We start from the raw sequence: 288,358 nt of genomic DNA, 5'->3' as shown, positions 1-288,358 counted from the left end.
ACAAAGTAAGTTGAGCTGGATGATGTGAATATCATAAATATGTGCATGTTATGTGCCCACCCAAACTCAATAAGATAATATACTGATCTGTGAAAACAAGTGAAATGCCAGTTATTGTGCACTACAGGCAGCAGGAGAGGAGGGAGTGATCCTGAATGTAAACAGGGCTAAGGAGCTGCATTGCAGTGAACCTAGAAGACTCTCCCTACCCCTCTAACAGTGCCCCCACCTCAACCATTTTCTCCCTCTCATACCAGCCACTTTAGCTTCCAGATAAATAAAATCTCACACCTCATAGTTTCCACTGTGCATTTCGATAGCATTACATCTCCCCTGACACCTCACCCCACCCCCCCCTCCCAAACAGGTTGCTATGAAAGACGATACTGTGCCCTGGCCCAAATGTAGTGGGGTCACATATGCGCAGTATTGGAATCATGTTTGTCGCACATCAGAAGTATGAACAACATCCAGACATCTACCTATAAACCCTGGTTGTTTTGACATTGCAAAATGCTAATTTATTTTTAGAGCATTACACACTGCAGTCGCAGGACTAATTTGAGAGGGGTTGGAAAGAGGAATTTCAACCTTTTTGAAAGGTTTTGTTTATTAGGGCCAAATAAATAAAAATATTTTTATCTCACCCTTGAGAGTCCTGCTGATTCCTTTTAGTTTTGATTTGTTTCCCTAAAAGAAAATCTCATTTTCAAGGGGACCTGACAAAGCAACAGCTTACAGGAGACATGGGAATAGTTGTTTTACAGCATTCGATCTTTTCACTTCTACAACACATGACAAATACATGAAATATAGAGCTGAGCTCCATAATGTTTGGGACAAAGACATGTTTTTGTTATTTGGCTCTGTACTCCACAATTTTAATGTAATTAAAAAAAATAATCATGGTTCATCGCAGATTCTCGGCTTCTATTAAAGGGATGTTTTTTTCATTTTGGTTTTACCATGCAGAAATTACAGCACTTCTTATGCATATCGCCGTCATTTCTGGGCACCGTTATGTTTGTGACAAATAGCTTCACCAGTTTCTGATTAGTCAGGTGTTTCAGTTGTTTACTTAGCGCAGGTATATGAGAGCTTTCAGTATCTAGTTTCTAGGCTTTTGGAGTCTGTTATTGGCATTTGGCAACAAGAGTCCACCTAAAGAAAGTCGATTAAGCCATGATGAAGCTAAGAAATATGGAGAAAACAGTAAGAGACATAGGCCAAACCTTAGGGTTACCAAAATCAACTGTTTGGAACATCATTAAGAAGAAAGAGCCCTGTGAGCACAGTAATTGCAAAGGGTCTGGTAGGCCAAGGAAGACTTCTACAGCTGCTGACCAAAGAATTCTCACCATAATGAAGACCCACTAATGCCAGTCCAACAGATCATAGACACTCCACAGGAGACAGGCATGGATGTGTCAGTGACTACTATACAGGCTACACTGCAAGATGCAAACCATGTGTTAGCTACAAATACATGATGGCCAGGTTACAGTTTGCTAATAAGTACCTAAATGAGCCAGCAGCATTCTGAAAAAGGGCGTGTGTCAACAGATGAGTTTAAGAGTTACTTGTATCAGAGTGATGGCAAGTATGGAGGGCAAAAGAAACTTCCCAAGATCTAAAGCACCCCCCATCTGTGAAACATGGTGGTAGGGGTGTTATGGCTTTGGCATGTATGCCTGCTGCAGATACTGGCTCATTTGCTTTAATTAATGATGTACCTGCTGATAGCAGTAGTAGAATGAATTCGGAAGTGTACAGAATCATCTTCTCTGCTCAAGTTTTGCCAATTGCCTCCAAACTCATCGGATGATGCTTCATCCTACAAGACAATGATTTCAAATACATACTGCTAAAACAACAACAAGAGTTTTTCAGAGCCAGAAACTCGAAAGTTCTTGACTGGTCAAGTCAGTCACCCAGTCTGAATCCAACTGAACGTGTTTCATATGCAAAAGAGAAAACCTAAAGCAACTAATCTGTGAAACAAGCAAGTACAGACCTGGCAGAGCATCACCAGCACCTGGGTATGAGAAAAATGTGCTGTCATTTCTACAGGTTGAAACAAAATTGTATAAAATACTCTTAAATAAAAGCTGAGAATGCACACTTTAACCACGTGAATTGTTTGATTACAAATACATTATGGAGCTTACTGTATATACACAAACTAAAACGTGAAAGATCACTACACTAATACTGGATATGGAAGAAAGTATATCTGCATAAAAATATTTTATAGTGTCGTTTCTGAATTGCAATTGACATTCACATATCATTTCAGGTAAGACATAAAACACATTAAAATCCAATCTCTGATAAGACTGAAGAACTCAGAAACAGGAATTCATAATGGATGGTCTCTTGCATGGAGCAAAATAATTTTTTGGCCAGCTTCACTTTCACCTGCTCACCACCTGTTTCTGGAACTTCAGCAACAGTCAGCTTAGTGTGGCTGCAGACAGGTTCTTTGAATTCCAAGAAAATATCTGGAATTCGCATCAGTGCAGTGTAGGGCAACAACATGAAAGCATGGAGGAGGGCTACAGAAAACAACTAACTGACAGATACGGCTGCTAATTGACTGATGTGGGAATCTTTCTTTTATACAGGAAAAATAAAAAAATGACATTCAGTACATTTACCTGTGTGTATACACCACACAGTATGACATTCTGTCCCACCAAACACGATTCACAAAATAAATATATTTTATATTGAATTAAGATAACAAAACAATTTTTCATGAGAGATATTTATATATATAATAAGACATCACAGCATGATTGAGCTCAACATGATTCACCATTTTGCACAGAACATTCTTACTCGGTACTCAGTGTGTGTGCAATTTCCTTTGCTCTTCCGATGGGAAAAACAAGTGCTGGGTTGCAACGTATCTCCTGTGGAGGCAGACTCTGCAAGGCTCTGCAAGGATAGCCTGGACTGACCTGAATGCTCACAGCAGAAGCACTGGCCTTGTACTTAATTCAACAGCTCTGACCAGCCTTAGTCCCACTTATATAGTCTGTGGGAGGAGGGATGGGAGAAGGAAGAGGAGAACAATTAGGAGGAGAAGAAGGGAAAGGAGGGAGGGGAGGGGAGGGGGCCTCAGATTTGGGCACTCATTCACACAGGTCAAAATAAATACATATTATAGATCATTAAAACAATGTTATTTGATATTATTAAAAAAATATTTGAGAAGGAGAATGAAATGCCTTTAATACATGTTTGTGTATCATAATTTAATCTAATCAGGGCTGCTGGTTTCAGTGTTTGAGCACCAGTGATTCATTTACGTTGTTGATTGGCTAAGATAACCACACCTTGTGTGTGGCAGACACTTCAGGCCTCCAGGATTTGAGTTTGATACCCCTGCTTCAATCCCCTGAACATGGCTGGCTGATGCAGCTGAATTATTGATATTTAATTCCTAAATGCTCCTTGTACCCCACATCAATGGTTTCAGAGGAAGTCTAACCTGTATATTACAGAAATAAGTGGTGAATGGTAACATGAAGTCTTTGCTTTGCATGCGTTTCACATACGTATGAACATTCACATTCAGCAGCACTACAACTGACATCAGATCAGGACAGTGATCACTGTATGTTTGTGCAATGTAAATCCTGTTCGCTGACTCAGATGCAAAGTTATTTGGTATCATGCTTCAAACAAACAGTAAGCCTAATAAATTCAAACTTACAATAAATAGTCATCATCTAGCACAGAAAAATATTGTGGTTTGAAGGATAAAAAAATGTTTACAACTGCTTTAAAATACATTTGATATCAAATCTATAAAACTTTCCCTTTCAAAAAATCGAGGGGGCACATCAGCCCCACAACACATCTGAGAAAGAAGCTGTCAACTGTTCCCCAGACTCATGACATGTATTGTGTGTGTGGTTAGGAGGGACTGCATGAGCCTGTGAGCGCACAGGAGCAGCCATTCACCACGGCCTCTGTCCGGAACATTCTCTTGTTATTTTACTCCACTGTCATTGGTTTTATTGTTGATTCCAACAGCTGACAGCAAGTGCATTGTTACAGTGGCAAGGACCAACCGCTATCAGCTGTTTCAGTAAAAACTGCGGAATGAAAGCGACCAAACTATCAAAAGTTTAGACATCTAATGTCACAGATCCTCCAGCGTCCTTTTCTTCAAAATAATATATCTGCTCTTATTTGTTCATTAGAATGTAATCTGTGAAGCTTTATGACAATTCTTGTAAATTCATGGGTCATCATCGAGCTGTGAGTAAACTCTCTGATCTCCTCTCTGGCCTCACAGCTCTTCTGAGCCTCTGATGTCAGACACTTCAGAGAGTAAGTCATCAGATTTCCATCTAAATAGTGCCTTTTAAAATGGAAATCACTTGAAATAGGGCTGAGGTTTACCTGTCATTATATATAACCTACTTAAGGAGGTTTCTTGAATTTTTGTGGTGCAATTTTATATAAACCAACGCGGTCTAACAACCCATTCACATTAAATGAATTTCCAGTACCTTGAAATTCATACTTACCCTACGAATGAGAGACTCCTCATGCAACTTGACAAGTTTCTCTGAATAAACACAGACCAGAACAAAAATCTGACATTTTTCATTCACTGGTGAAACAAATGATAATGATTAGTGAACTACTTTACATTTTCTACATGAATTTATAAAAAACCTTATTTAATAACTGCAATTTAATGCAATATGATGTATCATTCTCTAGCTTTTATCCTGTGTGCTGTGCCCCAATTGTCTCATATTATCTTTTTCTTAGCAAGCTATCCAGCTATATCCAGAATTGCTAGCTAAATATTTAGCTAGGTCCATTCAGATCAGTGCATTGGCTGCTGTATATGATTAATAATGGATTTAGCTTGCAAGCTAGCCATCAGAGCATGTAGTTTATAGTTGTATTGAAACATATAACATGACAGAGCTGAGCAGTGGCAGTTGCAACAACTTAATAGGAGTTGCAAGTCAGAAATACAAAGCCGGCAGACCTAATCAGCCCTACAAGGCAATAAAGATAGAAACAGTAAAAAAAAAAAGTGAGTTTGTTGCTTTGGATTCATGAAATAATAAATGATTAAGTGTCAGAAATATGTCTGGTTAGAAAACTCATCTTGAACATTTCTCCATCAAAATCAACCTGAAAAATGTTAAATGAACTGTTAATAATAATAATAATAATAATAATAATAATTGCATTTATATAGCACTTTTTTCACACTCAAAGCATTTTTGAGAGCTTAATGATCTTACTTAATGATCCTATTTGTGTTTGTGTTTTTATACCATTAGTTTGATTTCCACTTCACTCTCTTATTTATATAATAATAATAATTATGATTATGATTATGATTATGATTATGATTATGATTATGATTATGATGATGATGATGATGATGATGATGATTATTATTATTATTATTATTATTATTATTATTATTATTATTTTTGGTGTGATAAGGAAGAAACTCTCCACAGCCACAACCAATGTATAGCACCTACCTGGCAGCCTGACCTTTTTATGCCAGAATTCAAAAAAAGGTCAGGTATGCATGGTCAAAAATTTCAGTTATGGTCTATATCTGACCTTAACACCTGATTCCAGTGGAAATTCTAATGCTGAACTGTCAGTGACACATGATGCCCTGGTAGAGCAGGCATCTTCAGTGGACCTGGAACCATTATAGATCTCCTTGACAGCCTTTAAAGTTAGGCAATACAAAAACATGTTTGTAGACTCTTTAGCCTTTCACTTGTATTACCTGTATGTTATCCACACACATGCAGGTTTTACAGATGAACATGTGTACATAAATACAAATATTCTGTAAATGCTTAGTGAATACATTGGTCACCAAAATGTTAGCATTTTCCCCCATAATGTTTAGACCTTTGTTATTTTGTTAGGAAAATTTCAGTTGAAATCCTTGTAATTATGATTTAAATACAAAGTGCTTGTTTTCTCCTGTCGACACTAGAAATCCGACAAGAGGAAATGTCTTGCTGAGAAAAAGTTTAAAATACGTGCAATTATCCCTCTCTGCCACATCCTCAATCACTCAAGCACTCCCCATACGAATACAGAAGGGTCTCTCACTCTCTCACGTGTTTGTGTGTGTGCGTGTGTCCTCTAATTATGACTCTTCCAGTCTGAGCATGCACCTCTCCTTTGTTCACATTTTTATCAAATTTTGGATAAAACAAAATGTCCTTTCCTTCACTTTGTCTTTTGTGAGGAGGATCTAAAGCCAGCAGAGACCAGATACAGCCCTCAGAGGACTGTACTGCATGACTGTCAGCCAAGCAGTGTCGCAAAAAAGAAGCAAGAGGAGGGACTTTCCCACTGTTCTGTGCCTGTGCAGAGTGGTTTGGACCAGATGTTGATCACACACAGAAGTGTGTTTATGTAAGCATGTATATGGTATATGGTGAATGTGTTTGTGAGTATGCATCTGTTTATGTGTGTATGAGCATGTTTGTGTAATTGTGTGAATATTATGTGTGTGTGTCTGTCTGTGTGACTGCACTTGTCTAGTGTGTGTGTGTGTGTGTTTGTGTCTGTGGAACAGGCTTTCATACTCACAGTCACTGACCCAAAACAAGCGGAGCTCTCAGGGCCCCTCCAGCAGGCTATAAATATGATGTGGGAGTTTATGTGCTGCCTAGAGCGCTCACCACCCTGACCGCACTGAGCCATTTGGGCCTGATCCCACCAAACCCAAGCTCCCCGGGGGAGGGGTGGTGCAGCGCCTTCACACGGGAAAGGGCCCACCTCATCCGTCAAGCATTGCTTTAGAGTGAAATTTAGATTGCCCCCCTTTACTGTACCACTCCCAAACACAGACAAACAAATACAAACATGCACACGTGACTATTTTCCAGGTCATTGTCCGTATTAAACACACAGACACAAAGACACACACACACACACACACACCAATTGCAGCCAGTGTGTCTGAAATGGGCAAAACAATCGAATCCTCTGGGCACAGAAAAACCTCCCTGCAAAAGACAGGGGGCACAGAATGATGGGTATTCAGGCTCAGTGGTATTCAGGCTCTTTTAATGAGGCTGGGCTGCAGAGCGTCACCTACAGTGACCTGTACGCAACATCGCACCGCACTACCTTGAACACACACTCCAATGTGGCCTACCCACTGCAGACTAAGAGGTAACCCACCTCTTATTACTGTGGACCCAAATGTAGCATATTTTTCAGGATTACAAACTAACGCCATGTTTTCCAGGGCACACCATTTTTCATGCAAGAGAACCAAACACACTGTGGAATGGGCCAATGTTCTATTTTTGGACATGCTACCCTTCCTGGCTGCAGCCCAGTTGGCCTTCCAGATTTTTCCACACCACCAATGCAGTCAGAACCAAGTAAAATGAAATTGAATGGTCTCTCAAATGCTGGTGGGTAAAAGAGACCTGAAGGCACTGTGGAACCAGCATTTGGCTGTGGTTGAAAACCGGACTTAACTACATTTGAAAAAATGACACTAAAGGGCACACAAATATGGCAAATAGAGTAGGGAACTCCTATTCTGGGACAAGTAACCTCTGGAATCACAAGCTTGCCATCTATGTAAATAATGAACTTATCATCTCTAGCATCTGTCCAACATTTCCTCTTAGCACAGCCAAAGAATGTGTACACAAATTCAATCTATTTATCTTTTGTCCACAGGGAAAGGGATTTAAAAGAAGCAAGACAAAACTTGCCCAAAAGAGGAAAACATCTTTCATTGTCATAATAATTTTGTTGAAATGTTTACATCAATTCAGATTTTTAGATTTTTATACCCACTACACACTAGCCAATCTTTTGACAAAATTCAGCATCAATATTATTGCTGCAGAAACAAATAATAAAAAAATCTAATATACAGCAGGGTATAATTCCCAGTCAAAAGAGTGGTATACTATGATGATGATTGAGCAAACTGAAAAAGCACAAATTTAGAAAAACAGTTTTAACTGATTTTTCTTTTTTTGGATGTTGGAATAGATTGTTCAGTATAAAAGGCTTCAAACACATTTCATTCATTTATTTCACCATGGTTGTTGAATAAACATGATTTCCTATCCATACAAATTAAAACATTACATTTAGAATTTTTTCATCTTTTCCACTTTTTGGACATATGTGTTTTGCAGATTTTCCACTGAAGGATTTCTCATTTTTCATTAGAGCAATGTTAGCCAATGAGAATAAAAGGTTTCTGGGCCAAGTGACGGCCATGACAGTGGTGATGGGTCAACCAGAGGAAGAAACTCTAAACTCCAGTTCCTAAATACAGATCAGCGGTATGAACCTATGTAGCAACTTCAGAGACACAAAATGCATGAACCTCTTCACATTGTAGACACAAAAGGCAAGTTACTGCTGCCCTCTAGTGATTTAACTGTGTAACAGGTGAAAAATTCTGTCTAGGCCAGGGGTGGCCAAACCAGGTCCTGGAGAGCCACTGAGTCTGCTGGTATTTGTTTTTACTCTGCACTTAATTGATCAATTATAGCAGTTGATTACAGTTAACTCGCCTCACCTGGTTTCTTCAGTCTAAGTGGTTGCTGTATTTAAGGTGAAAACAAAAACCAGCAGACCCTGCAGCTCCCCAGGGCCAGGGTTGGCCACCTCTGGTTTAGGCAAGTTTCTTGGGATTTCCTGTTCATTTTTGAACAATGAACTACGAGCCTTCTGTGAGGGATAAAGCCCAGAAGTATGTATAAAATACTTTCCTATAGTACTATATATTGGCTCACAGGTGACAATTTCGACTTGTGCTTCAGATCAGACATTTCAGCTTACAAGCCCAAAGTTGTTAAACCATGCACCTGGAAATACAATGTTAATGATGGGTTCACAAATTTGTCTTCAATTAAGAATGAAGTGTTTGTGCTTTAATCGGGTAAGGCACAAGATGCAAGAGCATGTGTGGTTTGTGAACAAAGCCTATGTCATTACTGAACGCAGAGATAGGCACTCGTGTCTCGGCCCAGATAAGGTAGGACTCAGGGCTTTTGTGGGTATTTAAGATCAGATAGAAGACCAGAGCATTGAGGGTTATTGCATCACAAACTTGTGTTTCAGTGACCTTTCTGCTGGACAGTGTGTTAACTGTATTTTATCTGTGGAGTAACAAACTTTTACTTACTTGTTTTCTATTTACAGGTTAAATTATTTTGGTTTATTTGATTCCTTTTGAGTGTGATAAAATAGCTACTCAAAATCTAATCTGGACAATTAAAAGGGGATTTATATATTTATTCCCAAAGAATCATTTTAGAATCTTTGATACTATGGTTCTGGAAATATATTTAAGAGGGTTATTTTCTGGTATTAAATGGCGAGAACTAATCAATGAACTGTTATGCAAATCATTTAACAAATTTTTATCTAGTCCTTTTCTACTCTGCAAAGCATCTTTGTGACAGTTCTCTGGAAAAAAAATACCCTATACTAATACAATTGAATTGAATGTATTTATAATTTATTTATACACGTTTAAAGGTATTTAAATTGAACAATTAACTATTATTATAAAGGCCACAAGTTTGTCTCCACCATGTCACCTGCAGGGATTTAAACTTGTATTTCAATGGTTATCATCTAGAGCACTCCAACTCCAAGTGACTATTCATACAATTGAGTTTGTAATTGAGACATTTATGAAAACAACTAGTTGATCTAATAAGGAGAGAGACAGGAAGAAAATTGAAGATGGATTAAAGTTTAAATGCTGTGAAAAGCATGTCTTTCAGCCAGTCCAATCTTATTCTGAAGGTGTCGGTGAGGGTGCAGGTTCTTGTTTTAGCCCAGCTCTAAGAGAATGGATTCTACTTAGTCTTGCTTGAAGACTATGATTAGCTTCCAGAATTGTATACATTTAAAACTTTTTTTAAATTATAAAGTTAAATGTTATATTACTGCTCTCATTTTTAATTTGTGCATTACCCACTGCTCAGAACTAAAACCTGACATGACCCTGTACAACATTTAAAAACACTGCTCCAAGTCTACAGTACTAAGTAATTAAACTACAGTTAAAACTTGTAAGCGTTAGCAGCAATTAACTTAGATTACTGAGGTGGTGCAAGTGAGAATTGTTTGTGAAGTGACTTGACAAAAAGGCTCACAACTTCTAGCTGGCAGAGGACTGAAGTGCCATGCGAGGAAACTAGGTTAGAGAAACTGGTGGGACTAAATTACAATTTGCCATAGTAGTTTTTGAGCGGAAACACTTACTTTAAATGACAAGCACTTACTGACAATACAATTAATTCATAGCTCTATAATGGTGTGGGGGTGTTGGAGAACCAGAAGCGACTAATATAGGGGAACGAAAAGCTAACGCTACCGGAAGCGTTAGCCACAAAGTCCCGAAGGACAAAGGAAAGGGAACACCCGCAAGTAAAACACAAAACAAATAAGATCCTTGGGAGAGCAACTCCCGCACACAAAGGATCATAAACAACAAAAAAAACACGGAGTAAAAAGCGACTCCGAAGGACTACCTTATCCAGCCGTAAAACTGGCTCGCGAAAACAAAAGCGACCCGTGAAAACCAGGGCGAAAAAGAGGACCAGTGGTACAGAGGCGAAGCTCTGGTACCAGACCCAAAACTGGTCTTAAAAGAAAAGACAACTGAGTAGCAAACTTACTAAGCGAAAAGAAAAACCAGAGACGCAGTTCAGAAAAACACAAACAAAATACATTACCAGGGACGACGTCCCAATACCCACCAGCTCACACAAGCTCAAAAGAAAAGTATAAATACTCATAAGGCGTCAGAATGCGATCACTGCGCTAAGAGACTGAATCGCTTTAATATATTGCGAAATGTTTCAATGGCCATAGGTACCCATGCTACAGTAGAAAATATTTGACTCATTCAAAATCATTAACAAACCTGTGTCCTAACCATTCTTCAAGCTGCTGAACACAGCCGTCAACTGGCCTTAACCCTCAGACTTACCGTTTTCCTAACCCTAACCCTAGTTTGGGCCCTTAACCCTAATTGAAGCCATTGGTAGCTTGGAAAAATTCAGAAAACCTATTTAAAATATATTAAAAATCAAGGTAAATATCATGAATACAATAATACAAATGTAAAATAATGTTTCAGTTCTTTTAAAATAATTTTTTCCTTGAAAAAATATTAATATATTGTGAAGTTTTTCAATGGCCATAGGTACCCATGCTACAGTAGAAAATATTTGACTCATTCCAAATCATTAGCAAACCTGTGTCCTAACCTTTCTTCAAGCTGCTGAACACAGCCGTCAACTTGCCTTAACCCTCAGACTTACCGTTTTCCTTACCCTTACCCTAGTTTGGGCCCTTAACCCTAATTGAAGCCATTGGTTGCTTGTAAAAACTCAAAAAACCAATTTAAAATTTATTAAAAATCAAGGTAAATATCACGAATACAATAATACAAATGCAAAATAATGTTTCACTTCTTTCAAAATAATTTTTTCCTTGAAAAAATATTAATATACTGCGAAGTTATTCAATGGCCATAGGTACCCATGCTACAGTAGAAAATATTTGACTCATTCAAAATCATTAGCAAACCTGTGTCCTAATCATTCTTCAAGCTGCTGAACACAGCTGTGAACTTGCCTTTACCCTCAGACTTACCGTTTTCCTAACCCTAACCCTAGTTTGGGCCCTTAACCCTAATTGAAGCCATTGGTAGCTTGGAAAAATGCAGAAAACCGATTGAAAATGTATAAAAAATCAAGGTAAATATCATGAATACAATAATACAAATGTAAAATAATGTTTCAGTTCTTTTAAAATAATTTTTCCCATGAAAAAATATCAATATATTAAGAATTGTTACAATGGCCATAGGTACCCATGCTACAGTAGAAAATATTTGACTCATTAAAAATCATTAGCAAACCTGTGTCCTAACCTTTCTTCAAGTTGCTGAACACAGCCGTCAACTTGCCTTTACCCTCTGACTTTCCGTTTTCCTAACCCTAACCCTAGTTTGGGCCCATAACCCTAATTGAAGCCATTGGTAGCTTGGAAAAATTCAGAAAACCCATTGAAAATGTATTAAAAATCAAGGTAAATAACACAAATACAATAATACAAATGTAAAATAATGTTTCAGTTCTTTTAAAATAATTTTTTCCTTGAAAAAATATCAATATATTGAGAATTGTTTCAATGGCCATAGGTACCAATGCTACAGTAGAAAATATTTGACTCATTCAAAATCATTAACAAACCTGTGTCCTAACCATTCTTCAAGCTGCTGAACACAGCCGTCAACTTGCTTTTACCCTCAGACTTTCCGTTTTCCTAACCCTAACCCTAGTTTGGGCCCTTAACCCTAATTGAAGCCATTGGTAGCTTGGAAAAACTAGGAAAACCCATTTAAAATGTATTAAAAATCAAGGTAAATATCATGAATACAATAATACAAATGAAAAATAATGTTTCAGTTCTTTTAAAATAATTTTTTCCTTGAAAATATTAATATATTGCGAAGTTATTCAATGGATGGCCATAGGTACCCATGCTACAGTAGAAAATATTTGACTCATTCAAAATCATTAGCAAACCTGTGTCCTAATCATTCTTCATGCTGCTGAACATAGCTGTGAACTTGCCTTTACCCTCAGACTTACCGTTTTCCTAACCCTAACCCTAGTTTGGGCCCTTAACCCTAATTGAAGCCATTGGTTGCTTGGAAAAACTAGGAAAACCCATTTAAAATGTATTAAAAATCAAGGTAAATACCATGAATACAATAATACAAATGCAAAATAATGTTTCAGTTCTTTTAAAATAATTTTTTCCTTGAAAAAATATCAATATATTGAGAATTGTTTCAATGGCCATAGGTACCCATGCTACAGTAGAAAATATTTGACTCATTCAAAATCATTAGCAAACCTGTGTCCTAACCATTCTTCAAGCTGCTGAACACAGCTGTGAACTTGCCTTTACCCTCAGACTTACCGTTTTCCTAACCCTAACCCTAGTTTGGGCCCTTAACCCTAATTGAAGCCATTGGTTGCCTGGAAAAACTCAGAAAACCCATTTAAAATTTATTAAAAATCAAGGTAAATATCATGAATACAATAATACAAATGCAAAATAATGTTTCAGTTCATTTTAAAATAATTTTTTCCTTGAAAAAATATTAATATATTGCAAATTTTTTCAATGGCCATAGCTACCCATGCTACAGTAGAAAATATTTGACTCATTCAAAATCATTAACAAACCAGTGTCCTAACCATTCTTCAAGCTTCTGAACACAGCCGTCAACTTGGCTTTACCCTCAGACTTACCGTTTTCCTAACCCTAACCCTAGTTTGGGCCCTTAACCCTAATTGAAGCCATTGGTAGCTTGGAAAAAATCAGAAAACCCATTTAAAATTTATTAAAAATCAAGGTAAATAACACAAATCCAACAATACAAATGTAAAATAATGTTTCAGTTGTTTTTAAATAATTTTTTCCTTGAAAAAATATTAATATATTGCGAATTTTTTCAATGGCCATAGGTACCCATGCTACAGTAGAAAATATTTGACTCATTCAAAATCATTAACAAACCAGTGTCCTAACCATTCTTCAAGCTGCTGAACACAGCCGTCAACTTGCCTTTACCCTCAGACTTACCGTTTTCCTAACCCTAACCCTAGTTTGGGCCCTTAACCCTAATTGAAGCCATTGGTAGCTTGGAAAAAATCAGAAAACCCATTTAAAATTTATTAAAAATCAAGGTAAATAACACAAATCCAACAATACAAATGTAAAATAATGTTTCAGTTGTTTTTAAATAATTTTTTCCTTGAAAAAATATTAATATATTGCGAATTTTTTCAATGGCCATAGGTACCCATGCTACAGTAGAAAATATTTGACTCATTCAAAATCATTAACAAATCTGTGTCCCAACCTTTCTTCAAGCTGCTGAACACAGCCGTCAACATGCCTTAACTCTCAGACTTTCCGTTTTCCTAACCCTAACCCTAGTTTGGGCCCATAACCCTAATTGAAGCCATTGGTAGCTTGGAAAAATGCAGAAAACCCATTGAAAATTTATTAAAAATCAAGGTAAATAACACAAATACAATAATACAAATGTAAAATAATGTTTCAGTTCTTTTAAAATAATTTTTTCCTTGAAAAAATATCAATATATTGAGAATTGTTTCAATGGCCATAGGTACCCATGCTACAGTAGAAAATATTTGACTCATTCAAAATCATTAACAAATCTGTGTCCCAACCTGTCTTCAAGCTGCTGAAAACAGCCGTCAACTTGCCTTAACCCTGAGACTTATCGTTTTCCTAACCCTAACCCTAGTTTGGGCCCTTAACCCTAATTGAAGCCATTGGTAGCTTGGAAAAATTCAGAAAACCCATTTAAAATTCATTAAAAATCAGGGTAAATATCATGAATACAATAATCCAAATGTAAAATAATGTTTCAGTTCTTTTAAGATATTTTTTTCCTTGAAAAAATATTAATATATTGCGAATTTTTTCAATGGCCATAGGTACCCATGCTACAGTAGAAAATATTTGACTCATTCAAAATCATTAGCAAACCTGTGTCCTAATCATTCTTCAAGCTGCTGAACACAGCTGTGAACTTGCCTTTACCCTCAGACTTACCGTTTTCCTAACCCTAACCCTAGTTTAGACCCTTAACCCTAATTGAAGCCATTGGTTGCTTGTAAAAACTAAAAAATCCCATTTAAAATTTATTAAAAATCAAGGTAAATATCACGAATACATTAATACAAATGCAAAATATTGTTTCAGTTCGTTCAAAATAATTTTTTCCTTGAAAAAATATTAATATATTGTGAAGTTTTTCAATGGCCATGGGTACCCATGCTACAGTAGAAAATATTTGACTCATTCAAAATCATTAACAAATCTGTGTCTCAACCTTTCTTCTAGCTGCTGAACACAGCCGTCAACTTGCCTTAACCCTCAGACTTACCGTTTTCCTAACCCTAACCCTAGTTTGGGCCCTTAACCCTAATTGAAGCCATTGGTAGCTTGGAAAAATTCAGAAAACCCATTTAAAATTTATTAAAAATCAAGGTAAATATCATGAATACAATAATACAAATGCAAAATAATGTTTCAGTTCTTTTAAAATAATTTTTTCAAAGACAAAATAACAATAGATTGAGAATTGTTTCAATGGCCATAGGTACCCATGCTACAGTGGAAAATATTTGACTCATTCAAAATCATTAACAAATCTGTGTCTCAACCTGTCTTCAAGCTGCTGAACACAGCCGTCAACTTGCCTTAACCCTCTGACTTTCCGTTTTCCTAACCCTAACCCTAGTTTGGGCCCTTAACCCTAATTGAAGCCTTTGGTAGCTTGGAAAAATTCAGAAAACCCATTGAAAATGTATTAAAAATCAAGGTAAATAACACAAATACAATAATACAAATGTAAAATAATGTTTCAGTGATTTTAAAATAATTTTTTCCTTGAAAAAATATCAATGTATTGAGAATTGTTTCAATGGCTATAGGTACCCATGCTACAGTACAAAATATTTGACTCATTCAAAATCATTAGCAAACCTGTGTCCTAACCATTCTTCAAGCTGCTGAACACAGCCGTCAACTTGCTTTTACCCTCAGACTTTCCGTTTTCCTAACACTAACCCTAGTTTGGGCCCTTAACCCTAATTGAAGCCATTGGTAGCTTGGAAAAATTCAGAAAACCCATTGAAAATTTATTAAAAATCAAGGTAAATATCATGAATACAATAATACAAATGAAAAATAATGTATCAGTTCTTTTAAAATAATTTTTTCCATGAAAAAATATCAATATATTGAGAATTGTTTCAATGGCCATAAGTACCCATGCAACAGTAGAAAATATTTGAATCATTCAAAATCATTAGCAAACCTGTGTCCTAACCTTTCTTCAAGTTGCTGAACACAGCTGTGAACTTGCCTTTACCCTCGGACTTACTGTTTTCCTAACCCTAACCCTAGTTTGGGCCCTTAACCCTAATTGAAGCCATTGGTAGCTTGGAAAAACTAGGAAAACCCATTTAAAATTCATTAAAAATCAAGGTAAATATCATGAATACAATAATACAAATGTAAAATAATGTTTCAGTTCTTTTAAAATAATTTTTTCCTTGAAAAAATATTAATATATTGCAAATTTTTTCAATGGCCATAGGTACCCATGCTACAGTAGAAAATATTTGACTCATTCAAAATCATTAACAAACCAGTGTCCTAACCATTCTTCAAGCTGCTGAACACAGCCGTCAACTTGCCTTTACGCTCAGACTTACCGTTTTCCTAACCCTAACCCTAGTTTGGGCCCTTAACCCTAATTGAAGCCATTGGTAGCTTGGAAAAATTCAGAAAACCCATTGAAAATATATTAAAAATCAAGGTAAATAACACAAATACAATAATACAAATGTAAAATAATGTTTCAGGTCTTTTAAAATAATTTTTTCCTTGAAAAAATATTAATATATTGAGAATTGTTTCAATGGCCATAGGTACCCATGCTACAGTAGAAAATATTTGACTCATTCAAAATCATTAACAAATCTGTGTCCCAACCTGTCTTCAAGCTGCTGAACTCAGCTGTCAACTTGCCTTAACCCTGAGACTTACCGTTTTACTAACTCTAACCCTAGTTTGGGCCCTTAACCCTAATTGAAGCCATTGGTAGCTTTGAAAAATTCAGAAAACCCATTTAAAATTTATTAAAAATCAGGGTAGATATCATAAATACAATAATACAAATGTAAAATATTGTTTCAGTTCGTTCAAAATAATTTTTTCCTTGAAAAAATATTAATATATTGTGAAGTTTTTCAATGGCCATGGGTACCCATGCTACAGTAGAAAATATTTGACTCATTCAAAATCATTAACAAACCAGTGTCCTAACCATTCTTCAAGCTGCTGAACACAGCCGTCAACTTGCCTTTACGCTCAGACTTACCGTTTTCCTAACCCTAACCCTAGTTTGGGCCCTTAACCCTAATTGAAGCCATTGGTAGCTTGGAAAAATTCAGAAAACCCATTGAAAATGTATTAAAAATCAAGGTAAATAACACAAATACAATAATACAAATGTAAAAAAATGTTTCAGTTCTTTTAAAATAATTTTTTCCTTGAAAAAATATCAATATATTGAGAATTGTTTCAATGGCCATAGGTACCCATGCTACAGTAGAAAATATTTGACTCATTCAAAATCATTAACAAATCTGTGTCCCAACCTGTCTTCAAGCTGCTGAACACAGCCGTCAACTTGCCTTTACCCTCAGACTTTCCGTTTTCCTAACCCTAACCCTAGTTTGGGCCCTTAACCCTAATTGAAGCCATTGGTAGCTTGGAAAAATTCAGAAAACCCATTTAAAATTCATTAAAAATCAAGGTAAATATCATGAATACAATAATACAAATGTAAAATAATGTTTCAGTTGTATTTAAATAATTTTTTCCTTGAAAAAATATTAATATATTGTGAAGTTTTTCAATGGCCATAGGTACCCATGCTACAGTAGAAAATATTTGACTCATTCAAAATCATTAACAAACCTGTGTCCTAACCATTCTTCAAGCTGCTGAACACAGCCATCAACTTGCCTTTACCCTCAGACTTTCCGTTTTCCTAACCATAACCCTAGTTTGGGCCCTTAACCCTAATTGAAGCCTTTGGTAGCTTGGAAAAATTCAGAAAACCCTAATTATTTCCTTGAAAATATTAATATATTGCGAAGTTATTCAATGGCCATAGGTACCCATGCTACAGTAGAAAATATTTGACTCATTCAAAATCATTAGCAAACCTGTGTCCTAATCATTCTTCAAGCTGCTGAACACAGCTGTAAACTTGCCTTTACCCTCAGACTTACCGTTTTCCTAACCCTAACCCTAGTTTGGGCCCTTAACCCTAATTGAAGCCATTGGTTGCTTGGAAAAACTAGGAAAACCCATTTAAAATTTAAAAAAAATCAAGGTAAATATCATGAATACAATAATACAAATGCAAAATAATGTTTCAGTTCGTTCAAAATATTTTTTTTTCCTTGAAAAAATATTAATATATTGCAAAGTTTTTCAATGGCCATAGGTACCCATGCTACAGTAGAAAATATTTGACTCATTCAAAATCATTAACAAACCAGTGTCCTAACCATTCTTCAAGCTGCTGAACACAGCCGTCAACTTGCTTTTACCCTCAGACTTACCGTTTTCCTAACCCTAACCCTAGTTTGGGCCCTTAACCCTAATTGAAGCCATTGGTTGCTTGGAAAAACTAGGAAAACCCATTAAAATTTATTAAAAATCAAGGTAAATATCATGAATACAATAATACAAAAGCAAAATGATGTTTCAATTCTTTTAAAATAATTTTTTCCTTGAAAATATTAATATATTGCAAAGTTATTCAATGGCCATAGGTACCCATGCTACAGTAGAAAATATTTGACTAATTCAAAATCATTAACAAACCTGTGTCCTAACCATTCTTCAAGCTGCTGAACACAGCCGTCAACTTGCCTTTACCCTCAGACTTACCGTTTTCCTAACCCTAACCCTTGTTTGGGCCCTTAACCCTAATTGAAGCCATTGGTTGCTGGAAAAACTCAGAAAACCCATTTAAAATGTATAAAAATTCAAGGTAAATAACACAAATCCAAGAATACAAATGCAAAATAATGTTTCAGTTCTTTCAAAATAATTTTTTCCTTGAAAATATTAATATATTGCAAAGTTATTCAATGGCCATAGGTACCCATGCTACAGTAGAAAATATTTGACTCATTCAAAATCCTTAACAAATCTGTGTCCCAACCTTTCGTCAAGCTGCTGAACACAGCCGTCAACTTGCCTTTACCGTCAGACTTTCCGTTTTCCTAACCCTAACCCTAGTTTGGGCCCATAACCCTAATTGAAGCCATTGGTAGCTTGGAAAAATGCAGAAAACCCATTGAAAATGTATTAAAAATCAAGGTAAATAACACAAATACAATAATACAAATGTAAAATAATGATTCAGTTCTTTTAAAATAATTTTTTCCTTGAAAAAATATCAATATATTGAGAATTGTTTCAATGGCCATAGGTACCCATGCTACAGTAGAGAATATTTGACTCATTCAAAATCATTAACAAACCTGTGTCCTAACCATTCTTCAAGCTGCTGAACACAGCCGTCAACTTGCCTTTACTCTCAGACTTTCCGTTATCCTAACCCTAACCCTAGTTTGGGCCCTTAACCCTAATTGAAGCCATTGGTAGCTTGGAAATATTCAGAAAACCCATTTAAAATTTATTAAAAATCAAGGTAAATATCATGAATACAATAATACAAATGCAAAATAATGTTTCACTTCTTTTAAAATTATTTTTTCCTTGAAAAAATATCAATATATTGAGAATTGATTCAATGGCCATAGGTACCCATGCTACAGTAGAAAATATTTGACTCATTCAAAATCATTAACAAATCTGTGTCCGAACCTGTCTTCAAGCTGCTGAACACAGCCGTCAACTTGCCTTTACCCTGAGACTTACCGTTTTCCTAACCCTATCCCTAGTTTGGGCCCATAACCCTAATTGAAGCCATTGGTAGCTTGGAAAAATTCTGAAAACCCATTGAAAATGTATTAAAAATCAAGGTAAATAACACAAATACAATAATACAAATGTAAAATAATGTTTCAGTTCTTTTAAAATAATTTTTTCCTTGAAAAAATATTAATATATTGCGAATTTATTCAATGGCCATAGGTACCCATGCTACAGTAGAAAATCTTTGACTCATTCAAAATCATTAGCAAACCTGTGTCCTAACCATTCTTCAAGCTGCTGAACACAGCTGTGAACTTGCCTTTACCCTCAGACTTACCGTTTTCCTAACCCTAGTTTGGGCCCTTAACCCTAATTGAAGCCATTGGTTGCATGGAAAAATGCAGAAAACCCATTTAAAATTTATTTAAAATCAAGGTAAATATCACGAATACAATAATACAAATGAAAAATAATGTTTCAGTTCTTTTAAAATAATTTTTTCCTTGAAAAAATATCAATATATTGAGAATTGTTTCAATGGCCATAGGTACCCATGCTACAGTAGAGAATATTTGACTCATTCAAAATCATTAACAAACCTGTGTCCTAACCATTCTTCAAGCTGCTGAACACAGCCGTCAACTTGCCTTTACCCTCAGACTTTCCGTTTTCCTAACCCTAACCCTAGTTTGGGCCCTTAACCCTAATTGAAGCCATTGGTAGCTTGGAAAAATTCAGAAAACCCATTGAAAATGTATTAAAAATCAAGGTAAATAATACAAATCCAACAATACAAATGCAAAATAATGTTTCAGTTCTTTCAAAATAATTATTTCCTTGAAAATATTAATATATTGCGAAGTTATTCAATGGCCATAGGTACCCATGCTACAGTAGAAAATATTTGACTCATTCAAAATCATTAACAAATCTGTGTCCCAACCTGTCTTCAAGCTGCTGAACACAGCCGTCAACTTGCCTTAACCCTGAGACTTACCGTTTTCCTAACCCTAACCCTAGTTTGGGCCCTTAACCCTAATTGAAGCCATTGGTTGCTTGGAAAAACTCAGAAAACCCATTTAAAATTTATTAAAAATCAAGGTAAATATCATGAATACAATAATACAAATGAAAAATAATGTTTCACTTCTTTCAAAATAATGTTTTTCTTGAAAAAATATTTATATATTGTGAAGTTTTTCAATGGCCATAGGTACCCATGCTACAGTAGAAAATCTTTGACTCATTCAAAATCATTAGCAAACCTGTGTCCTAACCATTCTTCAAGCTGCTGAACACAGCTGTGAACTTGCCTTTACCCTCAGACTTACCGTTTTCCTAACCCTAACCCTAGTTTGGGCCCTTAACCCTAATTGAAGCCATTGGTTGCTTGGAAAAATGCAGAAAACCCATTTAAAATTTATTTAAAATCAATGTAAATATCACGAATACAATAATACAAATGCAAAATAATGTTTCAGTTCTTTTAAAATAATTTTTTCCTTGAAAAAATATCAATATATTGAGAATTGTTTCAATGGCCATAGGTACCCATGCTACAGTAGAGAATATTTGACTCATTCAAAATCATTAACAAACCTGTGTCCTAACCATTCTTCAAGCTGCTGAACACAGCCGTCAACTTGCCTTTACCCTCAGACTTTCCGTTTTCCTAACCCTAACCCTAGTTTGGGCCCATAACCCTAATTGAAGCCATTGGTAGCTTGGAAAAATTCTGAAAACCCATTGAAAATGTATTAAAAATCAAGGTAAATATCACGAATACAATAATACAAATGCAAAATAATGTTTCACTTCTTTCAAAATAATTTTTTCCATGAAAAAATATTAATATATTGAGAATTGTTTCAATGGCCATGGGTACCCATGCTACAGTAGAAAATATTTGACTCATTCAAAATCATTAAAAATCTGTGTTCCAACCTTTCTTCAAGCTGCTGAACACAGCTGTGAACTTGCCTTTACACTCAGACTTTCCGTTTTCCTAACCCTAACCCTAGTTTGGGCCCTTAACCCTAATTAAAGCCTTTGGTAGCTTGGAAAAATTCAGAAAACCCATTTAAAATTGATTAAAAATCAAGGTAAATAACACAAATCCAACAATACTAATGCAAAATAATGTTTCAGTTCTTTCAAAATAATTATTTCCTTGAAAATATTAATATATTGCGAAGTTATTCAATGGTCATAGGTACCCATGCTACAGTAGAAAATATTTGACTCATTCAAAATCATTAGCAAACCTGTGTCCTAACCATTCTTCAAGCTGCTGAACACAGCTGTGAACTTGCCTTTACCCTCAGACTTACCGTTTTCCTAACCCTAACCCTAGTTTGGGCCCTTAACCCTAATTGAAGCCATTGGTTGCTTGGAAAAATGCAGAAAACCCATTTAAAATTTATTTAAAATCAATGTAAATATCACGAATACAATAATACAAATGCAAAATAATGTTTCAGTTCTTTTAAAATAATTTTTTCCTTGAAAAAATATCAATATATTGAGAATTGTTTCAATGGCCATAGGTACCCATGCTACAGTAGAGAATATTTGACTCATTCAAAATCATTAACAAACCTGTGTCCTAACCATTCTTCAAGCTGCTGAACACAGCCGTCAACTTGCCTTTACCCTCAGACTTTCCGTTTTCCTAACCCTAACCCTAGTTTGGGCCCATAACCCTAATTGAAGCCATTGGTAGCTTGGAAAAATTCTGAAAACCCATTGAAAATGTATTAAAAATCAAGGTAAATATCACGAATACAATAATACAAATGCAAAATAATGTTTCACTTCTTTCAAAATAATTTTTTCCATGAAAAAATATTAATATATTGAGAATTGTTTCAATGGCCATGGGTACCCATGCTACAGTAGAAAATATTTGACTCATTCAAAATCATTAAAAATCTGTGTTCCAACCTTTCTTCAAGCTGCTGAACACAGCTGTGAACTTGCCTTTACACTCAGACTTTCCGTTTTCCTAACCCTAACCCTAGTTTGGGCCCTTAACCCTAATTGAAGCCTTTGGTAGCTTGGAAAAATTCAGAAAACCCATTTAAAATTGATTAAAAATCAAGGTAAATAACACAAATCCAACAATACTAATGCAAAATAATGTTTCAGTTCTTTCAAAATAATTATTTCCTTGAAAATATTAATATATTGCGAAGTTATTCAATGGTCATAGGTACCCATGCTACAGTAGAAAATATTTGACTCATTCAAAATCATTAACAAATCTGTGTCCCAACCTGTCTTCAAGCTGCTGAACACATCTGTAAACTTGCCTTTACCCTCAGACTTACCGTTTTCCTAACCCTAACCCTAGTTTGGGCCCTTAACCCTAATTGAAGCCATTGGTTGCTTGGAAAAACTAGGAAAACCCATTGAAAATGTATTAAAAATCAAGGTAAATAACACAAATCCAACAATACAAATGCAAAATAATGTTTCAGTTCTTTCAAAATAATTTTTTCCTTGAAAATATTAATATATTGCGAAGTTATTCAATGGCCATAGGTACCCATGCTACAGTAGAAAATATTTGACTCATTCAAAATCATTAGCAAACCTGTGTCCTAATCATTCTTCAAGCTGCTGAACACAGCTGTGAACTTGCCTTTACCCTCAGACTTTCCGTTTTCCTAACCCTAACCCTAGTTTGGGCCCTTAACCCTAATTGAAGCCATTGGTAGCTTGGAAAAACTAGGAAAACCCATTTAAAATATATTAAAAATCAAGGTAAATATCACGAATACAATAATACAAATGCAAAATAATGTTTCACTTCTTTCAAAATAATTTTTTCCTTGAAAAAATATTATTATATTTTGAAGTTTTTCAATGGCCATAGGTACCCATGCTACAGTAGAAAATATTTGACTCATTCAAAATCATTAACAAATCTGTGTCCCAACCTGTCTTCAAGCTGCTGAACACAGCCGTCAACTTGCCTTAACCCTGAGACTTACCGTTTTCCTAACCCTAACCCTAGTTTGGGCCCTTAACCCTAATTGAAGCCATTGGTTGCTTGGAAAAACTCAGAAAACCCATTTAAAATTTATTAAAAATCAAGGTAAATATCATGAATACAATAATACAAATGAAAAATAATGTTTCACTTCTTTCAAAATAATGTTTTTCTTGAAAAAATATTTATATATTGTGAAGTTTTTCAATGGCCATAGGTACCCATGCTACAGTAGAAAATCTTTGACTCATTCAAAATCATTAGCAAACCTGTGTCCTAACCATTCTTCAAGCTGCTGAACACAGCTGTGAACTTGCCTTTACCCTCAGACTTTCCGTTTTCCTAACCCTAACCCTAGTTTGGGCCCTTAACCCTAATTGAAGCCATTGGTTGCTTGGAAAAATGCAGAAAACCCATTTAAAATTTATTTAAAATCAATGTAAATATCACGAATACAATAATACAAATGCAAAATAATGTTTCAGTTCTTTTAAAATAATTTTTTCCTTGAAAAAATATCAATATATTGAGAATTGTTTCAATGGCCATAGGTACCCATGCTACAGTAGAGAATATTTGACTCATTCAAAATCATTAACAAACCTGTGTCCTAACCATTCTTCAAGCTGCTGAACACAGCCGTCAACTTGCCTTTACCCTCAGACTTTCCGTTTTCCTAACCCTAACCCTAGTTTGGGCCCATAACCCTAATTGAAGCCATTGGTAGCTTGGAAAAATTCTGAAAACCCATTGAAAATGTATTAAAAATCAAGGTAAATATCACGAATACAATAATACAAATGCAAAATAATGTTTCACTTCTTTCAAAATAATTTTTTCCATGAAAAAATATTAATATATTGAGAATTGTTTCAATGGCCATGGGTACCCATGCTACAGTAGAAAATATTTGACTCATTCAAAATCATTAAAAATCTGTGTTCCAACCTTTCTTCAAGCTGCTGAACACAGCTGTGAACTTGCCTTTACACTCAGACTTTCCGTTTTCCTAACCCTAACCCTAGTTTGGGCCCTTAACCCTAATTGAAGCCTTTGGTAGCTTGGAAAAATTCAGAAAACCCATTTAAAATTGATTAAAAATCAAGGTAAATAACACAAATCCAACAATACTAATGCAAAATAATGTTTCAGTTCTTTCAAAATAATTATTTCCTTGAAAATATTAATATATTGCGAAGTTATTCAATGGTCATAGGTACCCATGCTACAGTAGAAAATATTTGACTCATTCAAAATCATTAGCAAACCTGTGTCCTAACCATTCTTCAAGCTGCTGAACACAGCTGTGAACTTGCCTTTACCCTCAGACTTACCGTTTTCCTAACCCTAACCCTAGTTTGGGCCCTTAACCCTAATTGAAGCCATTGGTTGCTTGGAAAAATGCAGAAAACCCATTTAAAATTTATTTAAAATCAATGTAAATATCACGAATACAATAATACAAATGCAAAATAATGTTTCAGTTCTTTTAAAATAATTTTTTCCTTGAAAAAATATCAATATATTGAGAATTGTTTCAATGGCCATAGGTACCCATGCTACAGTAGAGAATATTTGACTCATTCAAAATCATTAACAAACCTGTGTCCTAACCATTCTTCAAGCTGCTGAACACAGCCGTCAACTTGCCTTTACCCTCAGACTTTCCGTTTTCCTAACCCTAACCCTAGTTTGGGCCCATAACCCTAATTGAAGCCATTGGTAGCTTGGAAAAATTCTGAAAACCCATTGAAAATGTATTAAAAATCAAGGTAAATATCACGAATACAATAATACAAATGCAAAATAATGTTTCACTTCTTTCAAAATAATTTTTTCCATGAAAAAATATTAATATATTGAGAATTGTTTCAATGGCCATGGGTACCCATGCTACAGTAGAAAATATTTGACTCATTCAAAATCATTAGCAAACCTGTGTCCTAACCATTCTTCAAGCTGCTGAACACAGCTGTGAACTTGCCTTTACCCTCAGACTTACCGTTTTCCTAACCCTAACCCTAGTTTGGGCCCTTAACCCTAATTGAAGCCATTGGTTGCTTGGAAAAACTAGGAAAACCCATTGAAAATGTATTAAAAATCAAGGTAAATAACACAAATCCAACAATACAAATGCAAAATAATGTTTCAGTTCTTTCAAAATAATTTTTTCCTTGAAAATATTAATATATTGCGAAGTTATTCAATGGCCATAGGTACCCATGCTACAGTAGAAAATATTTGACTCATTCAAAATCATTAGCAAACCTGTGTCCTAATCATTCTTCAAGCTGCTGAACACAGCTGTGAACTTGCCTTTACCCTCAGACTTTCCGTTTTCCTAACCCTAACCCTAGTTTGGGCCCTTAACCCTAATTGAAGCCATTGGTAGCTTGGAAAAACTAGGAAAACCCATTTAAAATATATTAAAAATCAAGGTAAATATCACGAATACAATAATACAAATGCAAAATAATGTTTCACTTCTTTCAAAATAATTTTTTTCTTGAAAAAATATTTATATATTGTGAACTTTTTCAATGGCCATAGATACCCATGCTACAGTAGAAAATATTTGACTCATTCAAAATCATTAGCAAACCTTTGTCCTAACCATTCTTCAAGCTGCTGAACACAGCCGTCAACTTGCCTTTACCCTCAGACTTTCCGTTTTCCTAACCCTAACCCTAGTTTGGGCCCATAACCCTAATTGAAGCCATTGGTTGCTTGGAAAAATGCAGAAAACCCATTTAAAATTTATTAAAAATCAAGGTAAATATCACGAATACAATAATACAAATGCAAAATAATGTTTCACTTCTTTCAAAATAATTTTTTCCTTGAAAAAATATTATTATATTTTGAAGTTTTTCAATGGCCATAGGTACCCATGCTACAGTAGAAAATATTTGACTCATTCAAAATCATTAACAAACCTGTGTCCTAACCATTCTTCAAGCTGCTGAACACAGCCGTCAACTTGCCTTTACCCTCAGACTTTCCGTTTTCCTAACCCTAACCCTAGTTTGGGCCCTTAACCCTAATTGAAGCCTTTGGTAGCTTGGAAAAATTCAGAAAACCCATTTAAAATTGATTAAAAATCAAGGTAAATAACACAAATCCAACAATACTAATGCAAAATAATGTTTCAGTTCTTTCAAAATAATTATTTCCTTGAAAATATTAATATATTGCGAAGTTATTCAATGGCCATAGGTACCCATGCTACAGTAGAAAATATTTGACTCATTCAAAATCATTAGCAAACCTGTGGCCTAATCATTCTTCAAGCTGCTGAAGACAGCTGTAAACTTGCCTTTACCCTCAGACTTACCGTTTTCCTAACCCTAACCCTAGTTTGGGCCCTTAACCCTAATTGAAGCCATTGGTTGCTTGGAAAAACTAGGAAAACCCATTTAAAATTTATTAAAAATCAAGGTAAATATCATGAATACAATAAAACAAATGCAAAATAATGTTTCAGTTCGTTCAAAATATTTTTTTTTCCTTGAAAAAATATTAATATATTGCAAAGTTTTTCAATGGCCATAGGTACCCATGCTACAGTAGAAAATATTTGACTCATTCAAAATCATTAACAAACCTGTGTCCTAACCATTCTTAAATCTGCTGAACACAGCCGTCAACTTGCCTTTTCCCTCAGACTTACCGTTTTCCTAACCCTAACCCTAGTCTGGGCCCTTAACCCTAATTGAAGCCATTGGTAGCTTGGAAAAATTCAGAAAACCCATTTAAAATATATTAAAATTCAAGGTAAATATCACGAATACAATAATACAAATGCAAAATAATTTTTCACTTCTTTCAAAATAATTTTTTCCATGAAAAAATATTAATATATTGAGAATTGTTTCAATGGCCATGGGTACCCATGCTACAGTAGAAAATATTTGACTCATTCAAAATCATTAACAAATCTGTGTTCCAACCTTTCTTCAAGCTGCTGAACACAGCTGTGAACTTGCCTTTACCCTCAGACTTACCGTTTTCCTAACCCTAACCCTAGTTTGGGCCCTTAACCCTAATTGAAGCCATTGGTTGCTTGGAAAAACTCAGAAAACCCATTTAAAATTTATTAAAAATCAAGGTAAATATCATGAATACAATAATACAAATGAAAAATAATGTTTCACTTCTTTCAAAATAATGTTTTTCTTGAAAAAATATTTATATATTGTGAAGTTTTTCAATGGCCATAGGTACCCATGCTACAGTAGAAAATCTTTGACTCATTCAAAATCATTAGCAAACCTGTGTCCTAACCATTCTTCAAGCTGCTGAACACAGCTGTGAACTTGCCTTTACCCTCAGACTTACCGTTTTCCTAACCCTAACCCTAGTTTGGGCCCTTAACCCTAATTGAAGCCATTGGTTGCTTGGAAAAATGCAGAAAACCCATTTAAAATTTATTTAAAATCAATGTAAATATCACGAATACAATAATACAAATGCAAAATAATGTTTCAGTTCTTTTAAAATAATTTTTTCCTTGAAAAAATATTAATATATTCTGAAGTTTTTCAATGGCCATAGGTACCCATGCTACAGTAGAAAATATTTGACTCATTCAAAATCATTAGCAAACCTGTGTCCTAACCATTCTTCAAGCTGCTGAACACAGCTGTGAACTTGCCTTTACCCTCAGAGTGACCGTTTTCCTAACCCTAACCCTAGTTTGGGCCCTTAACCCTAATTGAAGCCATTGGTTGCTTGGAAAAACTCAGAAAACCCATTTAAAATTTATTAAAAATCAAGGTAAATATCATGAATACAATAATACAAATGAAAAATAATGTTTCACTTCTTTCAAAATAATGTTTTTCTTGAAAAAATATTTATATATTGTGAAGTTTTTCAATGGCCATAGGTACCCATGCTACAGTAGAAAATCTTTGACTCATTCAAAATCATTAGCAAACCTGTGTCCTAACCATTCTTCAAGCTGCTGAACACAGCTGTGAACTTGCCTTTACCCTCAGACTTACCGTTTTCCTAACCCTAACCCTAGTTTGGGCCCTTAACCCTAATTGAAGCCATTGGTTGCTTGGAAAAACTCAGAAAACCCATTTAAAATTTATTTAAAATCAATGTAAATATCACGAATACAATAATACAAATGCAAAATAATGTTTCAGTTCTTTTAAAATAATTTTTTCCTTGAAAAAATATCAATATATTGAGAATTGTTTCAATGGCCATAGGTACCCATGCTACAGTAGAGAATATTTGACTCATTCAAAATCATTAACAAACCTGTGTCCTAACCATTCTTCAAGCTGCTGAACACAGCCGTCAACTTGCCTTTACCCTCAGACTTTCCGTTTTCCTAACCCTAACCCTAGTTTGGGCCCTTAACCCTAATTGAAGCCATTGGTAGCTTGGAAATATTCAGAAAAGCCATTTAAAATTTATTAAAAATCAAGGTAAATATCATGAATACAATAATACAAATGCAAAATAATGTTTCAGTTCTTTTAAAATAATTTTTTTTTTGAAAAAATATCAATATATTGAGAATTGTTTCAATGGCCATAGGTACCCATGCTACAGTAGAGAATATTTGACTCATTCAAAATCATTAACAAACCTGTGTCCTAACCATTCTTCAAGCTGCTGAACACAGCCGTCAACTTGCCTTTACCCTCAGACTTTCCGTTTTCCTAACCCTAACACTAGTTTGGGCCCTTAACCCTAATTGAAGCCATTGGTAGCTTGGAAATATTCAGAAAAGCCATTTAAAATTTATTAAAAATCAAGGTAAATATCATGAATACAATAATACAAATGCAAAATAATGTTTCAGTTCTTTTAAAATAATTTTTTCCTTGAAAAAATATCAATATATTGAGAATTGTTTCAATGGCCATAGGTACCCATGCTACAGTAGAAAATATTTGACTCATTCAAAATCATTAACAAATCTGTGTCCCAAACTGTCTTCAAGCTGCTGAACACAGCCATCAACTTGCCTTAACCCTGAGACTTACCGTTTTCCTAACCCTAACCCTAGTTTGGGCCCTTAACCCTAATTGAAGCCATTGGTTGCTTGGAAATACTCAGAAAACCCATTTAAAATTTATTTAAAATCAATGTAAATATCACGAATACAATAATACAAATGCAAAATAATGTTTCAGTTCTTTTAAAATAATTTTTTCCTTGAAAAAATATCAATATATTGAGAATTGTTTCAATGGCCATAGGTACCCATGCTACAGTAGAGAATATTTGACTCATTCAAAATCATTAACAAACCTGTGTCCTAACCATTCTTCAAGCTGCTGAACACAGCCGTCAACTTGCCTTTACCCTCAGACTTTCCGTTTTCCTAACCCTAACCCTAGTTTGGGCCCTTAACCCTAATTGAAGCCATTGGTAGCTTGGAAATATTCAGAAAAGCCATTTAAAATTTATTAAAAATCAAGGTAAATATCATGAATACAATAATACAAATGCAAAATAATGTTTCAGTTCTTTTAAAATAATTTTTTCCTTGAAAAAATATCAATATATTGAGAATTGTTTCAATGGCCATAGGTACCCATGCTACAGTAGAGAATATTTGACTCATTCAAAATCATTAACAAACCTGTGTCCTAACCATTCTTCAAGCTGCTGAACACAGCCGTCAACTTGCCTTTACCCTCAGACTTTCCGTTTTCCTAACCCTAACACTAGTTTGGGCCCTTAACCCTAATTGAAGCCATTGGTAGCTTGGAAATATTCAGAAAAGCCATTTAAAATTTATTAAAAATCAAGGTAAATATCATGAATACAATAATACAAATGCAAAATAATGTTTCAGTTCTTTTAAAATAATTTTTTCCTTGAAAAAATATCAATATATTGAGAATTGTTTCAATGGCCATAGGTACCCATGCTACAGTAGAGAATATTTGACTCATTCAAAATCATTAACAAACCTGTGTCCCAAACTGTCTTCAAGCTGCTGAACACAGCCGTCAACTTGCCTTTACCCTCAGACTTTCCGTTTTCCTAACCCTAACCCTAATTTGGGCCCTTAACCCTAATTGAAGCCATTGGTAGCTTGGAAATATTCAGAAAAGCCATTTAAAATTTATTAAAAATCAAGGTAAATATCATGAATACAATAATACAAATGCAAAATAATGTTTCAGTTTTTTTAAAATAATTTTTTCCTTGAAAAAATATCAATATATTGAGAATTGTTTCAATGGCCATAGGTACCCATGCTACAGTAGAGAATATTTGACTCATTCAAAATCATTAACAAACCTGTGTCCTAACCATTCTTCAAGCTGCTGAACACAGCCGTCAACTTGCCTTTACCCTCAGACTTTCCGTTTTCCTAACCCTAACCCTAGTTTGGGCCCTTAACCCTAATTGAAGCCATTGGTAGCTTGGAAATATTCAGAAAAGCCCTTTAAAATTTATTAAAAATCAAGGTAAATATCATGAATACAATAATACAAATGCAAAATAATGTTTCAGTTCTTTTAAAATAATTTTTTCCTTGAAAAAATATCAATATATTGAGAATTGTTTCAATGGCCATAGGTACCCATGCTACAGTAGAAAATATTTGACTCATTCAAAATCATTAACAAATCTGTGTCCCAACCTGTCTTCAAGCTGCTGAACACAGCCGTCAACTTGCCTTAACCCTGAGACTTACCGTTTTCCTAACCCTAACCCTAGTTTGGGCCCTTAACCCTAATTGAAGCCATTGGTAGCTTGGAAAAATTCAGAAAACCCATTGAAAATGTATTAAAAATCAAGGTAAATAACACAAATCCAACAATACAAATGCAAAATAATGTTTCAGTTCTTTCAAAATAATTTTTTCCTTGAAAATATTAATATATTGCGAAGTTATTCAATGGCCATAGGTATCCATGCTACAGTAGAAAATATTTGACTCATTCAAAATCATTAGCAAACCTGTGTCCTAACCATTCTTCAAGCTGCTGAACACAGCTGTGAACTTGCCTTTACCCTCAGAGTTACCGTTTTCCTAACCCTAACCCTAGTTTGGGCCCTTAACCCTAATTGAAGCCATTGGTTGCTTGGAAAAACTCAGAAAACCCATTTAAAATTTATTAAAAATCAAGGTAAATATCATGAATACAATAATACAAATGAAAAATAATGTTTCACTTCTTTCAAAATAATTTTTTTCTTGAAAAAATATTTATATATTGTGAAGTTTTTCAATGGCCATAGGTACCCATGCTACAGTAGAAAATATTTGACTCATTCAAAATCATTAGCAAACCTGTGTCCTAACCATTCTTCAAGCTGCTGAACACAGCCGTCAACTTGCCTTTACCCTCAGACTTTCCGTTTTCCTAACCCTAACCCTAGTTTGGGCCCATATCCCTAATTGAAGCCATTGGTAGCTTGGAAAAATTCTGAAAACCCAGTGAAAATGTATTAAAAATCAAGGTAAATATCACGAATACAATAATACAAATGCAAAATAATGTTTCACTTCATTCAAAATAATTTTTTCCTTGAAAAAATATTAAAATATTCTGACGTTTTTCAATGGCCATAGGTACCCATGCTACAGTAGAAAATATTTGACTCATTCAAAATCATTAACAAACCTGTGTCCTAACCATTCTTCAAGCTGCTGAACACAGCCGTCAACTTGCCTTTACCCTCAGACTTTCCGTTTTCCTAACCCTAACCCTAGTTTGGGCCCTTAACCCTAATTGAAGCCTTTGGTAGCTTGGAAAAATTCAGAAAACCCATTTAAAATTGATTAAAAATCAAGGTAAATAACACAAATCCAACAATACTAATGCAAAATAATGTTTCAGTTCTTTCAAAATAATTATTTCCTTGAAAATATTAATATATTGCGAAGTTATTCAATGGCCATAGGTACCCATGCTACAGTAGAAAATATTTGACTCATTCAAAATCATTAACAAATCTGTGTCCCAACCTGTCTTCAAGCTGCTGAACACAGCCGTCAACTTGCCTTAACCCTGAGACTTACCGTTTTCCTAACCCTAACCCTAGTTTGGGCCCTTAACCCTAATTGAAGCCATTGGTAGCTTGGAAAAATTCAGAAAACCCATTGAAAATGTATTAAAAATCAAGGTAAATAACACAAATCCAACAATACAAATGCAAAATAATGTTTCAGTTCTTTCAAAATAATTTTTTCCTTGAAAATATTAATATATTGCGAAGTTATTCAATGGCCATAGGTACCCATGCTACAATAGAAAATATTTGACTCATTCAAAATCATTAGCAAACCTATGTCCTAATCATTCTTCAAGCTGCTGAACACAGCTGTGAACTTGCCTTTACCCTCAGACTTATCGTTTTCCTAACCCTAACCCTAGTTTGGGCCCTTAACCCTAATTGAAGCCATTGGTTGCTTGGAAAAACTAGGAAAACCCATTTAAAATTTATTAAAAATCAAGGTAAATATCATGAATACAATAATACAAATGCAAAATAATGTTTCAGTTCGTTCAAAATATTTTTTTTTCCTTGAAAAAATATTAATATATTGCAAAGTTTTTCAATGGCCATAGGTACCCATGCTACAGTAGAAAATATTTGACTCATTCAAAATCATTAAAAATCTGTGTTCCAACCTTTCTTCAAGCTGCTGAACACAGCTGTGAACTTGCCTTTACACTCAGACTTTCCGTTTTCCTAACCCTAACACTAGTTTGGGCCCTTAACCCTAATTGAAGCCTTTGGTAGCTTGGAAAAATTCAGAAAACCCATTTAAAATTGATTAAAAATCAAGGTAAATAACACAAATCCAACAATACTAATGCAAAATAATGTTTCAGTTCTTTCAAAATAATTATTTCCTTGAAAATATTAATATATTGCGAAGTTATTCAATGGTCATAGGTACCCATGCTACAGTAGAAAATATTTGACTCATTCAAAATCATTAACAAATCTGTGTCCCAACCTGTCTTCAAGCTGCTGAACACAGCTGTAAACTTGCCTTTACCCTCAGACTTACCGTTTTCATAACCCTAACCCTAGTTTGGGCCCTTAGCCCTAATTGAAGCCATTGGTTGCTTGGAAAAACTAGGAAAACCCATTGAAAATTTATTAAAAATCAAGGTAAATAACACAAATCCAACAATACAAATGCAAAATAATGTTTCAGTTCTTTCAAAATAATTTTTTCCTTGAAAATATTAATATATTGCGAAGTTATTCAATGGCCATAGGTACCCATGCTACAGTAGAAAATATTTGACTCATTCAAAATCATTAGCAAACCTGTGTCCTAATCATTCTTCAAGCTGCTGAACACAGCTGTGAACTTGCCTTTACCCTCAGACTTTCCGTTTTCCTAACCCTAACCCTAGTTTGGGCCCTTAACCCTAATTGAAGCCATTGGTTGCTTGGAAAAACTAGGAAAACCCATTTAAAATTTATTAAAAATCAAGGTAAATATCATGAATACAATAATACAAATGCAAAATAATGTTTCAGTTCGTTCAAAATATTTTTTTTTCCTTAAAAAAATATTAATATATTGCAAAGTTTTTCAATGGCCATAGGTACCCATGCTACAGTAGAAAATATTTGACTCATTCAAAATCATTAACAAACCTGTGTCCTAACCATTCTTAAAGCTGCTGAACACAGCCGTCAACTTGCCTTTTCCCTCAGACTTACCGTTTTCCTAACCCTAACCCTAGTCTGGGCCCTTAACCCTAATTGAAGCCATTGGTAGCTTGGAAAAATTCAGAAAACCCATTTAAAATATATTAAAATTCAAGGTAAATATCACGAATACAATAATACAAATGAAAAATAATGTTTCACTTCTTTCAAAATAATTTTTTCCATGAAAAAATATTAATATATTGAGAATTGTTTCAATGGCCATGGGTACCCATGCTACAGTAGAAAATATTTGACTCATTCAAAATCATTAACAAATCTGTGTTCCAACCTTTCTTCAAGCTGCTGAACACAGCCGTCAACTTGCCTTAACCCTCAGACTTACCGTTTTCCTAACCCTAACCCTAGTTTGGGCCATTAAGCCTAATTGAAGCCATTGGTAGCTTGGAAATATTCAGAAAACCCATTTAAAATATATTAAAAATCAAGGTAAATATCACGAATACATTTATACAAATGCAAAATAATGTTTCAGTTTTTTCAAAATAATTTTTTCTTGAAAAAATATTAATATATTGCGAAGTTTTTCAATGGCCATAGGTACCCATGCTACAGTAGAAAATATTTGACTCATTCAAAATCATTAGCAAACCTGTGTCCTAATCATTCTTCAAGCTGCTGAACACAGCCGTCAACTTGCCTTTACCCTCAGACTTACCGTTTTCCTAACCCTAACCCTAGTTTGGGCCCTTAACCCTAATTGAAGCCATTGGTTGCTTGGAAAAACTAGGAAAACCCATTTAAAATTTATTAAAAATCAAGGTAAATATCATGAATACAATAATACAAATGCAAAATAATGTTTCAGTTCGTTCAAAATATTTTTTTTTCCTTGAAAAAATATTAATATATTGCAAAGTTTTTCAATGGCCATAGGTACCCATGCTACAGTAGAAAATATTTGACTCATTCAAAATCATTAACAAACCTGTGTCCTAACCATTCTTAAAGCTGCTGAACACAGCCGTCAACTTGCCTTTTCCCTCAGACTTACCGTTTTCCTAACCCTAACCCTAGTTTGGGCCCTTAAGCCTAATTGAAGCCATTGGTAGCTTGGAAATATTCAGAAAACCCATTTAAAATATATTAAAAATCAAGGTAAATATCACGAATACATTTATACAAATGCAAAATAATGTTTCAGTTTTTTCAAAATAATTTTTCCTTGAAAAAATATTAATATATTGCGAAGTTTTTCAATGGCCATAGGTACCCATGCTGCAGTAGAAAATATTTGACTCATTCAAAATCATTAACAAATCTGTGTCCCAACCATTCTTCAAGCTGCTGAACACAGCCGTCAACTTGCCTTAACCCTCAGACTTATCGTTTTCCTAACCCTAACCCTAGTTTGGGCCCTTAACCCTAATTGAAGCCATTGGTAGCTTGGAAAAATTCAGAAAACCCATTTAAAATTCATTAAAAATCAAGGTAAATATCATGAATACAATAATACAAATGTAAAATAATGTTTTAGTTCTTTTAAAATAATTTTTTCCTTGAAAAAATATTAATATATTGCGAATTTTTTCAATGGCCATAGGCACCCATGCTACAGTAGAAAATATTTGACTCATTCAAAATCATTAACAAACCAGTGTCCTAACCATTCTTCCAGCTGCTGAACACAGCCGTCAACTTGCCTTTACCCTCAGACTTTCCGTTTTCCTAACCCTAACCCTAGTTTGGGCCCTTAACCCTAATTGAAGCCATTGGTAGCTTGGAAAAATTCAGAAAACCCATTGAAAATTAATTAAAAATCAAGGTAAATAACACAAATCCAACAATACAAATGCAAAATAATGTTTCAGTTCGTTCAAAATAATTTTTTCCTTGAAAAAATATCAAAAGAGGACACAGAACCAACCACAAACACAATTCTGTAAACCGTCCAACGAGCACCTATACCAATACCGTACCGGCTTTGTGATAACGGGGTTTCACACAGAAGCGCTGATGGCTGTTCTGTCAGTGCTTCTAAAGGCACCTCCCCAGGTGAAAATAATTGGGCATCAGACACCTGGAACAAATTAAGAAATTATCAAATGCCGGGTGCCTTCTAGTGGTAGCACAAGGCCACTACACCCCAGAACCATGACAAGCTCAACAAATCAAACACTGTTTTCAAAATCAGCAGTCAGAATCTTACCAACAATTTCAATTTCATTTTTTATTATTTGGGTAAAACATTTTTTTCTTTTATACTGCCTTCACATGACAATGCAAACTGTTTATTATTCTCATCTACTGTTAATAATTTTTTAAAAATTATCTCACTGAGGTGATATGTATTATGATACTTTAATAAAAGGACAATTAATTACTCTAGAAAAATCTTTCGACTAAAATACTTTTTCTTAAATCATATACAATGACAATGCAAGGTTATAAAAGGAGATTGAATGACTATAGAATCCTACTAACAAAGGGTAAGCCTTCTCTGCAAAAATGTAAAGTATCTGACAGTCTAAAAGATGTGTGTGATACTTCCGTCTGGCTGAAATGCTTGCCAAGTGTTCCACAGATTCTGCAATAAATCAAAAATCTCGTACCCTTGCTGTAATTTAGGCCTGGAATTACGAGCCAGTGACAGCCGTGCCACAGAAAGGCGAAGTAGTCAGGAAAGACTGCAGGCCCACACATTTCCATTTCTGCACAGCTTGTGTCAGAGACGAATGAGGACTGACAGTAATAATCCACTGACACTAATGAATCTGCTATCCTCTGCATTTGCAGCAATTAAGTCTGTATGAGTCTGTGATCACTGGCTGCAGATATATGAGTACACTCATTTAGCCATTTAGCCGTCTCCCTCTTTCTATCATACTGTGTTTCTGTGTGTGGACCTTAAATGCCAACCTGAGACATTGCATGTTAAAAGGATTTAGCATATTACTCTTATTCCCTGAATACCGTTTTAAAACATGTCTGACAGTGTGATTTTCTAAAGGTCAGAATTGAGGGTTGCTTATAATTATAACCACTTTCCTCACTTTTTCATTTTGTAATGTGACTATGCACATACTACTCTACTGGTAATGGAAGTCTTTCAATTGAAATAAAAACCCTGAGGTTAGTAAGAGCCATTTTTATTGGCAGCCGATAAAATAAACACAAGAAATGCTCAAGGGAGCCCTGTATGATAACTATAACATAGAAGTGGATCGCTTTTAATTATCTAGCAACAATCTGGGTTTATCAAATAGAAACACAATGCAGCAAATGGGTGTTAGAACAGCTTTATTGAAACAATGAGATTCTTCTTTTCTTCTACAAGCAACTGTAAAATACAGTCCTGCCCATATGAACACAATATAGTTGTACAAAGCCAACCCCATTGTTCCGTACCAAGTTATAGAAAAAAAAAAATCTCATGGGGAGAAAAAAGTGCAGATATTACTCGCTGAGGAGTAACTATGGAAACACATAGGAGTTTAGGTTTTTCGTTTTTAAATCACAGCTTCATTGTAATGGCCTGAACAAAAATAAGCATACAGCACCAGTGACCCACATGGAAGTTCTGATTCTTTTCTTCCGGAACACCATTCTGAAATAGACCCTCAGGTCAGCCAGCACTGCATGGCTTGGACTGCAAAGAAGGCACAAAGATCTCCAGTCTCAGTTCCAAAGATAGACAACCCCAAATTCTGTTCATTCTCCCGGGTCTGGCCGGGTCTTCTCCTTTTCTAACATGTCTTACACGTGCCCACACATGCACGCAGAGAAGAGGCTATCGTTTTGCACTGATGTAGGCACTTGAAGTGCCCAGATGGCACAACCTGAAGTCGATCCAATGTACAAGTCACGTAAGGTTTCTCCATCATCTAGGTGCGACGGCATACATTGTTTTTAACATTCTTTATTTCTTATTTGTTTCTCTTTATGCTGTTCAGGACAGCTCATGTTTCAATCATCTTGAGCAGGCACAGACAATCAAGGCCCACTCGCATCAATGGTGAAACTATTAAATCTACAGCAAAAAAGAAACTACTTAAAAAAAACTGAAAATACAAAATAAAAATGTAAAAGTACACTTTGAACAAGTTAATTAGTGATAAAACCTTGCAACCTCAGGTGTATATCAAAACAGAGAAATGACCATGAGTCTGTAACATTCTGAAAATGTGGCTATACAAAACATTTGTTTGCAAAGCACCATGAAAAATTTTGGAGCTATATAAACACTAAAACAAAAAAGCCAGTTGTTTCCCAATTAGAACTCAAATAGTTTAAAAATAAAAACAAAATTTTAATAGCAGGTAAAAACTAAATAGATTCCAAAGGCACATAATTTGTAAAAATCAGAGGGGGGGATTCCTCTTTTGAATAAGAACATCAATGGGGCCCTCGTTAACTCGAACGATTTCTCAAGGTTCTGCGGTACACCAGAGGTTTAGACAGGAGTATGATGATCATGAATAGATCATCTAACATCATCCAGTTAGGACTCTTCAACCCTGGTCCAGTTGATATACAACCTAAAGAGAGCCTCCCAGCTCTCTTTAAACAACCGAGCACACAGCATCGAGAGAGAGAAAAGGCTACACAGGCTATGTCAAAAGGCTGATTGAATGAATCAGGTGCCTAGATGGGGGTTGGTTAATCCATGATGACACTGCACAAACATAGACCAGGGTTGAACCGCCCAAAGCAAAGTATTAGGCCTACATCTATTACAGCCTATGGGTTATGCCCTAATATGCTCGTAAGTTATACATCAGAGTACATAGCTTATTCAAGTTCTGAAATGCATCTTCCAGCAGAGCTCCTAAGAGACATGATTGTCATCTTAGATTCAATGGGGAAAAAAAGCACACGGTTTCTCCACAAACAGTACAGTAACAAAGCACTTGACTGAAAAGGATAGTTAAGTTGTGAGACACCATGGGTGTCCACAATTTCTTTCTTTTTAAAAAAGCACAGCCTGTAATTCTACTAATACTGAAAAAAGAAAAGGGCTCAAAAAATCACAAGAAATACAAGTACAGTATGTTGCTTTCATTACATGACATGCTACAAAGTTTCCTAGTAAACATTTTTTTTTAAAGTACAGGACACAAAAAATAAGTATGATGGATTCGTCCTCGCAATTCTTTTTTTTTTTGTTTAAATCTGTTTTCAGTAGAAATATATACATTCATTACATCATATGACAAATAACTGAAGCAAAGCCAAGGCAGAAGGAACATTTCAAGTTTGAATCTCACCCATAAGGGCCAGTTCCAAAAAAAAAAAAAAAAAAAAAAAAAACAACTTGCAATTTTCTACTGTTGGGGGGGGGGGGTGATGACTTTGTCATTAGTTATCTCTTCAAACAGGCAGAACTTAAAAAAATGTGTAATATCATGTTACCACAGCCTTACGAGGAATGTGGAAAATTTGGCACTAAAAATGTATGCTAAGCATTTTAAGTGTTAGTCTGCCATTATATCAAAGCTGTTCCTGCAAAACAAGTTTTATAAACTGTTGCCTGATATATTTCAACAAATTTAATTTTAACAAGTTGGATTTGAAGACTCGCAGTCTCATTGGGTCTGTGATAATAATGGCTGATTGCCACCAGTCTGCATTTCCTCTCCTGAACAAGTCTGTTAATACTGAAAGTGAGCATACAAGAGAGCACTGAACACACGAGGGGGCACAGGTACATTGAGTCTAAGCTGTATTATACCAAACCAAATGCTCTCAAAGCCATTTTGGTGATACTCTTATGCTCTGTGATTCTACTACAGAGCAAATATTAGAGAGGTTTTCAAAGTCTTGAAAACTACTTAAATGTGCAAAATACTGAAAATAAAACATGATCATGATTTTGGGGAGTTGAGCTTAATCATATATGTGTTAATAGTCTTAACACAGTATTTCCAAGTAGTAAAACTTTGAAAAGACCAGAGATGAATATATTGCACTTAAAATTTGTCCACCAAATCACGGCAGAGCAAGCAGAATAGCTTTATTTTTTGTCATGCAATTAAACACATGATGTGCACGCTCATGCCCTCATGTCTTTTAGTGACACAACTACACTATACTACTGGAAACTGAGGCATCAGACTTTCACTCCGAATAACCACCATTTAACAACAACAACCTTTTTCAGGACCGCCTGCATGGTCCACAACGTTGGATATACCCCTGTAACAAAAGAGGGGAACAGAAGGCAACATGGCGTTGATTTGGTAATGGTTAAACAAAGAACGACGTGAGCTACTGCTGGCACACAAAGCATCTGGGGGAGGAGACCCCGTGAGCAGGTCTTTGATTTTGATTGGCTGAGAACACAGATGGGGACACCTGCCTCAGGTCCTCGTTTGTCTCTCGCTACGACAACGGGGACTGTGTTCCAAACGCTGATCTCTGATTAGGTAGGAAGTGGAGCAGCCACTTCCTAAGCCCTGATCATGAATCAGCAGTGTTGAGGGGAGGAGGAAGTGACATAGAAGGCAGTCTGCCGTATATTGTAAGCACTTCCCATTATCAGCAAATACAGGAACTTTAGGATAAGAATCTTTGAATATTCGTTAGTCAAAATGTGGCCACCCTGCTGGCAGATTCTACAATAAACTAGGAGGTACAAATGTAGCATTATAAGTGGAAGCCTGGCCATCTGATACGAGGCTAGAACAAGGCTCGATGGCTTTGTAAATATCCTATTTCCTCATTCCGTGCCTGGTTTATAATGGCCAACCTTTGCTAAAATAGGCTTTTGTTTTTTTAATGACTTTCACATTTTTCCAAAAGCTACATATCAAGTAGCCAATCAATGGAAATCTCCCTGCCCCTTCACATTAGACAGCCCTGTAACAAAATAAAAAGTAAAATCATATAATGTTACAGGGGTGATTTAGCTAGCTCTGGAAAAAAAAGTGGATTTTCTGGATTATTTTCATTTGCATTCCATCTTTTCTTTCCTTAAAAAGAAGGTTAAGAGCCACATCTCTTAGCCTTCCTGACATTCTCTGGGTTTGGGTTTATTGCACCTAAATGTGCCGAGCACTGCCAAGAGTTGGGGAGAGAGTTGAGTTACTCGAGACTTGAGGCACACAGTGAAATACAGACACAGAGGGTATGGGGACACATGGGCCGTCCCACATCCCTCCAGGAGGGGCTTCAATCCAGGACCACACGTCAGGGGAGGATGGGAGGAGGGGGAGGAGGGGGTGGAGGGTGAGACAGCCGGACGCTCCCTCCTCTCAGGTCATGTAACGGGTGATGGCACGCAGGGCGTAGAGAAGCTCGGCCTGCATACGGGCCTCCATCAGGAGCAGGTTCACATGTACCTACAGCGAGGGTGGGGGAAGGAGAATGGGTCACACAAAGCCAACCAACCACAAAATCCCTTCTTAAGACTGTGCAACTTTAGCTCTTTGACATTCCAAGTTTCAAGTTTATTTCATTTATATAGCACCTTCCATGCAAAAAGCAGCTCAAAGTGCTGTACAAAAACATATCTTAGCAGATCAATAAGAACATTCAATAAAAGCACACAAAACTTTACACCAAAGACTACAATAAAAATAGAAAAGAAAAAAACAAAACAACAAAACAAATAGAATAAATACATGATAATAAAAAGAATACGGGAGCTGGGGTTGAGTTGTGTAGTCACTATTCAAAAGCTAAATTTAACAGATATGTTTTTAGATCCTTTCTAAAATTGTCATGATTCTGACATGTGAATAGACGGCGGTATGCTGTTCCACGCTTTAGGGGCATAAGAGGAGAAAGAGGCTTCACCAGTTTTCTTTTGGGTCTTTGGTACAGTCAAAAGGCTGGCCTCAGAGGACCTGAGTGTGTGCGCAGGGACATAAGGTGTTAGACAGTCTGTAAGATAGGAGGGCTCTGAGCCATTCAATGATCTGTAGACCAAAGAGAGAATTTACCAAAGAGAGACTTTCCAAAAAATGTACTCTTCTGTGTTCAAGAACTCCAATGCTATGAATTACCAGTAGTGACTGTTAGATTAGCATTAGCACGTTCAGTTAAGATCGTACACCTTTAAGGGAAGCAAGCTATTAATTTAAAGAAAAAAGAAAACACACAGAACTGTAAAACAGAAAAATAGACCAGTTTTGGTATCCTTTATGCTGGCCTGTATTAAAATTGTACAAAGCTGATAATGAGACTGAAGTTAATACTTAATTCTTTCCTAGTTCCCTGTTTTTATAGTACCTATAATGCTGAATTTCCAATTATTCTAATATTGTGTTACTATTTATAATATTCCATAATTTAGAATAAGACATTGTCATATGAAGGTCATTTGGAATACTGTATATGGAATGAGCCATTTCTGAACCTTGGCATAGAAGAGATGGGCTATTCTGTTAATGTTTTGCTAGATACAAACTTTTTAGTCATGTAAATGATCTCATCAGAATTCTTAAGACATCTGTAATGCTTGGCTTGATGATCTGCATGTGTGTGAATGATTTTAAGGATGTGTTGGTGAGTCAATCTATTTGGCAGTTGTCCACTCTATAAAAGAACGATTGACAAATGTTGCAGAAAGTAAAGGAAATGCATGGACACTTTGGACATGGTCTCCATGTGTCAGTGCACCTTACATGAAATTTCAAAATTAATTTATAGTCGGCTGTGTTTACTCATGGAAATGTAAAAAGTGCACACCAGTTAGTGGACACCTTTACCAAAAAAAAGACAAAAGAATTTCATTTTCCCTACTGTCAGTACCGAAAAACATTTGTAGAAAGCCCAGATACAGGAAATGCAACCCCCTTGACCCCGCCATGCTCAGTGACTCCCATACAGGGCTCTGATCTGCCACGCCCTCACCTTCTCAGAGTGGCGGAACTGGCGCCAGTAGCTGTCATACATGCGCCGCGTGGTCCTCTCTGGGTAGCAGGTCACCGTCTTGATGTAAACTTTTAGACTGCGCTCCAGCAGCTGGTTGACCTCTCCATAGTCATAGTCATCATATCTGCAGCAGAGTCCAATTCTCATGTCCGCACAATTTAATTAAGAGACAACACATGCACACGCATACGCACACACACACGCGCGCGCACACACACAGTCAGAATGTACAGGTATGAGACCCCACACCAGCACACACGACAGAGGCGAAAGAAGCGCAGGGCGTCCTCTTACCTGATGCCGTACATGCAGTGCACGTAATTGAAAAGGGCCCGCCGCAGCATGGTGGTGTCCACGTCCTCGTGGCTGGCCATGTTGTAGTAGGTCAGGTTATACACCGTGCGGAACTTCTCGTCCAGCAGGTGGCCAATATCCGAGTACAGCCGGTTGACCAATGAAAAGCCGTGATCTTCCCAGGAATAGTCCTGCCAAAGCAAGGAGCGCTGTGAAGGACGGCTACAGCTTGCAGCACAGTTACACCATCCACAATTTCAACAATACCTCAGTGATGTGTAAAAAGCAGTACTCACATTACATGAGGACCACAGGGAAAATCGCTTTAAAAGTGCAAAGGAAGGCTAAATCAGTCAGTTTCCTAATATAACTCAAACTATGGTAATGATAGTCAAACCATAACTGAATTCATCATATTGCAAAAGTAGCACCAAGAATTTTTTATTGATTTTTTCATACTATTAGATGCAATTCAGGTTAGTATTATGCTCAAAAGTAACAGCAACACTTTGGCTGTAGTAAAAGAGTGGCACAGAATGACCAGCACAGCTAGGTGCCCAGCTTTAAGACAGCACTGACGAGGCTTCAGATGACATAGTTAAGACTGCAGCAGGAGATTTCAGGGCTTTGGGGCTCAGCTCTTTCACGGTGTGAGAGCCTTTACCGGCTGAGCCATGCAGGAGCCACACTTGATTTTAAATTACATTAGACGCCGCTGTGAGGGTGGATCACTGACTGCCACTTGGGTTTGTCACAGTTCTAGCCTGCCTGCGCTGTGGCTCACCTGTGCTGTGGCACAACTATACTGTGGCTCATTTTTATTCTACCTCACCTGTATTCTGGCTCACCTGTATTCTACCTCACCTGCATTCTGCCTCACCTGTATTCTGCCTCACCTGTATTCTGGCTCACCTGTATTCTACCTCACCTGCATTCTGCCTCACCTGCATTCTACCTCACCTGTATTCTGGCTCACCTGAGCTCTGGCTCACCTGCATTCTGCCTCACCTGTATTCTGCCTCACCTGTATTCTGGCTCACCTGAGCTCTGGCTCACCTGTATTCTACCTCACCTGTGCTCTGGCTCAGCTGTATTCTACCTCACCTGTATTCTGGCTCACCTGAGCTCTGGCTCACCTGTATTCTACCTCACCTGTGCTCAGGCTCAGCTGTATTCTACCTCACTTGTATTCTGCCTCACCTGTATTCTGCCTCACCTGTGCTCTGGCTCACCTGTATTCTACCTCACCTGTGCTCTGAAGGTTGGTGGGTTGTCCTCCCCATGCCTCGCAAAGTCCTGGTAGCCAAAGGTGGCATCCTCCACAAACCGAGACACTTTCGATGATGGCACCACTTCGTCTTGGAAACCTGTTTGAATGCACCACACCAGGATATCAGAATAAAGAAATCTACACAGACCATTTTGTTCCCGTTCATGAACCTCACAGGTAAGCAAATGCAATGTTTACACAGTTTCACGTCACAGCTTACACAAGAGAGAATGGCGGCAGCACCGTTGCCAAATGTGCAAAATGATTTTCAAAAAGTGCCAACTCAAAGCCTCAAGCCTTTGTTCACCTCCATTCTTAATGCAGTTACAGCAGCCCAGACAGATGCTGGCTGTTTAACTGCATTACTCAAGGCCGGAATGGGGGCTGGGGTGGTCTTCTAATGAAGACAACTGGCTAGATTCAAATTTGCCCGAAAGGCGAAAAAAGGGGACCAGTGACGCAGACTCTGTCACACATGATCCCGCTGTTGCACAAGCACATCTGCCCACCTGGCTCGCACACAGGGACGGGATACAGATAAAGAGGTTTGCGGAGTTTCGCAATCCAGCGGCTCTGGCGGGTAATGCGCCGGTGCCTAGCAACGGCAGCGTGCGAACCGGGGCTGGCGGGGACCCGACGGCGTCCCGCGCCTCTCCGTTTGTTCTGCTCCAGCGACGTTTGAGTCGCACACAGAAACGTCATTGGACCAAAACGCATGAAAGTGAATCGCACACGAAGGAAAAGCCGTATCAGCTGCCCTATATACCCCTACGAGAGCAGATCATCCACCCGCAGGAGAACACAATGTCCGGATTCAGCCAATACTCCAACAGAAGATTTTCCAGATTCCAACTTTTGCTGATCCACAATATCCTACTTTAATGTCACAAATAAGATTAATTAATGAAACAGAATTAGGTTATTAGTGCCTAGATATTCTGCCCTGTCTTTTTATCTCTGTGAGGGTATAATTGTGTACATACTGATCCATTGTATGTATCCGTGTATGTATGCCTGTATGTGAGTACATCTGTGTACCCCTGTATGTGTGCACACTTGTTTGAGCTTTTGCGTGTGTCAGCATGAGCATGTACTTCCAACTGCAGCACACGGTTAGTACCTCCAGATCCCACCAGGAGGCTCTCCTTCTTCTCCTTTTCAAAGCGTGTGGCCATCTCCTCCTGCGAAGCCTCCTCATCCTCTCTCTCCTCCAGCAGCCTCTTCATCCTCTCCATCAGGGCCTCCAGCTCGCTCACAGAGTCCACCGTCTGAAACGCATGCCCCCGCCATCAACACGCGGCTGTTCAGAGCACCCGCTACTCTTCTGCACGGCACAGAGGTGCTTTAGAGCTGCCAGTCAATGCTATCAACACTGACCAAACAGAGGCAGCAGCAGTACGGTTCTGTTCTAATGATCGAGGTGCATAACCGCTAACGTGAGTAGAGTAGGCTTATGAAATGGCCCTTGACCTCTGACATCCCAGGGCACACACTCTCCCCTGAGAGTATCCAGGCGACTCAGCCAAAACAGCTGTGCCTGCGCTATGAGACCCTTGTTTGTTCCAGCAGGATCTGACTAGGACCCGTCAGAGGTACGCGGGGCTGTGCGGTGCGGACGACTCACCCCGAGGGCGGAACTGCTGAAAGGGACCTCCTCCAGGCTGTTGTCATTGGCCAGGTCGCACGAGCACACGTTGCTGACACCCATTTGCTGGAAATTGTTGGTGTTCTCCCCATCAGGTTCGGGGTTGATGCCACTGCCGAAGACAAAGCTCGCCAGGGCATGGAAATGGGCAAGAAGCACCACTGCGTGGACCAGCTCTGCTAAAGACCAGCTGTTCTCTCCCGTTTTCACCAGATTCTAAGAGTAAAAAGAAAAGACAGATGGAGATGGAGAGAGGAGAGAAGATGAAGGTGTTCCCTTGCTTCAATCAATGCATTGTTTCCTAAAGTTAATGAAACATACATTGCTTATTTTTAAGATGTCATGGGTATAACTCTGAATGTATGTGTGCGTGTGTGTGTGTGTGTGTGCTACCTGTATGTGGTCCTTGGTGATGAGCCAGGGTCTGTGTGCGAGGAGCTTGTTGATCTCGTTGAGGTTCCTCAGCCGCTGGGGAGCGTACTGTAGGCCATTGAGCCACTCCACACATACACCCATCTGGTAAAACTCCTGAACGTGCATCTTCACCAAGAACGAGCACTGGTGCCGGGCGGCTGCCTGCGGGGACCAAGTCAGCGAGCTCATTGCCAAAAACCCATCATGGTATCCCGATACTACTGCTGAGCAATATCAACAAGCTTCCATTTCCTACCTGATATCGGCTAACAGTTATCTATCTTTACTAGATAACTAATCTAAACGGGGTGTCATGAAGTATATTAAGCATGAAAAATAATCGGCAGGAATTCTGTTTAAGAAGCTACCAGTAAATATCCCTTTTGCGACCTGTGCACACAGTACATTACGTGGGCAGCACAACTCACCATGATAGCGATGTAGTGGCGGTAGTGCAGTGGAAGGGGCCCGTCCATCCTCAGCAGGTAGAACTGGCTCCTCAGGAAGGACTCCAGGTAGTGCGGGTGAAGGGCCATCACCTGGGTCAGGTGGTCCACGCGCCCGCTTGTAGAGTACTCCTCTGCCAGGAGCAGGATGGTGTGGCTGTCCACGGGCGTGGCTTCTACAATCTGGAGAAAGTCGGGGGTGACCGTGAGCTATTGCATCAACTTCAGAGTTCAAATGAGGCCAAGAACTGGGTGGGGGCGGGGGGTGGGGGGCGGGGGGGGGGGGGGGGGGGTGGGGGGGCTAGAAGGATCTGGAAATCATTTATTTGATTGGTTTTTCAGGGTGACTTGAATGGTTTAGGACACAAATCACACCACGTTTACTGTTCTTTAACAAGAGTAAATCAGGTAAACAGGATTACTTTAATGCCATGGTGGCTGGCTATATAAGAAATTAAAAACAACTGTGTGTGTGTGATCAGGTTGCTAGCTGTGTGCTTAGGAGGTCAAACTGAGTACTTTCCCTGTGTAACATAAATGTATAATGACTGCTTAGCTTCAAACGGATATAAATGATGCATGCTACATTACTTTTTCAGAGAAATGTCCAACGGTAGGTATCCAACCAGGGTACCAACCCCAAATTCTGTAGCATCAATAAAGGTCATAAGTAAATTCAATTGCAACTTCAGGGAGGGGGGATAATATATTTGTCACTGGAAATAAAGAAATCCATCTAGGCAGGAATGCCCCACTACAGAAGGTGCAAATCACTGGCAAACTTATTGTGCAGCGCAAATACAGAAACAGCACACAGAATGAAAGAATGTGACCAGGAGAGGACTGCTGGACTTCAGTCTGATACAGGGGCCTTGAACAGGAAAGAGAGTAGATCAGATAGAGGAGGGGAAAGAAAGTGGGTGAGATAGAGGAGGGAGAGACAGAGCGGGTGAGACAGAGGAGTGGGAAAGAGTGGATGAGGTAGAGGAGGAGGGGAAGAGACAGTTGGTGATATAGAAGAGAGGGAGAGAGAGTGGGTGAGATAAAAAAGGGGGAGAGAGTGGGTGAGACTGCAGATGAGCGAGGGGGAGAATGGAGGGAGAGGAGAAAGTGCAGGAAATAAAGGAGAGGAGGAAGAGGTAAAACAGCAGAGAAGAGAGTAAGAAAGAATATACAATCAAGAAAGTAGTGAGCTGAAAGATAAGGGTAGGAAAGGAGGGAGGGGGAGAAAGAGTGGGCTAGATGGAAGGTGAGAACAGAAGAGAGTGTACGGGCAAGAAGAGAGAGACCGGGTGAGAAGAGTGAGAGAGAGCGGTCAACAGAGACGAGGGAACTGGCAGAGAGAAGATGGAAGCCAAATGGAACTTACCTCATTTTCTGGAATGAAGGAGCTGGGGCCACTGGTGAGTGGACGAGGGACTTTCATTCCCTTTTCCTGTTATAAACACAAAAAGAAAGAGGGAAAGCTTTGTCAAAGTATGAAAACAAGGCTTACAAAATTACACTTACAGCCTCATCTGACAACAGTGTTTCCTAATTAACTGTTGAAATATAGTCTTTAACAGACATAACATGTATGAACAATGTCCAAACACAACAATAATCACACACTATCTTAATATTACTCCAGTAACAGACAACACAGACGGCACAGCCTGATTTTGGCACAGTCATGTAAACTGCAATGAACTGAAAATAAACATGGAATTCTCGTCATCTGCTCTGCCCTGTATTCCAATACCAACAATCAATGTTTCCGTATAAACATGTGAAGCAACAAAATCATTTAAATCCAACCAGGAAAAACAGCTCTGGCCTCAACTGACCACAGATGAATTTTGATAAATAAAAGCATAAATATCTAGGCTTATATTATGTATCAAAATCTAAATTTGTACATTGGTGCTACAAATGGAGATTTTCAAGGGTGACACTAACATATTCAATATTCAAAACCTCTGTGCTCGAGTGTCTAGTGACATTAGTAAAACACCCCTTAATTCCAGATCTAACCCAGGGAAATTAACAATTGTAAGACAAATGGCAGATTGGTGAGAAATATGAAGTTCAAGCTTGAAGAGACAATCAATACTGGAATGCACAACACACCTGCCCAAAAACCCCCAAATCCAGTTCATCAGGATCTCTCCAAAATATCTACCTACATAATTTTGAGTGAATTTTAAGAGATATACTAAACATGGTTTAAAAAATTAAAAAAAAAAAAAAAAGATCTTTAAGTTACATTTCTCTGGGACAGCTAGCCCATTGAATCCTGCATCTTTGGAACACAGGACATTTCAAAATCTGCATTTTATACAAATTCACTTGCATTCAAATAAGATTTCTGCCACAATATGCCAACTGACAATAATAACACAATAAACGTCTCTCATTCATAATTTTATTAGGATACTTGCAACAGAAGCGGGATGATTAGCGGGATGAAATAAAATACAAAAAATTATCAAAACAATTCTTTGTCACACAGGCCAATAATAAAAATCCCCTAGGAGTGATTGCTGTTTTAATTTACTCATGTTGAGCAAGCTAGCTAGAGCATGACATCTCAATTTTGACTTTTTATTTAAATTAAGGGCTTTCTCTTCAAATCTCGCTATGGTACCAACGGCTGAGTAAATATTATGCTCAATAAACAGCAGACACCAAAACACAATTGCCTCAAGGAAACAGGAGTAAGTATTGTTGTGGTTCAAGTCTGGGTCATTGCTCCTTGTAATATCTGTGTTTATAGAATGCAGCGTATTCTTCCCCTCCATTTTTGCTCTTTTTCCAGCAGAAAAATGCAGAATCCTGTGTTAACACAACCACTGGGGGAGACCTGAAAATGTTTTGACAGATTATGGAAGTTTTACACCAAAGCTACCAGCAATCTGATTTCCTTTATTTATCGCATATTTGTCATGGCTTCAGATCTTTAGACAAAATTCTCTATTAGACAAAGGGAAACTGAGCAAACAAAAAACACCATGAATTCTGCTCTACACCACAGAATTCTTAAGGAGAATGTCTGGTCATCTGTCCATGAGCTGAAGCTCAAGTGTAATTGGGTTACGCAGCAAGACCATGATACAAAACACAAAAGCAAGACAACATCTGAATGGTTGAAAAGAAACTAAATTAAAGTTTTGGAGTGGCCTAGTCAAAGTCCTGACTTGAGATGCTGTGGCAGGACCTGAAACAAGCAGTTCATGCCCGAACACCAACCAATTTGACTGAATTAAAGCAGTTCTGCTAAGAACATTGGACTCAAATTCCTCCACAGTGATGTGAAAGACTGATATCAAATTATAGGAAGCGTTTGGTTGCAGTTATTACTGCTAAAGGTGGAGCACACAGTTATTAAGCTTAAGTGAGAAACTGCTTTTTCACATGGCTGATATGGGTGTTTGATAATTTTTTTTCATTAAATAAATGAAATAATACATTTAAAAATGTGTTTAGTGTTTACTCTGTCAAAAAGATCTGAAACCATTCAGTGTGACAAATATGCAATAATAGAGGAAATCTGGAAGGGGCCAAATACTTTTTCACAGCACTGTATCTTATAACCTGCCACCCACAAACGGACTAGCATTAGGCTGAAGTCTTGCAAAAATAAAAGGGACAATTTAGCCAAGTCTGGCAACACAAATATTTATCCAGGGATTTCTGGCATCACAAGGGCCTATAATGGGTGCAGTGATATAGACGCTAATGTAATTACATGTTACATATTGCAATGCAACTTAATACCTTGAAACTACAAGAAAATTGACCAGGTCTTATGTTAATGTGTCGTACACGAGGAATGTGAAATAAAGTCAATTGTAAATAAATACTTGTCCGATCAGCACAATTATCTTCTGGGCGTTATTTTACAGACTTTTGTTGTTTTGTACTAGCTGTGATGGCACATGGTACAGTAAAACCTAGGCCCACTGCAATGTCTATTAACTAGGCCATTTGCTGGATAAAATATAAACACTTAGGCAGACTAAAATAGACTATGGAACACTGCATATTCAGTGAAAAGAAAGCAGGCTGTTCTCTCCATTCAGCAAAACTTAGACACAATTTTGCATTTAGAGAAGGGGAATCTCTTCATGCCCGTTATTTACATAACATATTCATAAGAGAAAATAATAGCCTAAAACCTTTGCCTCCAGTAACAAACCTTTAAAGGTATGCTAAACTGCACTCCTGAAGTTCTGGACTGTTGCCGTTAGTCAAAGTAGGCCTAAGTCAATTTGAGAAAATGCAGCAAATGGAAAGTTGCAATATTTATCTGAATGAAAGTGTAATCATTTCCTTTATGACTGACAAATGAAATACAGCTTTATAATTTCTGTTTTAATGTTTGAGGGTAAAGTAAAATATGTTTACACTTCAAGCAAAAAAAAGGTGTCGGACAACGCGTCAGTTGGCCAGGAGACACGTTCCGAGCCGGTGAGCTCATCTCCCCGTCCGTCGTCACGGGGGCAGGGTGTCACAGGACTCAGACACCCCTCTCCTTTTTCCCCTCTGGGGAACGAGCCAGCGTAGTAGCCCCTCCTTTCCGCCAGCCCTTTAACATTTCCACCACAGCAGACCGTATGCACATTAGCCCCAGCCGTGACGGCACAGAAAGTGCAGAGCAAAGAAACCTCCATTACTCACACTTCATTTTACAAGTGGGTTAAACAAGGGGCACCTTACAACACGCTGCGTGTGCAGATAAGACTCTCCCACACTGCATCCCGGCCTAGTTACACGCTAGCAGTGCCTGTGTTTTTGAATTGTCAGCCAAACCTATGTGCGAATTTGATCTCTCGTTGGAACATCGCAGAAACTCTTTGTAACACTTTTACATGTTTCTTCTTTTTATATTCTTGTTTTTCACACTTTCCTCCTGGACATCTGTGCTTTATTGCAACAGTACAACTTGCAGCAGCTGTTACAATTCTTTGCAAAAGGACAAAATGTACAGAATATATAAACAGTCCAAATCAGCTAAATGGCAGACTGTTGTGCAGCTGAGAAGGAGGAAAAACAAGACCGGAGTGTCCAGAATGTTCCTGAAATATGCTTGTGAGCATACGTGCATGCGCTAGTGTAACTTCTTGCAAGATCGTGGTATACAACGGCTATGAAAGCTGTGATCAGAGATGAGGTGGATGGGACAACAAGTCTTGTGCCAAGCATATGGAAAATTACAACACTTTCCCCTTTGCCATATTCACACCACTGGTGTGGACCAACGGCCTTGTGCCGCAGAGCTTTGCAGAGCATGAAGGATAGCGCACTGCTCTCCTTCACTCTGCACACACAGACTGGCCTGCTCCAGCAGAAACCAAATGTGTAACTGTTTCTGGAACACCTCTGATTTATACGGAGTTAAGAAGTCCCTTTCTCCCTCTGTGTTGGCTTTATGAAGATGCGACTGTTTACACATCCTTCAGATAAGAACAGTTCGACAGTTCTGCCCACAGGGGATTGTCACGAGTATACACACACACACACACACACACACACACACACAAAGGCAGGAAGACTGAGGAAGCTGTACAATAATCACAGGCTCTGTTGTTCTTTGGTTCTTGTTGTGAGAAAGCCACTGTTCTTAATGTCCCTACACAGGCCGATAAACTCAAAGAAACGCAAGCGTCATTGTTCTAGAGCTAAAACAGCAAGGTTATAAAAACATGCCCCCATCTGGGTCAATGTTGCATTCTGAATATTTAAGGAACAGGAAAAAAAGTCTTTACATCTAAGGAAGTGTCTTTCCTTAGGCAAAAAACATGAGAAAATGACACGTCTTACATTTCCTCTTTTAATCAATCAAGGAAACTATAACCATAGATTAAGTATAGCTTATATGTTATGCAGGATCAAACAGATTATAATTAATGACACATTATTGACATTTCATTGCTATATGTTGGCTTTTTTAGCACTCATGAACCAATTCTAACATTTGAAAAGGTGAAGGTGTTCACAGATCCTCCTTCCCCTCTCTGAAGCTTCTTAGTATTTCTGAGACATTTCTGGTGATGACATTATTATCATAATTCAGTCAAAATATTTTTCAAAAGGAACATGTGATTGCCAAGCCACAAGAAAAACTTGTTTTCCCACAAAAAATGTTTTCCATAAAGTGTGAAGATTTTACAGAAACAAATCATCAACGTTTTATTATAATAGCTGACTTTCAAACGATATGGTAACTGTCGATCAGGAAGTCATAAGGGCATCGGTCACAGCATAAACAAAGACACTAGGTCTGCGTTGACTGGAAAGACAGGATTGACTCATGTGCAACAGTCAAGTCGCGGTGGCTCCACCCTACCTTTGGCAAACATGGATATGAAGACAAACCCACTGACCCTGTTTATGAAAACAGCAAAACCTGGGCCTTTACCATTATGGTGGGTCTTCTACCATGGACTCGTATATGAGGGCACGGGTATGATGGCAATACATGAGGCAGGGGAGAGATCCAGAGGTCCCTGACACTTCTCAAGTGTTTCTCCATGTTTGTGTTTCACAGATTAATTTGCACACAAAGTACCATTAGTTATACGAAGCTTTAAAAAAAAAAAAAAAAAAAAAAAGCCACAAAATGGACTAATTTTTATTATCACTTGGTCTTAACCATTTCCTAAAGACTCATGTTACCTTACATAAGATGTTGATTCTGCAACAAGACCAGTGCACTGAAAGCCCAGCATGGAAACATTCAGCCCTCCAACCCAAACAGGCATCAAAATAAAATATTTTTTAAAAAACAAGGCTCTTTCAAAGACCTTCAAAAACGACTTTTCTCCAGCTAGCTGCTGCCTCCTCCCCAATCCAATTCAAATAAAAACCAAGCCACATTAAATTTACATTGTGGAGACGGCATGTTGTAAAAATGGCTACCTTGTTCATAGGCTTTGCTGACATTCCCAAATAACTGAGGTGCTAGTTTAACTGCCCCAGATTAAATTCCTAGAGATACCAGAGGTTTCGGGTTGCAGGACTGCACCCCGGACACAGAGCGCCCTGCGCAGTCTGGCTAACCTCGCCTTGACCCTTTCCTTTTGAAGAAGACCCCCATGAAATATCACAGCATCAGCCCCATGACTGCACTCAGTGAACCAATAGAAAGGGGCTGCTTGTTTTTCCTTTTTAGTTTGATACAGAAAACACAGGACAGGCGGCAAGCTGAGGTGAACTCGAAAACACTGATAAAGAGCGCAGCTCCAGTGTTATCTCCTGATAAAGCTCACACAGTCTCCCAGCCCTCTCTCCCTCTGTCTCTCTCGCCTACATCTGAACTCATCAGTTATAGCCCAATTAGCGCAGGCAGTCCAAACTCCAGTTGGAAAAACACTGCGGGACAATGCCGGGCTTTGTGGCTGCTGCCGCTGCCGTCGCTGCTCCGGCTGCTGTTGTGTAAATGGAACGCTATTTAAAGAGCAAAGATCGCAGAATGCACCGGTGGCCCCCGCCAGCAAAGGAGCACGGTGGAAAACAAAAACCGGCGTCGAGAACAACCCCTGCGTTTTTCAGTGCAGAGACGTGCCGCGATTTACCAAACAGGCTGGGCTGTTTTCAGTCCGGGCTGACGTGTTTACACTGCACTCTCTCCTCAGCCATGTATCCCAGAGTGCTTCACTCAGAGGGAATCAAAGCGTCAACCGCAGGTCATTAAGGAACATCATTCCCTATGGGGTTTCAACTCTGTGTGTGGGGGGGGGGGGGGGGGGGGGGGGCATGGGGAGGGAGCCTGTTTACCACAACACCGCAACAGTAAAGCAGTCATAGTGGGTGTGATTGATTGACAAGTATGGGGGTTGAGGTAAATGGGAGGGGTTTCGCAGAGAGCCCTAAGAACCTAATTTAATGACAAAAAATAATGAAAAAAGTCAGAAAGTAAAAACGCACAAACGACCAGGCCCAGAACTGGAGAAAAACAAGCCTCGTGCACTAGTCTTTGCCAGCTTATCTCCCAAGGGTGACACATTTGCATGCGCAACCACAAAGTGACATAAATCATGCTCCCCTCCTCCCTACCTCTCCAAAGTGGAGTTTCTACAAGATTGTTGTTTTCAGGCTGTGTGGAACTCAGAGCCTGGCTGGGGGCCAGCTCACAGTCACATGACATCAGTGGAGTCAGCTTTCCAGCCAATCAGGGCCCGTCTGCCAAAGGAGACCAGACACGCAGGCCAGAGGCCCCGAGCAGAGGTATCGCAAGCAAAACCTTAACAGTCCAGCTGAGGGAGAAGGGGAAGAGTATCTGAAAGAGTCCAGAGTCAGATTAACCTGCTCAGCGGCTACTGCTGAACAGCAGTCATCAGCATCAAAAAGCACAGTGACAAAGGTCCGGTTTCCTCTGCAAAACTAAGTGCCCAGAAACAGCTACAGCTACAGGTCTGACACAGAATGAGCCTTCAAATAAATCTGTAAGCGTGTCCTGTAAAGAATTTGGAGATTATAAACAGAAATACATTTCTGAAAATGAAAATCAAAACAGTCCTTTTTAAATTCTTCTCACATGAGAGGACCAAATATTTCTGTCAAGTGAAAGGACTGTGAAAACAGAGAGGCAAATTTGAACGGTTACAAAGAACAAGTGTAGTGACGCAAAACCGAGTGTGACTGCGTCCAAGGGCACAGGGAGGTGGACTGGAGGACGTTGTCTGAACCTCCCCCGTACTGGCCGGGCCCCCAGACTCCACTCCTATGCTCATAACATGGAGAGAAGCAACGAAAAAGTGCTGATGACAACCTATCAGCCCTTCCCTCTTTTCCTGTTTCCAGATAATGGGACAGACTTGCTACTTAATTTCTTTAGTGCTTCACAATCCACAGTAGAGGCAAAAGGACATAATGGCTTTTCCCCCTATTCTGCCCAGGAACAGTTCCAACACCTGTAGACAAACCCCCAACCCCATCAACCCAGCCAGAACTAGAGTGGGGGTGTATTGAGCCCAGATACGCCACCACTGCGCAGTTGCCCAGCAGGCCTGCCGAACCTCCAGGGGTCTGAAGGATAAAGGGGAGACCGAAGCACGTTGGAGGAGCAACAGAAGCCTCTCCTGTGGGGGAGCAGGGGCCAGGAATGCAGGAGAGGCTGCGGAGGCCTGAGTGCCAGGGGCCTGCCTGCGACTCCAGCACAGGAGTTACATAATCCCCATTATACAGCATCTATCAAGGGCCCTTTAAGGGGGACAAGGGGCTCTGGTCAGCCCAAGCATTAGCACATGCACAGCTAAACCCAAAAAATAAGTCAATTTTTTACAAGCAAATGAGCCTTATATTCAGATGTATTTCTATTACTTTTTTCTTTTTCTTTTTTTTTTTTACAAAATAAGACAAAAAGCTTGCCAATGAGGTGAGACAGTTTGGCTCATTGCCAAATTTACCAATGGGGTAAGACAATTTCACTTGTCCAGCAAAAAGTAACTTAAAACAAGCTCATATTTTTACTTGAGAGAAAGAAAAATATTTCCATTACAAGACTAAAACACTTTTAAGACAGGTTTTTCTCCCCAGTGTATTGCTTTTTTTCATCTTATAAACAAGCGATAAAGTATATAATTTGCTTTATCATCCTAAAGACACCCCCCCAAAAAAAAAATTAAATAAAGTCAAAGAAACATCCTTGATAAGCCTGCTTTTAATCAGTGAAACAATGGGAGTTGATGGGGACAGCCATCCACACCTGTAGCCTACCTACAAAATCCTCATTAGATTGGGGTAGACCACAAAGAAACAGAGTGGGATATCACTGGCACAGGCAGAGCCTCTTCAGCTGCATTGATAGTAGGACCATTAGTCACAATGGCCACTGAGTCACTCACAAGTCTCAATTTCAATGGATTTGGGCATACCCAATTAAAAACAAATGGTCAAATTTGCCTTTTCACACCATGACTGTTTTCCATTCTACTCCACTGTTTTCCACTGCCTGAGGCCCCAGTCCAGTAACTGTACTGCAAAGCGAACATCCTCACAAGCACGACCTTGGTTTATAACCTGTGCTGTGTGTAAAGTCCAGTATACGTTCAGGCTAGACGTGTGTCTGTTTGACAATTCTGACAGATCACGGTAGGAAATGGCATCTGCATCTGGGTTTGACCCTGAGCTGCCAGTCAGATAAAAGTTCCTGTAGCCTGCAGATGGCATTCAGCAGAAACTGGCAGCAGTGTCACAACAGATAGTTTTCTGCATTTTACTACTATGTACCAACATCGTACTGCGTCAACAACATACAGTGTATCAGTGTACCTACTTCTTTTCACATTGTTTCTAAACCCGCTACTGAATTATCAAAAAAAAAAAACTGTGAATGGACACCCTTGAAGATATCAACTTTGCTTCGAACACACCTATCAGAAGTTTTTTTTTTTTTTTTTTTTAAGTTTTACAAAGTTATCTTAAAAGCAAAAAGTACACTACACAGTGTGCCAGGCTTGTGCACAAATTTTCATTTTCACACTGTGTCCTGTGCAGGCTGTCTTCAGTCTGCACTTCCCTTTGAAACAGTGCCACAGAAAGCAGAGAAGGAGCCCAGCGCAAGGTGGATCGGTCTGAACCACGGCCCAGCCAAACAAGACAGGCCGGCCGGGCACATTCCGCAGGCGGGCGAACGCAATACGACCGTCTCGCACCACGCAGGCGCCTGCGGTGCCACCGAAACGCCCCGCCGCGCACTCTCTTAACCAGCTGAGCTGGGACGGGTCATCGAAAGGGACGCGACACCCGGTCTTCCTGGAAACCGGATGTGCCGTACAGAGTCCCCGCGGCGACGCCAGTGGAAACTCAAACAGCACTCCAGGAGGCCTCGGCCTCTGGTCTCACCTCCACCCGCTTCTATGGGAAACGCGAGCATATGTGCAGTTACGCAACAGGCCTCTGTTTGTCCTTTCTACAAACAGACAGACAATTTCCTGTGAATTAAGTAGATAGAGTCTAAAACCCGAAATCTCCCCCGCTGCCACCGGGTTGATCGGTCAGGCCCTTTCCATCACAGGAGCATCATGGGTATTTTCCTGTTCTTGCATCAGAATCGTCGCAGCTATTTCCGCAACAGCTGGCGGAATGAGCTGACAGAGAGGTTTTCCTGTTTGCAGTTAAGCGCTCAAGAGAGATACAGATAGAGTGGTTTCAGAGTGACCTCCCTTTCACTAATCATTTTACTAGATTCACTTGAGGGAAAGTCTGTTGAAGATTTAGACTGCAGAAAGCAGTATTCTGGAGTCGGTTAGAGTACTGAACATGTCACCACAGAGTTTTCGCTTCAATTATGGCTGCAGTTAATAATGCTGCAATTAAGCCCTCAGCAAATTAAAAACACAAAAAATGACCAGGGCAAGGTACGCCAGTTAAGCCATAGCAGTGAGTCACCTTGAATAAAGGCTGCTGCTAAGCAAATAGTCTAAAGAACATAATAAAATTAAGTAATTAAGTAGCATGCTGTACCCAAGTAAGTGACCTTGGCCTTTTAGCTAATTCAACAGGCCCTATAAGAGGGCAGAAGTATGGATAACATGTAGCCTAGCATGCAGCATGTATACTAAAATGGCCCATAGCTACACACATTCCACATGCGTTGTGTTTAATGAACAGAAAGCTACTTTTTGACCCGTGGGCCACCCCTCTCCATGAAGTCTCCATGTTACCAGAAACTTCTATACAAAAACAATCCCAGAGTGAGTTACTTTGGTGTTTAGCATATGTCAAAGTGGCCTTTTCTTAAATACTGAATGTTTTGATGTGAGTGTTCAAGGCAGCTGTTTCTGTTCAACTATTTGCTGCCAGTTACCACTGGATTTGTTTCATCACTTCTCGGCATTGTGGAGAAGTTATGGCAAAAATAAGATTATGTATTTCTTTTCTGCTGTAAGAGTCAGACCCAGACAAACCACACTGTGTAAATTTGGACAGATTTATCATTTTTGCATGTTTAAAGATTTTTTATTATTTTATTTTTTACTGGTAAAATCTCTTTTTGCCATTAAACAAGTCAAATAAAATAATTATCTACAGTAAAGACAGGGACATTATTTGTATAGGTTATTCAGACAAACTTTTAAAATCATGTTGTTCAATGACAGTGTATTTTTCAGTGTTGTATTTACATTTGTTTGCCGTTTCCTTTCATGCAAGCGAGCTTGGCAGCTGCGGGTCCCCTAAAACAGGAAGTGGGATGGCTGGTGTTGAATCAGCAGCCTGGGCTCTCTGGCTTTCCAAAGTTTGGCAGCGAATCAACAGAAGGATTATATTCCAACAATAGCGGTTTTACAAAGAGAGGAGAGGGGTAAAACTTTCTATAATGTCCAGGAGAAAGAAAAAAAAAAAACATTCCGACATTCAGCCAAATAGCTTCTCTTGTTAGGCTATCGCTTTCTTGGTTTTGCAATTTTTTAGATACCAGAATGATCGTCTCCCACTACAAACTTTTCACTTAACAAATCTGTCTAATTGCATTATGACTGCCTCTCTTTTGAAACCTTGTAAAACTTGCAACATGCTAGTTTTATACTGCACCCAGAAGAGCATTTGTTTTCCTAGCAAAAATGGGGATCAATGTGCTGTTTAGTTTGTAATTCTCAGCAAAACGGAATTTATTCATGTGTTTATCAAGACAAGTCAGATGTCTGTGGAGTTTGTCCCTACTCCCCTCCCCAATTATATGGGCTGTGCATTCCTGCTAATTTAATTTCCCTGTAAAGGAGGGCATCTCTGGACACCACCTTTTTTAGAACTCTTTCACAAGGACTTTGCAACCCTCAGCTCCCAACCCCCAACTAAAGGACTACAAAAACAAGTCACTGAGCACAGGAACATGACCTCACCCTGTGCATGCAACAGAGACATTCGCAGTGACTTGAAAACCACAGACTTACCACAAGGGTATCAAACACTGATAGCAGAACAAGGTAATGAGAAGATAATGACAAATCTGAGCCCAACTCAGTAGCAGGCATATAAAAATCTGATCAGCAACTGCAGTTGTGTTAAATGTCACACCTCTGACAATACTGTATACTATTTGCACTTTAAAAACGACCAGACACAAAAAGCTTCTAACTTTACACAAGGGTTTTCAGCCATTTAATTTTCTGTCATTGCTAAAAATGCAATACCTTTCATAAATTAAATTTCTGGTTAAAGCACACAAAACAAGATTAAAAAGTTATTTAAAAGGCAAGGCACTATTTTGTCATTCCAACAAGCAGGATCAAATAAATAACCTACTTCACTGGCCATGCCTTTGCCCACCAAAGCCCCTTAAAAGTTGCCAGTGTAGAATTCAGCAGGTCATGGCACACATTTCACATGGCACACATTTCACCTGAAGCCCATCTGAAATGCCCACCCTCTGGGGCATTTTGCATGTGTGACAGAACTACTGCAGCACAGACATGGGGCTCCTGACACCCTCTCAGTCCTGCATTCCACACTGGACCTCGAAATGCCCTCCGGCCACTCAACTGTCCCACTGACACCCAGGAGGACCCAATGAATGATCCACTAAGCAATGTGCGTAACTGTCCTTATTTCAACACTGCAGGATCTCTGGTCACCTCTTGCAATAAATGACCATAGTAACCCAAGTGCCCGCAATTGCTCAATGAAACACAGCTTGTTTAAAATAAAAGGAGATAATACTGAGTGCACTGCTCACCCCTTGTGAAAAGAAGTGCATCCAGTATAAGTGGGCCATGTGTGTCCAGGATGAATAATGACAGCTAAAAATAGAGCAGGGCAGAAAGGACTGCGTTTCATTTCCATCCCCACAATTTTACAAGTTGCATTACACACACCATTAACAGCGCCCAATTAACAAGCGCCAACAGTTCAATGCCCAGACATGTGTCAATGCCCAGATGTTCCCTTTCATTATAAAACCTGGAGCTCATGGCAGGCAGCGTAACACTGGGGTCTTTCAGCACTAATTACGCAGTCCTTTTCACCAGCTTAAGTTGTTTTTTCCCCCTCGGTTTTGCTAACGTAACTAAAGTACTTCTTTTAGGATTTCCAGAACGTCTACCAAACCAGTAACGTTATCTGTGCTCACCCCCTGCCCCCACAGACCCAATTTTGATTATAAAAGAATCGCAGTATCGGCGTTGTTTTGATTGGCACATGTAATACACCAAAACATCTAATAAGCTATAGGCTATATAAGCAAAGCATTGTGAATAATTTGTCATAAAAAGCCTGCAGAAGTCGAACATTTAAAAAATACAAGAGTCTCACGGCGTTAACTTATTCCACCAATGAGACCGGATTTGTGAGCATTAGCTAACACAGCTAGTTAGCTTGCTCCGCGATTCTGATATGCCGGAGCTTGAAGAACCGTGCAAGTTCAGAAAGGGCACAATATTGTATTCGCTTGTAATTTAACGCTGATAAATAAAATGAAAAAACCACCATAAAGCAAAAGAATCGACAGAATAAATGCGCAAAATTCATCGGCAGCAATCTAGCATTCTGTCTGACCAAGCCAGTTTCCAAACTAAGATCTTGAATAAACTGTATCATAAAGTAATATGATAGTTAGCCAGATTAAAGAATATTCAACATTGAAGCTGAAGGATAAACTGAGCTTGTTTACCTTTTTTCTGATCACTTTTTGACAGTTGTTACAGATGAGATAGGAGTTGGTAGTGGAGAGAGAGTCGGCACTGACATTCATTCTGGTTGCTGGTGAGAGAGCACAAATTGAATGCTTTGTTTCAACTAAAGCTGGTTGAAAGGCGCATTTTTCTTGAAATATTACAGAGTTCTGGCAGACATTTGTGGCCGGTATTTGGTGATGGGGCTGTCTTATAGCTGTTATTAAGAACGAGGCCGGTTGTTTGATGGCTGGTCGAGACTCCTTCCCCTGCGCTCTCGCTCCCCACACAGCAACACTTTTGGAGCTGCAAGTTTCCAACTTTAGCCCGAGCAACATTAAAACACGCCCACCAGCCAATCGCTTGGCTCAGGGGGCGTGGTGCTGATTATGGCGACTGTACCGGTATGCAAAACTCCGTATTAAACGATTATCTCAACGTTAAGCACAAACATATATTATGTGGCATATCCACAACTACGCCAACTAACATATTCATTAAAACGTGATGCATCTCTGAAATCATACCGATTTGTCTACTTGCACTGTAATGACTCTGACCGGCTACATCTGCATACCCTTCTGACCCTTCTTTGCATGTCTGCATTTGTGCTGTTTAATGTTTCTGATTTGAGTAGCTTTCAGAGACAAGCCCACTAGGATTTTCTCTGATTTGTGGACCCTATGGACAATAAAATTGCAACGCAATATAATAACCAGACTGATGCCAATGCTAAGGTATCTGAATAAAAATATTTTTCTTCATGGAGACAGGGGAACATGCGTGTTTGGTGAGCTTCTGCATTTCTCTGTATAAAACAAAAAATATGTAATATAATTGAGTCCAGGGAGAGAGAGAGAGAGAGAGAGAGGTTGTTTTATACATTACATTTACATTGTAAAACTCTTTGATTATTCTGGAGATGAACTCTCCTCCCTCGCTTTGTGTTGAGACCCCAAACAGCTAGAAATCACGGAAATATATTAAAAGTTATTTAATATAAGCAGTAATGAAATAACACATTTTACATTATTCATGTTCCTAAATTGTATGCTTCTCTGCTGTGAAATATAAAACGAGGTCAAGAGGGAAAGGGCTATCCAAATGTATTATTTTTATAATGGGCATTGTTTATGTTTTACATTAGTGTGTGTCTTGTGCACACATGAATAAATAAAATAAAAAATAAAATAAATGAACAGTTATTTTCACCAAAGATGTCCGTATGGTGAGATTCCATAAATATGTTTTCAGTATGTGTATCTTGGTTTGCACAGTTTTCTTGAATCCGTACTTTAATGATGTTGCATGTTGCACTTGCTTGTCTGGGAATGTTTTAACAAGGTATTACTGGCCATTTAAATCAGGTGAATGCACTTTTGTTCTCCTTCATTATAAGTCATTCTGGAAAAAAAGTGTCTGCTAAATTCATGTAATTTGAGTTTTAAAAGTTAGCTACATGTTTATGATATGTTTGCGTATTACTACTGCAAGCCCAAGATTTCAGTATTTAAAGATGACCAGAATTTACATTTTCTTTGTTATTGGTTTTATTTTTGCAAATAAAGCAGTGCCTGACCAAGGAAGATGTTATTGAAAAAGTTTGAGTTATAAAATATATAGTATCCATTAAAAAGATCATTTTAAAAATTAAGTTTGCATTGTCACGACAAAACCAGGCCACATAGTTCCCCAACAAATTGAAAAACAGCTTTTCTCTGCCCCTAGAGTTTTTCACCCAGCAACAACATGATGTCAGCAGAAAGACTGTGTGACCAATCACAGGGTTGGCTGTGGAGAAGTGAGGTCACAATGTGGTATCCTAGCAATGGCTGAATAGCTGTCAAGCAAGACAGTTCTATGCACTTCGTTTATTCCAATAGTACAGACGCTGTGTCTCCTTAGAATCAGTGCATTTTACATTATATTCGCTACCTGTTCCTGCCAACTTTATAGGTTTCATATATGAAACAAAAGCAACGGAAAATGAACTATGTCTACTGCAGTGATTGTATTCAAGTATATGAGTCATTTTCTGAACCTCTTTGCCTCTATCTGTTGTTACAGACAGAATAATTAAAAACTTCTTTATCTTAAAAGACCAAAAACCTGCAAATCAGAGTAAAAGTTGGGTCGGAGAGCCTTTAAGCCATACATGGGTCCATTTTTTATGCATTTGTTTGGAAGGTGGCTACAGTCTGAGGCTGTACTCTCGTAGCACAGCACTTCAATAACATAAAATCTGTTTTAATGTGTGACATTATCTTGCAGCAAAAGTACAAGTAATCACAGCAAATGAAGCTGAACATGCCAATGAATGATAATGAAGTGAAGTGTTTACATGTAATCAATGTAAAATGGTATGATCCCAGAGGGGAAGCGTTAAAGATTAAAAGCTGAGATATTGCTCAAGGCTTCATACTCCATCTCATCCATGATAATAAAAAAAGTTTTTGAAGAGGTTTTTTTTTTTTTGCCTCAGACAAGACTAGTTCACTCTCTTGCAGGAAGGCTGTGGTTTCATAGATTTTCACTTTTGTACCACTGTGTTGTGAGGGTATTGAATATTCTGAATCAAGGCCACAGGTCTAATATTTTGATCTGTAAATGTGGATACACAGTATGAACAATATGCAGGTTTTTTGCCTTTTAAGACACACAAGTATGATGTTTTGAGGACTACAGTGACTATATATTAAATATAAAGCTTTTACTCTCTGTACCAATTTAAGAACTCTGTGCACTGCCCTTCAGGTTTATTATGGCTAAAAGAGACATAAAACCTCCCTGACTGCTCTAGGACCACTAGGACCAGTATAAGGAAGCCTGCCTATGTGAAAGACAAATTCTACAAGTCTGACTCAATGCAGAAAATTGCAGGGCCTTCTGACCTGGGAGAAGAAGAGAAATGCGATAGTCAGGGAAAAAAGCAGCCGATTTCTGTGCAAATGCCTTACAGTTCACAAACGGCCGCTATGATCAGTGACCTAACTGTGCACCCTGGCATTTCGCTTGTCTGAAAAATGTTGCTCTAGTGCAAGTATTTATTCTGTGGGAATGACCAAACTTTCATTACTCAGCATGTATCGGCAAAACAGAAGATGCAGTAGGCAGTAAAAAAAAATGCAATAACATAATTGAGTCAAAAAGATTTCTAGTCTTGAGAAAAACAGCAATCCACATCATGAGTTTACTTGCAATATATTTTTTCTCTCTCTTTCTCTTTCCCTGCCTCCCTGAAGTCTTAGAATTTTATCCTTACGACCATAGTGAACTGTTCTTGCACAGAGTTCACACTTTTCCCACAAGAGCATCCCCTCAGCTTTGACCCCCGCAATCCTATTAGTCATTGTCTACCTGGAGGGTGGTTTTACAGAACATTGTCAAGATCATGGCCCAGATAGTCACTCAGCTGAAAGAGGCACCATCTCATACATTGTGCATTTGTGGACCTGGGGCTGAGGGGGATGGATTGGTGGAAAATTTATAAGATGTAGCTAATGACTTCAGTCTGCAAGTCAATTTCAAGATCTTGAGCAAGAGAAGTCTTCTGGAAGTCAGCTGTGATATGAAAATCTCCTGTTTGTTTTACACTGTATTTGAATCAGGCCCAAAAGACTATTGAGGATTCATGATTAAACAGTATAAACAGTTTACTTTGGTTAAAATAGGAACCACAGTACACAGAACAGTAATCATTTGGAAAAGATCATAATATTGTCTATACAAAGAACACTGCAATTCGAACAGACCTTATTCAAATATTTACCTCCTTTCCAAAACAGAGCACACTGATATTTTCCATTGACATAGATAGATTTCAACCGAACTTCTTGATAGCTCTGCCTATTTAACAATACAGAAATTTAAACTGAGTTGTAATTGGTCTAGCTTTATCTAGCTGCTTCTTTGTTAAATGTTCTAAGAAGCAATGCACTGGAGAATGAGTTTCAACTCAACAGAATCCATAATTTGATTAAACATGAACATGGTTTTGCCTTACATGGGAAAGCAGAAAAACTGGGAAAACTATACAACTGTCTCTAAGGCTAAACCTCAAATTTGCAGTCAGATTGACAGGAAAAAAATTTGATACTCTAATGTTTGGTCTCAAATTGAGTATAAGTTAATCCTCAGGTCTAGGTGTGTTCCTCAAGCAGTCGTTACTAAAGGCGCTGATAATCTCAATTCATCATCTGCAGTTCTGTGAAGGTGCAGATGGGTGTTGGCATGAATAGTAATGATAAAACTTTAAAAAGAAAAAAATGACAATGTTCCACAGGGGTTTATAAGACATTTGTTCGTACACAACTCATATTAGACCAGACTGACATGACTGTTCCACAGATCTGTCCTCAGAGGACCAAAGAGAAGGCTTCTCCAGAATTTGTTGTGTTTTTCTGTCCTCAGAATAACATTTCTAAATATGTACCTGAATGTTCCTATCCCATTTCTGCAATAAGCTTAGTGCCTTACGGAATTAAGCCCATTACTTTCAGTCCTGTATAGTATAGAATCATCTCCTCTCATCACAGTGAGGGGTCACAGTCAGTTACTCTCTTTCTAACTCCAGGCACATTTGTTCAATGTTATAAAAGCCTTTTTCCCAAGTTTTTAACTGTAAAGTATTTAGCTATCGTAGTCGTTTGTATATCATACATACCCTGTCTAGCAAACACCCTGTCAACTAATTTCTGAATCGTTGTAGCAATATTATCACTTGCAACAAAAAATTTTTTTTAAATATCAAAACCAAATGTTGATATAATGTGCTGTGTTAAAATCTGATCACACTTGGCTTTCAGGCTTGTGTCAATTACCACCCTGTCATGCCATATATTCTTGTATTTGCACATCATGTTGTGGTTTATATCTTACACTAACATACACACACACAAACACATATATAGGTTTTTTTCTTCGCAAGTGAAGGTATTCTTTGGTTATCCACTTATCCACTGCAGTGGTTTTCTATGGTCTAACATGTTGTTTCCTATTTCTGAGCACACCAATGCATTCTTGCATTTTAACAATCTACCAGCTAGTTGATCGATTTATTCTGATTTGTCAGCCTCATGATGGCACAATTTACTCACATTGACACTTTTTTGTCCTCATTTTGGGGCTCTAAAACAGAGGAACTATGTATAAAAAGGGCCATAATTTTCACACAGTTCACCCGAAATGGATCATTTCAAATTCAATGTGCCTGAATACAGAGCCAAAGCCACAAATTGTGCCACTGTACATATATTCCTAATGAAACCATGCCTGGGTTGAACATCATATTGCAAAGTAGTACAATTCCACTCATTCATGAGAGTCTTTTTTTCCCTACGGGTAGGCAGCAGGCAGGTGCCTTCTAGCACTGGGCAAAAACTTATGTGTAAATTTAATATGACAGACAACAAGCCTGCCTGTTGCGGGACTCTCTGTGGCTGTTGTTTCTGTGGCTGTTGGTTCCAATACGCCTGACGGCTGCACTGTAAGGAGGCCAGTGGGAGGCTCAAATTTCACCCCACAGCTGGGAGGGTGGGGGTGGACAGGGCTCACTTTGTTATGTTATTTTGGGATGGATATTGTTGACTCAGATAGCTGAGCCAGAGGAGTCTGTCAGCTTGGCTAAACATAACCCCTCTGAGCGCTGACCTCAAGACTGGAGAGCTGAGACCCCTCTCACTGGTCTCGGTTCATTCTGTTCTTGCTTTGTAGACTGCTGTGCGGTTTTCACCCAGATCCCATAACATTGGTATCTCCAGAGCTTATATTTGGTTCCTCACAGGCACCAAGGAAGATATGATACTGAAGTATAATAGACTGTTAAAAGCAGATGTGTTTCTTCTGCAGTGGTTTGTTCACCGCAAGATTATTAAATATGCTTTTAAAGGTTGTTTGTAGCTTTTATTTAATATCTGGTTAGAGGCCCCATAGCATGGAGACAAATATAAGTCAAAAGCCTGGCAATTAAATCAACTGCTGAGTAAATGCTGAAAAACTATCACTATGTGTACTGAACCATACCATAACATATATATTTGATTACACACATGCACACACACACAGGCCTATACACACATAACATTTTTTGGTTAATATGCTAAAGCACACAGGCACATACGCCCTTTGATAGCAAAGGAGCTTTAGCATTGGCGCATAGGTCCTCAGATGCCCAGAGAAGAGGAATAAAAATGACTTGCTTTGTTAATCAAGGCTGCAGCTTAAAGCTGCCTTTAAACCTAACGTGTGGCCTGATGCATCACTGTTTCACATGTTTGAGACAGAGGATGAAGGCCTCTGAGCCCATCTGTAGCTTCACCTGTAGCTTTAACACACAGACACATCTCTTCCTTTAGAAGCCAGGCCACGCCCCTAAACAGACTGAGAAACAGGCCTGAAACGCATACTGATCACAAAGGCATGCGTAGACAGGTCCCATCTTATATATAATCCTCACCGCAGAGCAACTAACATTTGTTTTTCCATGAAAGGCAGCCCTGATAAAATACAGAAGACTGTTATCTCAGTGAATGTCACTGCACATAGAGAAACATGCCCAAAACTCCCAGAACTGCATTCTGAGCTTGCAGATGGTAATCAGGTCTAGCATTAGAAAGGAACCCTCATCTTTTTCCACCTTTGATTTGTCAGCCTCTCCATAAATGTTCATGTGACCTGGAATGCAGAAGAACAAATTACTTTTATTCTCCTTGAGTCCCCCCCCCCCCCCTTTTTTTAATTTTTAAATTCAGTGTGGTCTTCCATGCACGAGTGATTCCTTAATCCCAAAAAAAGAACATTGTTAGTTCCACACACTGCACTTCAGTGTAATTAACAGAGATGAATATCAGCAAAATGAGTTGTGATCCTATAAGAGCATTATTACAATGAACTAATACACCAAATAATAGTAGGATCAAAAGGAGAACTTCATTCTTATGTGAAACATTCTTTTCAATCAGGGTTTTGATCCTGTATTTTACATGATAAAATGAAAGCCACCATCACCGTCATTCTATAACGTACTGTCATTTTTTACATGTACTGTCAGTTTTTGTTGTCAGAGTCCCACACCATAGTCCTCCAAAATAATATTCATAGGATTTAGTTCTATATGAGACAATTCTCTCTTACCTTCAAATTACCTAAAATGTTGAGACAATAAATTAAATGCGTTCTGACAAAATTTCTACAAAATACTCCCTGAATGAGATTAGAGTGATTAGCCTCAACTACAAATTCTAGATTGTCCCACTTGACAAGCCAGAATAAAATATTGTTTGATGTTCATCAGTATAAGTCTAAATGGAATGTGATGCATTTCAGCTCTCTCTCTCTCTGTATATATATATATTTTTTTTTCTCTCATATTCACCGATTCACACACACATGCAAGCATGTGTGCACGCACACACACACACACACACACACACACACACACACACACAGATGTGTACTGCATAGAGGAAAGAAGAAGCAGCATCAGTGAGGATATGAGGGTCCACCTGCACTCTTGCTGTCCACATTATGAAAGCATTATATTAAGCAATGGCACTCCCTTCATTTTACCATCAGGGAATTATTTTTGCGATGCATCATATTCGACAAAGGCAGTGTAGGCTCCAGTAAGGAAAATAAATATACTGTATGATGAATGTTCTACAGACAAGACTGAATCAAAGGAACATGTCTGAGCATGTTTAAGGAGCCACAGCGCACACAAAATCAGTTTTACTGTGAAGTTAATGCAACATTTTCCTTAAATAGCCCATAGAAAACATGTGGCATGGCCAAGAGCAGTTTTTATATGAGCAGGTGCAAGACATACAATTAGACATGGGATTAGATTTAGCAAAGTTACATTAGTGCTGGCTATCAATATGCAAATGCAAAAACAATTTAGTTACTATGACGAGTCCCCGAAAGGGAAACACAGAAACAGGTCAGCTGTCAGAGTATTTTTGCGGAACATTTATGGATTTAAACCTGGAAAAAGGCCAACAAACATATTCTCAAAGTATCACTGCAATGATTGAAACACTTCCCCTAAATTTTATGTACTTCATAAGGTAATCCTGCCCTTATGGATTCTGGGAAGACCTGAAATATAATCTATCATGGCATCCATGACAATTAGTAAGCTGCTGGAGGCAGTGACATTTAATTTGCGTTTTGGTATTTTAAACAGAATGCTTTAAAAAAAAAAAAAAAAAAATTAAATCGGTAAACTGGCTAGAAAAAAATCATGGAAAAACAGTCTGGCAAATGCATGTATCAGCATCTGGGAGTCCTGCTGCTGGTGAAGTAAGACAGTAACCAAGACCTGACCCTTTAACTAATCCTTCACCTGCCTCCCTCCTCAAGCCTCCGCAACTACAGTTGTTTCATGAAATATGCTGGCGCCATGCTCTACTTATAATCATTATAATCAGCATACTTAAAATATGGAAAAATTCAAACATCATTCTGTAAGATTAGAGGCTGACAGGTTCCAGTGGATACTGATAGCCATTATTGCTGGAGAGCTTGATCGCTTCCTGTAATGGACACAACAATGATGAAACCTCATAGACACTGAACCAGTACACGGTGCTCTGAGACAATTTGTTTGCAATCAAAGCACATGATGCCCTGCATGAACTTGCATAAAGTTTTGAATGAATACAATTACAAATAGTTTGTCTCTCCATATTTTTTACTCCCAGTTCAGAATGGCCTATCATCTTTATAAGCCTGTGTGACTGCTGTATCCTGCACATCCTCTGCAAATGTGGGAGAGTGCGTACAGGCCACATCCACAGGATATGCTGTCAGGCAGTGCTCCTCTTTACTCTGTTATTGAAGAGCTGAACTGCACTGAAGGACAGACTGCTGGCACCTGATAAACCAAAGGGAGACCGCGCCTCCTTCCTGGGATGGCACTGCAGCCAATGATGGCACTGTATGGTGAATCACCACATCTACACTACTCAGTGCTGCAGCAGGTTGCACCCCAGAAAGCTCCCCAAATTTACTTAGCTGAAATACAATAAAAAGATTCATCTTAGCGAGTTCTTCTTTATTGTTTTTATGAATCACACTATTATTTTGTGAATCACACTTTTCTTTGCTGTGACTTGTCAGTTTCGATCGAATCCAGGGGGTTCATTTTTTGAATGAACTGGAGAAACCTCCAAGATTCTGGGTTCTGATTTTAGGGCTTGTGGTCTTCATTAAAAAAAGAGGTTCCTGGAAAGACCTTAGCGAGCTGTGAACATTTTCTCACCCTCTGTGATTCATATCCCAAATAATGCTGTACAATTTGGTTTTGTAATTCTTCTTGTGAAGGACCAGACTTGGCTAAAAATTGGGGTCCATAAGTACTCCACCCGTTTTGGCCCCCTACCCACCCCCATCCCCATCCATTGCCACTGAAGCAGAACGCTGCCTGGGGGGACCAGAGCTAACTCATAATGCCTAACACTGATTTTAACAACACAAAAACCACAAAGCTTTAATAACAGGGCCTCTTAGGGCACCTAAAAACCATTTTCCATCTCCCTACACCCAGAATGCCTTCAAAACACTTGCCTATTCTCCACAATGAGCTCTTCCCCAAAGCACTCATACTGCTCTTCACAACAAACTGGCCTGATAAACACTTATGCTTTTCCTCACAGTTAGTCTGCCTGCCAAACACTTGGCCTTCTATTAAGGTCCTTTCTATTTGAATTGTTGTCGTTCCCAGTTGGGCTCTTTCAAGTGCTTTTTTCCCCCCTGAAAAATAAAAATTGAGAAAAAGTGACCACTACAAGAGACAACGGACATACTGCCTATTCCTGCCATCGTGACTGAATTGTGCTCAAAGGCTACAGAGACTCAAAAGGCTCAGCCTCAGTGGTCACCCACGCTCCCACAGCTCACATACTCGCTCTCATCTCCCACGTTCCTCACCTCCGCACTGCTGGCCTGATCCAGTGTTCCTTTCACACGACAGGGCTATAAGAAGGAAAAAAAACAAAGATGTAACGGCTTGAAGAAATACATACAAAATCAATTGTTTTTATAATTGCAGAATATAAAATGCTATGGCATTTCAAACTGTCTGACTCATGCACACACACACACACACACACACACACACAAGAATGTGTTTGGATAAAGGGGAGGACTAACAGCCAAATGGCTGCACATGTTCTCCTGCCTTGTTCTGGTGCATGCAGTGAAAGAGAGCACACAGTCACAAGATTCCTGTCTCTGCCCACAAACACAGCAGCTGTTGGTACACATGCTCAGGATTACAGTTCCTTCTGCTTACCTTCACTATCTAAAGTTTCACCTGCAACACATTACACTTAAAAAAACCTTTCCTATACAATGTTTGACCATAAACAATATATATATATATATATATATATATGTATGTATATATATATGTGTATATATATATATATATATATATATATATATATATACTGACCTGCCTATTTTATAGCACCAGAAAAAAATACCCATGTAGGTTCATGCAGAAAAATGCAAATTCAGGACAGATACTTATTCAAATATGCCTATGCTATGTTCAAACCTGATGCCTTTCTGATAAGGCATGCAAAATCTAAATCCTCAAAGGAACAGCAATCACATTATCTGTATCAACAAGCTGCTTTCTGTGCACTGTACTATCGAAGAGAAATCTGTTTACCTCAGTTTTCCATAGCTTGTCACTTGGCAAAATGTTAAGTTGCAAAACTACTGCACATATCTCCTGTGGCTTTCTTTTTATGAAGTCATTATTATGTGATTGCAGATCACTCATGAATAATTCTCATGTTGTTAATAGAGTAAATTTGCTTGTTAATGACCCTCCTGGATGAATGTAAATCTTAACACCCCAGATGTGCTGTTCCACAGCCCCCCCGGCCCTGCTGCGTGGCAGCCCCTTCTCGCTCATTACGCCTGTGTAGTCCCATTCACTGGAGGCTGCTATTCAAGAGCTCCTCCACCCACACAAACATGTGCAGTGACAGAGAAAGCATTCTTGGCAGGGCCGGCGACCCGAGCGAGAAGTGGGCAGAAACACATTTCTCCTCTTTTGCAGTTTTGTTGCTTGTTGAGGCACCATTTAGGGTGGGTGTGGAGTTAGGTTTCTTAATACACACACAGTACATGCTGTCATAAATACGCACCTGGGTATTTAATTGCTGATTAGGCTACATAATCTTTATGACCAGCTACAGGTAACTAGCAGCAACTAGCAGCTAGCTACAGAACAAGGTGGAGCTGTTTTCCACCTTGGATAAAAATGATGTCCTTTACATTTCAGCTTCCTTCACTGGGGTGGTTTTGTCTGTTGATGCTCAGCAAACTCAGTACCTGACCTTTGGCTTTGTATGCATGTATACAACAAAAGAGAGTGAGGTTTGCCTGAAAGCGTGTTTCCATTGCACCTTTATAGGAAGCAGGCTGAAGACAGGATGGCCAGAACAGCTGACAGCTGGCTGTTGCAATGGACTTGAGACTATCAGCAGACAACCTTGGCCAGGCCTGGGACAGACCTGACAAAAGCTGGAGACTTAAATAAACAAGATATCAGAGGAGACTCAAAATCACATTACCTTACATTAAATTTAGCCTGACTGACAACTTCACATTGGATAAACATTCTACATACACTTAATATTGAAAAACAGAATCTTCCTCAAAGCAAAAATTCTTAAAAGAATTTGGGAATCCAACCACCTGATCAAAGTCAGGTTCAGTAGAGACAAAAGATGATGATTCATAAACGGTTTTTACAATTACCCTTCATAGGGCATAAAACACAATATAATTATCACTCCGATCAGATACACTTGTCCTTTGAGATGCAGGCCACAGACAGGGAAAATGGAATGCATGTCTCGAGTCATTTCACATCCCTTATATCTGAAAAAACAAACATGCTCACAATATAAAAAATTTAAAAAAGCAGCGGGTGGAAGAACCTTGCTTGCATTTCTGCCCTTCGCTGTTAACCCCCGCCTACCTGCAAGGTGGAGTATCAAAGCACATGCAAAGACAAGGAGCACAATTTCCTCTCCCATGTTTTCTTTTAGGAAACAGCCTTTTGAAGACACCGCTCAGCCCGGGAAGTCCTCCCTGACTGTAATATAAAGAAAAGAGACTAGACCAAGGGGTGCCAAACTGGTCAGGGGTGTGAGCAAAGGGTGAGGGGTCAGGGTCAGGAAGCACACAAACTTACACACACTTCGCAGCAATACTAGGGTGCAGATTTTCTCTATTGTGTTTTCCAGTCTTGGTAAGATTGCTGTCATATCAGGCTAGGACTCCGGTGTGGGTCCACCCAAGGATCTCAGAAATTATGTGATCTGTACTATTGGGCACACGGCAAGCTGGATGTCCGCTAACAGAGCTGTATTAAATAAACTGCCACAGGCATTGCATTGTGCGTGTGAGTGTGGATGCAGGTGTGTGTATGTGTGAGAGTGAATGTGGCAGTGTATCTGTGTGATTGGGCATGGGAGTGCCTGTCTGCATATATGAATTTATGAAGAATATATGCATGCGTGTATGTGTGCAGGTGTGTGTGGGTGTGTATGTGCGTACTCCCATGCATCAGGCAGATCGTCCTTGTTTAGTGTATAAAAACAAGCACGTTTCCCTCGATTGTGTCCCCTGCAGCATGGGGGCAGACAGTGAGGGTGAAGGCGTGGTACTTCCTTGCACTGTTCTCCAGCTACGCTACGCTGTGCTCCGTTTGTGTCGCACCCCCAGGCTGACTGGGGGACAACAAAGTTTCTGCAACAGAGCAATAATGATTCAGATGCTCCCTAGCTAGTCGCACGCTACACACACCTACAGGCTTTGGAACAGGGTGCTCAAGCTTTAGTTTTAATGCTTGTCTCCTCTGCCGATCTCGTTTTATACAATGTACAATGTAAAAATGTACGTGTATCCACAGACAGCTTCTGTAGCCTTCCTCTCACAGTACCTTCAACAAAACCGACAACAAGCCCGGTATCTAATGAGGATATAGACAAAAATATAATTGAACATATAAAAGATAGCAGGGATTGTGTGGAAAACAGTTCAATGAGGATATATACAAAAATATCACTGGACATATTAAAGGCAACAGGGGTCATGATGAAGGCAACCTTTCCTCACCATGGTCTCTGGGGATCTGGGGAGGCGGGGGACACATGGGGATGTTGATCATTTATTGGCCCAGGTGTGGCTTTTCCCATGTGCTGACTGAACTAGGTCAGTGTCAGCATAGTTGTAAGATAGCTTTTCCAGATGCTAGAAAATGTGGCTGTGGCCCAGGACAGTTAAATTCCTGCAGCACATCACTGCATTTTCTCTCTGCCTTTTAGTAGATTAACCTTAAACCTCCACTTCTCTAAGCCAGGGAGTATTGCAAAGCTCATATGTCTGTGTCTCTCACTGAGCCAATTACACCAGTTCTCTTTCCTGTCAGTAACGTCTTGACATAACAGGAATTGGTTCAAATGGGAATTTGATCTTTCTTTTTAAGTTTTTGATTTAAAAAAATAGATTCCCACAGCACAAAGCTACAGGCCTTCTATATCTGCCAAGGCAGGAAATTTCCATAGCGCTTCCCCTGTGAGAACGTCAAACAAAACTGTGTTAATAGAAGGAATAAAGCAGTACTCAGAACTCTGTTCTTTGACAGCAGGGTAAAGTGGGTGGAATTCCACATTAACCCAGCCTGCATCCAGCTCTGTTTGCAGAATGCACAGTCTTTATCTACGCTGCACAAATGCGCCGGCTAAAATATCGCCATACCTTACCTGCATTTGTATTAGCTTGGCACACAAAATGTTTTCTAACCGATTTGTGCAGATGGATGTGTTCAGAGAGCAACTTGCGGGAAGCACCTTACAATAGGCTACGATGGAGCATTTTGTTCCCCAATATAAAAGTTCACAACATTCAGGTGCAATAAAAACAATACTGTAGATGTTGCTGCCTCTGGCTCAGGAGATGGGGACATTTGTGACACTGTTGCTCATTCAATGGGTGGAATTGGGTGGGTAGGCAGCCCCAGCAGTTGGCTTCCTGGCAAGGCTGATGAGATCCTGCCTACTTGGCTCGGTTTCTGCTGACAGGGCCGCGGGTCCCACCCTAATCTGGCCACGGCTGGAGGGAGCGCCAGGCCCGGGCTCCATCATAGCAGCTAGCTCTGTCTGCACTGACCATTTCAAACCTATCACCGCACAACAGCCTGACAGTACTCGCTCTGTCCCACCTACAATGCTCCATGAAGCCGCAGTTCTACATTTTTTATTTCATTATTTTTTGGTAATATTTCATCTTTGGCCTTTTCCCTAAAGCAGTATGCTTTACATTATGGATTTACAAAAATGGAATACATTTTCTCTTGGTCGTCTGAAAACACTCAAAACAACACTAACACGCACACACACACAAACACACACATGCACGCGGGCACACACACGCACGCGCACACACACACGCACGCACACATGCACACATGCACACACACGCATGCAGGATCTGAAGGGAGTTTTCTTTTTCAATAGGAAGTCGTGCCTCTAAGAATTGATATCTCACAAAGGAAGCTGTTTCCAGGGATGTGTATGAATGAAGAAATTCATGAACACATCAATCACTGTGTGTGGGCAGGGGCATAAACAGTGACAAAGACATAAGCAAATAAAATTAATGATTTTTTAAGAAGAAGCCATTACTAAGCGGAAAAAAACATTTTTACTAAATTTATAGCAGTGATTTCTCTAGGTTTTTTCATATTTACCTCCACCCAGGAGGTTATGTAATGACACTGCCCGTATGATCGTAACAGATATATCTGGAAAATTAATGGCTGGATTTCCAGGAAATTTTCTGTGCACATTCATGTTCCCAAGAGGAAGGATCCTATTGAGTTTGGTGACCCCATGACCTTTCTTCTAGCGCCACCATCAGGCCAAAGATATCTCAAAAAGTTATAATTGGATTGCAAACATATTTGCTGTGCACATTCATGCGAAGGGAGATTGTTGTGCCTTGGTGGAAGTCTGCACACTACTGGGCATTAATTCTCATTCTAAATAATCAGAAGATTTTTTTCTGCTTATAAGAATATTTAATTTGTGATAATAGGCAGGATATTGGAAAACATGGCGTATGTTAATTTTCTAACAATTATATGTCCGACCATTTGAAAAGGATTTTAAAGCAGCTCTGAAAGAGTATAGAATTTCAGTAGTTTTTGGAGTAGAACTTCAGGGTCTTTGGTTCCCTCCTTTTCCCCATAAATACTGTGAGTGATAACATTAAACAATTAAATCATTTACTAGCCTTTGATGGCATTCAATGTCACAGAGTGGCACTTTAAGAGGATTATGAGGCTGAAACTCTTTACAGATCAATGAGGAAAAGTGGGAGGCTGCCTCGCCCTTACTTTTAAGCTTTGTAACCCCTCCTAAACCACTTTCCGCCACACATTTCACAAGCAACACACAAAGCACATGTTTAGAATCAATTATGAACATATGCATTCTATTTTTTTATCCAGTTAAATTAATTACACAAGGAAAATAATTGGAACAGACGCATCATAAAAAAACTTTGGAACTAATCATTATTTAAGATGGATGCAGCTGAAGGGGTATGCTCCCATCTGATATAAAGACACCTGCCATCAAATTTTTTTTAAAATTCTAGACAATTCTACATAGTGACTTTTTATGCCTTTAAAATAAGGACACTGACCATGTGTCCTACAGATCAGCTAAGCACTGGAGGAAGAGCAGCTCAGGCCGATTGAACATACAGCACTGATGCACAAGAGGCCATTTACCCTTTCTGTAGCGCCCCCTTTTTCAACACAAACCTGAAAATGACATACTATTCTATACAATGAAATTACTATTCTTGAGCCTTTTTGAAAACAGGGATAATCCTGGTCTCTTCTAAAAGGTAACCCTTGGGAGTTTGCTTTCAAAAAGTCACCATTAACACACTTACTCTTTCAAAGATTGCCATGGAATCTCTTATGACCACAGTGAGTTGGTTTGGCATCTCATCTGAAGGTCGCAAAAACATAAAAGTGTCAACATACATATCTTAAAATACATTTTGAAATAAATTGGGTATTTTCTGGGTGAGGAGGGAAGCTTTGGCAGCTGAAACAAACAGTCACGTGACGTCACATTGTATCCCGGGGTGGATCCTTCACCAGCTGGGCTCAAGGTGAGAAGTTCTCACCTTAAAATAAGAAACACAAAGCTGTGCTGTGCTGTGCTGTTAACACATCAGACACTTGACAGATTCCACTTGACAGGGTCACAGGGACAGGGATCGGGTCAGGGACAGGGGTTCCAAAGTCAGAAAAAACATACACAGACTAACCAGGACAGCTTTTCTTATTTCCTACTACTCTTCAACTCTGGGGCTGAATTGTAGTTGCTGTGCGACCTGCTGAGTTCATCTCTGATGTAGAGCTGCAGTAATGCAGTGCTAACTTTGACAGGGACGGGGGGGGGGGGGGGGGGATTTGTTGATCCTATGGGAAGTTTCACAACTGCAGTATGGAAGACTACTGACTCAGACATGACTCAACCACTGGCTAAGCACTCGAAGGCTGGCAGTGTTAGCTAGGGTGTGGTAGGGGGCTTTGACCCTTGGCTAAGCAGGTTGAGAGGCCCCAGCTTCTCTCAGAGTGATGACACGGAGGAACGCTGACGGGGCCAATTCCCACACGCGAGCATTATGGGAGGAATTAGGGTCCACTGAGCACTGAGAGAGGCCGTTGCTATTACAACGCCGTCTGCATGCTTGTCAAACACCACAGATTTTTTCATTGCTGAAACACACAAAAGTGTTGTTATTAATGCTACTGGCAGACTGCAGGGCAAACAATGGTTTCATAACAGCCTAATAATGATACTTTAACTGAGGCCAGTACAATAGTCCCCTTGAATATATCACATTTATTCACACTTCAGAGCTTAATTTCTCTACCAAATAACCCTGCTTCCTTTCTTGCCTCCAGCCATTCATCTACACTTCAGCTGCAGAGATCTCCACCTATCCCTCCGTCCTCCCCCAGCTCTTAAAAGTCCTCAGATAGCGCTCCTGGGATTATCTGTACAGTTACATAACAATGATTAAGGGAAAATCATCTAGAAAAAAGGAGACAGTTTGGAAGCATATGAAAGGCAGTTTGTCCCCAGACTTCCAGGAAAACTGGCTAAGATGGTGAGGTTAATCATATAACCATGAGATTAGAGTCACTTGAAGAGGCTTGAGAGTCATGGATTCTTCTAAAACTGGCAAAAAAGAGAACTGATTAGGAGGACTAGAGGATCTTGTGTGGTTTCAGTGGGAAAGAATCTACTTCTTCAAACACACCATGTTTATCTATCGAAGCTGAGACAAAGTAGGATTCTGGTGTTCAGTCTAAATCAAATTCAGTCAGATTTAGGTTTCTTTTGACACATGATTACATAAAGCATTACTTTTTATTTGTCCTCAACTCAGATGAATTTTTTGTGTGTGCCAAAAATCATTTAAAACTATATTCAGTCACAGGCTGCCTGGACTTGGATTTCCTTGAAGAGGTTCTTGCCTGGAAACTCTGCTGAAGCAGCAGTTTTGTGGCCGACAGTGATCCGAACTAGGCCAGAGAAAATCATGCATGTGGTTCACCAAAATTCTCCCTCTTCGTCTGCATTCAGGTCACTGCAGGGAACATCACCTTTCCCCTTGACCCCGTGTCACTGTTACCGACTCATTACTCAGCCCTTGACTACACCACCAGTTGCAGAGTCACAGGCAACAATGACTGGGTAATGCAACTGCTGTTCAACAGCTAACAAAGGGGAATACGTCTTCCTTTTGCACAGGCAACATATGGCTGCACAGTAAGGGCGTGATCATCTTTGGGAAATCTGTAAAAGAAACCCATAAACAGCAATATGGACACTGTCCAATAAGTTTACATACTAAATCGGTGAGGATTAACACAATTTTTGTAAACTCAAACTCCAATGTAATCATTGCTATATGTCTGGCTGTGGATAGCAATGTGCAGCTGACCACTGTATTGTCAAAATTGACCGTTAACTCCACAACATTATTAGGAAGCAGCAAGCCTCCTTATAATTGGCTTAGTGATAGATCCTATACACCAGTGGCTTTCATGTAAAGTAATAACACTCGGCTCTTAACCAGAAGGTTATAAGTTCATATGCCCAACAACCAACACTACTTATAGACTACCATTGAACCATTTTAAAAACAATGGGTGGATTTTTAAAGAGACATAAACTGTATTGTTTGCTCTAGATACAGGTGTCAGCTGAGCAAATGCTTGGAATATAAAAAGAAATAAGATAGGAGGGGCAGGATTCGCCTTTTCTGTCAATGTTAAGGCCCAAGTGTACTTAACAATAAAGCCGAATAGGAAAGGTCTGTATTCACACACCAGTAACAGCAGCTAAATACAGCACAGCCCAGTATCTGCCCAAACCCAAACAGTAGAACAGCAGCTTCAGCTTCCACATATCCATAAAGTCCACTGTTGATCTACAGTAACCTCATTAATGTTCATGCACAGTCCTTAGCTTATGTAACCGTGCTCACAAGCACAAAAGACAGCACGCTCGCTGCGGACAGTTCACAATTCTGATGTTTTCAGAAAGGTCTCTGCCGCTGTCCAGGCTTTTTTCTCCCTCTCTTGCAGAGTTTTCTTTCCCCCCCCTCAGTTTGTTTTAACTGGCTTCACCAAAGCCTATCAGTTCCTGAAAAAGTGAACAAACAATGCTATTGAAATCCTGCCAGCAGATAAAGCAGGATGGCAGACTCCCCTCATCCCTCTAGAAAAGTAACATACACACGCAGACAGCCGAAATAAAAGAAAGAACAACACTAAATTCACATGCGACCTTTGCAAACAGTGAGGTTGCTTTTTTTCCTCTTTTTTTGTAGGGGTAGAGGATAGGGCTGTGGGAGAGGGTTTATACAAGACATGGTCGTACCAGCAGCCCACTGGCTTTCTGGTGCTGTCAAAAATTAGGGTAAAGTTCACTTCCACAGGTTTCTTGCCCAGTACTGCAGGGTAGCAACCGACAGGTGGCGCCAGAGATAACAACTGGCCCTGAACTGGGTGTTCAGGCCACTTAAAATTAATTGCCAATTAACTGCAAAGACATAAACAGCAATTGCTCATATTCACTGTAGTTCTCTACCTTATTTGTACTTAGATTTTTGTCCCAAAATGGACTATGCAGAAGGAAAAAAATTCAATTCAGAACAACTGCGTCAATAAAATTAAAAAAAAACTGTTTTTTTTAGCAAACTAGTAAGGTTTTTTCCAAACTAGATACACATAGTATTCTAGATGATGACCATGTAAACTGTAATCTGTCAATCATTTAGTTTCTATGGTTAAGCAGTGTAACCATGACTGCACTTCCGTCAACTACCGACCAAAAGGACTGGAGTCTTTGAAGGTCACATATTTTTAAACTGTTCCCACCTGATATGACCTTATTTTCTGTATTTACCTATACACAAACCCTAGTGTTGCTAGCTGCCACTTTTCAGTCTGTAGCCCATCAGCTCAGCTGAACAGTCATTGCACCAGAGGACACTGCCAAATATTGATAAGTCTAATCAAGTCACTCTTGTGCGTGACCCTTTCTCTCTGCATAATGTTACAATTATGCTCCACTAAGCAGGGCTCAGTCTTGGCACAGCCACAATGCTATTCCATAACATGAAGAAAACCACTGCACTGAGAACAAGGGCATGACTGGATTCACCACTCGACAGCCACATTGGATATATCTATCCAGAAATTCCCAAAACACTCTTCCCACAAAAGGCTGAGGAATATGGGGTTTCTGAGACGGTCAGTCCATATACTGGCACTGACCACAAGCCTCTGCTATCATAGACAACCATGACCAAGACACTACTGAGACACAATCGGGCTCTCCCTGCCTGTACACTGGGTTTAAGTCAGCTGGGCTTCACCACTGCACAAGCTCCTACAAAAATGTACATTAGGCACAAGCTGTAAGTGAACAATACACCTTGCCTGCAGTCTCTCTCTTGTGCCACTGTTCTCAGCAGGGAGCAGAACGCAACACTCACATGATCACATGCCCCAATTGCAGTGCCCTTAGCACAGGTTCGGGTACACCAGTGACTCCTGGCGATTCCAAATAGGAGCAAAAAACTGCTTAAAAAAAAAAGAAGCAAATGTTTTTAACGGGACTATGCTGTCATCTAGTGGACACTGAAGATAAATGACATTACGGGAACGTTAACAATAGCATTGCTTGGCCTGGTAGGGCCTCTCAATTAAACCTATGAAATTAAGAGAACCTTACCAGTGACACGATTCGTTATGGACTTCTGTACAAAAACTAGACATATGTGGCAGTATAATGTGTAAAATAATTATGCAAAATTATAAAAAATACTAATTGTCCATAATGGAAAAAAAACATAGCAACTACCAACTGTTGTATTATCACCATCAATCAGGCAAGCCCTTAAATGCGAAACTCATATAGTGGTGAAATTCAAACGATGTCAGCATCACTGATTGAAATAATAAAACAGAACCAGGCAGTCATGGTGCAAGCTTGCTCTCGCTGAAAATGTAGTTGACAGAAATGGTGAAATGGTAAAAAAAAACAAAAAAAAAAAACACCATGAATGAAGGAGTGCACTTCAAACAAAACTTGAGAACTCGTGGTAAGATTATAAAAATACAGAACAGACCGTCCTCACCCGCTTAATTTTGTGAGAAGGAGACTTAATCTCATTACAGACTTAAAGAGAAGGAGTCGGTGTTTTAAGATTTAATATTTCTGAAACATTGGGTTTGAAAAAGAGTACAAAAGTGAACTTGTACCTGTTCTGGTACAGTTTTCCTGCTCTGTCCAAGATGTAAAAAGTGAAATAGACATGTTTTTAAAAGCATATTCTACATATATTAATTGCCTTACATATACTTACTAGAAACCAATACAAGTTACAAGTTTTAAATACACAAAGGCCTTCACTGTTTAAAAGTGACATCTTTACACTGTTTTTTTATGAAATCTAAAAGTACAATACAGTACATGAGAGCACACTGCCCCTCCCAGCTGTGAGTCATGCAATAGTACAATTCTTTCCACAAGTGTCACAGCAAACGCCACAGCCCAGCTCTCGCACAGAGAAGGGCTGCTGGGAGAATTCAAGTTATAAAGTACATTACAAAAATAATAGTTGAAAAAAAAAAAAGATTTAATAGTCCATTTCCTAAGAATAGTGTGAGCTTAATTAGCTTGGTGGTTCGACACTTAAAGAAAGGGTTTGATTGTTTCTCCACAATCCCCTTCTCTCATCAATCCACCACACCAGGAATGCCAGTACGTTTATGGGTCCAGTAAAGGTACGTCTGTTTGTCATGTGAAACCAGAAGAAAATAGTTTGCATGATTGGGACTCTGTGGCCCCGAAGACAGAAAACTCAGACCTGGATGTTCAAATCCAGGGAAGATTACTTTTCTTCTGGTTTGACCAAACATTAAATTGGCTTATCCTCTTTAATGGAGACCGAGAGAATGGGGGCCCATCGAAGATGGCTGCACTCTCACGTAACTGCACTGATCCAGCCACAAGAGGGGAATCTTCATACCTGCATCCCAAGGGAAAAGCCGCCATTTTGGCTCTATGCTGCATACATATACATTTCATATACATGATTATACATTAAAACTCACTTTAAAAATATAAACAGGATGTTAACAATCCTCATTGAGGTTTTGCATCACGTGAAAAAGTCTGAATAAATTACAAAATAAAAATCAAATATAAAATACTGGAAAATGGCTGAAAAGGGCCATCAACATGCAAAATGCGCATCAGTTTCCTTGCATTTCAGTTGTGAAAACCCAGGATCTTTCCTTACATGCGGAAAAAGTGTTCAAACCTGCAACATATTTACAGTTCACAGGTTGATTGCTTAACAAACAAAAGAAATTCTATAGGCAGTTTAAATGCAATCAACTAAATGTTTCTGTTGGCAGTAGTATAGAAAATTATTTGACATTTAGTGATAGCACTCAATGAATAATCCAATAAATACAAAAATGTATAACTGCATATTGAAATGAAGGCAACTCAACATGAGAAGTTGTTAGTCACACTTCAAGTTACTCAGTTGTGCGAGTTTGGTTTTATTGCCATAGTGTTTCTTGGTCCACAGGGCCCTCACAAACGAGTGCATTCTCTGCGTATACATGAAGGCATGTTTGTGTTGTGTTTGAGGGTGGGAACAACGTTAATCATTAATCTGTGATCCTGAATGAGAAAACTGGGTAAAATCTGAAATGAATGAGAAAAGTGGGGGGAAAGAGGATTGAAAGAGATCAACTCAGGCTTTCACAGTGGGGAACAGTGAACCCGCTGAACTCCGTACTGGGGGGTCACCCCAGTGGTGCCCTCAAGAGGGCAGCAGTGCGCTTCCCGCCCTGTCAAACTTCTTTCCTTTAGAGAGAGCTGCCACCTGCTTCATCAGCTCTCGGTTTTTCGCCTGCAGAGGTTTAAAAATAAAAAAGAGCAACTCGCAACCAATATCATCAACAGGTCATTTTACTGAAAGAAAACGCTCGTTTCACAACACTTAAGCTGTCACTTCATTCAAGCCTGAGAGAAATGGCAATTTGTAGGCATACGATTTCAGGAAAAAAGATCCAAATGTTATTTTAAACGGGATGTGAAGGTTTATTTACTTTTTACCTTAAATAGGATATGGCTTATGCATTCAAATCTGAAATTGACCTGTATTGGCTAGAAAAATGAAGTTCACTTTTTTAACAGCTACTAGCACTAGGGCACCACCATTTTGGAAAAATCTAGTGACATCACTCTGTTGATTCATCTCGGCTGCTCAGCGTATTACTACTGCAAAACAACTGACTTTCAATGAGCTCAATGAGGACTCGTGACGGTACTTTTGTATTGCCTCGGGATGCTCAAATGAGTATTACCAAAAAAAGAACGTATTAAATGTCACAAAATATCACTCACAAAACCTCAACTACTGTGCTGCTGGTTGGCTGTTGTGCAATGGCCGTCCACCTGTGGCTGTGGACGGGGGGCGATTGTTTGAAGACCAAAATTGTCCACATTCATCAAAGACTCCCTCCTCCACTGACCCGTTGCCCTGTCCCACAGGTGCATTGCCATTTCAGAGCAGCCAGCCAGAAGCACAGCAGTTGCGGTCTCGTCAGAGACAGTTCGTGACATTTAATAAGTTTCACTTTTCTAGCAAATACAAGACAATTTCAGATTTGAATGCAGGGGCATATCTAAGGAAAAAAGCAAATGGAGTCACATGACCGTTTGTTTCACTTCCCCTTTAAAATGGCCTATTTTATTTCCTGCATCTCCATGTACTGTATACTACTTATTATTGTCCTTATATCCCTTTTTTTTTAATTGAGCAAATTAACTAAAAGAAAAATAATAATTTTGGCCAGAAAGCAGTGAAAACTGAGTCATAAACCACAGGCTACTGTAACGTCCAAAATTATTCACACCTGTGCTATAGATGAGTAAAGAGGGCTGTATTAAAATAACACAGGTAATGAGCTGTATTGTATGCACAGAAATGTGCATATTTTACACCAATACAATGGTTTAGAGAAAAAGTATCTGAAAGATGTTTAAAGATTCTCTTTGAAGGAACGAACAAAGACCACTGCCCCACGTTCACCAATCTCACAAAACATTAGAGAGCGTCAGACCACACCTGCTGCTGCTCCATGGCTTCTTTGTGAGCCTTCTCCATGTTGTTCATTTTGGCCCTCATATTGGACTCCTGGTACTGGAAATCAGCTTTCAGCTCTGTAAGCTGGAGAGGGGAGAAGACACACACACATTTGTCCAACATTTGTGACGAATGCACTGTTAACTGGTTTCAGGTCTGCCCACAGACATGCCCCAGTACCTTTCTCTCCTTTTCCAGTATTGTTTGATCTCGCTGCTGCAGCAGTCTCTTCAGTGACATCACTTCCTCCTTCAACTGGCTGATCAGGATGAAGTTGTCTGTTCCTCCCGAGTCCATTGACTGATTGATGGAACTGCTGTTGAGAAACAGGGTGGCAGGTCTTTACATTAGTATTCTTACATGCAAGCACACATCAAAGCACCCTGTTTGATCCCTGTGGGAGCCCTTGGCTTACCACTCAAAACTCATCAGCTTCAAAAAATTCAATTAAAAGATAATGTTCAATAACATAGCAATATAATTCCATTTAATGGCATACAGTACCTAAGTCCACTTTGGAATACAGTGATATTCATCTTTTGAAACATGCTACAATAAGCGTAATTCTGAATACAGTGATATTCATCTTGACAAACATACTAAGATAAGTGTAATTCTGAAGTCAAATTTAATTTTTAAATGAACCAACTGAAAAGTACACAAAAGGTGTTATTGAACACTCCCCAACCATGGCAGAATTAAGAGTATGATGAAAACATCTTGCAAGCAATGCCGCAGTTTGCTTGCTCCACAAGCTCTTCTCCAACACCCGTTCTGACAATGCATCGTGCATACCTGTCTCCGTTTGATGGCTTTGTCTCAAGTTTTGGTTTCTTCTTTGGAGTCTCGTTCTGAATTGAGGAGGATTTATGGCTGAAGGAGGAGAAAGAAGACCCAGTTTGAGGTACAGGCTTCTATACTTTTGAAAAAGGATCACTAATATCAACTCATTCAACTCATGGGCGTATAATCTACACAAGACTTTCTAATGCAGTGACATGACTTACTGGAGGACATTTTAAAAGATATAAACAGTATTACAGAATCAAGATTGAAACAAACAGCCTATTTGTCTTGGGTTCTGAACAAGTAACACCCACTATCACTCAAACTGAAAGCAAAGCTGCCGTCAGCTCTGGTTTGAAAAGGGTCGTGAACTAAATGAAATCAAAGAGCCAACACCCGATTTCTACTGCGAACAAGCTGAGCATTGTGGGTAAAAGGAATAGAACTGCATCAATGCAAAAAAGGGAGCACACCAGCCTCTTACCTCTGCTTCCAAGCTCCCTGGTCCTGCTCAGGGCTGAGGCTGCTCAATCTGCAGTGAACAAGACAAACATTACACAAACGCGAGCAGGGCGGCCTCTCTTCCTTATACCACTCCCTCAAGTGTAGAAGACCACACCTATTTACCAAAAGGCAATGTGGGGAAAGCAGGACTGCCATGAACATCTTCAAAATTTCACAACTCATTCAAGGCCCATGAAACCAGAGGTTCATGTTTACACATAAATCATGGTGGTCAAAAATATGGGGCCACTTCTCTGAAACCAACCACATAGAGACATTCAGAAGTCACTATGAAAACAGCCCACACAAAAAGCTTCTGTCCTTGGTGGCTGCAGTTTCAGGACTTAGGACCCACAAAATACAAGAGCATTCCAAAATACAACATACATTTCAATTAACCCTGCTGAAACTTTGGAACCTAAAACGTTATTAAACACTTTGTTTGAAAAGCAGAAGTCTATCGAAAAGTCCTTGATAATTTTAAGCCCATTGAACACTCAAACGCCACAGACATCTGTCAGGAATATGCTTAGTACTGTGCATCACATTTATCCTGGATCAAAGGAAAGTGAAGTGAAATATCGTACTTGTGGTGTGAGCTGCTGTGTCGCTGGTGGTGGTGATGATGATGGTGGTGGTGTCTGGGGTGATGCTCCTTCTCGTTCAGAGATGAAGAGTTGGAGTGGGAGGAGCCGAGGCCTTTCCTCTGTTCCTTGGTTTTCTGAAGGACGCGCCGATACGACAGTGTGCACAGCCAGCAGAGCAGCTTCCCGTCCACCTGACGCACAGGACATTGCACAAGTGCACTATGAGTAACCAGTGCAAGGGGCCAAAGCTTTACTCCCAGGTACAGATAAACTGCCAGCACTGCATGGCAGATGCACACAGACTGTCATTACTCCCCTAAAGAACCTGCTGCATCAAGATTCTATGCAAGCACATGACAGCACCAGCTCAGGCTGTCAAAATACTGATATGGTAAATGGTAAATGGACTGCATTTATATAGAGCTTTTATCCAAAGCGCTTTACAATTGATGCCTCTCATTCACCAGAGCAGTTAGGGGTTAGGAGTTAGGCGTCTTGCTCAAGGACACTTCGACATGCCCAGGGTGGGGTTTGAACTGGCAACCCTCCGACTGCCAGACAATCGGTCTTAACTCCTGAGCTATGTCAATATAAAAATGTACCTTCGGGTGCGCGGACACATCATTAACATACCCACACTCGACCAAGAACAAAGCAAAAGGCCGCACAAAAAGCCCCATCTTAGCACATCCCAGAGAGACACATACTGTCTAAACTTACACCCTTGCAAATGGTACACAGCACGTAACGTGTCAGCTGGTTCTACAAGTACTTCACTAAGCCAACAAAATCCCTGAGCTGGCTCTGATATACTCCATTCAAATACTTACAAAATGAAACACCAGTACCACCTTGATAGGACTGTGAGACAGGTGGGAAAAGGTCTGGACTGATGAATGTGTGGCATATTGGTCTGAGAAACACTCTGGTTTCATGTTAAATTATACTAGTTATGACAGTTTTGAGTTATGAGTGGGTTAATCTATTGGAGAATTTGACAGCACTGACTAAGCAGCAGATGGCAGCTTAAGCTATTAAACCCTTCTGAGTAATTTTAACAAGTGCCAACTGAGTCATTTAAACACCCATATTTGTACAGATCTCCCAGCACACTGGTATGTACAAAATGGCAGCAGATTTTCTACTGTGAAGTTACCAAGCAGGCTCTTATGATGTGCAGACAGACAATCTTTGCACATCTATTACAGCACCAGACAACCATTTAACATGCATCTTTAAGCAAATGCGACGGTCAGATCTGCAAACCACTCACAGAAGGTATAAGAAATGTGACATTTATCATGTATCATCACTCTATTATAATTATCATCATCATTCTCATCTTCATGTCCAGTACCTTTCTTCGGCCCTCCTCCTTGCGGTCGAAGGCGCACTGCTGCTTGCACTGCTCGCATGTCTGTGGGGGGCCGTACTTCTTCTCTGAGTTTGTGCAGCGCTGACATTTCGTCCCAATGAAGGCAGCAATGATGTTACAGTACTGACAAGGTTTTGGCTATATAGGAAAAAGAATGGATGATGGCTACGCGTTAGTCAAGACAGCCAACATCTACTGGATGTGAACTAAAAGCAAGGTAACACCATATGAGAAACTTGATTTCAAAACTGACAAAGTAAAAAGTTGACTCAGGTTGCCAAATCTGCTTTGTTCTGGCTGCCAGCTGAAACAGAGTCTCATAAAGACTAAATGTGTTCTGACATGCTTTTTGATTCTGAAAACAATTCTTCACTTTACACATTGACAATCTTCGAAATAGTTTTATTAGAAAATTACCAAACTCAGACTTACCGTTCCAAACTGTTTGACATTTTGGGCACACTTTTTGCAAATAGTGTTTGTTTTGCTGTTTTTTTAGAGAGAAAAGAAAACCTTGGTTTAGAACATTCCATAAAAAATAGAACTTAGCAGACACTATGTAGCAAAACTAAACAGAACACATCATTAAAAAGCACTTAAGCTACATTTCAATCGTAGATCTTAAAACACCATCATGCAATTTAAATTCTGAATCAGAATGTTAAATACTGAATGAATAGCCAAGGTTGAAAACAATAAGTCTTATACAAAAAAGTGTTTTTTTTCTGGTGGATCCAAATGCCAATCTATAGCAAATAGGCACAGCAGGATTTTGTATTTTCATCAGGCTGGTTATGCTTCATTATTTTGCGCAGAATTCGTTCATTTACTTGTGCATGCCATCTCTCTTTGTCACCACTAACCTTTCTTGCTGGAACTCCGACCGACAGAATGTGCATTTCACAATCGGATGAGCTATCCGACACTCCTATTTAACATGAAATAAAATTAAAGCAAAATGTCATTGCAGTAACACTGAAAGAGAACGCATACATTGCATAGGCCAGCTTTACTTATACTTCACATGATACTCAACTTCACATAAGCCATTTTCAATTCACAAGTTTGATTTGCATTACCTACAAGCCACAAAGTGAAAATTGTACTACTAGCCATGCACATAACAGATACATCCAAGACATAATGTTAATATTAGAATCATTGAGAAAATGAAATTGTCACGTTTAGCAGACATTTGGCATTTATTAGCTACATTATAAATTGCTCACAGGCCGGATTCACTGATCAGATTTTCCAGCAAGTTAAGCTTGGATTTGCTCAAATCACAAGCTACACCGTTGCCTAGAACTACACAAACCAATTTATGGTTATGAATTTACATGGCTCGCTTACAAACATGCCAACACACGTGTACCCGGCACCAGCTACAGCCAGTTACCATTAAGCAGTTGTTCAAACATGTAAATACCGAATAAGCTAACTACGTTAACTAGCATTTCTTCGAACATAGAAATTGTACATAACTCGATCTAACGATAAAATTGTTAACTATCCCCCTACTATTCCACACGACTTGAATAATAGAAAAATCAAACGCTGGTAGTATTTGCAAGAATATATATTCCAAGTAGATAGTCAGCTTCCCTCCGCGTTTTGTTAAGGAAAACAAATGAAGGGTACACTGTGTTTTTCTTTCGCGACAGTCCACGTTAGTCATTTTTGCCCACAGCCAATGATGTGTACAAACCAATTTCTATAATGAGGGTAAATATAAGCTGCTGGTGGTATAATGCAATAGGAGAAACAAGTCCGGTGTAGTCACTCAGCGTGTGAATCCCTTGCCCATAACCTCTGCACGATTTTCCCCACATTAACATTAGCTAGCAAGCTAATGGGACGTGGGTGACAGAAGAGCAATATTCAAACCTTGCACAACTGCTGTCCCTGTGAAAGCTCTTCAAACGGATACCGTTGGTTACACTTCGTACACGCGTACAGAGCTGTTGTTGCCATTCTCATCAAGAAACAAAAAGGAAAATGTAGCTAGCTAGCAATCTAACTAGCTAGCTTGTTAGCTTTATATGTCTATTACAAATAAAAATGCAGTTGTTTCTAATATTTATCATGTGAATATGCCTAGCTATATAAACGCATTGCTTTGAAATGTCGATTACCTATACCTATAAAATGCATCCAATTCTACAAAGGTTAAAAGGAGTTTAAGCTCTACTCCGCTTTTTCTTTTTTCTTTGCTTTTTTCCTTTTTTTCTTTCTTTGGTTTTCGCGTCATCATTCGGACCGGATGCGACCAACAACTACAAAGGAAGAACCCGAGAACCAACCAACCATCACTGACTGCCAATGGGCGGGAATTTACAGGGCGTTTTTTCCCCTCATCAAATATACCTGCGCACCCCTCTCTCTGACTGGTTAATTTGGGACAAATCACATGATGAGTTAAAGGCCAATGCGCAGAGCGTTCGGTGGATAAAACGACGCTGTTTGATAAAAAGCTAAAAAATGACTCCACCATAAACTAATGGTCCTGCTTTATAACCACTGTAACGTGTGAAACACACTACTGTACAACGTCATCGCTAGGGTTAGGGTTAATTCGCGTTAATCGTTTGCCAATACATACAAACAATTTAAGCGAAGAGCTAAATTAATGAAAGCATGAAATGGAAAATGGCACATTAACCTTCTGACATTAGTGTGAGGTCGCGAACATCCGTTATCTAGCTAGATGGTTCAAATAATCTATACTGAGCATGATACAATGAGTTCCGCGTCTAAATTTTTAAAATAATTACCAGCGCTATTCTCTCTTGTTGAGAGCATCAACTCATTTCTGAACGTATGCCACACCCTCCAATACTCTGACGCAATTCAATTGCGTAGCACTTTTACGCGCCGCGGTTGTGTTTTGCGTTCCTGTGTTTCGCGTAATAGGTAAGTTCGGTCTGACAAGGCTGGCAACTGTTTTTAACAGATATGCTATGAGGGCGTTTGTAAATAAATCATAAGCAACCAATACATTCCAGTTTGATGGAGACAACATCTAAAACACCATCATCTGCGCCCAGGAATACAAGTGAAATGGTATGTTGCTTAGCTAACTCACACTGAAAGACAAACAGGCTTCTTAATTTCTAAGTGTTGTGGCTAGCCACTATCAACAAACTGCTAGCTAACCTGTATCAGTGTTTCACCCTCGCAATTACGAATGCTGTAACATTTTCCCGAGGCAATGCCACTGCATACCGAGCAATTGGACATTGTTACTAGCAAGTTTGCAATAAAATCAACCGTGTAACAGCTATCTGGCACCTTGCCGGTGTTGGCTTGTTATAGGAGTATAACGCTAACTTACCTAGTTTATGTGATGGGTGCCCGTTGTACATCATTTAGCTAGCTAAAATTCGAAAACTGATCGCGCTTTAGAGTTCAGCTACTTCCTGCCATATATGCAAGGATTCTGGGAAGCGCGCAGTAGGGCAACGACCACTGAGTTTATACACAGTTGATTTTTCAAGTGTTGCATTCTTAGCACTCTGAGTTTGCAAACAAATGCTTTCGGGTATTAAACAATCAGCTTCTTACCGGACTGTTTAACTAATACGGTAGGTGACTAGCTAATTACCGCAACTCATTTAATAGCATCATATAACCTTTAACTTGCTTAGGTGAGGGTGCAGAATTAGAAAAAACTTGCTGCTAGTAAAATTCCATAGTAAATACAATTAAGTGCGTTTGAGTCGGGTTTTTTTTTTCGATGTGCAATGTAAATGTATTGTGTGTATATATGTGTGACGTTAATTTTACGCCTTGTGAAGGTGTTCTGACTGGGTTCACTCGTGCATTAATTTCCTCTTGTCCCTGTAGGATCATCGGACTGGGCACTCTCGTGGATACGTTATGTCAGACAGCGTCTCCCTGCCCTCCTTTGCCGAGTACCCCACGGACCGGCCTTTTATCAACGCAAACATTCCCCGACGGTCCCTCAACAAGCATGTAAAGGCATTTCCAGAGAGCAACACTGCAGGTGCGGGCAGTCTCACCCATTTAACTGGTCTGCTTCTTTCATACTGAAGGCTAGAAGCCAGGCATGACTGTATATCAGTTTGAATGATATTTCTAGACCAGGGGTTCCATTCCTGAAAAGCTGGTGCACATCTAGGTTTTTGTTTCTACCCATTACCCTGGCTCAATACACTCATCTGTTGCTTACATCAGTGGTTCACATGTTCATGAGACCACTTTAAAATATTTAATAGAGACCACACATGGTCTGTCATTAATTAGCTCATCAATAGGTTTAGATGGATGCTCAGATCAGTCATGGTGGGTTTTCTTGATTAATTAAAAGCTGTTGGAATGAATTCCAGAAAAAGATCAGCCTCCTACAGCAACCACTGCTCTGGATGCTATTGTGAGCAGTGTGGTGAACTGTATTTTTTTTTAGTAGCCAATGCTTGTTTGCTCTATTTTAGAAAACTAGAAATGCATGCTTTCTGCACACCTGGCTTGGAATAAATGTATGCTTGATTCATAGATGGAGGATTACACCTAATGTCAGTGCTCTCCATAGTTACTGAGATCAATATTGAATACAGTGCTGGGCAGCTTAAGTTATACAGTGTGTTGAACATGCTGTGTACCACACACAAACACATTGGTGAGGGAAAGGATTCATCTTGTGATAGGCCTATATCTAGTGTAGGTTTGTGGATTCCATTTACCTGTGGAAATTGCATCGTTGCCACCATTTCATCTGACTGACTGGACTCAGCATGGTCAAATTGTGTTAGGATTTAATTAAAATATCATTTTGTGGTTACATACTCCTGAATTATTAATTCTCCCTTCTGAAGGAAACAATGCTCAAAGACAGCTATAATTAATGAGGAGGCCATCCCATTCATATTACATGGCGTATGGTGAGATGCCTGTGTCCTGAGGGTTTTACTTTATTTAAAAAGAACATGGAAACACCATTACTTCTGCTGCATTAGAGTTATTGTTTTTTGAAGTAATTAGAAGCCGCTGCACCTTGTGGCTGCTTAAGCCATTTGTAGTCCTGCAGGTTGGCGGGTGTTTGCAGCTCTTTTCTGGTTGTGCAAAATAATTATCCAGGTCAGAGCGATGTAAATTTTTGTGAGTAATTGTATATTATACATGAAGTGGTGAGGAGGGATGTGCAAATTTGATAATTCAAATTTCTGTGTGGCTGCAGAAGTAAAATATTTGAATATTCCCCTCTTCTCATATGAAGCATTGTAAAACTCAAAGTCACATGGTAAACAATAACTCTCCAGAGATTCTTATATTTTAAGGGGGAAAAAAATTATCATTGACAGAAGGCAGTCTTTGTGCTATATGTATATTTATTGAAAGAAACTCACCACCCAACAGTCAGGGAAATGCAGTATGTGGTGTTGCACTGGTTGCTAATATATCATCTGGCGCATGGCACTGCACAGCCATTCTGTCGGCGCTTAAGAACTTGCAGGAGAAGATCCACAGGCTGGAGCTGGAGCGGTCGCAAGCAGAGGAGAACCTGCAGCGCCTGACCCAAGAAACCACCCGACACAAGGCCGTCCTGGAGGATGAGAGGGAGGGCAGCACACACAGCCAAGGTGAATTAATTGTTGCCAGAGGCCCCTCAGAGCTGTACCATCTCTATGCCTCTATCTGACTCCTCCATGCCTCCCCAAACCCCCCTTCCCTCCCCCCACAGAACTAGCCACGCTGCTGGCTGCGGCTGAGTCGCGCTGCAGCCTCCTGGAAAAGCAGCTGGAGTATATGAGGAGGATGGTGCGCAATGCCGAGTCGGAGAGGACGGCTGTGCTGAAGCAACAGGTTGCTATGGAAATTCCAGAGGAGCATGTTGGCCAGTGCTCTTTGTTATTATTTAATATACACAAACTTAATATGACATTGTTTAATACATCAAAAATACTGAATATGATTATCAGCCACAACCCCAAAATGCAGTTCCATTGGTGAAATACCAGACTGGAGAAGCTTATTTTGTAAAATTGTTGGCACATATTTAAAACAATAGAGGACATGTTTTAATTAAAATCTTATATTACTATGCACATTGAACAGAGATAATTTTTCTACCTGAATATATAGTGCCTCAGTAGGGTGGAATAAATCGTTGCTATGCAACAGAAGGTGTGTTGGTATGCCTGTAAGAGATATGAAGTCTGTAGTAACATTGGCATTCGCCACTTTGTCTATAGGTACTCTATTGTCTCTTGTTCCCTCCTGCAGGCGTCCCTAGAGAAGGAAAGATCAGATGACCATGCAGACGTACAGGCCAAGTTTGAGAAGCTGGATATGTTGGAACAGGAGTACATGAAGCTCACTGAGACTCAGAACCTAGCAGAGGTAGGTTGTTGTTGTTGCTATAGTTACAGATCCAGAGTTCTGCCTACGCCTGTGGGCTGTCGTTGAAGGATTGATTCACTCCACAATGACCACCTTGGAAATGTCAAGGCAGAAAGAACAGAAGAACAAACTGCATATTGATTATTTCAAACATTGAATAGCTCAAGAGTGAAGATGTTGGCTAAGCAGTGGAGTGTTCTGTCAGGGTGTTGAAACCTTTTTACAAATTCATCAGTCACCTGCCATTCGTACCATGTTTATATAAACACTCAGGCTCATGCTCACTTTGCCTCTTTTTTCTTTTCCTGTGGTTCAGAGTAAAATCAGAGAGCTGGAACAGAAGCTGCAGGAGGAGGAGCATCAGAGGAAGCTGGTTGAAGACAAGGCTGCCCAGGTAGAGGTTTTTTCTCCCCCTCTTTCTCCCTCATTTGTCTCACTCTTTTTTTTTTTTTTTAAACACACTGCACAGTGTGGCTCACCTCCATGATTGTGAGCCAAGGAGAGTGAGTACACACACACATTCTATGTTTGCTCGAGTAAGCTCTGCTGAGAACTGTGTGACTATGCAATCACTGGCACCTCTAAAGTTACAGACAGGGCTAGAGGCCAATCGCATCCTCCTCCAGGCAGTGTCCCCCTCCTCAGCCAAGGTCACAAAAGATAAGAAGAAAAAACGTGCTGTCAAGGTAATGTGTGGGACATGATGGGAAATCGTAATGTTTTGTTTAAGTCGATTCTCTTTTACACCACGATGACGTGTGAAATGTCCCCTGTCTCCCAGAAGCCACTGCAGCAGTGTCACTCACATGCACAGCCACATTACAGACTGAGCCTAGGGGATGTGCCCTTTGTGGCAGGAACGGTAAGGCACTGATATTTATGCAATAGATTTATCTAACAGACAAAGGAAGCAATGAAAAAGGGAGCCAACAAGATGTAGACAAAGAAAATTAAATGGTTTGCTAAATTGTAAAGGGAAGGTCACTATCCCCCTATGCAAACCTTTTAATTTCTGCACAAAACCCCATCAACCACAATGACGACTTCGTTTTCAAACATTATGAAATGTCCATTTCCATTCCTGCTTATCATTCTGAATGGCCTGTGTTAACAGCCTGTTGTAAATGTAGAAAATGTACAATAAATATAAAACTCACCCTTTCTAGTCCACGAGTACGAGCCATTCGGTCCGCGCCAACGTGCAGCACGTCCTGCACCTCATGAAGCAGCACAACCCCCAGTTCTGCAACGACCGTGTGCTCAGCGACATACCGTTGGCCAGGAGGTCCTCCCGGACGACCAATGGGAAGAAGGCTTCAGACTCCCGGTCTAGCAGCACTTCCTCCTCTTCCTCTTCCTGCAGCGAGGAGCTGTCAGAGCTTCTGCTGGCCCTGCAGGATGAGTTCGGCCACATGAGCTTGTGAGTGGTCCCATCCCACCCTGCTCTTATACAAGTGACTAGATCATTCAAGTGCATTTTATACAATAAATCAGCATTTTTTGGTTTTGGTTCCGGTTCTTTATTTCAATACCGGTTACAAAACTTCTTTCCTACTGTGAAAAGGGACTGATTTAAATCTGATCTCAATTACATTATTTATTCACCTATTATACTATTATTATTCACCAGCCTGATACTTTGCAGGTTGTGGCAGAGCTTACATGCTAGTACATAAAATGTATTTTCAGCTGTATTGATACTTTGTCACAGAGTAATTCCTACATGATCGTTTTGTTGGCTAAACAACTGGTTATATTCAACTAGCTAAGCCTACACAACCGCTAGCCGTCTAAGCTAGGGAGCTGCCTGCTTAGCTATTTATAGCTAATGGCTAACGTTAGCATAATAACAAGAGCTAAAGCTTAAGTCTGACAGTACCAATGGTCCACCAACACAAGCTGAAACACCAAAAAAGCGAGAGACAGTTTGTGTGTGTTCACTTGTATTATACTCGGCCCTGACCTTCGGGCCTGCTGTTTCTGACAGTGAGCACCAGGAGCTGGTAAAGCAGATTCAGGACTCGCGGACAGACAGTCTGCGGCAGCACCTGGAAAAGGAGCTGGAGAGCTTGGTGAAGCGAATGGAGGGCAAAGGGGAGCAGATCGCCAAGGTGCGGCGGCACCAAGCACAGGTAGGCTGGTGCTCTGGAGGAAGGTGTTCCTCTTCTCCAACTCAGTTTATAACATTGTGCATTTGTCTCAAACCCTGCTGGCATTGGTACCTTCAGCATGTGTGAAGACTGCCACACAGCATCACTGTTCTGCAGACAACTGCCAGATGAGAGGACTGAAGTGTTGACCTTTTCTATGGAAATATTCTCTGCTCCCCTCAGATGGAGAAGCTGAAAAAGGAGTCGAAGGGTCAGAAAGGGCACCCCAGCAGGGTGAAGGTGATCACTACGGTGACCACACGAGGTAGAGGGGCTGGACCAATCAAGGTGAAGTCAGGGAACAAGAGCAAAGACAGCCTAAGGCTGCTGAGGGATATGCAGAGCCTTCAGACCTCCCTGCGCAGTGACCAGATCAACTGGAGCTACTGAGTGTGTGTGTGTGTGTGTGTCACAGACTCTGGTAGAACCAGCATCATTTTTACCCTGTGGTCTTGACATCATCATGCCAATGGACATTAAACATAAAATCACAGGAAGGGTTTAATTATGCTGTGAACATGGCACAAAAACTGGTCCTAGGTCTGCTGGAACCACTAAACAGGGTGTTTTGGAACTCCAGAGGGAGCTTCTTACTTTTGCAGTGTAGAGACTGCAAGCACAAACATTGAGGGGCGTCAGCTTTTGTCTCTTGACACTACAGCAGAGTCAGTACACGCTGCACATCTTGAAGTCCGTCCAGTTAAATAGGAGTTTATGGGCTCTTTAATTGTACTGGAACCTAACCTTGTGTTTATAAAGGAACGGAAGGTCAGAATCACCGTGAGAAAGCTCGCTTAGTTCTGGAAGATCTAAAGTTAACCTTCAAGCCACTTGTGCCTCAGCAATCACAAATTGTTCTCCGTGGAAAGAGGGCTTCTCAAATCCACAATCTGAAGTTTACAACCAACTGACTGAGCAAATGGGAAGTGTCAGAACTCAGCAACTGTGATGAAATGTGGCAGCGAAGGCTGAGATCAGGCCTACTTTCACTTCCTAGTTCCTGCTCAGAAATTTGAAAGTGTGGGGGAAAAAAAAAAAAAAAACTTGACTATTTGTTGTAACTGAAGAAGAATGTAGAAGTCACATTTTTCTCTGACGTTTCATGGACTGACTTCAGGGGTTTCATATATATAGTTTGTGGAATTCTGATGTTTTACAATAAAGTATTTATTTTTTACACCATTGCTCTCTCTGTTTAATCACCAAAACAGAATATAGAAACAACGTGGTCCTGTTTTAACCAGGTGTGTGTAATGGTACTCCCATTGTTCTGTTTTTTATACTAATATTAGCTCTTATGTAGTCATTGTCTGAAATTGAGACGTTTATCGCTGCTGTCCAGAACGTTGCACCTACAAGTCCAGTCAAATCAGTTATTTTGATTTATTTTTACATCTTCCAGTCACGGTATCACAGGATTGTAGTGCTACATGCAATCACCTATTTTATTTTGTAGCCACAACAGCAAAAATCACGATTTGAAGAGCCCAAATTTTGCAGTTTGCATCTACTTAAGTATGAATGGCAGATGTAGCAAAGCTGTGTGGTCCAAAAATAGTGAATTATAACTGTTCACATATGCCTTAACATGCATTTAGACCAGTTACCACTATTTTGTTTTAAGCACACTTGTCTGAATTGAACACCAGACCATGGTTATTAATTAACTTTAACACTGTTCCCATTAGGTAAAGACTGCTCCTGTTAGGCAAGTTGCTCAAGATATTGGCAGTTGCATAAATTCACAATAATTGAAATGCAGCTAGCATGAACACATTCACAGATCCTGTTAATTAGCAGCAGAGACAATTACTTCCATCTCAGATCTTGCAAACAGGTGGAATCTTAACTACTCACTCACCTGAAAACAACCAATTTCCCCAAATGGCCTGCCTTCCCAATCCATCCACCAACCATTTGGGTTGCGCCTGGGCAGCACTCAGGCAAGCAAAACACTAAATGCAATCCCCCTTTCCAACCTTCTGAAAGGTTCCCCGTGACATTCAGTCACTCAAGCATACATTACATGGGATTCAGACAAATCAAGGATTTGGTGTTCAGAATAGCTGACTACTTTCAATACATACAGTAAGCAATCTTGCAGTCACAAAATGCGAGACAAATGGGTCCCCCCCCCCCCTTTTTACGTGTAGGAACCGTTTAGTTACTCAATGCAAATTCAAGTAACTACACATTTTGTTACTTGACAATCACTGAAATGGATAAACAGTGTAAACATTCATTTTGCTGTAAGTATTAATAAATAAACAGCTTGTAAGTGCTCTGGCGTCAAACAAGGCTTCAGAAGCAGGCTGCGCTTTGTGACTACTTGTAAAAAGGCACTAAAGTTTGTGTCCTTTTCCCCCAAAATAGCCCAAAAAATGTACATTTACACTGACGTATTCAGTCCAATTGGCCCAGCCCTGTGTGTCCAGCCAGGACAGCAAATTTCACCCTCTTACAAATGCATAATCGTAAGTTCAAGTTCTCAATGCTGAAGCATAGTTTCAGCTCCAATGTAACTAATAATAAATTATATTTAGCTAAATTTGGCCATGTAGCAAGCGTTCTGGAATTTGCAGTTTCAACTGTAACGGACCACTGGAGCGGTGCGTGTGTTAATTACACCTACCTGAGCAGAGCTGCCGCTAACTTGTAAATGTCAGTAAAACGAACCTACTGACTATAAATTAGGTACGCTATAGTTGGTTTTCTTTTTTTTCATTCTTTCTTTTTTTTTTTTTTTTTTAAAGCTTCCAGCAATGTTGGAATAATCCAGTGCATAAGTTATTTTAGTATTTGTTACTGTGGTGTGTTTACACCACAGTAACAAATGAGAGATTAGAGTGATTACAGTAAAGCTGAGGGCAGGTAGGGCATAGGGCCCCACTCTTCCTGGAGGTAACGGGAGTGAAATATGGCTGTGTAGTGAGAGTCTTTGGCTGAGAACCTCGGGTCTGCCATCGCCCAGGCAGGTGAGGCGGACCCCAGGTCTGTCAGGGCAGCGCTGAGGGGCCGTGTCCTGTTGCATGCACCTCTGCAGCGTTTCCCTTCAGTGAAATCAAGGTGTCCCCTAAAAACATGTCCAACGGCACGTCCGGCACATGGCGCCACCCTGTTCAGGAGTGCACGGGCGCGGCAGGGCTCGTGGGGGAGCTGAGCCGCTCGGAGGCGGCACCGGAGCGGCCGGCCGCCCCACGCCGCAGGTCCTCCACTCTCCTCTGTAGCTCCGCACGCGCGGCCAGGAGCTCCTTATAGCGCTGCTGCACCGGCTCCTGGGAGGGGGACAGAAATACACACACAACGAGCATCAAGCCACGTCACAGAGAAGAGACTTACAATGACATCATCCCAGCAGCACCAGGGCACAAGCAGACCATCTCTACAGAGCAGGGCCTCCCTTTTACACCAACCTCCGCTCTTACTTAATTAGCCATTTTTTAGCTAATGGTTATATACAGCTGATGGCTACGTATTCTAAGTACTCTTAAAATGTCTGGGGGGTAAGATGATCCTGTTTATTAACTGGAACAAAAACGATTCAATCTGACAGTTGCGGAACTAAGAATACCACGTGTGCAGCATGGCTGCTCCGGAATGGAGTCCGGCACAATGGGTCAAATAAAAATGTGTGAGGCTTGAAAAAACCCACTGTGCATCCAGACAAAACAAACAGCACATAAAACAACAGATGCGCTTCAGGCGGATGAGAAAGTGTCAATGAGCATCTTATGACAGTTCTGTACGTTTCATTCAGAACACAGGTGACGTAAACGGGTCTACTTACCTGGGGCCTCATGCGAGGGTTCCAACGGATGTAGTACCCCACCCACAGCTCTAGATGGCGCATGCTGACCACAGGGAACAGCACATGATTGGAGTAGTCCACATAGAGGGGATTGGTGAACTCCTCTGGCTGCTTGTTAATGTAAGACCACAGAGAGGCAGTCCTCTTTGGAAGCTCCTTGCAAAGAACAGATACACAAAACAGGTGATTAAGCATACATCCAAAGTGGACTGCCTTTTTTATAGATTAGTCATACAGGAGCACCATCATGGGAGAGTACTCTATGGTGCTGTATGATGATGGTACGGATTCATATTATCTGTAGCATCCTTATATGTTAATCAGTAAAAACAAAAATAAGTGCTCACAAATAACAAATAACCTAGTGGCCCCTTTGTAGACTCATGCTTGAGGCATCCATATAAATGCTAACCCTGGACTTGTGTGTTACAGAAATGATAAATGTTTATGGCTCTAGGGGGCACTCTCACCTCCTTCTCTCTCTGTTGCTCACTGTTGCAGAGGAAGGTTCCAAAAAGGCAGCTGTACAGGTGATCCAGAATGGTGATCAGGAAGAACTCATTGAATTCAAATGCTGAAGGAAACTAAATAAAAACAATAAATACTTGACAATTGAAGACTAACATACAGCAACCATATCTCTGTAAAAAGTGCATTCAAAAGCCTCTCTAGTGCTACTTTAGACAAGGCGGTTTATAAGACTCTAAAAAAATTTCCCTAAATCCAGGACAGATTAGATAGCACCAGTGCCTAACAAAATATTGTACCTTAGAGATTTAAATTTTAAGCATTCAGCTTAAGTTCTTATCCAGAGCAACTTACACAGCTTACATTACAGTCCACTTGCACAGCTGGATATTTATTGAAGTAATTCAAGTTAAGAACCTTGCTCAAGGGCGCAATGGCAGAACCTAACCTACAAGCTCGGAGTCACAAGCCCACCTCCCTGACCATTGTGTTACACTGCGGCGTTTAGAGACCGGAAGGTTTCAGCGACGGCCCTCACCTGTCGGGTGAGCTGCCACACGCAGTCGATGAACTGCAGGAAGACGGGCGAGCGGTCTGCGTCAGAGTGGTTCCTGTCTCCATGACCCACTCTCTGCGCGAGCGGGAGGTGAGGTTTAAAGGGGGAGAGAAGGTTAAAAAGTTTGGGTTAGACCAAGAACGGTCAACCATAATAACAAAGGACCACAGTGTCACCGCGCTATTCTCATTCTGCCTCAAGTGATCATCTGAAAGTTATTGTTTGGACAGGAAGTCATATCTCCTGGTGTCCCCTGTGTAAAACAGTTCATTAAAAAAGAAAAATAAACCCAGCAGGACTTTGTCACTCATGTCAAACTGTCACAGTACCATTAGAGAGAAAGTCGACACTGATTGATTAAGTCACCTTATGGCAACTTCAAAGTCATGGAAAACAGTGGCTGATACTTCTATTAATAGCCATCGGTGTCCTATGCAAAAGTTCAATGCAGGAATGGTAGGGGGGGAGGGTAAAGTGTTTTGTTCACATCATTGTAAAAAAAATTAAACAAGATTAAAAACTTAAGATTAAAGAGCCCTTGCAGCAGCAGCAGCAGCAGCTGTAAAGGCCAGTTTTGAAAAGTAAGTGTATGTATGTGAGAGACAGAGCAGGGAGGTGCAGGCGAGTACCAGCTGGAATCGGTGCCCGAAGCTCAGCCACTCCTTCTCCACCAGCTGCTGGAAGCCGAGCAGGCTGCGGTAGTGGGAGTCCAGCATCAGCAGGGAGAGAGAGGTGAGCTGGGCCGTGCGGTCCCAGCCGTCGCTGCAGTGCACCACCACAGACGTCTTCCCGGACTCCACCTTGTCCGCGATGCGCAGCGCCCCCGCAAGGATCAGCTGCGTGGCACGGATGGAAGGGGTCAAAGGACAAAGGTCACAGCACAGGGAGATCAGGCAAGCTGTGTAACCAAAGCGGGGATGTGAAGGTTGTAAGCCCTGTGGAAACCCCTCCATGGAGGATTTCGCATTAGCTCTCCATCGCTCCCTTCATCCCTGTTTCGGTGCCCCGTGCCCCCTCCACGCCCCCCTCTTTCTCTCACCTTGATGTGCTCCAGCCAGTGGGTGGACTCCAGCTTGGACAGCCAGTGGGACTCCTCAATGTTGGGGTACACCACCTCCTTCAGCTTGCGCAGAGATTCCCGCATCACGTGGATGTTGTGGATGTCAAGGAACACCAGCTCGGCGTTCTGATAGGCATCCTCGCTCTCATAGCCACCCCCTTTCATCTGCAGGACACACACGCACACATATACACACGCGCGCACACACACACACCCACAAGCACAAATAAGCCAAGGCTTTTTGGTAAACCGGTAAGGACGCAATTTTGGTTCACCATCTCTCTAGTTCCCTCTCGAACACTCATGTGAATACTGCTTTGTCCATTAGTCATGTAATTTGGTGAGAAGAAAGCAAACGGGGAGGGGAGTAACAGTGGAGGAATCAGGATTGAAATACCAGCCGGAGGGGGGCCCTTGCCTTATTCGCCGCAGCGTTGACGCTGGGACGCGCGTCGAAGATGAAGAGCTTGTGGGACTGGGCGTTGGCGTCCATGATGGCCTGCAGGTACTTCTCGTCGTCCTTGCTGCGTTTGCCGTTGACCCCCACCATGGGCTGGCTGCAGCGGGTCACCGTGGCCTGGCTCTCCGGGTGGATCCAGGACAGGACCTGGGCGACACTCAGGGTCACCCCGACTGCCCATCCTCACTACCCAAAGAGCAGCCTCTGCAGAGCGGGTGTAACGGCACCGACTAGACAGACTAGGCTTGGTGCTCGGTGCAAAGCCACAGGTAAAGCGCAGTTCTGTTGGGCTGATGGTGGTAATTGTGTTGTGTGGGGAAGAAACGTTGATCGCCAACCAATGTTTTCCACAAATCATTTTGGCATTCATCATTTCTGTTCTTATCTGAATTTGTTCTTTGGTGTTGATTTTTCTTTCGTTTTCAGTTTTGATTTCAATTTGTTTAGATTACGTTAGTTTTAAGAGCAGGTTTGTTAGTTTTAGTTTTTTCAAAGAAATTATTTTATTACTTTTTCCCCACACCAAGTTTTTATCTTACATTTAGTTTATGATAACCTTTTTGGGAACATACATAATTCACTTAATTTATAAACATGATTGATGATAATATGAAGGGAGCATCTTTAGGGGCCGTACAGATACACTTGCAGAGAGTGACAAATGGCTGATGTTTGTACATGACCCTGAAGTCAGCATGCCCTTTATGGGAGCGATAGGGTGTCTCCTTATGCTAATCAACATGAACAAGCACAAGCATCTATTTTACAAACTGCTGGCATTCATCACCCGATACACTTGGGACACGCACAAAAAAGGTCTTTGCAGTTTTCAAGACTACTCCGGCATGGTTTTTCATAGGAACTATTGTTAAGAGTGAAAGTGCAGTAAGAACAGTAAAAAGGTTTCATGAATGAGGCGTGCTGTTGCTGCAGACTCACAGGAATCCTGCCCTTGGCTCTGAAGGCTGCCACTCTCCTGAGCTCTTCATCAGGAGCGGTGACAGGCACCACCAGGGTAGCGGGGTAGGTGTCACACAGCTCATAGCGGTCGTTCACCTTCGTTATTCTCCAGCTCTCGTTAGGCAGGCCCTGCCAGTGTCACAGGGACAGAGAGGAAAGGACTCATTTTTCAGAACTTTTCAACGTGCAAGTCACATTCAGTGCAATTGGGTTATCGTGAATCTGAAAACACTGCTTGTGACATTATTACTATCAAAATATTTTGTACCTGCAGCATATACATTTGTGAGCTGCAAATTCCCTACCAGTCACCCAAGAAGATTAAGTCAAGTGTTACTGTGACAACTTTAGTTACCCAGACTTACCCATCAGTCAAAAGTATTCAGGCTGAATTTTATAAAGTACCTTTGGTGCAGATATAATTTTTTTTTTCTGCACCCATCAGCCTCTCATTGATGTGACCTTAATTAGCGATTTGTATTGCCAACTAGCATGAAGTCAGGATTAGGAATACGTTATTTTACAATTAACAGAAGTCAGGAAACTTAATGTGGCAGTCTATGGATATGGTGGAATTAAAATAATAAATACAGGATTTTCTATGACATGTCCCTCAGCACCTGAGATTTTCCTCAGATTGAGACAAGAAAAGCTCCCAAAGGAAATGCTAATTGAAAGAGAGACAGAAGGACAGGCACCACAGGATGTTCACTGACCTGTCTCTTGTATTCTGTGAGAGGGTCGTACACCTTCCACGCACTCTCAGGGAAAGTCAGCCCATATTGAAAGGCAAACATTTCCTGGAAGCAAACTGCCTTTAAGTTAAGCTACAATTAAAAACATTAAAATTAAGTTCAAATTACCAGAAAAATGAACACAATGATAGTACCTTACCAAGCCATTAGAGGCAGGAAAGGCAAACTTCATTACAACCTCAAATATTGACTTCTTGAGAGAGCCTTCTTGTGTTTTGTGTGCAAACCGAAGATTCCGTACATCCTAAAAAAAAAGGGGACTAGTCACATGATGCAAATAAAAGATAAGGAATGGGATTACAGAGGATTCAAGACTCCAGGGGGTTATCAACTTTAAGCAAAAAGCTAAGATAGCTCAGCATCGTTCAGATTCATAAATGGAAATAATATGGAGATAATGGTAAGCAGGAAGACAGTATAGTATATTACTTATATATAAAAACTAATCCATTCATAAAATGAATACCCATAGCCACAAAAACATACATCCATACATAATGCAGTATTTGGTAATGTATTCTTATGACATGGGGTACACTTCACCAAAGTATCCTGAAGAATGAACACATTACCTTGCACACAAGTCCATAGGACACTTCCCCACAGTTTGACGGTCCTCCGATTTTCTCCACCCGGCTGATCACTCCAAGGGGTAGATTCAACACTATCGCTGGATCCTAAGAACCATGCCAGCTCTTGATTATTAACAAAAGTGCTTATACTCAGTTTGCACCATAAGACAGAATTTGACCCACAAGTGCAAAATTAATTCTTCCTCATGACTGAAATCATTGGAGACAGACCTGCTAACCAGGGATGGGAATCCGTTCCATTTCAACTCACTCAATTCAGAAAATAAATTTAAATTAAATTAATGGAATAAGAAATGTCGTCATTTTCTGGGTATTTTTCTATTAATTGAAGTTGTTGAACTGAATAAATGTAAATGGAATTGAACTGAACCCCGTTGCTAACTTACCCCTTCTGTGCATTTGAAAAACAGCCTATAATTGGTCACGAACAAGGTTCCCCTGATGGCACCCAGAAAAGGGCAGATGTAGGTGACCTCTTCATCTACAAAGGAAATGGAAAAATTAAACATACTAGGCAGTATTTTATTTTAAAATGTTCTCATTTAAGACAATGTGGTCAAATAACCTGAGGTACCTTCCTGTCATGTGGCAAGCCAGACCAATACACTGGGGCTGTGTCCGAATCAGCCTCCTAACTAGTGTCCTCAAAGTATGTACTGCCTACAAAGCATACTTTTTTTTGTACGTTATAGGAAGTATGCAAAAAAATCCTCCATACTATTTTCAGGCACTATTGTTAAAGTGCCCCAAGACATTCCACGTATGTTCACGTTGTTGATGGAAAATGCCAGTGAAGCTGCTTTTTAAAAAAAATCACATTTTATCACATATTGAACATACACAAGAATATAGAAACAAACAGCCATATACATTTACATTTAAAATTGTCTGTATGTATTGCTGGGTGTCATTTTCAAAGATAATAAATTTTCTATTGTAAATTTGGACTTATGAATATGTAATTTGGCTAAAATAGTTGCTAAATTAATATAACATTGCTTTGCCTTGTCAGCACTATAATTATTGAAACCAAACACTACATGTTCAAAATAAAGAACAAACTCAGCAAAACCCTGATAAGAAGTATATTATCCTGGGATTTCATGCAAGCTCAGTAGTAGTCAAGTGAGCAGATTCGGACACGGCCTCAATTTCAAGGGGGGTCAATAAGTTAAAATAAAATTAAGCATGAAGTGGCTGAAAGAAGGCATAGTTTTGTATTTAGTAGGCTAATGATTATGTTACTAAAATCCCTTGAGAAGCATATTTAAATTCACTTCATAATTCATAACTTTTGAGGTAAGGTTATGGTTAAACACTGGAATAAACATTATAAAGCAGGTGTTTGACCTACTCATGTCTTGTATCGACTCGTTTGGAAGAAACTGTGGTTCCTCTTTAATTGAATTCCCAAGTGCCTGGGGTAAAAAGGCGCAGATATTTAATAAAGCATGCAACAAATCTGGGACTACAAATAGCATGACAAAACCAGCATAAGACAGTGGCCCTGACGCAACATGTAATCAAGGTTAAAAAGATTGTTTATTACACTTGGACCCCACGCTGGCCCCATGAGGGTAATTTATAATGCATACGAGTAGCGTAATCACTTTGGTCTATTTTTGAAATTTGAGTAGTTTAAAACAGTCATGAAGGCAACCCCCACTGAGAAGCAGTTCGTTACTACGTTTGATAGACAAGAGGTTCACTGAGGGAAACTACTGTAAGTAAAGTCATAGGTATTTCAAAACAGTACCATTGTATCCCAATTAATTTTACCCCATAGAAAACGTATTTCAACAAAGTAAACCAATGCAGAAATGGCATTCAGTGCAATTTGTCTAAAACAGGACTGCCCACCTTTTCCTGGAGATTTATCAGAACATCCTGTAGGTTTTTACTCCAGCTGTTAACAAAGCACCCCTCATTCAATAGCCAGAGATTGTGTTGAGCTGTTAATTAGTAGAATCAGTCGTGCCAAACTAGGGTTGAAATGAAAGAACACTATATCTACAAGAAACAGGGTTGGGCACCCCTATTCAAATTAATCTTAGCCGCTTACCCGATGCTCCATGGACATCTCTACAGAGCTGGATACTGCATCAGAGAGCTTTTGTAGCGATGACTGGTCGGACCGAGATGTGGAAGAACTGTGATAAAAAAAAGGGGGAAAAAATAGATTTTCACACGGTCCCAATAAAGGTTCACCCCTACAAGCCGGCTGGCTACGAATATTTGCAATTCCAACTTTAAATTTCCATTATTTTACCTTAAACAATAATAATACATTGTAATACATTTAAGAATAATTACATAATGTAGGCATACACATACGTATTATTTTAAAATATAGAAAAACTCGAAGGGAACGACATTGCTTGAAATTAATTTTAGTTTTTATGCAGTGTCATTCCATGTAGCCAAATAATATGTAGTTGAATTGACCGGACAACTAACGTTATCTAACTACAGCTGCAACGGAAATTCACAGACTACCATTATAACAACAAAAAGTTACTTCATACACGCGTTAGAAAACGTTGCCTTTACTTTCTAACGTTAGCTGGTTGGCTTGCTGTCAAACTATGACAGTGCAGTAATCCAGCCTTGCTAACATCTGGGCCTGACTAACTGGCTGTCTGGATATATTGAATTTCAATTTTAAAATTTAGCACTAGTCTATCTAATTTAGATTGCTAGGACCCCCACCTCGCCACTGAATCCAAACTTGGCTGTCTGGATGAGGACGGTTTAGACTGCAGACTCTCGATGCTCATACTCTTCTCCATTGTCGAGTAACAATAGTAGATTTTTTGCTTCTAATATTCAATTCACATACAGGCAGATAAAGTGAGTTGAATGGCGAGCACCAGCAATCTAGCAATTATAACACGTAAGTCTAACCGTTATGTTTCAGACAAAAAGCAGAGCTTTATAGCAAGAGACACCGACAACATTATATCGCTGCCATCTTTTCCCAGAATCCCTGGACATCAAGGGTGTGGTTTGTTTTTTATCCTGGAGAACTGTGCAGGAATTTACGGTAGGATCCCTGGCCGCAGCGAAGATTTCGGATATGCATATTTTGTAGCTAATAGCCTACAATAAAGGCAAGTAATTAACTGGAATATATATATATATTTTTTAAGAACAAATCGCGAAAGTTCTTATGGAACCAGGCTTAAGGAAACATACTTTCAAAATAACCATTGAAAAAATAACCTTTGAAGAAAGAATATCTTATTCTTTATGTATTTGATAACAACAGAGCAAAGTCATTAGTGTACGGTCAGTCCTATTAATTATCCTGGCGGAATGTTAGCTGAGAGGAGATCAGATGATAATATGGAGATTGATCACTGACAACTTTGTGAGAACAGAATCTAAAGATTAGACTACTGTGTGGTGTGACAGTTGAGTAATTGGATTGTTGCAACTGTGGTTTTGCATGATGAAAGATCATCATGCAACATCATTACTCCATAAGTGTACACGCACCCATTTAAATAGTTATGTGAAATATAAGATAAACAATTTGCCCTGGACAAATACTGTAAGTAATGCTAGTTTAAAGGAGCTGATAGCCAGTAGACAGGAATTATTTCAAAATGATAAATAAATAAATAAATAAATAAATAAAAGAAAAAATCTATCAGCCTTGTCCTATAGCAGATGCTAGTGGCTAAACTCAAAACTTTGAACACATTGTCCTGCTAAATTAATGTTTTTCATTATATTACGGTAGATCAGGGTGCACCAGGAGCTGAACAAATATAAAAAGAATGACAACATTCACTTAAATTTATGAAATTTATTCAGATAAAAAGTTGTCAATTTTGTTCTCATCACCTGAAGGTTGACACACTTCATATTCCTTAAGTATCCCTTACACACATCCATCAGACTATCCAACACATACCCTTTACAGTATCTACAGGTATGTACAAATGACAGCACAGCCATGAACAGCACAAACAAAAACCTCAATTACTTGTTTGTGCATTATATAATTAAACAAAAATATTTGTATTTGATTTGGAAATATTTTAATCTTGGATCAGTTTAGCTTCTTTTATTGTTTTCATAATTGAAAATATATTTGTATTCTATTACAATATTAGAAGTTGGGTTTCAAAACAAGTAACCATTTTTTAAATAAAAAATATGAATATGATGAGTATATAAGGGTTTAAAAATTATATCACTGCAATCACATAGGTTTAAATAAGCAAAATAATTTTCCTGCCAATATCTCTTGATACAATTATGTATAATTGAGAAACATTTTTATTTATATTTACATATTATATTTATATTTGACACATAGATAACAATTTAATATTCCAAACACTTCAGTATTCTCCATTTACAAACAAGGTCAGAAATTGGCACATTTGTGTCTTACTTTGAGGGTGGAAAATTATGCAGACTTTGTTGTGAACACCTCTAAATATAAACTTACAAATATCAGAATATATATTTCATAAAAGAAAATGTAAAAAGGAATAATTTAAAAACACCATATTTACATTGAAGTACACAATAAACCAACACAAGCAAGCGCATCATATTGCACAGGTAAAAAGGTAGGATGAAAAAAAGATTTTAAAAAAAATGGAGGCCAAGAAAACCAACCCAAGGTTCAAGTCACAGCATAAAAGCAGCAAAACATATTCAAAGAACTTCCTGAATGTTTAAACAATATAAATGTTTTGTACAGTATCAAGTCCAGGAAATTCTGGTGACGATCAAGGGAAGAAATGGCTTCCCTGCTAATGCATGACACCCTCACAATTTTGCAGCAATGTTGCAGCAATACGATTATATGTAGCTACAACTTTGTAACGATATTGTGAGAATATATGTCCACTGAGTTAAAATTACAGTAGTCACACATTTTTCGAGCATGGGCATTGTAATGATATTTGACACGTTTCAGTATTTACAGAGGTGTCAGAAGGTATTACCGCTCATCCCATCCCACTTATAGTGTGCATCATCATCAAACAGGCCATAATGGCCCATGTCTGTCAAAATGACATACATCGAAGTCAGTAGTCTTTGCGTGTCACGGAGTGTTAACCGTGTTTGTCAGTGTGATTTTTCCTTTTGAAGAAAATCTGAAGCTTTGTCATTTTTGAGTGGGATGGTATTATGGTTAAAAAAGGTTTTTTTTTTTTTTTTTTTACAATTGTTTTACTGTACTTTCTTAGCCATTATCTCTGTTTGATGCTTGTCACATCTGTAAAGATGTGAAATGACATGCAGCTCATCCTGAAACACTGCAGTGCGTCCAGAAACAAAATTGAGCAAGGAGGCCAACACCTTCTAGCACCCATGCAAATGAAATGTTCACACTGCAGATGTAAGTTTTTGTACAGTAAGTCTTCTTACTAAAGGCAACTCAGACAATGTAAGGCAAATTAATATACACATTCTGTCAGGCTTTAGCGTTGACCATTGATGCCATTTCCTGTGACATCACAGCCCTTGTTTCCCAGACATATTTACACTACACTTCCAAAAATTAACAAAACATCTTCCACTCATGACCAGGCGGGTGAAAGCATTGCATTCCCTTGTCTAATATCTTTTGACACAAGTTTCATCTCCCCCATCCCCCCATCCCCCCGACACACACACACATACACACACACACACACACACACACCCACCCCGGCATTCTGTATCAACACTGTGCAAGGTGAGCAACATGCAAGCCACATGGGCTTGTATGGTGATTAAAGGTTCCTTTAAAGGGCTTTAGTCCTTCTTGAGTTTGAGTGGTTTTATATTTACAGAAGAAAAAGGTGAAAAAGGACTTCACATTGGGATGATTGCACATGTCAGATTCAGTGCACTTGCAATGCACAAGCCTAAAAAAAAACTTGCCAAAGAAGTCAGACCTGAATTACACAAAAACCTAAAACCTTCCGGGGTCATTCATTTTTGCAGGTTTACATTGGAAATTGGGGGGAAATACAGTATTTATCCACAGCAAAATATTTTGAAATGAAATGTTAAACATGTTTTCTTTGTGAGAAAAAACAAGGCTTGATTGTCTGTCTTTTACTTTGCATGAGGTTTAAGCTGTTTTCTGAAATCCAGAAATCATAAAATATTCACACCTGACAAACAATTTTATGGAATCCTCACAGATCATCTAACTGAGATTGGGCTGGATTTTCTTATAAATACATGAGTTTTCAATAACAGAGCTGGAAAATGTTTGTACCTGTATTAAATTTACTGTGGTTTGATTGCCTGGATACTTGGCAATGGGTACAGAAATTGCTCTGGATTTGCTGTCAACTATAACACTTTACTCAATAAGAAAATGCATGGATGCAAATGCACAAAAACCTGAAATGTGTTCTTTCAAAAAGTTACCCATATATAAAGACATCAAACCTGCAACCACCATGTTTTGGCATTTAAAAGCTGAATAAAGTAACACTTTATATTTACATCACTGGAATTACCATTCTGAGACAACATGTTATCACCAGTATGTATTACAGCACACATCAAAAATGCTAGCGAAGCCTACTATTGATTTACAATATTAACATTTGTAAAAATGTTTATTTCACTGCAGCAATAAATGGAACAAGACTTCATCCCATTGAAAAATTTTGTCTTTTTTGTAGTTTCAACATCTTCCACTCAGAACCATTCTCAAAGTCAGGACCAACTGGTCTAAAGTTTGTGAAACGCTGTAGATAATTCCCTCTGCCCTCAAATATAAGGTGTTACTATTCGCACGCGTGTCCTGTCTGTGTTTTAAAAAAATAATAATCATATGTCCGGCGGGTCAGTCACTGGTTTTGCCGGGTGTCCAGGTCCTGGAGAGGTGCTCCAGAGTCCAGACAGCCATTCATCCTGTGGGCATCCTCACTCTGTCCACTCTGTGCCTGCATCAGCTCATACTCGTCGTCAAGGAAATCCAGGGAATTGTTGCTAGGCAACCCTCGGATGGTGAACTTGTGGGAGACCTTGGTCCATTGCTCACGGTTGGCGGATACCCTCTCATAGAGCTCAGATGCCCTTGGGAATAGCTCCTGGAGAAGCCTTTTTTGGAACAAAAAAATTGTGAAGAAAAATCTGTTTGCTTGAATAGTTATTTAGTTAATTAAAGAAAGGATCATAGTGTCATACAACCATTTCAATGAACTCTAATACAGAGCTGTGTTATATATCTATATCACTGTAAAGTTGCACTATGTGAGTGACAAAAACTCAAAACTTTAACTTTGGGCTCTTTTTCATTTTAACAGAAGAAAAAAACCAACTTTATTGACAAAGGCAAAGAAATATAAAATAAAGTTAAGCAATAAATACGAAGCACTTACTTTGATAACAGAGCCTATTAAATCACAATAAATTATAGTGGGAATTTTACTGGTAGCCTATTTTATCAAACAGTCTTCATTATGATATTTAACTGTACGTAGAGGATGTCCTCTATAGACTGATGAGCACAGATGGGACCCATACTGCATACTCAAATATTTTCAAATACGTCATTGTGTTTCTTGTGTCGTAGAAGGGACTCACTTGTAAATGGGCATGGCAATATGCTCCATGAAACTGATCTGCAGTTCTGGGATGTAGGCTTTCTCTCTGTCCATCATCTCGCTGGGCCTGTTGCCCATGGCCTTCTCCTGCAATTACACACACATCATAGCCACGCTAGGGTCCTATCAGGGTGCTTATTCACAGTGACATAGATGTTATCATATGTTGCATTATGCTTCCAGTGCAGCTCATGAAATAACGCATACACACAGCTCACATCTGCCTATGGTAGTCAGATCTGCCAATCGTCAGGTTCAATGTCACCTTTGCTTGCAATGATAATAGAGTATAATCTGCTAGGTGCCTCATTTGGAGATTGTGACAAAAGTGGCTTTGTATTTTGCAGCTAGGATTAACAAAATGTATTCACCAATTAGTTATTTAATTTAAAAAAAACCTTGCTTTGGTATTTTCAGCCACAGATTATTCCTTGATTTAATCTTAAAAATGTTTTAAATTGCAGGTCTTTCACCAAATCACAATGTTATGCGGTTATGTAAGGTTAAATGTCTACTTATTGAGTGACACAACACACTCACACACTGCATATTGCAAGTCATCACTTGAGTCCTTGAGTCTGTTAAAATTTGAATCCTTCAGGCTGGAAATTACATGTTTAAAGTATCCTTCAAACAGAGTTAAAGGAAGAGACAAATAGAATGCGTCTCTGTGACTGTCCCCAAAGTTAAATTTTAATTTTGTTAAAATGAGTTCATACACTGTTGTGATAAAAAACTAAACCAATTAAATGATAAATGATTTCCTGCCTAATTCAAACTTGGAATAAAAATCATTTCATACATACCAAATCCCCCTGAGAGAAGAACTCCTTATAAATGAGTTCCTGATGATAAAAAAAAGTTAAAGAAATGATAAGGAAATAACATGAACTGAATATGCGGAAACATTTTCAACTTGTAAATGTGACACATACTATTGACAGCGGTCATTTTTAACCCACGGACTTAATCAGGCCAAATAATACAGAATGGGTCGTCCTTCTTTTACTACAGCTACGTATATTTAACCAGCAGGCTTTTTTTGGCCATGTCTTTCTTGTGCTTTTTGATAAGATATTGAACTGCAAAGATTCAGTCATCCTTTCTTGTTGTACACTCAACTCCCAGTAGAATTGGCTAAATTAATCCCCTCTCGTCCACCTCAGCTAAGGGGTGGTGATAAAGCATGGTGCTCTGGCACTGAATGGCTGTTGTGCATCACCCAGGATGGTACGTATTGGTGATGGTCCACAGTCAGTCCCTCCCTTCACTGTAATGCGCTTTGATCCAAAAAAGATCCAAAAAAGCCATAATATAAATGTAATCCATAAAGCTGTACCCTATGGGTGGCAGCACAGAATAGCAATCAGAAAAATGAACGTATAGTGCCTTTTCGGGAAGTCAGTTTTAGATTAAATTTAGGTTTGAAGTTAGAGGGGGCCCCTCACCGCAATCTTTCTTGTGGTCTTCCAGCCCTTGGTCTGATCAGAGAGGTCACATGACGTCATGAGCAGGCAGAGTAGCAGGCTGCGGTGAGTTTGGTTCTTGGCATTGTAGCCCACTGAAAGAGACCGCGAGTGACATATAAGAGACCATGATGCTCTCTGCTGAATGGGGCGCTACAAAGAGATGGAATAAGCACAAAGGAGCACAGCCACAGCTCTAATGGCAATGGCTCAGGGGTCAAGCTCACTAAGCTGGCATCTTCCTGTCTGTCTGTTTATTTGTGTCTGTGTCTTGAATTAAACTCACAATCAGCCATTTTCTGCAGGTCTTTAAAGATGCGCAGGTGATGAGCCAGGTCTGTGGCAAGAATGATATCTCTCATCAAATCCAGCATCCTCTGGTAGTCCTGGCAACCAATAAAACAGAGCATTGCAAATCATTACACACTACACTTCTCTGGCTTGCCCTTCTGTATGAAAATAATGAGCATGAAGTTTCATTTACTTTGCCAATCGTGACAACATGCTTTCTTAATTTAACATGATTTCACAGAGGAAAAAATTTTGGCCTGAGGTACTCTCTTCAGTACAACAATTGTACCTCATACTGACCTTTCTGGAGAACTTGTCAAAAATGTTGCAGCCATGTGTGTTGAGAATAGCAATCCCCTGGGCGAAGTGGTGCCTCTGTAATAGAGATAAACAAACATAAGGCCGAGTCTTTTTGAGCCTGCAGTCATATATACTGGCCACTAGGTGGCTGTAGAGACACACATGAAACCTGAACTCATGGAACTTCAGCTTGATGAAAAAAACTGCCTTCCAAGATTTGTTTGCCTGCCTTCCCTTTGGCCATATTTGAATGCTCAAACTAGCAGTTCTTTTGTGATCTCCAGGCAATATTTCAGATCATTTCCATTGTGTGTCTGGAAGCATGTCTCTGGATGGAGAGTTGAACATTTACCTCCATCACTGAGCCTTCTGAGCTATACAGGGCAGCCAGAACAGATTGCTGGAAAGAGAAAGAGAAATACATGTTCTACAATAGTCTAATAATGACATTCTAACAGCTAACAAAATGTGGTTTCAATCCTCATTAGTGGATTGCTGTTGAGGCGTGAACAAGGTCTACCTGAATTGCCCTGTGAATAAAGATCTGTGCAAAGATAATGTAAATATATCATGAATAGGTATGTCTGTTTTGTGAAAACTATGTAGTATAAAGGTGACTAATAATCTTCACCTAATGCAGGATGCAGTTCCACAAGCAGAAGCGGCCTAAAGTCATCTCCATCTAGCCTAAATCTTTTGTTGGAGGAAAATCCAAAATAATAAATAAAAGTAAATAGTTTGCTAAATATTTTCAGATTCATTAGTGATAGATCATAGCAATGTCTACTCAACACACGATGAATAGGATCACCGGAGCTATGCTGAACTAACCAAAATTCAGCCAGGACAGTAATGGTGAAGTCACTAACATTCTGGTCATTAGCAAAGTTGTGCTCCTGCATTGCTGAATCTAATCTGCTCAGACCAGGGCAGATGTTAATGAATATTCAAAAATACATAGCGTTAATTTCCCATTTCTGATTCCAATCACAAATATGTGTGGACTGTTTGAAACTACCAGTTTCATCCCCTCATTCAATGAAAATCAAAATATTATTCTGTTACATTCCAGTGAAGATTCTTGTGCACAAGAGCGTTGCCCTCAACAAAAGGGATAGGAAGGAACAGAAAGTCCTGTAACTCCTTTATAAAGACAATATTGTTGGCTAGGTTGACAGCATGTTTTCAGGGAGATCCTAATAAAAATTACTGTTACACTGACCAGCTCTGAGTCAAATGGGGTCAATTCACTGGAACTGAAAACCAGAACACAGTATCTGTAGTCAATATAAAAATAGGGCTACTACATAATACCATGAGCATCTGGATGAACTGGGGTTCAAAGAGCTGGGATAAAGCAGTAGAGACTAGTGTAATTCTTCCTCTGTGTGCTATAATTCTTTATCTAATCAAGTTGGACTATAAGCAAATAATTCTGTTGTAAGAGTTGTAAGAGGATCTCTGGCTATACCAGAGACAATAAAATATGAGACAGTGTCTCTTTTGTTTCCCATGCATCTGTGTTTAGGAGGTTCAATTATTGCCTGATCGGGTGTACAAACTATAAAGGATTTCTCTTTAGCCTCACCGCTAAATGCAATATCTCTTTTATGAAAAAGGACAGTCGACAGAACACCCTCCATACATTTTTGTTTTACTTTACTCAGACACAGGGGCAACAGAGAGGGTTACAGATGGGTATGGGATCACAGGACAGAAAGTGCCATGGCAGGGAATCAAGCCTGTGACTACATGGGGGAATTCTTGTTTGGGTAAACAGGGCTGAAATGTTCAATTGCCAAAACTCCAAAGCTTAACCACTTGCACAGCAAATATGCCCTATGTAGTCTGCCTAGTGATACGGGGCTGTTTAAAGATTGACTTAGAGTGAGAGGAGGTCCTTACTGATGCCACTTGGAATGAGTTGTTGGTCCCTCTGTGATCCAGGTCATGGCACATACAGGACACAAAGAGGGCAAAGATCTCAATATCCCTGGAAGAAGAAAGATAAGGGTTACCAAAACATGGTAAATAATACTGGTGATGTTAAGAAATCAAGCCTGTTCAATGCTTAACTTTAGTGAGAGTGTACTAATCCTTGTATGTGGTACAGTATGTCTGAAAACAACCAGGCCCAATCAAATATGGTTGTCAGTGCAAAGTCTCAGCAGTTCTAGAACAAAGATGTGAAGTACAGCTTTCAGTCAACTTTCTCCATGCTCTTAGAATACATAAAATCCTATACTAAAACTGGAATATTTTCCCACCTTTGCTAAATGCAAGATGCTGTTGATCATCTTCTAGTCAAGTGATTGTCCAATTAGTTTTTATGTTTTAATAAGGTGATAAAACCTGCATTTAAATATTGTGTAATGTCTCAGATTCACATTGTAAATTCCAGCCACTGTCTGGCCAGATAAAATTTTAATCACAATAAGACTTTCTTGGCTAGATAAGAAAATTCACATTGTCTTGTATGTGATCACATTTCTCTGCTTTCAAAACCCACTCCACAAGTGTAGAAATAAAGCATAATTTGTAAGTTTGGCTCTTGTGAAAGGAGCAATGTGGGTCAGAACCTAGCTGAATGCACAGCTCTGAGTGAAGTTCCATAGCAGCAGTGCACTGGGGATTCCCTGCACTGTCAGATGATAAGAAAGGAGAGAATTCCTTGTGCTCAGATCCAAAGGATCGGCAGTGCTTCCAGACTAAAGATATATTTTTATTTTTGACACAATTCTTTCACAGCTCATTAGAGGTAATGGCAGTAGAATACAATTTAGAACAGCAGAATAACTGTTCAGTCTGAGAATAACAGCACAGCATGAAAGTTTCATGATTAAAATATGAAAATAAATGAAACAATCAATGGCAGTTGCCACAAAGATTTTCCTAAAACTCATCATTTCACAGCACAGATGTAGAGGATGGTCAATATCAGCAGCAAAAAAGGACTGACCATTTAGTTTTGAACCATTACCATAGACACCAACCATTTTAGTGGTTTCTTGAATTATCTTTAATGGTCCGTTGAAATTGTTAGCATGGAGCATTCAGAAGAAACCAGTGTTGCAGTAGATTAAAAGAGATGCTTATGAGTCCAACATTTTCCCTGATGTACTTATTGAAATAAAACATGTGACCAAAAATCATTGGTCTTTCTTGATAACCAACTGGCTGGTTAGAAAATTCTTTTGAACTGTTCTTAAGTTTTTAAACCGCAGGGGGTCCGACACATGGTGTGATAAATTCTTACTGCATCTAATTAACTGCAAAAAATAAGGAATATTCCATTCTCATGGGCCTCATTGGTTCTACACAGGAGTCCCTTCTCCTTGGTTGGTTGCTTACCCATCTGATGCATTTGCAATCAAAAGAACCACAGGTGTGCAGTCAAACAAGGTGTAAACATTAAGTTTCAATGAGGTTTGGAGTTCCTGTTTGATGCAGTATCTCTGAGATTTTTCCGACTTAACGTTTGGAGTTGTTAGACAGGAGGGTGGAGAGTGAAGATCTCAGTGTAAATGGAAGAGAGCTTTCACACATTCTCATATTACTTGGAAAGACAGATGGGTAGATTCCTTCCATGCAATAAAAACAGAACATTAGGTCATTTTATTAATGTGATCTCCACGGAAAAATTACTGTGGTGTTTACTTACTCTCTGTTCCATGTCCCAGCAATTAACGGCTCCATAGACAGGTGAACTTACCATGAGCAAGACCAGTGACTCAGACAGGCAGCAGTTCGTGAAACTGTGGCTAAATTCTTACCCTTTCCTGTTATTATAGATTCTGAGAAGCACTACAGGCCTTGCTGCGTATTTATACTGTACTTACCCATTCAAAGCGATCGGTTGCATTTTAATTTAATTCCGGTATCCCTTGCAGCCGGGGTCAACTACCTACCTCACTCAGCCCCAACATACCGGCAGCTAATGCAGCACAACAGAGATGTGCTTGTCGATTAAATTTTTTACGCCTCTGTATTATTTGTACTTGTGTACATGGAGGCTAGCTTGAAAACAACTGTTTATTTTGTTAGACGAAATGACTACACTGTTACTTTTGCCTGATGATCACAGCTTCTGTACTCAAATTATAATAAATTCTATATATGCTGACAGCAATGTCACAATTATTTTTCAATTATGGTTTTGTCAATGAGCTTATTGCTGTGGAAATCAAGAGCATATGATGAGGTGAATACAAGAATACTAGTTTGAGCTTAAAACAACAACTTTTGATTTTACGTTTCCCTGCTTTTTACGGCTAATGTTTTATTTATGTGGTTTGGAGTGTGTGTGTGTGTATGTGTGTGCATGTGGGCGTGCACGTGTGTGTGTGTGTGTGTGTGTGCGTGTGTGTGTGTGTGTGTGTGTGTGTGTGAAAACCTGTTTCCACAAAGTGAAAAACAAAACAAATTTAAGTGAAAGCCAATGTCTATTTGGCCAGGTTTGGCCACATTGCATCTCAAGCAGAGGTGGAAAATCCAGGTTCAGAAAGTAAAAGTCCTTCTCAGTATTTTTTTGCAATCATCTGGACTTGCTAATTAGCTCAATTCTTCAGCCAGGAGGAGGAACTAATTTGTGAAATCAGCTAGCAAAATCATGGGTGGAAGACACAAATGGCAGGACATTTACTTTCTGACCCTTGGACTTTCATGTCATCTCATCTCAAGTCTTGAACTGCAGAGAATGTTCCCAGGCTTAGAAATATCTGAAAGGTAGAGGTGGAAAGTCCAGGGGTCAGAAAGTAAAGGTCTTGTCATGTGTTTCCTCCTCCCATGAACTCAGCCTGCTGATTTCCCTAATTAATTCTGCCACTTGGCTGAAACATTGTGCTAATTAGCAATTAGAGGTGATTGGAACAAAATGAATACTGGACTTTTACTTTCTGATCCTTACTTTCCATCTATACTGAAAGGCCTGAAAGGTATCATAATCAGTACAGAAACCACAGGCACTAGACTAGGTATAAATAGGCACAAGAGTTGTGACCTTACTCCAAGTAAAATAAAAGAAACAGTGGCATTCTCCCTCAAGACACAGTATTTAGAAAAGAACAAGAGTACTGTACTTACTCGAGGTAGTTGGAGAGCTCCAGGTTCTTGTAGAGTAGATAGCAGAAGTGGGACACGGAGAAAGCATGCATCCAGTTGTGGTATGGAGGATCTCTGTAGCCCTTCTTCACCATCAGACAAAACCTACAGGTATACAAATATATGACCAACTGAATCATATCATCAGCATTGCAATCACAATACACCCTCACCATCCACCACGCTAAAATCACCGCCGATCCAATCATATCATTACCAATTATATGACCATCATGACCAACCATACTCGCATTGATGCCCAGTAATTCAGTTATCAGCAATTACACTCAAATAATCAATTATACACCATCGCTCATGCATTCACATAATCACACATAATTAAAATAATTAGCAATGGCATCATCACTGGTACTAACTGCAGTATTTTACAGTATTTTCAGGGTTATTAACACCACAAGAAAAAAAATGTTTTAGAAATGAAAGTACATTCTTTATTAATGGTGTAATGCATCACTGTTTCATTAAAAATGACATATTTGTGCATGGGAGCAACATTGCTTGTTAATTATGCAGGATTAATTATTGATAGACACCATGTATTGCCAGAAGTAATTGACAAATCATTAATACTTGATGAATATTTGACCTGATTGAAGTCACGACACAAATTTAAGCACAAACACAATTTGATTTATGGGGGTTTAATACCTAGTCAGAGCATTACATAGTGGGGAAGGGAAATGGAAGAAAAACAAAGAGCTTGATGTCAATGCTAACTCTTACCGAGCCAGTGTGTGCAGGTCAATCTTGTAAGTATTGATGAAGCCCATATCCTCAAACATGCTAAGAATACCCTGGAATTCAAAAAGAAGAAGAAGTGAGAAAGACATACACACGTGCACATGCATGCACGCACGCCCATACACATTCTATAAAGGCAGTCACATGGTGTATGGTCTCACCATGGGTGTGCTGTCGTCTGGCAGGGATCGGGGTGTGTAGGTGAATTCGGCAAAGTTAGGGTGGATCTCATCAACTGGCTCAATCCCACCAACCAGCAGTTTGACCACTTCCTCCTCCGACACCTGCCATAGTCCACAGAATCATTATTATTTCACAGCCTGCGGATACAGGCTATTTGGCAGATATGGTTTAAACCAGGACTAAACTGAATATAACAAATAAAATGTAAATTTGATAACAGACATTGATAACTTAATGTTGCACACTACTGGTCAGGTTTTTTAGTCACATTCATAAAAACATTGATATTACATGATGAATCAAGCAAAGCATAATTTGTATTCTGCTCCTGCACATGCCAGGAAAGGTGCCAGGTCAAGAATATTGTGGTTTTTAAGATGAAGTTAAAAAAAAATTTCACCTTCATGTGGTACATCATCATCTCATTGGCAAGGTGGCTCCTGAACTGGGCCTCATGGACTTTCTTGTACAAAAGAGACTGTAAAACAAAAGTTTATTTTACTACATGGCATCATGATCATTCAAGCCCAATAAATGGTTCAATATTTAATAGAACATTTAGTAAAACATAAAGGCAAAAACTGACATCAAAATATTTTGCAAATTGGCTTGGGGATTGGAGTTTGAATCAATGCCTTAAAAACAAAATGCAGTAAATTCAAATACGTTAATATCTCTCGTATCACTCAAATAACTGTAACATACACACTTACATGAGCAATACTAATACCACAATATATGGAGAAGGCAGTGGCCAAGTCCTCATCAAATCTGTTGAACCATGGTCCATTGGTCTTATTGACCAGTTCAGCCACTCCAATGACCTCTAGAGAAAGAGCATGAGAGAGAGAGAGAGAGAGGACAGATGTTCATGAGATCACTGGACATCGAGAGAGCTTGTCATTGAGAGGCACTGTTCGTACAGAGCAGAGACCAACTGCATTCATCAACGTGACAGCGAGGCGAACGCATTCATTTGTATGCTCTTACCAGGGCAAACTGTTCTGACAGAAGCCCGACGTGCTGCTGTTTCAAGGGCGCATGTCTCTAAATGTGCACTGCAGCGCCCGGAGTAACTGGAATTAATGACAGACTGCGTCCGCGGAATGTCTCCTTCAATCCAGCTGGCGTCCTGAGCTCCCATAAGGTAACGAGGTAGCCGGAATTGAAATTGGTACCGTCACAGGGCCATTGGATGGCTCACCCAGCAAAAACCAGACGGACGTTGTCATAATATTGTCACCACCCCAGACGCCCCAACCAATTTTCATGATTTTAGTAATGTTACAGTGTCCCAGCTTGTCTTAGATCATGCAGCATGCGAGGGTCTATGAGATTAATTAGAGCCGAGTTCTCATAACCTTTCTATGCCATCCCAACAAAATTTCCTCTACGAGCTTTAGCTTTGACTTTTACGCACTGGATATTCATCAACACCTAATATAAATCCAAGTCTAATGACTAAATAGTCCTGCCTCACATTCATTTCACCAGATTGACATACCATATTGTCCCTGCCCTATTATCACCCTTGGCTTGTGCTTGGGGGCCAGGGGATGAAATGTCTGTAAAGAGCTTTGAGACACTGGTCCTTCGTGAAAAGTGCTAAACAAATACATTTGAAGGGAACTGAATTTAACTGTCTGCAGCTAATTGAGTTTTCAAATCAGTGTTTATTGTCTTTTGTACAAAATAATGCACAATAAACATTCATCATGTCTTATTTTGTATCCCAAACTTACTATAGTAGAGAAATGGGAAGGAACCCCGCAGTGTGAATACAAAGTGCATATAATTGCACACCAAAAATCCTTGGTGTACATACTGATGTTTTTCAGTCGACCGAATCATACAGTGTGAGGGTTCCACTGACCTTGGGATATCAGTGGTTGGTGTCTGTTTGGCGTAAAAGGAAAGCAGCAATACACCCCATGGTTAGGAACCAAGTCTTGACTAATGGTAGCTGTGGCCCAGCAGTAGTGCGCAAATGGCTACAGATTGCAGAGGGAGCGTTTCACTTGGTGGGGTATACCCCCCCCTCACTGGTTTTTCCTTTAGTAAACTGGGCAGTTGACAGCCTGTAGTCTGCCTGTGATCTACCTGTGCAAGAAATACAGTACTCTGGACTAATGGCTGTGCATGTCAGCTGGTGGACTGCAGAGTGAAGCAACATGTTTCAGAGCATATTCATGCTAGTTTACATTTTCCAGCAGCCATGGAGGATGTTGCCGAGAGAGTGCAGGCTTATGTTTGCCATTAAGGCATTCCAAAAAAAAAGGAAAGAAAAAGATGGGGATATAGGAAACACAAATGGCGGCTGTCTGACTGCTCCTCAGAGAAACTGAACAAAACTCTCTGGTCATCCTGAACGAGAGAGACTGTGACACAGGAAGGCAGATGAGGAGGAATCTTACCATTATTCTCATCCTTTATGGGGAAACAGAGAATGTTCCGGGTGCGGAAGCCTGTGCTGTCGTCCACACCCCGGTAGAAGAGCGGGTGCGAGTAGGCGTCCTTGATGTTTAGGATCTTCCCTGTGGTGGCCACGTGACCCGCAATCCCCTGATCTGCTGGGATCCGGAACTCTTTCTGTCAAGGAAGGAAAGAAAACACAGGATCAGAAGAGCTCAAATACTAGTGAGAGATGCTGTCGCAGTTTGTCCCCCATGATTCTACAGCATGCCTCAGTAACTAAGGAAACAGACATATCCTGCTAAAAATACTCTCTTTTTTTCTTATTTTCTTTGAACAGCCGCGAAAGACAGAATGAGTGTCAATAACAAGAACGATGAGCTGCCAGATAGTGAAAGAAGATTGTTTTTGTCACATTTACTGGACTGAGAAAGGTGTTTGAGTTGTAAGTCTCTCACACTTTCAGAGTGGAAGGCATCCTTTTGGGGTTCACAAGGTGGGTGGGTAAATGTGGGGCTGCAAGGAGTTAGATGATATGGTGGTGTGTGGAGTTTTTGAGGGACATACCTCGTCATCATTCACCACTCCACCATCGAACACCTTGGCAACCAGTTCATGGCTCACCCTGTCCAGCAGGAACACTGAACAACTGTGAGTATGTAAAGGGGAGGGGCCAAAGGAGGAAGAGAGATATGGTAAACAGTTATCATTTTCTCACCATTTGCAGACTGTTTATCTACCTTTCCCTTTTCTCATTCTCATTTGCATTAATAACATTGAATACTGACGGTGTTCAATGTACTGTTGGACTAATATAAAGTCATTAGAGTGCAGAAACAGTGAAGATGTGGAGGTCAATTTGGACACTCGTGATTATTGGTAAACACTCAGCAGAGCCAAGGTGTGTTATGATATAAAATAGCCATTATGAAGAAGATTGTACGTTGTGCAGTGTTTAATAATGTAGTACTTGTTCGAAGCTCAATGGACAGACACTCACATCTCAGCATTGCTGAGGTTTCTGGCTTCAATGATGATTTCCTGCAGCAACACTGAGACATCATCTAGGGAAACAAAGATTTTTTTTTAAAACTTTACAACTGATGGTCTGCATTTTATCGTGAAAGACAGAAAGAGATGTATAGAGGGAAGGAAGGGAAAAAAAACAATCATTGACATACCTAAGTGTGTGAAGAGGTTTTTGGCAACCTGCAGCAGTGCCTAAACAAACACATACAAACATGAGTGACATTTGCATGCTAAGTGTGGAGGACAAGAGGGGGAAGAATCCCAGTAACCCCTCCCCCCCCCACCTCCCAATGCTCCCCACCTGTCAGGCAGACATTGTGCACTGGCATGGCCACCTGCTGGACTCACCCTGGCAACACAACCTGCCACAGACACCAGGGCCACTCTCAAAAACGCAAACTGAAAAAGTACCCCAGGAACAAGGGCAACCTCAGCTTACTGCTGTCATTACTGCCTTCCTCACATTTGACTGCACGGTATGCTTTACATGGTTCTAAATCTCCTTGTCTGCTATAAAAATATGGGAAAGCATTTGAATAACAACTGAGCTCAGAGAAATGTACAAAACTGTGTATCTCGACAACAAAGCCAAAAACTAATTCTCTCAAGTGTTAGCAAAGAGGCACTTAGGATCTCTGAGGAGGTGAGGTCTGTCAGTACTCTTGAAACCCTCTACCCAGCCCTTCTCCTGTCTCCACTCTTGACCTTGCCTTGGTATACACTGGCTATTTGTTTCTATAGCCAGACAAATATGCCCTGTCACTGTGCAAATAATTGAAGATAATTGAAGATAATGTGTATTCAGAAGGAAAACTACTTGAGCATGTACTCCTGGTTGAGTGCAAATTGTTTCTCTCTCTCCACCCCCCTCTCTCTCTTTGCCTTGCTCTCCCACTGTATCCCTGCCCCTCAGTGATTCCATGACTCAGTTCCACTAAAATTTGAGTGCCAGTGTTCAGCATGGTGTCAGCCAGGCAGCGAGGAAGCAGGGCCTGAGTGAAAATCCACAGCAGCCAATTAGGTCTAAGAATACTCCTCTTCCATTGGCTTTGAAGAAAGTTTGCATGAAGCCGCATGCTGGCGTGCCTGAGTCTGGTTACTGATGACACCAGCGGCGCATACTGGAGAGCACTGGGCTCTGTCTCTCTCTCTACCTCTGTCTCAGTCTCAGAGAATTTCATTGGAAGCTGCTGCTGAGTTTTCAGATGAACCCTTCTGCTTCTCTGAGTCTGTTGATGGTCTGTGTTATGCCCCCTTCTCATTTTGTTGTCTTGGCTCATTTTGGCTGTAGACGTTACGTGAGGGTCCACGCATCCTCGTCAGAGACCTCACATACAACCATCTGGAGCTTTCTGCGACTGGTGGGCCAATTAGGCGATGAGTAGCAGCCAGACGGGACCTCCTTACCTGGCACTCAAACTTGAGCTTTTGCTCCTTCTGGAATGCCAGTGTGCTGGTCAGAACGGTGGAGGTGTAGCAGAAGCAGTGCTGGATCCTGCGTTCGTCTGCCTCGGTGTACCTGCCGGGGTAAAGAGAGGGGGAGAGAAAAATGAAACACAACTTCTCTCTCACGCTCAAGAAAAACAGAGAGAATAGCCTCTCCCCTCTCGCGCCTGTGTTCCCCCTTTGGCGTCACAACCGGGCCCCAGCAGGGAGGTAAGTGCGTCAGCATGCTGCAGGCATGCAACACTGTGCCTCTGTGCGGCCTTGACCAGGGCAGGAGAAACCCACCAGCTCCAGGAGCCGCGAGACGGTTTTCCCCAAATGCTGGCTTACAACATGTTGCGCTCAGATTGGCAAAGGAGAAGAGGCGTTGGGGTGGGAAGCATTCTCATTTTTCATTCACACTTGAGACCAATGGTTTTCCAAGAGGTGAGGTTCTCACCAGTTATATTCATATTTCTTACAGATGTCCTCTTACATGAGGACTGTATTTAGTCTCTGATCCATTGAGCAAGTCTGATCTCTGGCAAGGGGGCCATCTCATGTTACAGTATGGGACTGTATCCTTGCCCTGGGGAGTATGGGGGGAGGGGTGTCGTCGGCGGGGAGGGTCGAAGGAGAGATGTAGGACACACCCCTGCATGAGACAGGACTATCACGCTTCAGTGCGAGGAAGAGCAACGAGAGTGAGAATTAATATCTTCAGAGAGACTGCCTGGCAGCTCTCCCTCAGGGCCTTGTGCAAATGTTTACTCCCAGTCTACTTGTTAATACAGTGAACCCTAGAGGTGCCTGTCTGGAGGAGGAGAACTGATTCAATAACATTGTGCTTGTTCATTTTATTAGCTCTGTTCTCCCTTGCCAGCCTGTCTCACTACTCTGTTAAACCAAAAGTTAACTTGTGACATATGAACTTGGGGTTCATTTTCAGGAAAACTTAGTCTAAAAACTGAGCATCATACAGCATTCCTTCCTTATCACTTGAAGTCTGGGGACTGACAGAAATCCAGATATTTTTAATGGAGCCAGAACAACGTTAAGATTGAAAATGCCAGATCATTCACTGAACAGCGTCAACAAGATCATGCATCCAAGAGCTGTCACTAAAAAACCACATCCGGTGAAATATTCTCATTTCAAAAATACACCTTATCCAACAGTCAAATTGTGCCTCTGTAATGACAAACTGACAGGGAGATTATGTGTGGCTTTACCAGTTTACTTAGTTAAACACACAAGTAAAAACACATGGCTTATGGCTTTGTAAAAAGAAGGGCTGAAATGTTCAGATATCCTCAAGTCACAATGACAACAGAAAGTCAACCTGGAAATTAGACGAGTTCAGAGTGTTTAATCAGTTATCTGTTTTCAACATGCTGAAAAGTTCGTCTCAAGGATACTCAGACTGCAGATTTCAGGGAAATTACTGAGGGTTTGTCTCCCTACCTGTTACCAGGCTGGCTTTATGGAGATACAGTAATTAAAAAAGTTGGAGCTCCATTTTAATGTGTGAGACCTGGAAACACAGCAATCTATAGCCATCAAAGTCATAGCCCTGTAGGCTACTGTCAATCTGCTTGTGCGTACATGGAGAAAGACCCCCCACTGCACCCCCCGTGCCTGCCTCTACACCCACCCAGGCTGCTCTGTCACACGCACCCCACATCCCCAGAGCACAGGTGCTGTGGAGACGATAAGCACTCCAGCCGATTTATACGAAAACAATCCAGACACAGGGGCGGAGAACAAAGGATTTCTCCTTTTGATTGGGAAATGCCTCGGTGGGCTAAAAAAAAACTGCCTGCACAGCAGTGCTCTCCATCCAAATGTTGTCCAAATCTCCTTCCCTTCTCTGAGCTCTTAAATCATGGAGGATTCAGGGTGAAGCTTAGCTTCTGGCAGACAGGTGGTGACGAGAGCCTGACATTCGAAGAAATGGGCCACACACGCCTGTACACACTTTGACGGTGTGCTTGGGGCAGACAAAAGCAGATGGTCTCATTCAGACAGGGGTCCTCTGGTTGGGCTCCCAGGTGATTTTCTTCTGGGGTCTGAAGCCCACCTTTCAGCCCAACCACCCAAACAAGGAGCTGAGCGCTGCCAAGCGCACCCACAGCCCTGATAACTGGCTAAGCCCAGGGAACGGAGGGTATGGAGAATAACAAACAAGGCATCACGGACAGCAGACACATTAAACTTGGGATTCATGATGTTTTAAGGCCTTTTTGTTTGGGCTTTGACACAGTGATATGGCAAAAACAACTGAAATTCCACCACTCCAGTGAATTATGACTTAAGGGGCACATTTAGGGCAGTCACAGCCAGTACACTGGTTTCACCCTGTTTGAAACAAATGGCTTTTATGCTGAGGCAGATGCAGACACTAAAATTGAATGGATAAGAGGAGATGGAGAAGAGAGTGGTGCTGACAGTCTTTGAAAGAGCAAGAGCACGTAGTGGAACACTGGCCTGGATAAAGTCACCCATCACTTACATTTTTCCCCTCTGTGGTACTTTCTGATCTGTCTCAGGCTTAGTACTGCCTGACATTTTCAGGCATTCTTAACTCAGGTTTGATTATTAAATGCCTAAAATGTGTGCATGTGAGGACATTGGACATAAAGGACATAAATCCTGGCTACACATTCGACTGCGCAGCCCAGTCAGTAGGATGCTGCTAACTCACCTCTGACCCCCCTTCTTGTTGAAGCTGCAAGCTAAGGCCACCACCTGAGAGGTGGCCTGACTAACAACAGGCACACACAGCATGGAGTGAGCCTCAAATCCCAGCATGCTGTTCAGCTGTCGGTGTTCTTCCTGTTGCATGCAAAATAGAGAAGGAGAGCGAGTTGAATTCATTTTTATTTTCTGTTTTATTTTGTGGAGAATTGTAAAGACAGACACATACAGTAAATAACAAAATGTACTGAAGTAAAACATGTCACACACAGAGACAGTACTCCTCAGCAAAGGAAATAGAGATGTATTCTCTGGTCGTTCTGTTCAGCTCCTGAGACAGTGAGCGTCTGGCTCTCAGTACTGCAGCAGTGTGATTGCACATGTTCACTGGTCACTCAACAGATGGACGGGACACATCTACAGTGAGTGCCATAATGTTTGGGACAAAGACATTTTTTTTGTTGTTGTTTTGGCTCAGTAATACTTGGTACAAATGGCATCACATGTGCTTCTGATTAGTCAGGTGAGTTCAATTGCTATGGTACAATAGTTTAATAGTCTGCATATAAGAGAGCTTTTAATATCTTGTTTTGATTTTAGGATTTTGATTGCATACAGAGCCAAATCAAGAAAAAAATATGTGCTTCTCCCAAACATTATGGAGCTCATCGCATTTCTTGGTCAGAACACCTGTACCAAGAGGCTGACTCACTGAGGAGTGCACCACAGTTGCACTTCCCCCCCATTCCTCCACACCTGTAAAATCTTACTTAGCTCCCGCTCCCCAGCAGCAGGTTTGTTATGGTTCAGGCAGTTGCCTAGGAGAGGAAAACCATCCTTCTGAAAAAGGGCACAGCCCAATTACACACTGTCAGTATGACTGGCCCACTCGGTTCTTGCGGACCCCCAATTTCATACAAAAAGAGGCCTTTTCTCCTGTGCAATGTTTACCTCAACTAAAGACAATAGAGGGCGAGACGCTCTCTCTCTCTCTCTAATGGGCTTCACTAATGTGGATAATGACTGGGCTTCCGTCTGCTCAACAACAGCTGTGGGTGAAAACAGTTGACGTGCTCTATTAATGACCAATTAGGGGGAACGGCCCAACACATCTGGGTAGAATGTCAGGCGGATGGACAAGTTTGGCGTGTTATCCGAGTGATCAATTTCATTACTATTCTAATTCATTTAGAGAGCCTTTACCACACGATGAACAACAGAAGCTATAAAAGTAGAACAAGAGGACACAATGTGTGGTGAAATAGAGACTTAAAAATAGAAGCTAACAATTAATGTGGCCCTGTGCAACCTCATCATTAACCTCTCCAAGGCAGGAGGGAGGAGGGGAGAGAAACAGAAAGTTTCTTTTTTTAAGCTGGAGTTTTAAAATATTATTTCAGTTTTAGTGTATTCTATCAATTGGTTCAGACAGTTTTTATGTGTGACAAAGAATATTATTGATATTTAGGGAAGTTTCTCGCAAACTGCTGGCTTCACAATGGCTGGTGTAGAGGCGTGAGTAGGTTTGTGATTTTAAGCAAGACAATAAACTTTAATTGCAATTTCAACTGCAATTTCTTCTGCAGAGAGTACACAAGCACAAGTATTGCAAAGCCAATTGTCACTTCTTTGTGCTGTGCAGTCCATCATCTGAGCTGTTTGCTCATTACATTACAAGACTACAGACAACTGAGGAGTCACCCTAAAGCAACAAATAAATCCCTACCTCTCTAGGCATTGCTATGGAAAATTATGAATTTCCTCACAGAACTCCTGGCAACAGTTGACTCTGGCAGGGTGAGGATTCAATCACTGCTCCAAGGACTTTGCAGTAATCACTACATACTAAAGTGCTTTACTTACTGGACTGACGTCATCCAGGGTGATGGATTTCTTCTTCTCCACTACCTTTCCAAAGCGACCAAACATTAGCTGTGAAAGGAAAGATGAGAGAGTGAGAGTCAGTGAGAGAGGAAGAACATGGATCATTTAACTTGCCCCCCCTTTCAATTTCTAACATCCTCTCCTACATTTCTCCCTCCTTCACTCTCTCCCTTGCAGTCCTTCTGGATCTCTCCTCCAGGGGGAGTTTGTGCTCTGAAAGTGACTGACTATGGCAAAGACAGTCAAACTACAAAAGCAGTCCATCTACGAAAACCTCATAGGGACATCATAGTAAAACATCCAGGGTATTGATGTTTCTTTCCAGGATGGTGTTAAGGGAGAAACTGATGGACGACCAACGGAGAACGTTTGAGAGTATTAAAAGAGTAGAGATGGGCCAGAAAGTGAAGGGAATTCCAGGTAGCTTTGTCAGGTCCATTTCTGCGGAAACTGTCAAGTAGCAATGGCTGATCCCGTGCGCCTAGTTAATAAATTCCTCATGGCGGGCTCTCGCTGATGCGTAACAACAGCTTCACATTTGATACATACGGCATGTCCTGATTGGACGTGTGGAGTTGCATTTATAGTGCAGGATTAACAAAAAAAAGAGCGTCTTCACCCACGTAATACTGATGGCATGCTCAGATAACAATGCTGACAACAATAAACAAGCAACAAACAAGCCTTGCCTTGCATTGAGTATAACCACAGAGGGGGAATCTGATGTCATGGAGGTCAGGAGTTTTGCCTTGTTATTGCTGTAGCAATTCCCAGTATATTTAGAGATACATTACTTTGCATTAATTTGAGGCAGCTGTCAAAAACTGTGCAATCAATGTTTTCCTTGGGTTTAATACTTTAAAACAGCAATGCGGCTCCCGAACCAGCACTGAAATGTTCACTGCCTTATAAATAAGGATTATCAGCCCCTTTGTTTCCAGCTCTACGGTAGTTTTTTTGCCAACTCACAGGAAAGCTGATCTCTTCCTCCAGAACCTTGTCCCCAACCACCTGAAAAAAGGAAACATAACAGCAGTGTCTGAGATTCTAACTCTATATTGCCATCCTGTAATCCTTTACCATAAATGTCTAACCATAAATAAGAATATTTTTATTTACATAATAAATGTAATGTTTATCTGGTCATAGTTTATGTGTGTTTGTGTATAACCAGAGACCATTTGAGCTGTGTGTGTGTGTGTGTGTGTGTGTGCGTGTGCACATGCATGTGTGTGTGCATGCATGTGCGCTTGTGTGTGTGCGTTTGTGTGTGTATGTGTCTGTATGTGTGTGTGTGTGTGCGCATATGTGTGCTTGTGTGCATACGTTTGTGAGTGTGGACGTGTGCGTCTGTGTGTGTGTGTACGTGTACATGTATGTGCGTGTGCGAGCGTGTGTGTGCGCGTGTGTGTCTACGCATGCGCACATGCGTGCATGTGTGTCTGGCAGGCTTTAGTGAAGACAGATACTCCTTGTGAGAGTGTAACCTGAGCAGAGGCTCTACCTGGCAGAATAGCTGGTGATTGTCCTCTGATACCAGGAGCAGACAACAGCACTGTGAGTGAGTCTCCTGCTGCAGCTGTGGAAAAAGAGCATTCGTCAGTCAGTCTGCCTGCCTGCCCACTGCAACTGCACAAACAGTCAATCACTTCTTTACTGGCAGTCCCCTCTGCCAAACCTCACACTTCTGGTGCCAGGCACCTGCTTTCATTACAGTGACAACGGTCAGGAACCCTTTTCTGAACTGCATCTGTGAAAGCACCAGTCACCACCCACAATTTGCCAAACATAAACCAAATATTCAGATAGAGGACACAGTGGAGGGCTATTGAAATCTTTTCTCAACAATGCCTTGAAAAAACAATAAGATATAATGCTATGTGGAACAAAACCTTCCATTTCAAATCCCTTACAATTAGGAGCTAAAATACTAAACCTGCATGCTGCACCAAAAAAAGGAAAATTCTGTACAAATGGGGTTTGTCTTGAGTGGTGACTTCAATTGGATTGCACTCTGAGCCAGTTTTACAGAGACAATGCAATGCAAGGTGAATGAAAGTGTGAAAGATGAAATGTCTTTTTAACTGAATGTGTTTTTTCTACACGTGTCAAAGGATTTGCTTTTGCTACTTCTCAGCTGAAGCAATTCAAACTGCCATATAAATTAGCATACATTTTCAGCGTTAACTCAATTGTACCACAGTATATATGAATTCAATTGGGATCATACAAGCTCTGTCAGAGTAAAATGTACTCCATAATAGTTGATTTAATGCTGCACATTTTACTGTATAAGCAGGGAATAAAAATGGCAGCTGCAATGTAAAGCGACTTAATCTTGTGCTCAGCCGCCACATGCGGCCAGTACAGCTCCTATAAGCTGTCCCATAGTCCACCACCATCTGGAACTTAGACGAAGGAAAAGGAAAACAACACCGGTCTTCCAAGAGGGAATCAATCAACTCATCGTTAATTATTGGAAGTTGGAAGCTGTCAGAAAAAGCTGTCAGAAGAGATTGAAGGCAGGCTTAATGTGCAAGAGTACTACACAAGGCAGATGCAACAGGAGATCTGACAAAATACCTGTGTTTGCACAGAACTCTACGGAGACCGAATATAAAATAAACATTGAAAAAAAGGAAAAAGAGCCTTGTGCACATGTGATTGATTGTAAAATGACTGTTATGATAATTGATAATTGAGTGCTTGTAAAGTGACTTATACGATGAACCTATTTTCACCTGTATGTATAGGCCATTTGAGGCATTCTAAACTACAAGAAGCGAACCTGATGAATCAACAGTAAAATGTGTTGTTTGTATCCTAACTTGAAATACAAGTCTTTAATGTCATAAAGTCTCATTTCTCTTCTTTCTTGAGTGTGCAGTTCAAGAAATACCAGCTATTGCTGGCCTTCATGTTGTTTGATAAAATAAACATTGTTACTATCTGGGGAACAGTGTGGTCTGTTTTAACACTGTGACTCAGTCTGACTCTGCTATGATTGTGAAAGCTAATTAATTCCTCACTGAATATATACAACGGAAAACTACTGGGAATATATAGTAATAAATGTCAACTCATCTCAAGTGAGCTTTTCTGTATAGCAAGCCTACTATAAAACTAAAAGGTTGGTTAAAACAATTCAAATTGGCGGAATACATCTTTTAAAAGCAAGTATATACTATACTATTGAGATTCCATAAAAAAAGAGGCTTACTCTGAGGCTCACAGCAGTAAAATAAAAGACGTATGCAATCCTATGCAATGGAAAGGTCAATCCTCTCATTATGGCAAAGCATACGCTGTGCTGTGAGTCTGACAGCAGGGGTCACTGCATGTGCATATATATGTGTGCATACAGGGGTGTGTGTGTGTGTGTGTGCGTGTCTGTGTGTGTGCGTGTGTGTGTGTGTGTGTGTGTGTTCGGAAGGTTTAGGGAGTACAGAGGGATCAGAGGGCAAAAGAGAATGAGCCCTAGTCAAGCCTTGGAGAAGGACACTGTCTAAACACTGATAAGGCCATTATGCTAATACTGCAGGCATGGGTGATGCCCCTCGGAATACAAATCAGGTGTGGTGACAGCCTTCTGTCTGGTGTTAAGGGACTGATTCTTTCATTTCCTTTTCGGGAAAGGAGAGGTGAGCACGGTGTTGACATCGGCCTGCAAGCTGTCTAATTACCATACCAATTTCAATACTAAGATAATCTGCCCTATTACCATCTTAATAACAATCTAATAACAAAACACAGCTGCATATTAGTGTGGCTGCCTGTATGATGCGTGACCAGCAGGCTGCTCCATTCACTCCCAGGCATTACACTGCTGCTGCACTCATGAGCATCGTACTGCTTGAACTGTTTCAGCAATTATCTAGGAATGCATATACAAGGTAAACAGTGTTACGTCACTCTGAATAAGAATGCCTGCCAAATAAACAAATAAATAATAGATCCAGGAAACAGTTCTACTGCCTCTAACAAGCCCACAATGGAGCATGAGTAACCAAATTCACTACTGGGGGCAACAGCGTAAACCTGAAAAGCAGCAGCTAACTGCCCCCAAACAGTTCTTCCTGCATAAAGCAGCCTGGAAGAGACCTCTTCCTCACAGCCACAAAGCTGAAGGCAAACAAAGGAAGTAAAGGCATGTTGCTGTGCACCTCACGAGGCCTCTCCCACTCCCTCATCTCACCTCCACAGCAGGGTCGTCATGCTAGACCTGAATCGGTTAATTGCCGTAGTCACTGACAGTCTGCTCCTTCACAATAAAATCAGGAAGACGGCATTCTGTACTGGTATAATAGAGAGCAGTCACTTCATTATTCTGATGAAAGTTTTTTTTGTGTGACTCATACAGCCTTGACCCATCGTTGCTGAGTTTACTGCAGTAGATGAACAGAAACTCAGTTCCTTTCAACACTCTTTGAAGGTAAAGCTGCCAGGATCCACACAATCTCAAGACACTCGTACACAGCAGTGGGCACAAAGTGAAGCTAACAGCAGGAGCTCACCGCTCTGGTTCGCAAGGACCTTGGAGGGCCAGGCAGGTGTAATCAGCCATTTTATACTGAAGGGACTTTCACCTTGCATCTCAGGATCTCAAAATGCTTTATATTTAAATTATGCAAACTCACCTATAATGCCCATCCACCCACCGAAGTGAATCATAGCAGCCATTTTGTTGAGGTATACAGCTGACATGGGGAGCTATTTATGAAGCCAAGTCAACTCTTTATAACGTAGCTAGATTGAAAAAGTCTGGTTCTAAATTACACCACTAGCTCTGCATAATGTTTCATTCAAAAGACAGCATGTCCTACAGCACAGTGTCCCCAGAACACACTGCGACACTCAGGTTCTGCTTGGCCCAGAGGGACCAGTGTTCCCTGCTGGCTCAACAAGACCGCCATTTTTTCTGTAGAATAAACAGCCATTCCCAGTATCGCTCCAGCTTAGCTGTTTGCAAAAACATGGCCTAAAGGCGGCGTGGCTGTTGGCTGCTAAATGGTGACCACTGAAGCAGTTCCACATTAACATCAATTACATCTATCCACCTGAGCGCCAGCGTCTTCCGCTAGCCTCTGGCTCCATTCAGAAATAGTGACGCACAAATTCAGCAGGAAGCACAGCGTTATCATACACACATGGCAAAGAACAGAATTGTGGGAAAGGCAGGATAAGAAGGGACAACATGATGGAGGAAACCAGCCCACACCTTTTTTTCACCATAGTGCCTGCCATCAGCCTTCTGATGAAAGAGCCATCTATGCCTTCTCCCACCAGCAGGGAAGTGCCAGTGTAGCAGAGGCCAGACTGGACCCACGCAGTCTGTGCTTGTACGCAACTGTACAAGCACAGACAGCGTCAATACGCCTGCTCCACAACAAAAAACAGGAAGAATGTGGAGTGGCAGTTACAAATTACGTGGAGGAAAGGAACTGAAGCGGCACCACAGAGCTTGAATAGGGAGGAACACTTCCCCAGAGACTGCAGAGGAAATGCGTGACTGAAACTGTGTGACTGCAACAGTAAACGTCTCGTGAGGATTCTTTGGAAGCTCCTCTCGTGCCATTATATTTGGTGTGTCAACAAGCAGGACAAGAATTACTAATAAAGACAACATCCAAACACCATGACCTCTAAAAACACTTACTTAAAGGCATAAACTGAAGCGAGTCCAATTTACAGAGAGTGCCAAGGACAAGCTGCAGTTGTGAGGGAGAGAGAACGGTGTTAAATTTGCCTGAGTTAGAAGTGTCAATTTAATTGATATGCCTTGTTTTCAACAGAGGGATGTCGATCATGGGCCTGTCGCACAGCTTCTGGAGGACGTGCTGAATGACAGCTCTGAAATTCATCACAGCAGCTGACTGCCCTACTCACCATTCAGTAGGGCTTTGAGGGCAGAGGAATCTACTACCTGTGATGCCTTGTGCTGCAATACTGAAGATGAGGAGACCCGTTATACTGGGTGTAACAATAATGAAGGCATGACCCCCCCAGTGCCATCCATCTGTGTTTTTAAGTAGATTCCAAAGAGTAAAGCATTAGGGTAAATACTGAGAAAAAGTTAATGGTGGATGTTGTGATCACTGGAGCAGGATGCTTCAGCTGGTCATTGATATCCTGATGATTTTTGAGCTTGTAATGGTCAAGCATCCCCCCATTAGGGGGATGCCCACATTCCTAGATGTGCAGAGGGTATTCAGTTCAAAAATTTCACGTCACAAATAGATAGTATGTCAATTTGGCACCACAGCAACACCAGCAGAAAAGTGGACATGCATGTGTGATTATGCTTTTCATAAACGGCCAGGTTCTCATGCAGGAAATAATGGAACTTCATATATTTGAATATGAATTTTATAAATGATGCAAAACCCAGGATGGAAAATTCTCCTAGATTTGCAAGGTAGCTCGGCAGATGGGAGTGGGGCATGATTCAGAGGGAGGGCAAAAGCTCAAACTAGCCAAGTTCATTAGCAGGCGGTGGAGGCCTTTCTGTGGGACTAGCCAGCCTGTGGCCTGTCTTTCTGTCCCTCTGAGTGGAGGGTGAGTATGTGACGGGGCAAGCGGAATGAATGGTGCAGGACAGGTGTCGAACATTGTGCTGCAGAATTGCCAGCTGCCCCCGCCTCCTTCTCGATCCAGTTTTTAATGGGGGTAGATGGGGTGAGTGCTGTAGCCTTCAGACTACCATGGTAAGGGCGTTCCCTCTCTCTCAAGGATGACAGAGTGAGAGCAATTGGAAGAGAGGGGAGAGAGGGAAGGATGAGAAAGAGACGGATAGGTAGTAAGATACAGGGGGTCAGGGGCACATATTATGTTTGATGATGTTTTTTTGAATGGGTTATGAAGCCACATTTTCTTTATTTTAGGAATTTAATCAAATATCTGACTTTTCAACAACCAAATACTTTTTTTTTCAAAATACGTATGCATTTATGTGCATGACTGAATGGCATCATGTAATCCCAGACCCCCACCCACCCCCCACCTGACACAATCACAAAGACAGATGACTGCACATCTTCCAGACTGCTTCAGTTCAATGCTCTTTTGAGAGGCTGTTTCAGTTTGTGCAATCAGCATGTGAATGGCGTTCATTCAAGGTTTCACCATGTGCCTTTGGTGTCTGTGAAAGAACACCTAAATTAATGTTTTCAGAAGAGAGCAGCACTTTCAACAGCGCATTGTGCTCCTCCATTCACTCTCATTCAAGCAGGTAATGAGGTGGTTTTGCATTATTGGTTGGAGGAGCTGGGTTTGGTTCGCAGCATGTTGTACACAGTTCAGCACAGGATACAAGCCTTTGATACATATGATTTCTGACCAGTTTTCTTCTTTAACAAAAGCTGAGTGGTAGCACTGCACTGTAACTAAACTCTGATGATTTACTTGAATTTACAAGCACGGGGCTTCCCTCTGAAAGCGTAATCTGAGAAAAGGAAGGATCTACCTTTATTTTGTTTAATTAATTAATGACAGAATGTATTAAAACCTGACCTATTGAACACAGGCTTGATGTACAGCAGTGAATGTTATATCTACATTCCCACTCCATTTCAAAAAAGAAAAACGGTCACAGTACTGATGGCTTCAAGAGTTTTTCTTCAATTAAAAAAGGGACACGGATCAATGTTGGCTGCTGCCCTTACCGGGCGAGAACATTTTACTGCCATTAGCATCGCTGCGATGGAATGATTCGCTCATTTGTATGGAGAAGGGCTATGTCTGGACGAGGACGTCTTGACTCCATACAAAAAGCCAGCTGTGACCTCTTAAATTCACTATCTGTAGGCCAAGCCCAAATCTAAACATTGCGTGGAACAGCTTTGTCCTTTGCCAAAGGCCTTCATTTAACATTCCCCTGTTTGTGAGAGTGGATGGACATAATACGGACAGCTTTAACTCAGTTCCCCCGAACCCACTATTATTCTATAAATATTGTTAAATTCATGGCTTTTGCTGCTTTATTATAAGACATACAAAGCTTGTTACACGCTTGTCATGGGGCCTTTCAGTCTCAGCTCTTACGACTTAACTGTCATTAATAATTTGTTCGGTAGCAGGCCCTCAAAACCACCAGCCCCATGCATTCAATCTACTCCCAATGACCGTCATGCTCGGTTGAGTGTTTAAATGATGTTGAAACACAAAAACCCTCTACATGTCGTCTCAAGTGCTGCCTATTGGCACTTGAAAACATGAACTGCAACACACTTATTACAAGGGTCAGACCACAACCTATTCCTCTAAAACCGTCCCTTGAAAGGTCGCTTACAGGTACTTTACTTCAAATCTGCAAACACACCAGATTAAACTGCGTCAGGCTAAGGAGGATTATGTCAATATCACGCATATGGTGTGAAGAAAGTGCTTATTGATTAACTCCAGAGATAAACACCTGGGGGTTTGTGTTTGCTCATCCTGACTGGCCTGTATCTCTGGACTGGGTCCCCAGATCCCAAAACAACTGTCAGATTAGCCTGTGCCCGGGGTACGAGGCACTTACATAATTGATGACTTTGAGCTGGAGCGAGGCTGCATCCAAGTCGTAAAGCTCACCTGAGGATGAAAAAAATACATAAATACATGCAGAGCTTGTGCGTGGCAAGAGAATATAATCTGACCTGAGCTACTGTATTCAAGATGACAGAATTCAGAGGGAAGAAGGGAGAGAGAAAGGGAGCGAGAGAGAGAGAGGAAGGAGAGATATGTGCCGTTACCTGCACCCTTGGGAAGTCATCTGAGCATGACAGGTGAAATACAGGAGGAGGAACGATGCCTCTTGCCTCAGTATGACCAAGCTGCATGGTCAAGGCCGTATGATCTTCACTGTCAAGGCTGTTCTAATGAGTATCCCAGTTAAATAAGTAATGAGCCCAAGGCCCTGTGCTGTCCTGGGGTTTGTGAGCATGTGGTAGTGTGCCTTTCAGGGGTTAATGAGCGCACATTCGTGTGCCTTTCACTGGTTTGTGAGTGTACGTTTGTGTGTCTTTCAGGTGTTCATGAGTGCGTGTTTGTGTGCCTTTCTGGGGTTCATGAGGTCACAATTGTGTGCCTTTCAGGGGTTCATGAGTGCATGTTCGTGTGAATTTCAGGGGTTCATAAGCACACGATTGTGTGCCTTTCATGGGTTCATGACTGCGCATTTGTGTTTGCGGTCAATCCGCAGGTGAGAGGCCCAGGGCTCCTACCACAAAGCTGAAGGATCTTGTGGTCCATCTCGCAGTAGGTCCCATCGGGTGGTGTCGCCTCAGGCTTGGCAAGGGAACTCTGGGACGCGGCTGGAGACAGACAGACCTGCCGGCATGGTGCAGACCGCTGGAGGGCCTGAACTCTCTTACACGCCACAGTGACCTGCGAGAGAAAAGCAGAGGCCTGTCAACGAACACTGCCTCCTTTATTGAATGGGTTTTCAACCCTGATTTTCATCTTTAGTCCAAGTTTGGGGTATCCAAATAGTTTTTTTCTCCACCCCAATGGGCTGCTAGTCATGGTTGCTACAGGCACGGTAAAAGTCGATGTCGTGGGGTGTATACAAAATGTAACACGCGGTTCCCAAACTGTATAGGACAACTACTAGCCATGCACTTCATGGCTGACCAGAGATCAGAGTACAAATTGTGAAGAGTGGTGGAGGATTTGTGATGTACAAGATTATGGGTAAATAAAAATACTCACTGGATCCATGAGCAACACCCACTCAAAAATGAGTCACGGATAGGCTGTACTGGACATGGAACCGTATTGGTCCATATGAGAGCAAGCGAACATGCTAAATGACATCATAATCTCTGTCAGATGAATTAAATGCCATTACACAGCATGCTTTCTTTATAAGGCCAAACTCTGGGAGGGGGCTGGTTACACACATGTGCCAGGAACTGGCCAAGAAAAATGAAGACACCACTATCTGTTGACAGCCAAGCGGGGGGAGGGGGATGGGTGATGGGTTCGGTCCCTTCAATTTACATGCACCCCATATCCTGTTTTCCTTCCTGGAGCTTAACACTGAGCAGCTGGTGGATATAATGTTGATACAGAGAGACAGCATCTGTGAAAAGAGCCTTTGGGAACGACATGAAAATCAGAGTGCAGCGCAGAAGGGGAGGGCTTCGTTTCATCGCCAATAAAGAAGCTTCACAAAATGCAAAACCACATCTCTAAAACTGTAACCACCGAGACTCGAAACCAGCTGAGAGGAGCGGGTCTCTTGACGGGGAATGCATTAGTGCTTCTGTCTAACTTCCATGGATTTTCATGGCTGACTGGGTGTTATCTATCGGGATGGTTTACACGTGCATGAAATTACTGCTTAGACAGTAATTTCAGAAAACAAACAAACAAGCAAATATGTATTTTTACCTTTCAGATTTATGGTAATAAGACATTTTTCTGCACCAAATGTACAGAGTGGTAATAGGAATTCAAGGTACAATTATGAATCATGTTTGAATCCTCCAAATAAATGTGCACTGTACATGCTACTCAAAGTAAACCACAGAATTTCCCAGGAAGAAAGTTCTAGTTTTGAAATTTGGAGAGGTTTCTTAATACCAAAACCATTTCTCTATCACTCTCCCCTGGCTGTGATTGACTCTCCCTGACTGGTGTGGAAGAACGTGCAGCAGCCTCATTGTAAATTTGGATTAAGACAGAGGGGGGAAACTGCCGATGCAAAGAGCACAGGCTCAGCCACCGGCAAAAGTGTTTCATCAATTCTTTGGTACAGCTATCAATAGCCATGCTGAGAGCAAGCAGGAGTGTGTGCGTCACCGGGGCAATAATTTGATTGTGCTCCATCATACGGAACAGCGGTTAGCCGTGCCGCCACTCGCCGTGACGAGAGAACAACACATATGTCCCATTGGAGAGGCCGGCTTAAATCAAACAGCCATGCCTGTTTTCCCCTGATCTCTTTATTCCTTCCTCTCACCCCCTCTGTTCTGGTTCGGTCAAAGCCCCACCTAGCTGCACACCTGCTGCTTCTCATGCCTGTCACGTTTCTCCCTCCCTACCCTTCATTGCTCTCTGTCTTCTAACTCTTTTTTCCTTCTCTCTTCCCTCTGATATGCATACACATCCTTCATTTCCTTCATACACACCCTCTCTAATTCAAGTTCAACATAGGACATATAAATAATATGGGCATTTTTTAACTTCCCTCCACAAAATTGATCACAAAGGACATGTGTATAAATATCCAATAAATACAAGTTGACTGTACAAAATTTACAGAAGCTTAAACAAGATTTATGTATGTGAAAGCTGCCTAAGCTGAAGGGTCACCCAGTTTAGTGGGATAGGGCAATGATTTTACCTTTTCCAAATATATACTTTTTATTCTACTTCCAATGAATTGGGAGTAATTGCTATACATTTTCTGAAATAATTTTATCTTTGATCATGACTGTGATTTATTAGTATAAAAAACAAAACTCATGAATAGTGAAAGTATGCACCAAACCTGTACATACAGTGTAAATAATAATCTAAGATCATTTAAAATAAACATTACTACTGATGCTGCTGCTACTACTACTACTACTACTACTACTACTAATAATAATAATAATAATAATAATAATAATAATAATAATAATAATAATAATAATAAGGACATGTTAGAGACCCATAGTATGAAAGGTAGGAGAGAGATGCTTTTGTCTCTCATTCACTCATTCCAATCTCCTAGCAGCAGCAGGCACAAACCAGCTGGACAGACAATACTAATGTACTCCTCACTGCACCCTCTTTCAATTTGTCTGACTTTCATCCCTTCTTTGTCTCTTTTTTTCTCTGACAGGAAAACACTATAATTCAATTAATTATCTGAATCAAAGGGGAACTCCCATCTCCTTTCCACTGATCCTGGTGAAATGAGGTCCTTTTGGAGTATGATGAAAGAAGTGGCTTTCACTCCTTTTATTCCCAGAGCAAAAAGGCCATGTCCTGCGTCACAGGCTGGCTCCGGGGCAATAAGGCTGCTATTTCCCCATCTGCACTCTCCCAGCCCACAGGCTTGCCCCAACAGCCACCGGCACGTGCGCTAACTGAAGTCCACTCTCATATCCCTCCATGCTTCCACCATAAGAAAAACATTTCTGCTGTGGACCTGGAACTCGGTGTAATTGCTGGCGGTCTCCTTACATGTTTCTCCAGGATGCTGAGGTGCTGCTCATCCTGTTCACTCAGCTGCTTACAACAGGCCTATGAAAGAAAAAAAAAAGAAAAAAACAATAAGCAAACAAGGAACACCGGATTCAAGAAAGAGTTCCGGCTCTCACCACAGGAACAGAACGTCCCTACAGCTCATAAAAGGTGTGTATCCAAGGAACACACAATGCGTAAAATAAAATGGTTCAGGATAGCAACTCCCTCCCTTTTGTAGGTTTTTCCCCAATAAACCGGCTAAAGTTTGCTGTCCGATACCATTTTTCTTCATGAAAGGAACAGCAAATTTTTACATATGAGCAAATCATGACAACTGATAGAGAAAACCCACAATTGGCTAAAGCACTGTTGCTGTCAATCAACTGACTTGTATTAACCAATCAAAAGGCTCCTTCCATTTTCAACACACTGTGATTAGTATAGATCTGTGAGATATTGAAAACACAAAAAGAGGAAGATGCAGAGAGGGATCAAATACAGCAGTGAGAAGGAACAGCAAGTGAGGGAGGGTAAGAAAATGGGGGGCAGATGGAAAAAGGGAGAGCAGGCTCAAGAGAGAGATATAACATGCGAGCGAGAGAAATGTATCTCGAAAGAGAAATGACGAATGGCCTGAGCTCCTACAGGTTCTTGTCTGTGAGGCTGCATAGTTTTACTGGCTGAGCAGTTCAAAATGAACTGTGGCGAGCTTGACCTGGGCACACTTTTACTTGTAAAATGCATGTGATGCATCCACAGGCTAATGGTCCCTCCAGCTCTGATGCAGAGGAGCAGCAGGCTCATGACCACACAATAGAAAGAATAACTTCCTCTGTGAAATCAGCGGAGGGGGCCACCATACAGCCCATTCCTATATGTATACCTTAATACAGTGTGTGTGTGTGTGTGTGTGTGTAAGAGAGAGAATGCGTGTGTGTGTGAGAGAGAGAGAAAGAGAGAGTGCGTGTGTGTGTAAGAGAGACTGTGTCTTTGTGTGTGTGTGTGTGAGAGAGAGAGTGTGTATGTGCATGTGTGTTTGCACATGTGTGCATGTGTGTGTTCTATAAAAGTTACAGCTTATGTTCTCTTCAAATATTGACAGTATTCCGATTTGCACAGCAACCAAATATTACTGAGACAGTCTTTCTGTGCACAGCATCTTGAAGAAATGCTGAAATCCAGGCTGAAATCCATTCCAGGGCTTTGAGGATGCCATCAACGACAACTGCGTTTTCTTTGACTTAAACTTAAACTGAAAGTATAACCTATGAAGCTAAATGGTCGTATGAATAAAAAGGTTACATTTAAGTATCTGTTTTTGACTGACTGTTTTGCATAAAAGTTTCAAAAGTTTCAAAAAGTTTTAAACAAACTAGTTTCTTTAGCCTGAGGAAGGACCTTTTCCTTCGAATCATTATAATTTCATCACGATGACATTAAGAAAACTTATATGAATTGGCATATGAGGACACCAGATGGAGTTTCGTGATGAGATGGAAAAGTTGTGCAGTGATTTACAGTTTGCAAAGAGTAAAAACATAATGATGTACATTCCCTGGGTGAGTTGACAGATCACTTGTGTTTTCCCAGGCTTTCAGTCCTTATTTATTTATTTATTTTTTGGTGATAGGAGGGGAAATTGGGATTTATTCCCCTGCCAGGGGCCAGATGGCAGCCTGCTTCAGAACAGACAGACGGGGCATTTGGGGGGCACTGCAGCAGGCTGCCATCACAGGGCATGCGTGCCTTCCCACACCGCGTCCGTCATGCCCAGCTTGGTAAGCTGGTGAGGACAGACCATGAAAGATGGCTGGGCTGAGAATGGGGGCCCGACACAAGCCATCCCAAGAGCTTTAAGTGGTTTTCCCTCAGTGCCAGGAGACGCACTCAGCCGAAGACTTCATCTCGAATGTGAGGGCTAATTACGAGACAGAAAACGGGGGATGAGTAATTTGTCCTTCTTGTCTGTAATGCAGATTTGATTGACAGGTACCAGTGAATAGGGACTGCAGGGAAATACAAATGAGCTTAAAGATAACACGGATATTCTTTAAGGAAGTAATAGTGAGCCTTCCAATGAAATTGGCCCATTCAACAGGTGTCATTACGGGGCACTCACACCAACAAACAAACCAGACCTTTCTGGACCACAGTGACTCATGTATCAAAGTTTACTCACCTACCATTATTCTGCTAAGCCTTCGGAGACTGAGATGTTGGCAAAAAACCTGGCAAGCTTAAGCTTCAGCAAGCCCACTTTTCTGTTTTAATTCAGCTAACTCTAACCTTTATCTAATTTATCTATATCATGATTGCAGCCAGTTGATTGATTTGATCCGGGGTAAAAGTGGTGTCACATTTCAGTTCTGCCAGATACAGGACTGACAAACATACCACTGGCCCGAACCCAGAGCATGTTCCTGACGGCTCTGCATGACTCATATTTGAGTTTTTTCCTCCACATGAAGTCAATCTCAAAAAAACCCAGGGGTTGCAAAGAAATATCACTCCTCTGAACATGAACTGTTGATAATACATCTTCCAGAACACTGTCCATTTGAGTGCATTCATTTTGACTAAATTAAATGAGTGCACTGTGGGTTATATAATAGTCCAGAGGGATTGTAACCAGTTGCATAATTGCATGAGATCATGTTGAAATAGTAGAGTAATGGGAAATGTGTACAGCTAGCTAACTGACTGTTCTCTGCGCCAGAGGAAAGACTGACAGGAAGTAATTACACGCCACTGGAAAAATAACAGATTAGGGTGAATTTAAGCAGAGGACACATGATCCTTAAGCATGGGTGAATGGGAGAGAGAGAAAGAGAGCATGTTGCTTCATTCTCAATAGTGCATGTAATGGGCATGCAGCATAATAGTCTCGAAGAGTTTAAGAAAATAGCATCCTCTTCAGAGAATGAAAGCAAAAGCTCTTTCTCCCACCACACACAGTTTGAGTGAAGGCCACAACAATGGGACACACACTTAAAGGCTGCCTACCAAGATTACAGCGATGACTGTGTCTTGATCCTGGTCTGCCAGAGGAATGATCAATGCTAGAGAGAGAAACACCAAAAAAGAAAAGAAAAGAACAAAGAAAGACATGAAGCCAAAGGCCAACGATTAAGCGTTTAAACCAGGCTTAAAGTTTATGAGCAACGGCACAGCCTAACTTGGTCTACCAGTTAAAAATTAATTGCAACCACACTGTGACAGGTCCCAAAAAGAGCCCTGCCGTAGACCTATCACATGGAGTGTTTTTATGGGGTTTTTATACTTTTCACACCCATCTACACACGGAATAAATTCCCGTTCTGTGAGCTAGGCTCTTAATGGGCTGTGTCAGGTTCTGGTCAGGATTGCCCACAAAGATGCCATGGCTGTCTGCGCAAAAAAGATTCTCCTGAAAGAGGATGTCAACGGAATGAGAAATGGGGAGAGTGACTGAGGTAATCTGTTATTTCAGAAGAAAAATTGTGTGGGTGGTGTGGGAGGGCTCTGGGGGGAGTGAGTGGGTGCCAGGTTAGATTTTCAGACCCCAGCTTGTTAATCATTGTTTCCTATTTGTCTTTCCCATTCGCACCACCTACCTGTATCTACTTGCCCATCTCTCTCTCTCTCTTTCTCCCTTTCTCCTCAAATTCCCCTTTTAACGGCTTGTCCCCCCCTCCTATTATGTCTCTGCATCACCACCCAATGCTGCCTGTAACTGCAAGTGGCTGCCCTCCTCTCTCTCTCTCTCTCTCTCTCTCTCTCTCAGGAATCCTGTCTCTTACTGGCAGTAATGCAGTGGGCCATTATGTTTTCTTAAAAATTAGTAGACTGTCACAGACACACCTATGAAGCACACAGAGCACACACAAAGCACACATAGAGACAGACAATCACACACACCTCGTTTGTCGGGTGGTAGGGGTGCTGCTAGGCTGTTCCTCTGCTTCTCCTGTAGCTCAGTTGGGGGCAGACCTGCACACTGTACCCTCTTCTTCTGGGTCACCACATCCCTGTTGGGGCAGATCACGATAATATGCACAATATTAAGTCAATTGCTGCAAGTTGCAAATTGTAAGTCATTGTAGATTTGCTTAGGTAGATTTGGTCTCACTGTGAGTTCTCAGGGATCTGCAGGAGTGTTTTTAAAATTTTACCAGAATCTAAAGACAATATGTATGTATTAAACCCACATGTGTTCACATGAGAGAGAATTTTTCAGTCAAACCTTAAGACCTTAAGTTTTCCATGAACAGTCAGTAAGAGTGGGCTGCAGTTCTACTACATTTGGGGAATACCACAAAGCCTTTTGCAACCCTCTTGGGACTGGCACCAACTGCACATGATCAGCAGATAATGAGTCTTCCATAGAGATTAACAGAGGTGAGGAACCCCACACACCCAATTTCAAAGAGTACGAGGGGTCCTTGCCCAAATTCCCAAACTGGCTTTCACAAACTGCCATCTGATCAATCCCCCAATTTAATTGCCAAAAAAAATATGTGTGTTGAGCGTTCTGGTTCAAAATCGCTGTTGTGCATCACCCCGGTGGGTGCTTCACTGTTAAAAAGTGTTTTGAGTTTAGAGAAAAGTTCTGCTTAAATGCAAGTAATTATTATTATTAATTGTTATTGTTGTTTCTTTGACAAAATGAGATTTAATGTACTTGCAGGACTCATCTGTTGCATTTTTCAACCCAACAAAATCAACCTAGATAATTTGCGTAATAAGCAGAATATAAGTCCTGCAACTCATCTTGATGAAGGCATCTGCCAAGCAAAGACCAAACAGTATTTTATCATTATTAAGAGATGGGAGGGAACTAGACAGCCAGCTTCATCAGTATCAAATAAATCAGCCCAGTCAAAACATCTGCCTGGGAAGCACCATTCAGTACAGGCTGCACTGCCACTCCTGGTTTCCTCTGTTTATCTGAAGATTACAAACTGATGGGCAGAGATTCCACACACTATTAGAGAAAGCCACCGTCAAATGGAAATAATAACACTCAATTGTCCCTCTGAAAAATTCAAGTAACGTGGGCCAATGCATTTATGCATGAGTGACCATTCATAGATGAGTAAATGTTTTTATTTTGCTCAGAAAACAAATAGCTTTTTTGTCATAGGTGTGCCAGGGGGAAATAACACAGCACTCGAGATAACGATGACAGTTACAAAGAGGGTGCTAACAGAATGGGTGCATTTAGCCTTCCTCTCAACAACCATGTGCAAACTTTTAGCACATTTCTCCAAAACGTGCTGAAGCTACAGAGTGGTACTTATTTTTTCTGTATGTGAGCAAAATGGACTCGACTAATGTGCAGTCCCTAGAAAATAAGTCTAATGAACTGCAAGCCAATGTGTCATTTCTCCATGAGCTCAGGGATGCCCGTGTAATGGACGTCACGAAAACATGGCTCGGACGTGGACTCTACATTGTATATCAATGGTTTTGGAGACCTTATCCGTTTGAATGAAGACCCAAGACATCCAAAAGTATTCATTAACTGACAGATGTAGTACTGTAATGTAGCTACATTTAATTGTACGTGGACTCTCTAAGCACATTTATACCAATCCAAATAATTAGACATGGATTTCCAAAAGGTTGAAAAAAAAAAAAAAGATACAGGTGATAAAATTGCTTTTACAGAAATTGGGGGGGAAAAAGTCACAACAAAAAGGACAAACATAGCTATAAAAACAAGAATAAACCTTAGTAGTAATCTAAAGTCTGTCTAGAGTGGCATGAAATGTATGACCGGCTCTCATGATAGGGGCAGTAACATAATCTGGATGATTAGCACTGAATGATTTTACTTCTATCAAGCAGCTGGCAGAGGACCTGAACAGTTTTTATCAGATATTTGACACTTATGATTTTACTGCAGAGATTAGTAACATATGTGATTGTACCAGAGCTGCAGCTACCATTTGCATTAATGAGCACAGTGTAACAAGGCTTTTTTAGACAGATTACAGAAAACAAAACTCCAGGGCCAGATAATTGGCCGGGCTCTTAGGAACTGCACCGCGCAACATATTTTTCTTTTTATCTTCACACAATTGCTAGAGCCAAAATTTGAAAGTATGCTACTATTGTCCCTGTTCCTAAAAATAAGAACCCCAAAAGTTCTTTTAAGTTTCAAATTTCTTTAAAGTACTTAATTATTTTAAACCCATTGCCCTCACTTGATGAAAATTTTTCAGAAATTGATTAAGTTGATCTCTTACAGTTTGTCTACATGACACTCGCACTCATATGTCATTTAGGTCAAGATGTTAGGCCAAAAAACCATGCAAGGTTGTTATTTTTTGACTTCTCAGTGTTCAACACTATCCAACAACATCTACTTGCATAAAACATAAAACTTCTAGGTTCTGCTCAGATCATCCACTCCATAAGGAGTCTGAGCTCCTTACTTCTGGCTGCCAATTTAGAATACACAATAATACAAAACCAAAACATACCAGAGGTTCCTGTGGCCATAAACAAACTGAATTACTTTACATAATAATGAACTGGTTCTTCTCGACACTGGCACTTTACATATAACACTGCGATCTATATGGATTCATATTAAATCTGTAAAAATCTCTTCTGGTACATTCAACTTTATGAATATTTAAAGTAATGCTTTTGATGATACTTATTTGTTGTTATACTATCTATTTATTTTAATATCCGATGAAATATGAAGTGTAAATATCTAACAGTTCCACAGGATACTCTTCTGGAAGTGAAGTTTTTCCATTTTATTAGAAAAATATACATTATTTATTATACATTATATTATTCCTTATTCCCATGGCCTGTGTGCGGCTGGGACACTCCCATCAGAATGATATGAGCAAAAAGTTATGTCCTCTGTGGTTTTCCTGAGCTAGTTCTCCACCCCTAACCATGATGTGTTCCTGAATGTTACTGATGATATGCCCCTGGTCCACTAGCAAAAAACAAAAACAAAACATAAAACTAATTCATTCTCTCTTGTGACTTGTTTATCTCTGTGTCCTTCAAATGACTCAACACTGCAATTCCCTCCCTACCCTCTAAATTGGCCCCATTATCTCCCTCATTTGGAAACCGCTCTAAATGAATCAGGCCTGGACAGCCTCGGTGCTCTGCTCCGCTGCAGTGCCAGTTATGCAATCAGATTGGTTCAAAAGCGCTAACAGTTATGACATGAACGTGGAAAATGCTGAGTGCTTATGTTTCGGAAATGTGTAGAGCATGAAGGCTGCATTGAGCTAGGCTGGCAGCGGGCTCCATAACCACATTCTGATATGGGATAGCATGGGCGCTTCTCTGTGACTTCTGTGATAAACTGATCTGTCAACCATAGACCCAAACTGTGGCAGAGCCTTTAAAATTATTATCCAATGAAAGGATCAGCCATGGTCATCGGGTGAAGTATATGACATACCGGTGAACGTTTCTGACTCTCCACTCGTCTGTATCGAAAGGGCTCAGAAACCATTTACTTTTTTGTCATGTTCTTGAGTAGTGTCACAGCAAGAAGCAGAGGGGGAGTCAGTACAGCTTATGTGGCAAGAAGGAGACCTTTCCCTACTGCTCAGTGAACAACCAGCCAAGTATGAGATTTCATGCTCTCCAAAAAGCCAAACACGAAATTGCAGTGAAACAAATCTAATTTTTAAAAGATGCCATGAGAGTATTCTGCAGGCAGAAAAAAACGTATGAAAACTCCTGCAAGGGACTGTAAGAGACTGAGACAGGCACAAGAAAACTTTTCACTCATTGAATGGCTGGCCGGCAAAAGACACAGATGGCCAAAGACACTGTCAGCAGATCTCAGATGGGAGTCAGCTGACAGCCAGAAAACCCCAGAGGACTAAAGTCTGGTGTGGGTGAGTGACGGATGGACACAAAGGATCTGAAGTGTGAAGTGGATGGAAGAGATGGCAACAATCACAGTCTGAAAGCAGAGAATTGGGGGAAGAAAAAAGTCACCATAATGACAGAGTATCTACACTCAGTGGTCCGATCTGAGTGTTCACATTCTGCTACCATTGCAGGCCTAGTGATTAGAGCATGATGAGAGGCATAGCCAATCAATTGGGTCGATACTGAATTTTGTGGAAAACAGGCAATTGGTGGGCATTCATGCCAATAATATACTTTCTTGACGAAGCATGCATTCTAGTGCAGAAATAGGTCTCTCTCACACTCTGTGACTGTGGACCATCAACTCAGTAGGCTGTGTATGCAACCCCACTTAAACATGTGATGTAATTTTAAAAATACAGGAAATATCCTTTGCAGGAATCCAATAATTCTGATCATGTAATCAAGGAAAATATCAACATATTCAGTAATATTTTAAAAGACCATGGTGATAATGTCCCTGGCACATTGGTTTAGTTGACTAGCTATCTTGCTCAACTAATATGATATCATCCAACATGGCATGAAACAATAGGGTCATTGATGAGGTCATTAATGTTGGGACAGGACATTTCACTGGCTGGCAAGCTACCTTGCTGACAACACACAACCAGCTTCCTAAATTAGCTATCTATTCATAAACAGCTGCAACACTTTCAGTATTCTAGCTCCACTTTAAGGTGGCGCACATCAATGACTCCAACACTAGTGCTTCATGCTACTACTGCATGTAATCCTTGAAAGAATATCATAAAAACAATCAAAGAAATGAATACTCCCTTATTAGATCAAAACTGTGAAAAAATGAACCAAAACAGGAAAAAATGAACAGGAATGGATAGGAAGTTCTGTATGTCTTCATCCATTACAAATCTGCTACCAAGAGATCATAGTGTCATGGTATTGTTGATTTTTTTCCCAAGAAATATAATTACAGTAACTGAGGGGGTGGATATCTCTTTTATCTAGCAGTCCTGTACAGTCAGCTCCAGTTTAATGACATATCTGTGTGTGGGTGTGCTCCTGTGTGAGACTTTTTGTAAGAACGGTGCTATTATAAGCATGGAGCAAACATCCCACAGCTCCTAATTGGTTGGTGAAAAAACCTAAGAACAGAGCACTCATGGAACAGAACATTGTCCATTAAGCCCTTCTCATACGTGCACAATTCAGATAAAAGCTTCATTTCACCTTGGCTAATTGGCTGATAATGGAGTCAGCCACTCAATGATGTCTGTGCAACTTGTGTTTAGTCAGGTAGTCAAGTAGAAGCTCTTATTATGTGTACACATTGGATCACAGACCAAGTCACGGGGTGGGGGAAACGATACTACCCACAGTCCCTTAGGAATAACACATGTAAGTCAAAAGAAGACTTTTATGCATGTGCATGTCTCTCTCTCTCTCTCTCTCTCTCTCTCTCCCTCCCTCGCTCCCCCTTTCCCTCCGCGCTTCACTTCAGATCCCACACATACAAATTTGCAAAGTGAGGTGCATTTTATTGTGCGAGCAAAACTACTGAATGTTCCATATATTCCATCACATTCAGTTGTATCTAAATGGTAAGTATCAATACAGGGTCTCTTCTTTCAGTTAATCACTAATCACTGGCAGCGGCACACTGTGTCTAGGCACACCCAAAGTCACATTTGTGACTGGGACACCCAAAGATCAGTGCTTCAGAGGGTCCCCTGGTAAGAAATCTCAATTTTCCCATGGTCCACACACAAATTACTCCGGTACCCACATTAGAGGAACTCTGCCACCACAACTGGCTTAGAGTTCATCATTTTGGTTTATAAAACCATGTTAATAAACATACAGAAATAATAGCAGTGTTTTGTGTGCTTGTATTTTTAACAGAAATGAAAAATGTTGAGAGGAAAACCCATTAGTGCCTCCTTTCACCAAGTGCACCTTTTTCCAAAACATTAAAATACAGCTAACAGACACAGGATGCGTATAATTGTTTAATAGAATGAAAGCAGTTGATATATTTAAAAAAACCAAAAACAAATCCAGTCTTATCACTGCAGCTATTATTTATTCTTTTAATCAGCTTAATTAATGAGCAATATAATCTCCTTTTTTAAAGAGGGAAAAAATAAAAGGCAATTACAGATGCAATCGCCACACGCAATTGTCCTGGAGTGCATATTAATTACACTGGCATTGCTTTCCCAATGTTAATGAGCCATTTACATGCAAATTGCAGGGGATTGTTTTTGTACAGTCCAGTCCAGACCCTGTCTCAAAACGTCTGCACGCGGGAAGCACCAGTGAAGGTATTCAAATTTGATTCTTTTTTTAAGGCCCATCTATTGTGTCCAGTCAAATGTGAACACCTGGGGAGAGGGAAATGCAAAATGTAGATGGACTATGAATAAGATGAGTCATCCCTTCTATTTGTCACATCAAAAAAGGACATTTCCCTCCCATTACAGGACAGGTGTTTGGCAAACAGCTCCGCACCCTTTAAAATATGCACGTTTTCTTTTGAAACTTGAAAATATGAATAACCTTTGATAATACTGAAGTTTATACAGGAAAAAAGAGGTGCCACCTTGTTGCCCAAAGTTCAGTGAAGAGATATGGTGGTACGCTATCCCTGGACTTCCAATCACAAAAGGAAAAAAGTATGCCAGTCCTCCACTAACACAACATGAAAGAAATGCTATGCAGGAAGTCAGAAAGGATAGAAGTGCTGCCTCCATTAACAAGTGAAATGAAAACAAGCCTTTGATATATGAATCCTACACTTTATTCCTGTATAAAATATATGTGCAGTTTTAGAAATGAAATTCAAAGGCTTTTGTCTATTGTTAAACGTCCTTAATGAAAAGCTAGAGACACTGAATGTGAGAAGGGGCCACTCCAAGGAGGCAGAGGCAGCTGCTGAATTATTCAGTGCTGATTGTGCTATTATCCCCAGATGACTTGGGTGAAGCACTTCACCTGTGTGAGTGCACTCCTGTCCAGCGGGGGAGAGCAGCACCATGGCCTGGCCACTCTGCACCCTGCTTCTGCATCACACAAAAGCATATCTTTCCATCCCAAGACCTACAGCCACCGGTATCAGGTTAATGACATCACTGTAGGTTAGTGATGATCCTATGCCCGGTTCTGTTCATGATGTGTTCTTGTGTTCTAATCACTTATTAATTTATGTGTAAGATGCACGGGGGAGGTGCAGACAGAGAATTGCATATCCTGTGAAGAAACAGGCCTCTTGCCTTGCAACTTGAAGTGGATATTCAGAAGAGCTGGAGAGGTATATTACACAGACATAAACAAGCTTGATTCTACAATGAAGCATAAGAATATGAAACAATCAAGGAGATGAATGAAGATCATGTTTTCCTCAGGCTGCTAATGACAGCTGTGTTTCAGTTTTCAGATTTTAGTTCTGAGGCACATTGCAAAGAAGGCACAGGTGGTCGTTCAATCTAATGAGTTTAATGCAGATGAAGGCATGGTCTGCTAAATTCTTGGGTCGACATATCACTGGGTGACAGTGCGCGAAAATACTAATTGCGAGTGAACCTCAGAAAGGATTACTGCAGTACCGTCTCAACTTTGTTTCCGTGAAGCTCAGCGACTGTGAAAGACGATAATCGGCGTTTTAGACTGCAGCCCAAAGCAATCACAACGCAGCAGTCCAAATTAGTCAGAGTGATTTAACACTCGCCATACTTCACCCCTTCAGAAGGCCAGCCATCTGAAAACCCGACTTGAGTGCCAGAAGCACCAATGTCGCTGTCAAAGCACAAAACCCATCCATCTTACGGAATATTTCTGGAACGCATCCAAACATACACTTGAGCTTAAGGAGACTTCATAATTTATGAATAGGAGAGTAAGTGTGTAAGAATTTTTTTTTAGGATTAGTAGCTCAGTGAATGAGATTTTTTTATGAGATCTACTGAAAAACTCAGTTAACCTCAGATGCTCTAAAGTCATTAAATTTCTTTGTTTCCAGTTAGAGTAGCTCAAACGTTGACCCAGTACAGAAAGAAGGGAAATTTGAAGCTATTTATCTCTGTTAAGACAGTGGACAGAAGTGTGTGTCGAAGATGATAGATACAAGATGTTTTTCAAGGATCAGAAATGCTTCTGATAAAAACTGCCCCAAGACTTTTTTCCCCTTGGGAGTCCCAACAGTAGGCCTTAATCTGTGGCCTTTCTCCAACAATGAGATCATGTCAAAGTGTGATGTGTTTGACAGGTCTGAAAACATAAAACAGCCTGAACATCCAATTTTCACCTGGACTGTGAGGCTTCATGACAAAACCGTTCCAAGTGCATCTCACCCACACACCACCCATCAGCACAAGACTGAGACCAGAATGCCCACTGAGGGGTAGGGGGAGAGATAAAGGAGAAGGATTTACAGAAGAGGGTAATCCCACAGAGACAGTACTAAAACTGTATTCCCTACCTGACTGAAATTAAATCAGTTCTCATTGTCTCTCTGCACACCTTCCACAGGGACGAATGGATCAGTGACATGGCGAGCAAAAATCTGTCTTTTTGAAGACACGCTTGCTCTTTACTCTGGCTCAAGAATAAATAAGGAGACAGTAGCGAGGCTTACACGTGAAATTCTCAAAGGCGCAGCATGAGAAGGCAGATGGTTAACTGCAATATTGATCAGCAGTGATTCTGTGGAACTGCCATGGAATTTAGATCTAAGCCAGATACACAAACATGGCCAGAGGACAGCGGCTAGATTTACTGTGTTTAAAAAGTGAGAAAGAGGGTGAAGTTTAATACCGTCGAAAAGGCAACATTACAAATTACCCTTTGCAATGGCCTCAACTGAGGGCAGACTCCCAGGCAGACAGAAGCCTGTGTGGAGCAGGAGACTGGTAAATTGAGCCAGTTATCTGTCATTACGTTTTTATAGCATATCAGTCTGATTTCTATCTGTGGCAGCTGCCCCCAGGAGAATAAGGGCCCTGTAAAAATGACCTCATACCTCAAGCTCCTCCCTGCACACACATACACATGCAAAGACACACACACACACGCACACCCACATACACACAAATGCAAAGACCCACACACACGCACATACACACACACACACACACACACACACACACACACACACATACACGCAGAGGCACGCACGTGCACCCGCACTTACACACACACATGCGAGCTGGTGAAGACACACACGCTGTTGCCACAAGCACAGGTTAAAACAAGGCAGCAGGAAGAGGCCTGTAAAACCTTCACACTTTATTAATCTGATGACAGCTCCACGGAGAACGTGCGCGGGGCGCTGAATTTACGGCTCTCCCATTGCTCCCTGGTGCACCTACTGAGCACGACTTGCTATTAAAGCCAACAGTATAATCAGCAGCGCTACCTTAACCCCCCTACTCCCACCACCGCACAGTCTGCCTCAACTTAGCCCTTCATTGCTCACTCAACACACCAACTGCGACTGGCACGCCCAATCTAGCTGTCTCCGTGTCCATGCCAGTGGAAGCGGAACCATCTTTCCCTTCCAAAATAGCCCCTCTGAAAGCCCCCAGGATGAATTGAGAGGTAAGGCATTTGGCTTAAGCTGAAATGACTGGCATAAATGGGAGGCAGAGACAGAAACCAAGCCCCACTCCTGCTGCTGACAAAATTAAAATAAAGACAATAATGTGCAGAGACTTCATGACTGACTCCTGGAGGCTGTCACACAGCTGGATCCAATAATGAGCTCAGTTAAAATGATGGTGACAGATTTTACACCATGTAATTCACTTGATCTCCCTTGGTCAATATCAAATTAAAATTTATTTCAGAAACAGAAAACAGTGTACAGCACGGCAAACATGTTATATTTTCATTTCATTCATCACTGACCCTTGCTACCTTTCGGTATTTTAAAAGCACTATTAATTATAATACATATAATAAAATATAGCACTACATACAGTACATTTTATTTGTATTGATTACTCTGCCCTAGTAAAACACTTTGAGCATTCCGGTGTGAAATTAATGTTCTCTATAAAATATATCATTATTGTGGTTGTTGTTACAGTATTACTATTAATGTGAATTCTATTACAGTGGAGTTGGTTGAAGTCCTGGTATTACTTCATGATTATACCAATGAACAAGGCTTCCAGTGGGTCTACAAATGGCAGGGATATACATGAAATCCTTTGGCTGAAGGCATACAATTGTCTAAGCCCTGGAGGTGCTGTCTGACTATCTACAGTAGGGTTCACACCACCATGCCCTGCAATTTTACCTGAGCTTTCCCTCTGCGAGCAGCTCGTGGGACGGGTCTTCACAGAGCAGCCGACTGGTCTCCACATCCAGCAGGTACACAAATACACTCTCCTGCAAAACAGATCGGAGGTCAGCTTACTGCAAAATGACACAGAGACAAGCTGTGGAGACAGGCAAATCTGAAAAGCAGAGACAGAGAGGGCAAGGAATAGTAAGCATGCATATTATCCATTCAGAGCACGCTAAAAGCGATTTATGCTTATGCTTAACTCAAGTGGCTGATGCTGCATCAGATCCATGTAATGCAGCAGAGGGAACTTTCATAATTTGTATAATACCATATAAATCTTTATTTATTGGATTTATTTTGGGGGAAGTTTGCTTAATGTATTTCACCAGTTATGAGGCCCATGTTATGCCTCGTCTGGGGTTTCCTTTTAGTCTGTTGTGACCTTGCGTGATATTTTCAAACTCAATCAGCAGAATTTCAGCTATTCATTAGAGGTTCCTCAGACGGCCTCCTGTGTCGTTGTTTTTTTTCCTGTAGCTTTGTAAAGAGAGAAACCATCTGCTCAGCTTTCCCCTCCAGAGGAAAATGTCTCTGGTCTTACCGCCAGAGATTTTTAGAAGGTTTTGTGCAATTTGGAGGAGGTACTGCAGGAACACCAGCCAGAGCTGTGTTACAGCATCATACCTGGGTTACAGTCTTAACTGCTGTGGAAAGATCTGAGCCATGAAAAGATCAAGGCCATTGCCTATATATATGGGAGGGTCAGTGCGGCGTGGAGTGCGCATTCCTCTGTCTACAGCGGCACTACATCGAGCCCTTCCAGCGTGCTGAAAGTTTCTGAGGTCTGAGAGTAGATGACATGGGAGCCGGCTCAAAACATCTGGGTTTGGGGGCCAAGAAAATCCCAGCCTTCCTCAGCAGTTTCGTGCCATATCCAGCTGGCCTCAGCCCTCTGAAGAAAACAATCAGCGGAGATTGCAGCCGCAGCTTGGAGGTTGTTTTTCTGTGAGTACCATTACTCTTCTTTTTAGTCTGATTAACCTCAGTGTGTTTGCGGCTGACAGTCCACCCCACATCTAAATGACATCACCCCCACCCCCACCCCTGCACACGCACACACACACACACACTCACCATTCACCCCAAGATCACTGAAGTAGGTCCTGTCACAAAAACATTAATTTCCCCTGGAAAAAAATCCTTCCTAATCAATGACATAAGCCTTTAAAATTTCCTGCCACTGTCCACCCTCTGAAATTAAATCTGAAATCGAATGGGTCCTCACATTCAAAAAGGCAGATCTCACTGAGATTTGAAAAATGAGCCCATTCATTCTTCAGGGATGGCTATTACAATCTTTATTGCTTTCCTATTTTTACCAAAGCTTTATTTATTAAAGAATGGACTCTTCCAAAATGATATATACAAAATTGGAACGAAGCTCAATATAAGGAGACTACTGAGGGACAGAGAAAAGTACCTTAATCTGAAACCACCTCTCAAAAGGTAAGAAGTGGGCACCATGAGGGCCAACCGCATAAGTTTCTATTACGATCGAGACATGCTGGAAATTAGGGTCAGAGTTCGCCATTGTCAATAGCCAATGTTAATAATGGCTCAACAGCCCAGCGTGACCCCAATTAGACAGCAAATTAACTTTCTCAATACTTACCCCAGAGCTGGAGCTGTCAAACACTGCAGGCACAATCAGTGCCTTCAAGCTTTATGAACTACACCAGGAGCCACGGACTGCCATTTCACTTTTTCCCCTCCCCCATTCAGATACACACACTGTCCGCTTGCAAGATGAAAGCACCGGAGATGGGACAAATTGGATTGCTTCTTTTAATTTGTCTGAAACGTCAAGGGAGTCCTGCGTCTGTTTTTTTTTTTTTTTTCTGACTCACTGTGCCCTGTGCGGAACTCATCAGAGAGTGCGCAGGCTGCTTCCCGCCATTACCCCGGATAGGCGTTATCAATTGCATAGAGAAACCCGGGACACAAATGAGGTCATGACCTGGACAAACCAAATGTCATAAGTAGACATGTCACAATGCACAGGGCAAGAACACAGTCGCATATCACACAAGGCTAGAACACAGTCCAAAATCATATGAGATTAGAACACACAGACCCATATCATACAAAACTAGAACACAGTCCCATATAATACAAAATAAGAACAAAGTAACTTATCACACAAGGCTAGAACATAGTCCCAAATCACACAAGATTAGAACACAGTGCCATATCATGCAAGCTAGAATACAGTCCCAAATCATCTAAGATTAGAACACAGTCCCATATCATATAAGATTAGAACACAGTCCCTTTGCTTTAGTCGAGCATTAGGATAAAACTGCATAAAGGCATGACAATAACACAATAACTAAAATCAGTAAAACAACCACAAAATTACGTGGACTTAAAACATGATTACTGTTCAATTGCTGACCAATTACCGTTCAGATGAACAATTTAGGGTAGTTTTGGGTAATTTGGGTCAAATTAGTGGCAATATAACATAATGACATTAGCCATAAATGTGATTCTTATTAGAATTTATGTAATGTGTGTAATAATAACAAGTAGCAACCCCGTTAAATTTGAATCCAGTATTTGCACAGCTCTATTGTCCTGAAACTGACCTTCAGGTAACCAAAAATATATTAGAATTATTACACTTAACTATACCTACAGAGGGTAGGAGACTAAATATAATGATAAGTTAATTATAAATATTTTTTGTACTGTTGCTTGCAATTTTCATGGTGTCATGGTGATCCTAGGAGAACCTATGTCTTCTAAAACACTAAATGACGTCTAAATCTTTAGCGAAATATTTGGCATTAGAGAAGATGTATTGCATGGGGAAGAGTCATACCACTTTGGGGAGCACAGCCTCCAGCACCTCTTTGATGACTTCCCGCAAGGAGCTGGTTTCAATGATGGAGGCAAGCCTGAGCAAAGCATCCTGGGGGGGAAAAAGCAAGAAAAAAAAAGATTCAAATCAGGAGATAGAAAGTCCTTTTAATGGCAACCACTGGGGTGGCGCTCAGTCGGTGGCATGTACTTGTCACATTGCAGACCAGCAACCTCATCTGTTCAGTCAGGTACCCACAGTCTGCCTGCACAATGCCTCTGACTCAGTTAGGGACTGTGTGAGCTGATCTGCATGAACTGATAAAAAGGATGCACCAGCTTGACATCATGTGTTTCAGAGGTGAGAAAGAGCCTATCATAACAGAACATGTCTTATTAATAAAGCCTCATCATCAGTATCACTGCCCGGGCTTACACTGAGAGAACTAAGAGGATTCATTAGCCGTTAAATTAAGCTAATTGAGACAAAGGTTGTCTATTTATGAAGGTAGGAGGGACTCCAATGACCTCTATGAAGCCACAGAGGTTCAGGTTCTCAGCTTCACCCGAAAAGGCAAAATCATGTACAATGCCCCAATTTATGAAGCGTCATTTTGCACCCACAAAGGGCGTACTTTTTCATTAGCACTTAGTGTGTAATGATTTTTGGTGCTTAATACTATAGTGAATGAAAATACTAGGGCTTTTTTGTTACTCACAAAACAATAGTTGCCTTTTTTTCTTTATTCAGACAGAGCGAAAGCAGAGAGGGTAACAGATTGAGAAGGCATCATAGCACAGAAAGTGTCGTGGAAGCGGATCGAACCCCCAAACACATGGGATGGACATAGTCAGCCGCCCTAAAATCATGTTACACATCTTGCCATGTCTTTCTCATTTTCGTGAACAGATTGAGAAAATGTGACTTCTGTTTTTGTGCCAGGGGTAGTCATGAGCATTACAATGAAAGCTGAAATAATGAAGCTGAATCTTTACAATAGCACATACTCTCTGCGTGGCTCTACCCCTAGGTGCTAAATAGATGGTAATTCAATTTACTGCACAATTGTACAAGGCCATTCGTTTATGTCATGCAGCTTTCACACAGAATAAATGAAAAAGAATTGGTGTGAAGAGCACCATGACTAACTGTCAAGAAACTAGTTTTTCAAGCATCCTACAATCCTCTGAGAAAAAGTTAAAGCTGGAAAATCTCCAAAACAATAAAAGGTTTATGCATATAATAAAGTAATCCAATGCAGATATGACTTTAAGAGCAGGATACTAGCTATGATACACTGTTCTTCAAGTTGGAAAGGTTTTGATATACCAGTTATTAATCAGTTTTACAGCATGTCGACAAATGCAAAAATGAACGTTCTAATAGTTTGAACATTGGCAAGCTCAAGACTGCAGTCACAGCTGAAGGGCCACTTTCCTCTGTGTCATTTTGTCATTGAAAACAATAGCTCGCCTGGTGACTTGGCACAATGGCACCTTTGAGGAGAGGAAGGCACGGAGATGCAAAGGGCACTGTGAGGAGTGAGACGGAGTCAGGTGGAGGGCAGACAGCTCTGCAGCCCCTGGTCTGGGCCGGAGGAAAACAGGGCTGCACACTGCTAACCCCAAACTGAGCCGTGGGGAGCTACGCCATAACTGCCTCTCAGTGAAAGCCATCAAGCGCTGCTTCCAAAGCTTAGCGGAACAAGACAAGATGCAGAGTTTATTTTCTGTGGTGTTTGCTCTAAATATTGAACCATTATCAGAGGACACACGTTAATAAAGAGAAAAATACAAGCGGTGAAATTATTTCCCTTCAGATGTGTACCTTTCTGCAATTGAGCTTTTTAATTCAATTGAGTTCCCAGCTGAATCTCTCCTGCTTTCAAATGTACTTTCACAGTAAAAGTTCACCAAGCCTCCTTTGATCATTTCCAATTTCAACTGAAAGGCCTCTTCAGTGTACTGAGAAGAAAAAAACTAAACACCAGAAATCTATTTCTGCCACTGAACTGCAATTCAATTAATTCAAAATGGACTAAACAGCTTTGAAAATACCAATTACAGTAAGCAGAGAGGAGCTTCATGGCCGCAGGCAAACGTGTTTTTATAGAATATGTCTACCAGATTTTCCAAAGCTCAATAAACCTCATACATATCAGACATTTTAAGGAGTCATTACCAGATGTAAATATTACAAAGGAATATTTCTTTAATTGGCAAGCATCAGAACATATTTGACTGCATGAATTATATAGAAATCAAAATCTGAAGCAACTGCTACTTATTTTATTCAGTCAGATCCCAAATATTGAAGATTCAAGAATTTTATAAACCTGGATATCATGAACATTGGGTGATCCAAGGCAAAGGAAGGGCAGTGATGAACTGGAGCTTAACCCTTCATTCACACTGCGAGCAATTCAGTTGATGGGTTGCTCAAGTGTACTGTGGATGCTGATCATTGCTAATGTAATCTGCTGGTCAAAGCAAAACTATTCCAGGTAGCCCTTGAATTACAGTTGTGCTACATTCTTTCCAACTTTTCAAATTCAGTTTAAATTCTGTTTACAGGTTGATTATTTTTTACATTGCTGGCTTGCATAAAAGAACAACCGTGCAGGTGCAGGTAACACTCTAAGTATTATCCATTTATATAGCTGGAAATTGACAATATTTTCTGTAAGTGCTACAGGTAGGTTAAGAATCTTGTTCAAAGGTAAGACGACAATGTCACACCTAACATTTGAACCAAACACTTATTTTCCTTTGCAGCTTTAAAAGCCAGCAACTGTGGTTGTCGCCCTTTTTCTGCAGTGTTGCTATGACACTTGGGACAACGGTGGAAAGCTTTTACCGATGCAGCGAGAAGTGTAGTTGTTTTTCAATTCCTTGACACAGAACAAGGCCCGTCTCTGACCACCAGCGAATTCAAGCTATGAATATTTTGAAACAGAGGACAACACACATGCTGTTTCTAGGTCCCTTGCCTGCTCAGGAGAAAAGGCTCCGTCAATCGCTGTGCACTTCACAGTTCAGGATTACCTATCATGGATCTCCTTCCCCCAAATCATAATTCAAGTAGAGGCTGCATAATAATCAGTGCAGAGATAATGCTGGATTGGCAGTATGCCTGGCTGAAAATGTTCAAGAAGAAGAGGTGGGCCCCTGCAGAGCTTTAAACCCGAAGGGCATTGCATGACTTAATTGTCCCCCTTAAAGAAAAACATCCATTACCAAAACAGACATTTAGAGGTATTACAGAGGGATCGCAGATGTTAACAGGCAGTGTGTACAGACGCGCGACAAAAGGGCTCATGCTCCAGCTAGCAAGAGGAAGAGCCAGTCCACATTGATTAGTTATCACTTTCTGCAGTTAAAGAGGAAGCGCAATCGGCGAGCACTTTCTGTGACATACTGGTGTGCACTTAGAACATATAAAATAAAATGAAATGAGAAGCACAGTGAGAGATGACAATCCTTAAAAGGATATATCAAACACGACATCTTGGTAACAATACTCATACAAACAGACATTTTGCAACTCATGATGATAAACTACACCACTGGGAGCAGTAAGGGGAATCAATTATAACACGGAAGCAGTAAAATTAAAAAAATGATTTTCCTAATTAGATACTCCAGTTTTTCAGGCAATTATCATAATACAGTAAATGTCTTTGGGCAGAAAACAAAATGTTAAGTCATTGCAGGTTGCTAATTTACACAACTTCAATTACCAGCAGTTTGAGAGCAATATTAGATGGAACACAATTATGACTGAGTCATAGATTTTAATTGCAAGCACCTTTTTCTCTCTATTTTGGAATGCAACATTTTGAACCAAACTTCTGAATTTCTGACAGTCTGATCTTTTCAACCAGGCCCGTCAGATTTCTGTGTCCCCACCTGCCCTTGTGAAATCCTTTCTTTGAGTGAGCCAAAAATCCGAAATGGCAAGAGTGAAGTGGAAGCACTGAGGCTCAAACAATGGTGTTGGCTTTTTAAGATACTGTGTATTCAAGAATGACAAGAAGAAGTCATAGTAAATACAGAGGCACTTTCTTAGTTACTTAGAAGTGCATTGACCTTGCTGTATTTTCTAGCATTGCTGCGCTATTTATAACTTTTTTCCTGTTCAGTTCTGCAAAAATCCTATCAGAAATTATGCATGTAAAATCAATCTATACAACCAGACTAGTCGCCCTAATAAATATATATTCAGCGAACCATCCCATACCTGCATAAAAATGACACACCAAACCTGGAAGAATAACAGGGGTAGGCGCTAATTATTCTTGTTTGAAATGATCAGTAAATCTTTGCATTACAAGACTAAGTGTAAAACATTATTAAAGCAAGATTTACTGATCATATTTGACATTCAATTCATAAGATGTTGCATGCCTCTAGGGACAAAACATCATTTCACTTCATTCTTGTCTCGTGTAGCATAATTAAAATGATCACACGGAACAGTGGCAGATTCTAAATCTGTAATTAATTAAAATAGGTTGATATTTGCCTTCCTGTTTTATTGATGACAAGGTGTGCATTTGCAACAGCAAATATAACTTTGTGGAACACATCAGTTCAACAGTGAAGCTGCAATATTAAATGCAGTCTTCCATGTTCTGATGCTTGATTAGCCAGCCACATGGGTCGTGCAAACATTGCTTTCTATGTAATATGATATTTCAAGATAAAAAATTAAAAGAAAATTAGATGCAGTTGACTTTTAAGGGTAAAAATAATCAATAATCTGGGGGGCATTGGTGGCTTAATGCACTTTAGTATAGATCACTCATACAACAAATCTTCATGCACTGCAATAGTAAGACTCATTAAACCAAAACATTACATCAAGTTGCCCCTTAGGTTGATTAACCTTTCCCACTAATTAATCGCAGCAAGAGGGAGTAAAATGTCAAGATAAGCTGGGTGACAGTGCCAAAGGAATTTACTGTGATCCATGACAACCCCCATCTACTGGATCTATACAGCACCCTTTGACAGTAATTACTTAGACTATGAGAGCTTAATTTAAGGCTGGGACCCAAACAGGAACCCTTGCCACACAGCCACATTTGGCAACCCTTTTCCATACCTTTTATGGAGTTTCTTAAATAAGCAGTGACATTTGGGCAACCTGGTACCAAAATCACCATAAAATTTTCTACACCATAAGAATGTATTTCTGTATATTCTGTAGGAACACCTACAGTATGAGCCTAAATTTCTTCTAAAACGATAACGATCAACGATATATGTTGCAGAAATTAACCAGCATGCTGATGAATAAATCAGCATCTAGACAGTATAAATAGTGGCCTCCAGTGGAAACGCACAGGCAAGCTCATTGGAAATCCTGAGGAGACCTTGCCTCCCTTAGTTAATCCAATCTCCCATCGGGAGTGCAGACATGTCTGCACATTTTGTTGCGCAGACATGCATTTGACTATAATTTATCATTGAATTAAACCTCTATCTTCAGAGATTTGAAAAAGAGGTTTTAATTTCGTATTTTGGCCAGTTCTCCAAGGCATTTTTGAGTGTATACACATACACACACACACACACACAAACATCCATCCATCCATCCATTATCTATACCCGCTTATCCTGGGGAGGGCTGCAGGGGGTGCTGGAGACTATCCTAGCGTGCATTGGACAAGAGGCAGAAATATACCATGGTCAGGCCACGAATCTGTTGCAGGGCACACACCATTCATTCACACCTATGGACAATTAAGAGTCTCAAATTAGTCTACCTGCATGTCTTTGGACTGTGGGAGGAAAGCGGAGTACCCGGAGGAAAGGCCACACAGGAAGGCCCAAGCCGGATTTGAACCCAAGGCTTTCTTGCGAGGCTGACAGTGCTATCAACTGCACCACCGTTCCGCACCACACACAAACACAAACACAAAAAGCAGGCAGATGATGGAATAAAAACAGATGTCCACTGACTAGTCCTTTCATTATGATAAAAAAAAAATTAGAATGTAATAATGGTCAAAAAGGAGTTAGGGTTAGGATGAGGGAGTTCTATTATCTAATCCTTTCGAAATTTCAGTAAAATATATTTGGCTCGCAGGCTATCTGATGAACAAAAAAGGGTACTGGAAACAACAGACAAGAGTAGGACGATGTGGATGGGCAGCTACAGTATCTACTCAATGCCATACTTCACGGTTTAACAAGAAAAAAGCCACAAATTCTGAGACCACAGCCACTGATAAATCACACTACACAATAGAATAACCAGTCTTACTTTAACAGAGTTTACAAGAGTCCAAGCTGTATCAAATGCATTCTATCAGAGAAAAAATGTAATCTTGATGTAACACAGAACCTTTTACTGTGTAGGCAGGAGTGGAAATGGGGCATTCAATAGAGAGTGAAGAGGCAGAGTTTCCTGTCTTTTATTTTATGTTGTTCACATTGTTCACATAATGATCTGTACAGTGATAGTGCAAGTTTGAACAGAAACAGAGACAGACATACTTAGCAAAAGACTGAGTAGCATGAGAAACAAATAACCAGACAGAGACTGATCTACCATTAGTATATTCATGTACAGTAAACTGCTATACTGTTTAACCCTAGAATTGTGAAATTTAAAATAAAATTTAATTCCAGATATTCCATTCAATGTAATACCATATTTATTAGACAATTCCGTGCAGAAAAAATTATTATTAATTATTTTTTGATTGATGTTAAACTACAAATTAACCAAATTCAATTAAGAAGCCACATTAACACAAACATACCACCACCTCCCACAGCCTGTATGTGACAACGACAGTGACTAGTGGTCTCAAGTACATTCAAAATCCCATCTGTTTCCCCTTACAATGCCTCGCCCCATCAATCTAACAAACACAACTTGACATTTTATTATGGTTTGCTGCAATACAAAATGGACCATCTATCTCTGGTCCTCCAGTAGTATTATGACTTCTCTTGAATTTCAGGTTTCTGTGCCGACAGCCTACAGTTGAAATTCCCTGTAAATATCCAAGGGGATTTAAAAGAAACCTGCCAATGTGACACAAGTGAAAAGGCAAAGTTTCTTTGATCCAACCATGAAATTTTGTTGCCAGAAATAAAATATGCGTGTAGCTCTCAATTTTCTCATCTGTCATTTATGTCCAGTTGTAACAGTGCATTATAGCCAACAATGTTCCTAAAGACCCCCCAACCCCCAAGCATGTCCTGTGGGCCCACATTCCAGCAGGTTTTCAGAGCCCTGGAAACTGGATGGATGAATTAGTTCAATCAAGACCCTAATTGAAGCTGAAATCTAAGGTCAAATGACCAGATGGAATTTTCCATTCTAAAAACTGAACCTTTAAGCACGACTGGTTTGTAACTCCTTGTCAATACAATAAACATATTTGACCAACTGGTATGCATTGTAAAACAAGGGGCATAAGATCAGATGTTACATAGCAAGGATATCCAGCTGAAGCAAGCAGGAACACACCAAATAAACCATATTTCACAAAGCTGTCACTAGGCTGCAAATATTTATTCCGCGCAAGTCCGCTGAGATAAAGAGCAGGTTACACAGGTTTTTAAATGTGAATGACTTCTCCATGGAATTACATCTTAGGTGCAATTCCTATGCAACTAATCATTGGCAACTGTCAAGATCACTTTCATATTTCCCTAAAAGCTTCATTATTAATGAAGTTCTTGCATCTTCTAGATATTAACAAGCATGTCACATTTCAGGAAGCAAGATTATACTATAGTTACAAGACAGTGTTCCCTCCAAACACCCAAGACTGACACGTTATACTCCTGAGACCACAAGATCCTGATCTGAAAACATCATTTCAGTTCTTCAGGAACAATTAGCATTGGGTGTTTCTTACAGGATTGTAGTTGTTATCAACTCTGTGGCAAACACTGTCAGGCAAATATCACTGAATTCACAGAGTACAGAGTGGAAGATTTCACATAAATTGTTCAATGGCAGACAAACCATGTGTACACTGGCCTGAATAACCAGGCCAGCACACGTGTCACTGTGCAGCACTGTGCTCATCACCCTGGTCTCTGTCAGCCTGGGGTCCCCCGCCATACGTCTCATCGGAGCCTCGCTAGAGCACTGTCCACACATCTCCTCTCTCAGCTGCCATTATTCCAATACAGATCAAACGCATAGGCGTGCATGAAAGCACAAGGGAAAGCGGATTAACCCTGACCTTGGCCTACAGCTCAATTTAATCATGAAACATCACAGAGCATGTATCTAAAACCACATGGAGGAAAGATGTCACAGCAGCACGCTGTCCAGCTTTGACGTGCATCTAAGGATCACTTTCCTTGTATTTTTGTAGTTACATGTCCACAGAGACCACAAATATTTCTACATATACGTGACAACCCCATACAGTTATCTGTGAATAATATTTTTGACACACCTGTGTATGTGTACAGGCTTGCACTGTGTGCTTGACAGGCTGGCTATATGCCGGCAGAATTGATTTGAATTGTTTCTGATTAGCAGGGGAATCAAATATCCAGCTCCAGCATCTGAAATCATGCCTGGGTGCAGCTGTTATGACTGAGATAACAGAGAACACTGAAATCCTGTTGCCAGGTAAAGCCATGGGCTGCCTCTCCCACCAGCACGGCCAGTTTTTAAGTGACAGTGCCAGGTATTTGAGGGAAAATATGGTTTTAGCATGTGAGGTTTTTTTCACTTAAACGTCTGAGCATGGGGACACAGCCGGTGACTAGTTTTATCAGTGATAAGAGGGTGCATCCAGTTCTACCGAGAAATCACCTATTTTGCATGGCTTTTCTCAATAAATTGGCTCAATAAATTGGCCGTTAACTTCAAGCTGACGGCAATCGTATCTTGTAGTCTTTGTTTTTCCTTCATTAAATTTTTCCCTCCTTACTTAATCTCCCAATCAGCTTTCAACATCACTTTCCCAGCATTTCCCCTGTAATCCTTCAAACATATCTTCAAACACGCACGGGTGCACGCGCACGCACACACACACACACAAGCATGCACCCATTTTAATACATAGTTCTGATACCACTTAATGTCAGTAGAATTTTGTTCTTTTTTGGGGGGCTAATGAAATTGAATTGTTGAAAATTCACACCGCAATATGACAGCATTTTTATCACATGATACTTCCTTTATCCTGAAACAGAATAAAATCAAGGTACAACTACAGCACAAACAGGTATGTGCATACCGAAGAAAATGATAAACGCGGATTAAAAGGCTGTGTCCTCCAGATCTTCCAATAGCCAGCAGGAGAAGGTATGGGGACTGGATGTTATTCCAACAGAGATGTGTCTCCAGTAGCATATGAACACTGGAGACACATGCACTGTAGAATACAGCCAGACCTTGATCACTGGAGCACAGCCAGACTGGGAGCACTGTGGAACACTGAAGAAAAACATCTTACAGACCCTTTATTTTAAATAGACAGTCACTGAAGGAAAGTCATTGGATCGCTAGGCACAAGTATGCATTATCACGGCCAGCTAAATGCTCCACCAGGAGCATATCTATGTTCCCTCAGCCTCAGTCCATTGTTCCCTCAGCCCCAAGTTCCCTCAAGGGAGTTCCCCACCAATTTTTATCAGTCTTATTTTAGTGTGTGTATATACGCATTTTTTCTTACCGTGGCCTAATGTGCACGGACACACACACACACACACACGTGCATACACACACTAGCTCTCTCTCTCTCCCTCTCTCACAGCATATTTGGGGAATAAACAACAATGTAAATTAATTCATAACCGAAATGGTCAGTTTTCCATATATTACAACCTTATTCATACTTGGTGGCCCATTCCGAATCATACAACCTTCAAATTAGCATATATTATTTACAAACTGTAAGCGTTGAAGTGCCCTGTTTCATCACGTTCTGGTCTCTTATCACTTTGCCCTCTACACAGAAATATACACTACTAACACTACTAACATCATACTCATCATTCTTCCTTACTTTACACCCATCTCATTGATTCCTTTTCCAAAATGGTTAACATGCAAGCAAGTTTAATGCCTGGAAACCATGGAGGGAAGATTTTAGGCTTTTGTGTATCTATGGTGTTCACAGGAGGTTAATATGTAATTAATAGGTGGTTACAAGGTGATTATAAGTGGTTGTTAGTGCATCGCTAGTGTGTATGAATTGGTTGCTTAGGCATCAGTAGATGGTTGCTAAGGTGTCACTAGGTGATTGCTAGGATGTTACCAGGTGGTTAAAATCATGATTACAAGATGATTGCTAGGTGGTTACTAGGTGATTACAAATGGTTGCTAGGGTGTTACTAGGTGGTTGCTAGGGTTTATGAGTTGGCTGCTAAGGTATCGGTAGGTGCGACTAGGTGGTTGCTAGGGCATAGGGCTGAGGGCTGAAAATTGGAAAAACCCTTTGAGGGAACAATGGGCTGAGTGCCTCCCCGCCCTCCCCTTCCCCCCAATTCTACAGTACCAAACTAACTTCCCTCTGTTTTTTTTTTTTTAAAGGACATCTCCATATTCCAGCCAAAAACACAAATAGAATTAGCCATTACTCTTATTATCTTTTATCTATTAGTCTCAGGAAGGATTATGCATATTGTAGTAGCACTACACATACAAGTATGCAATTCTATTTGTTGGTGAGTGATATTTTTCCATTTTAGTTACAATGCAAAAATAAATTTATAAAGCAAGAAATTTTTAAAATGATTTTTAATAGAAATGGCATACCATTTATGTGGAGAGCAATTATTACCGCTTGCAGCAAAGTGGAAAGAATCTCAGCTTTTCAAAATTTCACTCTTTCATTTTCCTGCAATTCTATTAAATTCTATTTCCATTCAAAGCCCTTTCATGGGGCCTTTTCTATGTATCAACGTCAGGGCTCTTAGACAAGCTGTTGACTGGGCGTTCTTTTGTATCCAACCGAGTACATTTTTTTCCAGAATGTTTCTTTTTATCAAATGCCTCACAAAGCAAGCAAGGCATTAAGAAAAAAAAGTCAAATGCATCTGACCTTTGACCACTTCAAGACGACAGCATGGTATTGTAATACAATTCAGCAGTGCCTAAAAAACATTTTATTTACTGCTGGCAGGTTGCCATAGCAATCAAGGCCATGATGTGTGTTTGAGAAACCTTTCCTTTGTAAAAGCTAACAGGGAGAGCATTCGGAATTTAAAACGCATCTTTTAGGTTGGCATACCCGGTGCACTAATATGTGGGAAAATGACGTTGAAATGGGATTTTGAAATAAAAAATTTAAAGATACACTTAGAAATAAAATAATCTCTGCTTATTTTCACAATGCAATAGGCCATGCACACCTCAAATCTGAATAATGGGAAATTTGAACGTGATGAACGTGACTTGAACATGATGAGAGGGAACACAGCGAGAGCTAAGATGAATGGCAAAGTAAGCAACATTAGCAACAAGATTAATCCTAGTGTCGACATTCTCAAAATCAACAAGGTGGAAAATCCTAATTCCAATGTTCAGGTTGGGCCTCAGCCCAATAATTTTGAGCCTGCCAGGTGTTCAAAGGATCAGGAACAGTCAAGGATGAGGAGAAACAACAGGTCATGGCAAGAAATTTGAGGTTTGAGGAGAAACTGAGGTGAACTGGATTAATTAATACACCCAATTCAAGGCATCATAATGTTTGAAACAAATGGCTTCACAGGTGTATCTGATTGGCCAGGTGTGTTCAATTGCTTCCTTAGTGCACGTATAAGAGAGCTTTCAAATATTTCACATCACATCACATCCTAAAGAAACAAATTAAACAAACATACAAATTACCATTTCTGAAACAGCCTCTTACAGCTAATTAAACTTAGAAGCACTTACCAGTGGCTTTTTTCTCCTCATTATCATGGTATTTTTGCACGAAGGAACATAAAACTTAAAATCAATTAAAATCTTTATTTGTCCAGCCCACTGCACAACTTTCTGCCATTTTTATAATCTTGATTATCCACTGACTGCTATAATACTAACAATATGGAGCACCATGGATTCTTTTGTGGTGTGGCCTATTTATGCACTATCTCTATGATCATAGCTGACCCGCCCCTTCCACGTTGACTGACAGGCTGAGTCATTTTAATAAATAAGAGTGGAATTACATATGCCTAGAAATAAATATGCCAGGAAATTAATAACAGAGCCAATGTGCAGAGTGTCCTTCGGAAATAAAAATTTCATGATATATAGATGGGGTTATGACTAACCTTAGATCGGAACTGCAATTGCTGCGACAATTGACGTTAACAGTAGCCTATTTTTGTTCCCACTGGATGCTGAAATAGCAAATTAAGCATTGAAGCTAGATAGCAAGCTAACTAATAGCTCACCTTCTAGCTTGTTGTTGTGCATTAATAAAAAACAATCAAAAGAAATCTGTGCAAAAGAAAGTACTGTTTATTTTAACAATGAGTTATTGTAGTTTTTATGTAGTTTGCCAATTGTTGGGTATTGCTAACTAACTTGTCCCTAGTTACATGCTGAACTTGTGGAAACGTCTGAACCTGAATAATGTTATTGTACTACTGGATCTCAGATAATTAACTTTATAGTAAATCGGTTAGCAACAACATAAAATCAAACATTTATTCAGTATTAACCATATTTAACATGCCTTAATCACTTTACTAGGTTTGCATGTGCATCTAGCAGGACTGATTAACAATTGACCCGATTAACTACCAAACAACTACTGCACCTAGGCAGGGTCAGGCAAGGAATATTTACCTTTTGTTATGTCACTGGTTGATATTGACATTTTTAGGAGCGTGGTTTAGAATGCCTTTTTTTCTGTATTTCTGCCCTTGTGACCTGTGAAAAAATATTTAACCTACCCTCTCCATGAGCCCGAAATTCCAAATACATTTAGAAATTTAACCTGCGCTTAAATTTTTTTTTTTTTTTTTTAAATTTAACCTTTAAGTTATCTAACTGAAGAGGCCTGATCTAAAAGTAAATCTGCCTTAGCACGTCCTGCAGTGGAGACACCGCTGTCAATTTGAACAGTGCTTCAAGATGTGCCTACACAATGCAAACACAAGGCTATTGAAATTTCACATAAATGCTAAGCTTGGTATTGCTAATACTTGACTCCGCTTCTTAGATTGAGGTTGCTATACGATACTGGGAAGATCCCTAATACTTTTATCCTTCTAAACAGAGTCTGCCTTCCTCAAGAAACCCCTGACAGACTTCGAGAGGCCACGAAGGAAATACATGGTTCCCATAGTGGAGGAAGAAACACAACTGTTTTGCCTTAAGGACCAAGTATATTTTAAATGCTTTTTTAGAAGAGCAAAGCATTTCTGGATGGCTAGTCCTTTCAAATGACCTGGGATTTTAAGTGACTGTGGAAGGATAACAAGATGGGGGAAAAGGCTGGCGAGAAGAAGCCAAACACAGTACTTGAACGTGCTTTGTCAGAACGCCATCCCGTGCTTGCATAGAACTAAAAGTGGTACAGCAACAATTTACATTTACATTTCCCAGCAGGTACGATTGGGATTTTAGCAGGAAGACTGAATGTGGCACCATTCAGCATGAACAAATATCCTTAAAGGACAGGTTCGTATTTTTTAACCCAGGAGCAATTTTAGCATAGAGACCATCATTTCACCAATCGCTTCAGAATTGAGTTTGATGCCTCTTTGCTGCACCTACAGACATGACTCAGAAAGGAATATATTGGGGCAATTTTTGCAGCCTTCAAAATCCATGATAAATGTATTTTTTGACGTATGTAGTTGAAGTTTTAATAGAAAAGGCTCTTGAATTTGCCAGTTTTATTTTTGTAAGCCATTTGTTCAATCCACCTGTAAAGCCACAAGCAAATGTTGGCAGAACGACAACAGGCTATATTACTAAGGTATTATGCACTGCAGTTTCATGAAATAATAAAGTGTTATTTGTTAAATTATGCATCATAATTATTTTCAAATGCACTGTCATTGTATTGTTTACTCAGATTATAATAAGAATGGATTGAGGGAGAAACTATTCATTAACATACCTTTTTAATAATATAACTTTTTTCTTTTTCTGATTCATATATGGTACTATATGTATGTCTAATGTTATACTTGATTATGATATTATTTGATGTCCTAGATTATGTTAAGAAAACAAAAAGTGTGGTTCACCAAGCAGAGGAGTCCTAAATGGGATCATAATAAACATAAGGTGACACCATCACACAGTGATTTAAATTTTCAGGCTGTTAGTGACAAATTTTGGTTCTGAATGGCAGATTCTGGTAGACTTTTTTAATAACTGCAGGTGTCATTCAGACGGCGACATTGCCAGAAAGGTAAGCTACTGAATTGAAGAGGTCAAACCTCTTCTTTGGTGAGGTCCAGGATGTTAATCTTAAACCTCATGGGCTTTACTCATAATTTCAGTACAGTTCCACCAAAAAGTTTTTTTTTTTGTGGTTCTCTTTTTTCTTAAAGTCATAATTAGGGTAACACATAAAAATTGGAAGCAAATACCAATAAAATGAATGACTAAAACACAGGAAAAGCAAAAACTATCAATTGAGTCTATTACAAATAGCCTAATGACTACAGCTTAACTCATACAATATTGTACAAAAAAAAATAAAACATTTTAAGTTAAAGCACCGGTTGAAAACATTCTTGCTTTGAAAAAGGGATGCATTTCAATAAAAATGTAAACTGAAAGGAAAGGACTAACTAAAATTCTAAATTCCAGCATAGTGCAGAAGGGAAGGTGGTGGAACAGAGAGGGTGTCTCATCAGAGAAACGGGAGAGTACGCGGGAACCTGCTGCTGCTAAGTGACGGCTTCCTTAGGGGAGGGGGCAGCTGGGGGTGGGGTGACAGCTCACCAGGCGGGCCAAGCTACACAACTCCGGCCAGCTGGAGATAACAGGTTGGCAGGAAAAAGCAAGGCAATTAAAAAAAATCACAGGAAGTGACTCTGTGATGAAGCCTTCACTTGATGAAGGCTTTACCGCAACTAATGCACAACGTTGTGAACGAGTCAGGCAACACTGACCCCACTGGTTTCAACACTGCCTTTGCATAGCTGTAGGTATCCAAATTACTACCATGGAAACAGGTAGACCAATATGCAGAGAGGAGGGTTCAGATGGAATCAGATGGCAGATATGAGGAATGGGTTGTGGGATATATATTGTGTTTTTAAACACGTTTTTTATCCTTACCCTGTCCCTCAAATAATAATAAAAATGCCTCAAGTATGCATTGTAATTCAAAAATGTATGTAAATAAGCCTTAATGACTGAAACTAAGGTCCACATTAATATTTTTCTCAGTATTGTCTGACTACAAGCATGGAATGTTGTTGATGAGGTTTAATGGACCCATATAAAATCAAAGCTAGGCCACATACAAAAGAAAGGCTGAAAGCAAAATCTATTGAGATACAGGGAACACTTTTGCCATGGAACATGGATGACAAAAAATATTTGAACAAAAAAAATCACATTAGAACAGATATGCATTTAAATAAAATTTCAGTCGAACTAGAATTTCTTAAATTCAGAACATTGAAGGCTATATACTAAATATGACAATTGTTCATAGTTGCATTTCCATGACATTCACAAAGTGTAAGTAATGCAGAGGCAATTTAAATAAACATCTTTTGTTTTACCAAAGACAAGTCAATGAATTTAATTACAGCAGCAGATTGTGTGTGTGTGTGCGTGTGTTTGTGTGTGTGCACGTGTGTGTGTGTGTGTGTGTTTGTACGTTTGTGTGTGACTGAAACTGATGCTAGGGTGAAAGCACTTGGAAACATAGTTAATTAAAATGGGAGGGGTTAGCACCGAAGCATAAAGACACAAGAGGGGGATGGGGGTGGATGACAGGACTCCAGCACTTGACAGGGTGTTAATTTGTGCACCAACTGCTAATTTCAGTAAAAGCATTGCAGCATCAGCTCTTGTGAAGCCAACTAATGAACATTAAGGCTCTTCCTCGCCATGCATGACAAGGCCTTCAGGATTCAAGATAAATAGCTTTCGAAGGGGACCTTCCGGTGCCACCACCCCCAGGGAGTGAAATAGTCCTCATGGAATAAACTCTTAATTTCAGCATGCCACCTTCATCTCCGGAGGATATTCATTGAGAAAAAAAAACATTCATTAACATGGCCTCCATTTCCAAAGCTTGAAATTAGATGCAGACTTTCAGGTGTCAGCTATCAAGGAAACCGTTTGAAAGTGAGATTAATTAGTCACCCCCCCCCCCCCCCCCCACACTCCTTTCATGGATTTCCATGGAGAGCTGGGTGGTTTTTTGGAATGTGTGCACCTGGTCACTGCATTTTCCTTTTGCAGTACTCTGCTGTCGGGCATGCGCTTAATTCGCTCAGCATCACTGTCAGAGAGACTTTCCTTCCAGGGTTTGACGGTGGTGATGGGTATTCAGGTAGCCACAGCGAGGAGCAGAACTTTTGTGAGAGAGACCTTCTAGGGCACTGGATTTGGTTCGCTAGGTTGGTGGACTCCAGCAAGGCGGCAATGCCCATCTCTCCCCTCAGTCACATCCAGCCCGTCACAAGTCTGCTTCTTACATAACCCCCACCCCCACATGCAGATGCCAGGAAGCTTAATTCCACATGCCACACGCATTGCACTCATGCGTCATCAGCTCAAAAAGCCATTTTAATGTGTGCTAAAAAGAAATCACCTGTTGAAGACAAAAGGGCAACAGCTCAAATCTTTTTCAAATTTACTTATTCCCTGCTTCGACCTCTCTTCAAAGAAGACATTTTTGTTCAGCACATTTTTCTTTCCAGTTTTACTCTCACCCTGTGCCTTCCACGTAAGGCTTGGCAGTAAGGGTCTTGCTGTTCACTGTCACACTGTACCATGTTCCAGGTGGGCTGATCCGTCTGACACCGTGGCTACGGGTTTATGCCTGTAGTTCCAGCCCTTAGTGTTTGATTTCAGCCAGGAGCTGGAAGTTTCCGCCCATCAGTCACTACTCCAATCATCTCATTCTCTTGTTCATGGCGATAACCAGTGCTCAGATTTGGCTTCTGAATTGGAGCGGAGGCCCAACCGTGGACTCCGCCTTTCTCTTCCCTTAATAGAGCTTTTAATTTCATGCGCGTTCTGTCTGATGTCTGGCAGGCTCCCCGCTCAGATGAATCCCTTCCCGATCTAGAGCACCCTCTGTGATTTGTTAACTATACGCAAGCAACCTCTACATCAAAGCGCTTACCTGATGCCAGCCACTAGCTTGTGCAGATGCTACAAATTCAAAGTGAAATTTGCCAAAAAAAAACACCTTTCACTTCATCCTGTTGTTTTCTCTTTCTTTCCACATTGATACATTGTCTTCCTGGGGTCCATTTCATGAAGCCAGTTTAAACGATCAAATATTTTGACAGAACTAGCCTGTTCAATAATAACAAGCTAATTCTATTTCACAACATTCGTTTCAGGTTAATGTCATTGTGCTAATTTAAAGTAAGTTTAGCTTGAGTATGTGAATGTGTATGTGAATGATTTAAAGATACAGATTAAGGATGCCAATCCCTGATTTGTGGAAGATAGTGAAAAGGGGAGATAAGCAAGGGAATTAAAGTTTTCTAGGTCAGAGTATTAAGAGAGATAAAAGGAATTCAAATATAGGAGAGTGTCAAAATGCAGAAAATATAGTTTATATAGTGAATAATTGCTTAGAATTGTGTGATGATGTATGAGCAGAACTACAGAGACTACAGTTTAATCAGCTGTAATGATATGTGCATGGTACAGTAACCCGCAATTCATGCCATATAATAATACATCTGTTCAAGCCTATTTCTTGGACTGCAATACATTTGAATTTTATAACAGTTTCATAATATTCTCTATTCTTCACAGATAATGGATTGTGGAGCAGAATATGGAAATATTCATCACAAAAAAGTTACTTTTCAAAGATACACAAGAAACTCCTGGCTAATTGATACACTATATCAAATAAATCTATTAAATAAAACAATTTCAATTGCCTGAGCTTATTATTATTATTTGGGAATTACCATTCTTAAATGTCACATACAGCTGAGCACAGCATGGTGTGCAGGTTTATTTTCTTATCTAAATAGTCTGTATTGACAAATTTCCCTTGATCCTCCAGCTCCAGTGTCAAAGAGAAAATTTGTAAGAATCAGTTTTTCACAAAGGTTTTGCACACATACAGGTTCATTATGAAATGTGAGCTGGTTTATGATCCAGGATATATTTTCATGGCAACAAGCCCAGGTAAAATTCAGCTTGTTTGAAAAAGAGGCCATTTTGTCCAGTATATCTACAGAAAGTGAATTGGTAAACTTTGGTATTACTGCCTGCCTCCTCTCGATTTCTCTCTTGGAGCTAGAGACAGGTAGAAGGATAAACACAAGCAGGGGAAGCAAACTTGAGCTGGAAGTGGCTCTTCTCATGTCTTTTATGTTGTTAGCACTCTAAATCTCTCTGACTTGCCCATAAGCCCCAGGAGTGCTTTGATTCTGGGCCATTTCCAGTTGAACTCCTGCTGACATGTGAGGCTTGACAGGGCAATGACCTTAGCCATTGAGCTAGGCCCCCAGAGGGTTTGACGGAACAGAGCATGGGGTCACTGGGCCCTCAGTAGTCCAGCTGACAACTGCAATCTGGAAGTTTCTCAAGGTGATCAGTATGCTTACGTTCCCGAACGGAGATGATATCATCGACATATATACAACTAGGTATGCCTCGGAATTGAAACTAAGGACCCCACCCCCACAATGATCCCCACCCCTGTCTCTGAATTTGATATTCTAGTAAGAGAGCAAAGCTACAGTAAATGCAGAAGTAATGTTCGACAGCCCAAGGCTAGGAGATGTGTGTCCAGGGCACTACAGATGGAAGCTTTGCCCAATCAACCTGTAAATCCCAAGCCTGACAAGTCAATTAGACCAGCCTGCCCAGTGTCAACACGCAAACTTTCATGAATACCAATGCAAAGGACGTGGGGGACACAGTCTGTGCACATGCAGCTCTACTGTGACAGTCGATGGATGCATCTAGTCATGGCCTCTGTCAGCTTTTCAAAAAGTCATCTTTTGATGTTGCTGGAAGAGTTAATTACAGCATGTTTGACTTAGTATATAGAATAACAGCAGGGAACAATGTCAGGCGAGGGCACCAATGCCAAGAGACTGCAGGCAGTCCTCATTATGCAAAGGCCTATTTATTTGCATGGTCTGATACACATGCCCCTGTTTGTTAAGGGCAAATGCTGAAAGCACCTCCTGCACAGCAATCTGTGCATATCACCGCTTTAGTGAAGTGAGTTCCAATAGGTACAAAGCGGAACCTTGTTTATGTCCACAAGCCAAGGAACCTCAATCATCGTCATGTATGAATAACATTTACTGTTGCTCAAGGACATGAAAGTGCTGGAGAAAAGCCACGCACCCCTGCATATGCACTTCTGAAAGTGTGGGAGAAGGTCAGCACTGACTGCTTTCATCTACTCAGGCTTTTAACTAATTGGTGGGACAGGTCTGTGCATCCATTTTTCTCTTGCTCTGTCAGCTGCCTCATGGTAGGGGAGGAAGAAGGGTCTGGGGCAGTAAATCTGAGCATGGAGCTTTCAGTGGATATCATTTCAGAATGGTGGAAGCGAGGTTATCCATCTTGCATCTTGTAGTTCTGAATTGTTTACGAGGAAAAAAAAAAGGAGCAGATTTACTTTACTGAAAATTAGCTACAGCACAACAGCTGTTTATCTTGAATCCTAATTTTAATGCAGCACTTTGCAAATTGTCTTCAGTTCAGTTCAACAGGTTTCAGTTACATTTAAAAACCTGCTAGTTTTACATTGCAACGTGTTGCATTGGAAGAGACAACAACAACAGCTTTCCACAAAAGAGTGGAACAAAACCGCCTCTTTAAATTTGGTGGCTCCCCAATAATTCCAGGATAATTATACACATATGACAACTGAATGAAGAAATAAGGTCTGCACGCTCCCATGTGGTTGCATGAATTCACACTGCTGCTGAGTTGATTTTTACATACCTCTCCTCACAAAATTGGCTATGACCAACATCCAACAACGTCCATTTCTCTTTAACTTTAACTCTGTTAGTGTCGTTGCTTAACAAGTAAGAACATCACTTTATCAGCCATTCACCTGAAAGTCAAGTTAAATGTCAGTGGAATGGATCAATATTCATTAACAGAAGGGGCAAAAGGCCCCTGGTGTTTATGAAAAGAGGGCTCAGAAAGAGGCTATGAACCCCTAATTGTTTTTCTGTCCTACACTAGTTCCCACCACCAATAAATTACATTAAAGAATTCCTTTCCAGGCAAAAGAGGCTCACTGCCGTAACTTTCACAGTGACAAGTCATATATTACAATGATAAAACCTCCCTGAAACAAGACCAAGCTTCACATGCAGATTTGATTTGCCAAGATGAATCACTTATGTTTTGACATTTCCTTGGCCTGGAAAAGATAGGTGGCTGAAGAGTCAACGGCAACATCCCTGCTTCTGAGAAGAAGAATTGTTTTTTCATGGCTTAAGCAGTCTTATTTCAAATTTGCGGGACAAGATTTAGAAACAGGTTGAGACAACCTGCACATGATCCCTCATGTCCACTCGCCAAAATAAAGTCCAAACAAGAAAGCCGCACTGTTCCTTTTACTACGTTTTTATTTTTTCACTCTCGTCTCTCTATTTCTCTTCTAGAGAAACTATCGTGTGGGATTGTTCCTGTTTAAGCTTGTTTGGATTTCAAGATCAATGCAAGGCAATATAAAAAAGCAAAACAAAAGATGGACTGTGAGATTTGCTTTCTCTCAAATTTTCCAAAGACCATTATGCTCCTTTGTCAGTGGGAGGTTGAGGTTAAACAAATAGTGCAATGAGGCACTCTCAGGGGGGTCAGTGGGGGCCCCCAGGGGCTGATAGAATTAAAACAGTTGAGATACTAGCTTTGCAAGTGCATGCCCGGAACCACCAGCACTGCCAATGAGAGGCAAAAGGAAAAAAATTAAGTGAAAGTGAAAGCATTAAATAAAACCAATATTAATTTGGTTCTAATGCAGCAAATATATGTGCTGTATGAAAAATATGCTTTAAGCATACCTGAATCAAAACGGTAATCACAAATCTAAAAAGTTACATTGCAAGAGAGAAAGAGTAACTACATCTATTCTAACATTCCTCTATTGGGTCTGCCCATGTACAGTAGAATGCACTGCCCCATAGCCAGGCAATGCCTCAAAATAGTGAACACTTATGTAAACACATGTAACGTACCTTACATGGTGGTGGTGTAAGGAGAGGGATTTTGTGCTCCAGGGAGTCCCCTCCACCCCCCCATGATTCCAAGGAAAGCAGTAGACATAAACAGCCTCTGCCATAAGTGTCTGCCATCAAGCACAAAAAAATAATACACTGTCCGCAGCCATCCATTAATTCACTTCACTCATTTGAACTAAACTGGCTTACATTCCTTCCATTTTTACACACCACCAGTTTATTCAGCTGAGTCCCCGCTGGGGCAGTTGAGGTGAAGTGCCTCACTCTTGGGTGCAGCAGCCTCATGGGCTGCATTTATTGCATATCGATTTTTCTGTTTTGGTCACTTGTTTTGATGAGCACAGACAACAAAGCTTCTAGAACTCTCTGTATGCTGCCGTCTCCATGGCGATGAAACCTTTCTGGTCATAAGTGAGACTGTATGGTGCATCAGATTCTGGATTGCAATTGCTAGACTGACCCCAACTTTTTTGTAACCAGCTATCATCTATTAATCACTAACTGCAAGAAGACAGTGTTATCCTGCTAGCTGCTTTCACACATGGAACACAGAATTTTGTCACAATAACTTTTCTAGCAACACTATCAGCCTTTTTCCACACAATCAAGGTCTATCTATTATTTTAACAGGTTGATAGGATTCACATGTGAAGGTGGCAGTAGCTGTTGTCTGAATAAGTGGCGACAAAATGCTTTAAAAGAGCAAACAATAAGATGGAGTTATTATAGAAGTAGGATTAGTGCATAACCAAGAGGTATACAATCCAAATCAGCTGTGTTAATTCAGCTTACAAGGTGGAGAAACTACCTAATGTTAAGTAGCTGGCTTATGAGGAAGATGAATCATAACGGTTCATGTCCTGTTACATTTTAATGTTTGTGTACACCTACAGAAAGTTCTTTAGCTTCTCTATAACTATATGACATTTGTGACGATGACGACATGTACTGTGTAGGTAGCTAGTAAGGTATCATTTATTTGGTGTATGAGTTTACTTTATTACTTTGGTGCAGTCATAAGGAGAAATGCAAATTGTTGGATGTCTAAGTGAAACAAATCAAGTTTTGTGTGGTTGATCCATTATTGTTATGGCTTTGTTCACAATAACTTGAAAATGGAGTAATTCCATTCATGTTACAGGGCCTTGAGCTAGCAAATTACCAGAGCAATTTTTCCAGAATGTCCACCCTGATTCATCACTACCCAGAACACCTGAAAATGCAAAAGGCCTTGATGAAGCAGATAGCAGGTACAGAAAAAACTTGGAACTCAAAAAAAGCAAAAGCCCTTTAAGACCATGGTGCCATTTAACTATTGTCTGCACTTTTTTCTTCACTTTTGCACTGCACTAGACATCCTACAGGGACCGCCCTATGTCATTGTTCCATTTCCCTCCTCTGTGAAATTGGCTTCTGGTGATCTTCTTCTAATCGACTATATAGTTATTCTACAGCCTTTCATTTGTCTGTTCTGTCATCGCTTTGGCTTTCATTTCCTTCTGAACAGAATACTAATTTAACACAGTCGATTGGCATGGGCCCCCAGACAGATTGAATCTGTATTCCAAACATCAAGAATCATGACTAGCAATTTACGGCAGATGTCCGCTCCTCTGTGTTTTTTTTGTCCCGTAAGGAACAAAGTGATTTTTCTCCATGCGTTTCACAGCATGTTGCTAAAGCACTCGCAGACTAAAACAAATGAATGATGTATGAAGCATTACACAAACCCCTCCCTCTTCCTCGAACATACACTCACATGCAGATCGGTTCATTAACACGATGCACAGTGTTTCCTGTCACGCCATCTGTCCAGGCCACATCATCTGATGAAGGCGACACATGCTGTGGCCATATCTAAACCCCAAAGCAGGGTCAAGGGGAGAGAGAGTAAGACAGAGAAGGAGGAGAGAGATGGGGGGGAGGGGATCGGGTTGAGAACATTCATTGAAATGCAGCATGGCATCTCTGACAGTCTGGAGCTGTGGGGAGCCCATGCCTTGAACCTTTAGGAGGTAACTGGTGAATGGGTGTCCTGCTGTCAAAGCGTGGCACCCGAGAGGCCTTCATCACCCTCAAAACTGACTCCTAGAGCTCTGGCACAGAACCAGGAAAGCTGGGCCCACTGTGCAGAAACACTGTGGGGTGATAAAAGCATGACACCCCTGACTCAGAAATGGACCGTTCTACTGTACTGTTTACTGAAAATGCAGAGTTGACTGCCATGGGGGACAAGACACGTGCAAACTCACTCCTCTTGATCATCAACCAGCCTGTACCATGATGAAAAAAATATAAATACATTCAATGTCTGTGTAAGCTTTTTTTTCCACGCAAATTTGTTTGTCACAGCAATTCAGCTCCTAATGAAACTGCCAGGCAAATGCAGAAGCAATTTTCCAAAGTCTGCACAAAAGTTGCACTAAAAAGCATTCTGAGATAAATAAGAGCACGATTGCATTCTTTACATATGGGCAGACTAACTTATCAGTGATTCCCAGGAATCCATTTTTTCATAGCTGCCAGCTGAGATAGCCTTTGCCTGTTCAGTATCTGCAAAGGTGCAGCATTTTGGGGGTTGTTCCAGGTCTTGAACACTCACACACTGCAGCTTCATTACCTCGTTGGGATTATTTGCATCTTGTACCCTTTGATAACACCCTGAAAGATAAATTATCTGGTGAATAAAGTCAGTTTCACCCTACTCTACAAAATGCCCTGCTCTACACGGTCAAAGTTTGCATTGAGAGAGCAATAAACTTCAAAAGAGCACACCACCACACCAAGGGGACCTTGCATAAATTGTAAACAATGCAGATGAAAGGCTAATAAAAAAACTACGGATGGCCAAATAACCCATGTCTTATTAAACACTACAGGCAGGAGATCAAACAGACACTTTACCTGCTGTTTGTGCAGACATTGCCATCTGTTATAATCCAAGGGTCTCAAGGTGACCCACTCCGATGTCTGATTGTCCCTCATGCTTTAAACTCTCCGACGAATGTTTGCTTAAAGCACACAGAAAGGTTGGACCAACGCTATTAGGGTGTTTGCAGATTGGGGCATTCTCATTAACTCCAACACACAGGTTACTCCATTACAATGTTGTCTGAGTGAGTGACCTCCAGGTAATGTTGTGCACATAACAGCCAAATGGAAAACACGAGTAGCTAAAAACCAGCACAACTATATCTCCTTAAATGGAGGACATTAGTGCAAATAAATGTGCTAAAACTGTCATAAAATTCGCCCACATGCTCTTTGGAAAAGGGTGAGTGAACTGCCACAATCACTTATGTGGTAACAAGAGCAACAACATTTTGTTCAGGATGCAGCCAACTAGGATGAAATTTGAAGACTTGGGCTTTCATTTTCAATTACTATACTGTTATATATTCCTAAAAAGACAAAATATATAAAACATATGACTCAGGATACTGAGTAATCAGGATACTGGATTGTGATGTAATTCCCCACAGCAATCAATCCCCTCTGGGAGGTATGAACTCCCGAACATTGAACACACACCCCAGGTCAAATAGCCATTTTTTACATTCAAAATGATTTATGACACAGAAAGATCTTTGTTGCTGCTGGGCAACCCCTCTCCTCCTACACTCCCCCAGACTTGCATTTTCTCTGATTCCCATCCCCCCCCCCCCCCTTAACCAGGCAAGCCAAGAGTAATTGCAAGTGCTGTCTTGGTACATTAGTTCAACCTGACAAGCAGAAGACTGTGGACTTTGTGTACAGCAGCTGGAGGGAAAGAGGAGGTGAATTTTGAATAGGTGAATTAGACTCCGTAACACTGATTCCGCTGTTATTGACTCAAGGTGGTTCAATAACAGAGGAACGCTGCGCAACATTAATTGCACTGGAGTGAAGTTTTACAACCACCTGATTCTTGAGATGAACATCTAACAGAGCAGAAAATACTGAGGTTGTAGAAGGTAATGGGGCAGTGAAAGGGACTGAAATAATGGCTGATATAAAAGTGGTTAAAATAAGGAGATGGGGGGCCGAACAGAGGGCAAGAAAAAGACAGTGAGAGGGAGAAAGGAAAGAGAAACTGGCAGAGAAAATATCTTTGTCATCTTGTTTCAGAGCTCAGTATCAGGTCCATGTGGGCTTATGGATCTGATGAGTGGCCATCACTGTGCTATCCCCACTTCTCTGGGGTCTACTCTACGAACCATGCCACCAAGGGGGCTCCCAGCAGCCAGGCAGGGGGGTCACATGCAATTAACGCTACAACGTGCAATTAGTGGAAAGTGAATGCCAGCATTGTTGAGTTTAATTAAAATCACACCCATGATCACAAAGGAAGAGAACATCAATAATTATAATCACACCAAAAAAGTGTCTCACTCGTCAGGGTCTGCTCATATTGCTTTTCATAACTGAACCCCTAAATTAGTTTGATTGTTCTGCCACACAGCATTAGCGCAACGAGGCCCGAATTAGCCTGCTCTTTATTCATTGCCTTTGTGTTGTTCAGCAATGCTCTTCCGTGTGTTCTGTGTAAATGAAGAGTCCCAAACATCATTGTCAAAACAGACCATGGCTCTACTCTCCATGCAGTTGACTGCCAGCAGTGTGTTTGGCCTGCACAGGGTGGAATTCTTGGGACATGAAGCATACCAGTCTCAAGAGCATTAACCCCAAAAGTATACCAGGGTGAAGAGGCAGGATCCTGTACAGTATATGCATGAGAAACCACTGATCAGTTAAGGTGTTTTTTTTACTGAGTTAGTGATGATGATAACATGATGCAACTGTCACCTAAGAGGGATCTAGCAATAATCATATTTATTTTGATTATTTATACAAACCAAATATTATATTATATTATATTATATTATATTATATTATATTATATTATATTATATTATAAACTCAAGTCTTGATACTAGAGATTAAGATTAGCTAGCCAGTTTATTACATGCTAAACCCTGTGTGCCACAGGTGTGTTGCCTCAGATGTGTGGTACTTACAACTAACAAGAGTATCTGTGGGAACATTTCCTGATGGATGTGACTGATCACATATGTCTTATTTTGAATTCTGTGCAGTAATGTTGCAGCCACATAGACGCTATTTTGAATGCTAACAATTGGCATGTTAAGTCAGAAAAACATCAAGAGTAACAAGAGTTTCTAGGTGAAAGACAAAATATGCCAGGTAGTTTAGATAGTTTATTATGCCATATTTTTGTCTAATAATAGCTAAACCACGTGGCGTATGCTGGTGCAATCTGTTTCATTCTGCAAGATATCCGCATTTGGGGTGATGCAAGAACTATAAAGGAATGGTTTAAAAACAGGTCAGTATTCTGGAATGGCCCAGCAAAAGCCCAGACTTAAATCCCATTGAAAATCTATGGTATGACATGAAATCAGACACTCTCCATCTAACTTGGCTGAGCTGGAACAAATCGGCATGGAGGAATGGGCAAAAATTCCATTATCTAAATGTGCAAAGCTCATACAGACATACCTGAAAAGATTCTAAGAGTTGCATATTGTGTTGTTGAAGGGGAAGAAAATATTTCAATACATTAAAGTGTAACAGGACAAAATGTGAATAAGTTGAAAGGCGGTGAAAACCTTCTGTCACTGTGTGTGTGTTTAGTTTGCAACATTACAGAGGACACTCAAAATCAAGTGTACTTTCTGTTATCGTATAAGTATTACATACTTAGTCCATAATCTTTAATCATTTCTTATACCGAGTTCAATGAGTTCATATTCTCACTACCTGGTATTATACAGATAAAGACCTGCTAAGATGGCAAGGTAGGGGTGTGTGCATTTTCAAATGTGAAGGTGACATTTTTAAGAAAAAACAAGTAAAATCATACAAAGATTAGACAGAGAACAATGAATTCAATTAAGCAATCTGATTTTGAAGAAATTGTTGTAAAACTACAAAATTGGGAAAAATATACAAAAAATAAATGCAAATAATTTTAATACATTTTGGGCAAAAACTGAAAACATTTTGTATCTCAGCATGAACACTGCTGCAGAGTACAGGCCTATTCTGTGTACAGGGGGACAGGGGGGGTGGGGGAGGGCTGAGAGGGGAAGGTGGTTTAAGGCTTTCAGACACTTGCATGACACAGTACGCTCCAGAAAACATAACAGGCATGGGACTTATATCAGTTCCTTTTTTTGTCTGAGGTACATTATGTTTCTCCAAGATGTAGGGAGAGTACACCATTAGCCATCACTCCACCTTAAAAGCGTAGGTCTTATAGTATATGGGTTTTTTTGCACCCTGAAAATGCACAGCAGTTTGTGTCTCTTTTAGGTTGAACTGCATAGTAGCACCACTGGTTTTCCATGGAAATCTCTGCAGAGGCATTAGGTATATAATTGCCATTATATAAAAATTCCCATTCTGATGAAACTACATTCTGAGTTTACAACACAACACCTGTTAGGTATGTGCTTTGCCATGTGATTATCTTTACTACTCTTAAATAGAGGTGATTACTCTATTTGGCCGATCCACAAAATGCACAGCATTTTGAGATGTAATTTTCATGACAGACTCCATATACAAGAAGAATTATCATTATAGACACAAAAGACAAGAAATAAGTAGAGGAGGGCATCACACCTAAAGCAGGTTATGGAAAACTACAGTGCTGTATCACTGAATATCTGTTTCTATCACTATCTGGTAAATATGCTTTGTCTCTTGATCAGTTGAGAACTCTAGAAATACAATTTTAAGTTTATTAAGAGTAGTTGTTATGAAGACACATTCAATATTTATGAGAGAACAAAAAACACACATCCAGAAATTAATCTTAATTATGTCCATCAAACCCTTGAAATGATGGCAATATACACTGGCACTCTATAAACCATGCTGAGTAAGAGCACTCAAACTCAAGCATCAGGTCCAAGCACACCTGACTTGAAGGATGTCAGGCTGTGTGCCATATAGCTTGTTAAAATTTCACATCAAGGAATTATGGGTTGATCATTGTGACGGGGTGAGCTCACACATGCTCACCCAGGCTACCAGGTGTTTGTTGCATGGAGAGAACTTGCATTTTCTTTAATTTCATAACAATCTTACAGAAAAATACATTTCACTATAGTACGGAAGACCATTCAGTCCATCTTGGCTCTGGAGTCTTTGGTTGTTAACACCCAAAGGCATGAATACTGCTTAATTCATTTCACTTATGTCCTGCTGACAGAGTCCAATCTAAAACAATTTGTGCAATCCACTTCAGTCCCTTTTAAAAAAGCTTTTAAAAAAAATCTTAAATCAATACTCCCCTGAGTCATCCCTGAGTCATTCTTTGACTGACACTGAAGAGATCAACCGTCTTGCATCTCTCTTCAAAACTTCTAAGCTTCATACAGTCTTTTCCTGTTCTCTGTACTTTATATATACACACACTTTGAATTTCTCCCTTCATTTTAACAATTAGCCCTCAGGTATCTGTCCCACAGTGGTAATTATTATTATGAAAAGAAACATTGCATGCTGTGCTAGCATACAGTAATCTCCATACATAAGAAATACATTCCATTAGGCACCATTGTGAATGGTCCTCATGTTTCCATGGTGATGCACGCTCAGGGGGAAAATAGAGCCACTTGATATCAGGCTCTGTTGATATCACAAATATCAATACCATTGAGCACTAACTTGCAAAAGAGCATATTATGTATGTCCATACGGCAAACCTTGAAATACAATTTTGCAACTCTCCTCCCTGACTTTTTCACAAGGCTAACTACTACCTGGTGCTCTAGGGGTTGGGGGAATTTACAGAGATCTTATGCACACAGGTATGAGCCTTCTCTCTCATGGTCCAGTTAGCAAAGTGTGCCAAATGTGTGACGCTATTGCCATGGCAACTATCTAAACACCCAAGGAACTCAAAGCCCTTGACAGGCAAATAAGGCTAGAAAACCCCTCAGGTCCATTTGAAAGAAAGCCCTACAAATCTGCAGTCTTACAGTACAGCCAAGAACCTACTAATCACATACTTGTCATGAAATGGTTTGCACTGGAAGAAAGAAGTCTTGCATTTATTTGGTTCAGATTCTCACCCTTTTGCCTTCCTTCAGAACTTTCTTTGAAGTGTAAAACAGGGTCATTTTAAACACATTGCTAACATGTTTAATTATACAGTGGATATGCTCTTTTACTGAATGCCTCCTGCCCTATATGTACCCCCCACAATTACATGAGGAACAGAAGCTAAAGAAGGGTGAACAGTCCTGTTTTCCCCCCAACATTGGGAGTTGACTGAACTTTTTATTTTGAAATCTCACACCATTTTAATCTTAAAGATAATCCCTTTCACCCATGCAGTGATACATGACACTTACTAAATGCAGTCATTGCATTTATTGCAAAAATGTAGTGCCTGCATGACAGTGCATTTCAGCAAATGGTCCTTGCCTTATTACATACCAATATAAGAGAACAATACGCCAACATACCAATATAATCCCACTTGACAGGGGATCACTAGGCAGTGCGCAGAGCAGAATTAAGGGGCGAAAATGCTTGGCTCTGAACTGAGTAGTTCCACCTGCCATTCAGGCAGCCTAGCCACACTATCTTTTAGTGGCGTTTTTTTTTCCTGTTAGCCTGCTGCTATAACATACGGCACAGCTCTCTCTCTGGCCCGATCCCACCGACGCCCACCGGAGGCTTCTGCTCGCGTCTCCGCTGCGTGGCAGGAACGGGGGCAAACAGCGTGATGAGGGCAAAAAAAACTGAGCTTGTCCTGTCAGTGCCCTCTTAGTGGCAACATGCTAACAGTGTTTAAACTGCCAGTGTCTTAATGAATGATGCAGAGATGCACTTTGTCCCAGGCTTACTGCCCCGACTCCACCCAAAACTCTGCTCATTTCCCATAAAGACCAGAGACGCAGTTTTAATTTAATCATGCCTGTTGTACTATTTCAGTGCCCATTAAATTGCAATCCATTACATAATTTTAACTCTAACAGTTTGGGCTGCACAGAGGTCTTTTGATTCTAACGAAAAGAGATCCAAGATTGATTTGAATTCAAAACCATTATTTTCTTTCATCACGGCACTGAATGACTGAAATTAGTTTGTGTGAAGTGCACAGAAACAAAGGCAAAGCTGTCACAGATGCATTGAAGAAAAGGAAATCAGTCTGACTGGTTTTAATTATACTTAACAATGAAAAACAAGCCCACAATAACTTTTTTTTTTTGTTTTTTTTTTTTTAAATAAGCTGTGAGCTCTCACTGGTTTGCCTGTATTCATCTAAGTCCAATAGGCTAAATGCTGTGCGTTACAGTCACATGAGCAGGTGGCTGTGTGTCAGGAGGTAGGTATGACTGATTTTCAGACCACTTGTTCCAAACACTGAAAAATTCTAGAACCCTTGCATGTTAGGACAGACAAGCGTTCTCCAGTTCAAAGATATGCTGCAGGGACATTTAAATACGAATCAAAAGGGGATCAATTAGTGTACTAACTGATAAACCAGACAATCTGTTCTTATAATTGACACTAGCATGTAGACGGAATTCAGAAAACATGAAATTCAGAAGAGAAATGCAACTTAATAAAGAAGCAGTCTGAATTAAAATATTCAGTAAATAAAGTATAAAAGAAAGCCACACAAAAAAACCACAGAAGGAAAATAAGATAAATAATTTTTGGGTCAGTGTTTTTTACAAAGTAAATATGCATGTACTTCTCTTACCTGAGTAGAGTCAATCCACAAGAACAGCAGCAGCGTTGATGGAAGCAACATGGAGACAGAAAAAAGAGGCTTGTGTAAGTTGTAAACCCACATGAATGAGACAGAAGGGTGACAACAGTTGTGCCCATAGAGCTGTTAAGTGACAGCAAGCAGCCAATGCTTCATATTCATTTGTGTTACTTTGCTTTTATGAACATTCATACATTTTTTTATTTATTTTGCCACTTGAATGGTCCCAGGACACTTGTAATTTAGCATTAAATTTAAATAGTGGTATACTGGAAATTTATGAGCTCCACCATATAAAAGGTTGAATACTTGAACATGAGGGAATAACCCAGAACAGAGACTAGATATCTAAAGGGATGGAAATGTAGATTGAGAGATGTGTTGACACAAACGGACTAGGTTAACCCTAACATACATAGCTGAGGTTTTACCCAGGTATAGCTGGCTACATCCAAGTTGGTTAGAAAGCCTTCACTTTTCAACCAAATGTAGTTTGGTTTTCATCTTGATGCCTAGATGGCATTTCTCCTTTTCACCAAAAAATGTTCACTGGGAAGAATGCATGATGGCAAGGACAAGCCATCCAGTTCATTCAAGGTCATAATTTGGTTACTGTCAATTGGCTACTGGTAGTATCTGGCACATGATCAGGCCTGGTACTGCTTTATATTTAGTGTGGGAGGACAAAGGTGCAGAGCAGAGCATACTGATAGCACAGCAGATTGTGCTTAATGGAATTCAGCTACTGGATGAATCCCAGTGCTATCCCTTAAGCCCTGGAGGCCTCTGTAATGTTGTTTCTGTGCTCCATTTATTTCGAGTGACCATTTGTTTTCCTTTTGTTGAGGGCTTATAACAGGGCTGATTTGAAGGGCCTCTCCCTGATGAATACAGACTGAAAAAAGCTTTAACACCAGGAGGGAGAGTGTCCTCCATCTTAAGCCCAGAGTGAGGGCTTGAGGGCACAAGCCAAGAGCAACATTCAAAGGAACTGCCTTAGCCAGGGGGCAAGGCCTCCCAACTACAAATACAACCGCATCCTTTCACAGCAAGACATTCATTCTTACGAATGCAGCTGCTTAGGGATGTACGTAGCTGCTCCTGGCATATCTCCAGTGCCATGCTTCAAGCTAATGTAACAGATTTGTTTGAAAAAAATCAAGCAAATAATTGTGTATATTGCACTTGTGTGTTAGTTACTCTATTCAGTCAAATGTGGCCCATTCAGGAAGCAACAACATGGCACAATAGTGACAATTTTTCAAGTTCCAATTAACTGAATTACACTCAGATGCTAGTTGCCAGTGATGTCATTACGTGTGAATGGTTTTTGTTTGCAGGGGGAAAAGTACTAGTTGTAGCTTATAAATACACTTGTCTGAGAAGTCTCTGTGTTGAAAATTAAATCATGAATCATTATATGAGTGTTTATTAGTAGCCCATTTTTACCTGCATTTTTACTGTTCTTGTTGACCAGCTTTTCAAATCTCAGTCTGACCGATCATTTACCTTTCCTTTCATCAAACCAATTGATTTAACTAGATGGATAAAGTGCTCATGTCAAGTGGTTAACTGCGATTCCTGTTATTGAAGCCTGCAAGTAGTAGTGTACTCACTGATGTTTTCAACAGAACATTTGTTTCCTCTACATTCGTGAAGCACCAAAATGGAAGTGAGAGTATTTAGGAGAAAATGGGTTTCTTTGTGTTCTCAGTTAAAGTAATGATAACCATATAAAATAAAAGAACACAAAATCTTTGCTATGTGTATATGTATATATATATATATATATCAGCACTCAGTGCTGCAACCTCTGCTATCAATTCGGAAGAGCACAGATAAGCACATGCTCTCCTCTGAAGCCAAGCACTGCTTCTTATCACACTGCAGGTTGCAAGTCAGCCTCACAAATACGAGTCGTTCCTTCTGTAAATTAGCAGGCGGACTTTCAGGCAGCCGATCAACCAGCGAAGGTCACTGGTGGTTGATGAGACACTGCCAACCCAGCTGACTGAAACCCTACCATACCTGGTTGACTCTGGAGCTAATCGTGCATCACCCTGTGGGGCAATATTTGTGTATATTGAAAGGAAATTACAATTTAGAAAATGAAATGCATATTCTTCAGTCACGTGTTAGGTGCTATGCAGTATAAACAGACTGATAAGAAAACAGAAGACACGCGCCTAATGAATCTATTAAGTCAAACAAATACAGATATTCCTGTCCATTTTGGAACTCCAGTAATCAAACGAGCAGAGCAGCTATGCAAGTAAGACAACCGGACAGCTAAAATTCCCATCCAATGCACCTGTCTATCACAATGCAAGAGGGGACTGTTCTCTCCCGCTGGGTGTGTGTGAGGAAGCAGATTGCAGTTTGGTGTCTGTCTTCAGCTCGGGAGCTCCTGGGTGTTCCTATGAAGGGAAGGCCCTGTCAGCTGGACTTACATCTGTCTGCTGGTGGCAAGGGAGGATAGCGCAGATGCAAAATGTTAGCAGGAGTCCTCACCAAAAATAGACAACAGAACCGTACGACAGTTCGGATCGCAGCGTGTTTGCCCGAGGGCGCAAATGCATGAGAGTCATCCCACATTTCCGGCTGCACAGCAGGCAGCATGTCTCCGCTCTCTGCACACGCACACGCAAACGCCCACACCGACGAGCAAGGCTCATCAGTCAACGCACAGGTGGCAGCGCCGACCGCACTGAATGGACACATTAAGCGAGGTCATCGAAAGGGTCTCGTTAAACGATCTCTCCGCGGCGCCCGAGTCGCAGCCCGTCTGCAGAGAGCGAACGCGGGGCGTGATGCCGGCTGCTGCCGTCAGGGTTTCATCTTTTTTTTCTTTTTTTTTTACAATGCAAGCCTGTCAGCCTCTGGAAAGCGAAAGTCGCCAAGGTTACCATGGTATTATTAAGAGGGCTCTGACTGCAGGCTCTCTTTTCTGTCCATTTTGCTGAAGGCGCCCACGTTGGCGAGCTCCCGCCAGGGCTCCGCGGGTCCTGCCGCGCGAGTGGGTGTGCATTTCAGCAGCTAGCTGTCACAGATCTGCAGCCAGCAGCCTCTCATTTCTCACATTTTTACACAGTCCAACCCTCCGCTTAAAGGTAACATTATATAGATTTGTTTCTCCCCAGCAAGCGTTTGTTTGGGTCCAGTTATACAAAACCAGATTCACTGAACTTTCAGCTCAGCTCTGTGGATGACCACGTCCTCCTCCTATGTCTTAAAAAGACTTAGGTGCAGCTATAATAGGTGTCCACATAATTTTAGTTGAGGATACTGGGATTCTGAGGGTATGAGCAATGTGAAGGGGTGGGAATTCAGAAGAAGATGGAATGTGCCGGCATTTCAATGCATTGCATTCATCTTGCATTTGTCACATGCGATGGAACCCATTCATACAGATGGATCTGCTCAAGAAATTCTGGTTACTTTGCTTATGCTGGGGCATTGGAACCAAAAACAAAACTTGAAACTTGGGTTACAGACCCAGCTACAAAAAGTAAACCATTATAATGTGGCCCTACAATACTGTTACTCTCGATGGAACCATTCCTTAAACAACAGAGTGGGCTTGAAAAGACAACCCACACATTTTCAGAACTGAGTATTCCTTGACCTACAGGAATTCAGTTGCTTTTTATCTGCGTCATCCAGCCTGCAGTTTGCCACAGTGATTTTCTGATTGTTTTTTTTGTTTTTTTACTGCAACTCTTGTTATGACAAGACCCCTTATCTTCTAACATCTCTTTTATCCAAAAGCCCTGCAGGGTATATCGAGTGTGCATGAATCAAATGCCTCCTAATCTAGTCTGCTCCTGTTCCATGCAAATAGCAATCAATTTGCACAATGTTTCTTTACAGACATTATCATATTGGGCCTGAGCTACACACATGAGTGGGCACAGCCTTTGTTGGCAAGAGATATACTCAAAAGGCATTACATATGTTTATCAGTGTTTCTGCACATCTCATCAATCAATGCACACTTCAACTAGTTAACATGTGCACTTCAACTGGCTAACATACCTATGAGAAGGGATTTGCTGAAATGTCAGGCAAAAAATCTAGGCTGTTTCCATGCTTTAAACAAATAATAGTAAAATGCGTTTCTCGACAGCAAGATTTCTTAGGAGGCACTTGCTCCTAAACCAAAAATAAATGGCTGCCTTTTTGTCTGCTCCATTCTCCAGTCGCACAGTGCTGTCTGCCTTCATCATGTGCTTATTCCTGCTCCTGCTGCGATTCTGATCTTTTGTTTCTTTTTCCTTTTCATTTCTTTTTTTTTGCTGCTCTGCCATTAGAGTACTGCAGTATCTTCAAGATACAAAAAGATTTTTGGAAGTGTTAGAAATCCAAAAATGCTCCGATTTTAAGAATATGAATCCTTTGTTGATTAAAATAATATACTTACATTTTCTCATGCACTTATTTTTTTAACAGACTCATCATCATATTTTGTTGCTATAATTATTTGATAAAGTTAATATCTAATAATACGATCAGCAGTATTTGCATTAGAGCATGAGTCATTTTTCTAATACTCTGATTTTCTGAACCAGACATTTCATTTTAGTGACATGCATTTAGTGACATCATTTTAGTGCCTCATATGGAAACTGTCAGACTTTTTAAACAGTTTGCATATGATGTTTAACGCTTGCCTGTGTGTTGTCGTAATAAGTAGCTAATAAGGTATAAAAACAGAATCTCCCAAAATCTTTGGACTTCCCAGATTTGTGCAGGAACTCTGTCTCAATGTCTGAACGGCATTCATTTTGTGGTTTGTTCCATGGTTCTGGCATTCATTACGTTGATCACATCTGCTGCATCATTTGATTAGTACAGAGATAATCATGACGCATTTTCTTTACAGGTGCCAATCTGTGACATTATTAAGCTAACCTGAATTTAATGATATTTGGGGGAATGCCAAAACTGATTGATACCCTTAACCCTCAGATGCTGAGTCCAATACCTTAACTGCTGTTACATCCATTTCTAAGGGAGCCTGTGGATTTAGTGTCAGAATCAGGATTATTTTACTGGAAAAGCAGAAATCAGAACTATGGCACCAGTGACCCAGCTGAAGAGAGCAACATTCTCAGGCTCAGTCTAAAGACGTCAAGGCAGAGGAGTAGTCACTGTTGATATGACAGCATGATGTTCTCTGCATGACAAGCAACATTTGCAAATGCATACAGATAAAGCCCAGAAAAAGGTCCTGTAGAATACGATCCTGATGAGATCTGTCCCAAATAAATCTGGATCATTAAGACACACCTTTCTTGAGGACTGTGTCACTGAGGACCAGAAGCACACCGGCCATGACTAATCCCATCTCCTTCATTCCCAAAGACAGGAAGAGATGAGGGGAAAGTGGAAAATCATGTTGACAGTAAGATTAAGACACTAGCACCAAGAAAGAAATCGTGGGAAAACTTAAAGTGGATCATTTTCTAAAGCCCCTAGGCATGAACTACGGTCTATATTAGGCTCTTTCCCTCCCTTTGCATTACATTGGAATGTAATTATTCTTAATCCACTCCTGATTAAAAGCAGCATACATAGTCCATGCTTATTATATTAAAAGCAGTTTAATGACGTTTAATTATTAAATCAATATGAAAGATTAACATCTCAATCTAAAATTAACAGTCACATAGCTATGGTAACTGTGCCTCCTCATCCAGTTCTATTCAGATATACAAACCATAAAGTAAATGAATCCAACACCAGAAATACAATCCAGTTTGAAGGCATATAATTCATAAACAACATTAATTAATATTCCCAAAAAAATGAAAGGCTAGAACTTTGATGTTCTTCACTGGGTGACTTCAAAGCAGGATTTTCTGGAGATTACTGTCAAATTAAAAATGCTGCCTGTCACCCTTCCAGGGAGCTCTCTCAAGGTACTATCATGGAGCAAAGATTTCAGGTACTCTTAAATATCTTTGTTCTCAGAATGTTTTTCTTCTTCTTTTTGAACAAAGTCTTTAGAAAAGAGGACATCAAATCCAGTCAGCTGCAAACAAAAAATGCTTGGAATGAAACAAAATAAATATTGAAAAGTATTACTCATGGTGACATTTCTGTAGAAACCCTTTTACCTTTACCCTGATTACATCAGTACAGTGTTAATTCATATATTTTTGGAAAACGGATTAATAATTGGTTCTATCCACTCTATCTTACACCTTTTGTGATTCCTCAAGCAGCCAATATAATGGAAAAGTGCCACCAGATATATTTATTTTAAAGGAACAGACCTTGGCAGATTGGAATGTAAAAATCTGATGGCATGGCATGTGGCCACAACAGAGAAGCACAGGGCACTGATATCAAAATGCTCACAACAATTTTAAATAACTATTTTTCGCACAATGGAAAATCGTAACAATGAACAACATAAGTTATAGTTCATTCCACATTGACAGAACCTGATTGTGCCTGTGGGTAAGACTCACAGCAGTCATTTAAAGTTTCAGTGCATCAATATATCATGAATCAGAGCTACTCAACTCCAGGTCCTGTAGACTGCAGTTTCCCTCAGTTATTTAATCCAACCATGCACTACACCACCTGATTTCACTAATGAGCTTACTTCCTGAACCAAGGAGGTAAAATAATTAGTGAAATAAGGTGGTGTAGTGCATGGTCTGAGCAAATACCTGCAGACACTGCGTCCCACAAGATCTGGAGTTGAGCAGCACTGTCAAACTTAAGTATGCATGTAATGCACGTGTGCACACACAGACACACACACACACATACATGCACACAAACACACACATGCAAACACATACACACAGTGTCACTTGATGTAAAGAAAAAGCCATAAAGCTCCCTCTGTAACATCAATCTGCCGTCATCCTCAAGCCAGGCCACTCCCAGTGCTTTCCCTTACTCAGCACAGGAAGTCAGCAGGTCTCTGTGGGTGTGCGGCTCATCTAAATCATGCTGCTGTTCCTCCTCATTTTCCTCTTTTCCCTCAAGGGGTTAAACTGGCATCCTGGCAGTCCCAGCCGGAGCAGGGAGGAGGCTCTCATTGTGTTCATAAAACCAAAGGTTGCGCCGATTCCTGTTGACACTCCCCGCTCGCGCACAGAACACAATGCGCTGGCCCCTCGCCAGGCCCATTAGGATTTCCTCGAGCCATGGCGCAGGTGAGCGACCTGACCGACACCGACCCCCCTCTTCTGCGTGGGCTGTCGTGGATCAAACGAGGATACAAGTCTCCTGAACCGCTCGAGCCCCCGAGGAAAGATGACCGTTCGCCAGTCGGGTGAGCAGATTGCACTAACACGCAGAACCCCCAGCACAGGCCTATACATTTCCTCCCAGACTCCTTGGTGTGACTTGCCTTCGACATGCTCCTTCATTTCATATACAAACTAGAAACACCGCCTCGCGGTTGTATGCCTCCACCAACCAGTAGCCAGTGCTCTGTTTGACTGTTTGGATATGAAATGTCATCACTTCATCATTTTATCCTATTAGACATTTGTGTGAAACTTTTGTGCCAAATTTGAAGAAATTCCCTCAAGGCTTTCCTGAGATATCGCGTTCACGAGAGAATGGGACAGTCGTGAGGTCACTGTGACCTTGACCTTTGACCACCAAAATCTAATCAGTTCATCCTTGAGTGCAAGTGGACGTTGAAAATTTGTGGCAAATTTGAAGAAATTTGAAGAAATTCCCCAAGGCGTTCCTGAGATATCGCGTTCACGAGAATCGGGACGGACGGACGAACAGACGGACGGACGGACAACCCGAAAACATAATGCCTCCGGCCACGGCTGTGCCCTCGTGGAGGCATAATTATTCATCACTTAAGCATTATGCATTTCTTTCAGTCAGTCTAGCACCCGCTGAAGTAGTCAATATTTAATGCTTAAATCATACTCCTATGAACTATCCTGACTAGTTCACCATGTTATTTACAAATACAAATGCATATCAGTAAGTGTGTTTCTTGGAACTGTAAAGTAAGTCTCAGAATTAATGAATGCATTTGATTGGACGTACCAAGCACACAGCAGACAACTTTCATAAGGCAGTGATATGATTGCTGCCTATGTCCTACTAAAGAGCATTAAGATGTAATTTTATTTCAGAGATGAACTCTCATTGCCCTTACACTGAAGATATACTGTCACCATAGTGGGGTCTGTGGGATGTAAACTGACAGAAACAGCTTGGTATATAAAGATATATTGCCCACTCTGCCAAAAGACCCAGGATTCTGGCATAGGGGGCCGACCTGATACTTATTCACTGGCTCCAGGGGGTGAAATCACCATCTGTAATTGGCTCATTACTTCCAGCGAGCCCCATGACATTAATGACAAGCCCTGTCATCCCTTTCAAATGATTTCATTTGCCGGTGCTAAATTAGTTCTCAGCTTCTAATGATGACGGATGAAATTCATATCATGTTTGACTCTGTAATCTTACACAAAAACACCAATCAACAACTAAGAGCTACAGCGCATTAAGGATGTCTGGTAGCTTTTTGTCCGTTTAGTTAAAAGGAGATGCATTTATCACAGATTTAAGTTGTCTTGATTTAAATGAGAACAAATGCACAGAGACTTATCTATCTTGGTTGTTAAGGTTTGTAAGTTATTTTATTAGAGAGAATGCATGTGCCCCATCGCTCAGGTCTGACAGAACGAGGTGTCAAAGGTGGTGGTGCTGGTTTCACCATCTGCATCCAAATATTACCTCTGAGTGATGTCATTTCTGTGGGACATGGCCATTTTCTACCAGGCTTTATTAAAGACACATTTTATGTCTTCATCAACACCCACTGCCACGGGAAACTGAGGGTTGCCAGGAGACGAGGAGAAAATGACGCAGCAGGTGGGAAGCTGTCCATCCATTTTGTTCTGTTTGCTTTCTTATCACCAGCAAAGTCAGATCAGGCTTTATTTCATTCCTTCATTTGGTACAGCCTAAAATCAAACTTTTACAAGATTTACAGATCCTCATAAGCAAATCATACCTTTGTATTAAAGGAAAATTTTACACATATAATTTTTCTGTGTTATTTTTAGCCCTTATTTATGTAATATATTGTACACGTTTTTTATGCCGCCATAAGTATTATTCAAGCTAAAACCAATTCTAGTTAATTTTCTCTGTAATTTCCAGTTCATTATAATGAAATTAAAATCTCTTAAACTTTCCTTGAACTATTTGCCAAAAAGCCATGACATAAGATCTGTCATTACCAGCCGCAACAGCTTATTACAGCTCATCGTGAGTGTCATATCATTGGCATAGTATAGGAAATGAATTTTACTTAGCAGATTTCCAAAATAATTGTTACAAAGTGATTATGGCATACATTATGTGCAAGGACATCTATCACAAGCTGTAATGACTGCTAATGACAGGTGTCATGCTACGCTTGAATGTCACCTTAATTGCAATTAATTGCTTAATTGCAAGTTCAAGTAAATTGTTATCCCAAAATCTCCTATATGGATTTCTTTCTCTTTTGCCAACATCAATGCAAAAATAATGCACTTCAGTCTGGAAAATGAGGCAGTGAGCAAAGTGGGGATTAACATATTCAGCATAACTGCATGCATATTCCATGATACCCAGAATTCAAATAACTCAAAATAATTAGTAAATAGAGCACAAATGCAGCTGTATACACATACATCTCTTTCCTGACCCACTTTCCAAAATTACATGTTTAGTGTTAAACACACTTCACAGAAATAGTGTTGCCTCAAAAATTTAAATACTGACTAAATTTTGTGAAGGAAGGAAGACTGTAGAATTATGGACAAAACTATAATCTTGGATTTTTGATGAAGATTGCCATTAACTTGTGTGCTTTCCTCCTGTTATCTATTTATTAATAAAACACTGTCAATATACACAATCTCTTGTGTCACAATGTTGGAACAATGTACTGAGATAGTAAGGCATGATACAGTCATTTATAATTCATCTGCAGGGGTTCTCCTCATCAGAATGCCAGAGACCTCCTTTTCATTTTACGTTCCAAATCTCAACCTTTCAACCGTTGGATGAGGGCATTTGGCTCCGACCTCTGACTAACTTTATTAAATGGCAGTGTGAGGGTGCCCCGGTGCATTTTTCATAACGGCTGATTCGACAGTCCGGTCAAACAAGGAGACACTGCCAGCTGCCTGTTCCAGGAGGAGTTTCCTGCTTCGCAGAGGGGCCATATTCGAGTTTCTCAACAAATCTTGCCTAGGTTTTTGGGCCTTTTTTATTTTGGCCATTTCACATAATGGAGAGCAACAAATGTCTGTTTAAAATCAGCTGACACAGCAACCTCCACCTACCCTTGACCTTCCCATTTTACAGAGAAAGTCTGTATATTATCACTCAGATTTAGTGTTTGTAAAGTAAGAACTCTACAGAGACATTTACCAGTTTACATTGTTACCTTAGATGGCTTCTTTATCAAATTTGTGCGGACCCTTGAAGGGGCCCTTTATTATCTTCCTGTGCCTTGGCCCCGTAAATGCCTTGTTTACATCACTGATTTGTGTTATTCTAGACACTGCACACGGTATACATTCAGCACTGTGCATTACTGCTGAATAATCTACATCTGCCCCATGGCTACAATCATCTTTTTACCTGCACTCAAATTAATCTGAAGTGTTATTTTCTTACACAAACACAGCCAGGCCAAGTAAAGTGAAGTGAAGGAAAAAAATATGTCTCTCCGAAGCCAACATATTTTTTCATAACATATATAAAGTGATGGACTACTCACAAACTTTGTCAGTGTGACATCCATATGCCCTATGACGCAGAATGTAATAAAACGTGAATCAGTTCAATGGCACAAAACATGAGTAAAACATTATTTCCCCAGCCCATGAAACAATAATACCACTTTAAAGTCTGCAAGCAGAGAGACGTTGTGCAGATGTCCTGAACAGAAATGGATCTCAGGCATTAGAAATGAGGAAATAGATCTGAACCCTGTATAGCGCCAAAAAAACAATACCCACACTCAATACAATCTACTCATTTCCCTTAATGATACATACTTAGGAACACATCTGCCACAATTTTGTCAAAGAAAGATTACCACAACATGAGTGGACAGATATCATTGATGAAGGTGTCATCTGACCACCTACAAAAGTCAGCAAATAACACAAGACTTTTTCAACAGATAATATAATGTCTCACTGCCCTGCTTTGGAAAGAAGCTTAGAATTTCTCTCTCACAAAAAAAGAAAAACCCCAAAAATCAGAACCAGAAAAGTCTAGACTGAATTTTAGTATTGCCTGCCATGGGCACCAGAATGAAGTCACCTCTACCCACAGTTACATCACAGGCCTTCCGTTTTTCCATGTTCAGCTGGACAGACTTTATGCTGAAACATTAATTCTGAAAATAAAGACCAAGGAAGTATCATGTTTTCCACTCTCACCACAAGACTCCATGTTGTGCAGTCCATGTTTAAAGAGTATGTCAGCCTGCTTAGATTGATGGTGTTTTATTACACTGAAAGGTTGAACATTCTTTCTGTATCGTTTACACTAACGGTGACAGCCAGTTCCAGTGTGATCACTTGAATGGAGGTTTAAGAAGAGGATATGTCTCTCGGTCGGCGAAACCGGGAGCAGATTGGTGTGATTAGCAGCCAAAGAGGGCAGAATGATGAAGAGTGGTTTCATCACAAGCTCGTCTCACTGAAATGAATCAGAACAGGAGCTGACATCTCAGCCAAAGCCATTGCAAACACATACACCCAGACACACACAAATACACACACATATAGGTATGCTTGCATTCACAAAAGCCCATGCACACACACATAATTTCATCAGGAATGACTCAGTGAGGTATAATTTAGTAGGAAATGCAATTAGATCACAGGCACACAGGAGCACTCAGATTCAGACTCACACAGCACTAATCAAATGAGGGTAAATAACTGCAAGCCCAAACAGTCCTTGCTGATAAGTCAATCAAGAAGGCAGTATCTGGCAGGTAGTTCCACATTATATATTTTATTACAATGTGAGGAAAAGGCTCGTGCGTATCCTTCAGAGGGTCTCTCTAGTAATGGAGACCCACAGCTAACTATTTATTCAAACATGACACACATGCATGCTCATTCACACACGCGCACACACACACATAAACACATACACACACGCACACACAGTCTCATAATGAGCTCTCACATGGCAAACATGCGCACACGCATACACAGACACACACACACTGAAATTACCACCCACGCTCACTCTGCACTCAGAGAATTTCTACATTTTCAATAGTTAAGAGCAGAGATCACACTGCTGTACTGGCAGTTCAGCAATGGTTCCCTTGACAACAGAAAGTTCCAGATCCACAAGTGATGAATGCCTGATTCTCTCTGGCAAATCCTAGTATTGTTGAAAATATAAAGAGAATCTGACAGACAAAACCAGACACACGCACAGGTGGCCTGAACGGGAAATAATCAGTCTTAATTAGGTGGAGCCCACAGCCAATTTCTAATAAAAAATATGCCCTAGGCAGATGACGGCTTCCTCCCAGCATGCATCACTTTCTAGAATTGCATTTTAAGTCATTTTAATGTATCACACTTCTGCTTTTTATATGAAAAGATAACTGCACTTAATTAGATAAAGTTGCCACTGAAAATAATAAGTACACTGACACAAACAGTGACATGGAAAAGCGGTTTAAAGACAGCCTTACTTTTTCCACAGGGGTCAGAAAAACAAGGCATTCAAGGAGACAAAGAGTGCTTAAATACAGCAGTGGAAAGAGTTAGGCTGTTTTAAGCAGCAATCAGTAATCAAAAGGAGAAGGGAAGCAAGAGTAAAAGTGCCTATTGTTTAGTATTGCTTTAGAATGGCACTCAGCAGTGCTCAAAGCACACACATAGAACAGACCTCCAAATCACAGTCAGTTAACAATGCAATTCCAACTCCACGTCCTTGGTATCGGTGGGTGACCTCGCAGCTCCTCCTGCACAAGAATGCATTCCATTCGGAGAAGCAAAACTCATTTTGAGCAAACAGATACTTGAGCGGTTCTTTCCTCTGGCCGCCTCAGATTCCTCAACCGCATAACTTGTTTAGCAGACCTGGAGCGCAACCCCAATGCCTGCAGACACCGCGTCGGTAACGACACACAAAGGCAGCCGTGCGCACTGCGCCAGCCGCATGAGCTATACGCACGGCCGCGTGGACTCATCATAGGAAACAGTATACCTGCATTTATAGTTCCTACAGTAGTGTTCAGATAAACTGACCGCCTGATCTGAGGGTTAAGGGTTCAGATCTCACACCTTTTGGGCCTAGGGATCATTACATTACATTACAGGCATTTATTAGACATTTACATAGCATTTACATTGCATCCATTTATTCAGCTGGATATATACTGCAGCAATGCAGGGTAAGTACCTTGCTCAAGGGTACAATGGCAGTGGCTTACCTGGGAATCGAACCATGACCTTTAGGTTACAAGACCAGCTTCTTACCCATTATACTACACTGCCGCCCCACTGCCAGATCAGTAAATGTGGTTATTGGACACTGCCACTGCTTTGTTTATCAGTGCAGGAGATAGGCATCCTCATCTGGATGCTCATGAACTACATCTGTACATCACTCTGCTCTGATATTTAAAAACTAGACAGCCTTTCCTTGTCACAAAGAGTACCTGGGAAATTCTACTAAAGGGCAAAGGGCAAAGATACTTAAATGGATTTGTCTCCTTAAGTCCTGTTTCAATTTCTACTTTCGTGAATATTTTAATGGATTTTTGTTGGGTCCTTGTTTGACATTTTGTGATGCAGAAGAGAAAGGCAGTAATCCTGGTGGACATGCTTAATTGAGGATAAATGTCTATTTTCCTCTCCATCAGGAGTGACACACGCAATTTGGTCTCCTATTATCTTTCACAAGGAGCCATGGTGTGTGAAATAGGATTGAAATGGACATGGAAGAAAACACTCCGGCAAGTCTGCAATCAACAGATCCCATTACCATGTCAAAATCATCATTTAATTCACTGTAGAAAATTTCAAAGGCTATGTTTAATTATGAAAAATGCAATAAAAGCATGTACATGTATTCAGCATTCTAGTTACTAAAAAGATTAGAATTTCAGGAGTCAGTATAGTATAGTCAAATGTGAACCACAACACCTGATTCCAAGCCAAGTACAAACACACACACACACACACACACACAAATTGCCCCTCACATGCTTAGTCAAACCGACTCCAGAATATTAATCCAGAAGAGATCAATCACGTCCTGATGTCAAAAGGCTTCAAAGGATGACCAAAAATATGCTGTAAAGATAATAACGATCAAAGGTTAAATGCCCTCTCTCTCTCTCTCTCTCAAACTGTAGGCTATAGGAGCATTTGATCGATGGAACTTCAAAAGAGTGTAATTATATAGACCTTCCTGCTCCGTTGACACAAAGAAATGTCTGAAACAACAAAGGCCTGTCACTGAGGGGACCTGAAATCCCCATAGAGACACAGCTGCCTTCCTTTGAGTGGATGCAACACCTGTGCCATTTGGTCAGATCACACCAGCCCAAGGTGACCAAAACATACAAAAAATACAAGAACCTGTCAAACACATATATTAAAGCTACAATATCAAACAAACTCATCAAATACAAATTAGTGCATGTGCTTATTTGAGTATGTGTGAGTGAGAGTTTGTGTACATTGTCTATGTGTAATATGTGTGCAAGACCAACAGTATAAGCTCCCAATAACACAAATTACTGATGTTGTTCAGCATTATTTGTACATCCAACAACAAGATATGAAGAAAATTGTATTTATGTGCCTCTGGTTGAACAAGAATGCAACATACACTTCTTCACTACTGCAAAATTTACCAACTAAAGTTCTGATAAGAGGCTATAACAGGCGAGATGGTGCCATGGCAACAGCGTTATCATCTACCTCAGTTCCCAGGGGAACAGGAATCCACTAACAGAATGGACTTTTTTGTCACTGACAAATATATAAAGATATTTCATGCCACTTAAGCTTTCTGCATTTTTTATTCATCAATGATTTCTTTGATAATTACTAAAATAATTACTTTAATCGTGAGAAGGAAAATGAACAGATCCCTGGCTCTCGTAGCTATGGAATTCTTTTGTTTGCCCAGAAAATGTTTCAAAGAAATGTTCAAAAAATGTTTTCTAGTGTTTCAGACAATTTATGTTTATGTAGGCTTCAGTCCAGGCCTCCAGCAGAATAGGAATAATACTCTGATTGTGCATGTAAATGGTAAATGGACTGCATTTATATAGCGCTTTTATCCAAAGCGCTTTACAGTTGATGCCTCTCATTCACCCATTCATACACACACTCACACGCCAATGGTGAAAGGCTGCCATACAAGGTACCAATCAGCTCATTGGGAGCAATTAGGGGTTAGGTGTCTTACTCAGGGACACTTCGACACGCTGTGTGTTTAATGGTTGTTCAAGGCAGTTAAATGGGTTGTTGGTAATAGGCTGACCCAAAAGCCATACTAAGTACAGCTATTTCTGAACCTTACATGCCTATCACTGAGAAAAGTAACTAGTCAAGAACCGTAGATTATAACCAATAGCCATAAATGATTCATAAGTCTGGCTGACAGGAGATCAGTTGGAAATTCTCTGTGGACAGGATCATGTACGTCCTCACTCATCCAGCTATTAGCCATTGTTCTCAATGTCATTCCCCTGAAGGACTGGTGCCACGCATGGGGTCAACATGGGGTCAGCGCTGCGTTGACCATGTGATGCCAAGGATTTATGGGAAAGGCCTTTTACCTAGTGGCCTGTACCTGCTCAGCACAAGGCAGCAGCGCAGATGCAGGGAAACAATGTCCCTTTTGCGTGCGCCGTCTGTTTCCCGTGGCCCTCTTGACCTGCAGCCAAATCCAGATGTCAGTGTCTCTGTTAGGTAAGGCAACCATTTGGCTGTGAGAGCTAAGTACGAGACTCCAAAGTACAAGAAGCTGAACCCAGCCCTTAAGATGGCGGCTGAAATAAGCCAAACCAAATTAAAGTTTTGTGCTTCCGGAACTGGTCTGGGATAAGGCAAAAGTTTTTTTATTTAACCTATATTTTAATTTCTCAATAATGAATATGAAGCATGCTTATAGTCAATGGGTTTCCAAAGGGGGGATTTAATCTTTCTGTAATCATAGAGGACTCTTTCAAGTGTCTCTGCAGCTATTTGCAAATCATACAAATCCCAAAGTCTGATGCAAGATAAAACCACACTGAGCCCATGTGCTTAGTGAGGATAGCTTAAATCACTTACAGATCATGGGCACAGGTCAGTGGATTAGGGTGGAATACTGAAAATCTTCAGACACTGTCGTCGTTTTTCCCTATTCTCTGTCTCTGTCAAACGCGCGCACACACACACACACACACAGACTCACACACACTTCATCGTTTTTTTTTACAATATTATATTTAAAAATGTATGATATTAAAAAATCTGACAGACTTTTGATTATGAGACAGCTTTATAAAACAAGATGAGTGAGACATCTGAGCATAAGTGAAATCCTTACTAATTACACAATCGATCATTTTTCTCTTAATGATGAAAGTCTGGCAACCATGTTAAGGACTGGCATTGGCTTTAAAAATGGCACCACAGAATGGCAGCAGTTAGTGTATCAGAGATAGGTGGCATAGCTGGCTCCCTTTCCGAACAATGGACAAACAAACAAAGAAACAAACAAAATAAGAAAGAAAGAAAGAACAAAAGAAAGAAAGAGCGAGCCAAACAAGCAAAAAATAAACTAACAAATACACAGATAAATAGAATAGAATAGAATAGAATAGAATAGAATAGAATAGAATAGAATAGAATAGAAAGCCTGAGATCTAGGCTAGGTCCCTCAATGTGAGGTATGAATCGGATTTGCGCTGTCCATTGTAGCACAATTTCATAGCCAAATGGAAAGAAGTTTTTTTTCCACCCTGAGGTAATACAATAATCCTGGTCCCAAATAACAGTTGCCAGTTGTTTGCAGTTATGTTAATATTATACAGAAATAAAGTCCCAAGATGCTTTTTTTTCGTATTGAGCAAATACCAGCAACTATCAGGCATCCTTAGATTCATTCTGTGGTGACTCCCTTTGTGTACTCAGTAATCTTAATAGAAACCCATGGATGTATATTCCCCTGTTCAGTTAGCCCAAGCTATTATATTGTTCCATGTTTCCATGGCAACATTGAAGGTAGTTGGCTGTGGAGGCAGTGGTGTTACATAGCTATCTTTGATATGTGACTCTGAGACTAAATATACTCACATGGAACCAAAACAATTAGGTATTCAGTCATTTAAACTAATTATTCCCCTCAGAAAATGTATGACTTCATCTGAGCACATTCTTTCTTGTATTTTTAACAGTGCTTCTAATCAGCCATCCACACCATCCTACTGTATATGGTGGTGTTTCACAGATATAAAATTCATTTATTTGAGCATTACTGTTTCACACTGCAAATGCACTCATTGCAAGCCCTCAATTCAAATGTTAATTACTATACAGTGCCATGAAAAATGTCACTATGTCACAATCAAAAAATAGGCAGCCTATGGGAGAAATGAATGAAGCATTTCTAATTCATTCAAAATATTATATGACACGTTTGTTTATATATGAAAAAAGAATACTTTCACTAATTTTTTTTAATTTTTTAAAATTAATTCAAAGTTCAAGTGTAATTTATCATGAAGCTGCTAGTTATGATGTACATGTGCAGCAGGGTTAGCTTTCTGTTAGCAAAATAATTATTTAGTGTATGGTTATACACTCTGTTGTACATCGCTCTGGATAAGAGCGTCTGCCAAATGTCTGTAATGTAATGTAATGTAATGAAAGTGGCATCCTGAATTCAATAGATCCAGTGTCAATTAAAAGAGAAAAGTGTGCGCATAAAAACATCAATGTTTTAAATGCCAGCTTAAATCACAGACTGCGACAGGGATGGTTTTGTGAAACTCACATAATTTTCATCATTCATTTTCATCACAGAGGAATTCTTTGATCTGGAAATCCATAAATGGACAAAGGTTTTTGCTCTGCATTACGTCAGCCCTCTAAGGCCTATTGACATATTGGATATTCCTGACACATGCCACTCACAAATTGACTCTTACACTGGTCCTCTGTCCTTTTCTGCTAGGGCTGTACTTCCACAGTACTTCTCATAATTTTTGACAGTTAAGCTGAAAGTGCAGCTAACACATCCTTTTATCTACCAAGTTACATTTAAAATGCAAGATATTGGAACAAACATACTTTTCCCAAAGAGAGAGCGGAGAAAATTTAAGTTATTATGTACTTCTTGTATTTGTATTATGAATGCTGAAGCCAATAATTTGCTTTGGACAGCTTGGTTGGTCTGTTCCAAGACAGCCCTCAGCAAAGAAGATTGAAATTATTGCACTGATTACATTTAACAGCCTATTACAGTAAGACCGTGTCTTTGCCAGAAGAAAAAGAAAAAGCAATCGTTGTATAATTTGTCACCTGTAAAACTAGAGTAGGTCTACTGTCCATGCGGAGCTGACCCCAAACCTCTAATTGCATCAGTGCTGTATTATCGCCTGTTTGGACACAGGATATTTTTTCAATTGCTAATCCTTTGGGAAAGCTATGAAACCAACAATCATTTCAAAAGGCTAGAAGAGTCAAAAAGCTGAGAGGTAGATTGGTCTGAAAATCTATTTGTTTTTTTCAGTGTTACACAATTACACTTGTGCCATCGGGAAATGGTCTCATGCTCACTGTCAGTATAGCATCTTTGAAAAAAACAGCAGCATCCCTCTGCTCATGCCCTCACCCAAGAATAAAATTTCAATTGAATTTCACAAATATGTTTCATGATTTGAAGAATATATTATTACTCTGAAAAGTATATTTAAATTTAAACCTGTTTCTTCTGATTTCCGTTGTGTAAACCTTGTATATTTGAATGATGCCATTAATATTATAAAATGAAAAGATTTATTTATTATAACTCTATTTCTAAGTTTCTCAAACCCAGCTGAATCTTGTCATAAGATTGAATGTAAGATTAATCATTAATCATTACCCATTAATTGATACATTTAACAAAGTGTCCCATGCAGTTTCACCATTTACCAAATCCAATTCAATGAAATGCTTGTTTGCCTTGAAGCTGGAATAAACAGAAGGCCGCCAAATTCAATATGTTCTATTTCATGGTGCCAGGCTCCGTGTTTTTTTATATCTTGTGAAATTGCCGTTATTACCTTGGAACAGTTCTGTTTTTCAGCTGTCAAAAGCGAGAAATAACTGCCTAATTGTCTTTGTGAAATGGAAAAAAAGGACTCAAAACAAACCATTAGTTCAAGGAATATCACTATAGGTAGAAACATATATGATATGACTGTGCAGGTGTCTGAAAGATTTTGGCATAAATATAATAAATATAAATATAGGCTAATCAAAATGACTATTGCAGATGCAGCCTATAAGTATTTCAACAGTGACATAACTTTTGCTGTTTTGGCTCTGTATTCCAGCACATTAGATATGAAATGAAACAATGAACATGAGGTTAAAGTGCAGACTGTCAGCTGTAATTTGATATTTACATGCATATCAGGTCATTCGAGTAGGCAATACAGCCCTTTTTATATATAGCCCCCAATTTTAGGGAAGCAAATGTAATTGAACAAATGAACATAATCTGAAATAAAGTCATCATATTTAGTACTTGGTTGCAAATCCTTTACATTCAATAACTGTCTGAAGTCTGTGACCCATATACATCACCAGATCTTTCCTTGTGATGCTTCTAGGGCATTTTGCCTTTAGTCTTGTCTTGTCAGCAAGTGAAATGCATGTTCAATTGGATTCAGGATGGGTGACTGACTTGGCCAGATGAGAACACTCCACATTTAGGCCCTGAGAAACTCCTTGGTTGTTTTGGCTTTATGTTTGGGGTCATAGTCCTGCTGCAAGGTGAAGCAGTGTCCAGTGAGTATTGAGGCATTTGGTTGGATCTCAACAGAGATGTTTTCTGTACGCTTCAGAATTCATCCTGCTGCTGCTGCCAGCAGTCACATTATCAATGAGCCAGTTTCAGTGGCAGTCTTACATGCCCAAGCGATAACACCCCCGCCACCATGTTTCACAGATGAAGGGGGCTGCTTTGGATCATGAGCAGTTTTGTTTTTCCGCCACACTTTCCTCTTTCCGTCACTTTGGCACAGGTTAAAACTAGTCTCATCTGCCCGTAAGACTTTGTTCCTGAACTCTACAGTTCTTAAAATGTACTTTTTAACAAGCTCTAGCCTGGCCATTCATTCTGTTCTTGAAGCTGAACAGTGGTTTACATCTTCCAGTGAACCCTCTGAGGTTATGCTGGGGTAGTCTTCTTTATATAGTAGTTTTTGACACATCTGACACACCTACATCTTGGAGTGTGTTCTTGATCTGTTCGACAGTTGAAATGGTGTTTCTTCACAATTGAAAGTATTCTTTGGTCATCCACTACATTGGCCTTCCATGGTCTACCAGGTAGTTTGCTATCGCTGAACTCACCAGTGCGTTCTTGCTTCCTAACAATGTACCAAAGAGTTGATTTGACACACCCAGTGTTATGGCTATGTCAAAATTTTTCTGCCTCATGATGGCCTACTTTACTGACATTGACACTCCTCATGTTGAGAGACAACAGTGACAGACTCCAAATGCAAAGCCCAGACTTGGAATTTACTCAAGTTCTTTTGTTACATTTTTTGTGCATTAACTAATGATGCAAAGACAGCTGGCCAAGAAACAGCTGAGCAGCCAATTCTCTAATTACTTTTGCTGTCCTAAAATGGGGTATAAAAAGAGCTGTAATTCCTACATGGATTACCTGACATGGATTTAAATACCAATTTAAAACTAACACTCTGCACTTTAACCTCATATTCATTGTTTTATTTTAAATCCAATGTCCAGAGTACAGAGCCAAACAAGAAAAATTGTGTCACTGTCCAAATATTTATGCACCGCACTGTATATATGAATCAGGTTTACACCAGAATGCTGTATTGACCCATACATGTAATACTGAAACATTTGATCCCCTTGGTACGAAAAGCAACTCTCATCTTCTCTCATACGTTTGTAATTACAAGTACCCATGAAAATAGGTCACCATTAATAATTACTGTTGGTTTTCATTATATGAGGAATAATTAAATGTCAGGATTAATTCCCCTTTAACTTTGAGCAACTGGAGAAGGGTCCCATCGGTATAGTTTGCTCATAATTGCATGTAATCACAACCTTTCCCCCGTTGATTTGGATGTCTCTGTGTTCATCACTTTTATTCCTTAAACAGGGTGAAACAAGTATCGCTGTGGTTGATACTGACAGGTTGGTCTCCCTAGGCATGCAGACAGTAACACTACTGTAGCAAGCATCTCTGTTGCTGTTCAAAGCTCATGTTTATTAATGTCCTTTTTTCGATACTGAATTGTTTTGTTTATTTTTTCCCATAATTATACCTGACTTGTCTTGTCATGCAGAACACCTCACCTATGACTGAAAAGACAACAAAAGTCACATTTGCTGCTCACATTGGGTTTGGAGTTAATCCCCAATGTTTATACTGCAATGTAGCCTGACTTACAAGTACCACATACCCTCCTTGTCAGGCTGTCGATCTACAACTTTTCCTAATCACAGGAATGACATCAATCACCACGTCAACACTGACATCTTAATTATGGGACAAATCTTATCTTACGATTTACAATGGTGTGGCAGAGCGCCTAATTATTTTTCTGGAAGCGGAGGCATCATGGCCTAACACTGGTGTTTTGCCTTTTGAGAACAGGCATGAGTACGCGATAAGGAAAAGTAATTGGAACCAGATATATGATAAAGTGGTATTTGTCCAGGAGCGATTTCTGAGCTGATTTTTACCATAGTGCCCTCTCAGATGCTTTGCTGCTATTAAAGTTTGCCACAGATCCATTGTTGAAGCCAGAGTTCAAATTACACACTGACTTTTGTGGAGGGGGAAGGGGGGGGTCTGTGAGATCGCGGACCAGGTGGGGTTGCAATCATGGACCGGGGGGAGGGGGAAGCTCAGGTCTCTTTCGGGGGGGGGGGGGGGGGGCAGGCTTCCTCTGGCTCGCCCATAATTAAAACTCTGTGGTACATTCTCTCTTAATATTTAATGTGCTAATGTCATGAGCGAATCAAGCTTGCTCAGGAAATTTCAACAGTTAAAAAATAGTATGACCTGCCACAGGAGTGATCAAAATTGTAGTACAATTCTACTTCAGACAAGGCTGGGGAAACGCATTTGAAAACTTACTATTAGAAATGCGTAATTTATGTAGAGATGTTAGAACACCCATAACCTTCTGTTTCTTCCTTCAGGGGGTTCAAGTCTCAATTAGGGGAGGTCAGACCTCTCAAACCCATCATATTCCGCACCCTGATCAAAGCCTCAGCCTGGAAGGAAGAGGTGTACAAACTTTATCCTTTGTACCTTTGCAGTCTGATGCATCCCCACAATCCTGGAAGCATAGGCAACAGTGTAGTGAGAATATCAGTTATTACAGAAGTCCTGATAGTAGAGAACCACTAAAACTCCTCACCTTCCAGCATACAATACTAGGTTTATATGCTGTTTTGCCCAAGATAATTTCCTGTTTCCTTCCACAGTTTAGTATCTTGGTCTTATATCAGTGAATGCCATTCTACCTTACCAAAGCACAAGCAGGAAATGCATGCTTGGTTTCTAACTCACTGCAGCAGGTATTTTCTTCTCACTTTGAACATCAACCTTTAAACCATGTGCAGGTTTTAACTTATTTATCATATTCATATATTACTGAAATTGTAAACTATATTGTAGGCTGAAATCTCTTTGCTCCCAGCTATTCTGTCTCCAGACACTGGAACAAGTTTAAAAATCAGGTATTGTCCAATGGGCAACCTCCTCAAAGCTTTTGGTGACATTGACTGTAGTGCATTAAGCACACATGCTACCATGTAAGGTTATAAATAGGCTTTGTATAGCGCAGTTTATAAGGGTAAACCTATAAATGTCCTTTCCTTAAAACAATGTAAAACTACAGCTTCTCAACAGAAGTATACATGTTGAAATAGAACAGAATAATATAAATGCAATATATTACATTTTGTAATTTCCAGTTCTACTTAATAATCTCCTATGGTGCTATACAGGTGGATCCTTTTTTAATATAAATTTGTGAGGGATGAGGGAGCTGAGAAACTAAAAAGAATATTAATTTTTTGTTGCTCCTAATATTGCATAACATTCCCACTTGGCACTTTGATGTATGCAGTGTGAAAACCTTGAAGCCATTGGTCCAACTGTTCTTTTATTAATGCTGGCCACAGTAAACACTACTTAATCACAGTATGGGAGCTCCATATACATTTTTTGTAATTCAGTTTTTAAAGTGATTTTGCATGTCAACAGAATGTAATGCTTTGTGTTTTGAGGTAGAAAAGGTAGTTGACAGTTGTTTCAAGTCCTTGCTCCATTCACCAGCCTTTTTGGGTTAAATCAATTTTTCAATCAACAGCATCTGGCTGGCAGAAGTCTGTAGGAAACAGAAATGTGTCTGGCTTACATATTTATATATATATATATATATATATATATATATATAAATGTATATGGTACATTCTGTTATTAAATGCTTGTTTTTAATTTGCTTCTTATTTCTTCCTGGTTGCTTGTCAAATCCAGCACTGCACAAGAGACAAAAATGTACAAACTGCCTAATATCCATTTGCAACAGGCACATTTAAGAGAAAATGTCCTTCAAAAGATCTTAAAAACTATACAATCCAAGCGGTTTAGTCAAGCACAATGCATGACATTCAGAATAACTAACTTCATCAGGAACATTTGTAAACTTCACTTGTAAATTATTCCTTTCTCAAAACCATCAGTTGACAACAGTCAAATCATGCTGGTCAAATATAATATAAAACTATGAGTGTCTCTCTGCAATCAGGGATCTAAAGACACCAAGGTAGACAATAATTTCTAAAATGGGGGCAGTGATTAAATGTTGATTATATGTTTCTAGAACTTGAGGGAAACCTTGGCATGCAGTTTCCCCCCAAGTTCTTGCATGAAGAAGATCAGTGGTCCGAAAATAAGCTTTAGCCTCGCTTCCTCAAACAAAAAGCATGTGAATAAGCCAAGCATCCCTCACTTGTACACTTGAGTGTGTCCTTGCACTGGTGTCACTTGCTCTTGCCACGATCTGTTTGAGAGTAAAATGAGTTCTACTCACTAAATGAGGTTGAGATCAAACGTCTGAACACTGAGCTTCACTTCACTCATTTAAAGTTCCGCTGTGAGAACTAACATTTGAGTGTATGTATTTGAACAACAATCATAGAAAGTTATCCCACCACCAGACAGCACCAACAATGTGTGTCTACAAGTGGGCTTGCGTCAAAAGTTTTAGAAATTCACCTCTGTCCCCCAGTCAATTCTTGTTTGCCTGTGTATTACTGATATTATTTTCATTGCAGGTCATTGTTGTGGTTGTTGTTGCTGTGTTGTGCTTCTCTCCTGACCCTCAAGTATACACATGGCAACACTAGTGGCCCCCGTCTAATCAGAATTTATAAAGAGAATACAAGAGGAGTGGGGAGACACAAGGAAGGCGGAGCACAAAGACAGTCTTTTCCCAATGACATGCACACTCCACAGCCAGGCCCAACATTAATATTGAAGAGTCCAACCATCTGCTTCGCAAGCCTTCTTTATATCTTAGGGAGTATAGAGTAAATCCTGAAGTGAGCAAGACCCGTCTCCCCCAGTCACTGTATACAGTATAGTAGCAGTAAATTTGTCTGTGTGCCCGGTTATTTGTGCAGGTCATCCTGAGGTCAAATTCCCATCAGAGTGCTTTCCTCTGAGGCGGCCTGAGCAGAGAGAAGTCAGAAAGATGACTTTTCTTTTTTCGTTTACTTTAAACAGGGCTCATATTCTTGTAACCCGAGTAGTTTATAATGTGCTTTGATGTCTGGGTCACGTACACGTAGCACGTACTTCCAATACACTGGAGCAATGTCTAACTTACATTGACATGACAGGAGCTTTACCAAGGTGAAGTGGTACTATAAGACATCTTGTTGTTAATTTTAGTTTCTTTGTCATGCATGCCTGCAAATCTTCCAGGGGGATAGTAAATATTCTTTGCTAGCTATGTATGGCATGACACATTCATGTGAAGAAGTGAATATTCAGTGGCTTGGAAGTTTGAGAAAGACAAAGAGAGGAGAGGAGAGTGAGAAGAAAATGAGTTAGAAAAAATTAAGAAGGAGAAGAGGAATGTTTTGTATTTATCACTGAATATAAGTGCCATTAAAACAGTGTGCTACAGAAGGCTATAGTTTGACAAGCAGCTCAAAAAGTATATTTTGCTGTGTGTGTGTGTGTGAGAGACAGAGAGAGAGAGAGAGAGAGAGAGAGAGAGACATGGTACATTTTTTAAAATAAATTCTAAAAGGAGTCCTTGCAAACATCCTTTATATTTTTTCAAAATTTTTGTCACAATAAAATATTGTGAAAAGAGCGATTCCAAAATTGCCAGCTTCGACACGGCTGTCAGAAGGATTTTCAAAGCCAGTGAAAATATTTCTACCATGATCCACTGAGCTTATTTCCAAGCATTAGTCAATAAGAAAACAGTGAGAATGTGAAAAAAGAGAGACTCCTGTATGTAGAGATGTGTCTACAGGGAAGAGATGTCTCTGCTACATACCACCTCTCTGCTGTGCCCTCCTGGGGTGACCTGGTTTTCTGAAACCTAGACAGCAGTACACTCCTATAGCATGAGCATTCATATAGCATACAAGTACAACACTACAGCTTCAGCATAAAGAATATTTTTTCTAAAAAAATGAATAATCAGCTCAGAATATTTCTGGTATCTCCTTTCACTCTCTCTCTCTCTCACTCTGAGCAATTTCCACACCTCCGCGTGTATATCATTTGTAGCTAATTAGTTGGACTGAAATTGTTACCATGGCTACTACTGTTACAACTACCATCACAACCAGCAGACCAATAAGAATAAACATCTCTCTGAGTTCTGTGTCTTTTCATTAGGGCCACATGGTCCGTAAGTACAGAACAATCGAATATAAGCTAAGTAAAACGCTATGGCCGCAAATGTGTGCCTCTGTGATTGTGCAAGTGATGTTTCCTGTGGTTTCCATCCACATACTCAATTCTCATTTCCTCTTCAGCGTGTTTGTCAGGGAAGTGGTATGACAAACAGATATTCAGAGGAAGCTGTGCTTCCACACAGGAAGTGGTTTAAAAAAAATAACAGGGGGTCGTTAAAGGCACTGATGGAAAATCCCCGGACACTGAGGACCTTTGGAACAGAGACCCCCACACAGATCGACTCATCCACACCCCTCCCCCTCCCCCCATTCTTTTTCCATCACCCACTTCCCAAAATTAATTTTAGGATATTACCATGTGTGAAGCTAGGATTAGTCATAAGGCAAGGACTGTCAGACTATCGATCAATCAGACAGGCCCGGCTTCCAAAATGGGCCAACTTTAAGTGAGAAATTTAAAGCTGACTGGGGAGTAATATCAGAAAAGAAATAAAGAAATGAAACCAAAGAACCTTTCATTCCACCCACTCATGCCCCCCTTCTCATGTCCCCACTCGCCCTCCCCCAAAGGCGATTACTCCTCATTTGCAAATGCGCACTCTTCACCTCCGCTTCCCTGTCAAAAGCCGAGTCAGTTCCTCAGCTGACATTTTTCTTCCTTTGCTTCCTTGCCGTTTACATACTAATAACGGTCATCAATCTAATGGCAGTCTAGCAAACAGGGGCAGCGAGGCCTGTGACGAATCTCTGAGGGGCCGGGCACACGCATCTCCCGCCAGCGCACGCGGGGTTAACTCTATTCATGGCCACAAATTACCCTGTCGGGCGTGTCAGAGACGTCAGCCCGCTGCGGCTCAGCGTAACCCAACCAGGGCTGGCTCATTCCAGCACCACACGACATGCCAATGCCGGGTTCACCCACACAGCCCCTCAAAGGGGTTCCGTAAAGTTTCCTGCCTTCTGTCAAACTTTTCACACTTTCGCATATCGATATGAGAATAATAAGGGTAATTTTGGGTGCCCTGCGCCACAGTGCCAGCAGCCTTCAGATTACAAGAACAGCTCCTTGTCCACTTCTCCATATTAGTGCCATGTCAGCTGAGTACAGGGCAGTCTGATCCTCACCAGCCGGTGCTGTGCATGCATTGCCAACACAAACATGCCCATTGTATTCATTTGTTCATTTTATCATTCTCGCCGAGGGGTGGAGAGTGGAAGGGTCAGAATTAGGTTAGGTTAGAGCTTTGTGGCACCTGACAGGGTGGAAGTGGAGGAGAATTGGACCAGCCCCCACAGGCCATCTAAGGGCATCCAGATGATACAGCTGGACTTCTAGCGCCAGTGTGAGCGATTTCCTGAGAAAAGTCAAACCCCTATCCCGCTCTTCCTGTTTCTGACAACAGAGCCGCGCTGTTTAGCCATTAATCTCCCCTTCTGCCACACGTAGGAACGTTCCTCTGGGGACCTAATGCTGAATGAAACCCACTCTTTCCTGAAAAGAAGAAGGGCTTTTTATCGATGTCGGTGATAATCCAGGGAAGGAGCCGGATTCAATTATAAGGTTCTGGCTTTACCAGCCGTGTCTACTACCGAATGACAGCCATAAAAAATGAGCTAAGGAAATAAGATGGCTGTAAAAGGTAAATAACATCAAAGTCTGAGGGAGTGAGTAAACTTCAACTTTGAAGATTCGGCAGCTGAAATGATGCTAAACCGTATGTGACGGAGTAAGAGAAAATCGCTCATTTCTGCGCTTCTCCTCAAATTCCACAGGTGCCGGCTCCTGTCACATCACTGGGTATATCCAGGGCGACAGTGAGGGGCTCTGATTCGCCACAGTGCATCTCCCTGGATGTCTGGCTGCCTCACCTGGATGGGAGTGATATGCATGGAAGCTCTTTGTGCTTCTGTGATTGAGTGGAATGGCCAGGTTTTGGTCGCTTTTCTGCCTGTGCTTAAGCCCAAGGACTCTGAAGGTCCAGTGGAACTCCATCACAGTGATGGCTTCTACCTCCCCCAGCACTTGAAAGCATTTATGCTTTTTTTCTATAGTTTTTTTTTTTTTAGATCAGAAAGCTACTTTAAATTTAGCCATTTTTGTCACTAATTTACTCTCATTTTAATTTTCTGACATCATAGGTAATTCTGTTTCTTGAAATGTTGGCATGAGGAAAAGAACATGCTGTATTTCAAGGTCAGAATCATATTGTAGATATAGGCACATGAAGCTTAAATGACACTGTGCACTCATACTGTATGTGGGTGGAGTGTACTATACACTCATAAAATGAAACATAATCACACACAGATGCATGAAAGCCTGTAATTTAAGGGAGAAGAAAGAAAGGGAGGAAAAGAGAGAAGGAAAGACACAAAGGGGGCAAGAGAGCGAGAGAGACTGAGAGAGACAAACTCTGGTAAATTGCTTCAAAAATCAGTTACAAAACATGAGTTTATGTACGCTTTAAAATAAGGTAGACCATTCAGCTGCCACAGAGAGGTTAAAGGTAAATAATTAAATGTGGAAACAATATGGAAAAATACTGCAGTGAGAACAGGCTGGGATTAGCACTCGATAATGCAGTTCACAGGGTGTTGCCTGCTGAGGTGGCATAGCTTGCGCAACCTTGCGCAACCCGCAGTGCTTCCACAACTGCTGATCTATGAGCTTAAAATACTACACCCAGGAAAACCTTTAGCCATTATGAGGATATTGGCAGCACATCCCATGGATTATGTATGTATGTGTCTTCCAATAGGTGTTTTAAAAGCACTTCTTACGGTGTGCTTACACTGTGCACACAATCACATACAAAGAAGGAGACGACCTGAGAAGCGTACCGAGCGTACAGGAACTCTGGCAGATAAGATTTAACGGAAATTGAAAAGGAAGGTATATCAGGGAGGGACACAACAGCACAGGAAACCAAGAGCCTACAGCAGATGAAGATTATGCAGAGATCCTGAACATTTTGTCACCAACAGAAATGCAATTTGTTTTCTTTGAGGCCATGCGCACATGTTGCAGGTCCTTGTGTAATAACCTGCCTCACCACACCATGTTTGAAATTTCCCACAGGATGGTTTGCTTGGTTATTACTGCAGCCGCACTTCCAGAGGTAGGCCTCCCCATTCTGAGGAATGTCCCGGCGGCGGACATTCCACACCGGTGAGCCTGTGTGCTTTGACTTGTCCACCTGCCGGCCTGTGAAGCTCCTTAGCGCTGTTGTTAAGACTGGCTCGGAACAAAACAGGGAGGCAGGAAGCAGGACGTTAATCTATGTCATCTCTCCCCTCTTACAGCACTTCCATCGTCTCCCATTCCTTTTGCCAGTAGGAGCAAAGGCGGGGGGGGGGGGGGGTGGGGGGTGGGGGGTGGGGGGTGTGATTTGCGATCGCTGCAGACACCTGCTCCAGGGGGCAAGCGGAGGGCTCTGTCCCCCTCCAGCCACTTTTTTAGCAAAGCTGATGGCAGTGTGCTCTGAGCCGCATGGGAATCTAATCAGTGCCAGATGGCAGAGCCAGTCACTGGGAAGTCCAAGGAACACCACTACTCTCTTCTAGGGCGGTTTCGCACAAACACCTTGCTGAAAGAGCCAACGGACCGAAGAACGGCTTCCCACAGTGCGAAAGCAGACTGGAACCAAGTCCTTATAAAATGGTCCTGGGTCATCAAGGTTTATCTTTTGCTTCTTTTTTTCAAAAGTCTTCATATTGAAGCTAACCTAAATATCTGTGCCCAAGGTCCTGTCATCCTGAGGAACAGTGTCAATCAATTTTTTTAAGAAAATAGTACAATTACTAGAATTGTAGTTATTATAAATATTTTAAAAGAGTTTCAGATGACTAAACTTCTCCATCTGGTGCTTTCACCTAAAGAATAGGTGAACGGACTGAGGGCAAGAGCTTGTCCATACAGGAAATTAAGCATAAAACAGAAGCTCTACTTCAAACAGGAGTCATTACCATATTTACAGAAGAGCCAAAGCATGAAATGGAGAAAAGACTAATTACATTAGTAAATCCATTGACTGATTTTCCATGAGCAGAAAAGTTGTAACAAGTAAAATATTTATTTTAAGTGAAAAAAAATATGAAGGGGCCACTGAGTCAGATTAATTTCCTGTTGCTGGTGAGTTGGCCTCAGAGAAATGTGGGATTTAATAATAAAAGGCAACCTGCATTCAGCGCAGCCATATTCAATGTTTTATTCGCTGTGCTCGTGCATTACATTAAGGACAAATAGACAGGCTTTCACCGAACAGGCATAAATAAAGCATAGCAGCTGAGGATGCACTTGTATAGGTGTTTGCCTTTCTGTTGTGGTTTCACAGGGTAATAACTCGATTATTAAAACAAATTCACCCGGCCCGCTATGCGCAAAAGCGAAAGGCGCGCATGAGGCGTGACCGAGGCGCGAACGCCACGAGGAGAACAAAGGCTGACGGGGGCTGGACAGAAGTGCAGCTGGCCTCGGTCTCTGAACAGTGGCTCGCCGAGAATAAGCGCAGGCTTTTTGCCACTGTTATCCATGTTTTAAATTGGCTCACAGTCCTGTAATCTCGCGGGGTTCAGGGCCTGCACGCAAGCCGAATATGATCACGCCCATTAAGCTATTTCACAGACATTACTGGTGTTTTGCATATGGGTATATGTTCTGCTATGGTGGCTCAGAGAATCATAATGCTGCCTTGTACTGTATGTCTTACAAACCAAGGGAAATGCAGTGGCCGCCTGGAAAATCGCATATTGAGCCTCCAGGGGAACCTTTAAATCTGATGTAATACCGTTGCTCCATTTAAGGAGGAAAGCAAAAATGATTTTCATTTTTCCTTGTTCAAAATAAGCAGGTCACAACTGAATTGTGGGTCATCAGCATGGCAAGGCTGTAAACATGGAAAGCCCTAACCTTGATTTAGATGCAGCTCTCTAAAACATCCATTAGCATACAAAACGGTGTTCTACAAAGACACATACAGATAGGGAACTTCCCTGTTATTAGCTAAAGTGTTGTTTCTCCAGAACCACGTTCCTGCATGCCACAGAGATTAGATGCATTTATCCATTGAGCAAATTGCATTTTTCAGCCTTTTATGGTAATTTCCATGTGCTGTTTCCCTCTCACTTTCGTGCAGTAAGGGTCAGAGTGACATGATGGAGCCTCAGTCAGTTTACATTTAGCCAATACCTTTTTTTGACCAAATTTTTTCTATAGTTCAAAGATTCCGCAATCAGAGACAGAGTAATGCAAACCACCCGGACGACCCTGGGTCTTTAATCAGTGAAGGCCACCTCCTTTCACTTGAGGAGCGCTGCTCTCCCGAAGGGCTCTCTGATTGGTGGTAAATCTAAACAGGATAAATATTTGCACTGGGCCTTTGTGAATTGAGCGATTGTTTCAATTTGCAGCTGCACTGAATATGAAATGCGCCAGCCTCAGTGAGGAACGGAAATCTGCATGCGAAGCGCAGTCCCCCCCCCCCCCCCCACATCCATGCCTGCTGAATACATAACTGATATGGCAGGGTAACCCAATGTCCCTCTGCGGGGAGCTGGGCAGAACAGCAGCAGCTGCTGCGGGCCTGATAGAGAGGTGATGGCAAACCCCACCTTGACCTGGAGGTGTGGGCTGGGGGGAAGGGCAGGGGCTGTCATGGCCTGGCCCTTGCTGCTTTTAGAGACTGGACTACTTGAGAACCTGCCTCTCCAAGTGCATAAATGTGAAGATGGGGTTTGTTTAGGGCATTTTCTGTCAATAGGCAAGCATAAGCGTGCTCAGCAAACTCCCCTGGGGCCTGAGCTGCTCTAATCCCATCTCAGGGCTCACCAGTAGCCCAGTTCTGCTTCTGTCTGACCAGGCATCGGAAGGCCTGCTGCAGGTGGAGATGTGGTAAAGATGGAGCACAACAGGGAAAATGGTGGGAAAGCGTCCCAGTCCAGAATATCTCATTAGAATACATCACCAAGCACTGACACTATCCAGACTGGGTCAGAACTAACTAGGACACCTGCAAGCTGAGAGAGAGAAAGGCTCTCCGAAGCCATCTGTGCCAAAGACAGGAAGCAACAGTGTTTCTGACTAAAATAGCGTAATGGCAGGTGGTAAGGTATGCTAGAAAAAAATCCATGAATACATTAATGCTGTGAAATGGTTTCCATTAGCCCCATTGTGCTATACCTGCTATATGCATGTACTAAACTGTGACGCCTGCTAGGAGCACTTAAGGGTTGCACATTATGTACCTTCAGTCTTTGTTGTAAGGGATGGTCTTCTCACTTTTAATGTCAGGAACACCAATATGTAATTTAAGAACAGAGGACAAAATTATACGAATATTTATTTTACTGTTGATGTCAAAAGGCCCAAAGGTCTTTCTCAAGCATTAGCACCTAATGAGAGAGGGAAAGGATAAATTTGCACTTCAAAGCAGTTAATTAAGATAACTCTTTGGCAAAAGGTTGAGCTCCCTTTCTACAGTTAGGGATTTATTTGATAAAACTGGGGATTTTTCTATCATAATGAATGCGTAAATATCTCACACGGGTTTGCTGCCTGCCTTCTCTACAATGTTCCATCTTCATAGGGTCTCATAACAAACCATCGACTGTGCTTATACTTCTACAATGTTTCATACCTCACCATATGCAATGTTACTTTTGTCAGTTAAATCCACAACAAGGTTACCTGCCAAACAATAAAATGGTAAAGGTTTCACGATAGTGATGATAGTAATTTGTTTCTTCTGTTAATTTGTTGACAAATATATGATGAAGCAAAAACAAGCTTTTCCATGTCTGACTACCAATGAGAAAGGAACAGCCAGCCAGTTAACTACAACGCAACATCACTTTCCTCACATGCCTTTTTAAATGTTAGAGTATAAATTTACATTTTCGTCTGCAAATTAACTTGTTATGAAGATTCACAGCTGGAGGATAGATCCTGCAGCACTGTGCTCGTTCCATGTTAAACTGTGTTCCACACAGCAGAACCACATTTTTCTTGGTGCTGTTTTGTCTTTTCTGCCTCCTGAAGCAAATGCCCTTTGCAAAAAAATGCATTGCACCCCTCTCTTCTGTAGATTTTCTTTAAAACAAACTTAATATGATGTAGTACTATCGTTTGGGGTAGAGAAAAAGGGAAGGAGGAAAATCTGGTTACAAAGCACCCAGAAGACCAATGTTAAATTAAAACAATGAATTACACTTAAATGAGGCAAACACAATTATACAGATGCCGAATCATTCCGTTGCCCTATTGTGGCGGTTTGTATTGTCCCCCCAGCAACAATAATAAGAGCTCAGTACCGCTGCCTACACAAGACACAAAAAAAGAAAACAGCAGTTCCGCCTACTTCAAGCGTATATATTGTATCATATAACTACAATAAAGGGTGCATTCCTCCTGAAAACCGAACTTATCCCAGCCCCCGTAAAGGATTTGAATGTAATGGCCACCTGACCTTTAAATGTAGGACTTTAAATTCAGATGACTGATTCAGCCGCTCTATGGCTGCTCCAAGCTATTCGAGCCATGTTTCCACTGACTGGCCTCAGCTGTAGGTCAGCTGTACCTGAGGCAAGTTGGAGGTGTTTTCACAGCAAACTGACCCGGGTCCACAGAACTTTGGCCAACATTAAACAGGATATTAGTTTGGCCCTGTGCCCAGACAAGTCCAGAGGAAGTACACCTGTTTATCCTGTGTAAAAGAAACAGATTAGAATATGTATTTTTCAATGCTCACTGCCGGCTATGTAACACAGTCTTGTTTGCATACTGTATTATGAAAAGATCTCTCCACAAAATAAACATTGGTCATCCACTGCTGTTTGCCGCATGCACACATAATCAGAACCATTCACTGCTATCTCCCAAAAAAGAACAACAAAATCACTAGTATTAGAACTCCTGCGTCCATAAAAAGTGATTTTTCTCATTTAGCTGCAAGAACCGGAGGCTTCCACAAAATGTTGTCAGTATGTATGTTATAGGAGACCCCACAGTTGAATGCCAATGGTATTGGCTCACATTTTAATAGCAAACACACAGTACATTTATCATTCCTCAGAGACACCCAAGGGTTGGTCCACTGGCCTGTGGTCTGTATTTTGTGTAAGGTAAGTCTCTGTGTTAACTCACCTGAAAAAGAGCTGATATGAATCCACAATGGAAAATCTATACTATACTACAATGCTTTATGTGAGAGTTCATAAATCAGTGATCATTTTGCTGTGTAGCCCTGTACAGATTCATTTTTCACCTTCCACTTTCAGAGGCTCACATCTGAAATATTCCAACAAACTGACCAGGGAGAGATGTATCTTTTCTCCAAGGAAAGATACTGTGGACTGAGGGGCGTCGCTTCAGGTCTGGTGGCAGGCCACGGGGTGCCGGGGGGAAAGGCTAGGCTAGCCAGCAGCCACAGCTGTAGGCATTTTGATAATCAATACTAATCCTGATCTATTCTGTCTGCAGTGAGATCAGGGTTTGTTCAAATGATGTCAAGCACATGGGCCGTGAGGGGAGAGAGACATTTATAGACTATGGGACAGAGAGTGTGGTGTCTCATGTTTGGCGTCGACTACCATTTTCCCCTTCCCTTTGTAAGAAAGATATGTTTGTGAGTGTGTGCGTGTGTGTGTGTAACCGTGAGCCAGTGTCATCCATCCACTCCAGAGAACCTGCTACAGATATTTTTCATGATTATCATGACTTATTTCTTCATGACTCAAATAGGTTCAATACTTACTGCATCCTGAATCAACGAATTCTAGCACACAGGGATTTGACTGTGCTTTACTTTCTTTATCCTTTCATAATACGTTCAACGGAGGAACAGATGATTTGTTTGGTTGTCAGGATGGCCAAACCCTATGTCAGACTAGTCTGTTTCTTCAATAGTTACACTGAGACCCTTCTCTATATACCCAACTGCCACATTCAATATAATTAGCATCAAACCACACTTATCTGTAAGACTGAGAGGTATGGAAACCTGATCCTGCAACTGGGTTATTTTGCAACATAAACACATTAGCACACCAAAGCATATCGCTGTCAGAAAAACACACACTAACCTAAATACCATCTCACTCTCTTCTCTCTCTCTTTTTCTTTCACGGACACACACATGCAGGCGCACACACACACACACCCCCATGTACACACCAGAGACCTGCTGTTGGTCTGCCTGCTCCATTTCCTGGTACCAACCTTCTTGAAGGTGACTGTTTATCTGAATTGGAGTCCTTATCTTTGTGATTATGGTCTGATTCTCCAGGCTGCCTTTTGCAGACACTCCCCCAGGTTTGCTGATAAACAAGCCAAGGCGACACAACTTTGGCTGATTTTGTAATCATGAACTATCCGTCTGCCACCTCGTATTTGCACAGAGTCACACAAAGGGCCTTCTCAACAGACATCACAATGGCTTCACCAAGAGGTTTGTTTTGGACTTTGGGCCAATGGGGCACATTGGAATGTAATTGCCATCATAATCCTCAGCTGTATGATACGCACACAGTCTCTACTCAGTGACTCCAATCTGCCATTGGAAAATTTCCAGCCTGCAGCCTGTGCGGCATAGAAAGTGTATGCTTCTATCAATGTGTGCGCGTGTGTGTGTGTGTGTGTGCATATCCTATCAATGTGTGTGTGTGTGTGTGCGTATCCTATCAATGTGTAATTCTAGGTAGTGATCTGAGGTACCCACTATTGTCTGAGGTAGTAGTGAACGGAGGTATTAGGTGATCGGTGTGTCATTATTATGGCTCCCCACGATCATTCAGACCCCATAGCCAGGAAGCGCTGTTTAACACACAATTCCTGGTCAGAATTCCCTGGCAGGAGACAACGAATGCACACCCTCACTAATCCCCTTTCCATTTAACCCCCAGGAATAAACTGGTAAATCGAATGAAAACCGCGAATCGCAGTTCTTTCACATTCTCCAGTGCCCGGCTTTCCTCCCCCTCTCTGCTGGCCAAATGTTGACAGGAGGAGCAGAAGAGGGATTATTACATAATCGCAGTGTGAAAGCTGGCACTGGTAAGTGCCTCGTTGAGAGACCAGCTTTCCATTTGCACAGCGGAGCAGGGAGCTGGCAGATGCCGAGGCACAGGGACCAGTTCTGAACAGCATGTGTGCGAGAGGAGGCAGGGGCCAAACAGGGCACGCTCATTTGGGAGGACTGAAGTATCATTTGCACCTTTTAAGTAAATGAGGATTGTCAGTGCACCAGCCAATTCATTTACTGGTCAAGTACATTTCACAAATTTACAGCATTCCATTTGATTAGTCAGTGAGGTCCTAAGTTGACCATTCCTCAGCAATGCATTAACTTGCTAAAGCTTCACAGTAAAATGTCCAGTGTTAATTCAACTAGAACAGTGTTAATTCAACTCTCCACATATAACATTTGGTCCCACATTCCAGAGTGAATTGAAAGCTGAATTAACACTGGACATTTTCCTGTGTTTAATTCAAGGGGATTGTTTCAACACAACCTTGATTTTTCCCAAAATGTTTAGAAAAAAAAAATTTTCTAGGCAGTGGTAAAGTACAGTAGGATGGTCATAAATTCACTGCTTTAAAAAAAGAAAGACTACTTTTGGAATCCATAAGCAGTGTAGTAGCAGTGTTAATCACAATGAATAAATTATGAACCAAATTCAGGGAATCGGCGCAGCTACATGGCACTGTACGACCAAACAGACTATTTTACAGCATGTTCTTGTTAAGTGCCTCTTGCAGTGCTGAAAAGAAATTTGAGGGGGAAACTCTTCAGATCCAAACACTCCTCGATGGGAAGTGACAGATTTTGAAATGAGAAATAAATAATGCAGCGCTGCAATTTGTCCAAAGCGAAGCTCGCGGCAAGAGCAGGTGGAGGACTGGCAGAGAACAGGAGTGCGGTGACAGGAGGCGCTTATTCCCCCCGAGGGGTGCGGGGTGGGGGTACATCTCAACGAGGGCACTCAGATCCCCGCGCTCCTGATAGTCGCCACCCTCGGCGCACTGGCCTCTGGCCAAGCGCAACCTTGCCGTCTATACTGATGCGCCGTCCAAGGGCAGCGGTGCGACCCTGACCTCCACTCTGCATGGAGGCTGTGCGTGCGGTTGGTCGGGGGGCTTTACAAACAGGCCAGTAGTGGGCCGTGATTTCAGCTCTGTTTGTGTTCTGTGTTTCGAGACTCAGCTCTAGAATAAGCAAAGCCTGATCTTTTTTAGTAAGTACGTTTTTCTGTTTGCTCTCTTCTTGGCGTGTCCTCCATTTTAATAGATCGTCAGCTCTGCAGGTGTTCACAGGATGCGAGCGGGGCAACGAGCGAGCGAGAGGCAACCCCGGCGGGGACCACTTCCGTGCGTGCGAAACGTCTCGTCCCAGAAAACGCACCGGCTATTTTTACACCTCCCTCCATAGATCCGGCGAAGCCAGGCCACGTTTCTGGGGCAGACGCAACCCCACTGTTCCGCCCGGTCCCCAGGCCCTCATCTCACTCCCCCCCCCCCAAAAAAAAAGCATCTTGTGCCAGACATTCTTCAATAAGGAGACAGGATGTGTGAGGCGGGAACGCCCCTCGAGGGTGTTCCCGGCGCGTCTGCATCCCCAGCGGTGCCTCCCTGCTCGCCGGGGAACGGCTTACCCCAGAAACGCGCCGGGCTGCCGACAGCACCGCGGAGCTGAACGGAGGCGCGAGTTACCGCGCTTCCCTGTCATCACACGGACGCTTCTGCCGCATCACGTCACCAATAAAAGCCCCCGGACCGGCGGGGAGGGCTATATCAGCGAGGCCCTTTCGGAACAAAGGACGGGAATACGTGATGAGGGAGATTAGCTGCGGGCCTTTTAGCGGCGCTGCCATTACCATAAGTACCAGCCGCAGTGACAGCACCGCTGAGAGCCGCAGACCAGCGGAGAAATGCTGAGGACTGACGCAGCGGAAGAGAAAGCGCTGGATTCCACAGGGAGATTGATGTCGGCACTGATTTGAGCACCGCGGCGATTGATCGCGATCGATTGCGAGGTTGAGCTTAATTTCCAGCTGACGGACCGGTTTAACAAAGTCGATCAAACAGACAGCTTTAGTGTCTTCATTTACATGTGGTCATTTGCTTACAATTTCTAAAGGACCTCCCAACGGAATACACTCAATAGCAAACAAATACAGTGAATTGCGATTAGGATTTATTATTATTTTTTTTTTAATCTAGATTTTTCAAAGAATTCTTAATTCATTATTTAAATCATATATTTAGAGTGTCTAGGAGATTCAAGGTCACCTTGAGTGACAATGTTTGTGCCATCAGTATGGCTCACTGTAAGAGATCATGGTGCAGGTGTGTTATCAGGGGTTGGGAAGAAGGAGACACATTACAAAGAAATGAGAAAGGATGTGCGATCACTTCAAATCCCACAGGGGGATGTGAGGCAATTTCATTCATCCCCCACATGGGGCCTCATCCGTCAGTATACAGCACCCAACCGCCCCCCCCACCCCCACCCCCAGCCCAAAAATAATACACAGACACACGTATACATGCACACATGTACACACACACAAATACATATATGCATTTGTGCACACACACACGCGCCCACACATGCATTCATAATCACAATCAACTACCCACACACACATACACACATGCACACTTGCACACACATGCACAAACACACACACACACATATTCACACATACACACATATACACACCGGACCTAACACAAATAAACTTTAACCCTTTTGACTCCAGTAAAATTCCTGCAGATTACGGACTCCACAAATTCTTAATTTATATGATTATACATTTTGGATGGCAAAATTCTCTAGGATCTGCAGAATTTTACCAGCATCTAAACAGTTAAAGTATTTCAATTTACACACACACACACACACACACACACACACACACACACGCACACATACACACATACATTTCCCCCAAGACCCTCCGATATAAAACGGTTAGAACTCCAGGGTTTGTGTGTGGGATGTGTTCCTCCCTCATTTTTCTCATTGGGTTCTTAGAGGGGGGGCTCTGAGGAGAAGGCAGACAGTGGCCTGAGGTGATAGGTTTCCCTGGAGAACTGTGCAGGAATTACACAGAAATCCCCTTTAGAGCCAAGTTCAAGCTTTTCAAACACAAATATGAGTAATAGAAGGACCATTTCTTGCGCATTGCAGTGGGTGCCAACTAGGCAAAAACACCGGTTATTGTCATCCTTATTCACTGACATTTCCACGCACGATAGTACATATCTATGGATAGTCAATGCTGCAGTATTGCTCTCAAAATATTGAAGGTAAAGTACTGACCAATGGTACAATTTCAGCTTCAAGTCACATTCTTTTCAAATAAAATTTTAACTGAAGAGCTTGTATTCATGTTTGTCCTTACAAAGAAAATACTCAGCCGCCCACAGGCAGCAAGAGCTCACAAAGATCTGCTGCATGACTTTTTAATTCACCACATGCATGTAAGAGACACACAGAGGAACGCATGACACCAAGAGTGAAGAGTGATAAACACGATGAATATACAGAGCAGACGAAGATGGTATGCCTTCACGTACCTCCACATCCAGAGAGGGCCCTTCAGAAGTCAACTGTGAAAGCATTGGCAGCTGGGAGAAGGGAAAGCCTTCCTCGAGTCCGTAACACTCAGCGCTGATCAACGAGGAAGAGCTGCTGACGGATTGGACGCATTCGGCAGGAGCCGGCCGCGGGGACTGCAGGCGCGAGCGTTTCAGGAAGCCTCGAGCGAGACGGCGGAGCTAATCTCAGTAACGCGCTGAGCGTTTCCTAAAATGCGCCTGTCAGGAACGTCGCGCGCGCTAAGCCCGGCCTGTCCTCCCCCACTGTCTGACACTTCCCTTTAACTCAGCGCTGACAGAACCAGGCGCATGTCAAATGTGTGCGCGTAATGCCTGTGTGTGAGCGCGTCTGTTTGGGTGTGTGTGTGTGCGTAAACGTATGAGTTCTGTTATGCAAATCCTTCACATCTGGCACTGGGGACTGGTCCTGACAAGGGATTAACCCTTTTTTTTGTGCGCAGACCCGGGTAAAATCCTAAGAGCGTCGGCCACCCTGCTGGGGCAGTCACAGGCAGACAGAAAGGCGCTTCTCTCAAAGTAAAATCAGCATCGGGCGGTGGATGAAAGCCTGGCATCCGCTGCGCAAAGTGCTCTGTATGCTAATGGCCAGCCTGCCGCTGACACCACAGGTGCTGTGAGAGGAGAGGAGAGAAGAGGAGAGGAGAGGAGAGGAGAGGGGGAGCGAGAGGCAGAGACGAGGGAGAACGACAAGCCAGTGAGGACAGGGAGAGGGAGGGAAAGGAGAGGGCAAGAGAATGATGAGGAAGGGGGAGCGAGAGGTAGAGGAGAGAGGAGAACGGCGAGTGGTGGTGAGGAGAGGGAGGGAGATGAGAGGAGATCGGCGATGACGAACAAGCGGGGGTTTGACAGACAGGTGGGCAGGGAGGTAAAGACAGCAGGGAATGCTGGAAGTGAAGAGCGTGCGTGGAGAATGGAGGAGCGAAAGATCCGGCTGCCGGTGGACCTGAGGGACGCGGCGAGAGGGACCTGGGTCCTTGCGAAGGCGCAGGGAGTGGGAGGTGACAGGAGCAGAAGCAGGGGTGGCGAGGTGCCGATAGGGAGCCGCGATAGGACAGGGGCGCAGAAGCAGGGAGCAGGAGAATGTCAAGAGCGAGAGCCGCAGGAGGTTGACGAGCGCGATGTGCTCGCATGGAGAGACGGACGCACAGCGAAGTAACCGATGAGCCCAAAGATGGGAGCGACGTATCCAACAAACGTCCAGGCTGGCTTGCCTAAACTACAAAAATAAAACATCTCAGAGATTTCACAGCTGTCATAATGCTTTGAATAGCCGGTCCGCTTTCACATCTGCATGGCGTCTTTCATAACGGCATGCCAACATGCTCCTAATGCAGCAGTTTGGGCTCAGGCGCAAAATTCCACAGGTGTCTCAAAGCTTGAAATAGGTATGTTACACTACATGGCTATAATCATGTTCTGTAATTTAGTGGCTAGGCTTCCCCTGAACACAACGGCTGGTTTGATTGCAGGGCTCACAGGAATGTTCTCCGCAAAGCTGTCAGGGGTACGGAGGCGTTCCAGAAAAACGGAGTGCCACGGCTCACGCAGCGCCATGGAAACAAAACAATCCTCAAAACCTCATGAATATTCAGCGCTCGACGCCTATACAGCCGCGCGGCTGCGTGCCCGCACGGGCACCGTCTGAATTATTAAATGTTCGGCACTGAGCAATCTCCAAGAAAACTTTCAGCTCACAGCCGAATCTTTTTGTCTTGCCTCTCACCTGTTACTGGAACCCCCCAGATAATCAAACAGACAGTCTGAAAAAAAAAGCGTGCTCTCTCCATGCACACAAATCCATGAAATACCCAGACTAAACAAATAACAATAACGGTACTTCAGGTCTCTTCCACTGCTGAAGCTTAACACTTGTCTGCCCCTGCTGGGCATGTTTAGAAGTTGGAATGAATGAATACGTACAAACCCAAAAAAAAAAGCCAGCTAATTATATGCCTGCTTCCACAGATATTTTTATTTACTTACTTATTTTTTTTCAAGTAATGTTCTTGTACTAACAAATCCAGTTTGGAATTGCCATCTGAATGAATTTCTTTAGATCTTAACAGAGACAAAAACATCATGCCAGCTTTCAGTGCTAACTGCCAAAAACCACGATACCCTCATTAGAGAATAAAATTGTGCATATGTAAAAGCTGAAAAGCTTGCTGTGATATACAACTTTGATATGAGATAAATGGTTTTGTCTAAACAGCCCTCGCCAGAACAGAAGATAAGTGTCAGTGCCAGAGAAAACGGGGGTTGACTTTCCTGATCTCCCTGTTTTTCTGCGTGCTCTATATTTCAGTCCTCGGGTCCTACCATACATCCATGTGAGAGGGAACGCACTGTTGTCTCCAGAAGTTCATTTGACAAACCGTCTAAATATTTGAATGGTTCCGTCACGCTGTTTAAGTGTGGTTGCTAATACAAGCTAATCGAGCTTGTTGACTGAACTGAGAACACATGAGATGACACCATCAGCCTCCTTAAATTACCCTGGGTAATTGTTTAAGACAAAAGGGCCGTGGTGGTGGGGAGGGTAGGTGTTAAATTTTCTGGCTGCTAAAGAGGAGTTGTGGCAGAAATACAGTAAACTGATGCGGCCTTGGATTTCAAATACTAAAGAGCAGGTTCTGTATACATTCCCTAAATATAATCAATGTCAACTGGCACTCATTTTTAGATTTAGAATCAATGGATATGCAGACCACAATCATGCTGTCGCCTAATGAAACAAAGGTGCAGATGTTATCAGTTTGTCATGATGTATCTTCAGAAATTAAATTTTAAAAAAAATGGGTCATACTGTCTAATGAATAACAACACATGCTCTCTCTCTCTCTCTCTGTGTGAGTGGCGCAGTGTGTTTGTCTCTGCCGCAGCAGCAGAAGTGAGCGATGCGCCGCTGCCCCGTGGTTGCGCAGAAATCGCCTGCGTCCAGCGGCAACCCCCCAACCCCAGCCAGAAACACGCGGGCTGACTCTCAGATACCTCACAAGTGGACGCTCTGTGAGAGAGGTCTGAAAAACATGTCAAAGTTCTACTGTTCTGGTAGGCAGGAATCCTGATACCTTCCTCAGACGCCCTGTTTCAACACGTTTCTGGTGCGTTTCTGCCTGGTTCCTTGTTTTGCACACCGTGTGGAATCAGGTCAGTGTGTTGGTCATGGCACGTGCAAAAGCCATATCAGTCCTCCGGGATAAAATGAGGTAGAGCACACGCAAAAGGGGAAAGGTCACATCCATGCCCTGCAGTCAGTCTAGAGATTTTTTACTATGTAAAGACGGTAATATCAGATCAAGCCTTTGGACCTGCCTTGGCAATTTACCAGCAGTCAGCTACCAAATACACTCCCCCCATGTTCAGCAAGGTGTCACTCCACCTAATAATGCATTCTTCACACATATGAAAATACGTGAACTGATGTGATTTGACTGACTTTTCCAGCACAGGAGAGTCAGAGTGTATCTACAGAAAAGATATTCTTATAAACTTACCTTTCTGCAAAATGATCATGCAAAAATAAATACATTATAACTCTACTCAGGTATTACACATTCACTATGTTTGGACCACATAAATATATGAATAAATAGGTAACAAACAGAGCCAGAAATTAGTCTACTTAGCAATTATATTTATATAAGTTTATATATTTATAGCAAAATATCAGTTTTCAGTCTATGGCTGAAACTGATCGATCATACTGTTCTGACAACTTTCCAAAGACTTTTTAAAATTTTGGATTGTTGAATGAGGGACAACGAATAGGAAGGAATAGAAATAGGATGTTGCGCATGAGGTGACTTTGGAATGGTGCGTATGGCACCAACACAGTGCAGGAATGCAAAATGTGGCGTGTCTGCAGCAGTGGATCAGAGCACTGCCTAGGGCACGCTGTCACTTTCACTTTGACACCAATAGTGTTTTTTTTCTTACCAGGACTGCCCCTCACGTCACGTTGACAAGTCCTCAAAGGACAGTTTTGTTTAACAAACAATCCACCCACATCGAAAAGGGGGGGGGGGGGGGGTGGACGGGGGGTGGACAGAGAAACTCGAACTTTCAAGAGAGAGGATCTTCTACTTAAAGAGACAACAAACAACAGTACGACAGTAACAGACGCAACAGAGAGGAGGTCTGAAAGAAAGAGAAGAACGGGAAGAAGAAGAAAGCCGCTCTCTTACCTGAAAGGTGTCCGAAAGTAACGATGGCTCCTCTGCCCTCAGGAACACTTGCTGTCCCCTTCTGAAAAATTGAATGACTGCAATGAGAATCTGCTGCAAAATCAAAACCATTATTTTAGAGGCTTCTGATGTCTCTCTTTCTCTTTCTATCTCCGTTTTCTCCCTCCTGCTCAATCTCTGGCTCCCTGGCTGGCTGTCAGTAGCTGGGGAGTGTGCCTGCATACACCAGCGCACAAATCTACACACAGTCCCCGCTTATCTCTCTCTCTCGCTCTCTTGCTCTCTCTCTCTCACACACATACAAACACACACTCTCTCTCTCTCTCTCGCTGTCTCTCCCTATTTCTCTCGTCACTCGCTCATATGCTCACTCTCTCTGTATATGTGCATACGTGTGTGTTTGTGTAGTGTGTGTGTTTGTGTTGCATGTGTGCGTGCGCGTGTGTGTGTGTGTGTGTATGTTTGTTTATGTGTCTATGTACACGTGTGTGTGTGCGCGTGCGTGTGTGTGCGCCAGTGCTTGTATATATCAGTGACTGGTTGGCTGCCACATCTTCACCGCTTACAAGTCCCTCCCTCTTTTTCTTTCAGTGGCTGTCATGTCATCTACACCTGCTGCCCATAGCGATGGGGGCAACAGGCAGTCTAAATCAGAGGTGTGAGCTGCGGGTGCCAGGGTACAGAGCAAGCTTGCGGCATTCGTCCTCTCTCCCTTATATTTCTCTCACCCTTTCCACTGCGCTGAGGCAGGGAAGAGTGGATCTCCGCTCAAGTCTCCTCTGGGTCCTAAAGCCTGAGAGCCAAGCAATCCTCATTTCCCCTGATTTTCTGTATCGGCAGGAACTCTTAGTCTAATCATGAGCAGAACAAACATCCGCACGAGAGCCTGATTTCTTTCCTTCTTTTTTCACTCACATTTACATTTTTTTAAAGAGAATGCAATAGTAATTTTTTTACCATTCACTTAAAAAAAGGAAAAGGCTGACATTTTTATGAAAATGATATTTCTACATGCTCCCAAGACAAATGAAAAAAACTGCCAAGTTAAATCTAAATAATTCCTCATTCTATTCAGCCTCTGAGAAGGGATGACAAGAATAATTGGACTAAACAAGCCAAATTAAATTAATGCTAAATTAATTCCAGAATCTCCACTGTATCTCCAAACCTATAAGCCACACAAATTACCATGTACATTAACTGGCTGCAATGTACAAACTTCCATTGTACTTATGTAGACATTTCACCATTTACTCTTTGCTGTACAGAATCTGTAATTATATGCTGTCAGTTTTGTAGCAATAGACACTTCTCATTTACTTGAAAGAGCACATTTTGCTCTTGAATGATAGCAAAATAAGAAACAAGGTCAAAGCAATAATAGGGCCAAGACCACAGCACAGGCCTTTTGATTTAAAAGAATCATATAGCATAACTTGTACGATGCCATATTTCAATGCCTGCATGTTCATGGAAATAAAATAAAAACTGATGCTGATAACAGACAGATTTAGAGCACCTGAGATAAGACCCAAACTCCAATCTCTAACCCAGCTAGCTTTAAAAATTAATTTGCACACAAGCCCAGTAACACACAAAGAAGTATTGATCAAGAGACACTGATAAAAATGGCACAATAACTTATGTTTAAAGAAATGTAATTAAAGAAGCAGGAACTGACCAGAATTTTTATGGGTACTGGAAGGGATAAAACCTTGAGATAACCTTGCCTGGTATACGTTACTTGATTCCTCTGTTAAAATACATTTAGTGCCTAGGTTTTGGAATTTAATAAATTATAAATTATTAATTAATAAATAATTAATATTTGAGGCTTAGAAAGGTGTAGTATTTGGCATTTTTTAACCACAAGTTATTTTTACTAAAGGCGAAATCCTTTGAAAAAAAAATACCTTCAGGTGAAAAACAATTTTGCAGTACGTAAATGTGGTAAATTGTGTACGATGGGAGGAGAGAAAATACATAAATTTGCTTTTGGATTCCGTGTTAGGAGTAGAATTTTCCGTAATGAGAATGAGGGAAAACAAAAAAGCGGATTGGACATAAGACAAACAGGTCTATAAAGAATGGTTCTGCAAAAAAAGACAGGAGCAGCTTCTTTTCCAATTACATTGATGTATTTTGTCACTAAATTTGATGTGACTTTCAGACATCCCTCCAGATTACGCATGCGTTTCTAAGTATGGCTGTCTTTGGAAGATTAATTTCCTGATGGAACAAAGGTGCCTCAAGGTGGCTGAGCTCATTTGCATGGATGACATCATGATTCAAACGTGAGTCCATACCTGACAGCCAAATCAACCCAGAAGGCTTCATAAAATAACATATAACTATGCAGCTTTTAATGCACTGAAAAAGAATGTGTGAATTTTCAGAGAAAAAGGTCTTTAAAATGTACATTATCTGTACATAATTATTATTATAAGGTAACATTTATCATCATGTTTTTCAACAAAATTTCAGTGCAGAACTATGTTCCATCATTTCTTATTTAAATAGACTGTAGTTTTCATTCAATGGTATCAATTTGTCTTACATTCTGAAACCATCCACAGCATATGGAGGCCTTCAGGACATCTGGACTGCTCTGAATTATGTTGGCAGTTTTAGAGATAACCCACACAGCCTTCTCAATGTAGATCAATTCATCCTCATTCCAGCAACCAGCGAAGGCTGGGTTTGCATGTTTCTTACAGACACCTCAGCTCAGGTTAGCTCAGGCTTTTGCTTTCCATCTCAGGAATATCGTATATTTCAGCACTACAGTAAACACTTCTCTTCAGTTTCCAAGTATTTACCCATGGGAAAAAATGACATCATCTCTCAAGCTTTGCACTTATGACACATTAATATGCATCCCTGGAGAATATACATGAGTCTGGAACCATTCTGCTCTCTATGGTTATGACAGATCAAGATATCTGGAGATATATAGAAAAGGAAAGAGACAAAAGAGATGGGGCGATGGAAATGCTGACATGGAACAAAGTATTTAACTTTTAATAAGATCTGATTCAAGAAAAAAGTATGCATTTGTGAATTATGTTAAAATGGTTCATCGCACTGATGGTGCTTGGTCACTGAAACTGACAGGAAATTACAGCAAAGTTCCATGATGATCAAAAGGGACACTTCAATGTAACATCCCAGAGCTGTAGAAGACTACTCAAATCATTCACCAAAAGTGTTGGATTTCTCTCTCATATATGGAACCATACACACAAATTAATGATTTAAAAAAAACGGAAAAGATAAAAACAAGCTAATGAAGATATTTGGCATTCTTCAATATTTTGCATTCTTCACAATGTAAAAATGGTTAAACGTAGCTAAAAAGACTTATTAATCTCTAATATTAATATTTTCCTTTTGCCAATTGAATAGCTTTGCATACATTTTATTGAAATATCATAAAACTCCACTGTAAGTTAACAGTGGCAGGTGCTCTTATTTTGCTTTGTTGATGTTAAACGGATCTAACCATGTCACTCTACAAAGAGGCCACAAAGCCTAAAACCAGTCCATTTTTTAAATAGATTTATTGAATTTATTCATGTTTATTATCTCTATGTAGTGGTTTCATTATCACAACTAAGTGTTTACGGTAATAAATAATGTATTTTCACAAATACATAATCCAAAATATACACCGTGAAAGACACACAGAATGAGGAGCAAAGAAAAGGAAACCTAATAGTAAGAATAAGGAGCTGAGTGCAAAATAACCTCAAAACTCGGTTCTCCAGGACAATTAGAGAGACAACTGCTACTACACTATCACTGCTACTACACACCAAGAACACTAGCTCCAAGCTAAATCATAAACACTCATAACTGATATCATAAACGAAGATCATTAGCCCAAACTGCAGAGTGTGAATCTTTAAAATGCTAATTTAAATTAGAGTGTATCACTGGTTGTCTATGACACATTATTTAGGGTGATTAAATACACAAGAATTACAGGATTACATATTCATACATCATACCCCACCTATAATACAAATTTTTCCTATTTTCATTATTGTTATTTTATTTTACAGAAAGCACCCAGTCCTCACTCTCCACTCCATGAGTTGTGCTTTTTGATCTTTCAGTGCCTGAAACCGTTTCCAATTTTAATTACATTTTATGAAAATGAAGCCAACAACTTTACTGTTTGGGGGGATTTTTTGGCACAGGGTTCTTTTCCTCTGGGATAAAAACAAATTGGAATTCATTTTTTAGTTTAAGCTACAATATGTGCAACATGAAATGCTAAACCAGAAATAACAGCAGAGTCTATTTGCATAAAATCAAACAACTATATGTCCCTGTCACAGAAGGTTTCAAGCAAATTGTAACAAATCTTACCCTTATTTCATTTAAAAAAAATTATTTTCTTTCTCAGCTCCAGGAACATGGCTCTCCATGAGGTAGTTAAAATTATTTCAGGATGTCATTCCTGTCCTGTAGTTATATTAATCAGGAAAAGTGAAGTCAAGTTGAGCATGAAAGAAGCACTTACTGTGACATCTTGCATTGGACTTCACTGGAGAGCTATGGATTATGGTAACAGAAGATCTCCTGCCCACACTGCAGCCCCACAAGAAAAGCAGGAGATCCACAAAGAAGTGCTGTCTGTCTCTGGAGCAGAGCAGTATCACAGCAACCCAAAGACCATGCAGATGTCGGGTCTCTCTGGATCAACCCAGCCGCACACTAACCACCATGTAGCTGTCCGTAAGCTCCAATCAACAGCACTGCAATCTCCAGCAATGGGAGGAAGTGCTGAGCCAAAGGCCGGAGACAGGAATGAGGAAGTCTCATCACACGCATGCACGCACACACACAAGCGCGTGCGCACGCGCGCACACACACACACACACACACTTGCACATACATTCACACATTCCCACAGATTCCATTCATCAGAAACAAGAAAATGTAATGGCATCAGTGTAAATTTGGTTGCTAGGTATGTGGACAAGCCAATTTCCCCAAAACCTTATGACACCACATTTAAACAGTTAAATGCAAAAGTATGGGCACAGTTGTGTTAATTGGTTGTTTTTCATATGTACTAGTTAAATTCGTTTTTCAAATCATACAGTGACTATGAGGCAAAATTCCCATGTATGCATTTGTTTTTGTTTTTTTAAACAGACATTATTACAGATCTACATATTTAAAAAGAATTATCAAGATCCCTCTTACAAGTCAGCATAAGCACTGGGCAAATAACTGAGCTGTTTCAAATTTCACAGGTTTACCATATTACTCTATTCATAAATGGAAAGCTGCGAGGGTCAGGGCATGGGTTATATCCTTTGGAAGGATTTGTAGAGTCTACTTCATAAGCTAAAAGACACAAGACAGAACAACTGAAGATGAGGCCCAGAGAATTGAGTATGACAACTAAGAAAGCTACGGTGAGAACAGAATGTTTGTGTATTCCCAAGTCAACAGTATGGAATGCCCTGATGAAACTAAACTGGAGAGATTACTGGAGATCTTAGGAATCACCAGTTATTAGGCCGTTCCCAGAAGACATGAGAAAAGGATGACAGGATGATTATAATCTGTGATGATTATGACCTGAGAAAAAAAAATCATAATTGTCAGATTGAGTAATTGCTAATAATCTCCATACATTGGGATGAGATGATCACAGGACACTGTGCAAAAGACAACGGGCAAATGACAGAGGCTACACTTCTAGATGTAAACCTCTCAAGAACAAAACTAAGAACAAATATTCAACATTGGATTGAACTTTTTAAAAAGAGTTTTGGAAACAAGCCTCATGGAGAGATGAGACAAAGATAAACTTTTACCAGAGTGGTGAAAAGGTGGATGTGTGGGGACAGAGAGGGACTGCTCAGCATACGGCTTCATCTGTCAAGCATGATGGATGCAGTGTGATGGCCTGGGCCTGTCTGACTGCATCTGGAACTGGTTCCGTGGTCTTTACTGATGATGTAACCACTGACAGCGTAAAGTGCAGAGTTGGAAAACCCAGGTTTACTAAACCTGGAGAAAGTCATCCTTGGCATTTTGCTCCAATCACCTGAATTTGCTAATTAGCAGAATTCTTCAGCTATGAGGCAGAACTATCAGCAGGATGAGTTCACTGGGAGGAGGAAACATATGAAAGGACTTTTACTTTCTAACCCCTGGACTTTCTAGCTCCACTGAAGTGTACAGACAGTGCACCCATATTCAGACAAAATGCCACCAAACCGTGCATCCAAACCAACTGGATAAAAGTTTATCATGCAGCAAAATATTGACCAAAAACATACACCACACATAACAAAGAAGCTAATCAGGAAGAAAAGGTGGAAATGTTTGACATGACCTAGTCAGTCACCACATTTAAACCCCATTGAGCAAGCCTTTCACTGGCTCAAAAGAAAACTGAAGTCAAAAGATTTTGCAATTTTGCTCAGTACAATGTTGAAGTACAAAACGTTATAAAACATTTCAGCCAAACAAACTACTCTGTATGCAATTTCTTTCTCAATTTATCCAAGGGTATGAATAAAGGGTACATAAAAGTGAAAACCTAAAATGAAATGCACAGAACGCACAATATTATGCTGCCGCAGTGAAATATTGTTGCTGCCACTGTAAAGAATAGTGGATTATCTTGTCAGTTCAGATAATTTGTTTTTTTTACTTGAACTGACTTTCCCCATTCTCTATGTCATTTCATACCTCCTACCACATCACAGCAGGACTTGATACAAGGTTGAGGCCATCTATTCAGTAACATGTTGCCTTGCTTGAGCCTTGTGATGTTACCACAGTAACTGTAAGATATTTCACATGGGTCAAAGAACCTTTCTCATTGTATAGAAGTTGTTGAAATCTTCAGCACATGAAATGAATAGACAGTAAGGGACAAATTGATAAAACTGAAGAAGGAAAATGGATTTATGCAGTGTGTGCCCATGATATCAATGAAAACATTCATTGAAATTTGTGTGGGAGTCGCAGTGTAATTTCAAAGTGGGCCTATGCCAAACTCACGCTGGCTTGTAGTTCTGCATTCATACATGCATTCCCACAATGGCAGACATTTATAGTTCACAACGCTCATATGAGATTCAGGTAAAGTGGTGGGCCAGGTGTAACTGCTGTGGGTAATGTACAATAATGGGGTGGAACTATTGGGACATCATCCAAGTTTTAAGGCACGTACAGAATGTAATGCATGTAATGTTTATGTAATCAGCTGCCCTGCAATTACTACTACTGTTGTGCGTGCACATACTGTACATGTTTGCTGTTGTTTTCGTATATATTGTCAATCTGACCAAGGATGACTGACTTCTCATCTATGGGCAACACCGAGCCCCATGAAGAGACAGGGAGAGAGGGAGAAGAGAGAAGGATAGAATAGCACACTCCTTGTGAGGGTGCTTCCCGGCTGGCATTCTTTCCATATTTGCGCTCTCTGGGCTGTCCTCTGCCAGTGTCTGCTGTTCCCCCACAGCTTCCAAGCACACTCACTCATCAGCTTTCCAGAAGAGGTTGTTTCCTAGAAATGACTCACAATACAGGACAGTAGGAAGCGCAACAGCTCAATTCCTTGTGATAGTGATTGCAACCCAAGTAGGAATATTTTTTATCTTTTGTATAATTATTACATAAAATAATAAATATAATATATGGATATCTTCAGCACCTGGAAAAGGCCACAGCTGTTTCTGCCCATCAGTTATGCTGGCACAGTAACACTACAGCAGTGGATAACCAACCCTGTTCCTACCACAACATTAAATAGTGTGCTAATGGCAAGGCTAGTACTATAGGAATAGTAATGCTTACACAAATGATCTGTGGTCCTTCACTTCACGTGTACCACTCTCCCCCACACTATTCAGAGCTGCAATACAAAGATTGACTACAGAGTGGAACAATTTACATTCTGTGTACTGTACCGCATGAATACTGCACTATCTGCCTCTACAAAATGCAAGAAATACATCTATATGTTAATAATTTACTGGACAGAAGATGCAGGTAACACAACACTATGCACCCTGTGAGCACTGTAGAAATGATGGCACACTGCAGGCCTGAAGGCAGCAGTTATCCGTGAGATCTAGGGGAAAATGCAGCATTGTAGGCCAGACAACAGAACAGGCTGCACATTCTCTCTTAGTCAATAACCGACACTATCACAGCACAGAAAGATTTACTAAATCCTGCAGATGATGGGTGAGAATATTTGGTATCCACGCCGCAAAGGAGAACACGGTAAATCAGGACAAAGACTGACAAGGGCTTATGCACAATCCATGCAGAGGCTTAATTTTCCTTCCGCGGTTTCCTCTGTGTCACATATTCCAAACAGTCTGTAGAGCTTTCAAGAATATTTCCAGCTCTCTAAGTAATTTTATTGCACAGTTCAGAGTGAAGACATTGCCACTGCTCCTCCCATGAGAGGATGACCCCTGTGATGGACAGCGAGACAGAGTCACTAGTTGATGGTTTGGAGAGAAGAATGTCTCGTACTGTAGCAGATAACTTAGAGAAAATATTATTGGTTGGTAACTGGTCTATGCTGTTTGAAGCACTACTGATGAATGGGCAACATAAAATCAATGCATAGCATGTTAAGTTAATTAATCGTACATGGTAGCTCTGTGCATTCAAGCATGAACAATATGTGGAAGTGATTTAGGAGGGCACACAATTTAATTTTTTTCTTGATTTGGCTCTGTACGCCACAATTTTATATTTGTAATCCAACAATTCACGTTTCACATGCTCAGCTTTCATTAAAGGGTATTTTAATAAACCTAAGGACCACAGTTGTACCAATCAAAGTCAATGACGAGGCTGAGAAATAAAAAATAAAAAAACACTAAGCTTAGGCTTACCAAAGTTAACTGTTTGGAACATCATTAAAGAGAAAGAGAGCACTGGTGAGCTCAGTAATCAGTAAAGGGCCTGGTAGGCTAAGGAAGACCTCTAAAGTTGATGACCAAATAATTCTCACCATAATGAAGAAAAACACCCAAATACCTGTCAAATCAGAAACACTCTTCAGGAGGCAGGCATGGATATGTCTGACTACTGTCAACAGAAAAGTTCATGAACACAACTACAGAGGCTACACTACAAAATGCAAACCACAAAAACAGGATTGCCAGGTTATAGTTTTCTATGAAGTACCTAAAATAGCCTGCAGAGTTCAGGAAAAGGGCCCTGTGGACAGATGAGACCAAGAAACGCTTGTATCTGAGTGGTGGCAAGAGCAAAGCGTGAAGACCAAAAAGCAACTTCCCGAAGCCAAAGCCCTTCTCCCCCTTGTCTGTGAAACACAATGGGGGGTGTTATGGTTTTGGCATGTACAGTATGGTTGCCAAAGGTACTGGCTCACTTGTTTTCAATGATAATATAACGACTCATAGCGGCAGCAGAATTAATTCTGATGTGTACGGAAGAAGCTGATGTGCTCAAGTTCAAGTTAATGCCTCAGAAACATATTAGATGCCACTTCATCCTACAGCAAGACAATGATCCCAAACATACTGCTAAAACAAGAAAGAAGTTTTTCAAAGCCTAAAACTGTAAAATTCTTCAATGAATTGAGCTTGCTGTATGTTTTACACATCTTCAATATAACTCCGCATAATTTTTTACAGATTTTTTTTTCCACTACTGAGTTTTTTTTGTTTGTTATTTGTTACTATAAACTATTACACCGTGGTGCTCTTTGCACTTGCTGCCACATATAATTTCACACCTAAAAGCATGCTAAACATGCATGAGAGATATTAAAAATGACTGGAGAAAGAATACAATCTTTCTTTCTGAAATATGATCTCATTCAGACAAACAGCTGAGCAGTTTAATTTGAGGAACATTAATTTGAATCCCCTGAGTGGCGATAATGAAAAGGTAAGCCTGCTAGATCTCTATCTGCTCAATTTCATCCAACTGGCTTGTCTAACTATGCTGCAACACCAACAAAAATATTTAACATATTCAAATGTGGTCGAGAACAGTATTATTCATGAACTCAGCTGTGAATGTTTTCCCCCAAAACAGTCAAAGCTCCACTTCCAGGATGACTTTTGAAGTGTTGCAGTGAAGCATCTTTGTTGGGTTTGGCAGCCTCTTTGCATCGCAGCTCCTGGATTTGGATCCAGGAGCGTCTCTCACGGGCAGCTCCCTCTGTCTGCCACAAAATGTTGCGCTACAGCGGGCAGGAAAAGTTTACACATCAGCTCTCCAGAAACCTTTTCACACAAACTGAGATTTTCGGTTTATTTCACAAAAAATTAATGCACAGCCTAGCAATGCTGCGTCTCTCCAAATTGTCTTCAGTGAAATGTCAGTGAGCACAGGTAGCTTCTCAAACAGGTTTTCTACTGTGCTTGCTGTTGTTATTGGTGATGATTAAAGAAGCACATGCTTTGATTCCAGGCCAGTTTCCACCACTGATTGCATCTCCTGATGCTCTTTCACTGAAAGACTCTTACCGTTGTTGCTCAGGAGATATTTAACCAGGATGGCATGTGAATATCTGCTGAGCAGCATTAGCTAAACTACCTTCATCTTCTCAATGCAGAAGTAGTGGCTGAAATAACCTTAGGTTGCTTCAAGTTCAACCCAGAGAATGTCAAGGAAGGATGAGGCTTCTCTCAAGCAATCTCTCCTAATGGAGAATACAATTCTTGTGGCAGGTATCTCAGAAAATTTAACCACGGTTGCCATTTTGTAATTGTTTAGTGCTGAGAGCAGGAGTAATATAAAAACATCCATTTAAAGTTAACATTGAAACAAGCCCCTTCTCACAGAGAATTTGCATGGATCAGCTCTATCTCTGGATGTGTACCATCTGAATGCCTAAGCCCATGGCAATAACCTTACAGAGTTTCCTTGGAACAGATATAAAGAGAAAATTCCTCTAATGCAATTACTGCATTTCTCCAGTTTCTCTAATGTGATTGGTTGCCTATCACATCAAATCAATCTGTTTTTTCGTTCTTTTGAAACGGCAATGGTACAAGGAAAAAACACATTTGAATCACAGTTGCCATGGCATTTTGAATCCTGAGGCATATTAATTGCATCCCATTTTCCCATCAGCCCTTGGCAGCCATTTAGTCCAAGCATTCCATTAGCATTTTTTCACACCTTATGAGATGTGGTGCTGTCATTGCTGGTTACGCTCCTGGCAACAAAAGAGAAAATTACAGCCTGTCAAAATAAATTAGAAAGTGTATTCTGTGGTGCAAGTACCTCAAGCCTGGCATGATGGGTTTGTGAAACACATCATTTCAGAGGAACTGCCGTGCCCACCGCCTGACTTCTGAGTCTACCTCTTCATCTTTCTCAAAGTAAACTGAACAGCACATCTCTCTCTTGATTGCACTTACAGAATTGGCCGACCGGGGCTCATTTGGGTTCGTTTGGCACTGAGACGGTGTGTGTCTGCATATGCTGGTGCTGCCAGGGAATCAAAGCAAATGCTAGGTTGGGGGGGTCGAAGTTTCACAAGACAGTGAATGAAAGACTGTGCACTCACTGACTTCAGAGAAAGGGGGGAGAAGAAAAAAGAGAATAAGAGAGAAAGAAGGAGAAAGAGCAAAGAAAGAGGGGAGGGGAGAGGGACAAAAAAAGAGGGTAAACACTAAAGAGGATGACAGGACACAGGGGATTGATGTACGCATAGATGTAGTCTCGATTTCTGATCAAGGAGGGAGTGGAACTGCTTTTGCTTTAAACAGGTTTGTGACATTTTCCGTTAGAATCCTTATTTCACCATTATTTTTACTTTATGCAGCGAAGCCTGGAAGAGGACCTTACTTGCCTATTCAAGCCATCTACTCTTTTACTCAGTCTCATCCTCCTCGACCACACAGAATACAAATGTAAACCGCTTCTTTCAGAGGCCGAGAGAGGTAATTATGTAAATTCTGTATCAATTGAGGGTTTACCCCCGCTGACTGTGTCACACCAGCAGTGGTGTGATATTAAATTGTCTAACATTGCACATTAAACACAATACAAAAATCAGTTTGGAGCAGTTATGGGGAGAGTGAACTGTTGGGTCTAAAAAGGGCTATTTTCATCTGGTAAAATGCTGCTGGTTTATGGCTGAGTGGGACAAATAAATAATAAAACACAACGACCTTGTGTCCTCAAAGAGTAATAAATACATGCGCTCTAATAAAAGTGTGAGGAACATTAAGAAAGCTGGGTATTTTCACATGTATAAATGCCTTGAAAAAGCATTGATTTTTGAAAAAAAAAAAGGAAAAATATGACTCCACTTGCCACGTTCCTTCCTGCCAAACTGACCACGGCTCAAAGGATGTGTTTTTGTTTGGGTCCCACAGGTGGACATCTGCTGTTCTGTGGTTTCAGGGAGAACACTGGCTTTCTTTTTAGGCCCAAAGTTGCAATGCGCAAAAGATCCCTGCTCTTAAATTACAAATTTCCAAAGGATTTCTCTCTATAGAACCACATGGAGTATGGTTGAAAAATATTTCTCCAGTGCCCTGCATTTCAAATCTTGCATGGAATGACTTGCAGTGCTCCAGTAGGGGTTTGGCACAATCCCTGCCAGTGGACTCAGGAAGCAGCAGGGGCTCTCAGGCTGTCATGACTTCAACATTAAACTCAAAAGAGAGGGGTGGTTCCCTTCCTTTTTGCAAGACAGACAGACAATCTAAATGGGCCCTGAAATGCAGAAATACCCTGAAATACCTCCTTTGAACAGGAGGTAAAATCCAAAAGGTTTAACTCACATACCTCAGGATGTTCCGAATAAGAGTCACAGGTACTCCAAAAAGAGGAGTGTGCATAGAGCTAATCAACACACAGCAGATAGAGAGTCGCATGTCAAAGCAACCTCAGCCTTTCTCCACAGCACATACTCGACACGGTACGTGGGTAAGGCATTCTACTCTGTCAGTGAAAAAAAATAAAATAAAATCCAAATAAACGATGCATTTGGCTCCACAGGTGTAAAAAGAACTCAAAATTGCTTTGCCAGAAGAGTACCTAAAAAATAACCCATTTTTTTCTTCTTCATGAGGAATGATAGTAAGTGTGCTTTTTGCTCGTCGTACAGATTCTATTATCTGTCAGAAACCCGGGAAGAATATCAATAACGCCATCTTCTCTCCATGATGGAAGGGATGAATTTGTCTTGACAGATCTTCATGGAACATGGATGTGAGGCACTTCACAGGTTAAAAAAAAAATACAGAAGTCCCCTTGGCCTTTGGCCTAGTTTGGTGCTTTATTAATGTTAGCATCTTTCCTGAGCAGTCCCCTGTGGTCTGATAAGTAAAGGACATCAGGTTTGAAGAGCAAACCTTTCTCCCCGTGTGTTCTAGGTTTCTGTTTGGTTGCTCGATCATGTTGCCATCTAGTGGTCAAATACCAGCCCTGTATGATGTTTCAACACAAAAGCAACACAAAAGCAAAAGCAAAAATAAAACACTCAAAAGCATCAGAAAAATTATATGGCTGTATATCAATCATGTCAGGAGTTTTTTTCCCATTACAGAAAGGTAGCATTCAACTCAAAATAATTTGATTATAAAAGAGCCTTGTAGTTTCATAAACATAAGGTCATTTGATATGTTCATATTTTGGAGAAAATAAATTATGCATATATGTACATATCTTGTTTTGCTCGCATTTATTCAGCAAAGTGATGAAAGCAGACATTCTGCATTTCTTTGATGATCTGCACATTCCCTTTTTTATTATTTCCTGAAGTAAGTTTAGTGTAGTAGATCATGACCAAAGTCACTGAATACAAATGCTAAAACAAGGATACTCCCAAATCAGAGGTCCCACCTGAGAAATATTCAACATTCACTACTGTGTCTTATTTTACACAGTTCATTTAACTTTCAGCTTCCATATATGAGATCTTAATAAAGACCAGGAGCCACACACAGTCTATGCATTAAAATGAGATGCTATTCGACTGATGATGTAAGCTTTAAGCATTTGGCCTCTTCTCTGTGGAAAGTGCTGGAGTGCTGGAAAGTAATTATACTCTAGGAGTGAGTGATGTAAAGTTCTGTGGCTAAGTCAATCAGAATTGTAGAATGATGTGGCTGAGTGAAAAGTGTATTGCTGTCATGGTAGAGTGCTTTAAAATATGTTTTTGTGGATGAACGTTGTAAGGTCAGTGGCTCTGTTGCAGAGCCCGGTAAAGTGTCATATCTCTATGGCTCTATGGATGAGTGCTGTAAAACCATGTTTCTATGTTATTGCGTGTTGAAAAGGCTTGTGTCTATGTTAGCGAGTGCTGGGATGTGTTGCTTCTCTTCGGTTGAGTGCTGTGGGTCTGTGTTGGATGAGAGCATGGAAGGGCTAGGGTTCTGTTGATAAATTCATCTGAGGATAACTGTCGAACCTCAAAGGGCGACAGATGTGGATTGGCCTTGGAGACAGCACAGATTAAAAAAGGGTCAAACATTATAATCAAGTGCAGACAGCATCTGCCAGAGCCATGCGCGGGTGTTTCTTCCCAGAGGGGATTGACTGGGCAAGAAGTGTTTTATTTATTTACTGTAGCCATATTTTTTAAACAGTAAATACAGTATGCTGTGATTCAAACCTGCTTTTCAAGTGATGGCTTGGAAATATTAATTAGGAATATGATCACCAGTTCAAATTCAGGAGACAAACCACCTGCACCCACTCCCAGACCTGTTGCATGCCTACAAGTGCCTATAAATTGAGCAAATTCCAGATAAACGTAACCAGTTAGGCCACAGTAATAATGGCAGAATAGGCCACAGGCTCAGATGTTGTCATGTGCACAGCGGTAAGTGCTTGTGCGAAGGTACGCCCCAGATACAGTATCTCTGCATTTGTTAGGGCTCATCTAAGATAATCCAAATCAGACCTCATGAGTAATATCATGTGGTATTCAGCTGTTACTCATGTGCTCCCAGCTCCCCAGGCATCACTCTGAGTCAGAGCTCCTCAGAAGCACTGAACCTTTGATCGTCAATTTTGAGTCTAGTTCAGTGAGTGGCCCGGTGCTCTCACAATTTTATATCCATCAGAAGAACTTAGGAAATCACAAAAGTCTGGGGTTGTTTCATTCAATATCACATAAAACATGAAATTGAAAACTTTTATTCACATGTAATGCAAATGTGTGTTTAAGAAATTAAGCATAAAAATACATAACATTTGAGATGACATGAATATTCACAAAATAAATCCCAAGTGGGAAAATTCATTAACTGTTATGGGCAAAAAGATAACCTTATACTATCCACGCAATTAAATTGATTTTATTTACTAATTAAATCATTCTCTGAGATACCACCTTCAAAAATAAACATCATATCTGTATTTGTGGAATGTACCAAGGGTGGGCAGGGGAAGGGGTGGTGGAAGTAATGATCTGAAATTTCAGTCGCGTGAGGAGTGGGCAGCCATGTTTTCAGCCATGTTTTTATGCCAGTGGTATTTTCACAATCTTTCGGAACAGAGAGAAAGTCTTTCACTTGGAGGAAGACTGTGCCTTCAAAAACGCACACCAAAACATAGCAGCATTATGGGTGTCATCAGGGATGTCCTCGTTTAAAGCATCAGGTAGTCCTTCTAGTGGCATTAAGGGTCCATATTCAGTTAAAAGGGCCACAGCCATGGCTGCAATCAAAGCTTTTCCGTTGGGTCAGAATCTTTGAAGAACAAATTAGAACAGACTCCATTTAATGAATGTCATGACAAAATTAGCTGCCATTTCTGTATGTTGAAAAAGTCCTGAGACCTCCCGAGTCTTCCACTAGCCTTAGATCTAGTTAATGTGGCCATTTCTAGCTGAACACATCAAAGGGTCTCTCACTCCACAGTTTAATTATGGAGTAGCACAGTCATACAACTTTGTACTGACATAATTTACAAAGGAGGACAGAAATAAGGCAACAATGGATGCACAGAATATTATATAATCTCCCCTAAGGGCTAGTGTACAAATACTCAGTTTTTTCTTTTTTTTTTAAGAGAGGAGACATAATTAAAACCTTTTTTCTGGTGGAAAAAAGCACACAATGAAAGATTAATTAAATTGGTTCTCCTAAAAATAATCAGGTCATCATCTGCCATTTGTAGTCTACTTCAGTGTCTAAACGAGCACCAGACAAAGGGATTTCCTTGGCAATACAAAGTTTGCAGTAGCCACCTATGCTGTGCTTTTGTACGGGGAAATTCGATTAGGTGCCAGACAGGCAATTACTTCACAGGCGCATCCATTTTTCCGGGAGCTCTGTCACATTGTCTGCATTCACCACAGTTCATTTTCTCCTACACCCCCAACATCCCCCACAAATGCACACAGAATAAAAGAGAGAGAAAAAAAGACTGGGAAACGTGGCCCAGTCAGGCATCACACTGTACACACGGTGACATTTACCATTCCCAGAACAGCGCTCCACCTAGCTTCGCCCGCCTCGGTTGCCAACTGTTCTCTTTGTAGCGCAGCACATTACTGCGAAGTAACCCTGCCTCACCTCTTCCAGCCGGCGCGGAAACTCGTGAAAGAGCCTGATCCCGGCAGGTGGCGAGGAAGCGGAGCTAAGATGACCTCCATGCAAAGATCTCCTCCGTCGCCACTGTCTCTACTGACCGATTCAAATGACATCTGCATCATCGGGTGCAACATCACCTGCTCTGCACTCCCCAACTCCACAGACTGCAAATGTTATTTAAACCATGACAAGCAAACAGCCCTCGGCCCTTCCAGAAACACATTAGAACAAGGTTACATTTATCAACCATTCACAATAATAATATACATTAATTGATTTATAATTAAAGTGATTACTTAACTCCTCAATAATATGCTTTTTTTTTTTTTTTGTGCCATAAGAATCAGAATGGATGCATTTGATTAACATCAAATGTTTCACTAAAGCTCAGTAACTACATTAGCTAATGATTTGGCCATGTCAATTAATGCATTACTTCCTGTTAGTCAAAGCAACCATATCAAACAATATCACTTGCATGCCCTCTGTGCACCCTGATAAATGTCTATTACAACATACTCTGGATCCCTCCTGTGCCCTCAAATGAATTAACCAAATTATACCCCTTTGAACATCAGTCTGGCATATATCAATTTCTTTTGACAAAGATGGCACTCTGTACCCAGTCCAGATGTGTATACACCCATTTATACTGTCTGTGTGGGGCACAGCTGTAAACCCCTGGGGCTGCATTTGAGCCTTGAGAGCTACAGTATTAACATTCAACCTTATTCTGACATCTAGTGTGATGCATGGCAGCACACCGTGGACCACAATGCACACAGCACATCTCCCCAGAGTGAGAGAGAGAGAGAGGGGGGGGGGCAGAGAGAGAGAGAGAGAGAGAGAGCATATATAGTATGTAGTTCATAGCTACCCACAGGGTCTCCCAGAGTTGACAACAAGACTGTCTTCATTGCTATAGCCCTCTCAAGCAGGCCTGGCTGTCAAGAAAGCAGGCTACGTGCACACTGCTCTAAAAACCTACTAGGGGCAGAAGTAATTTCATTTTGCTTGTCAATTCTTGGAGGATATTATATAGACTTTTTTGTCTTGATTATGTACCTACATGCACATTAGCTTCACATTTGATGATGGTGAGAGACAGCGCAAGACTGATTAAAAAGAAATGAAATGAGAGTGAAAAATGGTGAGGGAAAAAATGCCACTGTCCTATGGTGTTGTGTGTTTTTTTGTTTCCTTGCATTTTTTCCTAAAATATCAATTTATCCAGGGTCTAATGTTCTAAATGTTGTGGTGTTTGTTGTACATGTGTTTTTGTATTCTTGTATATAAGCACACAAACAAATTCCTAATTATCCTAGGGTGGATGTGGCAATAAAGGAGTGAATTTAATTGAATGTATTTCAATAGAAATGTGAACTTGGGAATGCTAACACTGCTAACACCCTAGAAAAACCATAAAAATAAATTCACTGCTGTAGTCACTAAGTGTTTATTTGGGGAGATGGACATTTTTAGATACTATCAATTTACACAACTGTATATGAACTGCAGAAATTCAGGTTAAGTACCGAGCTCAGGGGTACATCAGTGGTGGACCACCCATGCTTTTTACCTGCAATATTGCAATTACTGGTGCATTTCCTTAACCACTGCACATTACCACAATGCTCCTCCTGTTAGAGGGCCCTGCTGCTGCTGAACCTACTGCGAGAACCTGAACAACCACTGAAAAGATACTGTACCACATACCTTAATGTCAAAGACACTCTAAATCCTAATTCTTTGTCATCTCGGTTTAGTATTCCCATGGACAAAAATAAAAAACTATTCATATGCTACTGCCGGAACTTATCCCTCACCCAGCTCTGTTTTTGTGCAGCACCAATGCTATGCCTTTTAGCAAATGCTAAATAAAGAGCCCTAAACAGACTAAGTCTCTCACTCTGTCTTCTACTAAGGATTTATTCCTCTGTGCTGCATGGCAAAAACGACAAGCGTACCACGGGTAAAATCAAAAAATTCACCTTTTTACCTGGATGAAGGAGCTGGAGGTTCAATAATGCTGTGCGATGTCTGTGCATGCAACATCTTTTCGTGGCAACCGCAGCAGAAAGTGTGACTCTTGGCATCTCGTCTTTGAGCAGAAGCTGGTGTGTGGTGGTGTAGGTCCTAGACTGCTCTACTAGCATTGAGCAAGTTATTCATTTGACATTTTGAATCATTAACAGGAAAATGCATGCCGTGCACTGCGCAAAACTGGGCAGTGGTGGGTCTGAACATGAACACATAAAAGAGGCAACAAATAGTTCTGTAAAAAGACTATTCAATAATGGGTGAAAGTGCCATGGTATGACGAAGTGAAGATCACGGAAATGTAGAAAAGGGTATTTTCTGTTCGCCCTTCATATGGATGTATAATACAGCCGTTGCTGTGACCTGACCTTTCTAATACAATAAGTGAGCCCTCAAGGGATTTTCTGGGTTCAAATAATTTATTTCTCCAGTGAATATTCCCTGCTCAGAGGGGCAGAGTCCAACCTTCAGGCCCTGTGATGCATTACCTTGATGTAAGCCTTCCAACAGCAACTTCTGAAAACACTGACATAAGGAATTGGCTGCCAGTCTGCGATATTGCATTTATCCATTTGACCGGCTTCAGATTTGTTTGAAGCACTTCAGGAGTGCTTAAATCGGGGGATCATAATGCACTGCTTGATTAGTTTGTGCAGATAGAGCTATATAGTAGCTATTTGGCTGAGGGAGATTTGCATTACTGATTTCTGTGTGAATTACAGCGGACTTTGGCCACTTCAGGTAACGATCCTTTTGTATACTGTAGGTACAATACTTGCTGTACTGTCTTGTGCCTACTGCTGCTTTTCATCTAAAATAAACAAATGTATGTTTTAGGAGCCCAGTAGGTCAACCAAGCATAAGATGTCCAATGCTCTTGTTTCTTGTGTATGTTGAATCTGATCAGTGTTGCTCATTCTTTCCTTGAGTGAGCAAGTATCACCCACTACACCCCAACCTCCTCAACACCCCCACCCCCCAACCCCAACAATCTGCCTACATGAGCAAAGATATTCCAACCCATTTCAAATCTGACAGCTGGATCAGAGTTTGCTCAAAGAGAGTGACAGATATGCACACCGATCGATAGCTAATGCACTGCAGAAGCATGGACTGTGCAGCAGAAGATGACATGATGCACATTAGCCCATGAGCCATGAAGGTTATCCAAATGGACGCATTGCTAAAATGGAGATTATTGGTCTAGGCTTGCACTTCTATAGGGAATCATTGTTAACGAGGCTCCAAAGCCCCTCCGCACCCCTGCCCCACACTTACAAGGTTCTTAAACATTGAGACAATAACCTCTGATTGGGTGGAGATGGGCTATGGGGTAACTGTGTGGAGAGGGCGGAGGGATAGACTTACGTGGGGGGGGGGGGGGGGGCTTTGAAATTTCAATGAACTCCTGAATTGTACTTGCAATAAAAGAGCAAGAAATAGAGATAGCAGTAAAGCAGCTGTTTTTGTTTTTTTGTTTTTTTCATGTCAGCATTCAGCAGATGCTCTCATCCACAGGGACTTAAACAGATTACATTTTTACACATAATCCATTTACACAGCTGGATATTTACCAAAGTACTTCAGGTTAACTACCTTGTACCCAAGGGTTCAATGGTACAATAGCAGCAACCAGGCTGGGAATTGAACCCGAAGCCCACTTCCCTAACCATTATATCACACTGCTGGGTTTTTTTTTTGTGTGTTTTGTTTTTGCTAAGTGCAAAATCAACTAAGAAGTTGATGCAAAAAGTCCAAATAAAGCTGCCAGTGTATGGTAAGGACGTGTGTGCTTGTGCAGACACAAGCAAGTAGTCAATCAAACTAATCCTGCTTTGTCTCCATTCAGCCAGGGATTTAGACTCCCATCCCACACATCACATGGATTAACTACAGTATTGTTTAAAATATCACAGTAAATTCAAGCATATATATTTTTTAAATTAAATTCATGAGAGTTTGAGATTCGTCGGGGATAGCGAATGGGTGATGAGCCTCCCATAGGGCATGTCAAAGCTAAAGCACTCTTTCTCAGCATAGCCATACAGCTCTGTGGGCTGGAAGTAAAACCACTGCCAGAATAAAATCAGTGAAAAGGAGCATATAAAGCACAGTCCTTCCAGGCAAGGAAAGTATATTTGAGCTGGTGAACTGAGGAGTTTCTCCCTAACAGGATGCTGCACCAGTGACTAGGCATTTCACACTGGAAGAGTATGTACCGATTTAAAGTAAAATATATCTTTTGAAAACAATCTGCTGGGTGGCTCATCGTGTTAAGGCACAGTTGCAGCGTATGGATGGGTCTGACGGTCTGGGACGGAATTCAGACTGTGACAGTGCCAGTACTGGCTGTCACCAGCTACCATAGGGTGGAAGGGATTTCAGCTCATCGCACACACACCCGCAGTGGGTTGTGAAAATACACATTAACACACACAGGTGAGTCATTACAAATTTGGAGAACGAGGTAAAGATTGGGAGAAACTCATGCACTCACACAGAGTGTGTTCTAAAAAGGCTGTAGAAAATCATAAGTCTAAGTCTGATGAACCCCCCCCCCCTTGCTCTGCTTTCACCGGGAAATGTTCGGGGCACAGCAGACAGAACTGATGAGGACAACTATTGCCTACCAGAATTCATCTGCGCTGTGGCTCTTCAACCCCTCCACCCAATCCATATACCACCCACACCACCCACAATCATCACCAAGACTGTGTGGAGACCCTGATAAAACGCGCCTCTCCATGGCAACACAGCCCCTACATCTCTTCAGCAAAAACAAGCTCTCCGTCCCTCTCATATACTCTCTACTCTCCTGCATGGGGGTTCACCAAAGAGCTGATGGATATTACAGTTTTCTCTGTAGTGTTTTCACATTTCACAGATTCTCTGCTCAATTCCACGAGTATGAGTTAACAAAGACATCAGAAAAATCTGCTTTGCAGGGGAGAGAGCTCAAAACACCCAAAGGTGCAGAAATCACATCTTGTTTTAGTCCACTTCATCTTCAGGGACATCCAAGCAAGCAGTTCAGTCTCCAGCACAATTCAGACAGATTTGATAATTAAACTGTATGAATGCTGCTTCAAATGTTGTTTTCTCCATGCTTTAAATAAATTTCCCTGCATTGCTGAACTGACAGCTAATTTTCAGTCCACAATGATGGAGGATTCACAGTCAATGGGTACTAATGACATCTTCACAACTTTGTAGAAATATGAAAAACTATATGGGTTTGACCTCAGCAGAAATAAACCTTTCTGTTCATTGTATACACTTCAGTTGTTCAATTTTGAACCTCCCTGAAAGTACATCGAACACCACTGAATTGGCACTTTCTTCCCTGTTTAATTAAGGCAAATAAATGACTTTGGGGATTTGGTTCCCCCTGTTTTAGCTGAGTGGTTACAGAAAGCGCTGGCAGAATGAGCATCACAGTCAACTCGGCCAGGGCAGAATGAGATAACATGGTTTTTCCAAAGCCTCTGACTCTGCACTCGTCGTCTCTTTTCTCCTTGTAGCTCTCCCTCTATTTAGACTTATCTTTCCACCTTCCCTAGTTCTTCCCCTTCTCTCCGCATCCCTTTCTGCTCCCTGCTCCAAATCACCATTAATCCCCCACTCTTTGTGAATCACATGAGTAGACAACCTTCACAATAAAGGAAATCTCAACATTTCCACTTTGTGAACTTAACACATCACAACAAAATCCAGGCCCCGTGGACCTACAGTAGCATGCATTGCATGCTATTTTTCACTCAAACTGAGCTGTCCACTAATGAGGCTTGTTACAGCCATTATTTTATTTTGTTTCACACTAAGGTGGCACCTCTCTCTTTGTTACATATATATGTGCTGGTTTTAACAGAAGATAATAACAGAAGATGCCACTATTTCAAGGTCAATGAGATCCCCAGTCACTGCTCTCCAGCCAGGGGGCATCAGGCAGTACAGGTCTGTGAGGCCCACAGGGTGCACTTCTAGAGGTCCTCCCGGCTGCCCAGCCTAAGCAGTCCCCATTGCCCTGTCTTTAGACATTACCAGCTTCTGGGGTCCCTATATCTCCACTGCCCCCAGGAATGAGTATATAATGAGACATATGTTTCCATTTCCCAAGATTCCAGAGGATTCCAAGGCAAGTTTAAAATCAATAATTCATTGATTGTTGCTATGTGGGGATGCACTATTTTTGGAACATAAACATGAACAGTCTACGGATGGACATCACAACCATTGGCACATACTTCCAAAAAGGCAGAGGCACTGAGGGTCATTTTTAACCGAACAGAATATTTTAATTTATGTTACAAAAGACTAGAATGCAATTCAAATTCACTGTGGTACAGTGGGGATTGTATTATTCATTTTGTATTTAGTTAAAGTAAAGTTTGGTAAAGACTTCTATCTAGAATGACTCACAAGACCATTAATACACTGTACATACACACTGAGTGTACCCATTGATTAGATAAAAGAATCAAAGCAAAGTCAAGGGCAATTATACCAGTGGAAACTCATCAAATAGACCCTGGAATTTAGATCTGATATATTATCTGTGGCCATTTTTTTTTAGAATTATCATTGTTTGATGATAATCAATGACGTGGGTTTAAAGAGAAATTTAATTTGTTCTTGGTGTGTGTGTGTGTGTGTGTGTTCTAGCTAGATGAAGCCACATGCAAATTATTAAGCTCTGTAGTAAATTTTTGGCAATTTGAGGCCACATTGAGACGAATCCACAAAGTCCATTTTATCAGATTGAGCTCCAGCCTACAGCACATCAAGAAAACCTGTCACATTTGAGCAAAACTATCTGGATGGACAGATACTATTCCAGGTACGTGGAAACATACCTTAATTTCATTATTAGGTGAACTGCCCCTTTATCAAGTGTTTTCATCTTGTAATGAGACAAAAATTTGGGTCCATCTTGCTCTGCAGAAGGAGGCATATTCATCTTGAAAGACACCCTTCTTTGAAGGGAAAAAATTGCTCTGACATGGATCACTCAGTATCATAAAGTGATGACTGACATCAGTCTCCTTTTCTAAAAGTATGAATCATCCAAACCATGCCAGGAGAGTGGCAGCCAATTGTACAGAACCACTAAGGCCCTTCACTTGTAATATTGATGACTTTCTTTTTTTTCACTAGTTGCTGATTATTAGTTCTATTTACCCGTGCTTGTTTTTTATGATAATATTATAATAATTACTGTTATATTCACATATGCATGTTTGTATGATTAAACCATGCCAAAGTTACATATTTACCATTCCGTACTTCAATTACCTGTACTTTGCATGCATGCCAATGAAGAGCTGTTGAAATTAATTTAACAGAATTGAAAGATAGATAAAGTAAGAGAACGAAAGATAATATTACTGCACTGCCATTGTTGTTCAGTTATGATAATAATTTTAACTGTACAAATTGTAATCAACACTCACAAAAAAGGCATTAAAATTGACTTATATAGAGAGGGATGGGACTTTTCATCAGACATATGATTTCATACAGCCTTCTCTCTAGAACACACTCTGTGTGAGGGGTGATTCTGCTTTGGGCTGTTTTTTATTTCAGTTCAGTAAACAAACACAGGCGGCCGGGTGATAAGAAAGGCCTGCCTTTTAATTCTCCGGCTTTATGCTAGTTTGTTTATATCATCTGTTGATTTGGTTTTCATGCCACCTGGGAGATAAGACACATCCTGTAGGAGTGGCCCATCAAACACATGGAACAGTTCCTCTCATCAAGAGGCGTCCAAACAAAACAGCGCTAACATTTACTCAAGACAGGAACAAACACCTTGTTGCGCCTATCTGGCACATCCTCGGGCTGCCTGAGTCAGCTTCACGCAGACCTTAGCACACAGCCGGGATAACGACTTCCTGTTTAGCACCACTGCAGGATTTAGGGCTAATCTGCTGCATGGGTGCACTACAGAGTATCAGCATTAATAAATGACAGGCAAAGTGCCAGAGCGAGTCCCTGAGAAACAGGAGTCACAGCTAGCCCCCTAACAGAGGCTCTGACAGCTCAGGACCCCAGGAGAACCTGCCCCCAGCCAACACCGCTGCCCAGTCTGGTGTCACAAGTACTGCACAGGCAGATACTTACACAGGAGCCATCAGACAATCAGTATGGTGGGCCTTGCATAAAGGCAACATCACAGGAACAAGTATAATACAATGAACAATACAATATAATAAAATGCTGTATTTGTTAAAATGTTGTCCTAGATGGAACAGCTGTTGGAATAGGTCTCGAAATTCACATATCATAGTAAAGCAGGCTGTGCCCTTTATCTTGTTAGAGTTTCTCACTGAGGAGCAATTCCCTTCTGTCTGTAGAGTAAGAATATGATTAAACTGGATTAATCCAGGCGGGAGTTAAAAGGTGTGCATTATATTGTTTAATATTGAATTCTCCTTGTTGTTTAGAGGTGGCTGGAGATTTCCTGATAGCAACAGGTTTGGACAAGAAGCCCTGACGCCACCAGTTTTCAACCAAATGTCATACAAAGAGGGCTGCAATATGAAGGATAAGAGATAATAACCAGGGAGTGCCCCCTCTGTCACAGTCGTGCAGTGCCTGCCACTGGCCATCCACTGACCCAGCTTGCTCCAACAGGCTGCACCACACCCTGCAACAGCGTTAACTGAACAGCCCTGTCCCCCAAGAGTAACTCTGCCCTGTCCCCCAAGAGTATTTCTGCCCTGTTCCGCAAGAGTAATTCTGCCCTGTCCCGCAAGAGTAACTCTGGCCTGTCCCACAAGAGTAACTCTGTCCTGTTCCGCAAGAGTAATTCTGCCCTGTCCCGCAAGAATAACTCTGCCCTGTCCCACAAGAATAACGCAGCCCTGACCCCCAAGAGTAACTCCATGTAAACGGTAGCACGGGGAAGCGGTGAGAATGCGTGGTGGAGGATTACATCGAGGGCACCCATCATCCTCTTCAGCCAGGATGATCAAACCTGACATCAGCCAAGAAGTGGTTGATAAATTGGGGAATGGGGGGCAGGGCTCTTTTTTCCACTCTGCAGATTGGTACAAATCACTTTCTCTTCACCCTGAACCTCTCCTCCCACGTCAGGAAGTGTGCTGTGTGTTCATGCCAGCAACACCTAGACCTATGTGCTCACTCTTCACCCCAGTGCATTCCAATCATTTCCTACTGATACATAAAAATGAAGCCAGGTAGCTCAGGATACATGTTTTGTATGTAGTAGTATGTAGTTTTCCAACGATCTTTGATTTACAAGGCACCTGAAGGTATCAGTTAATATTCACAAAAACAGGACAGAATGGTTCATTTTTAGACACACACAAATGATCGCTTCAGAGACAGAAAAATACCATTACTGAAATGATTGATATGACTTGATAAAAACTTCAGTCAATGGAACTCAATCAATGGATTGGTAAACTAGATAGCTAATGTATTTATCTTCCAGACCTGCTGCTGCCAGAGGTTGCAAGGGGAGAGCAAGGAGAGGGCGGTGGAAAGTGGGGGAGAAGGAAAGGGAGAGGGACAGGGAGGGTGATAGACAGGGGAAAGCAAGCTTCCTTTAAACATACTTCTTTTAATGAGCATATATTATACAATATATAGAGTTTTACACCGATAAAAACTCAAAATTTAATTCAGTTACCAAGTGTTTTTTCAGAGCCTCCAAATGGCCTTTTTGGAAACCCACCAAGACATAGCTTAGGAAAATAATGTAGAATACTCATTTTTGATGGTACTGCCATCAAATTTGAACCAGAATTTGTCCAGCATTGTGGCAGCGGCTGCATTGTGTTTCCAAGCCCACCAGTCATAGCCACAAGCATCTACATCCACTCAAATCAAATTTTTCAGGTGAGAAAAAACTTTCACTTCCACTGTGTTTCTGTGAGCTTCTGTTGCTCTGTTTCAGTAACACTTGACACAGCAATCCTGACATTTGGAAAACAAACTCCCAATTGTTACTTTTCAGAAGAGACCAAGATTATGCCTGTAGCCAAAAGGGTTCAAGAACAGTAACCATTTTATTTTGGTTATGTCAGGATAAGCACTGTTGTAACTATTGTTACAATAACAACGTTTTATTTTTCAAGGCCAGGTTGTGCAACACCATCCTGAAAACAGTTAAACTTAAAAGAACTCATCTGGTAAGATTAAAAAGATTACCCATCAACCTCCAGATATGCAGCCAACATTCATTTCATGAGAGCGCTGAAGGAAGAGTCTGAGCTGAAACTGGAGCCAAGACAGTTTTCAGTAGAACAAAGCAAAAGCTACAGTTTTTCATCTGAAACAAACACAGTGAAAGTGATGAGTAAATTGAATGTGGATTAAAGCTCTCATTTCTGCTTCAGTACAACAGTGGATCAGAAATCCTTACAGCTGTACTTATTCTGCAAGAAATGAGGACACATGTTTTTAATGGGACAAGAGACTGCACTCATGCATTTCTGTCACTAATTAAAAAATTTTTTTTAAATAAAGACAAAACTTAAACTAAATTCCAAAAAAAACTACCACAAATACATCCTCGTTTTCTATTTAATGAACCTAAGAGGAAATAAAATTCACATATTTCTGGTACAGCAGAACTGAGCTTAAGTATTGGTGGAGCGAGAGTAAATTCATCTCCCCCAAGGGGGAAATATTACTGACAGAAAAGCACTAAAGCTTATGTCCTAAAAAATCTATATATGGACTAGACTGTCTCATCACCACTCTGCTTAAGAGGAAGGAGGACATCCAACTACATGGCTACAGGATCAAATCCCAGTTGAGGCACAGCTGCTACACCACTGTAAACGGTGCTGAGGTGATCAATATATATAAATTGTTATATAAAAGTTGTATACAGTAGGTATGCCTATCTGTCTTGGTGTCCTGCAAGTCAGAACACAACAAGTCTCATTTACTTAAGGAAATAGAAAACCCTCTGTGAAACACTATAATGAAGCCACTATGGACATCTGTCATTGGTCTAATCTCAGAAGCACTTGTCTCAATGTCTAGTGATATTAAGAGGATGCCACAAATTATTCATAATAAATTACTCTCCCTCAAAACATCCTGTATAACGTCATTTTATAATCCATAATTATCCATCTTTGAATAATTTAGCGCATTTTTTGATTAATTATATGGATCATAGAATTGTAACTTAAAACATGCAGGCCTCTTGAAATAAAAAACTTTTGATTTGATAAGCTCCCAAATATTATTTTTTCTTGAATAAATTCTAAAACTCCAAGAGATATATACAATTGCCATTTCCAGTTTCTACACCCTTGCCTTCTACAAGGGCAATATCCTCCACAAGGTTTGACTTTTGTGTGTGCGTGTGTTTATTTTATATTAGGACAGCAAAGGGACTTAGGGCAACAGGACTAATTGTTAAAAGTAATTACCAAAACAAATACCAACCAATCTAATTGGTAGCTTTGTAGCATACACTGTATTTAATTCCACCCACAAGCTATTCAACATGGGTGATAGAACATCACACCAATTCTCACTGCCGAATGAAGGAATGTGTTGATAGTGTTCAAACACCTAGTAACAGGATTTCATTTCAGTGATACCCATGGAGAATGCTAAACCCATGGAGCATGACGGTCTGCGCCTCTCCCTTTGTCACACTTGCTGCTGAGAAGCCTTCAGGACCTTGGAGAACAGCAGCCTCATCTACAGGTATAGTATACACACCTAGGACTGAATGATATTAAACCCAGACCTTGTATTAACACAGTCTGCTGTGCCTTTAGAGGCCTACAGGTGCTACAGATGAAGCCATACAGACGTCCTCCCATTTTGATAGAACAGACTACCTTTTAGTAGGCTACTTGTTTCAGTGTTTGATTTGTATTTGGTTCTGTTTTTCTGATGCCCCACGAGAGGGAAACAATGGACCGTCCATTGTTTCTTGCTTTCGCTTATCCACTCAGCACTTGGCAAGGTTGCCACAGCAGAGAGGCCACTTCTGACCATATTTACCATGATTAGTGCAGTGTGTGCTGCATTGGCGATGATTGGTTTTATATTTTAAAAGAACACTGTATCTTGCAGTGGGTAAAATATTGAAACCCTATATAAAAGTGAGTAACAGTCCATTCAGCGGGCATAGCAGTGGAAAAGACATACATGTGTTTTATCAAAGCCAACATCAAGGGATTTTCTTCAGACCTGGATCAATGGAATAGCAACCAGCTGTACAGGATTTTATTTGCCAGTTAACACAGACACAGTTAACATTATCTATTCCTTTGCAAAACCCAAATAAAAATGTTCAAAATATTATGTAAAAGAATTTATAGTGCTGGATGTTTATTCTTAATTCTTAATTCAGCTACCTTTCTCGTGGATACAATAACGAACAAGCAGCATCATTTTGGAAATTAAACCAGCAGAATTCTCGATTCAGTCTCTGTGCATATAGACACTGTACTGTGACTGAACTTACAAATGTGTTGTGCACAAAGCCCATTTAATCTTAAAGCTAAGAGTGACAGCGCACAGATACAGATTCAAGCCTGATATTGCCTGATATTGGTAAGGAGGAAGCATCTGTCAGACGCCGATACAACGTCGTCAAGAGAAACAATTAGCTACTAACCAACTATGATTTTCTTTCTATATTTTCTTTCCTTGCATCCACGTTGTGAGAGATGAAATGGCAAAATCTAGCTCATTTTTGTTGCTACCACAGGTGATTTGTTTCCAGGCAATACCCTTGCAAAAGGCTCTCTCCACAGTGAGAGAAGAGACACTAGAATAAACCACACAAGAGTGCTGATCACAAATAAGCCCCAGGGACTGAGTGAAGAATTTCAAAATGCTAAATGAGAAACACCCCCATTTAGCAAATAATTGTTTTCCTCCCTACAGTAATTCTCATAAGTCACAGTCAACCACTCCGAACAAGAACAGTTCCTTGTTTTATTTAGCCACAATACAGAAAAAGCACAGTAAAAAGCACAGTAACGCAGTACAGTAAAACACTGTAAAATGTACAGTAAAACATGTACTGTACAGTGCAAGTACACTAAAAAACAACTACATGTATGACTCCTGTAGCTATGGAAAAATCATCCCTCCTGAGAGCATCAACTAGACCCTTAATAACTATGCGACACTGCCCCCTGATGTCAAGATGACAGCAGCAAAGAATGGCTTTGAGCAATGGCATTCTGAGCTCTGCTTTTGGGCACATATTCACCACTCAATTATGCACATGCTGCAGACCAGGGTGAGGAAGGCTATTCGGAGAACAATATCCATGGAGACCGATCCTTCAAAATATCCTGACTCATTTCCACCAAAGGCTCTCTCCACAGTGAGAGAATGGACACTAGAATAAACCGCACAAGAGTGCTCATGACATAAAAGCCACTGGGACAGAGAGAAAAATCTCATAGAAATATGCATAGATACATACAGCTCACACCACACACCACACACACACGTACATGCACACACACACACACACGCACACACACACACACACAAAAACACACAGGCATACATGCATATACACAGGCACGTATGCATTCAGACACTGAAGTGTATGCACACACATAAATACACACACCTATGCAGACATACACTCACATGCACACATATTCATACCAGCACACACACATGCCTACAAATATATAAGACCACCTACACATGCACACTGGCAGCGCTAACAAGGGCAGAACAGATTTTTAAAAAGTGTTTTTTTGATGTGTATTCAATCTGCCAGAGAGTTAAACAAGAGAAACGCTCTGCAATGCCCAATCGATATTGTTCACCATGGCCAGTGGGTCACGAAGAAAAGCAAAGATAAACTAAGCAAAAACACATCTATCATCATTTTGTGATAAAAGCGCGCTGGTACATGTGGGTGTTGTAGAGCTTTCCTACAGCACACGGCACATGCCCCTGCTCACCCTCCTCACCTCTGTGGGCTGTTACTTCATACACCCACAATCTATCTGCGCATCTGTGTATAGCAGCATTCATCCCTCATTCTCTCTGCTCAGAAATAACCCCAAGGTCCTGATTTAATAACTACTGCATTCTTTCAGACCTGAACACTCTTCGCTAGAGAAAAGTTTTTTTTTTTAAATTGAGGGGAAAATAGTTGTTATTCTGCTGTAAGCACACAATAAAATGAGCCAAACCATTATCTCAGTTCCTGCAGCTCAATATTTGACTGATTCTTACAGTCACCTCTGCAGAAGCTAGCTGTCAGAGCTCCAGAGAAGCCGGGCTATAAATACAGACTATCCATTACAGGCAGGGGGGTGCAGCGTGGAGCCAGCGCTAGCACATGCTAGGGTATTGTACTCAGGTAGTGTAGGGAACAGGACACAGGTAGGGTATGTGCATGGAGAGAATGGGCATTCAGTGTGCGTGTGTGTGTGTGTGTGGAAGGGGGGGATGGGGTGCAGACTGTGATTGCAACTAAGGGAAAGGTCACCTTCAGAACGCTTGCTTCCTCAGGCTGCATGTGACCTCATTCAAATTGGATGCTGCGTTTAATTGTACAATCCTACATCTACTAATTATAATTATGATTATGGTTAGGACTGAAGCAATTGCACTTTGGGATTTGATTATGGATACATGTTGAGTCGTTACACCTCAAGATTTGATTATAATTTAGATTGCATTCGTTACACTGTAGGATTTGATTATGATTAAGATTGCAGACGTTACACTTCTGGATTTGATTATAGCTCAGGTTGGATCATTACACTAGGAGATTTGTGTTAATTGGTTAAGATGACTCAGCTGCTCTTTTGATTTGGTAACTGGAAGCATGCTCCAGGTTCTATTCCATTTGTTATTATTTTATTTGTTATTTGATTTCTATGCTGAATTCTCTATTGCTACCATATGTTAGACACCTGAATCAACTAAAACCCATAAGACAAACAGACTAGTGCAACGTTTTGCACAGAATGACTAAATCAATCCAATCTAATTCATTTCAGTTTTCTATCTGGCAACCTTGCAGTTGACCTCTTCAAAATGAAAATATCCAGCCATTCTCCAATGATTTGTTAGAGGATGTACAGTACATATCATGTTTCTTAAAACATAGAAAATGGCAAATGATTTGTAATGTTGTTCCTCTCCAATTTTTTTCCATTTACCTCCTCACTTTCTTTCTTTCTGTCTCTCATATTCTCCTCCCCTTCTCTTTCTGTCTCTTTTTGTTGATCTTGTTTTCTCTCCATGGAGAGGAGCAGTTGGCTTGGATTAAATTAAGTGACATTTAGGGCCTCTGACCCTGAGAAGCGTAGAAGGGAACAGGTGGGCTCGGACACGGCTGTCATGCAGCACGCAGACATACTGTAGTGTATTATGACAGGGTTACAGGTCTCATTCCACGCCACCCAACAGTCATGACACAAGGAAGCCGCGTTTCCAAGGCAACCAAACGCCTCCAGCCTCCTCCACTAATGGAAATACATTTCCAGACTGACTGGAAGTTAATGACGGGCAACCAAAATAAAGGATATTTGATAATAGAGTTTTATTGAGCATGGAGCACTTAACGCTATGAGAGCCACGATAAAATTTTATGAGAGAGGGGAACGGTAGAGGGATTTCGCCAAATGCTAAAATAAAATAGGAAAGGAGGAAAATCACAGATCTTGTCTTAAATAATCAAAAAGGACATAGCAACACTCGTTTTCACATGAAGGTTATTTGATAATGGTACAGGGACTTGCATCAGTTCAGATTCAATATTCACAGAGAGAATGTGACAACAGGGGGAAATTGAAACAATGGGTTGGATTTACAAATTTATGTCATAGCAATACGTAATAATGCATAAAAGCTTAAAAACGACTCTGAGCTGTGCTATATTTGCATTATAGCAGCTCCTAGTCTGTTCACTCAGTGATGCTCTTTTTCACCTCAAAGCTTAATTTGAAAAGCTTGTCAAAAAAAAAAACGAATCTCTTAATCAATAGATTGTCTTGAAGCCCATTATTAAGTGGGTCAAATAATGCCGTAATTCAAAACTCAATTTATCTAGATTCTGACAATTTTTTAAAATTAAAAAACTGAAGTGGCAACAAAAAGCATCAATAGACCAAAATATACCTGCTCCACAGCATGAATTGGGGAGCCTTGATTTTGTAGTTGATTGTACCGAGGGCCATGACTAGATGAGAGCTACTCCTCCAGTCTGTTGCTTTTCTCTCCTTATAGCCCCAGAGCAGCAACAGCACAACAAATCAATGAAGCGTGGCTCTCCCTCCGCACTGTGACGGGGACAAGACGCCAAGGACCTCCTAAAGAGATGCATAATGCATGACAGAGGCCACAGAGAAGAACACGGAAATACAATGTTTTTCTGTATTGGACAATTTCAGTCCAGTACTGATGTTGTGCCACAGGTATTAATTGCCGGCGTTTGTGGGTAAGGGGCACAGCGGGTGCATCAGATTTAATCAATACACTGTGCATGGAACACAGAGAGAGGGAGAAAGGTATCTTGAAAGCTGCATAAATCTAGCCTTACCTACAAGTACAGCATGTAAGATCGACGGCAGTCAATATCAGGGGCTTTACCCAATCCAGCCATAAAACCCAGAGTGAAAAACACCAAAGACATGAGTACTTAACGTATCGATATCGTCAGCTGTGGGACTGAACAACACAGGCTTCCGAAAAGTCAGACACATAGGACAGTGAACTGTGTAAAATCAAACACTGACAGAGGTGTTTTTAATCTCATGGACTACATGTAGTCCGTATTAACTCATCACAGAGGCTCCCAACACATTGATTCGAATCAGGTTGTTGCAAAACCACCCGACACAGGGGCTTCACTGGCAAGGAAACACCACAAAACCTTATTTTATGACCATGAAATTTTAAGATAAAATAAATAAAAATATACACATTTCGATAAACAATGAACAAATATAACAAATAAAAAATATAATTTTGGATGTGTGTATGGATTCACAGGATTATTTAGAATGTAGACTTTTCCATTCTAGAGGCAGCAGGCATCTGGAAGGAGGGATTCGATTAAACCTGCCAAGGTGCCATTGATGAGCTTGACTTTTCAACACAAGAACAGAAGGAGAGGGGGGGACACCAGAGGGGGAGGAGGGGGATTATTGTAAAAGGTCAGGCAATTACCCATCACTGGGATCTCACTAACCAATTTCCACCAGTTAATTATTACACTTCCCACATGCTCAGAGACAACAGACAGCTATTCATCACTTTCTAAAGCTTTCTAAATCTGTCTTTTACCGCCATGCCTAGCTCACAGCATTACTTTCAGGACTGTATTTCTTTCTTACTTTTTTCAGCAATTCAGGTAGAAGCTTGAACTATACTGTAACTGTGTTTTAATGCCCAGGAATTTTGGTAGCCAGCACTTCTAGGTTGCCAGAAGTCAAAACATATTCTAAAAATGTAAATTTGTAAAAAATGCAATAGAGCACGCAAGTGTGTAACGAAATACATATTTGGTCAAGTCAAAGCCACAGATCCCAGGGATCAAGCGAATCAATACCAGCACCATTGCCATTTCAGTTCCATCTCACCCATCGATTCACAGATTAAAAAACAAAAACCACCTTTCTGCAGGGAGGGCCCCAGGCCTGATCCATGTAATGTAGGGAACAGGCCAGTGTGATGCCAACTCCATCCTTCCAGTTGACTGCCTCCCTGCAGCTTGGTGCTGGGTTTTTCCCCTGTCTCAGGATCAGCCGTGGTCTCAAAAACCTCTGTGTCAGGAGCCGTGGTGCTGAAGCCACCCAGCGCATGGAAGTCCCCATCACCATATGCCAGGGCCTGGTACAGTTTCACCTCATTCAGTATTCACAAGCATTCACTCACTTGCTTACTCAGCAAAGAAAGAGAGACATCGAGAAAGCAAAAAAAAAAAAAAAAAAACCACGAAAACACAAATACACCTAAACATCACATGCTTTTATTGCAAGCCGCGTTCAATAATTCACACGCAGAGGACAGGGAATCTTTCTCAGGGCTAGCAGTCTGGAAGCCTTAACATTGAGATCTGAATGACTAACCCCTGAGAAATCATGGCCATTAAATATCCCCCATGGGTTTTCCTCCACCTACCTGTCATTTGAAAGCCACTCCGGTTGCACAGTGTTCACAGTGCACGGACACACGCCTCCATTATTTTGCACCTTTGTTGTTGTAAGGTGAATTTTTTGTGACAAAAATAGACCAGTGGAAGAAAAAAAGCCACAAATGACACCTGCTGAGATGCAAAAGACATGTATGACTATACACACACTGGGAGGGCCGCTTATTCTCTTTGGAAGAGTTCAATGCCCTGAAAAAAGGCCTGCAAGGGCACAGGTGCAAAACTGTATTTTGAGTCACAAGGAGTCCCCGTGACATGATATTTCTTTTTTTTTTCCATCAGTGCCTCAAGATAGAAACATTCTGTGTGGGCCTTCACTGGTGTGGAGGATGGCAGCAAGTTTCTGGTAGAAGAGCGTTGGATGTGCACTTCTTTACAAAGGGTTTGAAGAAAAGGCTGAGAATCTCAAACTTGACCCCTTTCTTCAAAGAAAATGCCATTCTGTGGGCAGTGAGAAGGAGGTAGTTAGTTGTATTAGCTATTTTTCCCAGTGTAATCGCTAACTTTTACATGGAAGGGGAAATTAAAAAGCTGGAGGAAACCGAGGAATTGATTGCATTCTAAGTCACTATTCAGCTCTAATTGCTCTGAGACAAAAGGGATTTGTGTTATCACTTTCATAAATTCAGTTTTAGGGGGGATTGGAAATTTGCACGCATAAATGCATCAGGGCACAATTGTATCAAAGCCAAATGAAACTCATAACTGCATAAACTGCCAAACCCAAATCCTATCAATGTCTTTCTCAAGTTCCCTTTCTGTCTTCAAATATGTCTCCTGTGATCCAGACTGCCAGCAGGAACAGCTTTTTTAAATGACAGCTGACAAAACGTCCCCCTCCTGCACATCAGAGACCAACTGAAAGGAATTTAGATCTTCACTGTTGAAGTATGCTGGCTTCTGCGAAGAAATCAGCAACAACAGAGCTTACAACAAGCGAGCTGGCCCAAAACAGCAGCCACGCATCATCAAAGTACTACACACAACTTGTTCAGTAGAAGAAACTGTACGGATTGGGTTCATCAGCTACCTACTGTATACAGCACAACAGTTCAGAGGTCATATACTGTAGCATCTGTTACATGGTTAAAGACCAGGTCTGATTAGCAGAGGGCTTAGTGCCACTGCACAGCTGAGGCTGATTTGTGTGGCGATGGATGCCTCCCTCGACCTTGAATCAAGACATCTTTTTATCAGGAATCTAAACACAGAATCTCACCCTTGCTTGTTTTTCAGACATCTTTGTTTGTCAGCACAAATTGCAATGGTGGACGTTCTTAACATTTATGCCTGCTACAAAAAGAAGATATTGGAGCGTACTACAGCACAGTATGAGGTATAGGAAGTCACTGTATACAACTGCATCTGAAAACATACCAGCTACTTGAAGTTCACTTGCTTAATTCTCTAAATTTATGCAGTTCAATTAACTTAGACCGATGTACCAAAGTATCTAATCAACAGGATTTCAGTTTGGCAAGAAATATGCTATAACTTACAATTGAATGTTTCAGACCTGGCCAGTGTTGCAGATGAAATGTGCAGGTCTGAATTGTTGTTGTGTTCACAATTATAACTATGTAAACATATTCTCTATGTTTACGGTTCAGCAGGTCAATTTATTGTTTTATTTTTTGCAAATATTATAACCTGAAAACAAATATTGAGTTATTTGGGAGAAGCATGAATTGGTAGTCACAAATCAAATCCACTCTAAGCACAAGCCATTACAGCCAGGCAAAACACACGCAAGGTAGGTTGCCTGTATTTGGAGTCGATAGTTGTATGTCAATCCCAAAAATGTATAACCCACTCCTAAATGAAACCCACTCTAATAAAAGTACTGTCTCTCAGAGATATTGAAATACAACAAATTCCATTATGTTGAAGAACAGGAAAAGGCCCTAGCATATGTTTGAGTGTGTGACAGTGCTACCATGTGTCAACAGCCTGTATAAAATGCTAAATATTGTATTATAAAAATGTGGAACAGCCTCTCAACCAGCATAAACCATATGTCTTGATTTGTCACAGAACAGAAAGCCATAGCCGCATTGCCAACTGGGATGAGTCACTATTTTACTGGACAAGCTATACTGTTATCAAAGATAGATTGTGGTGAAAAAAACTGAAACAATAAGTACTTCCATTTCTTTGGCTTCTACAGGTGGTGATGGTTCGCCAAGCGGTAGCACAGGGCAGTCAAAGGGGCTCTGAAACTATGGTTCAGTCCCATCTTAAACGCATGGCTTTTTCAATGAGGACATATCAGTCACTGATATAGCTGTGCTTTCTGCAAGCAGATTTCTCAGAGACACCCATCGGCCAAGAAACCATCCAAAAAAGACCTCCACCAATCGCCATTCCTATTCAAATGGGCAGGCAGAAAAATGGATGAAAATAGACCCTTCTTTTAGCTCAGAGCCACACTGAGGTGAAAATAATGTGGAACCACCCTTGCAGCTTGCGAGCGCATTCTGATTATCCTGTGCAGAGAAATTGTTTTTTTTTTTTTTCAAAATTTGGTCTCGGCACTACTTGCTTCGACAAGAGCAGGCTGTTTGATTGATGTTGTATCATACAAGCACACATACCACTGTATATATGACATTCATCATACTGCATGTTGTTTTTTCACCCCGTGCCTTGGTAACATCTTGCAGAGACATTCAAAACAGACCTCCCTTAATTCTCCAAAAAATTACATGATCACACTCTATACAGTGCTTTATATTAAGTATGGCTTCCATCCATCTGATACGCTTTACAGTGAAAGTTGGAATGGCTGTCATTCTCACTGTCTTAAATGTAAAAATAAGATAAATATACATTTTGAGAAATTGAGACAATAACCAAATGTTCTATGGAATAGCTAGCTAGCTCAATTAATTTACCTGGTGTGTGTGTGTGTGTGTGTGTGTGTGTGTGTGTGTTGTAGCATAGTGCATTTTAATACAAACTACGAAAACATATTCTGGCACAAAATATGCCGCAAGGCATTGTAAATCTTTCTTTAACTCATACCCAAGAAAACATTTGTTCAATTTGTTCAATAAGAATAAATTGATAACTAATCATGCTGTGATATGTAGCCTAATAGTTCAAATCATTGATTTGGATTTGTACTACCGTACGTTGTACGAAGGAATAACCTATTATTTATTCTGTCATTTGGTGACAAGGTAAGTTATGTTAAATGATTTATGTGCATTTCTTTAGGTATATTATTTCACCTGGTTAAATAAGATACATAAAAATGAACTGTCACTTTGGCAGTGTTTCAATGTTTATTTCCTTTCTGTAAAACAACCATATATTTACTGTGTAAAAAAAGTTAAATCCAAAAGTGACATGCTCAATCTACTACCCACTGTCCTTTCATTTCTTAAGGCAGCTAACTTGGGGGCTGATCAGCGTCTTATCCTGTGAAGACACTGTATTAGCAGCGATGACTGGGGCGGCCCATAATTCACCATCATATCACCCAAGGAGGGAGGGAGCCAATCAGCAGGATGGCTGTGTCTCATTGTGCGCCTGGTGCCCACAGGTTGCCTGCACAAAAGAAAATCAGCATACAGCTCCAGCACTATGACTGCGCATGCACAACAGGGGGCCAGCTGGGTGAAAAGCAGGGGCAGAGGACGAGTGTGTATGATGTGTAGAATGGCATGGGCTTGCCAGCTTTCTCTTGGATTAATGGAAGAAATCGCAATGTCAATACTGACTTGGAAAATGGATTTGGAAATGTCCCTGCGCACAGCATGAAATGTTTGTGAAGGCATGAATATTCTTGCAAAATGTTTGTTTTTGCTGAATCACATGGTTGCATGAAAAAGATCCTATGCAGAGTTTGTGACCACACTTGTGCATATGTATTGATTTATCAGTGCGGCAGGAGAGACTACAGCACTCAAGCCAATCTCATTTCAGAAGGCCGGAATAAGCAAAGCTGAAGAAAAACACACTCACACCATCACCTTCCAGCAGTAAAAATGCGTCATCCAAATCTTACTTGCATCAACTCCGAGGCCAAAGGTTCTGATGGACATTCAAAAAGATGTTCGGAATACCAGCATGACAAAGCATGTCCTTTAAATGCCATGCCTGCTGATATCAAATGTGGAGGACAAAGGGCAGAGAAGCCGTGTCTGTCCCCATATCTATCTCCATCATCACAAAGCCGGTGACCAAATATATGAGTCACACATCAATACCAAAACTCCATTGCTATCAAATGCAAATATAGGCTCAGGCTAATATTCACACAGGCACAATCCAGCAAATCTCTGGGACACAGTAACATCCCAACAGCGCAGGAATCATAAACTTGCCTTCAGAAAAAAGCTTCATCTACTCAATTTCACCAAGAAATAGGAGGCTACTGAACCAAATAGGCATAGTAAATGGAGGCTGTTCTAATAACGTATGTGTTGCAGGTTTGATTGGCATCTGGGAAATGCCCATTGCGTCTGTGAGCAAGCAAGGTACCACAAAATGAGGACTATGCAAGTTTCCCTGGTTACCAATGTCTGTTAAGAAAATGGATAATGCAATGTAATAGAATTTCCCTCTACGTAATTGTGATGAACACTGATATTACTGCCTAATCGAAACCAGAGATTCAAAGTATTCACCACTGGTCCATAAACCTGCCCACGCTTCATTCTAATAAAGAAGATAGAAAACCACACACACACACACACACACACACATAGCCTACACCTTATCTTGTGTAGGCCTAACCTCCCAGTGAGCAAAAGCCAGAATCGATACTAGAGGAGTGGAAATCTTGGGTTAGAGATGTTTTGACATACACACACCACAATTTTAACCCCAAAGTTAACCCCAATACAGCTCAGATTTAGCCAAGCTATCCAGATATAGCTTGGCTACATCCTATGTGGGTAGAAAACGGGTTGTCATCTGAATGCCAAGATGGTGTTTCACCAACTTTTCTCAACAAGAATGTTCACCAGGTTCTATATATGCAGAAATCAAGGTACTCTAAAAATGCATTTTTTTCAACCACAGCACTTTAGCTAACATGTTTAGACAATTTCTGTATGCTTTACTTCAATCCAAAAACAGTATATGCCCTACCTAGTATATTTAACACCAGTTTAGGAAAACAAGTTTAGGTAAGCCAGGGTTGGGGGTTGTGATCATGTGTGATCATGAGAGTACAGCCCTCACCACCTCCTTTCCCTCTTTCCCTTTTTTCAACAGTTTGCCCCTATGTGGAAGAGACCAGGTGTGCTGTCAGATTGGCTAATCCATTGCTTCTCTGCACTGGATCAAAGAGGTCTATTGCATGAGTATCTCCACCCTGGGGAAGACACAGCATCCAAATTAAGGCTTACTGTAACTTAACTGAGATCAGCTTGCATGCTCAAAGTCAAAGGAAGATTTGAAGAAAGGAACATTCTGTCACTGCCCCTCATGGTCAAAGAAGCAGCTACCTTGAGGAGGGTCTCCAGGGAAAGGCCTTTATGCACGGTCAATTGGCTGTGACTGCAATTTAAGCACAATGGCTGAGCTTAGGCTGAATAGGTGGATGCACCCAAGTGTGTGTCCATTAAAATGTGCTTCCCCTTGGAAACGCATTTATCTCAGGAAAGAACCGCACTGTGAAGGTGGACCTCCTCTGTCACCACCCAATGTGTTTGTCTCCTGTTAGTGAATCATGGAGTTACACGGAGGAAAGTTTTACACCAGCAATGGGAAAATTTGAATCATATTACATTCTCCAGGACATTTTAATTATTTACGACAGACCAGCAGCATGGAAGGTTAGGCACTGAGCAGTATGCTGGTATTTTTGTAATAGATAATGGTAGCACTGCACATCACTACTTGACATTATTGATTGGTAACAGCCTTTGTTACCATTTATGCTCTAGCTAATATTTTGCATATACTCAAGCTGAATATTTTGACTATCTGCAAAAACAGCTTAATTTAGTGCCTTGTTCAAGAAAAGACCATTTCTATCTCCAGAAACATGTCAAATACTCTACCCATAATTCCACTGTGATACTCCTGAATAACAGAAATTCCAGGGTGAGTTGATTTTAGCAAATACTCAGAGCTCAATGCACACACAAAAATGTATACAACAAAATGAAAGCCGAGTTTCATAGTGATTGGTGGGATAGACGATGACCTTCTCTAACAAAAACATATGATGATAATAATAGCAGGCCAATGAAATCATCTCAGCTGAAGGCCCCTCATCACAGAGGGTGGTTATGAGGATTCAGTCGTGCTGCTCTGAGTGACACTTGGAGCGAAATGCAATATTACCAACCACTGATAGACATGTGGGCTGGAGGTCTCTCACTGACTCATTTAGGCAGTATTGTCCCTCTCCCCTACACTCCTCAATAAAGCATAATCTCATAGGGACAGGGTTTAGAGGGTGCAAACTGAAACTGGGAAGGATATCTTTGATTGTCCCTGATTGACACTTATAATTTGTAGATTCTCACCGCAGATAAGGCAGCACAGTCCTCAAACTATGTACATGTAAACAGGACACATGGGCACTGCACAGCAAAATGTTCAGTGTAAAATCAACTCTAACAGTGTCCATTCTCCTAATCGACTCAGTGTCATTAAAACAAATTTACGTTAACACTAATAATTAGCCTATACTATACTATGAGTGAAAGAGGCAGCGCAATTGTATGTTTTTCTGATACCTTCCCCCACATATTGACAAGTGATTTATTAGACACTAGGGGTCAATTTCAGTGTGCTTAACTGGAGATTAAACCTCAGGTGTAAACCCAGACCACAGAACTACATTAAACTGGAACAGTAATCCAAATGTGAAATACGGATTAGCTGTTCCAGTTGTAATTCAGTTCTCTGGTCTAGGGGTTTAAACCTGAGGTTCAGTGAGGCCCTGTGAGTCCAATGTACAATTCACAGACTGCATTCAGTTTGCATTCCACAAAGCATGCTGTCTATAGTTATTGACAGTATGGTCGGTAAATTGTATATAACTTAAGGTCATTGCTACCATGTCTGTAGTAAGTGCAAGTGGTGCTATCAAATAAACGTTGCCTTTACATGGCCATGCAGTTGTGTTAAGCTTAGGACAGTTTATGTTCATTCAGCTGTTCCAAGACAAGTTATTGTAAGTTGAAAAACATTCATTTAACAAGGCAACCATTTAAAATCATTTTAAATGAGTAACCTAAATGGCAGGCACATTTCTGACCATTATAGAAATCACGTGGCGCTTGTCAACAAGAGTAGAGCTTTTGAAGTTAGCCTACTGGTTGAGAGACATCGCTGTGGTAATGACCGGCTTCAAAGCCTGCAACGCTACGGAGATAAAGCAGTGATATTTACCGTCTAAATTGAAAGCAGATCGTGATCTGTCACTTTAAAAACTTTGTTATAGTCTGTATCAGAACATTTGACGAGCATATTGCATTGCATATTAGGATGTTTGTTGTCCTTCACAATTCTTAGCTATTCAATTTAGCTAGCCAGAAGCGAACACGAAACATTTTAATTGCTATCAGTCTTTATCCCACAATCAGAATTTTGCAATCGCAACAAATGCGCGACGAATGTAGCCCATACTTAACGAACGTAAACACGCAGAGACTGTACGCATTACTACAGCCTTCTTAACAGTATATAATTATGGGCTACATTAAAGCACGATGGTCCATCGTAAACTGCCACGGGGACACTTACATCTCTGATGTTGCTGGTTGGTATTGGTGGCTACGGCACAGAAAAGAATGTCCACAAGCCTGGCCCATGTCTCATGATGCCTCTTAGAAGCCGGTTCCGAAAGAGTTCAGCCTCATCCGCGGGGCCGCAAGTTGGAGTCTGTTCCGAAGCGTGTCAAGTGTTGAATGTGACAGGGCAATGAGTGGGTTTTGTTTTCTATGCGAATGGATGGGTGTGTGTCTCTCTCTCTCTCTCTCTATCTCTCTATCTCTCTCTCTCTCTCTCTCTCTATTTCTTACTCGCTTTTGGTAGTAGGAGTGGATTGGCTGTGCAGTCGAGGAGATACTAATAGGCTACAGCATCTCTCAGACATTCGGACAGATACGCGCACACGAGGATACACCTCCCTAGAAACCACTGGCTTGAGGCTGATCAATGTCGTAGCCGGGTGCGTTTTCTAGGTCAGATGGCAAACAGCTGTGACAGTTTAGTTCGTCGTCTTGACGGGATGCTGCCATTAAGAACAATAAATGGTTTACTACAATGCAGTGCCTTCGTAAAGTTTTTACCACTATTGATTATTTCTCATTAACTTTAATTTATTTTTATCCCAAATTTATAAAATGTTAAAATGAAATAATGCATTTAGGGTCTTCATAAATATATTAAAAATAAAATCCTGAAAATGACAAAAATTCACCCCCTTTGTATTATCAGCCAAAATAGAAGTCAGGTGTATTCCCTTTTCTTGAGAGTGCATATTAACAAGGTCCACCTATGTTGATTTCTAGTCCTCCTGTGTTCAGTTGCATGATTGCGTAATATCACTGACTATGTGAGGTCGAACAATTGAAACAGCAGGTTAGATCAGTTACACTTTGTTTGGTAGGTTATGTTTCACTTATTGATTATAAATGCACCTCTGTGCATTCTTGATGATATTGATTTTTTTCTATTCCTAAGAGTAACAATGATGTTCTCCACTACTATACCTCGCTCTGGATAAGAGCATATGCCAAGTGATTGTAATGAAATGTATACACTCTCACTGCCTGTGCAACTTTATAGATTATAAAATATCATTAAAATATTGACAAAGTGAGTACCGTCCTTAAATCCATTGTGACAAAACTGGAAAAATATGCCAAAACCCAGGCACCTCCAATATCAGACCTTCCTACCAATATCAGACCTTCCTACCAAACTGAGCAAAAAGACAAGAAGGGCAATTGTCAGTGAAGTGACTAAGAGGGTGAAATGGGAGAAACTGTCCAGAGGTCAACAATCTCTTCAGCACTTCACAGATTTGGCCTCTTTGGGACAGTGGCTAGACAGAAGCCCCTTCTGAGAAAGACCAACATTAACTCATGCCTGGAGTTTTCCAGAAGCCATTTGACAGACCCCTGAGACATTCTGGAGGAAGATTTTGTGGTCTGATGAGACTGAAGTTGAGCTCTTTTGACTGAAAGCAATGTGTTATGTTTGGCACAAATCAAACACAGCTCATCACCCAGGTAACACTATCCCTTCCATCCAGCATGGTTATGGCAGCATCATGCTAATGGGTCGCTTTTCAGCAGGAGGGACTGGAAAGCTTGCTGACATCAACATTGATGGAACAATATACAGGCACATCCTTGAGAACCTGTTTCAGTCTGCAAGGGATCTGTCATTTAGGGCAAAGGTTCATGTTCCAACAGGACAATGGCTCAAAGCCCATGGCCTAAACTACAAAGGAACGGTTTAAAAACAAGAAGGTCAGAATTCTGGAATGGTCTAACCAAAGCCCAGACTTAAATCCCATTAAATCTGTGTTATGACCTGGAAATTCATGTCTATCAACAGAGTTGCAGCAAATTTCTATGGAGGAATGAGCAAAAAATTCCAAAATCCAAATGTGAAATTCGTATACATAGCAGAGAAGAATCTGAACTGTAATTGCTGCCATAGGTCATATGATTTTTTCTGTTAATGAGAAAATGTAAATCTTTCATTGAATAATATTATTTTTTTGCATCATAATTGTGTTGAATATATTGCATTAGTGAAGGGGAAAATATTTCACCCCATCACAATGGTGCAACAGGACAAAACTTTTAGAAGACATTGTATGTCATCACTGCTCATATTTCATTATTACTCTGATTTAATTATGTAATTGTACACTATATGTCATCCATATGTCAGGTCACTTGACAGTTCATGTGCAAGTTGCTATTGCAAGTTCAATGTGTTAATTTCATATTTTTTGTGAAAAATCATTAGCGAGGTAAAGAGAAATAATGGATTTGAAAAAGACAACTGCTAAACACAGGCTTGTGGGTGGCTACAGCACTGATTGTTGGTGCAGTGTTGTGTTCAATAGCCCAGAATCTTCACCATGCCTATCCATGCTCCCAACACAGCATGTTCTTGTGATGTGACCGTAACAAACTGTTCATATCACTGCCCTTACCCCCATTCCACTCCACCCCAACTCCACAACAATGATAATTTCTGTATCAGCTTTGTCTGAATGTTGCACAGTATCAGATTAACATGTTTTCTGCAGAGGCTGCACAGGCTTTGAATGCACAGATTCAAATGTTGTGAGACTTAACTGAGCTGCAAAAGGCAACTCTGAAGCTGTGTTAAACTGCCACCTCCATAGCCACATGTTCCAACTCTTCCTTCTGACCCCAAAGCATGTCTCCAGGCCAGATATTCTCTTTCTCTCTCCTTACAATTCACAATAATCTCTTTTATATGTCTGATCTCTGACAAGAGGTTTCAATCCCGTGTCCTCAACTAAAATACTTTCTTCTCCAAAACACCTTGAGGGTAATTCTGAACTGCCTATGTTGAAAAATTCTAAGTGCATTTTTGATAATTTCCTAGAAATCTACACATCCACACTTCCAGAGGCACAGATACATGCAGTCACATCCACATATTCCATGCAATCAAACACACCATGAAGTTCTCTGTGGCCTGTGCACAGAGGATCTACACACAGCTTCCTTGTCAGTAGCTGGAAAGAAATGAGTTATGTTGCTTTCCTCTTACAATACACACACACACACACACATTAAATAACAGTTATGAAACAATACTTATTCCATTACTCAGTTGCTTAGCTGACATCTTTGATTAAAAAAACTTTTATTTATTTATTTATTTAGGATTCCCATTAGCAATACACAGTGTGCAGTTAATCTTCCTGGGGTCAATATTTGTCAAATTACAGAGCAGGATGACAGCATTATTAAAGCAATGACTGCCTGACCTGCACAGTCATCACTAGACCACATCCACAACATCATTACTGTTCAACAATGAATGTTTTACATTTTCTTTACTAAAAGAAAAGCCCCTTGACCATGTAAAATAATTTGTAAGCAAGTAAGTAGAGGGTGACCTGTGAATGTAGAACTTATGCAAAATGGTGTTCAGTTATAAGGTGATAAATCACATCAGAACATGCTGTTGATATCAGGTGTGTCCAATCTGCTCTGAAATGGGTTGCTGTGAGTGCAGATTTCTGTTGTAGCCAGAAATTCAGCTAAGTAACTAATATGTAATATAAGTAGAATCTGAGTGTCTCAGTGCTGGGCTAAAACAAAAGCCTGCACCCACGTCAGCCCAAAAGATTGGACACCCTACTGGGGCGGCACGGTGGTGCAGTGGGTAGCACTGGCACCTCGCAGCAAGAAGGCCCAGTGTTTGAGTCTGGACCTTCTTTGTGGCGTGGTTTCCCCCGGGATCTCTGAACTTCAGTTTCCTACGTGCAGGTAGGCTAATTGGACTCTAAATTCTCCATAGGTATGATTGTGTGAGTGAATGTGTGTGTGCCCAGCTCATGTACCGCTTGTGGCACATGAGCTGGATAGTAGTGTTCATTGCTCAAGCGACTCCTGTTGGCTCTCTGCGCACGTTCATGACTGGGTTTCCTCCAACCCCACTCTGCGTGTGTGCGGCTTGAACCGCACTCTGCGTGTGTGCAGCTTGTGGCTGCAGTGTGAAAAGAAGCAGCTCGCTGACACCATATGTTTTGGAGGAGAACCGCAAGTTGTCGCAAATTAAACATCTAAAATTTGGGAGGGATTGGAGATGGCAAATTTTAAAGAAAAATGTTGAGCTGTGCTATGTCTGTGCCCTCAGTCATGAAGTTAAGTCCTGTGTTTTTCTTACATTGCTCTTGTAACTTTCGGAAGTGATATTACCGTGATTGCCTTCCCTCTCTCACGCTGACCCTTGATGTTAGGTTGACTGGGAAAGGGGTGCAGATCTCACAGAAGTGCGTGAACAACTCCTGAATTCTTGAGGTCCTGAACTCCTATTACCGTGCATGATGTTCAGCCTTGGTGACAGGACCAGGAATTCTGTTTCTAATCTTGGATCCAATGCAATATCCTAGCTATTTCATTACTTTCAGTTCAAAGGAGAGAAATCTCAGATAAGGTTTAACGTCAACAAGAGTTTATTTAAATTTAGTCTTTGTCTCTTCCCACAAAGAAACTATGGATAGTGATTAACTGGGTTAACAGGGTATAGGGAGTTTCACCAAACTGTACTTTTAAGCTGCTTTGAGCCACCCATTTTTGCAAAGATTTGGAAAATAAAAAAACAAATTCCATTCTGCCAAATTTAAATGAACATTAAACATACTACCATGAATCCCACATAAGATCTAGAAGAGAACTGGCATCTATCTGGCGCACAGCTGGTAGATTAAGGCCCCTTGAAGTTCCCTGTAACAGAAGACAGTGAGGAGCAGAGATGGCTTTCTTACTCAGTACCGCGCTAATCCCATCTGTGGACTGTTCCGTTGTGTTCTGCGGTAACTTGTGCTTCAAACAAATACTGGTATTAAAGTTAACAACACACAGATAGCTTCATGAGTCCTCTCAGGAGCAAGACGAGACAGAGCAGATTACAATAAACTGTCACATTTTAAATCAGACCCTATCCTTGGATTTGTTGCTCAAAATGCATACAAGTGCAAAGGCTGTGAAAGAATTGCAAATAGCGCTACTTTGGCTCCATTGCTTATTCATATACAGTAGAATTGTGATCATTAGACTTGCATACATTATTATAAATCTTAATTGACATGCTCATTTGTCTGTAGTAGATTTGGGTTCTACAAATTTGTGAAAAATTGTGTGCTCTCATTTTACTTGAGATATTGGGTTTTAAAATAGACGTCAAGACCCTGGGAATTGAGCTGTTGGCCAACTACCCTTAATAAAATTAAGGTGAATAAACTGAGTAAAATGTTGCGTTCCATTTCAAACTTAAATTGATTTGCTTTCCCATCTGTTAGTTTCTGTTATGCTCAATGCTGTAAAGATCGGAGTCATCAGAGATTTTTTATTAGATGCACAGTCAATGAATATTTTCCTAGGCATCCTCCACAATGACAATGTGCCACCTGCATTGGCAGTATGGGGGCTGCAGTTAACTTGTGAGAGGCTCTGATTAGGCCATGAAGCCTAAACAAGGTGTGTGTTACTGCACATATAATAGCAAATATAACAACTGTAATTGTCAAATACTGAACCCTCAAAATATCTTGAGTGATTTAGTACACTGCAAAATGTAAGGTCGGCATAAATAATTCAAGTACTTCATACTGCAATATAAGCAACCCACTTAGAATAATTGAGAAGTCAGACACATCCCTTCTTTTCATGTGTGAGCTGTCATCCTTGTTGTTGGTATCAAAAAGGTCTGCATTTCAAAGCAGTAACAGGGAGCCAAAACTACAATATTTTTCGAAACCTGTTTCATTCCGCCATGTTGCCTATAGCAGGCAGCCTCCCATGAACTACATCCTCTCTCCTGCATTGAACTGATATACACTTCCATAAGTGTAACCACATTCTATCGTAATAAAGTAAACAAAATTGCTCAAGGAATATTACCTCTGCAAAAAAAAAAAAAAAAAAGCTTACATCATGAATTTAGGGAGGACTAAATGCGTTTTTTTTTTAGCCTACCACGCGTCAATGTGAGATGCGGTATCTGCAATATAACTACTGTTTTATTTTTTAGTGAGTACGCAGACCTGCAATAGGAAACACATTGTTAAGTCAAAAGCTCTGTCTGTGACCCTGTATTTTTCACCAGGGTGAGGTAAAGGTTACCCGTGTTTGTCACGGCAGCGGGAGAATTTCAGAACGCTCCACTTTCAAAGAGCGCCTGTTTCCATATGGTGCATTTCTCTTTCTTTCCCCGCTCTCTGTACCCCTTGACCTCCGGTTTGAATTTGTACTTTTTGTACTCAGGATTCTTCAGGTAGATTATGAGCCTGCACCAGTTACAGAGCAGGCTAGCCTGGGAGAGAAACTGTGCAGTTCAGCAGTTGTATTTGATAGCGTAAAGGAACGGTGTCTGTCTGCACTGACTTCAGAGTTCAACCTTGCCAATGTGTGGCCTGTGAATTGGACGGGGAAATTATAATTATAATTATGAATTCCAAACTGGGAGAGAAAAGAAAAATGAAGAAGTCTCTTTAAGCAATGTATTTTGTTCGCTTGAATAGCAAATCAGTGGCTTGTAACCAAAAGTCCTATCATACATATTTAATAAAGCTGTCCTTTGCAGCTAGGTCATAACTGGCATGCTAGATATAAGGGGTTAAATTACTTCTCAACAGTGTCCCTAGTGTGCATACACATTTATTGGAAACTGCATGCAACTTATTGGAAAGCAATATTTATTATCATTTTATTGATTTTTTGCCTTACAGGCAATGAACAAGCAATTCACATTAAAAATATGGCAGATATTTAATTTATTTTCTGGAATAATGCTTAATACTGGCATATATACTATTGATACCAGCAATATGTCAAAGTATATAGATACAAACTTCATGAAGCTAAAGAATGACCTTTAACCACAATAGATTAATTGCCCTCATGTCACCAGGTTGCAAAAGTAATGAACAAACATTTTTGAAAATATTATATGTAAAAATGTACATAGTAAAAAATCATGTTAACAAATAGTTGGTGGGCCTGTTTACCTGTGGGCCTAGGTCTGCATGTCTATCTCAAAAAACTAGAAGAGTGCATTTGGAAGCAGAGTACTAATTCTAAGAAGTAAAAGCTTATATATATGCAAACAAAAAAAAGATTGTAAAAAGCAGTAGAACTTTCAATCAATAGAGCATCAATTTTCTGAAATGCTAGAATCATCCATTCATGCAATAATTACAATCTAGGTTCTGTTTGCTGCAATCATTTCAGAGATGGCTGCTGATTTTACATTTGCAGTATTAGCCAAGATGCAATCAACAATCCAGGGAGATGTTGGAGGTGTGTGTGTGTGTGGGGGGGGGGGGGGGGGGGGGCGCAGATTGTGTACAGCCGTTCCTACATGGATGTTTATTTTATTGTGGGGGTTTAAGCTTTTATTGTGGTGACAGTCATTCAAAAGCATTCCAAAGGATGTTTCCTTAATGTTTCCTTCCTTAGGTGTTTTTAGCCTTGTTAGAATGTATGAATTAAAACATTAAACATTTACATTCTGATCAAAATGAATTACCTCTGCAATTGCTTCAACACAAGAAGTTGTAAGAATTTTTTTTACCAGTATGAAACAGCTTACATAACCTTGACTGTAATTAATTTATGTGAAACAGGACAAGAGAGCCTATGGCTAAGTTTTTCATCCCCCTGCCCCTCGCTCTCTCTCTCTCTCTCTCTCTCTCTCTCTCTCTCTCCTGCATTAAATTGCTGAATTAGCATTTAGTTAGAGGGGAAGAAGAAATGAGCAGCAACCTTTTTCAAGCTCTATCACTTTGCACACAATTTATGCATGCTGTTTTCCTCAAGGTATGCTTCAGTTATTACTTCTCCTGACCAAAGACTAAATCATTCTGTCATCTTGTAAAATATCTTCAGCACGATTCAAAAACAGTACAGTATAGTACTCCTGTACAGTCAATGCAAACCTTAGGTTGAACATAAAATTTATTTAGTATCAAACCTTTGACCCTGCAATTAAGGGACATTATGTCTCTTCTACTGTATGTGCCATGCATCTCACCACTGTGGTAGAGAGAAGAAAAACAAACAGGAAGACTAATCCTTGTAGTGCAGAGTAGTTTAAAACACAAGGGGATTCAAACAGTCACTGTATTTTTAGAGGATATGATTTGAGGATATGTTTCCTGGTGTGTATGTGATACAGAGAGTGAGCGAGAGATTTGAACTGAGGACAGCTGTCACTCACAGCTAGCCGGGAGAGACGTGGTGCACTTATGAAGTTCTGGGAGGCTGTGATGCCTGGCATCAGACCAGCTACAATGAATCAGTCAGAGACCCTTCAGAGATGGCTACTGAAAGCGCCCAGCCCTGTGATTTCCCATGCTGCCTCTGTCCATCAGAGCGGTGACTACTCGAGAGCTGGGACTAGGGGCTTTAGTTACATGTCTTCACCATGACCCCTCAAAGACCAACACCATTATTCTCCTTAAGGCCGGTGGTCTCTGAACATTATGCAGAAAAACCTGCCCATTCTGAAACAGCGTGCCACTACTGTGATATCACAATGGGACTGGTAAATGGGATAGGGGTCACTATTAAGGATCGGTGAGGATGAGCATCCTGAGATACAACAGGCACACTTGCCACTGCATTAAAAATACAAGCGCATTCAATGGAAAAACTGGATGTTATAAAAAGAGTGCATACTCTAAAGGCACAGTGTGCGAGAACAGCACTATCAAATGTATTTCTGAGTGCAGCGGCAGAGAAGGAGGTCAGGGAAGTTTCCTTCAGGCCACTTCCAGGAAAACAAAGTTCTTGTTAACCGTTGTAGCGAACATGGCATTCTCTGCAAACTACTCTGTACAAAGCTTTGCTCTGTTCTGCCTTCCACACCCTCAGGAGAACAGGAGATGCAGTCATATCTGACTAAAGGGGATGAGAAAGGTGACCCACAGCGTCTGAGTGTACTACCCATTAACTTCATCCCTGCTGTTGCCATAGCGATGTAAGGGTGGAGTTACCATGGAAATGAGTTTGACAGGATGTTGTGTGAGAACGTTTTGTGAGAGTGGGAAAAAAAAGGCAGGCTGGCTGCCTTTTCCATTTTGTTTTCTCTGTTTTATTAACATGTTGGACAAGAGGGGAAAAAAGAGGCTTTTCTTTTCTGGCATGCAACCATGGCAGCAGCCACCCTGGGCCAGGGTATCGCCCACTGGTCCACCAGTACTGTCAGCATCACAGGGTCTTTAGTGGCAGACCTAACATGCCGACACTATCTAATGCAGAGTTCCATTGTTTTGCAAGGGAAACACAAAGACTCAGCCTCAGGCATCTTCCCTCCACACGCACACAAATACACACACGCGCATGCTTGCACAGACATACACACATGATCACATGCACAAACACATCACAGAACCACAGTGACAGTACCATAATCCAGCCTCAAGGGCAGGGCAAAGCATTCGTGCCTTCTCCAAAGCATTCATTCAGTATTCCCTGAGGAAAGAGGACAGCCCTCTATAGCATAATATGAAGGGGGCAGTAGGCAGGACAGTATCTATGGAGGGGCAGGTACTGTAGCCGTAGAGCCTAAAGGAGCAGGAGGAAGGGGCATGTATAGGTGAAGATAAACATCTTTCCACAATAATAACAGGATTTTTCTCTACCATAATAATTATCCGTAATTGCATAAAAGCAGGGCTCCAAGCAGAGCAGAGCTTCAAAGCTGTGTCACAACATAACATTTTTCAATGTCAAAATGCTGACATTCAAATACACATGGATAATTGCTTCGCTTTGCCACTTTAGCAACAGCATAAAATACCGCCTGCTGCTAAATATGCTAATGCTTCCTCTAAAGGAAAAACACCCTTTGTTGCACCTTTTGTTATATTGTTGCAGTCGTTATATTGTTGATAGTTATATTTCATATAAATTGTAAAATTATTAAACAATTTTATATACTACACTGTACATTTAAATATAATAATTGTTACAATGGCAGACCATTTGTTGTAATATTTCACATCATGAATGACAGTAAACAGATTAATTTTTAGATTTTAATTATTGTCACTGGCTGAGTAGTGTCAAATATTGCTTCCAATATTCTCTGGTGGGAAAAGGGCCTGTTTTTCTATTGTTGCAGTTACTATGATTTTTATTTATAGCTTAAATAAATGTCTGATGGCACACTACTGTGACAGACTGAATTAAAGTTTCAGTAAAGATCCTGTCAGTTTCTTCACCACAATGACCTGCACAATGAAGAGCATTGATAAGCAAAATCATCTTATACTGTATCATGATGTCATGCTTGGAGAAAACTGAATATAAACTGTCCAAGCAAGCCATCAAAGTCAAAACTTTAATTGGGAAGAGATCTTAGAATGTGTAACATGAAGTCTCGCCAGTGAGGGGAAAAATTAAAACAAAAACAAATTTGTGGGGTGATAATCAAACCAGAACCTTGAGCAGCATCTTTTAATTTACCTTCAATGCTCCAGTACAGCTACTCCAATAATTGAAAAATCCTCAGCGTTCTCATTTTTCCCTCTTTAGTCAAATATACTGAGGATTGCTCAGATTGACTTTTACAATG

General features: G+C 40.6%; 5 protein-coding genes across 14 annotated transcripts; 1 reads left to right on the top strand and 4 right to left on the bottom strand.

Annotated features, from left to right (window-relative positions):
* Positions 1 to 37,511: 37,511 nt before the first annotated feature.
* LOC118209770 (sestrin-3-like) lies at positions 37,512 to 62,062 on the bottom strand. The gene is made up of 10 exons (XM_035385387.1): positions 61,765 to 62,062; positions 48,544 to 48,609; positions 47,157 to 47,357; positions 46,708 to 46,890; positions 46,294 to 46,530; positions 45,790 to 45,937; positions 44,648 to 44,766; positions 43,400 to 43,590; positions 43,085 to 43,229; positions 37,512 to 41,568 (listed from the first exon to the last, which is right to left on the bottom strand). The coding sequence occupies exons 1-10, from the start codon at positions 61,843 to 61,845 to the stop codon at positions 41,482 to 41,484; spliced, it is 1,458 nt and encodes a 485-aa protein (XP_035241278.1). The 5' UTR covers positions 61,846 to 62,062; the 3' UTR covers positions 37,512 to 41,481.
* A 20,528-nt stretch (positions 62,063 to 82,590) lies between these two features.
* On the bottom strand, positions 82,591 to 91,556 carry LOC118209445 (protein FAM76B). Of its 2 annotated transcripts, none has more exons than XM_035384756.1 (10): positions 90,704 to 91,556; positions 89,680 to 89,744; positions 89,249 to 89,303; positions 88,799 to 88,954; positions 87,442 to 87,632; positions 86,835 to 86,882; positions 86,360 to 86,437; positions 85,745 to 85,877; positions 85,547 to 85,648; positions 82,591 to 84,325 (listed from the first exon to the last, which is right to left on the bottom strand). In XM_035384756.1, exons 1-10 carry the CDS (start codon positions 90,794 to 90,796, stop codon positions 84,236 to 84,238), a joined length of 1,011 nt encoding a protein of 336 aa, XP_035240647.1. In that variant the 5' UTR covers positions 90,797 to 91,556; the 3' UTR covers positions 82,591 to 84,235. The 2 variants fall into 2 exon arrangements, with proteins under 2 accessions (XP_035240647.1, XP_035240646.1); XM_035384755.1 differs by having other exon boundaries at positions 85,745 to 85,880; positions 90,704 to 91,552.
* A 57-nt stretch (positions 91,557 to 91,613) lies between these two features.
* Positions 91,614 to 98,503, top strand: cep57 (centrosomal protein 57). 4 transcript variants are annotated; one of them, XM_035384753.1, is made up of 11 exons: positions 91,614 to 91,879; positions 92,663 to 92,822; positions 94,261 to 94,416; positions 94,518 to 94,639; positions 95,060 to 95,176; positions 95,493 to 95,570; positions 95,770 to 95,862; positions 95,958 to 96,038; positions 96,343 to 96,596; positions 97,164 to 97,308; positions 97,510 to 98,503. In XM_035384753.1, the coding sequence occupies exons 1-11, from the start codon at positions 91,826 to 91,828 to the stop codon at positions 97,714 to 97,716; spliced, it is 1,467 nt and encodes a 488-aa protein (XP_035240644.1). In that variant the 5' UTR covers positions 91,614 to 91,825; the 3' UTR covers positions 97,717 to 98,503. The 4 variants fall into 4 exon arrangements, with proteins under 4 accessions (XP_035240644.1, XP_035240645.1, XP_035240643.1 ...); XM_035384752.1 differs by having other exon boundaries at positions 91,615 to 91,879; positions 95,764 to 95,862; positions 95,961 to 96,038; XM_035384751.1 differs by having other exon boundaries at positions 91,615 to 91,879; positions 95,764 to 95,862.
* A 187-nt stretch (positions 98,504 to 98,690) lies between these two features.
* Positions 98,691 to 108,965, bottom strand: LOC118209442 (myotubularin-related protein 2-like). Its single transcript, XM_035384750.1, has 15 exons — positions 108,696 to 108,965; positions 108,049 to 108,136; positions 107,341 to 107,404; positions 106,373 to 106,467; positions 105,966 to 106,070; positions 105,533 to 105,637; positions 105,355 to 105,438; positions 104,618 to 104,767; positions 103,637 to 103,825; positions 103,198 to 103,383; positions 102,788 to 102,994; positions 102,141 to 102,233; positions 101,605 to 101,718; positions 101,114 to 101,290; positions 98,691 to 100,601 (listed from the first exon to the last, which is right to left on the bottom strand). Exons 1-15 carry the CDS (start codon positions 108,773 to 108,775, stop codon positions 100,446 to 100,448), a joined length of 1,893 nt encoding a protein of 630 aa, XP_035240641.1. The 5' UTR covers positions 108,776 to 108,965; the 3' UTR covers positions 98,691 to 100,445.
* An 817-nt stretch (positions 108,966 to 109,782) lies between these two features.
* Positions 109,783 to 278,190, bottom strand: LOC118209630 (cGMP-dependent 3',5'-cyclic phosphodiesterase). Of its 6 annotated transcripts, none has more exons than XM_035385146.1 (31): positions 277,796 to 278,190; positions 235,361 to 235,421; positions 160,314 to 160,403; positions 157,439 to 157,530; positions 147,172 to 147,281; positions 146,278 to 146,333; positions 143,272 to 143,331; positions 140,316 to 140,478; positions 139,631 to 139,683; positions 132,617 to 132,691; positions 132,082 to 132,123; positions 131,092 to 131,160; positions 129,236 to 129,366; positions 126,514 to 126,625; positions 125,259 to 125,298; positions 125,078 to 125,141; positions 124,645 to 124,726; positions 124,080 to 124,254; positions 122,379 to 122,491; positions 122,066 to 122,143; positions 121,644 to 121,766; positions 121,465 to 121,535; positions 120,703 to 120,825; positions 117,526 to 117,613; positions 115,973 to 116,020; positions 115,621 to 115,695; positions 115,316 to 115,415; positions 115,012 to 115,124; positions 114,370 to 114,408; positions 113,544 to 113,650; positions 109,783 to 113,057 (listed from the first exon to the last, which is right to left on the bottom strand). In XM_035385146.1, the coding sequence occupies exons 1-31, from the start codon at positions 277,861 to 277,863 to the stop codon at positions 112,805 to 112,807; spliced, it is 2,874 nt and encodes a 957-aa protein (XP_035241037.1). In that variant the 5' UTR covers positions 277,864 to 278,190; the 3' UTR covers positions 109,783 to 112,804. The 6 variants fall into 6 exon arrangements, with proteins under 6 accessions (XP_035241037.1, XP_035241038.1, XP_035241041.1 ...); XM_035385147.1 differs by lacking the exon at positions 277,796 to 278,190 and adding an exon at positions 253,898 to 253,986; XM_035385150.1 differs by lacking the exon at positions 277,796 to 278,190 and adding an exon at positions 239,889 to 240,118.
* Between the last annotated feature and the right edge of the window lie 10,168 nt (positions 278,191 to 288,358).

This window comes from Anguilla anguilla, chromosome 12, assembly GCF_013347855.1.
Source record: "Anguilla anguilla isolate fAngAng1 chromosome 12, fAngAng1.pri, whole genome shotgun sequence".
NCBI lineage: Eukaryota > Metazoa > Chordata > Actinopteri > Anguilliformes > Anguillidae > Anguilla > Anguilla anguilla.
This window is presented reverse-complemented; position numbering and strand designations above follow the sequence as displayed.

Bases quoted from the DNA above. Each gene is read 5' to 3' on its own strand.
- LOC118209445 (XM_035384755.1), bottom strand. From the start codon at position 90,796: ATGAGAATGGCAACAACAGCTCTGTACGCGTGTACGAAGTGTAACCAA. The intron at 89,745-90,703 runs GTTTGAATATTG...CATGTTAAATAG, and splicing joins AGGGACAGCAGTTGTGCAAG to GAGTGTCGGATAGCTCATCC. The intron at 88,955-89,248 runs GTAAGTCTGAGT...TTTCCTATATAG, and splicing joins ATGTCAAACAGTTTGGAACG to CCAAAACCTTGTCAGTACTG.
- cep57 (XM_035384751.1), top strand. From the start codon at position 91,826: ATGGAGACAACATCTAAAACACCATCATCTGCGCCCAGGAATACAAGT. The intron at 94,417-94,517 runs GTGAATTAATTG...CTCCCCCCACAG, and splicing joins GGGCAGCACACACAGCCAAG to AACTAGCCACGCTGCTGGCT. The intron at 97,309-97,509 runs GTAGGCTGGTGC...TGCTCCCCTCAG, and splicing joins TGCGGCGGCACCAAGCACAG to ATGGAGAAGCTGAAAAAGGA.
- LOC118209630 (XM_035385145.1), bottom strand. From the start codon at position 235,582: ATGCAGGCACACTCCCCAGCTACTGACAGCCAGCCAGGGAGCCAGAGA. The intron at 129,367-131,091 runs GTAAGTAAAGCA...TGCATGCAACAG, and splicing joins CCCTGGATGACGTCAGTCCA to GAAGAACACCGACAGCTGAA. The intron at 125,142-125,258 runs GTATGTCAATGA...TTGTTTCCCTAG, and splicing joins AAACCTCTTCACACACTTAG to ATGATGTCTCAGTGTTGCTG.
- LOC118209770 (XM_035385387.1), bottom strand. From the start codon at position 61,845: ATGAATGTCAGTGCCGACTCTCTCTCCACTACCAACTCCTATCTCATC. The intron at 46,891-47,156 runs GTGAGTTGTGCT...TGGTCCCCGCAG, and splicing joins GCCACTACATCGCTATCATG to GCAGCCGCCCGGCACCAGTG. The intron at 41,569-43,084 runs GTGAGGGCGTGG...CCCTCGCTGTAG, and splicing joins AGTTCCGCCACTCTGAGAAG to GTACATGTGAACCTGCTCCT.
- LOC118209442 (XM_035384750.1), bottom strand. From the start codon at position 108,775: ATGGAGAAGAGTATGAGCATCGAGAGTCTGCAGTCTAAACCGTCCTCA. The intron at 105,638-105,965 runs GTAATGTGTTCA...CTTTTTTTTTAG, and splicing joins CCTATGGACTTGTGTGCAAG to GATGTACGGAATCTTCGGTT. The intron at 102,234-102,787 runs GTACTCGCCTGC...CCGCTCGCGCAG, and splicing joins TCGGGCACCGATTCCAGCTG to AGAGTGGGTCATGGAGACAG.